The 288,358-nt window shown below is 42.1% G+C and overlaps 1 protein-coding gene and 3 pseudogenes across 2 annotated transcripts; all 4 read right to left on the reverse strand.

Moving 5' to 3' along the window:
- Positions 1-61,172: 61,172 nt before the first annotated feature.
- LOC148024620 (uncharacterized) lies at positions 61,173-225,524 on the reverse strand. 2 transcript variants are annotated; one of them, XM_087694248.1, is made up of 12 exons: positions 223,319-225,524; positions 174,255-175,119; positions 142,727-143,449; positions 142,559-142,646; positions 140,504-140,566; positions 115,777-115,937; positions 115,509-115,584; positions 75,191-75,250; positions 74,977-75,087; positions 62,512-62,715; positions 62,333-62,394; positions 61,173-62,083 (listed from the first exon to the last, which is right to left on the reverse strand). In XM_087694248.1, exons 2-12 carry the CDS (start codon positions 174,851-174,853, stop codon positions 61,633-61,635), a joined length of 2,598 nt encoding a protein of 865 aa, XP_087550374.1. In that variant the 5' UTR covers positions 174,854-175,119; positions 223,319-225,524; the 3' UTR covers positions 61,173-61,632. The 2 variants fall into 2 exon arrangements, with proteins under 2 accessions (XP_087550374.1, XP_087550373.1); XM_087694247.1 differs by lacking the exon at positions 223,319-225,524 and adding an exon at positions 175,654-176,272.
- LOC148024621 (uncharacterized) lies at positions 75,264-83,296 on the reverse strand (annotated as a pseudogene).
- On the reverse strand, positions 84,541-85,411 carry LOC148024622 (uncharacterized; annotated as a pseudogene).
- LOC148024623 (uncharacterized) lies at positions 85,411-86,008 on the reverse strand (annotated as a pseudogene).
- Positions 225,525-288,358: the final 62,834 nt, after the last annotated feature.

Below are 288,358 nucleotides of genomic sequence, written 5' to 3' on the forward strand. Positions count from 1 at the left end.
CCGACCCCCTAAAATGGTTCTAAACTTGGAACTAGTCCTACTTATATATGGGGGTCATGATCTTGTCAACTCTATCTAGTATTGGAAAGTTCAAGTCCACCTAACCATAAGCATTCAATTGTTGGGATCAAGGCCTCCCACTTTTCTTGATTGGATTTGCTTTAGTTTTCTAACTAGGAGAGTATACTACCACACTAGAAAACATATAAAAGGAGTTTCATTTTATTATTTCATTAAAAAGAGTTTGTTAAACTCAATTTATAGCACACGAAAAACAATTCAGAAATCGAATACTCTATTTCATAATAATAATAATCAAAACCTTCACTCCCCAAAAGTGATACAAAATGGTCTTTCCACATAAATCCCTCTCAGGTGCTCAAGTAATTAAAACAAAATAAACACTTAACTCCCTCAAGAGTGTAGGATCCCCACCCACATATGATTTTTCCCACACTTTGTGGAGTGCTAAGAAGCATTGAAATGGAAATCCCAATAATATGAACCACCATATTTCATAATATTTTTATACTACATACATAGTTTTAATAAGCTTGTCTTGGGAGGGTTTCTTAAGTACTTCTACTTCTAAATTTGTATGTAAAACCTTATTAACAGTAATGGTTATCCTTATCATTGAAACATGGTTAGTGGTAATTTGAAATGTGTGTATTTAATGTCACATTTTAATTTTACTAGCAAATGTGGTAACTTTACATAATAATTTATTTTCCAACATAACATTTTTGGTTTTTTAAAGAGCTGATATTTTTGTACCTTGATTTATTTTAACAAAATGTGCACACACACTAAGGTGAACTGAGTAATAGGGACATTGCTTATTTAGCTAAACTATAACCAGGGACATTGTTTATTAAGTTGAACCGAGTAATGGGGACATTAAAATAGTGAAGTTAGTTAATACACAACAACTTGATATTTGGTAACCTCTTGTTGTGCTCTATCCCAATGAGGAAAACTATCATCCAACTAGAAATATAAATATGAGGGAGTCCATTATTGATACACAATAACTTGATATTGGGAAAACTCTTGCTATGCTTTATTGATTCAAACTTAGGCAACACTATGCCACAATAAGGACAACTATCATCCAACTAGAAATCTAAATATGATGGAGTCCATTTATACACAATAACTTGATATCGGGAAAACTCTTGCTATGCTTTATTGATTCAAACTTAGGCAACACCATGCCACAATGAAAACACACTATCATAGTCATGGCACTAATAGGTATATCCTATAGCTTGTTGCATGGGCTCAACTTCCACACCTTGTAACTCAATGTAATGTACCTTGAGTTGCTATAAGATTAACTATTATATCTAACCCACAAGCTAGGCCCACAAAGTTTACCCATTTCCCATTCAATCATATAAGACCTCTTTCAACATATAAGTCAAGATCTAATCAATATCCAATCTCATGCATGACTTCTCCTTATAATAGGGTTCTTATAACTTTGAGCACCATGGATCATTGGTGACACCTTTTATGAGGGTGGGGCATTGAGCCTATCTAACACACCATTGCTCACTTGTTAGAAAAACTTCTCGGAGGTCGCTGATCTTAGCAATGTTGTCACTCAAGTGTGCTTCAGTGCCAACAAGTGACTGTCCAATAGGCTCCTTCTTATTGTTATTGTATACTATAGACATAGTTTTAATAATCTTTTCTTGGGAGGGTTTCTTAAGTACTTATAGTTATAAATTTGCATGTAAAAACTTATGAATATTAATTGTTATCCTTATAATTAAAACATGATTAGTGGCAATTTAATGTCACAATTTAAATTTTCTAGCAAATGTGATAACTTTACGTAATAATTTATTTTCCAACATAATTTTTCTGGTTTTTTAAAGAGATTTTTTTTACCTTGATTTATTTTAACAAAATGTGCACACACATTGTTTACTAAGGTGAATTGAATAATAGGGACATTGTTTATTTAACTAAACTAAGTCATTAGGGACATTGTTTATTAAGTTGAACCCAATAATGGGGACATTAAAATGATGAAGTTAGTCAATACAGAGTAGCTTGATATTTGGTAGCCTCTTTTTGTGCTCTATCATCCCAATGAGGACAACTATCATCCAACTAAAAATCTAAATATGACGAAGTCCATTGATACACAATAACTTGATATCGAGAAAACTCTTGAAATGATTTATTGATTCAAAATTAGGCAACACCATGCGGCAATGAAAATACACTATCATAGTCATGGCACTGATAGGTATATCCTATAGCTTGCTACATGGGCTCAACTCCCACACCTTAGAACTCAATGTAATGTATCTTCATTTGCTATAAGATTAACTATTATATAGACCTCCTTCAACATATAAGTCAAGATCTAATCAATATCCAATCTCATGCATGACTTCTCCTTATAATGGGATTCTTATAACTTTAAGCACCATGGATCATTGGTGGCACCTTATGAGGGTGGAACATTGAGCATATCTAACACCCCCCTCCCCCTTCCCCCCCCCCCCCCCCCCCCCAAGCCCTCAATATCCACTTACAAGTGTACTACATCCTTAGCCCAAAGCCCAAGTCTCTAAAGATGGACTCGAAGCATATCTTTCATAAGAGAATTGGTGAAGATATTTTCTCCATTCTTCTTTAATGGATAGTAGACCAAATTTACTATCCCATCCTCAATCAAATCATGTGCATAATGATATTGAATTTCAATATGTTTGGTGTGCACATGAAACATTGGATTTTTGGCAATGGTGATGCAACTTTGATTATCATATCTTAGCACTATTATGTCTTCATCCTATACTCTCATATGACGTAGGATCATTCTTAACCATACTGCATTACATATAGCAAAAGAAGTTGCTTTGTACTCTACTTTAGTATGAGACAATCCCAAGTATATTGGTTACTTTTTACTAATCCAAGAAAAGATCCTTGAATCTATAGTGAAACAATATCCAAAAACTAAATTCCTAGAATATCTATTGTGTACCCAATCTAAGTTACCATTTCCCACACGAGAGAACCTCTAAAACTATATGTGATACCGTAGTAAAAAGTTCCCTTCAAGCATTTGAGCATCTGCATTCTAGCTTTCTAATGACTTTGACATGGTTCATTTGAGAACCTACTCAAAACACTAACAACAAGAATGTTGATACCTATCTTAGTGTTGCACAAATAGATAAGATTGCTAACCAAGATCTTATATCTTCCAATGTCTACAAGCATTGATATACCTCAATGGATAACTTTGCAATGAGCTCCATAGGTGCAACCATCTCCTTGCACATGGTCATACCAAAGGCTTTCAAGATCTCCCATTCATATTTTTTTAAAGAGATGAAGATTTTTCCTAGCTCTTGCCAGACTTCAATCCCCGAACAATAGTTCAATAAGTCCAAGTTTATTATTTTATAATTAGAGCTTAAAGCCTTTTGAGTCTAATGGATCATATTTTCATAGTCACCTAATAAAAATGTTATCCACATACAAGACAATGGATACAAACTTTCCACTATTTGAGACACATAATTGAAGTTGAAGCTTTAAAAAAACACATCTATTGGATGGTGTCACGATCTAGGAGCTTGTTTCAGCCCATACCCTACCTTTTTCAACTTACAAACTTTATTCTTAGAATGGGAACCTCAAACCCTAATGGTTAAGCAATGTATACCTCCTCCTTGAGGTCATCATTCAAGAATGTTGATTTAACATCCATTTGGCACCACTTTTTGTGAACAGCCCACTACAACTACTATTGAATACTAGTCATTCTAGAAATTAGAGCACATGATTTATGAAAATCAAACCCTTCAACTTGTGAAAATCCCTATGCAATCAATCTTGTTTTGTACTTTTCTAGGTTACCATTGCCTTTTCTTTTACCTTCTAAACACACTTGGTGCCAATAATCATCCTTTTCTCTAGCCAATCCACTAGCTCCTAAGCATCTTTTTCATTATGCCATCATACTTAGCTTGTATAGCTACTCACCATGCTTGATTTGCACGTGCTAATTCCAAGTCAATTGGCTCCTTTACATCTCTCATACTCTCAACCATTAAGGCCATATTGGCTATGTGAGCAAAAGCCTTTCTTGCTACTCTATTTTTTGAGACCTCCTTGGTACATCTATCTTTTCCTCAATAATTCTAGGCATATAATTATTTTGGTCATAAATCTAGCTCATCTATCATGGTAATGGCTTTTCAAGTGGTGTTATGGCAAGTTGGTAAACTTTCTCCTCATTATCTGCAGGTAATGTATTATGTTCCTTAAGGATAGGAATAGCTCTTGAGATACATTCATAGTGAACAACTTATTTTCATGATGATAAAGTGGAAGAAATTTCATTTTCCTCCTCCATTATACGTGGTTATTCCTTGAATATATAATGGCTTGTTATGAAAGGGGTGCAAGAGTAAGATATATGGAGGTTTGAATAAGAGAAAAAGATTAGTATGTGGGAACTTTCAACAGTCAATATGTGACCTACCTTCCTTTATTATAGTAAGGAATAAAGTTGACAATGAGGGGTAGCCCACCACTGACAATGTACAAGTGTGTGGGCACTGTGTACAAGGTGAATACATGAAATTATACACAGGGGGCCTTTAACCTCTAGAAACCTCCCACTTAAAGGTGAATGTTCTTGGAATGACAAGAAAAGTACAATATGTACATATCAGTACAATTGGGTGAGGGAAGATATCATATCATCCAATGTCCATCAACTTTCTAAGAAAGGCATAACATTCCACTAGGAGATTTTTAGTGAGTAGATCAATAGGATTCTCTTTTGTAGAGATCCTTACAAGCTCTATGTTATTGTCCTCAATCACCTCTCTAATGAAGTGATAATGCACCTCAATGTGCTTAGTCTTCACATGAAAGATTGGATTGCATGCCAACTAGATGGTATTTATAGAATCAAAATGTAAGATAGGAGTCATAGAAGTAATACCAAGGGTTGCATCTAGACAGCCTAACCATATGGTTTCCTTGGAAGTCTTAATGGATTTTAATGTTGCTTAGCCTTGATAGTAGACAACGTAGTGTATTTCTATGCCCTAGACATTTAAGAAACTATACCTCCATTAAAGGTGAAGACATAGCCAGAGGTGGTGGACTTCTTGGTATCTACATATCCTACATAATCTAAGTCAGTGTAACCCATGACTCTAGTATCTGAGCTACCATAGTAAGGCACAAGTCTCTAGTGCTCTTTAGGTATCTCATGATACCCTTTACAGCATCCCAATATATTTCAAGGCTAGGTGCTTCCATGTAATGAGTCACAACTCCCACTACAAATGCTATGACAAGTCTAGTGGCTATCATGGTATACATCAAGGAAGCTACCCAATGGGCATGCATATGGAAACTTAGCCATCTTGGCCTTCTCATTATCCAATTAGGAAAAATCTTCTTAGCTAACCTTCATATGAGAAGGTTAAAAGATACCAATGGGTTTAGTACCTTGCATATAGATGTCCAAATCTAACTATGTAAGCAAGGCTAAACCAAGTGAAGGGTAATCATTTTGACCATGGAAAAGAAGATCTTGTCAAAATCAACTTTTTTTTCCTATTTAAAACCCTTTCCAACCAAACATGCCTTAAATGCTAGTTCATGATAACCACGAGTGCTCTTTAGCTTATCCACCCACTTCCATGGAAATACATGTTTTCTACTAGGTAGGGAAACCAAGTCTCACATATGATTTTTTTGCAATATGCCAAACTCATATTGCATAGTCCTCTACCCAAGAAGAACTCTCCCCTCTACACATAGCTTCCTCAAAAGTAAGAGACTTAGCAAAGTCTATCACCATGACATAATCCATAGAGGGTTCATCATGAATAAGAGGATGCAAGCCTCTAATAAAGCATAAAAATTTGACTACAGAGCATATATATCATGCTCTATCTATCCAATACTACTATGATCTTGCACAATAGGTAGATCTTGGACCAATTAATCATGGACAACAATTGTAGACTCTCTAATCGGGGTTGATTGTATAATAACAAGAAGTTCCTCCTAAAAGATCACCTTGCATACCTCAATCACTTGCTCAAGTTTCTTGTGCATCGTATTCTCATAGAATGCAGTGTAAATTTCCTAGCCTTCATCCCAAAGATGATATCCCATCCCACCTACATCGCAATACCCAAGAAAGATACATTTGAAAAAAATTGGATCCAACTTATTATGTTTGTCTTTTGGAATATGGAAGAATGCCTCATATCTAAAGACTCTCATGTATGCATATAAAGGAGGTTTGCCAAATCATACCTTCTCTGCAACTCTACCACCAAGAGCAATGTATGGGGATCTATTAATCAAATAAATTGTAGTAGTAAATCGTCTCAATCCAAAATGTATGGGGTAAGCCTACATGACTGTGCATGCTATGAACCTCTCCTAAATAGTCCTATTCATGCACTCAGTGACACCATTCTAGGGTGGGATATAAGGAGCATTCAAATAATGCTCAATACCCCAATCATCATAGAACTACTCAAAAGCACATGATACATACACACCCCATTATCAGAGCTTATGTATTTTAGCCTATGCCCAAACTAGTTCTCAAGCAAAGCAACAAGCTATTGAAAAGTAGCTAAAACATGAAATTTTTACTTGAAGGTATAGGCCTATGTAAAAAATCATCAATGAATGTAATAAAATACTTAGAACCACCCAAAGATTGATAGGTCATGAAACCACAAATATCAAAATGAACAAGAGCCAGTGGCTCACTTATGTGCATAGAGCCATACTTCTTATGAGCCTTATGAGTCTACTTGCCATACAAGCAATGATTACAAAAATCAAAACAAAAATAGTCGAGGGGTGGAACACACTACAAATGAGTCCAAATGTTTTCTTTTTTAAGTCACATGTGCCCAAGGTGACAATGCCATAGGGATACATGATGAAGATAAGTGATGACCAATACATGATTTGTAGATCTTAAAACAAGCAAGAATAAAGACTATCAACTTTGTCACCTCTAGCAAAAATGAGATTTCCACAATTAATATTCCAAGAAGAATCACAAAAAGAGATATGATAGCAAGCACTATCCAACTATCCAACAAAAATAAGGCATTTTGTCAAAGTTGTGACATGATATACATCATGCAAAACAAAATACATGTAGAACACTACAAGTAAACATTAGTAATGCCAATAATGTCACACACATGATCATCCCCTAGTTATATAGAACCTAAAATAATATGGTAGGTATAAAACCAACCATGATGTAGGGCCACATGAAAGAAAGCCCCCAAATCAAGTAACCAATGTTGAGACAAGGAGGACTAACCATCAATCAACTATGTGGCAACAAGTGAAGAAGCAACCAATATGTAGTCATGTGACTCATACTCTAATGTATTAATCTCTTCAGTCTTGACAGTGGATTTAGTGATGTATTGATTATTCAATGATTTACCATTATCTTGCATTTTTCCTTTACCTTAGCATGCCTATCCTGGCTTATGGCATTGTGACCATGTGTGTCCTTGTTGATGCCTGTAATAAGAGCATGTGATTGAAGACTTAGGACTACGGGATTTACTACAAGTCTACCCACGAGATCTAGGCAGACTTACTTTATTGTGGATCTCTACCATGATAATCATTACTACCTCTCTAACATCATGTTGGCCTCAAACTATGAGAGCATGAGAGGCATAGGCTACATCAATATTCTTCATATTAACATCTTCAATGAGTAAAGCTCCCTCTACATCTAAGCATGTAAATCCTCCCTCAAGGGAATTAGTACTTATGGCATTACAAAATGTGTCCCATGACTCAAGGAGAGTGACAAATAAGAACATAGGCTTAATGTTGTCACCAAAGAAAATCTTATGTGATGTAAGCTAGCTACAAATAGAATGGAAGTCATTCAAGTGAGCAGGCATAGAATTCCCTTCCTGCATATGAAGGTCCACAATCTTCTTGAGCTAACACAATTGCGAATTTGGGCTCTACTTATCATAAAGGTCACATATATTTTTCCATAACTACCATGCACCATTAGTAGTTTCAATGACATTAAATAAACTTGTTTAGAGTATTTCATGTTTAATTCTTTCCAAGGTTGACTATAATAAGGAGTAACAAGTAAAAAGTAGGTGATGAGTAAAAAAGAAATGGTCATGCAAGGGCCAAAATCAAAATCGAAACATAATTACTTATTGATAGTAGTAGACTGATTGCATCTGGGTAATAAAAATTGAAGCCAAGAGTAAAAGTGAATCTGAAAATGCAAAAAGATAAAGATATCATGAAGGCATTAAGCATTTCCAAGACAAATTAAAAAATTAGATTTGATACCTTTGTTAGGACCTAAAACGGGCTTGACATTGGCTCTATGGCACTAGCCGAAGCCTCTACTACTCACCTCAAATCACCCCACATGGCCTCATGGACAGGAGTATCTAAGGGGTATACTATCCTAACTTTGAATACAGAACTTTGCATTTGTATGGATTGTAATCCAATGGATATCCCTCCCCCACTCCTCAAACAGGGAGTCCCTACACATATTGGTGTAATACACCACGTAAGCACACACAAAGGGAGCGCCCCTCAGCTGATTGCCGTGGCTCCACTATGGCTCTTCTACATCTCAGGGATTGGCCCCAAGATGCACCATGAACACATAGAACACATTTGATACATAATCCACTCTTTTGATTGATCGATCCAAGAGATAATAGATAATCCTCACCGAATATTTCTCAAGGAACAAACCACTAACCCTATAGCTTAGGATACCTCACATTCTCAACGTAGGTCATCATCCATAAAAACAATTGCTATGCATCCAGGATGATACCACATGGTGTGTGTAATGCAATTGTGTACCATGACTACAGTGCTTAAACAAGTTTATTCATTAGCAACCAACATCGTGAAGGTGTAAAAACAGTTCTCTTCATGCCTTTCTTATAATCGAGATTGCTACGTTGCTTAGGGATAGTACCGAGCATTCTCATGTTACTAAACCCTTTAAATTTTAGACAACAACTTATCCTATATGCCATGAATCATAAAATATAAAAATTCAATGTACTTTAAGCACTCAATAATCCCCTTCTCCCTACCATTTAAAGTTATGCATTCAATGGTAGGTTTAAGGCATATTTTTCATGTATTTTTATTTCACGAAAGCAATAAAAACCTGCTTTAACATAAAGGTAGGGTTGTCTTGAGGCTAAACCTCATGCTTCAGCTCTACCATACATTCACAAATATCAATCTTATTTTTTCCTATTTTTTGAATATAATAAACCTTTTTTTCTTTTTTTCTTTTATTTTCCTATTTATTTATGGATAATTATTGATATTTTCCAATTTTCTAGTTTAGATTGATTAATCTTATTGACAATGATTTTTCTATCATATGTCAACCCATAGAAACACTACACGCATGAGAAAACCCCAAAAATTCTTAACCCGAAATGTTGCGTGTTTACAAATAAATTACTAGATGATTGATTTTTCTTGATTTTTTAAAACAGGATGATAAATCGGAGCATTGGCAACCAAATGTAATCATTTCTAACGATTTCCAACCATTTCCAACCAAACTTCATCATAAAATGATGAAATCTATGACTTACTCATAAAATTGCATCTTAAGACATACGTATCTTGTAATTAGAAGCTTGTTGACGCTTCATAACAATAGCTCACGATTCCTCCAACCTCAATCTATGCTTCTTTTACACTCTTGCATCATCCCACAATCAAAATCTTTCATCTCAGTCCACCCCCTTCTCTCATACATTAATCCATGTGGAAACACACAACAAGAGGAGAGAGAAGAGAGAAAGACTAAAATCAGATCTTTTGATTGAATGCATCAATTCCTGCTCATATTGAGGCAATGGATGGCAAAGAAAATCAGTTTCTTACTGTCCTCTTCATTTATCCTAATTTCACTAGGCTGAAAATGGTATTTTAAAATCAAATCTAGGAGTGCCAAAAAAAACAATGCCCCTTATTCACCCCCTCCCCCCCCCCCCTTTCATATTTGGTGTATTTTCATTCCTCAAGCCTTAAGCAAGGCTTAAGGCTTTAACTTTAAAAAAATTTGTTCCACCCTTTCAGTTTCACACTGTGCAAAGTGGTTTTTTGTAGAACGGATGCCCGAACGAACTTTGATTCGCGAATGGACTCAATGGTGGGCTTCATGGCATCGATATTTATCAACCTAGTCCTTGTCATGCACTTTTCAACTCCAAGATCACAGAGCTACTTTATAACACGAAACTTTGCGAGGATTAAATGGGGGGTCAAATGGACTTCGATCGACGAACTCATACTTACTTGTGTTCCTAGCATCGAACTCCATCTAGGAAAACTCTAGCTCGTTGATCCACAACCATTTCATTTTGCATGAAATTTTGATTTTTTACGCCCCAGGCTCTTTTCTAATTAAAAATGGGTTCTAAAAATATGCTCTCATTGGCGACCATGGAATAGGGTGACTCAACCCATCGAATCCCATGAACCGATATGCACAAACAACAACCATAAAAAGCATTCAAGCTACCACCAAAAAATATACTCAACAAAGCTCAAGAACAACTCTCACCCTACCCCCGTGACACAATCAAGGTATGAAAATCCTCAAGGGATAGGCCCATCATAATTTGATAGAAATCCAGAGCAAGTCTCTAATCAAATTCTCTAATATAGACTGGCTAAAAAGAACCATCAAATAAGTCATCCAAGTGGTGGCCTGAACTACAGACCCAACTTAGGACAACTAGACCAAGAACTCCTACTAAGCGAAGACTCCTATAGCTTGGTCGCCATAAATTGTTTCTTTTAATACACTTTTCTTTCAAATTTTCCATATTCGGGTGTGCAAAAAGGAGGGAACTGAGCATAATGACACAAGGAGAACATGGCAACAGCCTCAGGTCCTGACTTGGTACCCAAGAACCTACCAAGCTCTCGCATGGCGACACTTCAATCTTTTCCTATTCCACTTACTTTTATTTTTGCTCCAACCTTTCTTAGAATTTCTTTTCTAGCTAGATGCTACCCCAAGGAAGACAAGGCATCGGTAGACTCATCCCTAGGAACCTACCAGGCCTTTGCAAGGTGATAATCAACTACTTTTAGGATTCTTATTTCTTTTCTTTTCTTTTTTAGGGGTTAGAACCCCTTTTTACACACCTCTTTACTTTTATATTTCAAGTATATTCATGTTTGTCTCTTCTTTTTATTTCGGCAAGCTTCTCTACCTGCCTCACTCTAGCAAGGACTCCTAGAATAGCTGCCTAGCAAGCAGACATAAAGGACAAGGTCACTAGGACTGTGTTTCGAACAGGTCATTCAATGCCCAATAATGTCTTTACAAGAGGTAGACAACTACTCAAACCTCCCCTAGATATACCTAACCTAACCCTAGGACTTCATGCCTTGATTATTGATCCCAACAAAAGAACAATTCTCTCACAAGCACATAAACACATATAACAAAAAAGATAAGTACTCATCAGGAAGAACATCACATGGACTTGGCCACAAGAAGCTTTTGCATAGCAAAAGGCTCCTTCCAGGTCCTTTATCAAACCTATCTGATGCAATCACTAAAGCAGAAAACCATTAATTGTACCCACACCAAATAGACATGTGGCCCTCTTGGCCTAATGAAATGTCATGTTGCACTGCAGAATAACTGGTCCTCTTGGCCTTATCCAATCAAACATGAAAACCCAATAGAAATGCCCTCTTGGCCTAACGAGATAATCCACTACTATTCAATAGAATATTGATGAAACAAACACTTGTTCTTAATATAACTCCACTAAAGAACAAGACTGTCGAGGATAAGGGCTCCACAGGCCCTACACTGAATGCATCAGGTTATTGGCTAACCATGTACGAAAAATAGCAAGGGGTGTTTGAAGAATATGATGATAAACAATCATATGCATCCATGATGGAGTAGGAAGGTGCTCAATTACTACCTAACTCATAACCCAAACTAGCCATCAAAAGTCAAAATAGGACATGTCAGCAAGAAGACCCCAAAGTAGTCTTGCGCTAATGTTAGAAGATAATTGTAAGAGCTCTCCCAGACCACAATTGAAAAAGATATCTTTTAAGAAAATTATAGTTGGCCAGGAAATCTGCAAAGCAATTCTGCTATTGAGGAACTAGCTGACAAGTCACCATCTAAAAAATACGCAACATATCCAAGGCTACATGATGGTACATCCGTAGGATTAGATTTTGTAAATTGTAGATCCCATTCAACTGATTGATCACTAAATGCAAGTCACCTTCCACTAATAATTGGAAAATGCCTCCACATTAGGCTACATTCAGCCTCATAATCAAGACCTTGTATTTGCCATATTATTAGTAAAAGAGGGTCCTAAATATACTCCCATTTTTATGACAACCCTATATCAGGGATCTTTAATGACCACACCAACAATTGCATGTTTAGTAGGCCCTCTAGAAGCTCTGTCAAAATACAATGTATAGATCTAGTCTTCACTGATAGGCCACGCCATACTGATCAACTCACTCGTACTTATGCTAATTAAAGTCAAGCTGAGAGAGAGAATGTATGATAGGTAAAATCCCTCCTTCCTTGTTGAACTTGATAGCAATACTTGTAAGAATCCTTTCACAATGGTGGTAGTAGACTCTAATCTCCCACATTAAAGATCCATCTTGCCGCTCAACAACTTCATAGCCTTTACTCCACTGGATCACTCAACCTTGGTGGTAATGTTGCTCCAAATAAGGATGCTCAAGATAAGGAATGATTCGTCCCATCCAATCGTCTTGGTACCTATTGTAAGTTAAAGCTAAATCATGAAGGACATGCACAAATACCAAGTCCAACGTCATCCCTTACACATAGCAAGGCTTCAGCTTATTGAAGTTAGCTTTATTCTTAAACTCTACCCCCTGCAAATCTGCTAAAAGGGCTGTAGAGCCATTCTTTTCTATATGTAAAATTTTATATGGCCCATCCCATTTGGGTTCTAGTTTACTAGGAAATAGCTCATGATGAGCATCATAATACAGCACCAACTAACCCTTCACAAATTTATATTTCTTAGCCTGAAAAAAGACAAGCGCTCCAGGAGATCAATCAAGCAATCGAGAAGAAGAAGAAGACATTGAATTCTCCAGAGTGAGCGCCTAATCTCATTGCTACAGAAATACATATTGCATTTAGTTTTCATACATGATTCTTATTTAGAAAATGTTTTTGGTGTTTGATCTTAATATTATTCAATACTAATCATACAAAAGAGTAATAGTGTGATTTGTAGTAATTGTATGGATTGAAATGGTCATAATCAATGTAGTTTAACTCAAAATCAGAAATGAAGTAGGGAAAAGTTGAAAACTTCTTGTAATTAGTAGGTCAGTAATGTGTGCCAACGTAATAAAAATCACCCATGATTCCTACAATGCTTCTATCTCATCCAATGAATGATTGAGAGAAAAATGCACAGTGGATAGATCTATTTCCAATAGCAAAACACACTCTACCCTATATACGAGATTGAATGGAGTGTGTCCTATAGCTCTTTTAGGTGTCGTATTGTAAGCCCAACCTGCCACATGCAATTTCTTACCCCAATCTCACTTCTTTCAGACACTATTTTGGATAAGATCCCTACAAGCTGTTTATTCATACTCTCAACTTGACCGTTTGCTTGCAGATTATATGGGGTAGTTTTGTTGTGTTTAATCTTTAGAGCTTCCGTCAAGGCTATTATAACCTTATTCAAGAAGTGTGCCCCTCAAACATACACTATCTCCTTAGGTGGACCAAACTGGCAAACAATTTGCTTCATAATGAAACTGTCCATCTCCTTAGCATTATCCCTCATCATTTCCCTAGGGAGTTCACTCATAAATATATGTATGTATCATGTGGGTTCAATATAAGGGATTTTTAAAATACCATTTTTGCACATTTTTTACATACAAAAGGGTCCCATATAAAGGGGTTACTTATAGATTGAATAGAAAAGGGTTATGTTTTATAAAGAAAAAGTTCACAGATAAGGATATTTATAAATAGGCCTTGAACGCACATGATATAGAGGGTATACATATAGTGAATTCCCCGTGATCATTGCTCAAGCTTCATATCACTTTCTAAAGTAGTTTGTTGCTACGATAATATAACGCTTTTGCATAGTCGATGAAGGGTATATTGGTCCAACAAAATTGATACCCCATTTTTTGAAGGGTAGCATAACTAAAATAGGGTTTAGATATTGCTTATGATTCTCCATGGCATCATGTCTTTGGCAGACATCACAATGCTTAATATAACTGAAAGCATCCTACAAGATCGATGGTTGGCCACTAATATCTACCACAGAGAGCTTTCTGGGCCTGTCCAAAAAAAATTCCCCTGTGCATGATGCTAAGCCATCATGGCATTCCTCTAGAATGAATGGCACCTAACTAGGTACTACACATTGACGATAGATATTATCTACACCTTTCCAAACATAGTAACACCGGTTTGTGATGCAAAATAGCAACATCACTATTTGCATCGCAAATAGCATCCCTAAATTAATTAGTGATGTTAATACCAACGTAGATAGCAATACTTAAAAATGCTAACTATGATGCTGATACTGACTCTTAGTGATGAAAACTATGACACTAATAGCGATGCTAATTGCGTGCAAATAGCACCGTTCTAAGGAAAAAAAGTGGTGAAAACCTGAGTATGGCATTTTTTGCAAACATTTTTGAGAGAGTGAGAGATGTCACCTTAAGAGGGAGAGGGAGAGGGAGAGAAAGAGATAGAGGGAAAGAGAGAGAAGGAGAGATCCTCACCGCCACTGCCACTGTTGATGTGAAGAAGAGTGAGAAGTGAGCAATGGAGAAAGAAGGGGCATCGCAAAGAAGAGGAGGTGGAAAATAATTCATCCTTGAGCCTTTATTATAGGTATATTGCCTCTTCTTGATTTGTTTTTTTGTTTTCTTCCTTTCTTTCTTTTTTTCTTTGTAATGAGATGCATTGAAAGAGAGAAAAATAGGGAGGAAGAAAAAGGAAGGAAGAGAAAGAGAGAACAAGAGAGAAAAAAAGAGGAAAGGTAACACACACAGAGAGAGAGAGAGAGAGAGAGAGAGAGATGAAGGAAGGGAGAGAAAGAGAGGAAGAGAGGAAGAGAGAGAGAAAGGGGGAAAGGGTAACAAAGAGAGAGAGGAAGAGAGAAATGAGACATGAAGAGGGGGAGAGAGGAGAATGATTGAGAGAAAGGAGGGGAGGAGAGAAACAAAGAGAGAGGCAATAAAGAAAGAGAGAGAGAAAGAAAGAGAGGGGAGAGAGAAAGAGAAATAGAGAGTCAAGGAAGAGGTGGAAGAAAAGGGTGGGGGGTTAAGGAGAGGAAGGAGAGTGAAAAGAAAAGTGAGAGAGGAAGGGGGAGAACAAGGGATGGAGCTAGGGAGGAAAAAGAGAGATAGAGAGAACAATAAGTAGAGAGTGACAGAGAAAAATAGAAACACCAAGAGAATTAGAGAGAATGTAATGATAGTAAAATAAAGGGAGATACAAAGAGAGGTAGGGAGAAAGGGTCTTTCAATATCCATGTTTTATAAGTTTTTTATTTTCTATCTTTCATTTTAATTCTAACAAGATGTGTTGAGTTAGAGTGGAGAGGAAAAGAGAAAGAAATAGAGAGAAAAAGGGAGGGAAAGAAAAAGAGAGAAGAAGTGAGTGGGAGGGAAGATCGGGGAGAGAAAGAAACATTGAGAGAGAGGGGGGAGAGAGAGATAAACAAAGAAGGATGAAGGGAGACAAATAAAAAAAGAGAAAGAGAGAGAGAAAGAGGGGTGGGGAGAGAAATAAATAAGGATGAAGGGAGCCAAATGAACAAAGAAAGATGGATGGAGGGAAACAAATAAAGGGAAAGGGAGAGAAAGAGGAGTAGAGATTAAAATGGAGAGAAAGAGGAGTAGAGATTCAAATGGAGGAAGATCATCAATGAGGGGAACGAAAACCTATTGTTTGCCATAACATAGACCAAATGGAAAACAATGATGGTCAGGATGTCCAACATTGCGAGCCATATCTTAATCAACATGTCCCATGACCTTGCACTCAATGCAAGTTGGCAATCAGACGAAAGCATCACTTGTCCATAGAACACATATGACGCTTTGGCGAGTTTCAATCAAAGATCATTGACCAGGCGATCTCAGACTTTGAGCGAATAGTAAGAAAAGTGTGTATCGATCATGCTTTACATTCGCAAAGTAATTGAATATCATATACAAAAATATTAGATGTGCCCATGAAATTTATACAGAGAGGTGACGCTTCATCCTAAGGAATGCACCTATTACGGCCCATTAGAAAAGTTAGTGGGTGTGCAATGGATGGATTGCCCTAGTTAGCCGATACACCAATTGGAGGGCATGTCATAGATGACACCCTCGATACTAGAGGAGACAGCGGGCCTTTCGAACCTTACTCCAATCTTGGAACGTGAGATGGAGCAATGATTGATGCTTTAATACCCATGGATGTTGAGTCGTCTGATCCACTGATAGAAGAAGTATCTATACCAATATATGATGGGTGTCGAGTATCTCCCCTTAAGACGCGGCTTGCACTCCTAACTGTGTAGGCAAAGTACGAGTGGAGTGATGCAAGTGTGACCTAGTTGTTCAGGTACATTCTATGCTCCATTGATTTTTTTAACTCTATTATAAAATAAAAAACACTTATTATGCTCTTCAAAGAATCCTTTGATTTTTTTCAGGTTGCTAAAGTATCATATATTACCATGTGAAAACACGATGCTTGCTTGAGTCCCATAATGATGCACGATTGGTGTCACAAAAGCTTGGCATGGACTACATCAGCATCCATGCATGTGTTGTTTCGAGGAGACTAGGAGACTATGGAGACATGTCCATGATGACACCAAAAGAATCATAAAAATAAGGCACAAAAGAATCCAAGCATGCATCATATTTTTATTTTTTTCAAGAGAATAACAATAACTTGTTGCAAAAGTACCAAAAAAGATAGAGATACGAGGGGGTCACACCCATATCCATAATCAATAAATGGTATACACAAAAGTGTACGTGCATGTACTTCTAAAAGGTTAGAAAGAATAGAAATGTAAACGCTAAAGCCTTACGAATACAAATTTATTAAAAATTTAAAGAAATAATAAAAATATGAAGGGTTGTGTGCCTTTTGGGGAAAAGGTGGGGTGGAGTGCACTGCTAATTATGTGCCTCTCTCTCTCCTTTCTTCCAAGACTCACACGTTCTCCTTTTGGATGGCACTGATCTTTCTCTCTCCTCTGTCTTTTGTGCAAATATTTTTGCTCTTTCTTTTGTGCATAATGGCTAAAGCTATGAATGAAGATGATGATTTTGTTCATTATTAAGAGAGAGATTTATGGTTTCTTTTTAGTTTTGAGATTAATGGCATAGCCATACACATAGATTTTGTGTACTTTGTCCCTAGTTTTGTGCTTGTTTTCATTCGTGGGAGGGTTGCTTTCATTTTGGTGCGGAGCTGGGGAAGAGACTGATCTCAACAACCTAAAGGACAGAACCCCCTTCATGGGGAAATTTCACATGAAACAAAGAAAAAACGGAGGATACCTTCTGTAACCCTATCAGTGGGGCAAGGTAGGGCTGAGGGTGTATATAGAAAGGGTCTCCATATATTGATGGAGAGACAAATTGGGTGACATAATTAAAATTAGGGATATATGAAGGCAATATGATGCCCCAAGAAAAGGGCAAGACACGATCAAGTGGAAGAAGAAACAATTGATTAAAAGAGCGCAAAAAGGAAAGCCCCCAAAATCCTAGTCACTTTTGTCAAGTTCGAGGCATTCTACCAAAATTTGGGAATCTCACCAAGATTTTGTGATGAAACCCTCTCCTCATCATCCCCAGCACCCAAAATAGAGTTTAGCAAACCCAACACCTAAAATAGGGGAAACCATACAAGTTATCTAACCACCAAAGTGTCCTCTTATTTCTCTGTGAGAGCCCAAAAAACATGGAAGACATGATGATTTCTCTCTCCCAGATGCCCTGCAGACACCCCCCCAAATGGAAAGCTACATCCACCAATCGACAATCTACCCCTTGGCTACTCACAAAAAAGAGGAACCATTCATTTTCCCCTCCTATGCCTCTCTTTTCCTCTTCGACATTGCCCCCTCCAAAAATAATCTCTCTCATGAAGTGCCCTACCAAAAAATTGGTTGTCTCCTCTCTAAATCCTAGAACAATACCTTGTCAATTGAATGGCTGAAAGAGATAGGGGCAGTCAATGGGCATGGCTCATCTTTGGTGTACCAATGCAACATTCAAACAAAAGATCTTTTCTATTTTAGAAATGTGAAAATAAAGTGAGAAGTATAGAGAGGGTAATGGATTCTTGATACCATGAATTTGTTGGTTGAGAGGAGAGAAAGTTGTACCCTATTAAGGAAAGAAGAAGATGAAGAAGAAGGGGCAATAGCATAGTTGAAGCACAAGAGGGCGTAAGATAGAGGGAGGCAGGGTCAATGGGATGCTAATAACAACAAGCAAGAAGAGAAAGCAAATAGGTGAAGATAGACACACAAGAGGAGAAGATGGAGCCAAGTCACCCCTTCCATAGGATTAGTGTGCATTGCAACAAAGGAAGATGGAGCCAAATCTATTACAATACCACCATGGCCAGTAGATTCCCCCCATTGTAGCCAAGCATTTTAGGCATTATCTATGCAAGGATAGGGCCTGGGTTCTAACATGGAAGATGTAGAGGGAGAAAGCAACCAAAGAAGGACAATAACCATAGAGAAACAGAAAGAAGAAGATGTTTCCCCATTTTGGCTCCCTACATGGCAAAAGCTCCAAGTGCTATTGGGCATTGAAGATTACAAGAAGAAGAAGAAGAAGAAGAGAGAGAGAGAGAAAAAGAAGCCGACACAGCACCACGAGGGTTTTGCTCCCCATCATGGACATGTGAATTCTACTCCCCCGATCCCTCGTGAGAAGAAGACGCAGTGGCAGCAGCAATAGAGAAGAAGAAGAATAAGGCCAAGAGTTGGTGGACTAAAGCAAGTGCACCCGGACACCGACATCTCCTCCAAGGCCATTGCCATCATGAACTCCTTCATCAATGGAATATTCAATAAGCTCGCCGCTCGCCTCGCCCATGAGAACAGGAAATCCACCATCACGTAGTGGGAGATCCAGATGGCCATTTTCCTCATTTTGCCAGGGAGATTTCCAAGCACGCCGTGTCTGAGGGCACCAAGGCCATCACCAAATTCACGAGTTCCTAAAATCACACATAAGCACAGGGAACAAGAAGAAGACAAAGAACCAAAAGAAAGTAAGGGAAGGTCCAAATTTGCAAGCAAGAAAGAGCCTCCCAATCGTACCAAGAAGAGAAGGAGGAAGAAGAAGACAATTTTATAGAAGCATGTTGCCTGAGCACTCTAATCTGCAGGGCTTATTTCATGTGGATATGGTCTCCATGCATAGAGAGAGAGACAGATAGAGAGGGAGAGATTGGGTTGACTCCATTTCTACCTATCTGATGTGAAATAAAGTTTCTGAGAGAAGGGAAGAGGTCGCAGAGTGGGGTAGAAGAAGGTAGTAAGTGAACAAATGACACATAATTAGGGTTTTTTATGAGGAAGGGAGAGATCAAATAAATGGCATAGGAACATATTCACCCCAGAGATAGAGAGAGTGTGTGTGAACAAAGACAGATTGCATGTCATAATCCCTTTTATCAATAGATGTCAATGCTTTTCACATCGATGATTCTCAAGCATGGTCTGGGAAATCCCAACCCATCCTATCTGACATTATAATTCCCTTATTCTTGGTGGCCTAGATAAGAAGGATGCATAGAAACCTGGTAAGATGAAGGCCAGAGGTGGAAGAACAAAGGTGAGAGGAACAAGAAGAAGAGAGGTTCTTGTTGAGAGGATAGGGATAAGACAAGGATAAGACAAAGAAGAAGAAGACGAAGAAGAAATTGGAGCAATTTTTGCCAGTCTCTTCCTCAACATCCCATTCATCATTGGAAACCCTCAACCTGTCAATCTGTTCCTCCACCTCTCTTACATCATCATCCACACAACTTGCCTTGCAAAATTAGAAACAAAATAAAGATAATGGTTTGTTTGGTTTTTTTTTATAAAAACCCCTATGGTTACTAACCCTTTTTCTTTATATGAGTTCATATGCAATACAATTAAAATTAAAAAAAGACCTTGGAGACCCAAAGTCCAACAAATAAACAAGGAAGAAACACTCAAAAGATAACTTAAAGCTTAAAAGCCCACATAATCGAGCATTCACCTTTAAAATAAAAACCATTTTTACCAAGGGTATAACTCTTCATGGAAGCTTTATCCTCACATTAAAGTAAAATAATAAATGCCTACATTAGAAGATACATGAAGATATATAACCAAACCCTCTTTTCTCAAGTTCCTTTGGAGCTACGTGATGGAGCAAGTCATTCTTCTTCCTCCATTGGACGGAGAAGTTGTTCTTGTGATTCCTTGTGGAAGATTGAACCCTATCCTTTGAAGACTAGTAAATCTTTTCAGTGTGGGAGTATGATTGAGGTAGGAGTTCCCTTAATCTGGTGGTCATGGATTTGGAGTCCTATACCCTACCATGGCTAGGCCTTATGATTGAAGTTGTTTTGCTAACAATTTTCAAAGTATTTTTGCTAGACAATGGTTCTTCTTTAACAAGGTTCGCGAGGACGCTTCATGTTTGAGTGTGGGAGAAATAGAATATGATGACACCAAAAGAAGCATAAAAACAAGGCACAAAAGAATCTAAGCATGCATCATAATTTTATTTTTTTCAAGAGAATAATACTAAGTTGTTGCAAAAGCATAAAAAAGAGATAGAGATATGAGGGGGACACATCCACATCCATCATTAATAAATGGTATACACAAAAGTGTACGTGCATGCACTTCTAAAAGGTTAGAAAGAATTGAAATGTAAAGGCTAAAGCCTTACGAATACAAATGTATTAAAAATTTTAAGAAATAATAAAAATATGAAGGGTTGTGTGTCTTTTGGGGAAAAGGTGGGGTGGAGTGCACGATTGATCATGTGCCTCTCTCTCTCCTTTCTTCCAAGACTTACACGTTCTCCTTTTGGATGGTGCCAATCTTTCTCTCTCCTCTCTCCTATGTCTTTTGTGCATAAAATTTTGCTCTTTATTTTGTGTGTAATGGCTAAAGCTATGAATGAAGATAATGAAGATGATGAATTTTTTCATTATGAAGAGAGAGATTTATGGTTTCTTTTCACTTTTAGATTAATGGCAGAGCCATACACATAGATTTTGTGTACTTTGTCACTGGTTTTGTGGTTGTTTTTGTTCATGGGAGGGTTGCTTTTAGTCCAAAGTGTGGTACTCACAGGTATTAACAAGACTTGCAAGGGAAAGCCATCCCTCAGAAGGTTCTTAGACACTTTCCATTATACTGCATATATGTCATATGTTTCGTACATTAGGAATTGCAAGCTTGACAATGTGGCATATGTGTAGAATAGATCTATAGATGGAGTCTAATGAATATCAACAGATTCACATGCATGGAGCCACATTGACTCCACCTTTCCACGAGAGCCAAGGAATCTTTGGCTTGGTCTTGCTATGGATGGTGTGAATCCATTTGGTCTCTGCTCAACTTCTTACAATGTATGGCATGTAGTTCTTGTTAACTAGAACATCTTGCCATGGCTTTCTACAAAGAAAGGACACATGATCCTTAGCTTACTCCTTCTTGGGTACTATAAAGTCAAGAACATGGGCATCTACCTCCGTCCATTAGTTAATAAGCTCAAGATTTCTTTGGGAGGAGGGGGTTGTTGTGGAAGATATAAGAAAACATGATGGTCGACGATCTGCTAATATACAAACCATTCTCACGTGGACCATGCATGAATTTCTAGGATTCAGAGAGTGCTCAGGTAAGTGGGCTCATTCAAGTTTGTGCTCAAGTTTGTGATATCTAACATAGCTCATTTAAGTTTTTGTTGACTAGATAGGGGTGTTGTGACAACATGTTTGGTTAGTTGAGGTTATCATGCATGTCCATTGTGTGGGGCCACAATTAGACTCCCAAATGTCTCAAACTATGAAGAAGATGGCATATCAAGGACACGTTCTTTCTTATCGGAGGGTTATGAACTTAGGGGAGGTTTTCTTGGATGACCTCCAGCACGAATGAATGCCCAAAGCGAATACGAGTTGAAAATGGTATACAAGGAGTCACATCCAAGTGGAATGCGACCATTCAATTTTCTATGAGTTGTTGTATTAGACTCGCTTATAGATCAACCATTTGTTGGATCCCATGTATATTTTTAAGAATGTGAGTAGCTTATTATGGGACCACATTACAAGAAAGAGGGACACTATAGGGACATGAATAGATTTAAAGGAGGTAGACAAGATGGAGGCACTTTAGTCATAGTCGAGCACGGATGGTCATTTGCAACTACCTCACACTCCTTAGGACTTGTCCACTAAAGAAGAGCGCATCATCATGAAGAAAATTATTAGATCTATCTACACCTTGACATATATGATGTGTTCCCTTAGGTCTTTTTTCTCTAAAGACGACTAATTATCATGGTTAAAATACCCAGGGAGATCAATCATAAATATATGTATGTATCATGTGAGTTCAACATAAGGGATTCTTAAAATACCGTTTTTGCACATTTTTTACATACAGAAGGGTCCCATATAAAAGGGTTACTTACAGATTGAATAGAAAAGGGTTATCTTTTATTAAGAAAAAATTCACAAATAAGGATATTTATAAATAGGCCTTGAACACACGTGATATAGAGGATATACATACATTGAACTACCCGAGCTAAAATACAATTGGCACAAGATATGTCAATTTTGTCTTGATATTGATTGTAAGTAGCCTCAATATTTCACTATTTAGTGTTCATAATGCTTCTTCGTTTGTGATAGTTTGTACTACCAATCACAATCATGGGGTGCCTCACTTCAAAAAAATATGAGATAATTTATAGGTTGTTGAATTTAGTGTAATGGATATCACAGAAGGAGATCAAGACATCCTCTATTGAATCCAAAAGGTGGGGAGCAGTGGAGATGGTCTGTCGCTTTGTGAGGTACCTGCTCACAAGCATGCTCAAGATATAAACTCGCCTCCTAATGCATCTTGTAGATGAAGTGGAGATTGCAAGACCTGTCCATACGTGATGGATGTTCTTCTTTGAGCATTCCATGAAAACCCTGAAGGGATTTGTGCGACAACGAGCTCGGCTGTAGCAGGGCTAAAGGTTGGCTAATGTCAGAGGAATTAATGCATATTTCATAGTGGCTACTGACAATGGATTCAAACAAAAGTATGCTATGATCTAAAGGATGATGATATACTGACTAGAATGTGGTTGTTGGAAATGGAGTAGAAAAAAGGATGGATACATCCATGGAAGAGAAAGTGAATTGTTTTTGTATATTGCATCATGCATCCATGGAAAAGTGATTGGCTAGGTATGAGCATGCTAGAAAATATTGAGAAGAAGCGCAATTTGAATTGCGACAGTACATGCCATTGACCCATTTGATATCCTAAGGGCATGGAGGAGATTTATGTCTATGCGGTGGTTACATGGAGCTTTGATCGCAGCTTCTCACAAAGGGATACAGATCTCTACCGAGGAGTCGGAATCTTAAGGAAATGTAGTCCAAAGGCGATTGAATGCTTTATTTATTATCCTATCTAGATTTCATGTACAACAACTAATCTAATTATTTCGGTGTATAGAACAAAATCTATAGTGTTGCATGGTTGCATAGGTGACATTTTCGTGTTGAGTGCATTGCCAAAATGTTCTCAATAATGAATTGTGGTGTCATGGCAAAGTTTGAGCAAGAGAGCCGATGATGGGCCACAAATCTGAGTACCATAGTAGATGAGATGGAGTATTTTAGAAACTTGAAAATTATTATCTTAGTGGATTACTACAACTTCTCCATGATCATATTCTATGTACAGTGGTTTAAAGTGGTGTTGGAAGGAGTTGGGGCGATCGTTTGATGAGGTCCATTTGGATTTCTGAAAATAGATTCTAAGATAAGATGGATGGATCTGGTGATATGTTTTTCCTAATGCTGGGCCATTGTGAACAGGTACATAACTTATTTTTTTAATTTCTCCACGACACGAAACAATCACAATTGTTGATTCACTCTTATATGTGATATTGAACAGGCAATCTTCCATCCAAATCCCTGACAACCTGAATGGTGGTATGTTGTGCCATCAACTCCTCAGAGTGTGAGAGTGTATGATGAAAGAAATGTTGCCAGTCTAGGTGAGGTGATTATGCTTGTGGAGGGGTCAATATTGTGGAGGGTGGAGGGAAAAGAGGGCTTGGAGCATATAGCACAGGGGGGAGGCACGCACAAGTAATGTAGACAAAGTGGTAGGAGACCATGAATTTTTTAAGAATGAAGTGGAATTATCTTTCTATGGTGACCTATCTATAGACCTTCTTGTGTATGCCAAGCTGTGCTAAGATATTGACACGGGGCCATAGGCCAAGTCATATTTACATCCACTTACTCAATTCATTGACGATTTTCTTTTAAAGGTACTTTAGTAAATGCATTTTAATTAGAAGCGTTTTTTTCAAAGTTATATTGTCGCACATTACCTAAATCTTTATATTGATTATGCTAAGTTACCTCTGATGATACCCACAAAGAAGGACGAGTCGAGGGATGATCGATGAGGAGTTGCGAGAGATGTTCACACGAATATCTCCAAATGAGATGGTCCGATTTAGAGATATGGCAGACCTAGAGATGTCACAGATGAGGTTGACGCTCTACATTGGGCTGGATGATAGAGGGAGTGGTTTTAGGGGGGTTTTGCAGAGATATGGATGTTGTGAGCTCATGGTTGGTTCCAGAGAGGGTCACTACTCCTTGCTCTCATGTATTGGTTATAGAGAGGGTGGCTCAAGTGGATGTTGTGGAGGCACCAATGCAATGTCTCTATCTCAGTGATCCGATAGATACTTGTCGCCTCCAGGATTTGTCATGCATGTAGGGATATCTACTCCCGTGACTTTAAGTTTTCCTTAGCCATCTATGCAAGTGGTACCTCTATGGGTGCTACTTCAAGAGATACTACCCCTGCAAGTATGCCAAACATACAGGGGTCTCCTAGTTATGCCTAGGAGCATGGTTGTAGGTGGGAGAGGCTACACCTTAGATATACCTCAGTATGGTATGGCTATCTTATAGACGATAGGATAGGTGTTGTAATCATGAATGATGAGGGGAGGAGAGTGATGTCTCACATAAGGGAGTTGTGCCAACAAGTATTTAGGCACAACTTTTTGGACCATTGGAAGAATATACCTGAGGGGAGCAAGGACTATATAGTGGCATCCTTACACGAGGAGTTTCCAGTACCTATGATGTTGGAGAGATTCCCCACTAGGTGGATGATAGAGTGTATGTGTGCATACATGCCACACAAACGATTAGACCCACACAAGGTAAAAGAGAGGTACCTCAAAGCCCAAGTGGCTAGATACAAAGGATTGGTGGAGACTCAGGGAGGAGGCCACAAATTCTCTGCGATAATGGCAGCGGCAGCACGTGAGGCAACAAAGGGCACAATTTGGAGGCAAAGGTTGTGCATCATCTGGAGAGTGCAGCCATAGGACTTATCGCAAGAATTTTGTAAGTTTTCTTTTGGTTCTTCTCACTTTTTTATTTGGAATATCACTTGTACTAATAATCATGTTTCTAGCAATGCTATTTTATTTTCTTTACCACATCACTCCATCACAAACTACGATCCCACATGTTTGGAGACTCGATATGTAGAGAGACATAGTCTCACTACACTTATTGATAGATTATACATGTGTGGCGGCCCAGTAAGTTAATCCTATTTCTTGTCAGTAGACACTAGTTTTTTTAATGATGCATTATGTATAGGGGACTAATTGTTAGATTGTTCATTTTTTAGAGTTTGTTCGATGCTCCTTTGTGTCGGGACGAGCTTTCAAATGGCAAGAATCTGTAGCACGTACTTGGATTCACTGAGTGCACGCCATCTTCTTTTTTGTCCTATGATCTGTGCAGGACTCTCCCATCTCCCATGTAGTATTCCTTTGATGTACTTGTCATCCTTTGTATAAAATCGCACTTTGTGATATTTACATATAGATTTTCATGTTTGTTTTGGCTCTCATCTCCATGGTTCCATGTAATTTCATGAGTTTTCATCACTAAAATTGTACCAATTTTATGAGTTATCAATCTTGTATCCAACATGTAATTGCTTTGCAGAATATTACATAGCACATGGTGCTATGGGTGGCATACTACCCTACCACAAATTTCATTTTCCTCTATAATCATTGCTATTTGCATCACAAATTTACTACACATGTTGCTATTTTAGCATCGCAGTGAGCATGCAAAGCATCGCTATTAGCGTCTCATTTGCAACACTGAATGCTTTGCTAATATAATGACAGAAATAGCAATGCCCTTTGTGACAAATTTATATATCTATATATAGATATAGATATATTCGACATCTTGGCTTTGTTGCTTAACCTTTCTCTTTTTAGACTTTGATAGAACAATCCCAAATCCCCCTGTAGATAGATAATGCGTTATAGCTTTATACCACAAAGGGATGGAAGTTGTATCAACTTTGAATAAATCTTCAATGACACTTCCTTCAACGAGAACTTCCTTTGGCTCCCTGAAATCCACAAGACATTCCACAATACTTTGCAGCTTCAGTGGCTTACTTCTAGTCTCATAAGCGAACTCGTGCAATTAACCACTTTGCTAAATGGTCAAGTGGCTGCAACTTGTTCATCAATAGTCTAAGTCCTTCCACCTTCGTAAAAAAAACTTCTTTTGTCATAGAAAATATAGTGCATGAATTTCTTTGTTGTAAAAACCATACCAAGGCACAATTTCTCCATGTAAGTATAATTGACTTTAGATACCCCCAATTTTTTGCTAGTAAAGGAAATTGGATGATACCATTTCTCTTCCCAAATTTGGGCTAAGTAGTAGCTAATATTATACATTGTTGTAGAAAACTTCACCACTTTTAGGTGCTTTTAAGATTGGTGCTTTTGCTAATTCTTGCTTCACATCCTCAAAAGATACTTGATAAGCTTCGTTCCAATTAAATAAACAGTGAAACGATAACAAATTTTTCAATGGCGACATTCTTTCTGCCAACGGATTGACAAGTTGGCTGCTTGAGCTCCTAGTCATCATGCAGAGCAAGCTTGCAATTGTAGCTTGATGTTGCTACATTCCTCTTTGACTAGATGCAGTCTGATTGCAACACATACATGTTTTTGTGGTGTGGCCTTTTTGCCCTTATTGGCTAGATTAGCCCATTGAGGTTCTAGGGTCTCTATTTGTCCTTGTTCGAGTATGGGCTTTTAGTTGTTGTTTGCAAGTGAGAGTCTATGCTTGTATAGAGCCACTACTACACTAGGATCTAATTTGGAGAACCTATCACGGCATGTGCTTTCTCGCCAGTCTACTTAGGGGAGGTGCGGAGGGGGAAGAGGCCCCTCTGCGGGGCCCAAGGGGGGGGGAGGGCAGTCCCCCCAGCCCGCAAGGCTGGCACGGTAAATACCGTGAACAATTTGAAGGACCATTCATTGCCAAGTTTTGAACTACTTGCTCTAGATTTAAACTGAGTGATAAATCTATGATGTGGTTTGGCTCTATATGGTCTCTAGGTCGATTTCAAGGTCTACAAGTTAAAATTTTGAAAAAATCCAAATTCAGCCTAGCATGTTCGAATTGTAGGGGCCAAATGCCCGATTTGGCCCGTCTGAATGGCCGAGGGCCGAATGCAACTGGTCGGAATATCAAATTTGGCTAGTCCAAATGTGGTTTTCCGAGGGCCGAATGCCTGAGCGGCTGAGGGCCGAGTCAAGTGGGCCGAGGTCCGAATGTCAACTTGTCCGAGTGGGGTTGGGCCGAGTCGGTTGGACTGAGTCAGTAGGGGCAAGGGCGAAATCAAGTGGGCCGAATGCCAAGTTGGTCCGAATGGTCGATTCAGACAGCGGGCCAAGTGGTGGGCGTCTGAGTGGTAGTGGGTCAAGGGCCGATTATAAGAGGGCTGAGGGTCGATTCTAGGACTCGGCCCTGAATCACTGTCACTCGGACGGGCCGACCGCGGTGCGATGTTGGCCAACACAACAATAAATCACTCGAATTACATGATTTAGGTCACGGCCTATCGTGCACACCTCGAGAACAAAGCTACGAATAGAGGGGAAGAGTTGTATATACTTGAAATAGCAAACAAACTCCAAAATGCAAATCGGCAAACAAATTAAACCCTCTTGCCCTGTTATGACAGCAAAAATCCCAATGCTTGTTTTTCTTCTTTTTCTTTGTTTTTCCCTACCCTCATGTATACAAATCACAAAGCAATTACCTACGCTACTCCAATGTGCTTTTCCAAATCCAAAAAACCAAAAACTTACTTTCTAAGGAGATCAAATACCTCTTCAAAATCCCTCGCTTCCTACCTATCTACCTCAAGCACCGGTTCGGGGAAAACCCTACTTCAATGCTCGATTCGGAGTGTGCAAGCACTCAAGGCTTGAATCCATTGGTCCCGGCAACAACAGAACCAAAACATAGAGGCGATCTACCACCAAGACCCATGAACCGCTTATTGTTTCAAGCATTCCAAGCCGAGTACTAATGGCTACCTCTCTCATAGCCGACACGCTGTCCATCTCTACGGGTTTAGTGAGCTTACCTCCATGCCCAATCGAGTTACCTCCTCTCCCGAGCACTTCGGTAGCTCCACGATCTAAGTGGAAGCTTCAAGAAAGCTCCATCCTCAAGCTCCACAGTTCAAGCTCCATTGCTGCGAGCAAGACAAGAAAAGAGAAGAGAAGAAGATAGGAGAAGATGGAGAGCTTCACCACCATAGTCCATTACCCTCACACATTCACTCCCTCACACTCTCACACTCCCTCTCTCAAGCACAAGCTCAAGAAAGCAAGAACAAGAAGAAGAAGAAGAGGAGGAGGAGAGCTACTTTTGGTGACACACAAGAATGAGCTTCTCATTCACTTTTCAACTTTATATACAAAACCCTAAATCCCTTTTTGGGCGGTCATCCCCTTATCCCCTTTTTTACATGGATGGCCGTGGCCTAGGCCCTTTTTCCCATTGTCCTCTTATCTTCCTAGCTTCCTTCCTACTACCCATCTACCTTTACAAATTGCACGGGTGAGAGCTGGGCACTCTTAAAATAAATCATGGTGTGCCTTGTGCTTTTTTACAAAAGTATAGACTCACGCTTTTTCTCGTGTGCCTTTTTCCTTGATTTAGGACTTTTTTGCACTTCTTGTGTTTCTAGATTCTTCTTGGTGCGCCTTCATCTTCTATTTTACTTTTTCCTTGGCTTTGTCTTCTACTTAAGATTTTCTAGATTTTCCACCTTGTTCGTTTGAGGTTTAACAATGAGCTTTCCATTAACACTATGGTATGACTCACCCCACTTGGTTCTAAACTCAAAGTCAATGAGCTATATCCATTTATGTTTGATTGGCCACACCACCATATCATACTCATCTTGTGCTTGGTAATCAAGGATAATGTTATCACATTGAGGAAAAAATGTATTAGGGTGAAATGAATCATTAAATTAGCTTGAAGAACTACCTAACTTCCACATGACGTGGGCAAGAGCGATCAATGATGCCTTGTACTATGCAGGAATGGGTGCTAGCTTTCTCTATGCTTATATGTATACCTTTGCATCATCAGTTAACTTGTCAAAAATAGATACATGGTCAACCTTCCCTGTCAAAAGATGTGGATCTAGAGCATTGCATGAGCTATGGAGGATGGAAGATGTAGACAAGACTCATGTAGACATAGATACAGACAAGACCAACTATCACACAAGTGAATTAGGTTCCAAGATTGAGACTTGGACTCATAAACACAATCTTGTGTGTAATACAATGACATAGACACTTGATTGAAGGACAAAAGTACTATGACATTACATTGAAAAGTGAACCAAGTACATCATTATATAGCCACTGACCTTTCTCCACTCTCCTCACTATGCATGTGGGATTCAGGACATCTCTTCCTGGAGCATAAATCATTTGTCATATCTTTCAATACCCCCCCCCCCTCGAATGATGAGTTCCTACACTAGCTAGCTTTTGCCACCCCTACATAATGACATGGCCTAGGAGACTAGCTCATAGGTAGCCTAGTCTAGTTAAAGCTTGAAACTTTACATATTTAGCAAGGGTTTTATTTTACAAAGAAAATCCACTAAGGTAAACATAAGATCCACTATGGGAAAGATAATTTCTTCAAAAAAATCTATCAAAGTTGTTGTTGATAACGAAAGCATCTTCTTCTTCTCTTTCATTCATGAACTGATTCCGTTGATGATCATCTTGAACTTCTTGGGCTCTTTTCTTGTGAAAACATTCACTAGCTACATGGCCAGTCTTACCATAATAGTGGCATATAATTCGATCCTTGTTATTGTTGTTGATGAATCCTCAACTTCTTCCTTTAGGTCAAGCACCTCCTTTGCTGTATAAGAGGTTTTCCCTAGATGATGGGACACCATCTTTTGCATTCTTGTTCTTCTGTTTATTCTCTTCATCAAGAAGAGAGTGCTCAATATCTTTCTGTGACAAATTAGGTACATTGCTGAGAGTAGACAGAGATTTTCAAAATGATCCTAGTTTACACTAGCAAGGAGTACAGCAATGGCTTCATCTTCATCTATTGTTTTCTTTAGAGTGGGGAGTTTTTAAACTTCTAAATTTGTTAATATGCATAGTCATTGAAGTGTTGTCTTTTATGTCAAGCTTATAGAACTGCATTATCAACTTGACCTTAGAGTTTTTGGCTTGACTTCCGAAGATCCTGTCAAGCTCATCCCAAGCCTTTTTAGCATCTTTGATGCCAGAGATAGGGTGCAATATACATCATCAGACAATCCCCAGGAAATAATTTCTAAAGATTTATTATTCTTTTTCCACTCTTTGGACTTTAGTTCTTCAGGCTTTGGTTGGACCCTTCCAAGGATTTTTCCAACTTCACTTTCTTCTTCTTCCTCCTCTTCCTCAAATAGGTCCCACAAGTCCTTCTGCATAAGGTGGGACATGGTCTTCTCCTTCCAGGCATGAAAGCCTTCTCCATTGAACTTGGCTATTTTCTCAAGCTCTGCCATGTTGATCAACTTCAAATAACCAGCAAAAGAGTTATAGTTCAATGTGGTAAGAGACACAAGAAAATTAGTGTCAAACTCATACTAGTTGAGTATCAATGGATACTATTCTTTAAGCTTAGTGTTGGATGTCGATGCTTGATTTGCTTCTTGTTTGTTGATTTGAAGTGTTGCTCTTGCTGGGAACTGAGTTCAGGCTGAAATTAGAGTGGTAGTGGGGTAGTGAGCTAAGAAGAGTGAGAAAATGAAGTGGGGATGAACTTAAGTGAGATTAGCTATGGCTTCCACAGTTAGGGTTGTAGATAGGAGACTGATTTCGGAGCTCATGTAGCTCATACACTGAATCATTTTTCATGGGACACAAGGCAAATATAGTCCATATGTAGCCTTCCTTTGCCCCATACTTGCAAGAATAATCTTGTTGCATATCGAGGACCCAGACGAAACAACCAGAACAGGATGCAAATATGTCACGAATTCATATAATGACAAGGCAGTTGGAGCTCAATGTTGGCATCTAAAGTGATAGGGAATTAGCCCTTGATCTAAGGAAGATGTGCCTAGAAGAATTTTTGAAAAGGTGTGGTCTAGTTTAGAAGATCTAGCTGCTCAAAATAGGGTAGGTACTATTCTAGCTATGGCGGCCATGAAAGTTGGAATGAAGGTAGAGGTGAAAATGAGGTCATAAGCTAGCATTGAGCTGGATTGAAGTTAAGAAAGATTGAGAGAGCAAAGATGAGAGCTAGATTAAGTTGGGCCATGCTCACCTAAGCTCTGATACCATGTCAAAAGTTGTGGATCTAAAGCATGGCATGAGCTATGGAGGATGGAAGATGTAGATAAGACTCATGTAGACATAGACACATACAAGACCAACTATCATACAAGTGAATTAGCTTCCAAGATTGAGACTTGGAATCATAAACACAATCTTGTGTGTAAGACAATGACACATACACTTGATTGAAGGACAAAAGTACTATGAAATTACATTGAAAAGTGAACCAAGTACATCATTATATAGTCGTTGGTGTTTCTCCACTCTCCTCACTATGCATGTGAGATTCAGGACATCTCTTCCTAGAGTATACATCATTTGTCATATCTTTCAACATGCCCTAACATTCTTACTTCACAAACAAGCTCTAGATACGGTGTATAAACAACCCACTTTTGTGTCGACCTGTATACATTTTATATTAGGGTCTCAAGCACATTTATTCAAGAGGGTAACATTTAGCGCATAAATGCTTTCTAGACACATGAGAAAATGGTCCATCGCATACTTGTTTGTACAATATATAGTTGACAAAACCTCCCCCTTTGGCTATGCTTATCAATTTCACGAGGCGATAATCAACCCGCGCATGTTGCCTTGCATTATCTAGAAAGGCTGTTATGAATAATTAAATATGTTAGTGATGATGGAGGCAACAAACACATTGGAAAATGTTAAGGGCCTACACTTTAAGGCCACTCACATGTGTATCTCATTCATCCATGGTGTGAGTTGATGGATACCATTCTAGACATAGAACCTACAATTTGATAAAAATGCCCAATCAGTGCCATTGATTTCTATCTCGAACTCCTCATGCTTCTTTGCCAATGGGGGTCCTAGTCCTTTGTAATTGAATCATCAAAAACCTTGCACTGATCCCTTGGAGTCTCCAATGATACTACAAATATACACAACCCTCTAACATACCCATTGCTAAAAAAAGTCTATGAGAGTTGCTTGTAACTTGATGTAACTTGTCTTATCATAGGTATGACAATCAAACAACATAATGGGATGGGGGCAAAACGATGGATATCCACATTTGTATGAAACAATATAGTAATATTGATATTAATGTAGAAAAATAAAAATTATATTCAATAACACATCACCATCTCTTATAACCACTCATCATCCACATTTCCAACTTGTATTTGATCCAAGCTTGCACAACATGTTTATCGCAAGTGACTCTGAGAGTAGTCTCATCAGCAATCATATTCCCAACCTCTGTCATGTGCTCATTTTTTGTTCTTTGCATTCACTTATTTTTGTTATGCATGCTATCATGACCCTACTATGCTACTATGCACCGAATGACTTGATGCTTTGTTGGTCATTCCTGTCTTTAGCTCCAACCTCATTGGTATCACTCTCCGAAACTACAAGATTTCACTTACCCTTCCTCATCTACGTCATCGAAGCATGCTCACCTTCTCCTAATATCAATCCTTTTCCACATTCAAGTGCAATGGCTACCTACACCTCTACGGATGTCAGTGATTGCATTTGTGTTACTCTCCCCCTCACTCTTGGAGGGTATCTCCTCCCTTGCAATTGCATGTTACTGCTAACAATAGGCTATCCTACTCTAGGTTAGAGAGGTAAGTTGGAGTCCTTTGGAGACTCATCCGGTCATCATTCTCTTTCCTACAACAATCCAAAATAAGGTAAGAGGGGAAGATAAGGTGGTCATAACAAAAATCAAGAGAGTGACTACTTATTGTCAATTCGGTAGGCCATTACATCACTACATTTTCCTTAAAGTCAATCTTAGTATTACCTATACCATAGGCCTTCACACCTCTCTGATGCATATTGGTGATGAGAACTCCCACTTGTCTAAGGAGCAAGCTCACTGAGGGGAACATATGACAGACAAAGACTTCTCCTATGCTTTGATCGCCCTCTAAAAGAGTGACATGATCTTGTCTTTTGAAATCCGATCTCACCATGATCAAGGGGTTGGTATTTATTTCTTACAGATATATTGATTCCTAGATTTCCTGCCATCAATAACCAATTGTGAATTAAGTAAACACAACAGTTGGGTAGGGACAATGCTAGGTTGAGACTCTCACAGAGAGAGAGAGAGAGAGAGAGAGAGAGAGAGAGAGAGAGAGAGAGAGAGAGAGAGAGAGAGAGAGAGAGAGAGAGAGAGCAATAACCATATCAAGGGTCAGGGATAGAAATCGCAAATATAGGAATTGGAAGTGGGGGAGAAGGGGTCATTTTATAAATAGAGAGAGAAAGGGGAGAGAGAGAGAGAGGGGGGGAGAGAGAGAGAGAGAGAGAGAGGGAGAGAGAGAGCCCCATATTGAGAGTCATGAAAACAAATCGTAATGTGGATAGGGGGAGAGATCCTTTTATAGGAAAATGTGAGAGAAAATGGAGAGAGAAAGACAGTAAAAGAGGGATGAGAGAAAGAGAGATAATGTGATCTATGGAATTTCTTTTCGTTAGAAAGGGATCATGGACAGCCCCTTCTCAAGCGTAAAATACATTCACAAGTCTGAGAAGGGACATGATTTTATTTTTCACTGAAAAAGGGATAGTTGTCGCACCTTCTTCGTGAAGGAAAATTCTATTAGACCAATCCTTCATCTCTTGGAGCAGAGAGAGAGAGAGGTGTGTGTGTGTGTGTGTGTTTTTCCATTGGAAAGGCAATCCCTTCTTTGATGAAGAATGATTCGACAAGTCCCCTCCTAGATAAAAAAAAGTGCCTCTAGATTTATTTTTCACTCGGGTCCACAAAGAAAAATTCCATAAATACCATCCTTCAACTCTCGTAGGACATGTTGAATGTTTTTCTCTAAGAAGGGGCTATTGGTAGCTCCTTATTTGGTGAAAAATAATTCCACGCACCCTCTTTTGTCTAGGAGACGAGATTTTTGAAATCATTCTTCACTGGAGAAGGGCTACCGACAACTCCCTTCCTCCAGACAGGAAAAATAATACCTCTCTCTCTCTCTCTCTCTCTCTCTCTCTCTCTCTCTCTCTCTCTCTCTCTCTCTCTCTCTCTCTCTCTCTCTCTCTCTCTCTCTCTCTCTCTCTCTCTCTCTCATTGAGAATAGCAAATGATGCTTGCATGTATGCCCGTAGAGACTAGATGTATGCCTAAAAGAGGCTGCCCATAAGAGGATGTGTATGAGAGATAGACAAAGATGTATGCTCTAGGAAGAGATATCCAAAATCCCATAAGCACAGTATGGAAGAGTGGTACTATCCAAAAAAAAGCTATATAAACATATATTTGACACTCATTTCAATGTAATGGTACTATTAGTTTAAGTCACTCAAGACTGTGTTTATGAGTCCAAGCTAATCTATCTTGGAACCTAATTCACTTGAATTACAATTCCTCATTCTGACAATGTATCGTGTGTTTGACTTGCATCCACCGTAGTTGATCTAGCTCTCTCTCTCTCTCTCTCTCAACAACAACAACAACAAACTAAACTTGTAGTTAGCTTTAATTAATATCAACTAATTAAATATTTAATTAATTAATCACTTAAATTATTACTAACTAATCAATTAGTACTAACCTATTCAGTAAATTATTATTAATTAGTTATTATTAAAATATTAGTTAGTATTACTTAGTTAGTAGTAATGACTTAATTAGTTAGTATTTATTGATTTTTTTGTACTAACTAATTAAGTAGTATTAATACTAAATAGTATTAATTAATATTAATTAATGACTACAAAAGTATTAGCTAGTATTAGTTAGTTAGTAATTGGTATTAGTAGTAAATAATTAGTTATTATTACTAATAAGCTAGTTAGTATCAATTGATTTTTTATATTAATTAGTTAGTAGTGATCAATTAATTAGTATTAATTAGTTAGTATATTAATAATTTATAATTATTGTATAGTTAACATATTAATTAATGTATAAGTATTAGTTAGTTAGCATATTAATAATGTGTTAATATTAGTTAGTTAGTAAACATATTAATAATTAGTAATTGTTAGCTAGTTGTATATTAATAATGTATTAATATTAGTTAGTTACTTAGTAAGTATCTATTAATATTAATTAATTTTTAAATTATTATTAGTATTAATTAGTAAGTAAATAGTGTTGATTAATGATTAATTTAATTATAATACTTAGTTAATAGAGTAGTAATCAATAAATAATTAGTATTACTTAGTTAGTATATTAATTAGTGCTACTTAGATAGTATACTAATATATTAATTAAGTTATTAGTATTACTTAGTTAGCATATAAATTATGTGTTAATATTAGTCAGTATATTAATCTAATAGTTAGTTAGTAATATTGCTTCCTTAGTTACCCACTACACTTAACTAGTATATTACTTATTTACTTAGTTAGTTAGTTAACAATTAATTCTAATATTGGTTAGTATTGGGGGGAAGGGGCAAAAAAAATTTCCCTAAAACTTAATATTAACTATTATGTATTACCTAATTAATTCTAATAAAAACTAACAAATTAATTAATATTAATATATTATTAATACCCTAAATAACTAACTAATCTTAATAATTTTATATAATAAATCACTAATTATTAATATGTTATTTAACTAACTAATATCAATACACTATTAATATGTTGACTAACTAATATCAATAAATTAATTAATATATTAACTAGCTAATACTAATTAATTATTAATATTGATACTAAGTGATTGACTAATACTAATAGATTATTAGTACTCTAACTAACTAATACTAATATATTAATGTACTAGTTAATTAGTACTAATTAATTGATCACACTACTAACTAATTAATACAAAAAATTAATTGATATTAATTATTTATTTTATATAATTACTACTTATTTACCATTTAAGTAATAATAATAACTAATATTTAGTTAAAAATTAATAAATAAATACTATTTAATTAATTAGTAGTACATAATGAGTTACTACTAACACTAATTAATAATTAACGAATACATTAGTTTTTATGAATTAGTATTAGTTAGTATTTATAAGTTAGTACAAACAAATCAATAAATACTAAGTAATTAAGTAATTACTATTAACTAAGTAATTATTTACTACTAACTAAATAATACTACCTATTTTTTTAATAATGACTAGTTAGTAATAATTTACTCAATAGAATAGTAGTACTTGATTAATTAGTGTAATAATTTAAATCATTAAAAATACCTCTATTTAGAAGTTTTTTGCCTAAGTACAATTAGACTAAAAAGTCATATTTTGATTCTAATTTTAATAGTATAAAACTTTTTTTAAATCTTTGTTGATAAGGTCTTTTATTTTCCAAATATAGAATGCAAAGACAATTCATTCTGTGTTATGTTAATTATTAGTTTTTTATGTTAAGAGAGAAAATTTTCCTAAAAGAGAGAACTAATTTTTGTTCATAAGGTCCAAACATTTCAATATAGTTTATTCACAAAGTCTTAATCTATTATATCTCACATTAAAACATATCATAAATACACACATAATATGATATTCTTAACTAGTAATTATTTTCTATCTCTTCTCTCTCATCAAACATTATTTTAAAACTTCTCTCTTTTCTCTTCTCTCTCATCAAAAAAGGAGTTATACATGTATTCTCTCTTGACTCTATTGAGTCCTGACTCTAATAACGAGGGAGAGAGAGAGAGAGAGAGAGAGAGAGAGAGAGAGAGAGAGAGAGAGAGAGAGAGAGAGAGAGAGAGAGAGAGAGAGAGAGAGACGCACATAGTTGCTAGAGATACACATAGTGAGAAATGAAGATAAGAGCCATGCGCAAACACATACACACACACACATACACATATACACATAGAGAGAGAGGTGCATACATACATGTACTACTTAATTTATTGCTTAGTTATAATAACTTAATTGCTAATTATTTTTTTAATTAATTACGAAATAGAAATATAAAGATGGGGGAGGGAGACAAAGACAAATGAGAGAAGGAGAAAGTGAGACAAACGAGAGAGAGAGAGAGAGAGAGAGAGAGAGAGAGATTATGCAACTTGCTTTAAATTATTTTTCAATCAAGAAGGGGGTTGCCATCACAACAATAGAAGGGTTTTTCTATCAACCCCTTCTCGAAGAAAAAATAAATTTCACAAGTCTTCTCCATCATTTATCTTAAGGGGACTTGTGGAAAAAAAAATCACCGAACAAGGGGTTGTCGACAACCCCTTCTTGGTGAAAAAACATTTCACAAGTCTTCTCTCAATTTTTTTCACTAAATAAGGGGTTTCCAACAACCCTTTCCAAGCCAAAAGAAATTTCATAAGTCCCCTTAGAGAGATGAAGGAGGCAACTTGTGATTTTTCTTTTACCGAGAAGGACAACCCCTATTCGGTGAAAAAATAATTCATCCCCTTAGAGAGATGATAGGGGGAGTTGTGATTATTATTTTTTAGAAGGGGTTTCCAACAACCTCCTTCTTAATGGAAAAGAAAATTCAAAGCAAGTCGCATAATCTCTCTCTCTCTCTCTCTCTCTCTCTCTCTCTCTCTCTCTCTCTCTCTCTCTCTCTCTCTCTCTCTCTCTCTCTCTCTCTCTCTCTCTCTCTCTCTCTCTCTCTCTCTCTCAATGAGGGAATAACTACAACATTCAAGTGGAACTAGAAGAACAAAGATTTTTTCTTCTAGTTCACATAGGAGATAAATATAATTTTAAACCACATGATATCGAGTTTCAGAAATCATGCAAGTTAACAGCATAGAAACTTCTCTATATGCATAACTTGGTATCCTTTTATAGAAGTATATTTGCAATGGTATCTTGTTGATGTCTTCTCTATATGTAATAGAACTATGAATGGAAAGTTCATGTATGGGCAATTGAAAAATGAGCATTGCAAATTATGCCAGGGAAATGCAGAGATTAGGTGGACTTGAAGGAGTAATACATGTATAAGGATCGCCGGATTGAGTAGCAGTGGAATAAGGAGGTATACCATAGATGTCATATCTTCCTCAACTATCTAAATGTGAATTTCCCTTCAATGAGAAGGCATTATACCAAAAATACTCGAAGAAAAAAATGTGCAAGAGACATAAGGATCCAGATTCCTGGTAAGTAATTCCACATGTATTCTTTAGAATATGCCTTCTTCTAAAGAGACTATGGTTGATTGTAGGAAAGTGATACCATCTATGCATTCATTCTCATAATTCATTCTTTGAGAAGTAGTTAGGGAGAAGCCATAGATTCTAAAATATTTTGATGATATTGATTGGCCACACTTTAGCCCTCACATGATACTATTTGTGAATGATAGCATAAAGAAGATGTAATGTAACCCACCTAACTCCTCTTTATGTCCATCTACATTTGAAAAGAATCCCATGGATACCATCCTCTTTGAGCACATGCTTCCTTATTTGATTGAGGAAAATCCCATAGATACCATCCTCTTGGAATACATGCGTCCCTATTTGACTCAGCTAGCAAGATTTCACATGGGAGTCTAGGAGTTTGTTAGAGAACACCCATTTCAACCTCCAACAATGGAGGTAGATTGATATTTAATGTTTGCAATAAATATGTTAATTTGCTTTTGTACATAGTTCACTAATTTGTGAATTCATTTGTAGATTTAGTTATTTTTTTGTAGTAAGTTCATATAGTACAATGTGAAATATATCAGTATATTAAAATATTCGATTGTTAAAGTTTGGAGTATAAAATGAAGACTTCTTGGAATGAATAATAGCTACATGTAATGAAGAAATATGGAGCTACATTTTACAATGATTGTGAAGCAATTTCTTACAAGGGTCTGTTGTAAATGGATGCATAACTTTAATCCATGTGTAAACCTAACCAAATGAGAAAGAGAGGGGGCAAGAGAGGAAGAGAGAGAGGAATGTGCAAGCATAAGTGGATGTGTCTATGGTTTGTTCGTGTGTGCATAATTGAAGTACTAACCCATCAAGACATAATTATAAAATACATAGCTTACCTTGATGCCCAAATGAAGTGCTTCCTCTCTCAAGCACTCCGGTAGCTCCATGATTCGTGATGCAAGCTCAAGCATCCTAAAGCCTCTTCCTCCAAGCTCCATCCTCCATAGCCACGTGCGAGACAAGAGAAGAGAAGAGAAAAGAAAAAGGAGAGAGGATATCATGGAGGGCTTCACCTCCAAGATCCCTCACCCTCACACACTCACTCTCTCACTCACTCACACTCCCTTCCTCAAGCACTCACAAGCAAGCAAAGAGAAGACAATGAGAGAAGAAGAAGAGTCCACTTTTTCCACACACCAAAGAATGAGCTTCTCATTCACTTTTCAACTTTATATACAAAACCCTAACCCCAATTCCCTTTGGGCGGTCATCCCCTTTTCCGTCCAGGTTTGGCCCATTCCTCTAACCCTTCTCCTCCTCTTTCCCTATTGGCATGGCCTCAACCCATGCCTCTAACTAGTTACAATTTGCACAGGTGAGAGCCCGATGCTCTTTTACAAAATAAATCATGGTGCACTTGCGCTCTTTTACAAAAGCATTGACTTGCGCTTTTTCTTGTGCATCTCTCTCCTTGATTTAGGACTTTTTTGCACTTCTTGTGTTTCCATATTTCTTTTAGCATACCTTCTTCTTCCATTTCACTTTTGCCTTAGCCTTGTCTTCTGCTTTAGATTTTTCAGATTTTCCACCTTGTATGTCTGAGGGTTAATAAAGATGTTGGTGGTTGGTCCCCAACATGAGGAGAGAGAGACAAATAGACAAACAAAGGAGAATTAGTTATGGTTCTAATGAGGAGGGGGATAGTAAGATGTGGTGGTGGTGGTGGCGGCAGTGCTAGTGGTGATGGTTGTGGTATTGTTGGTAGGGGTGGTGGAGGAGGAGGTGGTGGCAGTGGAGGAGCTATAGTGGTACTTGATATATACCCAAAAGAAAAAGAGGACCAAGTGGAGTATATGGAATAATACTTGAGATTACCAAAAAAATCTCAAAATCTTGCTCCAAAAGCTTGCTTTTGGCATGCACTCTATCTCAAGTATCCTTCTAAGTTCTCACTTTGTGTTATTTCTTTTTTGTTTCTCTTCTCTCTTGTCTTGTCCAATCTATTACAATAGTTTCACATGCTTTTATTACAACATTCACTTTTGATGTGCGTATTGATCAAAGAGTGCATGTAGATCAAACCCATGCTTTGCAAGACCTACATGAATGTATGCATATTGAATCATGTGTTGCCAACACATCGATGATTTTCATTCTCTCACCTTGCAAGTACCCTCATCTACAAAGTTTTGCTATCCTAGGCTAACCATGGATCCTTCTCTATAGTTGGGATAACCTATATCAAAATGAAAGAAAACATGTAGATCAAAGATTATGGAAACTTACTTGGTGTAGTCTAGATGTCCATTGATAAGCTGCAAAGCTACCATCAATTCCAATGAATGCTTTTTATCGCTATCTTGTCCTCCTTAATTCCATGAACTTGCATATAAGAAATTAGACTCTAGCACTTGTCATTTTGACTTAATGCAAGCATCTCTCTCTCTCTCTCTCTCTCTCTCTCTCTCTCTCTCTCTCTCTCTCTCTCTCTCTCTCTCTCTCTCTCTCTCTCTCTCTCTCTCTCTCGTCCCATAGACAATGCTTGTGTGTGTGTGTGTGTGTGTGTGTGTGTGTGTGTGTGTGTGTGTGTGTGTGTGTGTGTGTGTGTGTGTGTGTGTGTGTGTGTGTGTGTGTGTGTGTGTGTGTGTGTGTGTGTGTGTGTGTTCTTTTGCTTAATGAAAAGAAAAAAGAAATTGAAGTGAGAGAAAAATCATGGCTTCTCCTTTGCTTGCACTCTCTCCAACATTTTCTTTTTAGATAGGCTACTTACTAAGCTCACAAAGATAGATGGATTGTAGAGAAGAGATACCACAATTAGTTTGTATATACTAGAATTATTTCATTCTTTTCTTTTTCATCTTACATATAGTTGGACTTTTTTAGGTGTGGGTATCCTCTTAGGCTCAAGCACCATACATGAGTATTTTGTTGATTATAATCTTTTGGGGATTTGGCCCTTCTAGCAGTCTCTTTTTTATTCCATTACCCACATATGATACCTTTATATGCTCACAATGTAAAAATTATAAATTGCACGGGAGTGAGCCCACCAACCCTTAAGAGTGATTTTACTATAAATGTTTGGGGTTCCTAGGCATCAAATCTAATTCCTTAATTTGACTTGGAAATGCCTATTGCCTTCATGATATCTTTATATTGTTTCATTTTAGATTTTATTTTACTCTTGGCTTCAATTTTTATTGCCTATATGGAATCAATACACTATCAACAAATAAGCATGTTTCAATTTCGATTTTGGCCCTTGCATGTCCATTGCTTTTTTACTTTTCTCACCTACTATTTACTTTTAACACCTTATCTTAGTCAACCTTGGAAAGAATTAAACATGGAATACTAGGGATAGTTGTTATGGGATAGGATATGTGGGAGAAGTGGTTGCTGGCTATGATACAACCTTTCATGAATTCTTTTCCTAAGGGAGTGGTAGTATTCTTTTGTATATATAGGACAAGTATTTTTAGATTAAAATATGTGTTTACCCCAAGCAAGCATAGAGTGTTGCCCCACGCTTGTGCACATGCTCACATAGGCTATTACATAAAAGACAACTCCATGGGTTCTTCTTATTATTGTATTCAATGGAGTAAGACACTTTAATGAATGAAGATGGAAAATGCTATCATTACTAAAGGGAAATAAGTTTTATGAGAGGATCATAAGGAGATCTAAAACGTATGATGGACAGGTTGCCCAAGAAAATATTGAGGGTCAAGGTTCTATAATGTACAAATGGTTAGTAGAAGTTAGTGTGGTTGCTCTCTATTAATATGTCCTTTCTACCTTACATTTATGGTGGTTGTATTGGCATTGGATGAAGAGAAAGGAGAAGGGAAGGAGAATGCAAGTGACTTAAGAAGACAAATCTAATCAAAGGTGAGTCAAGTCCCCCTAGGTGTGTCTTGCCCTTGATTAGCCCTCTGAGTAAATGTGGGGGAGGTTTGAATGGGGGTAGAGGGTATAGATGGAGCAGTCTCTTTGTATTCCTAACTTGAGGACCCCTAGCTACAATGCAATATAAAAATGTATACGATGCCATACTTTTAGGCTTTCAATCTCTCATCAAGAAATTTGGGAGTATAGGAGGTTATGAGGTTGTTTTAAGATGGTAGACCTATTTTAAAATGATTTGTGTATTTAAGTATGGCCAACAAATACTAAGCCAAGGCAACCAATTCATAAAGCTTAGTCCTTAACCCAATTGTTATCAAAGAAGAACCATGTTGTTGGTGATTGTGTATATAAATAATTTCCTTCTTTGATTTTTTATTATATTATTTTAAAAAAGCATGACTTGAATGCACTATTACAACCATCTTATTAGTCACCTCTACAATGCTTGTTGTAACATGGTACATTTATTACACATGGATACAATAAATGTTCAAAAGTGTGCAAGGTGGGATGGTAGCAAGTTCTCACATTGGCATCTATTTTTCAATCCTTCAAGCTTGACTCATCTATTACGTGCTCTATTTCACTTAGTGAAGCCATAAGAGCACCATGTAGTTGATTCTAGCTCAAAGGATTGGAAAAATAGATGCCAATGTGAGGCTTCCTACCATCCCACCTTGCACCATAGTTTTGAACATTTATTGTATCCATGTGTAATAAATGTACCATGTTACAACAAGCATTGTAGAGGTGACTAATAAGATGGTCTAATAGTGCATTCAAGTCATGCTTTTTTAAAATAATATAATAAAAAATCAAAGAGAGGAAATTTGTTTATATACACAATAACTAGAAAGGTTTTTAAAGAACAGAAAGAGGTAGTTATTGAGACTTTGTTGCATTTTCTTTTTTCTTGGAGCTATAAATTGACGTAATAGCAACAGTCTATGGTTGTTGTGGTGCATTCTCTTGCACAAACAATACCTTGTTGGAAATTTGAGTTTTTTGTGGCACAAATTTCTTCATGGTTAATGCATGACATGGGAAAACCTACTTTTATGTAGAGTTTGAGGTAGTAGAATACTACATCAAGTTTATTGGTACCATAGATTACTTTTGAAGCTTGGCTAGCCAAATCCATCTATTTCTATCATAATAACTTGCACATAGAATAAGGCCTTAGAAACACATTGTAGCTTAGTGTTGGTCCTCCTCCTATATCAATGGCACATTGGTCTTGATTTGTTTAAAATAGATCTACTTACTTGTTTCACATGTGAAACAACTTGTTTGCTCATACCTTTTGCCTTCAAGATCCACTTCTTTTTTTCCTCCTTAGGATTATTAGCCTTACTCACTAGCTTTTGTGCTTTTTGAAGATCTTTGAGTGGGGCTTTATCCCCCTTCCCAAAGATGTCATTGTGTTTTGGTAAAAACATCGATGGCATGTCCTACTTGGTAGAGGTAAGATTTCCCATGGTGAAATCCATGATAATTTTCATGTTTGGGAAGGGCTAAGTGCATGTGCTAGTGATTCTAAGTGATGTTGTACTACTTGGCTTATCATTTGAAAGTTCTTTCCACTAAGGTCAATTTTCCAACTCCTTCATTTGGTAGCACATGAAAGACCATAGGTAGGCTTTCATTCTTGATGCTTAACATCACCTTACACTTTCCTAGTAAGGTGCATGGTTTACCTACATATGGGTTATATTTGGCACTTATTGAGATCAATTGAGATTGCCCAATTTGTATCCAAGCATTGTATATTAAGATGTAATTAGCTCCCTCATTGATGAGATCATTGAGAATGTGCTCTTCTTTTTTCATTAACTCTAACTTTAAGATAGGAAAGTGGCATCGGTTCCTCATATTTGGGGTCAGATTCCATGGCGTTCACTTGTGCTCTTATTTTTTAATTAACTCTGACTTTAAGATAGGAAAGTGGCATCGGTTTCTCATCTTTGGGGTCAGATTCCATGGCGTTCACTTTCTTGATGATGAATAACGTGTTAGGCCTATCTGGTTTAACATTGTTGTCATAGTCTATCACCTTGTTCTCAATATTTGAGGCTTCATCTTCAGATTTATCATTGGTAAGCTTATTTTCTGAGTCTCCTTCCTAGGACAACTCATTATCGGCTAAACAAAGCTAAAGCTCCACCTTTCTCTAGGAGGATATAGCTGTACATGAGGTTTATGTAATGCAACTTTCTCCACTTCCACTAGTAAGATTCAGAGAGTTCTTCTAGGGGCTTTAGGTTGCTGTTAGGTCATCCATATTGTTGGTATAATGCAAAGAGAGGATAGAACTTCATTCAAGCCTGCATTTGCAAGTACTTCCTTTTCTTGTTTGCTTTCTCGATCATCTTTCTATAATCCTCCTCATCATCCGACAAAGACTAGTCACTAGTTCTAAGGATATCCATCCAATTACACTCCTCATCTATGCAAGGGATATATGGGTGTGTGTTTTTTAGCAAGCTTCCTTAGGTGAACTTTTCTAACTATATGCCTAGTTAGGTGAGCTTTTAGGGCATACTTACTTATCCATGATATGTAAATTTGGATTTAGAAAATAAAATTGGTCCCTCAAGCTTTTATCTCTAGGTCCTAAACCCACCCCATAAGAATATTTATCTCTGGGTCTTAACCCCAGCCCATAGTCTCCAACCCCTTAGAGCATTTATCCATCAATGCTAACCCATCCCACAATCCCTCTGTTCCCCTCCCACCACCCCATACTAGGCCTTGTAAGCTTGAAAAGTATGATTTACTCTCATAATTTTCAAGATTTAATGTTGTCTACTCTAGATTATGGTGATACGTATTTGGTTGTTGTATGTGAAAATGAATATATAGCCATATGTTGTTAGGGCCTACGCCCTTAAATTAAGAGGATAAAAAATAACACACACAAATACACATATAGGCACACACATATCTATGCATGTATGTAGGTGTATATATGTCTGTGTGTGTATGTTTGTGCACACACACACACACACATCAGAGAACAACTTGAAATTATTAGTATCCCAAAGCCCTTTTAAAATTTAGATCCATATAAAAAATAATTAAGATTGCAAAATTTGGTGATTTTGACATCCATGGGACTAGATAGGTACTCTTTTAGGTCATATGACTTAAACATAAGCCGAATCAAGGGCACCCACATCGGTATACCTTTGCCCTCAAACCCAACAAAATATCTTCTTTCCTAGGCAGGTCTATGAACTTCACTAGACCAAAGGTGAGGTTAAACATATTGGATGTGATTTTTGTTCAAAAAAAGTGTAGCTAGCTATATTAATTAGAAGAAAAAACAACAAATTGCAAATGGTTATTAGAAACAAATCATATATACAAGCCTCTTACCTTTATCTAGGAGGTGGGGAGGATCTAAAAGAAAGGCCATGGGAGAGGGATGGGGGAAAAAAGGCCATGATAGAGGAGTATAACACCACCAAGCATGGCCTTTTGAATATGTTAGGGTTGCCCCAAGTGCGAATAACTTGTTATCAATACTTGCCCCCAATGACTATAGAAGCCATGGATGATGTGCACATGATATCATATGTGGAGGGGATATGCAAGAGAAATGAGGAAGGGCTAGTGTTGGTATGAAATTCAAGGGGTCCCTTGTATCTGGGAATGTAGTTGAGGATATTGGAGGAGCTACTAAAGGTGCTCAAGTTTACACTGTAATATCAAGTAGATCTTCTTCAGCAATACATTAGGGAGCCATACATTAGTAGTCTATTAGTCTATTTTTTCTTGGTGGCACTGACAAACTGCATTAGATAGGCATAAAATGACTATGTAGTGACAACAATGCATGAACAAAAATGCTAGTAATAAATATGAGAAAAGACAAGATATATATTAAGCAAAGATGTTTATTCTAGCTACCAATTGATCATGAGATAGGGATCCAATTCACTTTATTGGATTTCCCTTGCCTTAGCTCCACATCGCGCGCGCGCGCGCGCGTGTGTGTGTGTGTGTGTGTGTGTGTGTGTGTGTGTGTGTGTGTGTGTGTGTGTGTGTGTGTGTGTGTGTGTGTGTGTGTGTGTGTGTGTGTGTGTGTGTGTGTGTGTGTGTGTGTGTGTGTGTGTGTGTGTGTGTGTGTGTGTGTGTGTGTGTGTGTGTGTGTGTGTGTGTGTGTGTGTGTGTGTGTGTGTGTGTGTGTGTGTGTGTGTGTGTGTGTGTGTGTGTGTGTGTGAACAAAATATAGATTAAGAATGACCATAAAGCATGGATATAGAAATTTAAAAAGACTAACAATGATGAATATAACTACTGAAAATAGCAACTAATTGTGAAATCCATATTTTTTTCCGTTAGCCAAAACTTGGATATTAATAGAAATAACCAATTGTGAAACCTTATTTTCTCTAATGTTTGTATACAATTTCTCACTTGTGTGATCAAAATTAACCCAATTTCTATATTTCATTGTCAACTTTATTCTAGTTTACTTCATTTGTGCTTAGTGTATAGCAAAGTTGGATTCATTTGTTCGAAGTATATCTTGGGAACCCTATGTAAACAAGGATGCATGAGGGAAAGTGAGATGTGAATGGATTGAAGGGCAGGGGAAACCCTAACCCTAGCCCATAGTGAGGCTATATAAATAGCCTAAAGGTCACTCTCAAGGAGATGAGAGAGCATATCTTAGTTGCACTTGAGAAACTTACTAAGGAAGATCTTTTTTTAGCTCACTTGTCCCTCTTGTACACACATTTTCATGCTCCCACTCTAATGTTTCAACATGAAAATCTAATCCATTGAGCTTTCCCTATCCATGTCTCAACCTAAGTGGACATGAGAAGCTTATTTCTCAACCATATCTCTTAATGTGGTGGGATTCATGGGGTTTGCTAGTCCCCCCATGTGGGCTATCTAACCCCAAAAAGGTTTCCCAAAATTCCTTATTTGCTGGCCATTGTGGTTAAAACCCTAACTGTGGGTCTAGCAGCAGCCATAGCCAAGAAGCTCAAGCTTTCTTCACTTCCACTTCAATCATCCTGGAAGTCACTAATAGCGATTCTAATAATTGTTTAACTACTTTTGGAATTCATTTGCAGATATGGAAGCTCAAAACTCAGAGGTTCTTGCCCTAAAGGTAACTCTCAAGCTGACATTCAACCGAACTCCAACACAAGCACTTTACTAAGCTTGGATACAAGTGTTTTAAAACACTATTGATAAAACTACTAATCATTTCTTGCTAGTTAATCTTGACAATCTAAAGGATTTTGGGTCCTAAGCATATTCATTAAGTGCTTAACTATCATCATCTTACTTGACCATTGTAAGGTTGTGTCAGATATAAACACATATACCATTTTCATTTCCTCATTCAATTTTATTTATTTGATTATTCATCAATCAGTTGTAGCCTGCTATTTACTTCATTTAAAACATCATGTCACTTTCTTCCACTCTTATTACCTATCTAAAGGATTAGACACTACCATTGTCTTTGCAATCGGTAAGACCTTCCTATCATGGCATATGTTGATGTAAATCCTCAAATCTGCAAGTTCGATGGAGGAGATGTTCACCCAAGGCAAGTATTAGTGAGTCACCTAAATCCAATACTGATAGGACTACATGCATTTCAATCCGTTCCTAGAAGGCATTGATTTGCAAGGTTCTAAGTATAGGGCTAGCTGTCAAGCTAGGTATGTGTGCTTTATCCTTGGATCTATCCAAGCTTTAAAAGCTTACGACAACACTATATTTTTATTTATTAGTAGACCAAGAGGCACTGACAATTGAGTGGATACCATGCCAGTTATTAAACCTTAGTCAAACTTGTGCTCCTTAGACCTCCAAACTCTAGGGACATGTCCATGGAGACATGGTCGGTTCTACTTCCTATTATTCAATAGGTGGGTTAAACCCTAGATTATCATGTATGTTGAGGACGTTGATGGTCTTGTGCTCAACAAGTTTTAAGCATCTTGGTCCAACATAGAATCTATTTTTTTAATGTGCAATTGGGCCCCTTCCATCCAACCTTTGACCTTGTCCATGATCTACATTTGATGTTTAGGGACAAGATATTTGCATGTTTTAGCATTCCTTTTCTTAGACTTAGTTTTTGGTGCTGATTTTTTGCTTTTAAAATGTGGTTGCCTCCTCAATGCATACAATGGAAATTAGGCCTTATAGGCTATCCTTTCAAGATGTCTTGGAGCTTTACAAGATCCATCTTGAGACTCAACTCTTCTCATTAGAAATACATCTCATTTTTCTTCTCTCATTTATCGATGATTGTTCACTCACTATGGATAGTAGCTCTCTCACTTTGAATTGTAGTGCTTCTCATTAGTTGACTAACTTTATGATTCCTCTCCTTTAGGAAGTCATCAAATCATATGGCCTCTTCATAGATTTCTAGCAATTTTTCATGCCTCAAACTATAGCTACTCACCAAAGCTATGTATACTTCCTTATTCTTGATCCTATTCTTAAAGAACATAGACAAAACCTTCAAATTGGGTCTTGCAATTGTGAGGACTCTGCTATGAGAACTATGCACATGGACTATTAAAATTTCCTCTTTGTCTTTTTGGCTCATATTCATGAGTTTGATAGTAAGATTATTTGTATATCCCACTTTTGAATATCTCTTTATGAACAGGTCCTTGAGCTTCATCAAGACTCATAAAACAAGTCCTACCCTTCTCTCCTAGACATAGCTAGAAGGCTTGTACTCTCTCATCAACATATTGGAGGTTATTAGCCTCACAAACCTACTCAAGCTATTTGATGAAATTGTACGGTTCATTTTCTGCTTTGTACTTATTAACCTACTTGGTGACAATTGGAATTTTTTAGCCTCTTGAGATTATTGTTACTCCAAGTCTTGTTAAAGTTAAAGAAGCCAGAGTGTCAAGTAGTCAATTAACTAGGAATTCTAAGAGTGTAAGATCTACATGTGATGGTCCAACACCCTTTCTTACTTCTTTCAGCTTACGTCCTTTGGTTAGGCCTATGATTTGTTGGATTTTCTCTATCTTCATCTTCTTTTTAAGCACATCAAACCTCTTTGTGTTTGCATAAACCTAGTCAATTGCTACAAGAGGTCTCTATCTAGCCTTCTTTCTATCACACCATCTACTAGTATTTGTTCCATTAGTCTTCTTACATTCTCTATTCTAGTGAACTCTTGACACAAGAGTAGCAAGAGACATAGAATGCACCATAGACTTCATGTTCAATATCCCCTAAAGACTTAGAATTGTAGCCCTAGAGGTGATGAAAAAGTTGTTAAAATAGGAGGTAGGTGAAATAGGAGTAACATTAGGGAAACGATGGCTCAACCATGAGATGTGAGATCCTAGATTGTGAACAAGAAGATCATTGGGCAAGCAAAGTTTTTGAGATACCTACTAGGACAGTGTGTGGATATGAAGCACTTTGTGTGATGAGGCATTTGATATCTAGTGGGAAATCCATGGAACCCTATATTTCCAACTTTTGAGCTTGGCTCAAGCATTGTGTTTGGTTCTTTTCTAGCTATCAAGGCCTTAATGCTATTTATTAAGTCAAGGAAGGGATGGAAGTCACGATTTTCTCTCTTAAATAAGACACTTCTTACCTTGATTTTGTCTTGGATAGCAAATATTCAACACTTAAGGTGCTAGGACATGTAGCCTCTCATCATCCTTATTAGCTAGATAGGCACAATTGGCTCTCGTTTTCCTAATGTGTTTGTTGGGATGAGGCTTCTTCTTTAGGGTATGGAGTGATAGTTATCCATTTGATGCTTCTGTATTTGTTTTCATTTTTACTTTTCATATCTATGGACCACTCCATTGTGGAGGTTGACCTAATTGACCACATGCACTCTTGATCTAGTTAGTCTTTAAGGTTAGATGAGCTCTCCTTATGGCAATAAGCTACCTTGGGCTAGGCAATGTGCTACAAAGATGATTGTTCAATGTTATCTCATCATGTAGCAATGCTTAAAGGCAAGTCACTCAACCAATCTTAGTCAAAAGAAAGTGAGTAAAACTCCCTTCAGCCTGACCCAAAAAAAGAAGATAATTGAATGGATCCCTAGAAGCAAGCTTGGATCAAGTTAGTTTTCTTATAAGAAATTCTAGTCCTCAGTTGTGCTACTTGGAATTATTGGCTCAAATGTTGGCGTTTAGTTCAATCTCTCAATCTTGTTACACTCCTAGATGGGTCTTCATAGTAAGTAATTTGAATTTAGCACAGTAGTCTTGGCAACTTCCTTATCTATCCCCCAACACAATTGACTAGAGCCTAAGTCATTAGAATGTGTTATGATATGAGATCCTAATGGCCTAGGTCAAGGTGTGTTGTGCCTATATATCATGTAGGTCAACTAAGTTGGGTCTAGAAATTGATCCTGAAACTAATTGACCCTAAGAGAAGTGCACATAGATGGGACTTATCTAGTGTATCTAAATGTGTCTAAAGAGATGGAAATAGAAGAGTGTATGTGTTAGGGTAATGGATCTTCTAGCTTCGAGTGACCCTAGCCTACCTCATAAGTGCTACAAGAAGGTATAAGTTTGTGGGATAGGGATGACCTAAGAATATTTAGGGTGTCATCTAACCCTGATTTAAGGTTGATATGGATAGCCTAAAAAAGGGGTGTCCTTAGTGGAAGTACTCATATACACTAGTGTGCAAGAGACTTAAATGGAGAGGGGATCCCAGGGTTAATGAAGGCTGCCTAAGAATGAGTCCCTAGTAGGATTGGATTTAGGTGATGATTCTAAGGCTAAATGTTCCTAAGTGGGGTACACTTAAAGGAAACCTAACCTAGCTATATTTGTGTCAAGGAATGATCAATGGTGGTCAAAAATCACCCTAACTTGTGACCTAAGAGTTTTTACATGTGCAAAGTATGAATGACCTAGGAAAACCTAATTTCTTACACTAATCTTAACAAGGTCACATGTTGGTGGCTAAAAGTGTAATGCCCTAGGTGATGGTGCCCACCCCAATGTGCAAGTGACCTAAACCACAAAAGGTGCTCTAACATTAATTAGGCTCAATATATGTGGGCACAAGAGTGTTAAGTTTTGTGCACATGCCATTGACCTAAAGATGTTGAAATGCTTTGAATAACTATATTAAGGTTAGATATGATAAGTTGTAGGTGGTGCATCATAAGTCATCATGCACTTTGCACGAGTATGCACGAGAGACCTAATCTCCTAGAGGAGCGATGGGGTATCCTAGGTTGTGGTGCATACATTCCTATGGGTGAGGTGGTTCCTAAAAATGAAGTGTATACGAATGAGAAGTGAACTTAAGGTACGATGTAATCCTTTAGTACCTATCCTAAGACTGGCATGTGGGTAGGTGGGTAAAGGATGTTCCTAGAGCCACATGCCTATCACTTATGGAATGTGTTAACCCTAATTTGATAGTGCCTATGTGGAGATAGGGTGTTAAAATAAATATGGGTGCTCTAAACAAGGTGGCCTCCTATGCACAAGTGAGTGTGTGGATGAATGTGTAGGTGGGTGCTTATAAGGGCCTATGTGTGTGTGCCTATGTAGCCTACACTATTGGTGTCCTTAAGTCATGGATATGTGTGTCAGTCAATGTATGTGTGAGTGGTATGCACTTGATCCTAGGTGTATGCATGTGATCTAATCATGTGTAAGAGTGGCTAATCATGGTTTGTGTGTGTGTGTGTGTGTGTGTGTGTGTGTGTGTGTGTGTGTGCGCACACGCACACACACACACGTGCGCCCTAATATGCATGTACACAAGTGGTATTGCTAAGGGGTGTGTGTGTGTGTGTGTGTGTGTGTGTGTGTGTGTGTGTGTGTGTGTGTGTGTGTGTGTGTGTGTGTGTGTGTGTGTGTGTGTGTGTGTGTGTGTGTGTGTGTGTGTGTGTGTGTGTGTGTGTGTGATATCTTTGATGTGTGCGAGCGAGTTTCATGTGTGTGCATGAATGAGTGTAAGTGTATGTGAGTGGAAATGAGTGTATGCATGATCCTATGTGCACAAGTGATTGTGTTGAAGTGTAGAAGTGAGTGGGAGTGTGTGCGTGCATGAATGAGTGTAAGCATATGTGAGTGGAAGTGAGTGTGTGCATGATGCTATGACTAACACATGGCTTTGACCTAATTGACACAAGAGTCTTTCCTAAAGGCCAAGCTCATGTTCTAAATGCATCACTAGTGACATAGGTGGAACAAAAGCATATTTTTACATGTCATCATGTAGCAGTTGATGAGGTTAGATAAAATTATAAAAACGGTTAGCTATCTTGCTAGGCTTACCCTACTATATCACCATGCCCTTGGTGAGACCAACAAAGATGAAGTGCAAGATTTAGAGCAAAAGGCTAAAAGTAAACCCCTATTTTTAGGAAAATGGTTCACAATGAGAACCTCCCTTGGATAAATAAGAAGTCCACATGAAATTCCACATGTGTGGCTCCCATATATTGTCAAGAATGGCCATAATGCACAAATTTCACTTAACTAAGGGATGAAGAAGCTACTTGGAAAGGAAACTAAAATCAAGAGGGTATTTTCTATGGGAAATTTATCACTTGAAGCAATCTTCCTTTTCTCAACAAAGATTTGATTGAAGAGAATTGCATGTTAGGCTAGTCACATGACACAACGTTTTAGATATAAGGTACTATACCACATTCCTAGTCGTCCATGCGTTTGACCTAGGGCTTTAGACACTTCTTCAATATAATTCAATTTTTGTGCATGGCTTCTTCCTAAGTTGACTGACATTGTATAAGTATCTCTTGTAATCTTTTAGAGATGATGCACGCAAATAAGAAATGCACTATTACTAAACAAAAGGCATCATGTGATGTTAGGAAGCATTGTGGTATTGCATATTTGTTGCCTGGGGGAATGTGGACAAAGTCACCATTTGGGCCTATGTTGTGCAAATTTGATTTTGGAAAAAAATTTATTAATGGAGATTTTTTGCCTAGGTGCAAATGGCTAAACAAGAAAAAGTAAGGATAGAGAGGGCCAATTTTAGTTCACATTCACCCTTGACAAACAAGCAAAATTTATCCTCAATCCCCAAGATAAGGTGTCTTTAGAGACCCAAACCTCCATTGATTTCCAAAACCTAGATAGAATGGTGGAAAGAAATCCCAAGATCAAGGAGTTGATTAAAAATTATGGCCTTATCCAATACACAATACTCTTGGAGGAACACATTGACCACAAGTTGTGCACTAAATTTTGAAACCTAATGATGGGTTTCACCAATCTAATATTAAGGTGATCTTCTTGTGTTGACCTTCGGGGAGAAGAAAATGATTTAAAAACAATTTTGTACTAGTGTAAATTTTCAATCACAATGTCAATTTAAGTGCTTAAAGAAAAGGGCCTTAAGGTCATTTTCAATGTGTTGTTCTAAGCATACTTACATGCCAAAAAAAAGGAGTTGGCCATATGCAAAAAAGGAAGCCTATGAACTATTTAAATTGAGAATTGTGTGCACACACATGGATGCACATATAGACATCATATGCTTAAAGTAAAAGCACCAATTTGTTTTCTTTTTACTTGATTTTATTTCTAGTTATTTGGGGAGCTTTGTGATACCCTCCATGTGCAATGCAAAATTGGTGCTTGGTCAAGCATTTATTTGCCTTATGTATTTGTATAATCTTTTCATATTGGCACAACCACCCAAAACTATCTGAAGAGAGGAACAAGAACTCTCTAATAGCTTGATGCCAGATTTGCATGTAATTCCACAAGTGAACAGTTGGCCCCATTTTTTGGTTCGAGCTGTTGTAATGTTAAAAGGGGATCTAAATAAGCTCTATGAGTGATGAAGCAAAAGGTTATAGCTACAATGCTAATATAAAGATTGAATAGTCCAATGAGGATGATATAAACAATATAACTAACACAACTCCAACGTAGTGGTAAGTTTTATTGTTCCAAAAGGAGTTTCTCAATAATGGCATATCTAACAAGGCATATACCATGCTTCAAAAGGACAGCAATGGCCATGATAGGCATTTCTATGAAAGTAACTAGATAACAAATTGTTCTTTCACATTTGTCAATATCCATACAAGTCATCTTGCTATTTCCAAGTGACTATGGCATAATCAATTACTTGAAGAGGTCATGCTTGTGTGTAGAATGTATTATGAGATACATGGTGGTCACATGTGAAGTAGGTACAAGGAATCATCATAATCAATCCCCTTTTGTTCAGTGCATCCCTTTGTAGCTAGCCAAGAGTCGTACTACAATCAATGCGACTATTTTCTTACCTCTTCAACTTAAAGATCCACATAGTACTAATGGAATTTTGGCCTTTGAGAAAGTCAACCATATTTTCATGTCATTCTTGCAAATGAAATCATACTTGTTCTCAATATCATGTATCCAATCAGTATTTTGTATTGCTTCTTCAAGCGAGATTTGTTAGTATCCATCACAAACAAGGCATAGTTGTCAACAAATTAATCATGCAAGAACTTTTAGCATGTGTCATGCTAGGCAAAGGAGCAACCAATCTACTATCCTTAATGGGTTACAACAGTACATCGGGCTACCATTTTGGCTCGTCCCTGCCTTCTCTCTCTTCAAGCACTACCTCATCCAAATCATTATGTCAACTACTTGATAATGGGAAACATTATGGCTACATATGAGATTGTTGGAAGGACAAATGCCATCCACCAAGATATCCACTATTTGTCTTTACATGGGTACATTTTTTCCCCTTTAAAATAAGAGAAAGGGTTGAATTTCATTTTCAACAAATACCATATCCTTACTAACAATTATTTTCTTCATAGCAAGATTATGAAGTCTAAACCTTTAGTTCCATTGATTTATCCTACAAAAATGTGTTTCATTGCCCCATCAAGAATCCAAAAATACCCAAATGAATAATCCGAAGCTTTGTACATACCAACAAGTCTCATAAGACTTAACTCTTTGTACAACTTTTGTTTGACACTTAATCTTATCACAAAGAACTGGACCTATAGTAGTATCTAAATTTTAATAGAGGAGACTTTGAAGTAGAAGAACGCAAACATGTATGACTATTGTTTCACCAAGTTTGCCTTTTTTTTAAAATTAGTATGATTTGGACAGGCCTCATTAGGACGTATTTTCCCCCTAACTTTATATACATGCCCATTGACTATAGGGCAAACTTAACCTTGTAAATCTTCTACATTCTCATTGCACTTTGTCTTGTACACTCTCAAGATTGTCCTTCTCCAAGTTTTGTGTGTGCATTCGTGAAAATCCTAAATCCAAAGTTTAGTATGAGAGTGGGTTTTAGCTCCAAGTTAGGTAAAGTCGTCAACAACCTCTATTTCATCTCCTCTGATTAGGATGAGTTTTGATGAGCATCCACTAAGTGCACATGAGCATGTCATTTTCTCATCATACCTCTTCACCTCTATAGCTATCTACCATACTCATCTCTATTGGAAGACCTGGGGAGAACAAAAGAGAGCATATCTTACCTAGCTTTCTTTTGGAGAGTTGTTCCCCAACTCAGGGTGCTTTAGTACATCACATCAAACCAAACATTGGGCAATGAGGAAGGTGGCATTGCATGTTCTCCCAAATCAACACAGTTATGGACAACGTGGAGGTTGAAGTGATGGCCCAACCTATAGATGGCACATTCATGGCAGCCACACTAAAGGGCTTTGTTAGTCCCCCCAAGTGGGCTACTCAATCCTAAAAGGGTTTCTTAAGGTGTTTTACATCTTCAAGAGATTAAGTGGGTCATCTTAAAAGCTTAACTCTCACTATTTATCATTGTAAGGCTTTTTGTCAAGTATAAACACACACATACTATTTTCTTCTCTTCATCTAATCTATTTATCTGAGTTTGCATCAATTGTTTTCAACTTGATTGCTTCCACTTGTAGTACCAAAACTTGTAAAGGAATAGACACTATGGTTTCCATTGTGCAAATAGTAAGACCTTCCTATCATGGCCTATGTTGATGTGAAATCTCAAACTCGCAAGTTTGATAGAAGAGACTTCCACCCATGGCAAGTGTTAGTAAAATATAAAATGATGCAGATAGACTATTGGCCATTCATCAAAAAGACAAATGCATTGATCCATCCAATCCTATGGATGTTGAAGTAATGAAAGATCCCACGCCATAATAATGTTGCACCTAGATGAATATTTAATTCAACATATTGACCAGCTTGCAATTGCAAAAGAGAAATGGGATGAGTTTGAGAAATTGTATGGTGTAAGAGGGAATAATTTCAAAATATTCCTCAAATTTGAGTTCTTCAGCTTGCAATACAAGCAAGGAGAAGATTTGGGAAAGTTCACTTTCCACATGAAGAATCTCATGGCTCAATTAGCTTCATTCCAAGCTCCAATTGGTGAAGAAGATGCCATTGCAATACTTTTAAAAGCCGCAAGGAAAGTCTTTTCAACTCTTATCACTACCCTAACAAATGTACCAAATCCTACACTTGAAGGTGTCATTAAGTCTTGTTTGGATGAGGAGAAAGAAACCAAATGGAAGGCAGCACCAGCCCAACTTCTAGCTTAACAAACCAACTCTTAGTCCATAATGTGATCACTAAATGTTCTTTTTGCAATAAAAAGGGACATTGTGAGCAATTACTAGAAAAAATATCCCAACAAGAAGTATAAAAAATGTAAACAAATAGGGCATATCACAAGTAAATGTCCCAACTCTCCTGAAGTTCCCAAAGAATTGGAGGCCAACTATGTCTCCAAAGCACCTAATGATCGACTTTTCTAGTCCCCATTGTACCATCTTTCCATAAACACCCTTGTAGCATGTTTTATAAAGGCATCCCATTGATTCATCAAGGGGGGAACCATTTCCATGCTATGTAATTCAATGCCACCTTGACATTGAAGGGGGGTGTTAGAAGTGTAGCATAAGAACCCTAAGTAATCAAGGGTGTATGAGGAAAGGTAAGGTGTGAATGAGCTATAGGAAAAGGGAAACCCTAACCCTAGCCCACAGTGAGGCTATATAAAAAACATAGAGGTCACTCTCAAATGTAGAGAGAGCATACCAATTGTACTTGTGAATAACTCATTAAGCAAGATCTTCTTCTTGTACTTGAGCTGTCTCTCCCTCTTCTCACACCTTCTCATGATATCACTCTGATATTTCAATATGTCTTACACTCTCTCACTCAATCTCTTACCTTGGTAAGCCATAGGAGCAAGAAGGGAAAAATACATGAAAGTAAGATGTCAAAACGGAGCTCCAATCTCATTGGTCCCTCACTCTCTCAAGATATGAAATAGCGAAGATAGAGAAGTCAAAGCTAAAACTTATGCACACAAGAATGAGAGCTCTATTCTATTTTACACAGTATATACACAAGGTTTTAGTTTAGAGTTGGAAACCCTTTGCCCTTTTCCACTTGTAGCCAACCCTCCTCTCTTTTACATTCCTCTTTGGTTTGCAGTCTTACCTATGGTGACTTATAGACATTGTATATGTAAAAATGAACCAACTTTCATATAACCTCTATAATTATTAAATGTCTTTTATTTTTATCTCTGGGAGATTTTACAATTTGCACAACAACGAGGTCAACTCTCACATAATTTTGACATGAATAGCAAGTGATAGATGGAAATAGTAAATATCCACCTTGCAAACTTGTAGTACCTAAAACAATACAATAGCATTCAAAAACCAATTTCATTATCAATTATTGGCCTCACTTCTTGTCCTTGAGCTTTGACTAACCTTCAATAGCTTGTTGTCTCTTTGGGTTAGACTCAAGAAGTAGGAATGGAACTTGCTAGTCAAGCTACCATGCATCTCTAACTTGAGAACCTCTAGGTGCAAGGATATGGATACACCTACTCTAAAGTGGAGCTTTTGCTCACTTTTTTTTTTCCTTTTTCTTTTGTTTTGCTCTCCTTTTTTAAAATAAGAGTACTACATTTTAGGGAGGGATATGTGTCTTTGATAAGGAATTTCTTCTTAAAATAGGCTTTGTGATTAACCTCCTTCAACAACTTGTGGTCTCTTAGGGTTAGACAAGGAAATTAGAGATGAAGCTTGCTAGTCAAGGTACCATGCATCTCTAACCTAAGGATCCCTAGGTGCAATGATATGGATGCAACTACTGAAGGTGGAGCTTTTGCTTGCTTTTTTTCCCTTTTTCTTTTATTTTCCTCTCCTTTTTTAGAATAGAAGTACAACATTTCAAGGAGGGATCATATGCCTTCGATAAGGAACTTATGTTTAAAATATGCTTCTTAGTCACTCATGTGGAGAGATAGAAGACTATGGAAAAAAAGTATGGAAATTTTGGGTAAATTTGTTATCTACCATGTCTTCTAATAGTCCAAACAATATGATGAAAGGAGTAATTTTTGGAGATGGAGCCTTGCCATTGTTACGCAATCACTCCCATCATTAACATCAAAGATCAACAATCAGAGCCTATCCTCATAGGGTGTTGGCTTTTATTTAAGTAGTAAAAGAGAAGCTATCAATAATTGCATGTAGTGACGTAGGATTCAAGCAATCGCTAAACTTTTTGATAAAGTAAACTCTATGCTTCATCCCTTTACTCCTTTACCGAATCTAAATTCTAATAATAGACACAAGATAGAGTATTCTAAACATTCACAAAGATTTCTCTTAATTGGATGACTACTAACTAGACATACTTATTGTTGCAATGTCAACCATGGATCCTAGAGCAAGTAAACTCGGTCTCGGATCATACCAATTATTTAGTGTGAGGGTGCAACCACCTTCAAAAAGCTATGAAACAAATTGTGTCAAAAGCCCCTTTACTACTAGAGATGCATGCTAAGAGCAATCCCTTCAAGATCAATACTTGTGGTTTGTCAATTTGCTCCACCCATTTACCATAGACATGAAGCTTCTGGAGTCTACTCCACACATTCTCTAGACTTATCCTTGTCCCCATGTCCGCATTCACAATGTCGAACTCTCTTAGGTTGCAATTTCCTTCTTTTAGACTTGGGAGCCTTTTTCGGCGGTTCAAAGGATCTCCATCCTATTTGAAGGCCCACACTACGTTTTCCAACTAGATTCATTTTTGGGCTGTGGCAATTTGGCAACATTTACACAAGGTATAATTAACTTGCCACCCTTACTTCAAGAGATCTTTGCATCTCTCTTTGACTATCTTGCTACGAAAGGATAGAATTGACCTCAATTTTATCTTTTGTATGTAATGCTTGTAGGCTGCACTAACCCTGTGTTTGTTTGGTCTCTTTGTAAAATGATCGTTATTTACTCGCCAAAAGAGGTGCCATTAAAACCCACCAGTTAGCAATGCATTACAAATATGTAACAATTAAAACAGAATACAATCATACTAGGAAAGGTTGTCAATAATATACCCTTGAACTAGACAAAACCTTTTTTTGGCTAATCCTTGTCAAATTGAAAATAAAAACACTTGACAAGCCATCAAAAACCTCTGAATAATTAAAACACTCCATGGAAAGAGAATGATTAATATGTACCAAAAATCGAGTAATTAAACGTTTAAATTAGAAATCTCAACATTAGGAGAATGATTTATGCAATCCTAACTCAAGTACCAAAGATCCAGTACTTTTGACTGCATGTAATTCAAGCAAAATGTAAGCACATGACACTACTAGTTGAAGTACGCGTGTGCGCGCCCATGCGCATGCATACACAGGTGTCTTGTTCAAATTTTGATTCAATTCCATTTTTGCCAAGTGGATTATCTCATGCCACATTCTCATGATCAATTTACTTCTTCGGTGATTTACAGACTTCCCTCTTCCACCTCAAGCTTCATGCACCTGCCAAAGCTACACTCTCAAAGACAGCCTGTAGCAACGACTGCCACATCACTTGTATAGATATGACTTGTAAAACCACAAAGAGGATGCTTTATGCAGAAAAGTAATACATTTTAAGACATGCAATGTGGTGGGACTGCAATATTTTAAGAAAAATGTTGTGCGACAAAGTCCACGATATAGAAGATGCCAAAGTGGGATGCCTTTTTTCATACAAATCTGCAACAGCAGCTCCGGCATAATGTGCATTGAGCAAAAGAATATTTTTAACAATCATGCCCCAGCAACACTTAGTTTCAGTTCCAGGCCTGATATGACTGCAATTGCCTCCTGTGATGTTGATCAGTTGGAAAGATACAACTCTTAGAAACCACCTGCCCTGTGACAGTGTGGCACTGAAGAGCGGTAAAGAACTGTGAGCCCGATTTCATAGATTGTTTAAAGGATACCCAATGTTGTGTGTATGGCACAGCATGAGCTTGGCTGCTCCACATCTTAACTGCTTGCTTCTGTAAGCATGTTCCTTGCCAACATATGTAAGAGGAGCATAAAGTCAACAATGTATTTACACACACTGATCTTGTTTGCACCTCCTGTATTGTTAGTGAAGGAATCTCTTCATGAAACTCTTAGTCCAGGAAACATTGAGAATAAATATGCAGAAGCATAGAGATATCACAAGTTTACATTGCCTGCACTTCACTTTAAATGTGAACCATACCCATAAATCCTTGAGAATTGAGGCACTCTTCTAAAAAGATTCTGAGAAAGTTCCATTTCCAGATTTCGAGTCTGCAACATGTATCCTCTGTGCATATTCCCTCCATCCAACGAGAATCTCCCATGCTCTGGCGGAACTGCGTTAGTTCTTGGAGGGATATATCCCTGCTGTGCAGATCCTGCTTTCACCAGTGCACCATATTGAGAATCAAATTTATTTGATTCTTTTGGACTGTTTGCATCTTTCAAATTTGCCTCAGACTGATTTCTACGAAACCCTGTCTCAATAGCATGCTGACCATTCAGTGGCTGACAAATGGCAGCTCTTGTGAAAGGCAACTTAACCGATTGCCTGTTTACACAACTTGATGTTTGAGGTGACCCAGGGTCACTATAACATTTTGGCTGTGGTTGAATATTTGAAGATTCACTGTAAGCAAATTATTCAAGTCAGTCCATGAAAGTTAACATACACAACTTATCTTCTCTTATGAATTATTTGTAGGTGAAGTTAGATATTTAGTTCATAATAGAAGCCTTAAGTGCCTCAAAAGTAAAGAAAGTCCCTCCATACTGCAATAGGAACAACCAGAATAGAACCACTCAAAGGTTGTCAGTCAGATTCAAGTATTTAGACAAGAGATTGCAAAATAGCCCATTAAGGTACATTGAGCCTGACCTAGTGACAGATTCCTTAATTATGCGCTCCAGCTCTTTAGGTATAATTCTGCTACCTTTTCTCTGGGAAAAAACAATAAAAATAGATCAGAATGACAATAAAGTTTTCTGTAAGCAGCAGCACAATATCAAGCTGATATTCACGCCACACCAAAAGGTCTCAGTATGCTGCCTCAATACCTGGCCAAATGATTGATTCGCAGCAAAAGACTCAGAATTGTCATCTGTAAATTGAACAAAGGGATGTTCCAAAAGCTGTGCAGCAGAAGGGCGATCAGCAGGGTTCCTCTGGAGACAAAGCCTCAGAAAGTCTTTTCCTTCTGGCGACAAGTTTTCAGGAATCGGAACATCACGGCAGTTCATGACCTTGAAAATTGCTGCATACTGAACAGGTAAACTTCTCAAACTTCAGGCAGATAGTCAGCAATCTCTTTGATAAGCTAATACTCCTTTAAAAAGATATGAGCACATTTTTTACAATGTCAAGATCAAGCAAAAGCCTCAGAAAAATTAGAAGATTCAACAACATTGTAAGCATAGAGTGAAAATGATGTATAGGAAATGGTCGAGTCAATCCATACACTTGTTTGATAATATCAACAGCAACCTTTGCTCCCTACCCCACCAGAGTATATGCGTCTTCCACCACGCACTCCTTGTGCTACCTCTCCTTTTTGGGCCACCAAGATTTTTATGCATCGTTCTTAGCTTACTACGCTCAAGGCAATAAGACACATCCAACACACAATAAGTTCTCACAAGCAAACGGAGACACTAAGATCACACAAGGCGATCGGTCCTCCTAGAGACCACCACATTATGCAGAGGTTTCCACCACCCATTTTTGAGTCCAATGTGTTATGTCCTTGGACATCCAGATTGGCACTAGTAGCACTGGTCATCATGAGGTGACTTAGTGCGAATGTACTAAGGGCACCTTGGGTTCAGGGCAGCTAAGTCCTATGAATAAGATTCAAGGCCCTATTGAGCACATTCATTGTATAATCACCAATCTTGGACTCTTGGCCCATTGACCAACTAATCCGTAGACCGGGTTGGTGTGAGTTGCCTGGGAGCTAGTAGCACTCCGGGCCACAACCACATTCCAAGGGCTGGCATCCCATATAGGGCATGAGTCTGTTTGGCTCTATGGTTGGGAGGTGAGTCTAATGTCCAATCCCTTTTATAGTAAGTTTGGCTTGTGTCATTGGTATCAATGTTGGAGAATGACAGCCAACTATGGAGGAGAGAAAAGAGAGACAACAAGAGTGTGCTGAAGCAAAAGAGTAGAGTGTACTTGCTGAACTGAAATAATGAGAATAAAAGGTACAAGATAGATCTAAGATAGACCTAGCTCTAACTCAACTAGAGTTAACTGACTCTAACTCTAACTCTAAGAGTGGTGACACAACTTATAACTTTAGTTGTGTTCACACTAAGAACTGAAAAAGAACTAAAGACTAAAACATTGGGCACTGCCCATAGAATTGACGAATTCTAACACCTCCCTATAATGCCAATGTGGTAAAGTATAGAAATGATCAATCACCAAAGCGTAGCAAGTTCAAGGACTTGCAAAAAGCCTCAAACTTCTCACAAGGTAGTGCCTTAGTGAAAATGTCTATAACATTTTCCTGTGTAGAAAACATACATCAAGCTAATCTCTCTTGCATAGTATCTCTCTCTGACATAATGGTAATGCACCTCAATATGTTTCGTGCAAGCATGAAATACAAGATTTTGTGCCACTCCAATAGCACTCTAAGTGTCAGAAAGAATGAGTATAGAATCCTCCAATGGTAAATGTAGATCAGCCAACAATCTGCGTGAAGAGTGTGAGAGAAAGCACTCAGGATATGCGCGTTGATCGAGGTGTGTGCCGTAGTTGAGTGAGCAGTGAGTGAGAGTCAAGAGTCAAGAGATAGGTGTGTACCAATATGATACACACAAAGAATAAAAGAATGTTTTTATACTTAGGATACGTTACACTTACACCCGCAAGTATGTGTTCACATGTGTAAAGTAATATACACTCGAGAGTAGCGTACGGGCCTTTACACCCAACAAGTGGTACACACAAAATAAAAGAATGTATTTATACTTAGAGTATGGTACACTTACACCCCCAAGGGTGTGTTCACATGTGTAAAGTAATATACACTCGAGAGTAGTATAAGGGTCTTTACACCCAACATCCCACTTAAAGGTCCTAAGAGAACCTTTAACCAACTCCCACTAGTCGAATGCAATGGTCATGTTGAGCCTTTGCAAGACTTATAGTGAGAACATCTACAAGGTTATCTCGTGATTTGATCTTAGTTAGTGTGACGAGACCATCATCCAGAACTTTGTCTGATAAAATGATATTGCACATCAATATGTTTGGTATGTGCATAAAACATAGCATTCTTGGCCAAGCATACAGCACTCTGGCTATCACTTCCGAGTACATGTGTTTTGGTGGGAAATCCAAAATCCTTGAATCTAGAGCACCAAGAAACTACCCCACCAATCAAGGTAAATATGTATCCGCCACACCAGTAGACTTGCGAGTATCCAAGTCACCTGCCATGTTTGCATCACAATTACCTTACAAATCTAATATACCCTTTCCATAGCAAATACATTTTCTTTGTGTACCCTTAAGGTATCGTAAGATGCATTGCTTTGCTTTCCAATGTGCTTTGCCAAGATTTGATATAAACCTGATCACAACTCCCACTGCATGAGCAATGTCAGGTCTAGTGGAAACCATAGCATACATGAGTGAACCACAAGCTAAAGCATAAGAAACACCCTTCATAGAGTTGGCTGCCTTATCATCTTTTGGGCAATCTGCTTTGCTAAGCTTAAGATATGGTGGAAAAGAAACACCAAGTGGCTTAGTATCGGCCATAGAAAAATGATTAAGTACTTTGCTAATGTACTTTTCTTGTGAGAGAAACAAGAGTTGCTACTCTCTATCTCTCATCACACGCACACCCCAAAGGTGTTTAGCTACACCCAAGTTCTTCATGGAAAAGGCTGAATTCAACTGTCTTTTCAATGCATTAACCTGCCTTTTATGCTTGCCAACAATAAGCATATCATCCACATAAAGCACAAGTATAATAAGACTTCCATCATCAGCCTTCTTGATATATAAGCAATGATCTGCATTGCTCCTTTTAAACCCATGTAAGAGTATGAAGGCATCAAACTTTTTATTACACTATCTAGGAGCTTGTTTCAAACCATATAAGATTCTCTTAAGCTTACACACCAAGTACTCCTTTCCTAGTATAACAAAGCCTTCTGTTTGCTTCATGTACAACTCTTCTTCCAAATCACCATGCAAGAATGTAGTTCTAACATCCATCTGATCAAGTTCAAGATCCATAGATGCTACGATAGCAAACAATACCCAAAGAGTGGTCATTTTGACAACATGTGACAAAACTTCTTGAAAGTCAATCCCCTCTTTCTGTGTATAGCCCTTAGCACAAGCCTAGCTTTGTATTTGGGTTTGCCATCCACACACTTGATTTTATAGACACATTTGTTAGGAATAGCTTTCCTATCTTTGGGTAATGGAACCAAATCCCAAGTATCATTATGATACAATGACTTCATTTCTTCCTGCATGGCTAGCTCCCACTTTTTCTTTAACTCACATGATAATTTCTCTTTATATGTAAGAGGCTCACCTTCGTTTGTGAGCAAAATGTAGTCTAGAGAGGGATCAAACCTTTATATAGGTCTCCTGACACGAGTAGACCTTACCCAACGATCTATGTTATCAAGCAATGGATCCACATCCAAAGGAATATCAATGACCTTATTATTTGGCTGTTGAACTGCATGTTCAAGTTGTTATAATACATTTTCAAGCTGCTATAATTCATTTTCAGCATGCTGATTTTGTTGCTCAAGTTAATTTTTAGCATCCCTTTGTTGCCCATTTTCGGGGGGCTTTTGCAAAATCCCTTCAATCTGTGCAACAAATGTTTGGTACATGCACTTGGGTACATGTATTGATACAATCTCGACGGATTATCCTCTAGAAATTTGGGGCTTTTGATAGAAATTGTCAAATTTGTGCCCAGGAATGCCTTTAGAGCAGAAATTGCAATGAAATTTTGGGGATTTCACATGTAACTAGTGGCTTGGTCCCTAAATGTGTCAATGATTGCCTGAGGAGTGCAGCAATAGACACCCTTTTAACTCTGGAAATCTATTTGCAGATCTGCAATTTCTTCAATCTCAAGATTTTTTCATTGCTGGTTGGTACTTTTGTGTACCGTGGTTACCTTTGGTGACTGGTTAGTCAATTTGGGACTGCAAATTATGGCTGGAAACAGTGACAACAGTAATCTTTTGCACATTAAGAAGCTTGAGGGTGCACATAATTTTGCAATTTGGCAAAAACAATGCTACAATGTCTTGGTGCAAAAGAAACATGTAAAGCCCATCAAAACAAGGGAATCAAACTAGCAAACATGGAACAAGACGAGTGGGATGGCTTTGATGAGCTTGCTTGCTCTACCATTGAGCTCTCAGTGTCAGACAACTTGCTCTTTAGCATTGAGAAGCTGAATTCGGCATATGCAATGTGGCAAAGGCTTAAAGAATTGTATGCTCACAAAAGTGCAGCCAGCAAGGTTTATTGGCTGAAAAAACTAATGGACTTTTTCGCGTGAAAGAGGGTACAGCCATGTCTGTATATTTGAATGAGTTTAACTCAATTTTCAGTCAGCTGATTGCTTTGGATCTTCATATTGATGAAGAGTTCAAAGCTACCTTCTTGCTATGCAGTCTACCTGAAAGTTGGGATACTTTCAGGATAGCTTTGAGTAATTTGAATGCTCAGCTGTTATACTCTAATGTGGAGAGTTCTTTGCTGATGGAAGAACTCAACGGACGGAATAACTTAGCAAACAAGTCTTCAAATGCATTACACACGAGGCAAATTTCAACATAAAAGTAGTTCTGAAAACAGAGCACGCAACAAATGTCGTGGAAAGAATGTGGAGTGCCATCATTGTGGCAAAAAGGGGCACTACAGAAGGGGTTGCTTTCAATTGAAGAAAGAGAATGGCAAAAACAAAAACAACGAAGCCAACAAGGCTGAAAATAAGGATAGCAAGCCTGTCAAAAAGAGCAATGTGAAAATAGAAGAGGTTAATGTAGTCACTCATGATAATGATAGTGATGGTGATGTACTTCTTGCTTTTTCTTTGAGTGCACATGTATTGACTGCAGATTTTGAGAATGATATGCACACTTGGATACTTGATTCACGTGTGTCCTTTCATGACCACATCATGAGTGGTTCTCTGACTACAATGGTGGTGTACATGGTGTTGTCCACTTGGGGGATACATGCATGTAAAATTGCAGGCATTGGCACTGTGAAACTGGAATTTCAGCATGGCTCTGTGTTTGTTTTGCATAATGTGAGACATGTACCTCAGCTCAAGAAGAGCTTGATAAGCACAGCGCAACTAGATGATGAAGGCTATCACATCACCTTTGGGGATAGCAAATGGAAAATCTGTAAACGCTCTTGCATTGTTGTCAAGGGATCCAAAAGTGATACCTTGAATCTCTTGCATGTATCTAGTGTGCATGACCATGTAGTCACCATAACCAAGTAGCCAAGTGTTTCTTTGTGGCATAGCCGATTGGGACATGTGAGTCAATCTGGAATGAAAGTACTCTCTCGTTTGGGTTATTTACCGTCTTTGAGGTATGCTGATTTTGCACCGTGCGATCATTATATTTACGGTAAACATGCTCAAACATCACATAAAAAATCTATTTCTCTAAAGTCTTCACCTTTAGAATTTGTACATTCAAATGTATGTCAAATGCCAGGATTATCTTTAAGGGGGGAGAAGTATTTCATTACCTTTGTTGATGATGCCACACACAAAGTATGGGTTTATCCAATCCGTCACAAAGACAAGGCCTTAGATAAATTTAAAAAATTCATGGCACTTATTGAAAATCAGACTAACAAAACATTAAAATGCCTTCGCTCTGATAATGGTGGGGAATATGTGTCCAAAGCCTTTTAAGACTTTTGTGATAGCAAAGGGATTAAAAGGGAGTTTACTATTCCTCATAATCTGCCCCAAAATGGTGTTGTAGAGCGTACGAACAGGACCATTCAAAACAAGGTCCGTCAATGATGTCACATACTGCTTTGCCCCATGGATTTTGGGAAGAGGCAGTTATGACAACCATACACTTGATTAATCGATCACCAAACGGGTCTTTTGTGGGAGGGGGTGGGGGGCAGGGGGGTTTTGGGCCGAATGGTCTTCTTTATCTGTCATAGCAAAAGTATGTCACTAAAGTTCTACAACGTTTCCAATATGTAGGGGAGGAAAGCCATTAGTATACCATTGCCTCCATATGTGAAACTTAGTGCAAATGATAGCCCTACTTCAAATGATGGTAAGGTTGAAATGGCCAAGATACCCTATGCTTCACCTATTGGTAGCTTGATGTATGCTATGGTCGATACACGTCTTGACATTGCATTTGCAATGGGAGTGGTTAGTGAAGGGTATCATGAGATATCTTAAGGGGACAAAGAATTTGTGTATTTGTTTTGGTAAGCAGAAGTCATCTGTTGTTGGGTTCACGGATGCAAACTATGTTGGCCATCCTAACTACAGGAAGTCTACTTCAAGATATGTATTCATGTTCACAGGTGGAGATCTCTTGGATATCTAGGCTGCAAAAGTGTGTCACATTGACTACCACAGAGACAATATGTGGCTGCCACCATTGAGGCATGCAAAGAGACTTTATGGCTTTCACGTCTGGTGAGAGAGCTTGGTATTACAGAGGTTCCTATCCTCCACTGTGACAATCAAAATGCTATCATGTTGGCACGGAATCTTGTCTTTTACACAAAGACAAAGCACATACAAGTAAAGTATCACTTTATTAGGAATGTACTTGACAACAAGGGCATTGAACTTGTCAAGGTACATACAAATGATAGCCCTACAGACCTTCTCACGAAGGATCTTTCAGCCGAGCGGTTTGCTCATTGCAGCCAGATGATGGGGGTTGGATAGCATATGTGTCTTTCAGCTTTATACATACATAGAATTAGTTGATTATTTTCTTTACCTTCAGACACGTTGCCTTTAGGTGGGAGGTTGTTGGGAATAAAGGCTCACTGTGCCTTCTACCGTGTTCGGGTGTAAACGTAGCCAAATGTACTCCCCCTGCATCATGTGCTACATGTCTAGCAACCCTTCTTGTGTGTTGAGCTAAAGGAGCATCCATTTTACTCTCCTGGAGAGTTTGTAACAGCCATCTCGGGACTGTTTTTGTTGTATTTACAGCAGCCCTTTCATGCTATACTGCATCTTCCACTGCATGTGGCAAACCATCATCAATATCCTACTGTTCATGCACATATGGTGCAGCAACAGCTTGCTGTATTATGTCTGTCCGGCCATTTACAATAGGCATGGACTCCAAAGAAAGTGGCAAGAGACCCTGAAAGACATCACCAATGTCACGGGTGGCTGGCATTTGAAATTGATCATATGAAAACATTATTTTTAGTAAATATGACATCCCTATTGACAAAAACTTTCTTTGTGTGTCTGTCATACAGGCGAGAGCCCTTGCTTTCCGAACTGTAGCCAGTAAATATGCATTTTACAGCCTTGTCATCAAGCTTCCCACAAAGCTCTTTCGGAATATGTACATATGCTATGCAACCAAACACCTGAAAGTAATTAACCTTGGGTTTCTTAACACGCCAAGCTTCAAACGGGGTGATCGTCTTTAGTGCCTTAGTGGGTGCACGATTCAACACATGATTTGCACATTGAAGGCCTTCTAACCAAAATTTATGAGGCAGCCCCTTGCTTTTAAGCATACAACGAGTCACCTCCGTAGGATTGTGATTTTTCCTTTCAACAACACCATTCTGCTGAGGAGTCATTCTCAAGAGTCAAGTGAGTGGATACTAAAAAGGATGAATGAGTTGGTGAGACGAGAGAGAGAGAGAGAGAGAGAGAGAGAGAGAGAGAGAGAGAGAGATTTCAAATTTGGATGTATGTGTGTGGATGAGAGAGAGAAGATGGCTGCATTCTCACAGTGTATGTGTCATGAGAGAGAGAGAGAGAGAGAGAGAGAGAGAAGGGTGGTAAAGAAAGAGACTTTGTATGAGAGAAAGAAGAGAAGAGAGTTGCTAGGTGGTAGAGAAGAGAGAGCCATTGGAGAAAACAAGAGGGAAAACCACAGAAAATGTTCACCAAACAATTATTTGACCTCGGACAAGATGTAGTTGACCAGCACAATGAAGCCATCGGGGACCTTCGGACAGCATTGGACGGGCCGGACTGGATAGGATGGATCGAACAGGTCGACCCATCCATCGAACATGGACAACCCTGCTCCTGGTGAAGATACATGTTAGGCAAGCCCCTTTGTTGAAAAAAGTGGCCATAGGAAATTTGGCCACATAATAATTCTTTTTTAATAAGTGCTTCATCATGAAGACTAAAGTCTTTTATTAAATCAATTCTCTAAGGGCACCCCTCTATTCCTTTTCTCTATCCACCCTACCTCTGCCTATGTGTCCCACCTTTTACCACCAAAAAGAAGAAAAGGGGGACGATTCCATTTTACATTTAAAGTGGACTATCTCTACTTCTCCTGCTCCTCTCTCTCTCGCATATTCCTTAAGCTTCAAAAATATAATCTCTATTTCTCCAAAACCTCTCTTGTTTACAAAGTCATGTCTTCTCACGGACTATCTCCCTTTGATGCACCCATTCCCATAGAATCTCAACACATGAAGGATGCTCATCCGGCTTCTCCCTAGCACATGGGCAGCATCCTAAAGCTTCTTTTTTCAAATTCAAAGGAGATCCGTCAATTGTGACAATTCTCCAAGCTCAAGTGAAGGAAATGCAATGCCAATTAGAGCTTCGCGCTCCCCATTTTCCATTTGTATCCGCAGCCATGAGGACGTTGCCTCTTCAATTCCAACCTGATCCCTTTAAAGAAGAGGAGAAGAAATGAGATAAATATCAACTCATGGTTGGCCAAATGGGTAGCATATTTTGATTTGTATCAATTCGATGACACTTAGTACATCAAAAAAATACAAATCATGTTACAAGGGAAAGAATACGCTTGGCGAGTGGGCTTGCGCCCTAAGCCAACAACTTGGACTGATTTTCAATCCATTCTTTAAAAACATTTCATGACCAATGATCAGATTGAAAATTTTCAAAATTTATTTGAGCTTGCTATGGGGAAAAAAAGCTTAGATGCATACTCGCAGGAACTTAAAGATTTATTGCGTAAGACGAAGGCCTTGGATGATCCTCAAGCACTTCTTTACATGCGATACTTTTAGGATTGCCACCGGACTACCAAAATGAGGTGCTCCATAATCCTCTTCATTCACTCAAGGACATCTACATATATGCAAAGAATTTTGTTAATACTTTGGCTGCAAGTAAGGGTAGCCAACCAACTGCGGGTTCCCATCAAGCTACCTCAATCTTTAAGTCGAAGAAATCATCTACCCTCGACAGCAACTCATCAACCAACTTCGGAGTTGCACAAGAAAAAAGACGACAAGCGTAAGGTTAGCTCATTAGGCCTGTGTTTGCAAACTCGTAGGCTCCTTCAACTATATTCCTGCTACAAGCATCAATTTTCATTCTTGTGTTACAAATTCAAAGGCTCCTTTTCTTCAACAATTTCCTTGCTCCAAGCAACACCTTATCATCCCTATATTTACATATTCAAAGGCTCCTTCAATAGTCTCCCCACTCCAGGGAATCTTTCATGCTACGGCACCCTTATATCAGATTCACTTCATTATTTCAGTTCTTCATCATCTTGTTCATCTAAGTTTCTCTTCTGTTCTCAGTGTTTGTCATACATACCCTGTGTTTCTCCCGCAAACCCTACTCTCTCTGGTTGCTCACTCATTTCCTAACAAATGTGCATTTTTAGCACTTAGCTTTGGTATTATTAAGTTGTGCACATTTGAAGTGCAAGTCACTTAAGTCACAGTAACGGCCTAAGTACCCTAAATATGCATTGGGTGACATTGGCAAAAGTTGTACTAAGTTATGTTGGAGAAGTACTTGTGGATGCCCAATGTCACTTTAAACCTAGGATATTAATTGGGCCTTAATCAATTAATTAAGGCGAGTCTAATGCCATTAAAGTTGGAAACAACTTAAAAGTTTCAAAGGGTTAGCACATTAAATGTGGATGTGGACAAGGTCAAATGGATAATTAATTAAGTTTTAAACAATTTAATTTGAGAATTTTTAAGTAATGCTGAAGATTGCTTTTAGAAGACTAACACTCGGCAAACTTGCCCATGCAAGCTAAGAGGAGGCTGTTTGGAGCTGGTTGAGTGTGGAAGCAACCATTCAACGGCTGAGGGAGGAAGCAAGAGTTGACCTACTATAGAAGTGAATTCCAACCAAGGAGGCTGCGAGAATCAGGCAACAGCTGATCGTGCAGTGCAACAAGACAAGGACAGCATGTTTCCTTCTCCACCTCAGTGAGAGGCAGCGATAGAAGAGGAAGGCACATCAGTCATGCTGGAATTTTACCCCCCTTTTAAAGCTATTGGCGCCATCAGAATTGCTAGTAGAGCTACCATTTAAAATATTCTCTCTAGCTGATTTTCTCTCTCATTCCCAAACATTCCCTTAGCAATTCTCAGCATATTCTAGCCTCTAGTGAAGAGCATCTGTGATTTTTGCTGCTGAAACCCTGATTTACAGCAGCAATTAGGGTTCTCAATCACCTTGGAATCCATGCCCAATAATTGAAGAACCTGTACTCAGAATAACAGCTGTTAATTGAGAATTCACAACTGATCTGAGGGATGAGCACATTCTCATTTGATTTGGCCCGGATACAAGAGCCCAAGGACCAATTTTTGCCCAATCTTTGGTCAAATCAAGGGGCAAATTGATTCTGATTGTTGCCGGTCATTTAATGACAGCAATTTGTATTGAAGATTGAAGGAGATCAGCCAAAATCTCAATGTGCTTCATCTTAGATCAATATAAGTGAAAGAAATGCTGCAAGGAGCACCAGTTGTTGGGGCCAATCAGGTGTTAGCTCTCCGAGATTAATCAATGACGTGTGTAATTTCAGATTTGTAAATTTGTTGCTTGCTATAATTTGTGTTAAATCAAGTCATCTACCACCCTTTCAAGGTAGGAAAGATGGTTTCAGGAGTACACTTGGGATTTGCCTTACCAAAGTCCCCAACCATGCATCAATGAAGTGTGCACAAACAGACATCACTTCAAGTCAACAACCAGTCATGCAAATGAACATGAAAATTTTGCTCTCCTAGTTTATGTCTCTCAATGAGAAACCCTTGGAGTTGAAAAACAGTCAAATGTGTAAAAGATCTTATGTTAGCAGTCATGATCATCTCCTATTTGTAATCCCTGCACCAGGTCAGTGCATGACATTAGGAGCAAATCTTGATGACTTTGGTTGACTTGGTCCCTTTTTTGTCCATGTCGATATTTTCAGGCCTGCCCCATGTGTATTGGGCCCTGAAGCTATTGGAGTTTTCCTTGCACCCTTGAAATTCATAAGGATTGGCAACATTTGTTGAATGTTAGTCATGCTGGAGGTGCAAATGAGAGGCATTCTAGGGAGAATCCTGGCATTAACTATGATGATCCTAAGGCCTAGGAACCCTAGTATCCTAGTCCAGGAAAGCCATGAGCTAGGTTTTACACTTTTGTGTTTTTATAGCATAAGCCTATTTATAGCCAGCCTATCATTAGGGCAACATCCCATCAGTCATCTCTGCGACTTATTTCTGTCTTCCACCTCCAGCCTTCTAGCCCAGCACCCTTGCTATCACCACACATTGTGTCTCATACAAGGGCTTCCTTGGTATCAGCCTTTTTCTGCAGCAGAGTTTTAGATCACCTTCATTCTTGCTCTTCGAGTGTTTTTATCTTCCCGTTCAAGCATTTCTTCTTTTGCTGCCATTCAAACACGGTTTCATCACCTTTCCTCATCCAGTTTTTTCGGTATTCATTTCACTTTTATCCAGATTCCATCTGTATTCTAACAAATTTAGCCTGCACCTGAATGTTCATCACAATGCCTGGTTGACGAACTCAGCCTATGTTTTTGTGCTCATTTTATGAATAATAATCAGCCTTTAGACTGTATGCACCAGTTTCAGGTAGTATTCAGCATCCACTTGTGTAATTAGATGTGCACTTGTCCCTGTACCTGCAATACTTCAGGTGTGTAGGCATCCTCTGCAGTAGCTGTCTTGGGGTCTACCTTCAACTGTTCAGACTTACTTCTAACATGTTATGAATTGTAACATGCTCTAGAGTTAATGTGGGATTATCATACTGCCAGCTTGACCCAATGTGACAAGCATTTCCTTTAGTTCCCTACTTATACACAGAAAATAAAGCTTTGCTTTCAGTTTTTACCCATTCTCCTTTATGTGCTCTTCAAATAATTCTGAATAGCTTTTTCAAACATCCAGAAAATATAAAAAGAAACTTTATGCCTTAGGTAAGAAATGTAAATTTGCAATCCTCAACAGAAAGACAATTATCCATATACTACCAATTCTCTATTTAGACTAAAGCTTACCCCTTCATATTGAAACCAAGGGGGTTTTCCAGTGACCATCTCTATCACTGTACAACCAAGACTCCAAATGTCCACTGCAAGTTCATATCCTGTATTTCTTTGTAAAATAACCTGAAACCAAGTAAAATGTGGAGCAACTCAAATTTGAAGATTTTGTAACAGGAGCATGCTGCACAACCCAAATAGAGAAATCCCTAAAGTAACTCAGCAGTACCTCTGGAGCCATCCAATATGGACTTCCTTTAAAAGAAAGTGGTGCTGTATCTTCACTAACCTGAAACAGATTATCACCATGACTTGTTTAACACAAATGCTTTCAAGAAAATAAAATGAAGAACCTACAGAAAAAGTATCAACAAGGTAGAGCTTATTAAATCTATCACCGCGACTTGTTTAGCAAAAATGCTTTCAAGCATATAAAATGAAGAGCCTACAGAAAAGGTATCAACAAGGCAGAGCTTATTAAATCTATCAATCTGAGAAACAAAGCAAGGCTGTCAAAAGTGCCTATCCCAGGAACTGGAAAACCTAAATAAATGCTGGAGGCTAAATGAAGGAAAACACATGCAGAGGGCATACATTCCACACAGAAGAGCTACGCAAATTAGGACAAATGCCATTCTAATATTTCGGTGCTCTCTCCCACGTTTTCTTTATTGATAACATCTTCATGAACAACATCAGGTGATAAACTAACTGCAGCACATAAAATTTCAAGAACCATCAGACCAAACCAGCATTAGATGGCAGAATCTTGAGCTGTTTGCAGATCAAGCAACATACCACCCAAAATGATCCCATTTCTCTAGTTCTGCAATCAAAACTCCCTAGACTTTTAGTTCATTGCTGCCGTCGCGTCGCCTGCTACCCCCGCCTCCCAACTGTTCCCTCATGCCCACCCCTGCCCATCACCTTCGCTGGTGCCCCACCTGCGGCCCCGCCTTGGCCCCCGCCTATGGCCCGTCGCCCCACCCCCTGGCCATCATCCCACCTGTGGCCTCCACCCCCGCCCCCTGATCCGCACCCGCCTCTGCCCCCGCCCCCTGGCCATCATCCCCGCCTGTGCACATCGCCCCCTGGCCCCTGCCCGTCGCCTCCGCCTAGTGATGCCTACCCCGTCGTCGCCCTGCCGCGGCCCAAAAACGCATCTGCCCTACCAACTCTCCCCCGTGCCGCCCTACTATCCCCCCCCCCCCCCCCCCGCCAAAGAAATGAAATGACATGATATATTAACGTCTACAAAAGGCCAAAAAGACCTATGAGACCATGAGTTACTATCATGTGCATGATGGTACAACTGTCTAGGCAAAATATGTAGCACAAAGCAAAATAAGAAAGGAAACTATGCCTATGTGTAAAACATAGAGCTCTATCTAGTAACAATGAGCTCCAAATGGTACAATCTCATGTGGGTATGGAGGGCCTAGCTCTAGCCCGAGCAATAATCCCCTGTATCCGCCTATGAAGGTGTCGCCAATAACTGTGTCGAGGCCTAGGATGTCTGGATCGGCTAAGCTGAACGACTCGATCAATCAGTACTCCTTGTCTATGTGTGGACTGTGGCTGTAACTGTATTGAAGTCTTCTGAGTCTCCTTTGCAAAGAAGTCCGTGAGCTGCCTCTATGGAGGGTCTCTGTGTCCTGGAGTAGCTGTACTCTTGAGGCACATGTTATATTAACAACATTAAATTACAGGAAACAGGCACGAGGGATGACCGTCCGAGGGCCTTGGGCGCCCAAACGGGGTTTAGGGGAGCCTAGAATTAAAGAAAGTCCAGGAATAGTAGGACTCACCAAGAAGTGACGGCTGGCAATCGGATCGTTCTGGGAGTTGCTAGCAATTAACTAGGCAAGGCTAGGAGGAAAAACGTATCTCGTGCCCCTATTGAGAATCGGACTGTGTGGTCTTCCGTTCTCCTCATCATATCAGTTTCTTCATTGAATCGCCATCAGGCGACTACAACAAGTCCTGATTTCGTCAGTTATTCACGAAGGTTTTTTTTTGGCGTCTTATTGCCTGAGGGTCAGGCAACTAAGGGGAGGGTCAGGCGACTTGATGGTACTCCATATGTTATATGGGACTGTCGTGAAGACGGACACGTCACCCGTCATCTGTTATAACTCGCCACAGGGAGACATACAGTGTGAGACGGTATCCTACATGTCACACGACATACACGACTGTTTCAGAGAACAGTAATACAACGGTAGTCAAACCCATCACCAACCGCCTAAAGTCAGTCAGACCTGTTTCATACATAGAAGACATACTGATGGTTCGCGTGACCATTAAGAAGGGGAATATTTAGTCCCCTCCTTACTAGCCGTTTCTGCCAATAAGCTTCATTTTCAGCGTGATCGGCTCAGTTCGGGAAGATAAATTATCCCTCACTCTTCGGGCTTATTAACAAAACCAGCAACAGTTGCCCTGTCATTATAACCAGGGAAGTACTTTACTTTGTACGCAAATTTCTTATCTTTGCTTTCCAATTCCAGTGTATTAATGGCAGAAAAAGGGAAAGGAGTAATGGAAGGTTCTAGTTCTGAGGACCACCCTATGGTAGATCCCCATGAAACGGAGATGCAAGAAGAACAGTGAGAAGAATTCTTTGCCACACGAGAACAATTTGATGATCTAACTACTCGTGTGCAGGCACAGGGGGTTCAAATGGAATTTTTAACTCAAACACTCACTGAAATAAAATCTCAATTAACTTTATTACTAGAAAGGGATAAAAATAAGATAGAAACCTCGGATATCCCATCTTCATCGAAAGATTTAGATGTGACTATGCAAGATCCTAAGGAACCCCACCACAAGTTGAGGGATAATCCAGTTCTAAAAGATATGAAACCCCCTCAGTTTCACAGGGAGGAAAAAGATAGAAATAAAAACACTATCTTTAATTTTCTCCAAAAATGGGAAGATTTACACAAACTTAAAAATACTCCACCACATCTCCAAGCGCTGGAGGCCAGTTTAACTTTAGGGCCAAAGGCATATAAATGGTGGCGAACTTTAAAGGAGGCAAATAAAATACCTGAAACTTGGGCTCAATTTGAATCCGTCTTTTTGAAAGAATTCCTTCCTGAAAATGAAATGGAAAGAAATTGGGAAGATTGGGATTATGTCAGACAAAAGGAAAGACCCCTGCTGACATATTTGGAGGAATATCGTGAGATAATCCTCAAATTGGAAGGAATAGATGAATTTCAAAAGACAAGAGGATTCATTAGGAAACTAGATAAGGCCTGTAAAAAGGAAGTAAAAATGAGTTCACCTAAGACGCTGGAAGAGGCAATTAAATTTGCATTAATCAATGAAGATAGTATGCGTCCAGGTACACTCACTAGTCTCACTCATACAGAGCCCAAGTCTAAGGAATTAGAAACCTCAAAATTTGTAGGCAAATTTAAAAAGGAAAATGCCATTTTTTAAGAGCAAGAAGCAACCTTTTTAAAAGAAACAATATGTAAGGCCAAAGTTAAGTCCAGATGACTTTGTTAAGGCCAAAAAAGAAAAGCTATTGCTTTAGGGAGGGAGTGGCTATGGGGATTGGAACCATCCTTAAAACGTAGTTATCATCATAATACACTGGAATTTGAAAGGGATGGTAAGACTTTTGTGATTCAAGGTGAACATGAAGTATCTGATAATCCTTTGTTGTGTTCCACTGAGGTTCAGAAGCTGATAAAGAAGGAAGCTTGTGAGGTATATATGTTATGGTCTCTTCCTGTACAAAACACTTTTACTTTCTGTAATATAAAGCAACAATTTTCTTATGTTTGTGAGTTGAATGCAAATAATGAATTAAGTAGTTTGTTAGATGAATTTAAAGATGTGTTTCCTTCTGATTTACCAAGTGGCCTTCCACCAGATAGGGGTGATATAAATCACCCAATTGACACAAATAAGGATACACACCCTATTTCTAAATCACCGTATAAATTAAGTGAAACACAGCACCAAGAAGTTGAAAGACAAATTAAGAATTACCTTGATAAAGGGTTTATACAACCCAGTAATTCACCTTGGGCTTCACCAATTTTATTAGTAAAGAAAAAAGATGGTTCTATGCGACTTTGTGTTGATTATAGAGCACTTAATAAAATAACGGTGAAGAATAAATTTCCTATGCCCAGAATGGAAGATCTTTTTTATCAATTACAAGGGGCAAAATTTTTCACAAAGATAGATTTAAGATCAGGCTATCACCAAGTAAGAATTAAGGCACAAGATGTTCCTAAGATAGCATTTCGTACTAGATATGGGCATTATGATTTTTTGGTGATGCCTTTTGGCCTCACTAATGCACCAGCTACTTTTATGAAGCTGATGAATATTGTGTTATGGCCCTATCTAGAACATTTTGTAGTAGTCTTCTTGGATGATATCTTGATCTTTAGTAAATCAAGAGAAGAACATTTGGAACACTTACAATTCGTATTCCAACTGTTAAGAACACATTCCCTTTATGCGAAGAAAACTAAATGTGAATTCTTCGCACAAGAGGTCAAATATTTAGGGCATATTATCTCGAAAGAGGGAATCAAGATGGATCCAGACAAAGTAAGGGCAATTATTGAATGGCCATCTCCAATGAACCTGGAAGAGCTGCAGATCTTCCTAGGTTTATCTGGGTTTTATCGTAGATTCATTCGAGATTATGCCAAAATAGTTGTTCCAATGACAGACCAACTTAAAGGGAAAGGAAAGAGCTTTAATTGGGGAACAGACCAAAATGAAAGTTTGCAAAAACTTAAGGTAGCTATTGCTACAGCTCCATTACTATTAATTGTGGATCCCAATAAACCATTTGTGGTTGAAGCCGATGCCAGTGATAAGGCGATAGGCGCGGCCTTATTACAAGAAGGTCGACCAGTTGCTTTTGAAAGCAAGAAATTAGACCGTGCAAAACAGAATTATTCTATTTATGAGAGGGAGTTGTATGCAATAGTACATGCAATGAAGAAATGGAGGCACTATTTGTACGGTGCCAAACTTTTGATCTTGTCGGATCATGAAAGCATTAAGTGGCTTAATGACCAACCGGATCTACAAGGGCATAAAGCCACATGGGCCGAACTCCTCCAAGAGTTCGACTATGAGATCAGATATAGGAAAGGGAAGTATAATATAGTAGCTGATGCACTCAACAGAATGCCCATCATAAATGAATTGAGTTTTACTCAGTTCACTTCCAACTTTCTTGAATCTTTAAAAGGGAAATGTCAGGTTGATCCGGCATATTCCAACATATGGGAAGCAATAAAAAATGGGGATCCAAATGAAAGTGCCTCTACTGAGGAAGGAATATCTGAGGATGTTCAAAAAGGAAATGGAGCATCAGGGGTTGCTCAAACCAGATTCAAGTGGAAGAATTTTACCATTGATAATGGTTATTTACTCTACAAGGGTAGGGTATGTGTCCCGAAAGATAAAGAAATAAGGCGCCAGATACTCTTTGAGTGTCATGATACCCCTAGCGCGAGACATCCAGGAGTTAATAAGACTTACAATCTTATTAAAAGGCAGCTCTATTGGCCTGGAATGAATAAGGACGTCCTTGACTATGTGGTCAAATGTAATAAATGCCAAGTTAATAAAGCTGAAAGATTGAAAATGGGAGGACTTCTCCATCCATTAGAGATTCCTTCAAGAAAATGGAAGAGTATCTCCATGGATTTTATTGTTGCATTACCCAGAACACAGAGAGGGCACAACTCTGTGTGGGTGATTGTGGATAGGTTAACCAAAATGGCTAGGTTCATTCCAACTTCAACTGATGTTAAAACACCAGAATTGGCTAGATTGTTCGTAGAGAACATATACCGATTGTATGGCCTTCCGGTAAATATAGTTTCTGATCGGGATAGAAAATTTGATAGTCAATTTTGGTGTGCGGTATTTAGAAAGTTGGATACTAAACTTAGCATGAATACGGCGGATCACCCGCAAACTGATCGGCAAACTGAAAGGGTTAACCAAATCCTTGAAGATATGCTTAGGGCATATGTAAGTAAAAGGCAAACTAATTGGGAAGAGTATCTACCGATAGCAGAGTTTGCATATAATAGTGCCAAGCACTCTTCCACTGGGTATAGTCCATTTATGTTAATGTATGGGTTTCAGCCCAGACCTCCTCATGCAGTAGGACTGCATAAGGAAAAGGTTCAGGCAGCCAAGGACTTTTTGGAGGATATGAATAGTATGTTAAAATTTGCTCAAGAAAATATTAAGAAAGCTCAAAATCGAGCTAGAGCTTATGCAGATCCTCACCGAAGAGACGTCTCCTTTGAAGAAGGAGAATTGGTCTATCTTAAAGTACTTGAACAAACTAAAACCATGAAAACGGGACAATGTCCAAAGCTTTCACCCAAGTATTGTGGTCCTTTCACAATACTTAAAAAGGTGGGAGAATGGGCTTACAAGCTCCAACTACCTATTGGTAGTAAAATACATCCAGTTTTTCATGTGAGTAAGTTAAGGAAGAAGCTGGGTGATTTGGATAATTTAATCTTAAATGATAACATTGAGGAGCTATTAGATGACCAATCTAATCCACATGAACCAGAAAGAATATTAAATGTTCGTAACAGACGAACAAGGAATACTATTTATCAAGAATGTTTGGTCAAGTGGAAAGATTGCTCAGAAGAAAGCTCAACATGGGAGCGAGTAAGTACCCTAAGAAAAAGCTTTCCCAATTTACAGTTAGACCTTCCAAGTATCGTTTTCGAGGACGAAACCGATTCTTAAGGGGGAGGAAATGTTATATTAACAACATTAAATTACGGAAAACAAGCACAAGGAATAACCGTCCGGGGGCCTTGGGCACGTGAACGGGGTTTAGGGGAGCCTAGAATTAAAGAGAGTCCAGGAATAGTAGGACTCACCAAGAAGTGACGGCTGGAAATCGGATCATTTTGGGAGTTGCTAGCAATTAACTAGGCAAGGCTGGGAGGAAAAACATATCTCGTGCCCCTATTGAGAATCGGATTGTGTGGTCTTCCGTTCTCCTCATCATATCAGTTTCTTCATTGAATCGCCATCAGGCGACTACAACAGCACATGTCACAAGCCCGTCGTATCTCAAGAAGAAAGAGGCCAAGTCATCGCTGATCGGTAAAATCCATGATTCTGGATAGTGGTCCAAATCCGTCTCTAAAAAGACAGTGGAAATGACCACGGACCTCATAATACGCTAGGCAGCGGCAGATATAATGCTCCTCTATCTCTCGCTCTAATTGGCATATCTGGCATATGCGCTCCTCTAATGGGATGGATCTATATTTGCCAGTCTCAACCTCTAGCTGATGTGAGGTGCACAACTAGCCAATAGTACATCTGATCCCATGGGAAAGGTGGGTGTCCATGTATCTGGGGCGAGCAATAAATCCATCATCTATAGTATGAAGGAAATGCTCGCGGTAGAAAGCTATCTTTGTCCCTAGCTCCTGCCCTGGCATCAACCATGTCCGCCTAATATCCAACTGGGTAAGATCCATTCTGATGATCTTGCGAATCTCTAACCTACTCATGTCAAGAGATGGTGCATCAGGGGAGTACTAGAAGGGGGGCAACTTGTCCATGCTAAAGCCATGCAGCTCAAACCAGGCTGATATCTGTGCATACCAACATGAAGTATTACCCTCTCTGGCAAGCTGCCTGGAGGACTCAAGGGTCAACCGTGCATACCTGTGTGTGGGTAAGTCCCATAGGCTATGTATGTATGTGACCGATCGGGTGAGGGCCTCTACCACAATCGGTGTAGCTGCTAGCTCGACTCTGATGATCTCATGTGGCACTGAGGCCTTACATCTGATCATCCTGGATATCATGGACACTCGGGGTTTCTCCATCGACCTCCATCCGTCATAACTGAGCCTTGATCTGCTACGGTGGTCAAGATTGGGCCCCCATATCTGTACTCCATAAAGTAGTGTGGATGTGACCAATGTATCGAAGAGCCATAGCTTGGTGCGGGGTTCTTGGAATTGCACCTGTGAGCACATCCTCTCCAAACCACCTAGTGATGTGTATCCGCGAGTCAGTCTAGTGTCTACTGCCTCTCGCATAGAAAAGGTGGGCCCTGTGAATAAGACTCCCAGGTATGTATAAGAATCCACATACTCAAGCTCCTTAGATCCATATATGAATTTAGGTGTTGATCTCCTGACCCACTGTGGTGTAGTATTAAATACCATCACCTTGGTTTTACCAAGGTTCACTGAAAGCCCACTATCCAAAGTATAGGAGTGTAGTGCCTCCAAGTGTCTCTATAGGCCCTCTGGAGAGTCAGCTATCAATACAATGTCATCTGCATACAATAGGAGAGGTATCCAAGTGCCAGCTAGTGGAGCTCCTCTATCTCCTTCATGTGAAATGTAATCAGCAATCCCATCAATGTATAGGCCAAATAATGTCGGAGAGAGGGGGCATCCCTGCTTCACCCCAATGGTGGAGTAAATAGGTGCTGAAAAGCCCTCAGGTGTCTGGACTCTGCCCACAACTCTCTCATACAGTGCCAAAATACCCCAACTGAGCTCTTTCGGTACTCCCATGGCATGCAATCTATGTATCAGCCTGTCTCTCGGTACTATGTCAAAGGCTTTGCGGAAGTCCACAAAGCAGCAGTAGGTCCGTCGACCATGGGCCCTTCCCTCCTCAATGATCGCTCTGAGTGTGAGGATGTGATCCAATGTGGAGAAGCCTCTCCTAAAGCAAGCCTGTCCCTGTGCTTTAACTCATGCTCAAGGATGGAAGCATATAACTTAGCCAATGTATGCCTAACCATGATAGTCCGATAGTTACTAGGTAGAGTAGGGTCCCCTGACTTGAGGACTCGCACAATAGTGTTCATGCTCCAACTTTTTGGTAGGCCTTCACACATGGCTCTATTAAACATGTAAGCTAGGAATCCTGCCACCAAATCTCTAGCATGGATCAAGTGCTCGGCTACTAGTCCATCATGATCTTGTGCCTTTCCTCTGCTAAGTCTGTCAATGGCCTCTCGGACCCTACTTTCTGTAAAGAAAGTGGTGGTCTTTGGACAAGGCTAAAGTGGGTCAGGAAGAGGTGGATGACCCTCCACAGTATAGAGACTAGATGCATACTCTCCCATACAACTGTGGACGTAATAGGTGTGGTCGGGCAATGCTCTCTGAAAAGCCTCCAAGCCTCAAAAGAGTCCTGGCTCAAGAATAACTAATATAGGTCTCGCTCCAGCTGGGCCAAGAATGTTCTCTTCTTCCACCGTGTGAGGCGTCTAAAGAGTATCTATGCCTGTCTGTGGGTAGTGGACCCCAATGCTATCTTTCTATAGCCATGCTCTAGTCTCACAGCACTCATCATCATACCAGCTGCTCCGAGGTGTCCCCCAGTGGAGGCTCTCTGTGTGGGTCGTGAGTGTGGAAAGGCTACACCTGCAGTGATGTGTAGGGCCTCACTGAACTGCTAAGTCAGCTCCTGTAATGGAACGTCGGGGTCTGCATCATATAACAATCTAAGGATCTCCGCCTCATAGGTATCCTCTGTCTCTCTGGAAAAGAGGTATCTCGGGTGTCAACGAGCTGCATGATGGGTCTGCGTGTCAGTGAATTGGAGATAGATGGTGAATGATAGGTAGGCATGATCCACTGCAACTCCAAGAAGGCGTAGGGATACTGAGAGGTCCTGGATGTGAGATATCAGCGTCGATGGGGCAAGAATATAGTCTATAGTGTTGGCACTGTGTCGATGAGGATAACATGTGAAGGCACCAGATAGGGGGTATCTAGCCAGGCCATTGAGAATGGCCAACCTGTGTGTTGTGCCCATCTCCACAAGGTATCTCCCATTTTGGTGACTTCTTCCATATCCTGAGATGACCTCTCCAGCTGTAGCTCTGACACATCCTGCTCCTGTAGCATCTCCTCAGATGCATCAAAGAAAGACACCTAATGGGAGGCTGTCCTGGCATTAAAGTCTCCTAGTAAGATAACCTCTCCCTCCTTCGAGAACTCCCAAATATCCTCATCCAAAGCCACATATGGTGATTGTCCCTTGGCTAGGGTGTATCGGGACGTCATAGGGGGAAAATAGCATATGGCAACATACAAAGTGCGTTCCTCACCTCACACTCCACCCACATGTATCTGGCCTGCTCATCTCTGCGGACTACCTGGATCATCTGTTGTAGCTCCTCCCTGATTAACATTGCCACTCCTCTCAACCCGCGATTACTATGGTCTGTGCGCATCTCCTTCCTGCAAGCTGACTCCCACCTATAGCTTGTCACCCATGGAAGTGTAGTATGTGGCCCCTGATGTGTCTCTGAGTAGAACACAATATCTCTCCCTCTGAATGTCTCCTCAAAAGCTCCCACATCCAATCAGAGGGCTCCATTACAATTCAGACTGCCACTACAAGGCTAGTCCCATAGGTCTCACGCCATCATTTGTGGCGCCTCTCCATGACTACCACTCTCCCTCCTCTGTAGAAGGTGAGTTTGCCCTCCTCCCTGGCTGCCTTAATTTTTGGCATGCACTCCCTCATGTGGGCTAGTTGGGTTGGTGTGAGATCGTCACCCAAAAACACACCGGTCCCCTTCAATGTACGGCGTTGGGCTAGGAAGTCTCTCCTAGCCTCCATGGTGGGGAAGCGGAGAATGAGTGCACCCTCTTTTGAGCTCTCCCTTTCTGTGCTTTTCTTGCCCACTCTCCAAGCCGAGACATGCGTGTCTTTCTTAATATTCATTAACGTGTATAGCACCTTGGTGTCCTCGTCTACTTTTTCATGCATCCGTCACCCAAACACAGAGTGCTCTCATTTTCCTTTTTTGTTCCTCCTCCAATGTGTCATTGATTATGGTTGTTGTAGGTGCGTGTGCTAGGTGTTTCCCCTTCTTTGCAATTTGAATCCATTGCTCCGCCTCCTCTACTTGCTGTTGGGTTTTCTTGAGCATCTCTGCCCAAGAAACAGCCTCCTTCGTCGTCTCCCTTTTTTGGAGTAGTTGTACTTCCTCTTTGATGCGGATGAGCTCCTCGGTCATGCTAGTTGAATTTCTCCTTCCTCTAGCTTGGGGCTGAGTTGAATGTCAGTCAGTAGCTGCCTAAGTGATTGAATCTCCCCATTTTGGGCTTATATCTTCAATTCCAGCTTTTTAATCTTTTCGTTCAGCTGCCTATTCACTATGCTTAGTCCGTTGTCGTACTCCTTGATTTTGTTGATGGCATTGGTAATCATCTGCTCTATCTGGACCTTCTCCATTTTGGGGGCGAACTCCGTCTTGTTGTGTTGGGCCTGTGGGGGAGCTCGATTCAGAGTTCAGAATAGAGGGTAACCATTTCAGTATATGTGAGGAACAATGACGCGGCAGAGATGGGCCAGGGCAGTGACATGGTCTCCCGACAGTGACGTGATTGGACGTTCAGCCAAGTGATGTGGTGGACTAACGGGGCAGTGACGGCAGTGATAGACCGCAGTGATCACAACCGTGACGGGCCAGTGGCGGCAGTAATAGGTGGCATGCGCACTGATCGTCGATGAGGCAGTGATGTGACGGGCGGCAATACGTCTAACGTGACGGGGGTAATGGCCAGCAGTGACTGGGTGATGGTCGACAGTGACGGGGGCAGTGATGGGGCAGTGAGAGAGAGAAAAACACGGGGCAAGCCAGCAGTGACGAGGGATGGCGAGAGACGGGGCAGGCCGGGATGGAAGGTGACGGGGCAATGGCGGGGTGAGAGACAGGATAGGCCGAACGAGGCAATGAGGAGGGGTGACGGAGACAGTGAAGGGGCGAGAGACAGGGTAGGCCGGACAGGGCAATGACGGGGGGTGACGGGGGCAGTGACGGGGCAAGAGACAGGGCAGGCCGGACGGGGCAGTGATGGGGCAGTGACAAGGCGAGAGACGGGGCAGGCCGGACGAGGCAATGACGGGGGGGGGTGATGAGGGCAGTGACGAGGCGAGAGACGGGGCAAAGAGAGAAAGAAAAACAAACAAACAAACAGCAATTCCCCCCTCTCCCCCCCCCCCTCCAGTTGCTCCCTCTCCCCACAACAACTCCCCCCCCTCCGGTAGCACAGCAACGTGATAGGCGAGTTCTCAGCAGGGACGCGCAATGGAAACCTCTAGTCAGACACCGGTGCATTCTGCGAGTGCCCTGCAGTCAAACACCTTGCGCATTATCCTCTCTAAGGAACAGCTCTTAGCCGTCCGTGCCACAGAGCTAGAGTTGAAAGAAACAGCGATCTTTGGTTAGGTCGTTGAGCACTCCTCATCGAGGACCCAATGGTGAGACTGGCTTCACTCCACGCTGCGCATTGGCACAACGCAGATCGCGGAGGCAGTCCTCATGGACCAAGGGATCTTCATGATTTGACTCACCTCTGCGGATGCAGCTCATGAGCTAGTTGAGAGCGCACCCTATGCCTCCATGAAGGGGATCATTTACATGGTTCCTTGGTATAGCGGCTTCACAGTGGAGACATTTGCGCTCCATAACATATTTCTCAAACATCCAGTAAACTTACTTTTCCCCGAACTGGTGGTAGAGTACCGCCAGTTAGTGGAGGACTTTGGACGCCTCTTCGGCACAATTCTTCCTGCCTCCTTCGCAAATGCAGTGACAGCTAGGAGTCCCAAAGGTACGAGTGGCCGTGAAAGACACAAAGAGTATACCAAAGTTCTTGGAGATTAAGGGAGGAGGTCACTCCTTTAGGCAGCAGGTCATTGTGACTGGGCAACCAGGGCAGTGCCTGTGCTGCCACGACTTTGGGCATCAAGCAACAGATTGTACGCGTTTTGGAGCCAAGGCGGCTCCGCCGACAGGCCCACAGGCGAACACTGACGGCTTCACACGGGTCCAAAGACGATAGAGAAGGAGACAGCAAGGGGACCGCCGCCAGCTCCTCAAACACAGCCTCGATAGCAGGGAGCAAGAGGGCGAGCGACGCCCCCTCGGCAGAGCACTCTGCAGCCTGCCCCACCCAGCAGGACTGCAGTCCCCCACCCCACATCCACCACCCGCACCACACACTACCTCACCTAAGATCCCACAGCCCCCACACCCACCCCCCCCCCTCCACATCCCATGCCCCGCCCACTGACCCTGGCCCACACCCCCCCCTTCCACGGCCACCAATCCCCCCCCCCACACCCGCCACGTATCTCCATCCATCCCACCATCCCTCAATCCTATTCCCCCCACCACCTCCCCTACCGAGCACCCCCCCTGATCCACACCCGGTTTAGGTAATCCCCCCCAGACCCACCCCCCCTCCTCCCACAAGTGGTGATGAGCCACACACGCCTACATCCTCCTTGTACCAGCAGTCTTCCCCCTCCCACATAGCCACCAGCTCATCTACCCCTGCCGCCCGTCACACTTTTCCGAGACAGGCGCAACTATTGCCACAGGATTTCTTCCACAATGGCCCATGGTCCTACCTTAGAGTTGCGGAACGCAGAGAATTCCCACTACCTCTAGAGGTGGGGATTTTCGTGGTTCGAAAGTCAAGGATGTCACAACTCTATAGAAACAGAATTTGTATCCTTTTTCATTAATTTGTCTATATAATGATTTATTCAATTTGTTTCCTTTGCACTAATTAGATATAAAGAAAAGTGCATTGGAGCTGGCCACTGATGAGTGGTCACAGGTTATGGTGGATCCACGCGGTGGGTTAGAGAAAAGATAGTTCACACTTCCACCTATATGGCCCGATTGGGCGCCTATGACCAGAACTCACGCATATCAGGGTTAGAATCTCACACAGAAAGGATTGATGCCTTGAAGTGTGGGCTAGATCCGCCAGAACAGACAATTACAATCAACAAGATGGCATAATCATGAAATGCTTGTACAATGTGCATGTGTGGACTGAAAGCTTGAAATGCACATTTCTTTGCATAGGAAAGTCACATGAAGATTCTGATACCGTTTTTGGGATATACATGGAAAAATCTTTCATATGACACCCATATTGGGGGGGTCCCTAAATTTTAGGAGATCCCTAAATTTTAGGAGTCTCGAATTAGCCTAAAAATGCTAATCCTAAAAAAATAGGAATGTCATTCTAAAAATAGTAAATTCTGTACTCTGACTGTGCTTACTAAATTTGGTTGTTTCTATTCTTGACAGTATTCAGCCCAAAAAGGAAGGCCATAGAGAAGAGACAAGTGTCAAGACACTTGTCACACAAGTTTCCAAGTGTCCCACCACTTGTCACATCTCATGACATGTGGCTCGACACTTGTCTTGTGCTACTCCACTTTTCCCTTTTGTACTAGCTCTTCCCTCCCCTATAAATAAGAGCTCATTTTTCTTCATTCAGCATTATTTTTCTTTGCTATAAACTCATGTAGAGCACCACAGATAGCCAAAAACTGGCCCCATCCATCCCCATCATCCTCCCCCACTTCTCCATTATCAAATTCCTCCATATTCCCTCTTCTATCACTGCTGTTTTATAGGACAGCAAGCCTCTAAATTCATTACAGCACCTCCTTCTCGAGCTCTTTCTTCCATTTTAGCAACAAGAAGCAAGCCCTATCCATGTATTGCTGATCAACGATGAAGAAAGGCTGATTTCCCCTCTTTCTTCTCTCATACTGTAAAGAAATCGGTTCTTATCATTGCATAATAGATAATGCATGTGTGTTTGTACATCTTTGCATGATCTTGTGAGATTGAGAATTACTTCTCCTCACTCTCAGGTTGATTGTAACTGAGCTCTTCCCTAAGGGACTTGGATTGAGCAGAAATACATTCCTTCGGGGAGGGGGTTGCCCATCTTCAACCCTCAATCTTGTCTCCATTACTTTTACATTTTCATGGCTGTAATTTTGTGAGTAATTTTCATTTTCAGCTTTAAGTGTTCATTCTCTTTTATATTAAATCTCGAAAACAAGCGAATATCATAATTATTAAGCATACTACGTTGTTCGGGGCGTTTACAAAGGAGGGGCAAGGTCTATCTACTAGCACCACCGAATGGACCAAACTACGCTTTTTTTCCTTCAGTGCTCTCACTCAGGGGATTAGACGATGACACAGATAGAGGAGTTGAAGAGTCAGGTGGCGAACCACACCTCCCAGTGGATGGGAGAATAAGAACTAGCATTGTTTGCACAGTAGTGGCCTGGTTGCATGATGGACATTAACTGTTGGGCTGGCACCGAGGTCCCACACTTGAGCATTATCTTTCGATCCCTCCACAGTGGAGAGCTCCGAGGGATGTGATCGAGTGGCCCCTGGCACAGGCGGCCTGTTTCTACCAGTGTACAGAGTCACAACTCTCAGCATGGCTAATAGATACATTGATAGTACCACTTGGAGCATCTATCACCCCTATGGTCTAGCCGAGGGCCACCATGGAGAACTGGAGTTCACCATCCAGACCTGCGGCAAAGCATACTTGCATGCCCCATAGTTTTTTCTCCTCATCAGCAGCCTCCACACCGAACAGATGCCTGTTCAGTCAATCACAAGTTTCTCTATGAGCTTACACCTTGCATCCTGGAATGTGAATAGTCTCCACTACAATGGGGCACGTGGTTCCAGGAAGTTGATTGTTCGGCAAGAGCTGCAGCTTGCCTTTGCTGGACGGATCGACATCTTACTTCTACAGGAGCACAAGCTCACTCCCACCAAGGCCCAGCGGGTGGAGAAGGTATTCCTGAATAGCTCACACACTTACTGGGACCACGCCATAGGTGCCCACGGCGAGAGTGGAGGCGTATACACCTCTATTGGCCCGAGTCTCACCGCTTGTGTACGAGACCATAGGATGATAGTGGCAAGGAAGATTCTATGGATCAGATTGGATATTGGGGACTCGTGCCTTGGAGTCCTCAATGTCTATCCCCCTACGGAGGTTAGGGCACACAGCAGGTTTTGGGTGGAGATCGCGGATGGACTCCCAAAGGTGGACTCCTAGATCGTTGGAGGAGACTTCAACAACCTGGAGGCTTTGGAGGACCAACAAGGCAGAAGCAAAAACTACCAGGGCATGGCTGGGGAGGAGCAAGAAGCATGGGAGATCTTTCTACTAGCAGTAGGAGCACGTGATGTCTGGAGAGACCTTGCCTTCCACAGGAGGGAGAGGTCATTGGACTTCTCTTGGGAATATAGGCAGCTAGGTGAAGTCCTGCAGGAGCGGTTGGACAGGTTTTATATGGGAGAGTGGGGAGGCTCTCGTGGAGGCCAGATTGGGCAATTGGCAGGCACCACGTTGTCCGATCATTGACCGGTTCTCCTAACACTTGATCCCCCAGCATCTACCCTAGACACATGATCCTATCGGATCCTTGACTCGATCTATCGAAGGGAGGAGGTGACGAGACAAATAGAGTAGATTTGGACAACGGAGTGGGGGAAGAAAGACCAAATTGCAGAGAAGGTTTCAGAGGTCCTAGCCGAGTCGAGCAGTATCTACCTGGAGGCAACCGTACAGGCCAAGCAACAGAGCTAGGAGGAGGAGAGAGCACACCGACAGGACCTTGCAGCCATGCAAAGATTATTACAGGAGGCACTAGGGGATCCCACCCTCCACGCACAGGAGGTGCGCGTACGAGCAGCCATTGCTGGCCTAGAGGACAAGCGCTTGGAGTTCTCTTTCCATACCTCAGCAACTTTCTGGGTGCGGAAGGGGGACACGATGTGCACGGAGTTTTCCAAGTGCACCAGCTTTGCACCTCAAGAGAGTAGATATGCAGCCTTCGTGATCAGTATGGGAGGACTCGTTCTAGCCCAGACAAGGTGATAGAGATTGCCACCAACTACTACAGACGCCTTTTCCAGTAGGAGACAGCCTCAACTAGAGGATAGCGATGTAGACAGCAGGTCTGGGATCACATCCCGTCCCTTGTCACAAAGAAGATGGGACGCTCCCTCCTAGCCCCCTTCGCAGAGAAGGAACTAGAGGAGGCTTTCCATACACAAGACGGGCAGAAATGCCCAGGAAAGGATGGCCTCTCTAAGGCCTTCTTCACTACCTACTGGGAAGTGGTGAAGGACCCCCTATTGATTGCCTTCCAGGAGATTTTCACTTCACGACAAATGATCGGACAACGTGATGCCTGGCTCTGATACCATGTGAAATACGCGGGATCTAGAGCATGTCAGATGCGGAAACTATGGAGGTTGAAAGAGGAAAAAGAAACTCATGAAGACATTGACCTTGACTAGGACAAATTGCTACACAAGTGAATTAGTTTCTAAGATTGAGACTTGGACTCATAAACACAATCTTATGTATTGACAGTGACATGACACTTTACTGGAAAGAAAAGAGTACTATCATTGCATTAGAAAAAGAGTGCAAGTACAATGCTTTATAGGAATTGAGTGGTGATACTTTCTCCTACTATACATATGGGATTCTGGTCCTGAGCCCTCACTGCTCCTCACAAAGGGACTGAAGTAGGTGTGATTGCAAATATCTCAACACCCCTCCTCAATCACAACCAAAAGTACAAAGTGTGTAGAGGCTTTAGTGAAAGCAACACCTACAAAGTGTGGGCATACCATAAACATGGTAAAAACACTGGAGGCTGTCGCAGAAAAGGCTAACTGTGGGTACCACAAACATGATGGGCATCCAGAGGCTGTAGCAGGGACCTCATAAAGTGTACAGAGGGTGTAGTACAAGGATAACTAAGGAGTTTACAAATTTATGTTTGAGGCATTAGGGCTAGGAAATACATAGCTAAAAAAGTCTATCTGAATATAAGGACTGATGAGGTTTGTCCTTCTCCTGGTGGTCTTCTTCTTCTTCTTCTTCCTTTGCTCCATTTTCTTCTTCTTCTTTGACTGCAACTAGATAGGCCTTTTGGGACCTCTTTCTGGCGTGGCAGAACTTCTCAATGTGCCCGGTCCTTTTGCAGAAGTCACAAAAGAGCTGATCCTTCTTGCCTTTGTACCTGTTGCCAACATATAATGCATGCTCATCTCTAGAGGTACTTGGTTCTTCCTTAGTTTCTAGCTTCTTTTCCTCCTCTAACAGTGATACTTGGATATCAACAAGTTCAAGGTTTGGCATATTAATTAGAGTTGTTGATACATTATTATATTCAGGAGGCAAACTCTTAAGTAGAACACCGATGCAAACATCTTCCATTTTAATGTTGATTCCTGCAAGTTGGGTTAGAAGTCCTTCAATCAGGAGACCATATTTTGATGATTTAGACTGTGCATCGAACAAAGTGTCAAGTCTCTTCCATGTATCCTGTGAAGTCTCACAATTATCCACATGATGGATATAGCTATCATCTAGCTCCAGTTTGATAATGGCTTGAGCCTTATCATCGTTTTTTTGCCAATTGATAGCAAGATCCGCATCACGAGGCTTCTTTTCTTTTCCAGTGGTAATGGCCCAGAGGTCCTTCTTCATCAGGATCAGTTTGATGCGGGTCTACCAGGTATGAAACCCGACTCCTTTGAAATGGGAAGTTGGAGAGTCTTTGCCCATGTTCAACTTGAGAGACCAGCAGAAATCAACTTCAGACTTATCAAATTTAAGCAGCAGAAGAGTTGGTTGAGATGTGTCAAGAGACACAAGTGTTTAGATCACTAAAAATGAGTGTCAATAGACACTATGTTTCTTCCCTAAGTCTTTCAAACCTGCCAAAATCCTTCAAGTTCTTTCAGATCCAGATCTTCCCCTTCTTGATTTGATGTTGGGACCTTCAGGTCTGAGTGGCAGTGGGTTGTTCCAGTGGCAGAAGAGAGAAAATGATGAGATTTTTAAGCTTGGTGAAGTTTGGCTATGGCTATCCTGTCAAAACAGGGACCAGTGAGACTGGTAAATGAGCTCCCACGAGCTCCACAGGTCGAATCTCCTCAAACCCTTTGAGATGGAGGACCCTCACTAATTGGTCTAACTCCCCCTAAGAGGGTTTGTACTCATTTTGGCCGAGTTGAGAGATCTAAGCCTTCAAAGTGGTCGCTGTCAAAACTACGTCCAGATTTGGGAAAATGCAAATGCCGGGCATGGTGTGCATCAATCTCCTTGATTTTTGTGCCAAGAAGTTGCGCCTTGACCTGAAGAACAACTCTCAAAAAGAAAGCTCGAAGAGATATGGCCTGGTTGATGAGATATGGCTGCTCCAACAGAGGTAGGTAGGTGCTGTCCACAGACACGGTTATGGCAGCAACTCTGAAAAGAGGCAATGCTGAAGCTATAGTTGCCCAATCTCAATGATTGAGGTGCCAAGGAGGAGCTCTAGAAGTAGAGAAACACTTCTCTAGAAGGAAGTTCAAAGAGATTTGGCCTGTGGAGAGAGATATGAAAGCTTCAAGCTGACAGGGTGCTGCTGGCTATGGCTGCCATGGAAGCTTCATTAAAGATAGAAATGCAAATGAAGTTGGAGATAGGGTCCAGTACTCAAACTGAGCTGAGCAGAGATGGAAAGGAGCTGAGAGGAGTGAAAGGAGAGTTAGGCCATGCTCAACTGAGCTCTGATACCAGTGAAATACGCGAGATCTAGAGCATGGCAGATGCGGAAACTATGGAGGTTGAAAGAGGAAAAAGAAACTCATGAAGACATTGACCTTGACTAGGACAAATTGTTACACAAGTGAATTAGGTTCCAAGATTGAGACTTGGACTCATAAACACAATCTTGTGTATTGACACTGACATGACACTTTACTAGAAAGAAAAGAGTACTATCATTGCATTAGAAAAAGAGTGCAAGTACAATGCTTTATAGGAATTGAGTGGTGGTACTTTCTCCTACTGTGCATATGGATTCTCGTCCTGAGCCCTCACTGCTCCTCATTCTCGTCCTGAGCCCTCACTGCTCCTCACAAAGGGACTGAAGTAGGTGTGATTGCAAATAACTCAACATTTCGGCAAGCCTTATCAGAGCTTTGTCCAAGATAGGAGCATCCTAGACAATGTATTCGCCTTCTTTGAGGCGACAGAGTGGGCTCAACATAGTGGGCAGAGACTAGCTGTACTTCTCTTGGATTTTGAGAAAGCTTATGATAGGGTGGACTGGGATTTCCTAGAGAGCACCATGGTGTGGTTGGGTTTCCCCCAGGCTTGGATTTGCAGGGTCTCCGTACTTTACAGATCGGCCACCAGCAGGGTTCTCATAGGTGGTAGGCGAGGGGAGAAGTTTCGGCTGGAGAGATCAGTCCGGCAGGGCTTCCCCCTGGCCCCATACTTGTTCCTACTCTTTGTAGAGGCGATGTCTCACTTCCTCAAGTCACGTGTGAGCGGATTACATGGCCTCCGACTTCCAGTGAGAGAGGAGACTGAGTTGTTAGACTCAGAGTATGCAGATAATACAACACTCCACATAGAGGACAATGAGTTTATGCTAGAGAGAGTGAGGCTGGCTCTTGAGGAGTTCTGTTCTACAGCGGGAGCGAAAATCAACTGGCGAAAGTCGATTGGTTTTCTCAAAAACCCGGACTCAAGCACGAAGTGGGGCATTCACCTGGGATTTAGATGGGTGAGTAGAGGGCAGACCGTCCGGTACCTAGGGTTCCAGGTGGGACTCGACATCACTCCCACCCAGCAATTTCTCCCAGTCCTCGATTCTATTCGGAGGAAGCTGACCTACTGGAGCACAACTCGCCTCTCACTAGCCGGCCGAGCCCTAGTGGTTAACCAAGTCCTCCTAGTGACGGCCTGGTACATCGCCTCATGTTGGCGCTTCTCTTTATCCTACGTAGTGCAACTTCGCCGCCTAGTGCGGAATTTCCTTTGGTCTGGGTCAAACAGCTCCACGGATTCCAAGGCCAAGGTGGCATGGGTGACCATCATACGGCATCGGTCAAAGGGAGGGCTTGGGATCATAGACCCAAAGTATCAGAGTATGGCTCTCTTGGGCAAGCTAGTTGTCCACAGCCTCACACCAGGAGGGCAGACTTGGAAGGTCCTATTGCAGGAGGATCTTCACGATTATAGACCAAGGCTTGGCTGTGAGTGAAGGCTGTCCCTGAGATGGATCTTCACATCAGCCTGGATCACCCCCTCCCCCCAGATCACCTTTCCTACGCAACTTGCTCCACGTGTGGTAGGGTCTCCGCAAGGCCCTAATCCAGAACCCCCCAGGCTCTCAAGAGGAGATAGACCGTCAGCCGGTGATTTGGAACCCCCAGGTCAGAGATCGGGAAGGGGCACAAATTGGCGAGCGAGCACCCCAATATCCAATGGGCTGGTTGGGAGACTAGCCCGGCTCGTAATATCAGGACATGGCGGGAGGTGTACAGGATGGTGGACGAGGAGGTGCTACAGCGAGTATCAGGCTGCCAAAGAGGAGTGGAGCTGAGGAGAAGGGAGATAGACGCAATAGTACCTCAGGAGTGGCTTGCTCCCCCGATACGAGAGCTAATAGAGCCCGGAGAGGTATGGGCTGCTAGGTTTTCGCCAGCATGCATCCCCCTACAAGTGGCAGGTAGAGTGGGCGGCGCTCCACTTAGACTTTCTTCACCATACAAGAGGGGGGGCATTTGGCTCTTGACAGAGGGCAGCAGGATGAGGGGATAGCTGTCCTTTCATGGAAGAGGATCCGGGCGATTGGCCTTCAAGGGAAGACATGGCGGCTGGACCCTTTTGTCTTTTGGTAGGAGCTCAGGGAGTGGCGCCTCTGGATCCGGGAGGGCAAGCCACTTGATAAGCTAGAGTGGGATCAGGGAGAGTGGCTATGGCCGGCCACTGCAGTCGCCAAGAAGCCATCGAGGTTCCTAGAGTACACTGCCAAGATTGGTAGACACGTACTCATGCAGAAAGAGATGGAGTGGGCGTCATCGCGTAGCAGGCACTGGGCGGAGCACAGCATCACGGAGCCTTTCCGACGGACCTTCTAGCGCCACCTATGGGATAGCTGGAGGCCAAGGAGGGTATCGTATTTTTATGGCTAGTGGCACATGGAGGCTTGGCAGTGCGAAGCTGACTTGCCCAAATACAGAAGGAGGGAGGTTGTAAACGATGCACACAGCAACCTCCAGAAATCCCAAAGCACTGCCTTTGATCGTGTGAGGTGGCGCAGCTCGTGTGGAGAGGAGTATGCCACATCCTTCGCCATATAGCACCCAACCTTGGATATATCTCATGGGGAACTTTCTATTGGAAGGCGGTCAGCCAGGGCCATCACCTTCTGTATGAGGCCGGGATGCAGGACATGATATTCATTATCGAGGCAGGGTCGTGCGCAGTGGTCGGTTTGGAGGCTCTACCCATCCGCCAGGTACTGGAGCCCACAGCAGACCGCTCTGAGGTATGGGAGATCATAGGGAGTCTTACTAGTTAGCATATCTAGAAGGCGTGGTATCAGGAGGCTTTCGACGGAGAGAGACTTTCAGTACATGCGACCTTAGCAGAGCTCTGGACCTCCATCATCCACTCCCTCCGCAGCCAATGGTATCAGGTGTAGGGAGAGTCCGGGGCTCGTCAAGAGCTCCGATGACATTTCATACGCACTTGGGGCAGCCAAGTCCTGTTTTTCATGATGCATGCAGGCAACCCCAGATGGCGATACCCCCCCCCTCCATGCCTTCTTGCCCCCATCTCCCCCAGACCACCTTGAGAGGCTTGTATAGGCTTGTATACATGATGTATTTGTGACTTTCATGAGCTCCAGCTTGTCTGTTGAGCATGACTACGGCAGTTCACATCCTCAATCGATCTCCCAATTCGGCCGTTGACAGGATGACACCTTTTGAGGCTTACTTTGAAACTAAGCCTAGGCCTGATGTCCCTTATTTCACGATCTTTAGGTGTGACGCCTATGTGCACATCCCAAAGATGCATCGTGACAAGTTTGAGGCGGCTTTCCGACGAGAGGTATTTGTTGGCCACAGCTCCCACTCCCAAGGTTATTGCTTGTATAATCTTGTAAAGCGAGATGTCTACACGAGCAGAGATGTGCGGTTCGTGGAAGTTCTAGCCATAGAGGGGGGTGAGGAGCACCCCATACTTGGAGATCCCGAGGAGAGTTGGCCTCCCAAGACAGTTCCTTTGGAGCCAGAGCCTCTTGATGGAGATTCTTCTTCAGATCCGAAGTCTTCTCTTCCACTGGCCACCCCAGTCGAGATCCCGCCAGTGGATGTACCCGAGTCTTCAGTAGATGGGGAGCGCCGAAGAGAGATCCATCCTCCTCATTGGGCCCATGACACCCTCCATGATTCAAGAATTGAGGGGGTCCCTAAGGAGTGGGAACTGCAGGATAGACCACACAGGTCACGACGGCACCAAGCACATGCTAGGGAGCTTGTTTGCTCTAACTACTATTTGATGTCTCGTGTTATGCAAGATAGAGAGCCTACATCAGTGAAGGAGGCTTTACAGTCTGATCATTGGCAGAAGGCAATGGAAGCCAAGTTGGAGGCTATTGAGCGGAATGGCACTTGATTCCTTGTGCCTCGTCCCTCTCATAAGAAGGTAATTGGTGTCAAATGGGTCTTCAAGACCAAGTACCATAGTGATGGCTCCTTGGACAAGCACAAGGCTCGTCTTGTTGCTAAAGGTTTTGCACAATGCCCAAGTGTTGACTTCCATGATACTTTTGCCCCTAACTTTTGCCCCTACAGCTTGCATGGTGACTATTCATGTCGGCCATAGGACATGGCCTGTTTTTCAGTTAGATGTGAAGTCAGCCTTCTTGAATGGTGATTTGAAGAAGGAGATCTATGTAGAGCAGCCTCCTGGATTTGGTTCTTCCAACGGGCAAGTTTACAGGTTAAAGAAGGCCTTGTATGGCTTGAAGCAGGCTCCGCTTGCTTGGAACGAGAAGATTGACTCTGTTTCTCCAGGCCAAGTTGGGATATCGGCATTCTAGGGCTGATCCGCAGCTTTATGTGCACACTTCCAAGGGAGGTTGTGTGTTATTTGTTTTGTATGTTGATGACTCGATTATTGCAGGTGCTCATACCCAAATGGTCGCAGAGACGAAGGCAACCCTACATTAGAAGTTCGATATGACGGATTTAGGACTTCTCCATTTCTTTTTGGGCCATGAGATTTTTCAATCTTAGAGGGGGATTTTCATCTCTCAACAGAGATACATACAGGAGCTCTTGGTGACTTTTGAGATGGAGAATTGTCGGTCCATTTCTACTCCTATGGATCCGAACTGGAAGGCCACTTCACACACAGATTCTCCTTTGGCCGATGCTACTCGCTACTGTCAGCAGATTGGCTCCTTGATTTGGCTCCTCAACACACGGGTTGATCTATGTTTTGTTGTAGGTCTCTTGGCTGGGTTCATAAGTGCGACTCAACAGGTGCAATGGCATGCTACTCAAAGGATACTACAGTATTTGAGGGGAACCTCCGACTTAGGGTTTCATTATCCAGCAGGGACAGGTGCTTCTGATCTTGTTCTTACAGGTTGGAGTGATTCAGATTGGGCTGGTGATGTGGATCATAGGCAGTCTACTACACGTTATTGTTTTACCTTGGGTATTGGTGCTATCTCTTGGAGTAGCAAGAAGCAACCCAAGGTAGCCCTATCTTTGACTGAGGCGGAGTATCGGGCTGTGTCTTCCACCATTCCTTGATAGATTTAAAGAGGCTGAGACTTCACAGGACCTTTGGCAAAAGATAGAACTTTGTGAGAAAAAGGAAGATGAGACCTTAGAATTTTTTGCCTTAGAATACACCCGACTTTGGGATCATTGTAGCACATCTCTAGGCCCATGAGAGAGAACATGTGAAATGTTAAAAATAAAAAATTTTGTGGAAAATTTATAGGGAGAGGTGAGAACTAAATTAGACATTAACGAAGGCTGTTAAAGTTTTCTTACATGGAATGAAATATGCTTGCTTACTAAATCTACCTACAACTGTCCAAATCATATCATGATTAGATTTAGTATTTGGTAAACCAGTAGTGAAATCCATAGAAATTTGTTCCCAAGGTTTAGATGGAATAGACAAAGGCATGAGTAATCCATACTGTTTACCATGATGTCTCTTACCTCTTTGACAAATCAAACATTCAGAAACGAAGTTAGATACATCTGCATCCATATGCGGCCAATAAAAATCTTCAGTTAACATACGTAATGTAGATATGATACCTCTATGACCTTGATATGGGGGACAATGAATTCGTGAGGCTGTGTGGCTTCAACGGTTGTTGGAGCTTGGCTGCCCCAAGACTAGTCCTACTATCTTGCAGTGCAACAATGAGAGTTGCATTGCCTTGGCACAAAATCCTGTATTCCATGCCCGAACAAAGCACATAGAGATCCAGTATCACTTCATCAGGGAGAAGCTTCTGGATGTGACCATTGATGCAGAGTACTGTAAGACTGAAGACAATCTTGTAGATTTGTTTATGAAGGCACTTCCCCAAGCTTTGCTTCATCGACATTCCAGATCCCTACATCTGCTGCCTTGTCCAAGCTCTAAGAGGGGTGTTAGCAGTCAGTTCCCTGCCACATCAGCAATGCCACATGGCAATTTTGCCACATGGCAGCAGTCAGCAGACTGTCCGACTACAGTCGGCTGCATTAAATGCAGCCAACCTCCCTATTTTGGCATTTTACAAGGCATTCTTTTTAGCCTTTTAAAGGCTAAGTTTCCAGCGGTTTTGATCACTTGTATCTGACACATTTCAGCCCGCTGGCGATGGAGACAACACTCAGGGCTGACAAAGATCGAGGTCCTCAAGGCGGAGACATACACAGATATTCTCTCTACACCCGTGTATAATTCTGCATCCTTATATAGCATTCTTCACTGCAGATTTTCTACGTTTCACTATCTCTTTCTCTCTCTCTCTCTCCTCTCTCCGTTTACTCTTTGTCACGGTCATTCGCTTCTGCATTGCTTCACTCCAAATGTGATAGCAAGAGTGTAGTATGTCTGGCCAAGAATGCCATGTTTCATGCACGTATCAAACATATTAATGTGCAGTATCATTTTATCAGATAGGTTCTAGATAATGGTCTAGTCACACTAACTATGATCAAAACATAGGATAACACTGCAGATGTTCTCACTAAAAGTCTTGCAAAGGCTCAACATGAGCATTGCATTTGACCAGTGGGAGTTGGTTAAAGGTTCTCTTAGGACCTTTAAGTGGGAGGTTGTTGGATGTAAAGGCCCTTACGCTCCTCCTATGTGTACATTACTTTACACATGTGAGCACACCCTTAAGGGTGTAAGTGTACCGTACCCTACATATAAATACATTCTTTTATTCTTTGTGTATACCACACCGGTACACAACTATCGGTCAACTCTCACTCTCACTCAATGTTCACTCAGCTACTGTTGCACCTTGATCGACACGCATATTCTGATTGCTTTCTCTCGCACTCTTGATGTCACCGGGCACCAAATGCTAAAAACGCAAGCTGATCAAGTGCTATGATGACGAAGTAAATGGAGATCTCCAAACAATAGGGTGAATGGTGGGAAGCCTGTCTATTTAGAGATGATCTAGAGCACCAAGAAACTACCCCATTCTACAATAGGGTGATCTGCACAATAGAATGAGAAACCTACACAAAAGGATGAGGCTGAATGGTGGGAAGCCTATCTATTTAGAGATGTTGAAGGATGCCCCAAAAAATTAGGATTTTGGGGGACCACTGAAACTCTCTTGAATTGTACACCAAATTTGCATTATTCATTAATTAAGCATGATTTGGGACTATTTAACGTGCTAATCAGCTATAAAGCATGTTTTATCTCAATACACCTTTGTCCCCAAAATGGATCTAGGGGAATTAACTGAGCTCCCAAGTGTTACATCCTTGAACATCTAGATGGGTGCTAGCAACATTGGTCATAATGGTCATAAAGTGACCTATGGAAAATCCATCAAGAACACTTTAGTAGGGTTAGGATAGCCATGTCCTATTTATAGGACTCAAGTCCTTGTAGTGCACATCTTTTGCGACATGGTTATGACCTGGTATGCTACAAGCTCCTAGGCTCGAAGGTGAGCCCATTTGGTTGTATGGCTAGGAGGTGAGTATCATGTCCATTCCCTATATGTTTGTTGCCATGGGTACAACTTGTGCCATGCCTTGTGTGCAAGTGGATTCGGGGGGGATATTTCACCAAGGCTAAACAGCATGATATAGAATTTAGGCAAGATATGCATCACTAGTGATTGAAACCAAAAAAGTCAATGCATATTACAGCAGCCAGCCAGCCCTTAGTTATTATTGTGTTAGTAATCAAAAAGGTAAAATTTGATATTTTAATGTTGTTTTCTTCATGGTGACAAGACCCCTAGCATGTGGATCCCACCCAACGTTAAAATGCAATTAGAAAAAAACTACAAAGATGTTGATTTCAATTAATGTGCTGGAGTACAAGTTGTTCACCCACTTGATCAAAGGCAAGATCTTCTTGCCCACAATCACGCCAACTAGGAGCCCTCTTGATCTATGAAAGCTGGAATTTTTGTTTCCATTAATTATAATAAATATGGGCACCCTACCCTAAGCCATAATGGCGATTACTGCAATAGCACTGTAGAAGATGTGCCTTGAGCAACACATACATGTTCTATTGGCCATGATAAGAACTCAAGGAAATGGCCTATAAGACCTTGGACAAGCTGTGTAAAATTTCTGGATGCAAGTACATGAATGCCAAACAAGCAATCGTATCACGGTCCTACAAACTGATTTGGCAAAAGTTCATTCATGAAGGAGCTGAAAACATATAAAGAACCTTTGAAGTTTGCTAACAAACAGAGTATGCTATTTAAGATCATTGTGCTTGTATCTTCCCATTCAAGCATAATTGATCTACATATCTAGAGTTATGTTGTGGCTGGGATGGGGAGAACAAGAGTTGGAGAAAGAGGGGGAAAGGCAAGAGGATAAAGTTACTTTTTAATCAATGCTTTGAGCCTTGCTTGTTGTGTTGATAGCTTCCAAGCATGTCTAGCCAGGCTGCCCTCCCTCAATCACTCACTAAGTGACCTTCCAGCCTTCACTTACTAGTAGCATTGATAATCCACCGTGAACAAGACACAAATGATTAGGGCTAGTCAACCAAAATTCATCACGATGAAGTAACTTATCCATCACCTTGAGAAGGAAGTGCTTGCAGAAAATTCCTTGACTAGTTTCTATTAGAGTGTGCAATGGAAGAGGAAACACAAACACAAAGAGAGAAGGGAAGAGAAAGACTGCAGTGAAAGAAGAGAAATCTGCACTGAATCTGAAAGAAACCTGAATACATTGAGGACTTATCAGTCCCTTCATGCAGCCCAAGGCATGAGTGATGGCACCAGATCAGGCTGACAGCAGAAGGCAGCACCGAAAGACAGGAGAGTCTCAAACGTCAGTGCGTGCTGAAACCTGCAAGACAGAAAGACCAGCCAATTGAGAGGATAGGCTATATATAGCCAAGAACAACCAAAACTGGCCGACTTACTCCAAGAGGCCCTAAATATGCCGGTTGACCAGCATAAAATCAATAAAATAATGCCGGCGAAAAATAATCAGTAGCCACCCATAATAAATGTAGTCTGCCCACCCTATTGGCCACTACAAAAGAAATGCAAGCTGGAAATAAACCTCAGCCAATGTGAACACACCTAAAACTTGACTGAGAAAGAAATGCATGCTCTAAAAAGAGTTGCCTCCTCTATCAAAACACATGACAAATCGAATGTCAGAGATCCTAATGTCCCCCTCTAACTCAGATAGAGGCTCACAGGTAGGAGATGACTGTGCATGACAAACATGACTACTAACAACCCTACTCAGATCCTTGATGTAGCAATAGGCCAAAGAAGATAGAATGGCTGAAGGCCAAAGAACATGCTCTAAAAAGGTCGCCTCCTCTATCAAAAAGCATGACAACCTAAATGTCAGAGATCCTAATATCCCCATCTGACTCAAATAGAGGATCACAAGCAGGAGATGATTGTGCATGACAAACATGACTACTAACAACCTCTCTCAGATCCTTGATGTGGCTAAAGGCCAATGAAGATAGAATGGGTCCAAGAGTGGCAAATCTTACAAGAAATGCCAAAGCTAATGAAGTCTATCGATGTAGCCCATCGTTGAAGAAGCTCCTCACGATCCTAGAGATCCCCCTTTGAAACACAAGGGGCCAAGGAATCCATAGCCACGTAGTCAATATCTGTTAGCTGTTGTGCCAGAGTGCAACGGAGTGCAAGATAGGAATGAGCAAAGATAGAGCTGAGAGTGAGTGAGGGAATCGAAGATGAGTGTACCAATGTGTTACAATACACAAAGAATAACAATGTATTTATATGTTGGGGTACAAATAAGGGTGTGTTCACACCCGTAAGTTTATACACATGGAGATTAATCTGATTTTACACCCGAAGGGACTTTACACCCAACATTAGCAATCCAGACAGCTCATGTGAGAGTTTAGCGGTCATGGCTAGGCTATTTAGGCATTTTATTATGGTCATTGTATGCTTATTTGGGGCATTTTATATTGGCCAACCTACCCCTATTTTAGCATTGGTTTCTTCTTTATATATCTAGCTCCCTCCTCATTCAAATCATCACCACCTACAAGTTCTATGAAGAAAGGGAGCCGATGCCAGTGCCTTGGAGAGCCAGAAACTCATTGTTGTACATGTCATTCTCGTGTTTGGTATATGGATTCCATTTCCCAAGCATATCTTTGACTTCATGTGCACTATTTTTTTGTTTTCTTTCTTTTCTATCTTGCACTCAGCAGTTTATTTCAGCATTTTTCTATGCTTCCATTGTTGCACCATTTCTGACATGGTATCAGATTGCAAGATCTAGGTTCCAACAGCAATTTTTCTGCTGATTACAGGTCTTTCTTCCCCCTGCTCATCAAGCGCCCTGTCGCTTCTCATGTTCAGCCTATGTGTACTGCTTGCATTTTCAGACCAGCAACCTGCATTTTCAGTCTATGCTTGGATTCCAGCCTGCAATTGTCACTTTGCTACATTAAATGCTTAACCAGCCTGCATTTGTCATTTTCTGCCCCTAACCGTGGCTGGGCAACTCTTTGTACATGCATTTTTACTGTTTCTAACAGTTTTTTACTGGTTTTTCTTCATTTTGCAGCAATTGCCCTTCGTTTTTTATCAATTTTTTTATTGCATTGCATGTTAACTCTCATTTTGTTACATCTTTGCTATTAGTTTGGCTATATTCTCTATCTATATATCTTCTATTGTCTATCTTCTCTTCTTATCCTCCCCAGATGGCTCCTCCATGCACTTCTACAAATGATAAGCTACATAAACATGAGGCATCTTTGCGTTTACAAGGGAGGCTTCCGTCTCAATTATAGAGGTTCCAATGGGGCCTTTACAACTTCAAAAAGGGGTGACAAAAAGAAGAAGTCAAAGGCCCCGTGTTATCATTGTGGTAAGAAGGGCTGTTTACAGAAGGACTGCAAGGAGTTAGCAGCCTCACCAAAGAAGAAGGAAAAGAAGATGAAGGAAGATGTAGACTCCTCCAATGAGTCCTCTTTCTCAGACTCTGACTTTGATCCTCCACCCAAGGAGAAGTCCAAGGCGCGGAAGGGATCCGCTTCTTCAAATTGAGAGAAGGGCTCAGTGGCCCCTTCCTCAATTGCTTTCTAACCTAGGTGATGTGGTCATCCCTCAGGACTCTCCAATGCCAGAGAGGGAGTATGAGAGAGTGGTCAAATGGGACGACCAAGCCTCATCTATACAAGTATACAGGTGCACAACTTCTAGAGAGAGACATCCCTGACACATCAACCAAAGTCTGATAGGTTCAAATCCTAGAGCTAGGATTGACATCAAGGTTCATGATGGGTTGTTATTTAATAGAGAGTAGGATTGGCTCCTAGTCCAAGCTCACATGAGGGGACACTTTGGTCGTCTTGGCCAATGATGCAGAATCCATGATCTGTTATGACTCTTCTCTATTTTCAGGAGTTGGTATGATCAACATCGCCATCAAGTTCTCTCCAAGGCACCTTAGTGATGGCTTGATCACCCACTGCTTGGATATCCATGGTTCTACTCTGGTGGTTCTATGTTGTCTGGACTCTGATGAGTCCTTATCATTGTATCCTTGTATTGTATCAAATCGCCCATGAATTGAGCAATCTACATAGCTCATGTGTGAGTCTAACCTATGCCAAGCATGGCTAGCTCGTGTGTGAGTCTAACCTATGTCAAGCATGGCTAGGTTATTTAGACATTAAAATATGGTTATTGTATACTTATTCGAGGCATTTTATGCTGGAGAACCTGCCCCTATTTTGGCATTGTTTTCTTCTTTATATATCCGGCTCCCTCCTCATTCAAATCATTATCACCTACACATTCTGTGGAGAGAGGGAGCTCATACCAATGCCTTGGAGCCAAAGACTCACTGTTATCTTCTCATGTTTGATATATGGATTTTATTTCTTGGGCATATCTCCGATTTCTCCACCTGTGCAGTATTCTTTTGTTTTCTTTCTTTTATGTCTTGTGTTCAACAATTTATTTCAACATTTGTTTGTGCTTCCATTGCTACACCACTGCTGAAAATATCGCCCCTTTGAAAGAGATGGAAGATATGAGGGAACTAAGAGAGGAGATGGTGGGGGATGGGATGGAACCTATGGGATAGATGGTGCACAATTGCGAATGGGTGCAAATAGACAACTGCCTCGAAGAAACCTGCACAAGGGAAGGGGAATGGTGCTTGTATAGCCCTCTCTCCTACCATTCTATCACGAAAATGGCTCCCTTGGAAGAATCCCCAACAAAAATAGCATACTCAGTGAAGACAACCCGGGTACTGAGTCTAGTAAGGTCATAAACTGAGGCAAGTGGATAGCCCAAGTCTAGAACATGTGGGACTTCTAAAATGGTGCTCAATGAACAATCAAGCAATAATGGTAAACTGCCAACACCACTAATAGGCACCGATGGGATGCCACCAATAGTGACTCTCCTTAGATGGACAAAGATCCTACAACAGATCTCCTCGAATAGTCATATAACTTGAAGCATCACTATCAAGAAGCCAAGGCTTCTCTAAAGACAAGGCACTTGCTAAAGAATGCTCCTCCATCTCATGGATATGAAGGAAAATGGACCCATAGTCACAATTGGTGTAGAGGAAAAGGAAGGCTAAAATTATTTAGCACCATTCTTCACTCCCTTTTCCGACACCTCTCCTTAGGATGAGTGCCCTTTCCACAATATAGGCATTTGGATTTCTCTAAATTTGTATCAAAACCCAAGGAAGTCTTCAAATGGTGAACCCACGTCTTCTTCGTGTTCTTGGCCTTTTTATCCTTCCTGTCGCCCCCTCCCAAACTTGCAGTAAAAGCTATCGTAGAGCCAGATCCACTAGCTTTAATCCCCTTAAGGCGCTCTTCATGCTCCAAAACAAGTAGCACTAACTCCTCCCAAAGAATAGCCTCTTGTACCATGGAGGTTAGTAGGCTGGTGTAGAAAACATCATACTTGGGAGATGGTAGATAAGTAAGAAGAATCATCGTTGTATCCTCTAAAGATATTGTCTAACCTAGGGATGCAAGCTAATCCCACATGTTCTCCAATTGATTGATGTGCTTCAACATAGAGAGAAAAGCATTAACTTGAGAGCATTTAAAGTTTCTTCTCTAGGGTGATGCAGTGGACAAAGGTATTCTGATGATAGAGGGAAGCTAACTTTGTCCACATTGCTGTCAAAGTGCAGGGATGTGAAAGCGTAGGACAAAGATTGAGAGAAAGTGAACACAGAGAGAGAGAGAGAGAGAAAAGGAGACAGTGTAAACACAGAAAATCTGCAGTATAGTATCTTGTATAAGAGTGCAGAAATATACACGGGGGCAGAGGAAATATCTGCGTGTGTCTTCCCCTTGATGACCTAAATCTCCATCAGCCTGAGCACAATCTGTCTCAGCCAACAAATCTCAAGGCCAGAATCTGAATGAATGAAAATCGGAGTGTGCCACACACTGGCTATACATAGCCAAAAGTAATAAATAACAGCATCAGGTTGGCTGCATTAAATGCAGCCGACTGCAGACAGAAAATCTATCCGACTACACCGCTGACATGGCGCCTGCCGACGTGGCACTTGCTGACTTGTCCTCTCCCGTACTATGCTGACGTGGCACTTTCGTACCCTACTAACATGTCGACTGCCTATCCAAGGGATGACTTTATCTCTAACACCCCCTCTCAGGTCTTGGACGAGGCATCAGACTGAGGGATCTGGAATGCTGACGAAGTAAAGCCTGGGGAAGTGCCTTCGTGAACAAATCTGCAAGATTATCCTCCGTCTTGCAATACTCCACATCAATCCCATCCAGAAGCTTCTCCCGAATGAACTGATACTAGATCTCAATGTGCTTCGTCCAAGCATGGAATATAGGATTCCGTACCAAGGCAATGCAACTCTCATTGTCGCACCGCAGAAGAGTGGGACGAATCTGGGGGCAGCCAAGCTCCTCCAACAATCTCCGAAGCCACACAACCTCACATGTGGTGGAAGACACAGCCTAATACTCCGCCTCAGTAGAAGAAAGGGCTACCGTGGGCTGCTTCTTGCTACTCCAAAAGATAACACCTATACCCAAGGTAAAACAATAGCCTGTAGTAGACCGCCGGTGGTCCACATCGCCAGCCAAATCTGAGTCACTCCAACCTACAAGAACAAGATCTGAAGCATCTATACTTGCTAGATAAGAAATCCCTAAGTCAGAGGTCCCCCTCAAATACCGAAGAATCCTCAAGGCAGCCTACCAATGCACCCATTTGGGTTCACTCATGAACCCGGCCAAAAGACCACAACAAAACAAAGATCAACACGAGTGTTGAGAAGCCAAATCAAGGATCCAATCAACTGACGGTAGCGGGAAGCATCCGTCATAGGAGAATCTCAGTGGGAAGTGGCCTTCCAGTTCGGATCCATAGGAGTAGAAATGGGCCGACAAGGCTCCATCTCAAAAGTTGCCAAGAGCTCTTGTATGTATCGCTGCAAAGAGATAAAAATTCCCCTCTGAGACTGATAAATCTCGTGACCGAGGAAGAAATGAAGAAGCCCCAAATCCATCATCTCGAACGTCTGATGATGTAAAGCTGCCTTGGTCGTTCGGACCTTTTGTGCATGATCCCCTGTCAGAATCAAATCAACATACAACACAAACAACACATGACCAACCTCGGAAGTGTGCACATAAAGCTGCGGATCGGCCTTGGAGTACCCATATCCCAACTTCGACTGAAGAAACAAGTTTATCTTCTCGTTCTATGGACGTGGAGCCAACTTGAGGCCATACAAAGCTTTCTTCAACCTGTAGACTTTCCCATCCGAGGACCCAAAGCCAGGAGGCTGCTCAACATAGATCTCCTCCTGCAAATCACCATTGAGAAAGGCCGACTTCACATCCAACTGATAGACAGGCCATCGCCTATGGCCAGCCAAGGCAAGAACAACTCGAATAGTCGCCATACGAGCAGTGGGGGCAAAACTATCATGGAAATCAATGCCTGGGCACTGAGCAAAACCTTTAGTAACAAGGTGAGCCTTGTGCTTGTCCAAAGAACCATCACTAAGATACTTGGTCTTGAAGACCCACTTGACGCCAATCACCTTCTTGTGAGAGGGACGAGGCACAATAGACTAAGTGTTATTCCTCTCAATAGCCTCCAACTCAACTTCCATAGCCTTCCGCCAATGGTCAGACTGCAAAGCCTCCTTCACTGAAGTGGGCTTACGATCCTGCATAACACGGGTCATCAAACAATAGTTAGAGCAAACAAGCTCCATAGAATGTGCCCGATTCCTCCGTGACCTCCGTGGTCCATTCTACGATTCCCACTCCTCAGGGACCCCCTCGATCCCTGAATCTCAGAGTGTGTCACGGGCCCAATGAGGAGGAGGACAAACCTCTCCCTATTACTCTCCATCTGCTGAAGACTCGGGTACATCCACCGGCAGAAGCTCCTCGAGGATGGCCGGTGGAAGGGAAGACTCTGAATCAAAAGAAGAATCTCCATCAAGAGGCTCTGGCTCCAAAGGAACTGTCGTGGGAGCCCAACTCTCCCTTGGATCTCCAAGGATGAGGTGCTCCTCACCCCCCTCTATGGTCGGAACTTCCACGAACCGCACATCTTGGCTCGTGTCGGCATCCTACTTGGCTAGATCAAACAAACGATAACCTTGGGACTGGAAGCTGTAGTCAACAAAAACCTGTCGTCGAAAAGTCGCCTCGAACTTATCACGCTATGTCTTCGGGATGTGCACATAAGCCTCACACCTAAAGATCCTAAAATAAGAGACATCAGGCTTTGTCCCTAAGTAAGCCTCAAAAGGTATCATCCTGTCAACGCCCGAAGTGGGAGATTGATTGAGGATGTGAACTGTGGTAGCCATGGCCTTGGCCCACAGAAACTGAGATGTCTGTCGGTGCTCCATCATGGTGCACGCCATCTCGATCACACTTTTGTTCTTCCGTTCCAAAATGCCATTCTCTTGAGGAGTGTTGGTGTTAGCAAACTCCTGGTGAATTTCCCTATCTGCACAAAAACGAGCAAACTCATTAGACATAAATTCACCACCCTTGTCTGAACGCAAGGTCTTCAGTCATCGGCCAGATCAGTTCTCCTCAAAGAGAAGCCAATCCTTGAAGTGAGAGAAAGCCTCTGACTTCAAAGTCAAGAAATAGGCCCATGTCATCTTGCTATAGTCATCTACGATCAACATGAAGTACAAGCTCCCCTTCAAGGACTCGGTCCTCATCGCGCCACAAAGATCCGTAGATACAAGCTCCAAAAGTGAAGTAGACCTCCACGAAGCTTTGTGGGGAATCGTATCCCAAAGCAATTTCCCACGAATGTAGGAGACACATGGCTGATGGCTCACCACTATATCGGGCAAACCTTGGACAAACGATCCTCACGACGCCTTCCGAAGATACTCATAGTTCAAGTGGCCAAACCGAGCATGCCATAGCTCGAACTATGTTTAAGAGGTAAGAAGAAGAGAGGTAAGAGCTGTAGAAGACTTCAATTTGTAGATGCCATCCTCCTCATATCGTGTAGAGAGAACTTGCCTCGATCCATGATCAAGGACTCCAACAGTATCACTTTCAAACTCCACCAATAGGCCAAGAGCACAAATCTTATGAACCAAAAGTAAGTGATACGCGAAGCCTGGCACATGCAACACCTCGGAAGTGTGGGTACCACCACGTCCATCGAGAATAAGCTACATCTCACCCCGCGCAGCAATAGACACAAAAGAGTTGTCTCCTATGAGAATCTACCCACGCGAAGTTCGCAAATTGATAACATCAACGGGCGAAGGAGTCATGTGCTAGGAGGCACCACTGTCCACGATCCACTCACGAGCCTCCGGAGCTGCCATCATCGCAACATCAAAAGTCTTCAATGTAGAGTCCTCAATGACTGCTAAGAGTAGAAAAGCAACTGATGAGGGTGCAGCCGCTCCAGAATCCTTCGTGTCCTTCTTCTTGGTGTCCTTCTTGTCTTTGTCGGGGCAATCCTTCTTCTAATGACTGGTCTTACCACAAATATGACAAGTTGATTCCTTCTCCTTATTCTTCTTGGATTTGTTGTCCTCCTTCTTTTGGTCCTTCCCCTTCTTCTGAGAGGCTTAACCAACCAAAGCCTCCAATTTGGAAGCATTCTATCCCTTCAACTGTTCCTCTTGGTCCAAGACCATAGGAACCAACTCTTCCCACCGAAGAGTCAACTCCCGTCCTGATGCAATAAGAGCGGAATAAAAGGTACCGAATCGTGGCGACAACTGGGACAGTAAAGTGATCACCATGTCTTCGGAGAAAATAGGCTTCCCCACATTTTAAACCTGCATCTAAAGCTGCCGAGGCTTGTTGATGTGTTCCCGAAGCGAAGAAGACTTATTCACGAACAAGGTCCGCATCTGCACCTCCAAAGAAACCCTTTTCATCAGGGTCATCCGGTTGTACATTTGGTCGAGCTCAAGCCATATCTCTCGAGCCACCGTCAAGTGCTCGATGTGAAAGATCATGGCTATAGTGCAAGACAGAAAAAGAAAAGAACGAATCCTAGCATTCAGTTTGTCCCAATGAGACTGGGACTTGGTCAACTCCGCACGAGCATTGAAAGAGAGTTTGGACTCATCTAGCACCGAGGGCCGGTTGATCTCCTCCAACACAAGCTCCTCCAAATCATAAGACTCTAGAATGGCCAACATCATCACCTGCCAAATGCAGTAATTGTCACCATCAAGCTTCAGATCCGATGGAAGAGTCGGTAGGACAAGCACCTTCCTGTCCATGATCGCCTGGAACTCCAAATCAGCCTCTGTAGACATGTTCACCTACAATGCCTGCACAAACCCAAAATCAGTCCCCCTCTGACTGTGTAAACGCAGCCTGCTAGGGCTGGTTCCTCTGCTGCCCAAACCTTCTTTACCCGCCAAAGGCGATGAAAAGGTAAAATCTACAGTGGAAGGCCTAAAACGCAGCGTTTCTCCCCTTCGAACAGCAATAACCTGCAGCAAATTCACCAGTTAGACTCCTTTCCCGCACGCCACACTCGCTTCAGCCTTGATCCGATACGCAACCCTCCCGCTCGCCCTCGAATCCTGGAAATGCAGCCTTGTGTCGCGCTGAGATCTCCTCTTCAGATAGGTTCAACGCTCTGTTTGTCTATCTTCACCGCTCTAATACCATGTCAGAGTGCAGCGAAGCGGAAGCGTAGGACAAAGACTGAGAGAGAGTGAACACAAAGAGAGAGAGAAAAGGAGACAGTGTAAACGTAGAAAATCTGCAGTATGGTATGTTGTATAAGAGTGCAGAAATATACACGGGGAGAGAGGAAATATCTGCGTGTGTCTCCGACTTGATGACCTCGATCTCCGTCAGCCCGAGCACAGTTTGTCTCAGCCAACAAATCTCAAGACCAGAATCTGAATGAATGAAAATCGGAGTGTACCACACACTAGCTATAAATAGCCAAAAGTAATAAACGACTGCACTGCTGACGTGGCACCTGCTGATGTGTCCTCTGGTGTATTGTGCTGGCGTGGCACTACCAAACCCTGCTGATGTGTCCGACTGCCTGTCCAGGGGACGACTCTACCTCTAATAGTTGCCTCTCTGCAGTTTGAAGCCTACGCATATGGACAAAGATAGAATTCTATAAGCTCATGAAAATAAAAGACCGGGCTTGGTCCCCATCATAGAACCTATGCAGGGATCCTCCGCACTGGTTGGAAGGATGCACTCCACTTTACATGGCCTAAGCTAGTAGTTTGACCCATCAAATCAATCTTCTTCGGGTAGGGAAGAAAGCACATGCACTTGAACAGAGGGTGCTATCATGGCAATACGAGGGCCGGAGATATGCACCCTATGAGAAATATGGAGAGAAGTAAGAGGAGGTGAAGGGGGACTCTGATCTTCTTGACCTAACAAAGAGAGAACAAGGCTCTGAATATTGATCTTCACATTGCTCTTCATGACAATCCGACTGGTGTGACTTCTTATTAAAAGAAGGGAGAAGCTCCTATTCAAAATCATTAAAAGCATCAAACTACTTGTAATCCATCTCTGAAAACCTGCAAACCACTAGAAACATTTGTGTTTTGGTGTCGGGATGCCCAAACGGAGGGAAAATCAGCTGCAGCCTACAAGGAGGAATAGTAGATGTCCCATACACTTCATAGAATGCTAAAAATCTGTGAGCTTCGTGAAAGATTTGCTCCGAATAGAAAGCTAAGTGTGGTCTTCTCTTTGTTGAACCTCCGAGTCCTCACTTTGGCGATGATACCATGTGAGAGTGTGCAACAGAAGAGGAAGCACAAACACTAAATCTGAAAGAAAGCTGAATACAATGAGGACTAATTAATCCTTGCACACAGCCCAAGGCATCAATGAGGGCGCTGGATCAAGCTGACAACAAAAGCAGCACCGGAAGACAGAGGAGAGTCCCGAACATTGGAGTGTGCTGAAACCTGCAAGACAGATTGACCAGCCAGCTAAGAGGATATATATAGCCAAGAGCAGCCAAAACTAGCCAACCTTCTCCAAGAGGCCCTAAATATGCTGGTTGACCAGCATAATATCAATAAAATAATGCTGGCAAAAAATAATCAGCAGCCGCCCATTGTAAATGCAGGCTGCCCACCCCAGTAGTCACTACAAAAGAAATGCAAGCTGGAAATAAACCCCAGCCAATGTGAACACACCTAAAACCCAATTAAAAAAGAAATGCATGCTCTAGTAGAAAGAGCAGCCTCCTCCGTCAAAACACAACAGACTAAATGTCAAAGCTCCTGATGTCCCCATCTAAATCAAGTTGAGGCTCATAGGTAGAAGATGACTATGTACGACATACATGGCTGCTAATAGTTTCATCACGAATATTCCAAGGCTCCCATTGTGTCATAGCAAGGCTCTGAGCAATATTGGCTTGCAACCAGTAGTTTGGAGCTTGGGTTGTATTGAGAATACATATGATGCAGATGTGGGCTGTGGATGACTTTTCAAGAAATGTCGTTGCACATATTGTATCTTGGCACTCTTGTTTCTTGCATGGCTCCTAGGATCTAAAGATTGCTGCCAATACCATGCGCAATTTGAGGAGGGAGACTAATGCAAAGATCAGACATAGAGTGAATGGCATCTTCGAACCCATGTTTTGTTGAGGACTTTTGGTCAGGAAGGTCCTACCTTGTATATTGCACATTCAAGCAAAGGTTGCCTTTATGATGTAGCTCAAGACTAGCATCCAACACATGTAATGAACCCAAGCACAGCTTTCAAACAATTCTAGGTTATGCATATTTGGAATGCGGCTCTGTTAGTCATTCATCAGGCTGTGAGAGAAGGAAGAATATGTGTTTCCTTGGAATTCTGAACTATGGATGCCATACCTTGAGCACAATGTAAGCAGTCTCTCGCAGGAAAGAACAAATACATTCATACTTTTGTACATGAGCCAAGCCAGATAGGAGGCAATTGTTGCAAAAAGGCAAGGGGAGCTGAGATATCATGAGGATGGAGGAGAGGGACAGAACAGTCAAAAAGGAAGCCAGGAGATGGGAGGGTAAAGTCAAGGAGGAGAGGCTACAACATACTGCCAGATGGCTACAAAAGCTATGTAAATGGGGAAGGAAATGGGAAGGGAGGGAGGGGGGATGTTGACTAGAGGGGAATGCAAAAGGGCAGGCTTTTTCTTCATTTTGACAGAACAGAGGTGGGCGCATGTAAGGAGAAAGGGTGCAAGGAGAAGAGAAAATGCAATACAGGAGCTCTTAGTGTGTTTCTCTTTTTCCTTTCTTCAGTTTTATATCCATGTTCCTATAACCCCAAACCCCCCCAGATTGGATGCCATCTTCCGGGACTTTATTCTGTGTTTATTGTTTCTCCAGTCTTGAATCCTTGTTACTGCTTGAAACTTCTTCCCCAATAGATTGGATGTTTGCTGTGCTTTGCTTTTCAGTCACTTTCACTATCAAAAATATAATGTGCACCCTGTCAGCCTTGGTTCTTGTACAAGCCTGCTTCGAATTACTAAATGCAACCCTTGTCAACACCTATAATTGTGAGGAAAGACTAAGCAAGAGAGTAAGTAAAATATGAGTGATGATTCCATACAAGTTTTGCCATCCCAAAATCTGCCAGCTTTACTTTTCCATCCTGATCCACAAGAATGTTTGCACATTTGATATCCCTGCAATATGATCACGAGCACATGAATATTCCAATTCTAAGAAAAGACACATCAGACAAAGAGATCTGTCATCCCCACTTTAGCATGCTGCATAATATTATTGGTAATTTCCAGGTTGGAGCAAAGAACCCACTCTCTACATACATAGGAGTTCCTGGAACTTCAAAAGAAAGGAGAAAGATAGACTTTGACCTGTGAACAGTATTCCTGCTATGCAGGTACTGCAATCCCTGGAGAATCTGCCGTGTATAGCGCCGAATCACAGGTTCTGAAAACCTTTTGAACTCTTGCAGTAATCTATAGATAGAACCTCCAGAAACAAGCTCCAAATATATGTAGAGACTGTCGCCAACCTATAAAAATTAAAAGATGACAAATGTAAGAACCTTCAACACTCAAAAAACCTCATTAAACAGAGCTACTTGTCAGACAGTAGAAGTGAGAAGGATGAATTTGGGTATAAGATAAACGAGAGAATCACCAAATGCCCCCAAATTCGTGGGAATTCTCAAAACACGCCTCAAATTTCCAAAGCATCCCAAAGACCTTTTTATCTTTTTTGGTCAAATCCCTCTAAAATTTGACTAGTCCATTCTTTTATATATACCAAGGATTCTCTTAATGCTATAAACAAAAACACAATGATTGCACTCACTAATAGTGGCACTTGTGTCTATGAATTGTTGACCAAATTTGAGGGTGTTTTGGTATTTTTTGGATTTTGAGGGGCATTTTTGGGTTGGGCTTTCTGTAGAAATGAACTGACAATGTCTCAAAGCTGTTAGGATAGCCACAGCAAGGTGATCATTTGAGGGTGGAAGGGAGAGGACTTTGGCCTTGAGAGGTCAATCAAGCAAGGGTGCCTCTTGTTAGCGGTCTCGTCAGCCCATGTGTGAGTCTAGGCTGAGCCAAGTATTCTAGTGATATTTAGGCATTTTTTAGAGGTCACGTTAGTGATTATTTTGGCGTTTTATGCTGACCGACTTGATGCATTATTTGCATTCTTTTCTGCCTATTTATTCAGACGACTCCTCCACATTCACTTATTCATCACTTGCAAATCTAGTGCATGCCCTGTGGAGAGAGAGAGCTGGTGCTAGTGCCCATGCAGCCAATGACTCACTGTTGTATGCAATTCTCTCATGTTTGATATATGGATTCCATGTCCTAAGCACATCTCTAAGTTCTCTTCTTTTGTAGTGTTCTTGTGTCTTCTCTCTTTTATCTTGTGTTCAGTGGCCTATTTCAGCATTCTTTCATGCTTCCACTGCTACATTCACTTCTGAAATGGTATCAGATTTCAGGATCTATGCATGGTACTCATAATGTCCGTGATAATGCCCATACATGCCTTGCTGACCAAAATGTCCATGGGTGTGTGGGCCAAACTAATTATTAAGGCCTTGCTGTCCAAAATTCCCATGCTGCCCATGTGCACCTGCATTAGGGCCTTACTGCCCAAAATTTCCATGCTGCCCATCCAATACATGTAAACCAAACTTAACATTGGGTCCTTGCTGCCCAAAATTGCCATGTGCATGCTGCCCATGTGCTCCCTGCATACTATGCTACCCAAAATTTGCATTTTGCCCTTGCATATAGCTTCCGTTACGGGGGAACTGCTATCCCAAGGATGGGCTAGAAGGGTTCGTCATAGGTGATGGGAGAATGGGTTCATCATGTCGCATAGGGGCCTCACCCAGCTCATAGGTGCTATGGGGAAGGCCATGGGTGCCACCAAAACCTTGTGGGTTACACCTGGTCTCCAAGGTAGGAGGGGAGTTGGCCTCACGAGGAGGGACATGCTCCTTGGGTTGAGCCGAGGTTTTCAGCTGACTACAAGTCTTGTATTGCTGATCATTGATTTCTTCTGACTGCTGCCACCTTCTTCTAGCCTGGCGACACCTGTCTGCTGCACATCGCCATGTTTCCAGCCTCTGTAGTCTGCATTTACTGCACTAATTGCTCCTACTACCTGCATTTTGACTCCAGCAGTCTGCAATTTTCAATTTCTGCATTAGTTTATTGTGCTACTGCTGCATTTAATGCCTGTTCTGCCTGTGTTTTGACTCCTATCGGCTGAGCAACTGTATTATCAGGTTCTACTAGCTGTTATTTTCACCTTCTGGCTGTGTTTGATCGAACTTTGTCATTTTGCAGCAATTATTTTGTGATCAGCTTGCCTACACTGTGTGTGAACTCCTGTCAGTGCAGTCTACACTATGCTTTGGCTGTATTCTCTCTCTCCCCCCTCCTCTTCTTTCCTTAATTTTCTCTTCCTATCCTCTCCAGATGGCTCCCCCCTGCTGTTTTACTAATGACAAATTACATGGCCCTGAAGAACAGATGTGAGCTTTGTTTGATTTGCTTCCAGTTCTTTAGTTGGGCTTGTCGTGGGAATTTCAATCAATGCTCCCCTGTTGGGTGCTTATCATGTCTTGAGCTTTTGTATTGTAGTTGTGAGCCTTCTAGCGATTTCCTCCACTTCTAGCTGTGGTTTCCTGATTTCATCTTCTTCTAGGTCTCTTAAGGGTTCATGCTCCAGTGTTCTTGTATGTGTGGATTACACCTGTGGCATTGCCCCTAGAGTGCTATTATGAAAGCATGGTTTGTGCAGAAGCGGTTATGGTACGTTGTTTCTGGAGCTTTTGAGCATCCTGAGCCCCGCTCTCCTCTTCCAATTGATTTCGCGAGGACAACTATGAAAAAGCCATGCTCACATGGGATAACAATGATGCCCGTACATATTCTGCTCTTCTTCATTGTATCTCTAAAGGAGTTCGTCCTGTTGTCACCTCTTGCACGACTTCTCCAATAATATAGACGAAGCTTAAAATGTTGTATGAGACCCCTTCGACAATGCATGCAGTTTCCCTTTATGGATAGCTCCAACACATGAAGTTTGAGCAAAAGGATACTATTCAATCTTTCTCGCTTGATGTTACACAAGTACATGATCAACTTTGACGCATGCAATCCGCTCTTTTAGAGGCTCATCTTGTGGGGACTGTGCTCTACATCCTCCCTCCGAAGTTTGATAAAGTGGCCAATGCATTGCAAGCCCAACGTCATCAACACTAGTGAGCTTTACCCATATGTCCTAAATGTATGTTGCTTAAGCATGAGGATGTTGGATGTAAAGCCTCTTCGGGTGTAAATTCCCATTTATCCCGCGTGTATAAACTTACAGGTGTGAACACACCCTTTACTTGTACCCTAACATATAAATACATTTTTATTCGTTGTGTATTGTGCAACACACTGGTACACTCTTACTCAATGCTCTCAACTCTCAGCTCTATCTCTGCTCATTCCAAGCTCGTATTCTAGCAAGCACTTCAATGCACCACTTTGGTATCAGAGCCCTTGGTTACAGCATTCGCGCTTCCCAAGAGTGTCACAGGTCACAATACAAGATCTAGCCAACGGACAACACTCAACGTGTGAGGCAAGTCGAGCTAAAGTAAAGAGCTGAGGAAGAAGCAATCAACACAGGTCGCACAGGTTGAGCTAAAGAAATAGAGACCAACAACACCAGCGTAGACCAATGAGACTGGCGTCCACAAGACCTGACGTGCCGGGCGGCGACCAGCAGACACAAGAACCAGCGGACACGACAGGGACCAGCGGGCGACCAGTTCAGACCTGATGAAAGCACAACGGGGACAGGCGCAGTCAACCACATCACGTGTTAGGCGACGACTAGCAAATTATCTTTCAATTCTATGGTGAAGTGGCTTATTCTAAGCCCTGGTTCGCGTGTGCAATCACGGTCTTTAAACTAGTGCATTTTTATGCCCCGAAATTTAGGGGTTTTCCCATATCTGATATTGGTTATACATAGCAAGACAATTTGACCAGAAAATTGCAGAAATTGCACACATTGGTTCCAAAATTTTGCCCATTTTATGGTCTCGGGTTTATGTAATGATGCAATCGGCAGATTATCTTTCAATTTTATGGTGAAGTGGCTTGTTCTAAGCCCTGGTTCGCGTGTGCAAGCGCGGTCTTCAAACCAGTGCATTTTTATGCCCAAAAAGTTGGGGGTTTTCCCATATTTGATATTGGTTATACATAGCAGGACAATTTGACCAGAAAATTGCAGAAATTGTACACATTGGTTCCAAAATTTTGCCCATTTTATGGTCTCGGGTTTTATGTAATGATGCAATCGGTTCAAATTTGTCAATAAAATTTTGTGGGTTTTGCTGAAATTTGAGAATTTTGGCAAAAATGATGTCTGAAATGTACATTGGAAACATTGTTGATGCAATCTTGGTGCTGTCAGCAATGAGATTCATTCCCCACTTGTGAAATATTGAAGAAATTGCAGAGAATCTTGGTTTCTTTTGTGTATCAGAAGTACTTGGTTACATATGCATGTAGTACATAAGTTGGGTAGCTTCCATTGAGTTGATGTATTGCTGAACAATCATTTTGCAGCAGTATTAGTGATCATTTGCAGATTTGGGATTATTGCAGATGTACTTTTGGTGATACTACTGAAGTGGGAGTCACCTGGCAGTGATGTATGCTTTGAGTATGTGCTGAAATTTCAGTTATACTACTGAAAGTCATCAATCCTACTGCTGTACATGTACTTGGATTAAACCTTGTTCTCATTGCCTGAAAATTTGGGCTGATATTAACTAAACATTCAGCTCATTGTTTGCTGTTATAAATTGCAATTTTTTTTTTGGGTACATTGCTAAACAATGGCTGCAAATGCTTCAAGCAGCAGTGACACAAAATCCCTTCTTGAAATCAAGAGATTTGATGGCACTGTTTTTTATTTGTGGAAGGACAGGATGCAAGGCATTTTGTTTCTCAAAGATGGTGATGATGCTCTCTTGGAAGTCAAGCTTGCAGCTATGACAAATGAGGATTGGGCTAGACTCAACAAGAAGGCCATTGCATACATTAAAATGGTCGTATCTGATGATGTACTTACGGACATTAAGCGTCTTGATATAGCTTATGCCATATGGAAAAAGTTAATGGATACTTATGAAAATACAACTCCAATAAATCAAGATCATCTTATGCGCAAGCTCATAAACATGGAGTTGAATGAGTTTAAGCCCGTATCAGAGCATTTGAGTGCTTTCACAGGGATTTTGAGCCAGTTACAGGACTTTGGTTTGTAGCCCTTCAATGATAAATTGAAGGCCATTTTCTTGTTGGTGACTTTGCCTGATAACTAGGAGTCTTTGGTTGTTTCATTGAGCAACAACCCTGCTTTAACTTTCGATGGTGTTAGAGGCTCTATTCTCAATGAGGAGATTAGAAGAAAGTCCACTGGAGAAAGTAGTGGTTCAACCTATCACCTTAGAGGCAGGTCAGAAAAAAGGGGTAATGCAAGAAATAAAGGCAAAAGCAGAAGTAAAAGCAAGGGCAAACAACAGGATGTCACTTGCTATCAATATGGACGTAAAGGGCATAAAAAGCCCGATTGTGGCTACTACAAGAAAGAGCAAGAAAGAAAGAAACAAAAGGAAAGAAAAAGAAGAATGACAAGAAAGATGATGACAGCTCTCCCTCAAAAGAAGTTGCAAAGGCAAATGTTACATCTAGTGTGGTTATTGAAGAGCTCTCTGACACTGGAGAGATTCTTGTTGCAGTCTCATGTAATGATACAGATATTACGGCAGTAGCAGGTGATATGCACATCACTAAAAAGGATGTGATTGATGTTTTACTTTCAGCTCACGATGGGCTGTCTCAATCATGGATAGTGGACAGCGGTGCCTCTTTTCATGTCACTCTCTCTTTGGAGTCATTACACTTCAGGTTGCCTGAGCAAGGTTTACTTGGGCAACAATTATGCATGTGAAATAGAGGGTGTAGGTACCATTCACTTGGCCCTTGAAAATGGTCAAGAGCTGATTTTGCATAATGTCAGATATGTACCTAGCATAAAGAAAAGTCTACTATCAGTTGGATAGCTTGATGCAAGAGGATATTTTACTACCTTTGGTGGTGGATCTTGGAAGATCCACAAGGGCTCTATGTTGATTGTTAAAGGCAGCAAAAAAAGGAGACTTTGTATTATTTGCATTGTAAAGCATTACTTGGCAAGTTTTTGGTTGTGGCTAAAGTTCATTCACAGATGGAACTTTGGCATAAAAGACTTGGTCATATGAGCCAGAAAGGCCTTCAAGTTCTCTCCTCTTTAGGGAGATTTGATGTAAAAGGCTCTGCTATCGACTTTTGTAATGATTGCATATATGAAAAACAGGGGAAGTTCTCCTTATTACTCTAGTGTTGTTAAGTCCAATGCTCTTGATTTAGTACATTCACATGTATGCACTATGTATGTTAATTCACATGGGGGTACACGGTACTTTGTCACTTTTATTGATGATTTCAATAGAAAGTCATGGGTATATATATTAAAGAGCAAAAAGGAAGTGTTTGATACTTTTAAAGGGTTTCTTGCCTTTGCTACCACATAGAAAGGACTTAAGTTAAAAGCTATAAGAACGGATAATGGGGGTGAGTATATCTCTAATGAGTTTAAAAGATTTTGTGAGATGCATGGCATTAAGAGGGAATTGGCAGCCCCTTACTGTGAGAGTGCGTAGCGGAAGAAGAACACGAACACAGAGGCGAGGAGAGAGAAAGCAGAGAATGAAGGAAGAAAGTCTGCACTGACTGAGATGAATGCTGAATACACTGGAATGGACAGAACAGTCCCTGCACGCAGCCCGGAGCGTCAGTGAGGGAACCAGGACAGACTGGAAGCAAAGGCAGCACCAATGCCGGAGACGGAGACTGAGGGAGCAGTGCTGTACCTGCAGAGAACAATGCTGGACTGACTGGGGGGGCTGCTATAAATAGCCCCCAGGCCAGCAAACTGGCCGACCAGCCAAACTGGCCGACCTGGCCAGATTTGGCCGACCAGCCAGATCTGGCCGACTATGGCCAGATCTGGCCGACTGCCCAGAAAAATGGGCAGTCAGGGCAAAAAACAGCCCAGTTTGGGCTGGAACAAACCCAGGACTGCATGCTGCCTAGAGCAGCCACAAAAATGTCCTGACAGAGCTCCTCTGTCTCCTGTCAGACTCTGACAGGAGCTCACAACCAGGAGATGACAGACTGGGACTGAAGAAGAGCAGGCTAACACCCCCATAGCGGTCGAACATAGGGCCCGATACTCAGCCTCTGTAGAAGAAAGTGCCACACTAGGCTGCTTCTTGCTGCTCCAAGAGACAGCACCAGAACCAAGGGTGAAAGCATAACCTGTAGTGGATCGTCTCGAATCCACATCACCTGCCCAATCAGAATCACTCCATCCAAAAAGAGTAATCCCATCTCCATACATGATCCCGAAGGATCGAGTCCCCTGCAAATAGCGAAGAACCCGCAAGGCCGCCTGCCAGTGATCCTGGGTAGGAGTCTGCATAAAAGAAGACAATAAAGCCACCACAAAAGAGATATCCGGCCTAGTGTGAAGCAGCCAGATAAGAGAGCCGACAAGGCACCTGTAACGGGTGGGATCAGTAAGAGGAACTCCTGCTGTCAAAAGCTTGGACTCAGGGTCCATGGGGCATGAAATAGGCCGACAATCAGCCATATCAAACTCCGAAAGAAGCTCGGAGATGTACCTGTGCTGTGAGATAAAAATGCCCTGTGCCATCTGATAGATCTCCAGACCTAGAAAGAAGTGAAGGATCCCTAGATCCGTCATGTCAAACTCCTGCTGTAAAATGGACCGTGTATGCTCCACCTGCTGAGTGGCGCTCCCTATAATGATAAGATCATCCACATACAAGATGAGGAACACCGAAAGAGAATCCACAACCCGAAAGTAGAGGTTGGGATCATAAGCGGAGCGCGCAAAGCCACTCTGTAGAAAGAAGCGGTCAATCCGCTGGTACCAAGCACGAGGAGCCTGCTTGACGCCATAAAGAGCCTTCCGCAGCCTGTAGACATGATCCTCCTTCCCCTGCACAAGAAAACCAGGAGGCTGTGAAACATAAATCTCCTCCTCAAGAACGCCATTCAGAAAAGCAGACTTGACGTCCATCTGATAGACAGGCCACCGGTGGTGAGCAGCAAGAGCCAAAAGAACTCGGATGGTGGACATCCTGGCTGTAGGAGCAAAAGTCTCAAAGTAATCCAACCCTGCACGCTGAGCAAAACCCTTGGCAACAAGCCTAGCTTTATGCTTGTCCAAGGAGCCATCTGCAAGATATTTGGTCTTAAAGACCCATTTCACACCAATCACCTTCCGTTTCGCGGGACGCGGTACAAGCTCCCACGTATGGTTTCGCTCGATGGAATCGAGCTCGGCCTGCATAGCCTGTCTCCAAATATCCTGTGCAAGAGCCTCCTCCACTGTGGAAGGCTCGGAATCCTGAAGAATCTGTGACATAAGAGCATAGTTCACACATAGTGAACTGTCCCGCTGGGCCTGTAAACGGGCTGATCGTCGTGGACCTGTAGAAGAAGCAGAAAAGTGGGTAACACCTGAATCCTGCATGAGCCGGCGATACCATAAAGGAATCCGGAGAGACTCCTGCGGCGGCTGGGAGGGAGACCGGGGGACCTCCGGAACCTGTAAAGCACCCAAATCGGAGAGGGACTCCCCCTCACCGAGTGAAGGTAGATCCTCCGCATCTGAAGAAGGCTCTATATCCCGTGAAGATCCCGAAGTGGCGGTAGAAGAGCTCGTAGTAGACGAAGGCACATCCACCAAGGGGAAAAGGGAAGCCAAAGGAGGAGGAATAGGGGGGGTGCTAAGGGGCATCCTGGAAGGAAGTGAAGGGAGAGAAGGTGGGGGGGGGGGGGGGGGGGTGGGGAGGGGGGGTCTGTCGATGATAAAGAAACATCTGTAAGAGAACCATCAATCGAATCCTCAGAGGCCGAAGCCTCATCAAAGATCACATCCCTGCTCACCTCAATCGTCCGCGTCGTCGGGTCATAGAGCCGATATCCCTTCGTGGTCGTGCTATAACCAACGAAGATAAGCTTTCGCGACTTAGAGTCGAACTTCGTCTTCCTCTTCTTCTTGTCCACATGGACAAAAGCATCGCACCCAAAGATGTGAAAATGGGACACGGAAGGCTTCTTCCCAAAGAAAGCCTCATACGGAGTCATGTCCTGTAATGCCGAAGTCGGAGAGCGGTTGCGTATATGCACCGCTGTAGCCACCGCCTCACCCCAAAGGAAATGAGGAAGACTCCTATGCTCCAGCATAGATCGGGCCATCTCAATCATGGTCCGATTCGCACGCTCCACCACACCATTCTCTGATGGTGTGTTCGGATGGGAATACTCCACCCGAATACCATGATCCCTGCAAAACTGAGAGAAAAGATGAGAAGTAAACTCTCCACCGTGATCAACTCGAACACCACGAACCTTGGAAGTGGTTTGGGTCTCCACAAACACCTGCCACTCACAGAAACGGGAGTACGCCTCGCTCTTGTACTCCAAGAAATAAGGCCACACATAACGACTAAAGTCGTCCACAATCAGCATCAAATACTTGGCCTTCCTAAGGGAGGCCGTGCCCATAGGTCCGCAAAGGTCGGTATGAACCAACTCAAGCGGAGAAGTAGCCCGCCTAGAAGCAACCTGCGGGTGAGGCTGCCGGTGCTGCTTGCCCCTCAAGCAGCTAGGGCATAATGTGTGAAGAGGAGGGAAATCAGGAAGTTCCTCCACCATCTTGCTCCTAGAAGCCCGGCGAAGAGAATCGAGGTTTAAATGGCCATACCGAGCATGCCAAAGCAGCCCAAGCTCATGGGAAGTCCGCGCAGCCAAGGCTGTGAGCGTATAAAGCCCACCCTCCTGTGAACCTGTCCAAAGAGCATCACCTGTAGAAGCATCCTCCACGGTGACTGCATCCTGAGTAAAAATGACCCGGGTACCCAACTGAGTAAGACCATGCACAGATAATAGGTTAAAACCCAGATCAAGGACATAGAGAACTTTGGCGGAGGAAGACCGCCTGTCAGAAAACATAGGTAAAGTCCCCACTCCGCGAACAGGAACTGTAGAATTGTCACCAATGGTGACTGTACCCCCTCTGGAACGAAGATCCTGAAGCCAATCCTGACGGAAGGTCATATGTGAAGATGCTCCACTGTCGACAAGCCAAGGCTTCTCCTGGGTGGTAGAAGCTAGGGCAGTGTCTTCCTCAACAAAGAGATGCACAAATGCAGATTCTGTTGTGGCTGGGGCCGCCTTCGAGTCCTTCTCCTTAGGCTTCAAATGGGGGTACTTCTGCCAACACTTCTCCTCGGGATGAGTGCCCTTCCCACAATGGGGACACTTGGGCTTTTTCTCCTTCGCATCCTTCTTGTCCTCCTCCTTCGTGTCCTTGGCCTTCTCCTTCTTTGTTTTCTTCTTCTTGCCGCCACCTGTGCCGGCCGTAAATGCCTTGGTGGAGCCACTGGCTCCCACCTCTTTGAGGCGCTCGTCATGCTCCAAGACAAGCGGGGAAAGCTCCTCCCATAGGAGTGTCTCACGGGTCCTCGAAGTGATGAGGCTGGTGTAGAAAACATCATAATGGGGTGATGGCAGCTGAGTCAACAGAATCATCGCCATATCCTCAGACGATATCAGACGACCAAGAGAGGCTAGCTCGCCTCGCATATCCTCCATCTTCGTGATGTGCTCCTTCATGGAAGAAGAACCATCAAGACTGAGCATCCGCAACTTCTTCTCCAGGGAAATCTTGTGGGCAAATGTCTTGTGCTGATACAAAGACGCAAGCTTTGTCCATACTTCCGCCGCGGTCTTTAACCTGTGAACATGTACAAGGACAGAATCATATAGACTCATAAAAAGAAAGGAACGGGCTCGAGAGTTGAGCCTATCCCATAAGGCTGCACGGTCCATAGAGGTGCCATCGGACGAATCCACGGGGGGTCGGTCGACGGGCGAAGAAACAAGCTCCCAAAGGTCAAATGTATCGAGGATGCAAGCAACCTTGCATGACCATAGGGAGTAGTTGGAACCATCCAACTTGTCTTCCTTCGGAAAGGAAGGGAGAATCGGCACCTGGATAGAGGGAATCAAGGAAGGCATCCGCACATCTGATGCAGTCTTGCTGCAATAAGAGATGACTAGTCAATTGGCTCATTGGACTAGTAAAAGGGTTGGATGCCCAAGAGGGATGGCCTAACCCTAGAATTTATGTATAAAGAGGATGCTAGCATAAATGATGTCCTTGACAAGGCTATCCATGTGGATGATCTCCACTGAGAACACAATAGAGACAAATGATCAATGGGATCTTGTCATGATTTCCACACATGGAAAGCCACCTATAAACAAAGGAAATATAAGACTTGATTGCTAATATAAAAAATCAATAGGAAGAGTTTCTTAAGATGGTAGAATCTCTTAAAATCTCAAGGCCATACTGAAAGAATGTGCAAGTGTCCATGCAGAGAGTGCCTACAAACACCTGGATCAGCAAAACGCAAAGAGATCTGATGTCGAACACCAGAAAAGAGACCACCAGCACCAAGAAACAGCCCGGACAGAGGTCGCCAGCAGGAAAGGAGTAGCCTGGGGTGAACGCGACCTGCAGAACAGCAAAACGCAGCCTGTAGGGAGGTCGCCCAGCAGCAGGAGAGGCCGCCTGGCTGCAAACGCAAGGTTGCTGCGACGCTGGATGACGTGGCAGCCCCTGCAATCAGCGTGGACAGCAAACGCAGGCTGAACAGCCTCCTGATACAGTCACCTGGCTGGGATGAAACTGTTGGCAGCCTCCTGAAGCAGTCGCCTGGCTGTTGTGGATCTGTTGACAGCAGCAGTAATGTATATCTCTCCTGAAGGTCGTCCTCCGTGCTCTCAATCAAGCGATGATACCATGTGAGAGTGCGTAGCGGAAGAAGAACACGAACACAGAGAAGAGGAGAGAGAAAGCAGAGAATGAAGGAAGAAAGTCTGCACTGACTGAGATGAATGCTGAATACACTGGAATGGACAGAACAGTCCCTGCACGCAGCCCGGAGAGTCAGTGAGGGAACCAGGACAGACTGGAAGCAGAGGCAGCACCAATGCCGGAGACGGAGACTGAGGGAGCAGTGCTGTACCTGCAGAGAACAATGCTGGACTGACTGGGGGGGCTGCTATAAATAGCCCCCAGGCCAGCAAACTGGCCGACCAGCCCGCCCTAACTGCCCAGAAAAATGGGTAGTCAGGGCAAAAAACAGCCCAGTTTGGGCTGGAACAAACCCAGGACTGCATGCTGCCTAGAGCAGCCACAAAAAAGTCCTGACAGAGCTCCTCTGTCTCCTGTCAGACTCTGACAGGAGCTCACAACCAGGAGATGACAGACTGAGACTCAAGAAGAGCAGGCTAACACTTACAACCCTACATCAAATGGCATGGCTAAAAGATATAATTGCACACTTTGTGAGAGAGTCAGATGCATATTGTCCACAGCTAATCTCCCGCACCAGTTTTGGGAAGAGGCTCTTAAAACTGCAGTTCATGTGTGCAATCGCTCTCCCAATCGTGCATTGGAAAATGGCATTCCTGAAGAGGTTTGATCCCGCAAACCTACTTCATATGACCATTTGCGTGTCTTTGGTTGTGACGCTTTTATGCATATTCCTGTAAATCAAAGAACTAAACTAGACATGAAATCCATCAAGGGCATCTTCATGGGATATGGAGATAAGGGAGAGATGGGGTATAGAGTTTGGCTTCCTCAGGATAGGAAGATAGTACGCAGTCGAGACATAGTATTTAATGAGGCAAAGTTACTGAAAAATGCTACACATGGTGACCTTGACAAGAAGAAGGTCACGTTTCAGCATGAACAGCCAGCCCTTCAGCAACCATTAGCTGAAGATTCTGTTCCTTTTGATGCTGAAAATGAGCAGCAACCTATTGTGCTACAGCCACAAGATAATGGACAACAAATTGATGCACATGATGGAATAGGACAGTAAGAAGAACATGCTGAAAACAGGTTATAGCAGCAAGAAAATGCTGAAAATTAGTCACCAGGTGATGGTGTGCATATATATACCTGAGGATGTAGGCCCATTGCCTATCAACACAGATCACTGGGTAAGGTCTACATGGGTCAGAAGGCAGCCATAGAGGTTTCAGCCATCTTTGGATTGAATTTTATTGATTGATGAACGCCTTTGACATTTAAAGAGGCACTGTCATGTGAAAATAAGAGAAAGTAGGAGCTTGCTATGCAGGAAGAGATGAGATCTCTATATGCGAAACAACACATGGGAGCTTGTACCTTTGCCCAAGCATAGGAAGGCTATTCCTAGCAAATGGGTTTATAAGGTGAAATGTATTGATGGGAAGCCCAAATACAAGGCATGTTTGATTGCTAACGGCTATATACAAAAGGAAAGTAAAGACTTCCAAGAGGTTTTTTCACCAGTGGTGAAGATGACTACACTCCGTGTTTTGTTTGCTCTCACTGCATCCTTGGATTTAGAATTGGATCAAATGGATGTGAAGACTGCTTTTCTTCATGGTGACCTAGATGAAGAGTTGTACATGAAACAACCCGAAGGTTTTGCTATTCCAGGGAAAAAGCTGTTAGAGTTCATAGCCTGTTTTTTAGGCAGCAGCACAGCTGGTCCAGCAGTCGGACCAGCTGCACAGTCGGACTGTGCTGCCTGCAGCCATTTTTATCAGGCTGCGCCCCATTTTTGAGCCCCGTTCTAGGTGATTTTTCGCCTATTTATTGCTGACGTTTTCAGCAGTCTGGCCACTATTCTCTGTCGCAGATTACAGACCGGTGCCGTGCAGATTTCTGTCTCTGTTCACAGATTTCAGACAGCAGACAGTGCAGACTGCAGCAGACTTCGAGGTGGACAGCAGGTTGCATCGTCGAGGTGGAGACACGCAGTCCAGCGCACTGCGCCCGTGTATATCTTTGTATTCAGCATTCTTTATACAGCAGATCTTCATTGTACACTGTCTCTTTCTCTCCCTTTTCTCTCTGCGTTCTCTCTCTCTCAGTCCTACGCTTCCGCACCGCTGCACTCTGACATGGTATCAGAGCAGTGTTTGAGGGCTGACTGAGCGCAGAATCAACCTGAAAAGGAGTTTCCATCGCAACACAAATTTGCGTTTTTTGCGTTTAAGGGCAGACAGGAGGGCTGCGCCTTGGAACAAGGCTGAAACGAGTGTGGGCGCACAGGAAAGGAGTACAAGTGGTGGATTTGCTGCTGTTTACTGCTGTTTGACGCGGAGAAAGTTTGAGTTTTCAACCTAAAAGTGCAGGTTTTGCTTTTTCATCGCCTCCGGCGGGTGAAGAAGCTTCGGGACGCGGAAGAGCCTTAGCAGGCTGAGTTTACTCAGTCACAGGGGGCTGCTTTTGCGTTTGAGAAGGCATTGCAGGTGAACATGTCTACAGAGATGGACTTGGAGTTCCAGGCGATTATGGACCGGAAGGTGCCTGTCCTACCGGCTCTTCCTACAGATCAGAAGCTCGACGGCGACAACTACCGCATTTGGCGCGTTATGATGTTGGCCATTCTGGAGTCCTATGATTTGGCGGAGTTGGTACAGGAAGATATTGACCGGCCTTCGGTAAGAGATGAGTCCAAACTCTCTTCCGATGCTCGTGCGGAGTTGGCCAGGGCCCAGTCTCATTGGGACAAACTGAATGCCAGGATTCGATCCTTTCTCTTTCTATCATGCACTACAGCCGTGATCGCTCACATTGAGCACTTGACGGTAGCTCGTGAGATATGGCTGGACCTTGATCAAATGTACAATCGGATGACCCTGATGAAGAGGGTTTCTTTGGAGGTACAGATGCGGACCTTGTCCGTCAATAAGTCTTCTTCGCTAAGGGAACACATTAACAAGCTAAGGCAGCTACAGATGCAGGTTCAGAATGCGGGCAAGCCAATTTCCTCCGAAGACATGGCGATTACACTCTTGTCCCAGTTGCCGCCACGATTCGGTACATTTTACTCTGCCCTTATTGCTTCGGGGCGAGAGTCTACTCTTCGGTGGGAAGAGTTGGTTCCTATGGTCTTGGACCAAGAGGAACAGCTAAAGGGACAGAATGCTTCCAAGACAGAGGCGTTGACAGGTCAAGCCTCTCAGAAGAAGGGGAAGGACCAAAAGAAGAAGAAGGGGGATAACAAGTCCAAGAAGGACAAGGAGAAGGACAAGGACAAAGACTCCACATGCCATATTTGTGGAAAGACTGGCCATTGGAAAAAGGATTGCCCTGACAAAGACTCGAAGGACACCAAGAAGAAGGAAACCAAGGATTCTGGAGAGGTGGCTGCACCCTCATCAGCTGCATTTCTACATTTAGTTGTCATTGAGGATGCTTCACCGAATGCTTCTGATGCTGCGATGGCGGCTCCCCAATCTCGAGAGTGGATTATTGATAGTGGTGCCTCACGGCACATGACTCCTTCATCAGATGGTGTTGCCCAGCTGCGACCTTCGCGTGGGCAGGTTCTCATTGGAGACAGCTCTTCAGTTTCTATTGCAGGTCGGGGTAAGATGCAGCTTATTCCGGATGGACGAGGTGGCACCCATACCTCAGAGGTTTTGCATGTACCAGGATTGGGGTACCATCTCCTTTCAGTTCATAAGATTTGCTCCCTTGGTCTTCTGGTGGAGTTTGACAGTTCTACAGTGCGAGTCCTTGATCGTGAATCGAGGAAGGTTCTATCATCTGGATATGAGGAGAACGGCATTTACAAACTGAAGTCTTCCACTGCCCTCTCTACTCTTCTCCTTACCTCACAGTCACAGTCTGAATTATGGCATGCTCGGTTTGGTCACCTGAACTATGACTATCTTCGGAAGGCGTCACGTGGACAGCTTGTTCGAGCGTTGCCGAATATAGTGGTGAGCCAACAGCCATGTGTCTCCTGCATACGGGGGAAGCAGCATCGGGATGCCATTCCCCACACAGCTTCGCGGCGGTCTACTTCACCGATGGAGCTAGTATCTACGGATCTATGTGGCCCTATGAGGAATGAGTCCCTGCGTGGGAGCTCGTACTTCATGCTGATCGTGGATGACTACAGCAGGATGACATGGGCCTATTTCTTGGCACTAAAGTCAGAAGCTTTCTCGCACTTCAAGGATTGGCTTCTCTTTGAGGAGAACCGATCAGGCCGGAAGTTGAAGACCTTGCGATCCGACAAGGGAGGTGAATTTGTGTCTAATGAATTTGCTCGGTTTTGTGCAGATAGAGGAATTCACCAGGAGTTTGCCAATACCAATACTCCTCAAGAAAATGGTATTCTAGAACGGAAGAACCGCAGTGTGATCGAGATGGCGCGCACCATGATGGAGCACCGACAGACCCCTCGGGTTCTGTGGGCCGAGGCTGTGGCTACTGCAGTCCACATTCTTAATCGATCCCCTACTTCGGCCGTGGAAGGGATGACTCCATTTGAGGCTTATTTTGGGACGAAGCCAGATGTTTCTTACTTTCGAGTCTTTGGGTGTGATGCCTATGTTCACATTCCCAAGGCTCACCGTGACAAATTTGAAGCGGCTTCCCGAAAACAGGTATTTGTTGGCTACAGCTCCCAGTCCCAAGGCTACCGACTGTATGATCCCGTCAAGCGGGATGTATATACTAGCCGTGATGTGCGGTTTGTGGAGGTTCCGGCTTCTTCAACGGGTGAGGAGCATCCCGTTCTTGGAGATCCAGGGGAGAGTTTGGCTCCTTCTACAGTTCCACTGGAGCCTGTGCCGTTTGATTATGATTCTGTTTCTGACACAGAGTCTACTGTTCCACCGGATCCTTCTGAGAAGTTACCACCGGTGGACATTCCAGAGTCTTCTACTGATGGAGAACGACGAGGGGAGGTTCGGCCTCCTCCTCGCTGGGCCCGTGACACACTCCGTGATTCAGGGATCGAGGGGGTTCCTGAGGAGTGGGGACCGCAGGATGGTCCGCGGCGGTCACGGAGGCACCAGGCGCATTCTTCGGAGCTTGTTTGCTCCAATTATTGTTTGATGTCCCGAGTTATGCAGGATCGAGAGCCCACCTCCGTGAAGGAGGCTTTACAGTCCGCCCCATGGAAGAAAGCTATGGAAGCTGAGTTGGAGGCTATTGAGAGGAATGGCACTTGGTCACTTGTGCCACGCCCCCCGAAGAAGAAGGTGATTGGAGTCAAGTGGGTCTTCAAGACCAAATATCTCATTGATGGTACTTTGGATAAGCACAAGGCTCGCCTTGTTGCTAAGGGTTTTGCCCAGCGCCCAGGGATTGACTGTCATGACACCTTTGCCCCTACAGCTCGTATGGCAACCATTAGAGCTGTTCTTGCTTTGGCTGGCCATAGGAGATGGCCTGTTTATCAATTGGATGTGAAGTCGGCCTTCCTGAATGGTGATTTGAAGGAGGAGATCTACGTTGAGCAACCTCCTGGCTTTGGTTCTTCAGATGGGAAAGTCTACAGGTTGAAGAAGGCCCTGTATGGTCTCAAGCAGGCCCCGCGAGCTTGGAATGAGAAGATTGATTCGTTCCTCCAGACTCAGTTGGGATATCGGCGGTCCAAGGCCGATCCGCAACTGTATGTTCACACTTCCGAGGATGGTTGTGTGCTGTTTGTATTATATGTTGATGATTTGATTGTCATAGGTGATGATGCACAGCAGGTCCAGGAGACAAAGTCAGCTTTACATCGGACGTTCGAGATGACGGATTTGGGGCTACTCCATTTCTTTTTAGGCCATGAGATTTATCAGTCTCAGAGGAGGATCTTTCTCTCCCAACAGAGATATGTACAGGAGCTCTTGGTGACTTTTGAGATGGAAGATTGTCGGGCCCTCTCTACTCCTATGGATCCGAACTGGAAGGCCACTTCCCACTCAGCTTCTCCTTTGGCGGATGCTTCCCGCTATCGACAGTTGATAGGGTCTTTGATTTGGCTTCTCAACACGAGTGTTGATCTATGTTTTGCTGTTGGGCTCTTGGCAGGGTTCATGAGTGAACCTAAGACGGTGCATTGGCAGGCTGCTCAGAGGATACTTCGGTATCTGAGGGGGACGTCTGATTTGGGGATTCATTACCCCGCAGGGACAGATGGGTCAGATCTTGTACTTGCAGGTTGGAGCGACTCGAATTGGGCCGGTGACGTGGACCACAGGCGGTCTACAACAGGTTACTGCTTTACTTTGGGTGGCGGTGTTATTTCATGGAGTAGCAAGAAGCAGCCCACGGTAGCCCTTTCGTCTACTGAGGCGGAGTATCGGGCCGCATCTTCCACCACATGCGAGGTAGTGTGGCTTCGGAGATTGTTGGAGGAGCTTGGGTGCCCCCAGACTCGTCCTACATTGCTGCGATGTGACAATGAGAGTTGCATTGCCTTGGCAAGGAACCCTGTTTTTCATGCCCGGACGAAGCACATTGAGATTCAGTACCACTTCATTCGAGAAAAGCTTCTGGATGAGACCATCACTGTGGAGTATTGCAAGACGGAGGATAATCTTGCGGATTTGTTTACGAAGGCGCTTCCTCAAGCTCTACTTCGGCAACATTCCAGATCCCTCAGGCTTCTGCCCTGTCTAGGCTCTGAGAGGGGGTGTTAGAGTTCATAGCCTGTTTTTTAGGCAGCAGCACAGCTGGTCCAGCAGTCGAACCAGCTGCACAGTCGGACTGCCACGTGGCAGTCCGACTGCCTGCAGCCATTTTTATCAGGCTGCGCCCCATTTTTGAGCCCCGTTCTAGGTGATTTTTCGCCTATTTATTGCTGACGTTTTCAGCAGTCTGGCCACTATTCTCTGTCGCAGATTACAGACCGGTGCCGTGCAGATTTCTGTCTCTGTTCACAGATTTCAGATAGCAGACAGTGCAAACTGCAGCAGACTTCGAGGTGGACAGCAGGTCGCATCGTCGAGGTGGAGACACGCAGTCCAGCGCACTGCGCCCGTGTATATCTTTGTATTCAGCATTCTTTATACAGCAGATCTTCATTGTACACTGTCTCTTTCTCTCCCTTTTCTCTCTGCGTTCTCTCTCTCTCAGTCCTACGCTTCCGCACCGCTGCACTCTGACAAAAGCATTTAGTTTGTAAGTTGAAACGCAGCTTAAATGGGCTGAAACAAGCTCCTAGACAGTGGTATAAAAAATTTGATACCTTTTATACTCAGCCATGGATTCAAACGCAAATCACTACTTACACACTAAGAAGGCTGATGATGGAAGCCTTGTTGTGCTGGTTTTATATGTGGATGACATGCTGATTGCAAGAAAGCATAAGAGTACTTTACATACTCTTAAAAGGCAGCTGAGTTCAGCCTTCTCAATGAAAGATTTGGGAGCAATTGAACACATTTTGGGCATGCGCAGTAAAAGAGATCGAGGACAGCACTTATTGTTCCTCTCACAAGACAAGTACATCAGCAAAGTACTTGACAGATTTAATATGGCTGATGCTAAGTCTCTTGGTGTGCCTTTACCACCATATACAAATCTTAGCAAAGCTGATTGCCCAAAAGATGATGCAACTGCTACTGCGATGAAGTGCCTATGGATAAGGAAGCGTTCATACCAAAACTTAAGAGGAACACAATAACTGTAACAAACCCCCCTCAATTGAATGATGTGAACATATATGGGGAATAGGCAGAGCAATCCCCAAATGGTATCAAACCTAGAGCCTTGCAAAAGGCTTCAAACTTCTCTCTAGAGAAAACTTTCGTAAACACATCTAGCAAGTTGTCTTGTGTAGGGATATAAGCCAAGTCAATCTTCCCTACATGAAGCCTCTCTCTGACATAATGATAATGCACCCCAATGTGCTTAGTGCAAGCATGAAAAACTAGATTCCTTGCAACTACCATCACACCCTGACTATCAGTATAGATAGGAGTGGTAACTGTTGTTCCACACTAAGGTTAACCAAAAGGCATCTGAGCCATACACATTCCAACGTAGCTATAAATACTACCCTGTATTCAACTTCACAACTAGATATGGCCATCGTAGACTGTTTCTTGCTCAAGCAAGAAGTACATGAATCGCCAAGCATTAAACGATTGCCACTAGTGGACACCCTCATGTCAAAACACCAATCACTATCTGTGAATGCATGCAAGCAAAGAGTAGTGCCTTTAGGATAAAAAAGACCCAACGTCTGAGTGCCTTTAAGATAACGAAAGACACATTTAACAGCTTGCCAATGTGTAGTGCCAGTGTTGTGCATAAAGTGTGCCAAACTGAGAGACCCCAAATTTAATATCTATCATCTATTACACAAATACAATAAACAGCCAACAGCCTACAAATAAAAAGAAGCATCAATTGTTTCTCACGTATCCTCAACTATAAACCTGTGGCGTGTCTCAACGAGAATAGAGATAGGCTTGCAGTCTTACATCTAAAACGCTCAAGAAGCAACCCAATGTGCTTAGACTATTGCAAATTAATGCCCCCCTCAACAAAAGCTAAGATAGTAGTGCAAATGGCTAAGATCTATCACATCAAACACATGCTGCAATTCAGCTTTTAAGGCTGAAATATGTGTCTCGTGAGGTCCAGTCAACAACGTGTCATCCACATAAAGAATGAGAATCAAGAGGCTATCCTTATCTTTGCAAACATAAATGTGCTTTCAGTGTGTGAACTATTGAACCCAAGAGCAATTAAGTATGCATGTATCTTTTCATACCACGCCCTAGGTGCTTACTTTAAACCATAGAGGGCCTTATGCAAATGGCACACTTTGTTTTTTTACCCGTTTTGAACAAAGCCAAGAGGTTGAGTGGCATAAACCTTCTCATGAAGATCACCATTCGAAAAAGCAATCATTACATCCAACTATCACGAGGACGTGAAATTTTGAGATGCTTTAATCTTGCTTGCTGAGATTGAGGAATTTCACGAAGATTCAAGAGGCCAGCAGCTAATATCAAATTTGGAACCAGTCAACTCGATGTAATGTTGCATATTAGTTAAGTTGGAATTGTAGCAATATGAAAGTATAAAGCATCGCAATGCTTAAGGGGAAGAAAGGCCTACAACCTAGTGGAGATTTCGAGGCAAGTAAAGTTAGAGGTAAAGTTTCCATATGCTTCTTGGTAAAGCTTTAGCATTGTTTCACCAATAGATATGAAGTGGATGGAAGAGGATGACTTAGCAAACTATCCTTAGTTGTTGCAACTTTACCTAGATGCCTTTCAGTTAGAGCTGAACTCAATCAGGTTAAGCAGGGCAAGGGTCCAAAACATTGCCTGATGCTCAAGGGGGAGGTAGCACTTCCACTCCTCTAGTTGTAGGCAACTCTCATATGAACTGGATCTCGAATGTATTCAGTATGTATCCAAGGTACTATGATGACAATATGTCCGCCATGGGGTCACTACTCAGTGTATTAGTCATTGCCGAGATGTATGGAGATGAGTATGAGTTTCACACGCGCACTGAAACTATACTTTTACATCAATTAATGATCAGTTTGGCATGAGCTTTTGCCTCAATTTCCAAACAAAAATTTTAATCATTAGTTTTCAAATCAATAACAAGTGATCGGTTTATGATTAGATTATGCTCAATTTTCAATGCTTTACAACTAGTTCCATAGACAATAGCATGTTAGCAAATGCCATTGATAGTTTCAGCAATGGTTTATGCTAAGAATATGCTTTTCTATGGTTGATAGTCAGAACAGTTGAGAAACATGAGTTATGGATACATTCAATGAGTTTCTAGCAACAGTTCAGGACTGATTTTCAGTTTTATGTTATGTATATGCTGGCTAGAGATTTTCTACAAGTTTGGGGCATGTAGCATGGTTGGACAACACTGCAGAATGTTGTGACTGTGATGTCTTATGGAAATTCTAGTATAGTATGCTTTACCTTTGGCACAATGCAGTGCAATAGAGGACGATTGCAGGGATTTCAAGGGGGAGATCTATCACGAAGACTTGAAATTTTGAGATGCTTTAATCTTACCGATAACATTTGATTAAGCTATTAATCAAATGTGCAAGGTTGTTTAAGCACATGTGATACACATGGTAGTTACTTCATGGTAACACGCCAAGAACCTCGAGGATGCAGTGAGTATCAAATGCAAAAGTTGTAATAAGTTATGTTTAACATGTACTAGGTGGTACCGATGTCAGATTTGGGCCTAGACAAATATATTGGCCACTAATATCAATGGTGACATTAGAGACTATGTATTAATTAATTAATTAATGCTAGTCCAAGCATCAATAACTGCTCAAGGATACTTGGAAGACAATTTGGCCGATCCAATTTAATTGTTGGTTTGTGAAATCAATTTTATGAGCACTAGAATAACCATTAAATTAATTTTCTGAATTAGTATTTTAAAAATTAATTTAATAAGCTAGATAATGCTGAAAATTGGATTTAGAAGGCTGCCGCTTGGCAAAAATCTCCATGCAAGATTGAAAAACGTCTTTGAAGACTGGAGAGAGGCATTCAATGAATTCAACTTGCAAAAGAGAGGGAGGAGATGCTGCTGGTCTGATCTACAGCCATTGGAGAAACTTTTGAGGCAGCCAAGGGCAAGAGAAGACCAATCAATAACACGTGACAGCAATTTTGAGGCTTCTTGGAGCTGGCGACAGCAACTGATGGTTGGAGACAGCGGATTATGGCATTCCTAGCAATAGGCGATAACTTTGGCAGTAATTGACAGACTACAACCAATCTAAAGACCTTTCTCACAAAGAATTCTTGATTTTCTCTCTTTTCTAGCATTCTCTCACCTTCTCTAACTTGTACTCAATCAATCTCAGCATTTCTCAACCTTTTGGATCAAATTTCAATCAAATCTGGTGGACAGCAAAGAGATCTCTACTGTAAACCCTAAACTTCTATAGAAATTAGGGTTTGATAGACCCATGCCAATTGGTAAAGGCATTGTACACTCAATTCAGCACTTGAAATTTATGTAATTGTCAGAGAATTCAGATACCAACCCATTCATTGTAACTTGGGCAATATTTAACCAATTGATGGTTCCATTTATGCAAGTCCTAGGTAAAAAATCAAGGAGCAATTGCCCCGAATTGATGGCTGATTGTTACTACAACAAACAAGCTTTTTGGAACAACAAAGGAGATTGTAAATCTCAACTTGTACTCATTCCATTAGCACCAAAAGGGACGCCAATTTTTGGGGTGAGCAGGTATCCAATGTCTGAGATTATTAAGGTAATTTGTGTATTTCAAGTTATGTTCATTTGCTAATTGGTGTAATTAATTGCTTAATCAAAGAATTACCACCCTTTCCAAGAAGATAGACTGGTTTCACCAACTGATACACATGTCAATCATAATGAGCAGCCAAAGCAATGACACATGGTGGTCATATGTGAAGTGGATGCAAACATCTCATCATAGTCAACCCCATGCTATTGGGCATACCCTTTGGCAACACGATGTGCCTTGTAGCGGTCAATGCTACCATCAAATCTATGTTTTAATTTGCAAACCCACTTTGTACCTATAGCACACTTGCCAATAGGCAAGTCACATTTGCCATTTGGATAAATAGACTTTATTTTTTATTGCAAAGCTGCCATCCAATGTTCATTTTGTAAAGCATCATGTTAAAAAGCAGGTTCGTCATTGCATGCAATAGCTACAAGTGCCTACACAACTAAGTTACCCTGTGCATGGCAAGTGGCTGCTCTAGTTCTACAGGGAAGTGGAATGGACTGTTTGCTGTTCCGTAATGTATCTAACAGCCATCTAGGGACCAAATAGCAACCCTCTCATCCGCCACTTTATAATCAACAATGCCTTGATCAATGGGCTGAAAATCAGGCTGCCGTTCAGCATGTATTTGATGCTGATTTTGCTACTATAAACCCTCAATAGGTTGCAAAAATTGACCAAAATCAAGTGCACTTTGCTGAAATAATGGCAACAAACTGTCAAACATGTCCATAGGCCCCACATTGGGCTGATTTTTGCAGTCCATGAAGGGCTGACCAGTATGTTTAGCACATACTATATCTCTACTAACAAAAATATTGTTGGTGAAGACACTGATGAGGATATATTTGTATGTATATTAAATTCCCAGGGGGACCTTCAATGTTTGCACAATATTACAAAGGTCCCATTGTTTTAGTTTCACAAAGGCAATTCACAATTGTTGGTAACACAAATATCAGACTTGAACTAAAATCACAAGCCCCAACCACAAATTGTGTGACTAAATTATCAAACTGCTAAATCATCTAGACACCTAAGGGGACCAACCTCAACTAAGATGCCAGCTTATAGAAGTTTCATAAGTGTCCCTATGACAACTTCAAAGTTTCATAAGTGTGCCTAAATTGTTTTTAAGATCACAAAATGGACTCAAATAAGAATACAATGTAAGTTTGCCTCATCAAGTCCATCTCCTGCTATGTTACAAGGACTTGCAACAAAATAACAATCGACTTTGCTCAATATCCCAGCTCAACAAATCTTCGGCCAAGTTTATCGCCAATAGTCATGTAGACTTTAATATACAGTTTGCTCACTTCCTGCTTGCATCTACTGCAACAGGGCTCATTGCTGAAATTTTGAGTAATGTGTTGTCTTCAAGTTCATGAATGCTTGTGATTTAGCTTCTATGCATGCTTTAAATGAAGGAACCATTGGCACACTACCCTTGACCCTGAGATTCTCCTCTTGTACATAAAAACAGGTCGCTACGTTCTTGCTTCCTCCTAACTATGGTGATTGCTCTTACAGTCACTTTGGTTGCAAATTAGTAGATTCCATTCCATTTCTCATGCACAATCTCTAGTTTTATGTGTGCATGCATGTATTAGGTCTCTATGCACATTGGCCGTGTGCTTCACTGTGTAACAAGACTGCAAGAATTATTCTATCCTCAAAATATTAACTATCATCAAATGTAGCTATACAAAACGTCAACACGTCTACAACCACCACACAAACTGGTAACTTTTATGATAGAATGAAGTGCAAACTCAATAATTACATACCATCTCACTGCCTTTGTAATGTAAAATATTGGGATGACGTAGAATGCTCAACAAGGCAATCTCCTGAGTAAAAAGAGAATAGTAAAAAGTCTACATTAGAAAAACTTTCTGAGAATGCCATTTCCACAAAGTGTTAACTCAGAGCCCAAGATTGCCCCCTCCACATTCTTATGACTAATTCTGACTACCTAGTAAATGGCTTTTAAGAAAGATTTAAGTAGAACCTTCTCACTGAAACATCTAAGTTTTGATTGAAATAGAAATTAAAGCAGAATGAAATCAAAAACAAACAAAATATTGCCTGATGTTACAAACTCCTACATACATTTCATGGTTCTCTTCTTAACTCCTACATACATTTCATGGTTCTCTTCTTAACTAAGTTTTATAAAAGTTTAAAGTCTAAAGGACGAGTAATTAGCAGTAATAAGTTCAATCCAATCATGGTCATAGTATAGCAATTTCCTCTTCCTCACTGGTGAATGTAATTCTCTTAGCACCTTCGCTTGCATTAGCTCCATAAACAGAATGACTATGGCATGCAGTTTTTTTCATTATTGTGCATCTTCTTGCAATATGTGTTCTGTCCTGCACGAGTTGTTGCTGGGAGAATCTAGAAATACGTAAGGCAAGTTGCAACAGCCTTGGTAACCTAGGCTTATCCTACCTCTACAACCCTCAACTTTTTTATCACAAATCTGTGTTTGGAAAGAGATGCATTCCAGGTGCTTTGATACAATTACAGGATCCCTCACTCTGCAGGTATACAGTTTTTTCATAACCAGAATGACTGTAGCATATAGTTCTTTTCCATTATTGTGCACTCTTCTTGCAATGTGTGCTTTGTCCTGCATGAGTTAATACTTGGAGCAACTAGAAATAAATATGGCAAGTTGCAATAGCCTTGGTAACTTAGGCTTCTCCTACCTCTTCAACTCTCAACTTTTTAATCTCAACTCTGTTTTTCAGAATAGATGCATTCAGGGTGTTTTGATAAAATTACAGTATCCTCACTCTGCAGGTAGTATGTCCTTGGGGTGTTCATGTTTCTTGTGAGGCTTTGTTGTTATTATGTCATGGTTTTCCTTAGATGTGGCTAGTATAGTTTCGTCAACCTGTTGTGACAGTGTTGTATCCACTCTTGATTGGTCAATGTAAGTTCTATTGTCAGTGGGTTGAGCGTTGCAAGCAACTATTGATGGTAATGGTTGCTTTGATTTATCAGAACACACAGGTGTGTCTGAGGTTTCACTGCCCTTGGACTTGATGCTTTATTCCTCAACTCTTCACCACTCTTGGTCTCAATCTTCTTTACGTCTACATCCAATTGCAATTGTCATTATTTTCGTTGTTTTCTCCTCTTTTTCATGGGTAATCGAGGTGTATCCTTTAATAACTCAAGACCCTGAACTAGGTTAGCCATTGATGTGCTTGGTTGGGCCTCAGCCTTCTCTTTCTTTGGTGTGTCCTCATGAGACATAGGCGAGGCCTACTGAACAGCCTTGCTAGGTTGTGATGGTACAAGTGCCTTCCTTTTTGGAGAGTCTAGCTCTTTAGCTAAGTCCCCTCCGTTTAGCCCCTCATCTGATTGCATTGGCAGTTGCTCCTGGTCACATGTGTTCGCTCTAGACTCTTGTCCTTGCCCATTGGAACATGCCTCCATTGCATCTTATCAAAGCGAATGTTGTGTTTAGAGTTGTTTCTCTCTTGCTCTGGCATGCTAATTTGCCTTGCACACATTGACTCTAAGAAATAAACTAACTATCAAGATGTGCCCTCAAAAACCAACATTCAGGGACCAAGTTTGCTTACCCCTGATGTGTATACTGAGACAAATCCATAAAAAACTGACAAGCAACCAACTAAAATTGCAATTTTCACTGCACAGAAAATCCCCCTTGAATGTCAAGAAGGAAACAAAGCATTCTAAGCTCTGGCTTTTACAAACAGGAAGCTTCACAATGAGAATACTAGAACATGTAAAGACCATCAAATAACAACATGCTGAATTCTATGCTTGAAGACTTTAGAAGTGATACGCAGTTTTGCACTAACCTGTGCAAGTTGCTTTGCACATTCCTTTGACCTTGGATCATCATGTACAATCTCAACTTCTTTGATTGCACACATCATTCCAGTTTCACTGGAAAACAACAAAGTATCAATATTTTATCAACATGGAAAAGAATGTAGAGAACAAGTTTTCGATGACAATATTCGGACCTGTGATGTCCTTTGTAAACTTTCCCAAATGATCCGCTTCCAAGCAGTTTGCCTTTAATCCATTTTCCAGAAGGTGGAACAAGCTCAGCTCTGCCTGGACTTCTTGGCCAAATCCCTGAAGTTAATGATGACTGGGGAATCCCTGTTTCCTTTCTTGGGGAAGTAGCTCCAGACAAATTTCTTGGACGAGGGGAAACAGGGACAGATGCAGATGATCGGGTTTTCAACGATTTCGGAGGCAATGGAAGTGGGTGTGCATGGCGTGATTCCTCGCTTCTTCCAGTAGGACCTTCAGGGCCTGGTCCAACTGCCAAAGGATGTTGTGGAGAGGCCACTCTGCTCGTCAGCTTAGGACTTGAAAGAGGGCTTCTTCTGGGGCTGGTGTAAGTGCTCCTGTTTGGACTGTGAAGAGGAGACCTTTCTTGACTATTTCTGTCCTGTACCCATGCCAAATCAGCTTCCCTTGAATTGTATAAGTTTTGAGATGGAGTAGCTCTTGCCGAGTCATGGTCAGGGCTTTTCGAAATAGACTCTCCAGCACCTCTGGCACGAGGACTTGGTAGTGGACTAGCCACTGCACTACTGGAAACATTGGTCTTGTCATTTATGCAACCATGTAAATCTCTATTCCCTTCCTTTTTTCTAGATTTTCTAGGGACCTTTTGTAAAGGAGGGGCCGGAAGCGGGCTCCAAGACCAGCCTGAGTCATCTCCTGCAGCATCTCTGTGGCAGAACAAGCAATAATTGAGTACATTTTCAGCCCTAACAAAGACCAGACTTGTGCATAACTCGGTATCAAAGGAAATGGAAAATTCTTGACAAAGGTGATATCTACCAAAAGCTTTCACATTTTTTGAACAATAAGAAATGAGAAGCAGCTTGCATGATCTGGACAACTACCCAACCACATAAAGAAGAAAATCACCAGATCAATTGTCTCAGATTGTGAAATAAAAGTCCAGACAATGTGGGACAACAAACAGAGACCACCTGATAGCTAAGCCTTAGATAAGTATAAGCCAGGTCCACGAGTTGCACAGGAGGTGAATACAGTAACCAGACATTATGTTCATGATCTACTTGCTATTCTTGATATAGTATAACTAGCATTACAAAATTTCTAAGCCTTACATACTATAAGCCAGGTCCACAAGTAAATAAATAGAAGGCCTTACTTGGACAGGAGATGAACACGGTAACCAGACATTATGTTCACGATCTACTTGCTATTCTTGACATACTAAGCATTGACTGTATAACTAGCATTACAAAATTTCTCGGCAAACATGTGCTATATGACATCCATCGGCCCCATTAAAGCACATTAAAAATTTTATGTTCTCGAATCTCTCTTTCCAATGACATGAATTAACATGAAACATAGTAAGTAGGGTATACAGATGATCTGGAGTCCAGGGAATAAAAACAGACAAAAGAGCTATGACCTGCACTAAAATTGTTTCCAATAGAAAGTCAGATGAACTTAGAACCAAGCTTGGGCTTGGTCTTGATTGATGCGATGTTTTGTTTGCCAAGAAAGATAAGACGTTTCTGGATCTAGTTTAGATCACATTGTGGAAATCATCCTTGACTGTGCTATAAATGGGAAAGAAGAAAAAAGCCACAAGCAACCTTACTACAAAAGCTTACTTTGTGTAAGTTCTAAATAAGCCCTTGGCTTCAAAATGTTAAAGAAAGATGGTACTGCTGACAAAGAAGTAGAATACAAAGTTCACTACATCATACTTTACAGAGCAAGGAGAAGATGGCAGCTAAGAGCAGCATCAGGGCCAGATAACCGCATCTTCTAGGCAAAAGAGCAATTGGCCTAGTCCCCATCATAGCTTCTCACATCCACAAAGGTGACACATACATAAACTAGTATGAAAGTATCTTTGGCTGCCGTGAGCTAAAACCTCATACATAACCCTAAATTTGGGCTACTACCCACCATATATTTTAACATACTTGAAGTAACCACATATGCATCCTCAAGCATGTTTGGCTGCATTGGGCTGAACTATACCTCGCCCTATATTTGGTAAGCACCATTTAATGGTTACAGAGAAAAATATTTAGTGGCTTTTAGCAATGCAACGGCAATAGAAACTTCCATTTCAGTTATCAACAAGTATGTCTCGCATGTCCATATTTAGGCCCTGAAAATTTTGAGTAATTTGTCCAAGCATTTGCAAATGTGTGCATTGTCACATAGATGTGGAGTAACAAAAGCAAAGCAATGAAGCTGTTGTATACACAAAGAACTGAATGAAAGAACAAGATCACATGAACTTAGTAATAATGAACTTTGGAAATAGAATCCATATACCAAAGCCAAGCATGTGCACAGCCACACGGGCTGTGGCCAATCAACAAAGTGCTCCCAAAATCCCTCTCTCTAGTAAGATGCTGTTAGCAGTCATCTTTGTCATGCATTGTCATCTCTTGCCTATGAGCCTCAATCTAAGTCAAATCAGGACATTAGGAGCTCTGACATTCAGTCTGTTGTGTTTTGACCAAGGAGGCAACTCTTTCTAGAGCAATGCGTTTTACAAGTGCTTTGGACAAAGGCTAGACATCTACAACTATTTTCTTGCAGATGTAGTCGTCTGAGAGCAAAGGATGGAGCTAAATCATCTCAGCATTCCTCTATCTCTACACTAGTTGTCACCCATGAGTTTATTTCTTCATAACCATATGTTGGAGAAGCCTTCTTCAATGGATGCCTCATCCTCTAAGAGGCCTTGCTTTATTGACAACGGCACTTGGAGACATATGACTCCACAAGGAGATTTGCTACAGGATCTTGGTCCATCTAAGGGTCTTCTCACTATTGGTGACATCTTGTCGGTGCCTATTAATGGTGTTGGGACTTTGCCGTTATTGCCAACCCATTCATCAAGCTCCGTTTTAGAAGTCCTACATGTTCCACACTCGAACTTTCCATTCTTCTCAATTTATGGCCTTACTAGACTTGATATCCAAATTGTCTTCACCAAGCAAACCATCCTTATGGAAGATTCTTCTTCAAGAGCTCTTTTAGCGAGACAAGTTGGCAGGAGAGCGGGCTATATAGGCTCCATTCCCCTTCTCTTATACAGAGTCCTCCGTGGCGGTTGTCTATTGTTGCACCAATTCCCAGTGGTCCACCATCTATTCCATGGGTTTCATACCATCCCCCACCATCTCCACTAGTGGTTCCCTTGTACCTCTCTTTTCAAAAGAGGACAACATTTGTCATGAGGACATGCATTTTTGAAACCTCACTTAACATTTGGATTAATTTTTAATCACATGGATAAGTAAATGTTGCACATGAGAGGTGTGACTAGGGTTAGAGTAAATTTACGAGCACAGGACTCAAGGAAATCATAGGATGTCAAAAGCAAAAGTTGCTATAAGTTATGCTGCACAAGTACTTGGTGGTATCTGGTGCAAGTTGTTGGCCTAGGTCATTTATTTGGCCATAAGTGTCAATTGGTGACACTAGAAAAATGGCATTTAAAGGTACCTAACACCAATCTAATGGTCAAAGATGGAGCAAAGACACTCGGGAAAGAAAGTTGCCTAGCCAATTTAATTATTGGCCTGTCAAATTATTATTTTGGACACCAAAATAATTGTTAGATTGATTTTCAGTATTTAAAGACTGAAAATTCATATTTAATTGTGAATAATGCTGAAAAAACTATTTGGAAAGACTACCATTTGGCAAACTTATCCATGAAGGCTGGTGGGAGGCTAAAGAAGAGGAAAAGCGTGATCGTTCTGTTGTGATGAATCATGGGGAGTCGTTGGAGCTGATTGGGTACTTTTCCTCCATTTTCCAGCAATAAACAGATGACAACTCCTGGGGACCCCCAAACTACAAGCAACAGCATCCGGGCTGCTAGTGGCAGCACTTATTGTAAGTGTCAACAAGGAGAGGATTCCCAACAGCAAGCGACAATATCTACAAGCTGTTGAGACAGAGCAGCAGTAGTAAATGACTGATTTTCTTCAGTCCTTCGCAAAGAAAGTCTGAATTTTCTCTCTCCTCAACATTCTCTCTCATCTCCAAGCCTTTATACAGCCTTGCTTCAAAGATTACAGAATTGAGATCACCACAAATTGAGAAATTTCAGATTTCTCTATTGTAAACCCTAATCTATACAGCAGAAATTAGGGTTTAGTAGCAACCTCAAGAATCATGACAAAAATTGAAAGCTCCAAGACTTGGATTCAACAAGACTGAAACTGTTTTCAATCAAATTCAAGTGGAGGGACTAGCAAATCAATGAATTTGAGGCATTTTCTATCTCTATCAAAGCAGATGAAGGCCAATTGACTGCCCACATCAAGGGGCAAATTAGATTGAAGACTTGCTAGTCATTTTGGACAACAAAGGAAGTTGGAATACCAAAAGGGATTGGGAAAATCCCATTGTATACCAACTTCTTCAATTAAGTTAAAGAAATACCGAAAGGCGTCAATTTTGGGGCCAATAGGGTGTCCATTGTCCAAGATTGTGAGTTAATTTGCATTTCTCAGTTTTGTAATAAATGTTAATGTAACTAAGTTGTAATCAGGGAATTACCACTCATCCACAGAAGGAAGGCTAGTTTCAATATTAGTGATGCAGCTGTAGATTCCCTAGCCCTTGATGTTTTAGAGAGGGTTTCCTAGAGCCATGTTGTTGTTGTAACTAAGTTGTAATCAAGGAAAACCACCCATCCACGAAAGGAAGGCTGGTTTCAATATCAGTGATATGGCTATAGATTCCCTAGCCTCTAATGTTTCAAAGAGGGTTTCCTAGAACCATGAGGATCTTCTTCATCAACAGTCTACACCGTGGGACTTCATCGGCATTGGCACTCTTCTTGCCACCCTCGGATTCGCATCTTCTTCGGCCATCAACCACATCAAGGATCTGAGAGAGGGTGTTAGTAGTCATGTTAGTCATGCACTATCATCTCCTATCTGTGAGCCTCAGTTTGAGTCAGACATGGACATTAGGAGCTCTAACATTCAGTCTGTCATGTGTTTTGAAGGAGAAGGTAGCTCTTTCTAGAGCACCCATTTCTTTTTTCAGTCAGTTTAGGTGTGCTCACATTGTGCAATGTAGGTTTCCAACTATTTTCATGTGCAAATGTCGAAGTAGACACTAGAAGGGGGAGAAAAGCAGTAGAGGGAGCAAAACACAATACTTACAAGTTGTAGAAGATGAAGGATACGCTGAAATTGTTAGCAATCATGTTTGTCATGCCTTGTCATCTCCTGCTTGTGAGCCTCAGTCTGAGTCACACGAGGACTTTAGGAGCTCTGACTTGTCTATCACTTGTTTTGGCGGAGGAGGTAGCTCATTTTAGAGCACTCTGTTTATTGCATTTCAGTGCATTTTCTCCTCCAGTCGGGATTTTATGCGCATTTCCCGGGGCAGTTTTTGCATTCTTCAGCCTGCCTCACTTGCCGGACATTGTCCACCCTTTCCGGGATTTTTCTAAGCATTCCTGGCATTTTTACCAGCATTAAATGCTGGTCAGACATATTTATGGCCTCAAATTTCAGGTCGGCCAGTTTTTGGGTTTTTTGGCTATTTTCAGCCATTTCCCACTTGGCAGTCAGTTGTATTATCATCTTCCCTCCTTCTTTGGTAGGTGCACACTCCGACTCCGTCATCTTTCTCCGTCTTTGGTGCTGCCATCATCATCAGCTTGATTTGGTGCCCTCACTGACGCTTCAGGCTGTGTGCAGGGATTGATCAGTCCATTTCAGTATATTCAGCATTCATTTCAGTCAGTGCAAATTTTCTTCCTTCATTTTCTGCTGTCTCTCTCTCTCTCCCTCTGTGTTCGTGTTTCTTCTTCCGTTGTGCACTCTCACATGGTATCATCGCCTAACTGAGAGCACAGAGGAGAGCTTCCATTGCAGAGGAGGACACCATCAAGTGCAGCCTTTCTTCCCTCCTTTCCAGCCCTTGGCGGTGCTGTCCAGGCTGAAACGCAGCCTTCCATACCTGCGTTTTGTTGTTTTGCAGCATCAGGAGGAGTAGGCGACAGTTTTCTAGGTGTTTGCAACCTGCGTTTGCATCAAACGCAGCCAACAGGAGGTGGTCAACATCAGCAGAGGAGAAGGCGTCATCATCTGGAGGATAGGCGACTGTTTTTTTCTCCAAGCGGCAGCATTTTCTCTCTCCTCTTGCAGGCGACAGCATCTTCTAGGTCTTTTCTAACATAGGCGGCTCCATCTTGACTATCTGCTGGTTGCAGATTGTTTGGTGATTGCAGATATGTACGAAGATATCTTATCACCAGTTCTTTGCTGATTCAGAGAATGAGGTCTCTATTCCTTCCTCTGAGAGACGGAGAGACTTTCGTGCTAGTTCACGCGACGACCAGAGGTCACCTAGCCCATTTGACCGAGATCCCTCTATTCCCCGTTCTCTCCATGTTTCACAAAAGGCTCATTCTGCTCGCCTTCATATGCCTTCCATGGCACCCTCTATACAGGTGCCCATACTTCCTTCTTTGCCCAAAGAAGACCGGCTTGATGGTTCCAACTACTTGCTTTGGTCGTGTAAGGTGGAGTGTATCCTTGATACCTTCGATCTTTGGGAGTTTGTTACCCACCCTGTTTCCCGTCCACTGGAGAATCCCACCGTTGGATCATTGATGGACCATGCGGCCTTACGGGATCGGCTCAACTCACGAGCTCGATCTTTCCTCTTTATGAGCTTACAAGATTCTCTCCTAGTGCATGTGCGCAGGTTGCGGAAAGCAGCAGAAGTGTGGACAAAGCTTGCTTCTTTGTACCATCAGAAGACTTTTTCCCATTGGATTACTCTCGAGAAGAAATTATGGATGCTCGTTGTTGATGATTCTTCTTCCATGAAGGATCATATCAACAGGTTGGAGGACATGAGGGATGAGCTTGCGTCCCTTGACAGGATTATCTCTTCCGAGGATATGGCCATGATTCTTTTGACTCAGCTGCCATCTCCCCGTTTTGATGTCTTCTACACCAGCCTTCTTACATCGAGGACCCGTGAGAAGCTTCTATGGGAGGAGCTTGCCCCGCTTGTTTTGGAGCATGACGAGCGCGCCAAAGAGGTAGCCAGTGAATCCACCTCCATCAAAGCTTTTGTTGCACGTTCGAGAGGGGGGACACAAAAGAAAGGGAAGTCACAGGCTAAAAGACAGGAGAGTTCTTCAGGTTCTGACTCCGACTCGGAGAAGCCTAAATGCCCATACTGTGGGAAGGGGACACATCCAGAGGAGAAATGTTGGAAGAAGTACCCTCACCTTCGTCCAGGAGTGAAGGATGGAGCTAAAACATCTGAGCCTTCTACCTCTACTCCAGCGGTTACCCATGAGTCAGTGTTCCTTCATATTGTTGACTTGGAGGAGCCTTCTTCAATGGTTGCCTCATCTTCTGAGAGGCCTTGGCTGGTTGATAGTGGAGCTTCTAGTCATATGACTCCCCGAGGTGATTTGTTGCAGAATCTATGCCCTTCTGAGGGTTCAGTCACTGTGGTGACATTGTTTCGGTGCCTATTTGTGGTGTTGGCACTTTGCATTTATTTCCCAACCGCGCGTCGCGCTCCCTTTCCCAGTCTCTTTATGTTCCTAACTTGGGCTTTCCACTCCTCTCAGTCTATGGCCTTACTAGGCTTGGTACCCGGGTTGTCTTCACTGAGCAGGCCGTTTTATTGAGGATTCTTCTACAGGGGTTGTCATTGCGACAGGTTGGCAGGAGAGCGGGCTTTATAGGCTCCATTCCCCTTCTCTTATGCAAGGACCTCCGAGGCAGTTATCTATTGCTACACCTGTTTCCACTTGTGCACCCTCTTTTCCACAGGTTCCTTCCCATCCCCCATCCTCTCCTCCGGTGGTTCCCTCGTACCTCCCATCCCTTTCAGAGGGGGACGATCTCGGTGATGCGGCTGTGGATTTCCTAGCCCCTACTGTTTTGGAGGGGGCTTCATAGGATCGCGAGGAGTTTCTTCATCGGCAATCTTCATCAACCTTGGCATTCCTCTTGCCACCCCAGGATCCGTTTCTTCCTTGGCCTTCTGCCATATCCAAGATCTGAGAGGGGGTGTTAGCAGTCATGTTTGTCATGCCTTGTCATCTCTTGCCTGTGAGCCTCAATCTGAGTCAGATGAGGACTTTAGGAGCTCTGACTTGTCTATCACTTGTTTTGACAGAGGAGGTAGCTCATTTTAGAGCACTCAGTTTATTGCATTTCAGTGCATTTTCTCCTCCAGTCAAGATTTTATGCGCATTTCCCGGGGCAGTTTCTGCATTCTTCAGCCTGCCTCACCTGCCAGACATTGTCCACCTTTCCGAGATTTTTCTGAGCATTCCTGGCATTTTTACCAGCATTAAATGCTGGTCGGACATATTTATGGCCTCAAATTTCAGGTCGGCCAGTTTTTGGGTTTTTTCGCTATTTATAGCCATTTCCCACTTGGCAGTCAATTGTATTATCATCTTCCCTCCTTCTTTGGCAGGTGCACACTCCGACTCCGTCTTCGGTGCTGCCGTCATCATCAGCCTGATCTGGTGCCCTCACTGACGCTTCGGGCTGCGTGCAGGGACTGATCAGTCCATTTCAGTGTACTCAGCATTCATTTCAGTCAGTGCAGATTTTCTTCCTTCATTTTCTGCTTTCTCTCTCTCTCCCTCTGTGTTCGTGTTTCTTCTTCCGTTGCGCACTCTCACAGAAATATCCCCAGAATGATGGTTGGTGTTAAGATGACTACTGGGCAGCCGACTGGAGAAAAAAGCGCAAGGATGCCAGTGAATATCTCTTCCTATAAGTGGCTGCAAATAGTGGCAACTGCTGGGTGTTGAGCTAAAAATGCATTAGCTTCACTTAAACAGCCCCAAAACCTACTTAATTAAGGAAGAAACCTTGTTTATTTAAAAAGAAATGTGTTCCTAGAGATGTTTGTATCCCATAAGCACAAACCCACTTGGGAGGGCCCAAACTTTATATAAATAGATATGCTGCCCTCCATTCAGCCTTAATCTCATTTTTGCAGATTTCAAGTATTTCAGCTTGCTACCCACAACCCCGAAACGCAAAGGACATCGCAGTCCAAGTTGGCCGTTGCTGTCTACAACAATCTGGCGCTTGTTTCCAACTTGCCACACAATGTTCGGAACTGATTTCAGCATGCTAACTACTACTGTTGGTTTTTCCTGCGTTTTTAGTCTCTCTCTCCTACAGCCTGCATTTGTTGTTTTCTCTCCTGTGTTGTTTTGGAGTCTATGCATGAGCTGAGCTGAGAGTGAAGGTACAGAGAGTTAAGAGCAGTAGAGTGAGAGAGTGAGCACGACACAATGGGTATACAGTACAATAACGAAAGTCCCACATTTTAGGTTTTAAATATATATAAAGTACAAAGTGGAAGGGTGTGTTCACACCCGAACATGGTAAAAGGCACGGTGAGCCTTTATTCCCAACAACCTCCCACCTAAAAGCAACGTGTCTGAAGATAGAGGAAAGAATCAGCTAAGTGTATATATGTACAAAGCTGAAAGACACATATACTATCCAACCCCCATCATCTGGCGGCAATGAACAAACCGCTCGGCTGGAAGACCTTTCAAGAGGTCTGCAGGATTATCATCTATATGTACCTTGACAAGCTCAATGCCTTTGCTATCAAGTACATCCCTAATAAAGTGATACTTCATCTGTATGTGCTTTGTCTTTGTGTGAAAGACAAGATCCCTTGCTAGCATGATAGTACTCTGACTGTCACAGTGGAGGATAGGAACTTCTGTAATCCCAACCTCTCACCAAATGTGAAAGCCATAAAGCCTCTTTGCATGCCTCTGTGGCAGCCACATATTCTGTCTCTGTAGAAGATCATACAACACACTTTTGCAGCCTAGATATCCAAGAGATTGCTCCTCCTGTGAACACAAACACATATCCTGAAGTAGACTTCCTACAGTCAGGATGGCCAGCATAGTCTGCATCCGTAAAACCAACAACAGATGACTTCTGCTTACCAAAGAAGATACACAAATCCTTTGTGCCCTTAAGGTATCTCATGATACCCTTCACTACTTCCCAATGCTTTTTGCTAGGATATGCCATGTATCTGCTAACCACTCCCACCGCAAATGCAATGTCAAGACGTGTAGCAACCATAGCATACATCAAGCTACCAACAACTAAAGCATAAGGTATATCAAAAGATGACGTACCAGCAAGACAATAGGGTTTGCGGGGAGGAACACGGAGTGAACTCGGCAAACATGGAGAAGAGAAGAGAAGAGAGAAGAAACTCTGATGAATGGAATGATGAAGATCTGAATCATGGAGTGAATGTGATACAAGGGAACAAGGGTGCCGTAACACAAGGAAGATGATGAAGACAACCACGAACCACGAACCGCAATGTTCTCCTAAAGGGGTGTGAGGATAGTGGAGAGGCTGGAGAGAAGAGGTGACGAACTGAATGAATCAGCCGTCATGAATAAATGAGAGAGTGGCCTATAAATAGGCATAGTCAGTCTAGGATGGCACCCCTTTTTTGGGCTGCAAACCCTAAACGCAAAACGCAAAAACGCAAAAACGCAAACTGCGGGTGAAGGGTTAAGGGTTTCTCAACACCCCCTCTCAGGCCCAAAAAAAAAAAGGGGAACAAGAGAAGAGTGAGGTGGAGATGCAATGCTACATGCTAAAGAATGCTCATGCAGCAGGTGCCACTTGGGCAGTGTCCCTCGTGGGGAAATTGTTCACTTGCCCAAGTGCCCTAGGACAAAGAGGATGAAAACATGCAATGCATAGGAGGAATGTCAGACTTTGTGTGGTACCGCATGAATGTATCAAATTTGTGATACCATTCGCGTGGTGCCTGCTTCAGCCCACAAACTTTTGTTAAGTTTACATACCATGTGCTCTTTTCCCTTTGCAACAAAATCGTCAGGATGCTTCATATAGATTTCCTCATGCAGATCACCATGTAAGAAGGTGGTTTATACATCCATCTATATGAGTTCCATGTCCTCAGATGCAACGAAGCCCAAGATGGTTCGCAAAGTAATCATTTTGACAACAAGAGAAAAGATTTCATCAGAATCAATTCCATTTTCTTGCTTGTACCCTTGAGCAACCAAGCGTGCCTTGTACTTGGGCAAAGAACCAAAAGTGACTTTCATTTTGTAAACCCATTTGCAAGGTAGCACTTTTTGTCCTTTTGGCAAAAGTACCAAATCCCAAGTACCATTCTTCATGAGAGATTCCATCTCTGATAGCATTACTTTTTGCCATTTCTTATTATCCTATCTATCCATTGCTTATTGGAAGCATGACAGTTCACCACAATCTGTTAACATGACATAATCAACCACATAGTTTACTCCATGAACAAATCTATTTGGTTGTTTTTACACTCTTGTCTACCTATGGACCCAGTGGTCAATATTTGTTGGATGTTCAGCCTGTAAATCTGCATTAACAGCTTTTTGTTCTGCAGGTACAGCTTGCTGTATAACTGGTTCAGGTTGTTCCAAGTGCACATATTCTTGCTAAATTTGTGGGATATCATGGGCAAGAGCTTGCTAATCATTTACAGCATCATTCCCTGCATTTTCAGGGACAATTTCAGCAAGTATTTGCTGCTATCTAACGAGCATTCTTTGCTGTCCTATTGGTACATCCTCCCAGAATACAACCCTTAGGACCTCCTCTGTTCTTTCGGGGTGTTTGTGCATGCGATCTTCCCGGAAGATGACATCATTGCTGCATACTACTTTTCTTTTCTCGAGATCCCATAATCTATACCCCATTTCACCTTTATCACCATATCCTAGGAAAATACATTTACAAGACTTTGGCTCAAGTTTGCTGCGTTCTTCCTTGCGTATGTGCACAAATGCCTCGCAGCCAAACACTTTCAAGTGTGCATATGAAAGTGACTTGCCCGACCACACTTCTTGGAAAACTCCCCTCCCCAAAGACCTATTTGGTGACCGATTAATCAAATGTACGGCTGTCATAACAGCCTCTGTCCAAAATCCATAGAGTAAAGCAGCATGTGATAGCATTGTATAGACCTTGTCTTGAATGGTTCGATTCATGCGCTCTGCAACACCATTTTAGGGCGGATTATGAGGAATAGTAAGCTCCCTTTTAATCCCTTTGCTATCACAAAAGTCCTGAAAGGCTTTGGACACATATTCCCCACCATTATCAGAGCGAATGCATTTTAATGTCCTGTTAGTCTGATTTTCAGCAAGTGCCATGAATTTTTTAAATTTATCCAAGGCCTTGTCTTTGCAACGGATTGGATAAACCCATACTTTGCATGTGGCATCATCAACAAAGGTAATGAAATACTTCTTCCCCCCTAAAGATAATCCTTGCATTTGACATACATCTGAATGTACCAATTCTAAAGGTGAAGACTTTAGAGAAAGAGATTTTTTATGTGATGTTTGAGCATATTTACCATAAATACAATGATCGCACGGTCAGCATACCTCAAAGACGGTAAATAACCCAAACGAGAGAGTACTTTCATTCCAGATTGACTCACGTGTCTCAACCGGCTATACCACAAAGAAACACTTAGCTGCTCGGTTATGGTGACTACATGGTCATGCACACTAGATACATGCAAGAGATTCAAGGTATCACTTTTGGACCCATTGGCAACAATGCAAGAGCCCTCACAAATTTTCCATTTGCTATCCCCAAAGGTGGTGTGATAGCCTTCATCATCTAGTTATGCTATGCTTATCAAGCTCTTCTTGAGCTGAGGTACATGTCTCATATTATGCAAAACAAACACAGAGCCATGTTGAAATTCTAGTTTCACACTGCCAATGCTTGCAATTTTACATGCATGTATCCCCCAAGTGGACAACACCATGTACACCACCATTGTAGTCAGAGAACCACTCATGATGTGGTGTGACATGAAAGGACACACGTGAATCAAGTATCCAAGTGTGCATATCATCCTCAAAATCTACAATCAATACATGTGCACTCAAAGAAAAAGCAAGAAGTACATCACCATCACTGTCATTATCATGAGTGACTACATTAACCTCTTCTATTTTCACATTGCTCTTTTTGACAGGCTTGCTATCCTTATTTTCAGCCTTGTTGGCTTCGTTGTTTTTGTTTTTGCCCTTCTCTTTCTTCAATTGAAAGCAATCCCTTCTGTAGTGCCCCTTTTTGCCACAATGATGGCACTCCACATTCTTTCCACGAGATTTGTTGCATGCTCTATTTTCAAAACTGCTCTTATGTTGAAATCTGCCTCTAGTATGTAATGCATTTGAAGACTTGTTTGCTGAGTTATTCTGCATGTTGAGTTCTTCCATCAGCAAAGAACTCTCCACATCAAAGTATAACAGCTGAGCATTCAAATTACTCAAAGCTGTCATGAAAATATTCCAACTTTCATGTAAAGTGCATAGCAAGAAGGTAGCTTTGAACTCTTCATCAATATGAAAATCCAAAGCAATCAGCTGACTGAAAATTGAGTTAAACTCGTTCAAATGTACAGACATGGTTGTACCCTCTTTCACGCGAAAAAGTCCATTAGTTTTTTCAGCCAATAAACCTTGCTGGCTGCACTTTTGTGAGCATACAATCCTTTAAGCCTTTGCCACATTGCATATGCCGAATTCAGCTTCTCAATGTTAACGAGCAAGTTGTCTGACACTGAGAGCTCAATGGTAGAGCAGGCAAGCTCATCAAAGCCATCCCACTCGTCTTGTTCCATGTTTGCTAGTTTGATTCCCTTTGTTTTGATGGGCTTTACATGTTTCTTTTGCACCAAGACATTGTAGCATTGTTTTTGCCAAATTGCAAAATTATGTGCACCCTCAAGCTTCTTAATGTGCAAAAGATTACTGTTGTCACTGTTTCCAGCCATAATTTGCAGTCCCAAATTGACTAACCACAGTTAGCAATGAAAATCCCAAGATTGCAGAAATTTTCTGATCTGCAAATGAATTTCAAAATTTAAAAATGTCGTTTGCTGCACTCCTCAAGCAAATTCTGACACAATTTGGAGCAGATGGCTGAACATTAAGTTCACTTGCTAAAACTCCAGGCAAATTACCAAATGAAATGGGCAGTAACCCTTCAAATACATCACAGGCAACTTGATATGTGTCAAAACCAACAAGGGATAATTCTAATTTTTCATCAAAGAGCACATCCCTACTACTGACAAATACCTTTTTAGAGACAAGATCATAGAATCTGTAGCCTTTTCTCTCACTACTATATCCCACAAAAATGCATTTGACAACCTTATTATCCAACTTTTTTCTAAGTGCCTGAGGAATGTGTGCATATGCAAGACACCCAAAGGTACAAAAGTGCCCAACAGAAGGTTTTTAGCTATTCCAAGCCTCAAAAGGCATAACATTCTTTAATGCTTTGGTGGGGCATCTATTTAAAACATGGCAAGCACACATTACGGCTTCCATCCAAAAACTGTGTGGCAAGCTTTTTGCTTTCAACATACATCTGGCCATCTCCATGAGTGACCGTTCTTCCTCTCTGCAATCCCATTCTGTTGTGGAGTATAAGCAGTACTGAACTGACACCCTTCTGCTTCAAAAAGAATTCAGCATAGAGGATATATATTCCTCCCCTCGGTCCGAACAAAGAGTCTTTATTTTACAACCAGATTGGTTCTCAACAAGTGCTACAAAAGCCAAAAAATGCATCATACACTTCTAACTTTTTAACCATAGAATAGACCCAACAGAAGCGAGTAAAGTCATCACTAAAAGTCACAAAATAGTAACATCCACCCAATAACTTTGTTTGCATAGGGCCACATACATCTGAATGCACTAACTGTAACCTGGCTGTGGCTCTAAAAGCAACAAGGAAACGAAAAAACCGATGCATTTTCCCCAAAATACATCCTTCGCACAAGTGCTGAGGAGGTCTCTCCAAAAGAGGTGATCCATCTAGCATCTGTGTACGATACCATAACTCTGCCTGTAACATAGCAAGAGTAAGAGTGGATACTAAGTATGCTAACTGATCAACTAAAAGAGCATCCAACTCATATAACCCATGACATAAAGTGCCAGTCAAGACCAAAGTCATGTGTTCCTTATCTCTCACCGTGCATTTGTCATCATCAAAGGTGACCTCCAATCCACAACGTGCCAAAGAAGAAATAGAGAGCAAATTCTTCTTTATACCTAGCACAAACAAATCATCCTGTCGGTGGAGAATAGAGCCATCAATGGCTGTGAGCACAATCTCCCCAATACCTCTAACATGGTATGATGCATTGTTGGCACACTGAATAGACTTGCCAACTCGAGCTACACCAACAGAAGCAAATAAATCTCTACGATATGTGATGTGCCTAGAAGCACCACTATCAAAAAACCAAGTGTCTGCATCCTCAGTAGAGTTAAATGCTCTCTCAACCCAAGAAGAGTCATAACTGCATGTGTAAAAGCAATAGTCCCTATCTGCAACAAAGGACTTTGACTCAGTAGTAGTGGAAGGAGCATCAAAAACAAACATTCCTGACTCCTTTTCTTCTCCTTGGTGATGTGCTTTCTACACTCAGTGATGTAGTGGCTCGGCTTCTTACAATAATGGCATTTGCCCTTCTTGGCTTGCATGCCCCTTGTTTTTTATTATCCTGTGAAGTACCTTAAGTCCCAAAACTCTGCAGAGCATTCTTTACTTGGCTGCTTTTGTCCTTGTGTCCTGGCATAAAAGCCTATTGAGAGGCTATGGCATCCACACAACTATTCTTCTTGTTTGCTCCTCCTATAGAAGCAAACTGATTAACTGAGGAAAAGTAATCGGTTGTGGGGCAATCCGCATGGTGAGATTTAGGGTTGTATGAAAAGCCAAGTACGAAGGAGGTAATGAGTTTAATGTGATAGATATCAGTTGTGCATCTGAGCAGTACTCATCGACATTCATAAGTTGCTCACGCAAGTCTTGAATTTTGTTCAAGTGATCCTGTATAGAATCACCCTCATCCATCTTCAATGTCTCAAGCTCTTTCTTTAAGAAAGAGATGTGGGTCTCATTCTTACTAACAAACATATGCTCCAAAGTTAGCAAAGCTTCTCGTGAAGAAGCTGCAGACCGAATGTGAGGGATGATGGACCATTGAACTCCCAATGTAATCAACAACAAAGCCTGTGCATCCTGTGTATCCCATGCTTTTTGACCTGCCGATCTTTGGGAAAGTAGCTGAAGTGGAGCGGGCTAAACAGGCTGAGGTCCCCACTATCCACGTCCTCCTAGAGGAATAGCAGGAGCCACAACTGTGGGCCTAACTTCTCCGCTGACATAGTCCCAAAGATTTTTCGCAACTAGCACATTCTTCATCATGAAGAACCAAAGTGAATAGTTGTTACCATCTAATCTGTCCTCCTTGGATACATAGGTAAATACATCCCCTCCCTAATTTGCCATGATAATCAATACCAAAAGAGGCAAAATAGCAATGTCCAAGCTAGACCAACCTGAAAATCTTCAAAATTTCCACAAATTACAACGAATAGCGTGCTACAATTAGTACACTAAGGTACACTCTATCAAAACTATCTGTAATGCATGCAATCCAAGGTGCATTCAATGCTCAGTAATACTGAATGAGTAAAAATCCCAAAATTTCTTGCCCCAACATTATCAAAAACAATCTATTTCAGACTGAGACTGTAATACATTTGCCAATGTCTTCACAAAGCCCAAAAGCCCCAAAATTTCACAAAATCTCTACATGAGATGTATCCCAAACACTTGCAAATGCAAAGATGTGCTGCCCAAGCACAATGCTTTCCTACGAATAAGATTTGAAATAAAAAATCGATTTTTTTTAAATGTCTTTTTACCCTGAATTTGACTGTCGTAGTGGCTCTTGTTGGAGGTGCATTGGACCACGTGCTACTGAGGCATGACAAGCCAAAGGTGCTACAATCGTATGCAGCAACTAACGGCACTGGTAGGAAGGGCACCATAGGGCGTTGCACTGCAGGGTAGGGGGCGACTTCCTCCAGGCATCAGGTGGTACAGGAAGACAGCGCTATAGACAGAAGCGGCGCAGCGCCACAGGGGCGTTTGGAGACTGGCGGGCGGGTGCAGCAGGTTGGAGCAACGTGGTCAGACAAGGACGGTGCTACAATCAGACTGGCGAGGGCGCTAGGACAGGAGACTAGGGCGGCGCAGGCAGTCCAAGCGAAGACTATTGGCGTTGGCTGGGAGACTCCAAGAAGCAAGTCGAGCTGTTACAGGGGGCATTGGCAGTCTTTCACTGAGGCGCTGCTGGTGAGGCCGCTGATGGAGCAAAGCTGGATTGAGCGGGGACTCCTGGAGGCTGAGCAGAGCTGAACTTAGTTGAACTCAGCTCTGATACCAAATGTGAGAGACTGAGAAGATTGTGTCAGAGTGCAGCGGTGCGGAAGCGTAGGACTGAGAGAGAGAGAACGCAGAGAGAAAAGGGAGAGAAAGAGACAGTGTACAATGAAGATCTGTTGTATAAAGAATGCTGAATACAAAGATATACACGGGCGCAGTGCGCTGGACTGCGTGTCTCCACCTCGACGATGCGACCTGCTGTCCACCTCGAAGTCTGCTACAGTCTGCACTGTCTGCTGTCTGAAATCTGTGAACAGAGACAGAAATCTGCACGGCACCGGTCTGTAATCTGCGACAGAGAATAGTGGCCAGACTGCTGAAAACGTCAGCAATAAATAGGCGAAAAATCACCTAGAACAGGGCGCCAAAATAGGGCGCAGCCTGGAATAAAATGGCTGCAGGCAGTCGGACTGCCACGTGGCAGTCCGACTGCTGCAGGTCCGACTGCAGCAGTCCGACTGGACTGCACCTGCTTGGCTGTGATCCTCTCTAACACCCCCTCTCAGAGCCTGGGCAGGGCAGAAGCCTGAGGGATCTGGAATGTTGCCGAAGTAGAGCCTGAGGAAGCACCTTCGTAAACAAATCCGCAAGATTGTCCTCCGTCTTGCAATACTCCACAGTGATGGTCTCATCCAGAAGCTTTTCTCGGATGAAGTGGTACTGAATCTCAATGTGCTTCGTCTGGGCATGAAAAACAGGGTTCCTTGCCAAGGCAATGCAACTCTCATTGTCACATCGCAGCAATGTAGGACGAGTCTGGGGGCACCCAAGCTCCTCCAACAATCTCCGAAGCCACACAACCTCGCATGTGGTGGAAGATGCGGCCCGATATTCCGCCTCAGTAGACGAAAGGGCTACCGTGGGCTGCTTCTTGCTACTCCATGAAATAACACCTGCACCCAAAGTAAAGCAGTAACCTGTTGTAGACCGTCTGTGGTTCACGTCACCGGCCCAATCCGAGTCGCTCCAACCTGCAAGTACAAGATCTGACCCATCTGTCCCTGCGGGGTAATAAATCCCCAAATCAGACGTCCCCCTCAGATACCGAAGTATCCTCTGAGCAGCCTGCCAATGCACCGTCTTAGGTTCACTCATGAACCCTGCCAAGAGCCCAACAGCAAAACATAGATCAACCCTGGTGTTGAGAAGCCAAATCAAAGACCCTATCAACTGTCGATAGCGGGAAGCATCCGCCAAAGGAGAAGCTGAGTGGGAAGTGGCCTTCCAGTTCGGATCCATAGGAGTAGAGAGGGCCCGACAATCTTCCATCTCAAAAGACACCAAGAGCTCCTGTACATATCTCTGTTGGGAGAGAAAGATCCCCCTCTGAGACTGAAAAATCTCATGTCCTAAAAAGAAATGGAGTAGCCCCAAATCCGTCATCTCGAACGTCCAATGTAAAGCTGACTTTGTCTCCTTGACCTGCTGTGCATCATCACCTGTGACAATCAAATCATCAACATATAATACAAACAGCACACAACCATCCTCGGAAGTGTGAACATACAGCTGCGGATCGGCCTTGGACCGCCGATATCCCAACTGAGTCTGGAGGAACGAATCAATCTTCTCGTTCCAAGGTCGCGGGGCCTGCTTGAGACCATACAGGGCCTTCTTCAACCTGTAGACTTTCCCATCTGAAGAACCAAAGCCAGGAGGCTGCTCTACGTACATCTCCTCCTTCAAATCACCATTCAGGAAGGCCGACTTCACATCCAGCTGATAAACAGGCAATCTCCTATGGCCAGCCAAAGCAAGAACAGCTCTAATGGTTGCCATACGAGCTGTAGGGGCAAAGGTGTCATGACAGTCAATCCCTGGGCGCTGGGCAAAACCCTTAGCAACAAGGCGAGCCTTGTGCTTATCCAAAGTACCATCACTGAGATATTTGGTCTTGAAGACCCACTTAACTCCAATCACCTTCTTCTTCGGGGGGCGTGGCACAAGTGACCAACTGCCATTCCTCTCAATAGCCTCCAACTCAGCTTCCATAGCTTTCTTTCATGGGGCGGACTGTAAAGCCTCCTTCACGGAGGTGGGCTCTCGATCCTACATAACTCGGGACATCAAACAATAATTGGAGCACACAAGCTCCGAAGAATGCGCCTGGTGCCTCCGTGACCGCCGCGGACCATCCTGCGGTCCCCACTCCTCAGGAACCCCCTCGATCCCTGAATCACGGAGTGTGTCACGGGCCCAGCGAGGAGGAGGCCGAACCTCCCCTCGTCGTTCTCCATCAGTAGAAGACTCTGGAATGTCCACCGGTGGTAACTCCTCAGAAGGATCCGGTGGAACAGTAGACTCTGTGTCAAAAACAGAATCATAATCAAACGGCACAGGCTCCAGTGGAACTGTAGAAGGAGCCAAACTCTCCCCTGGATCTCCAAGAACGGGATGCTCCTCACCCGTTGAAGAAGCCGGAACCTCCACAAACCGCACATCACGGCTAGTATATACATCCCGCTTGACGGGATCATACAGTCGGTAGCCTTGGGACTGGGAGCTGTAGCCAACAAATACCTGTTTTCGGGAAGCCGCTTCAAATTTGTCACGGTGAGCCTTGGGAATGTGAACATAGGCATCACACCCAAAGACTCGAAAGTAAGAAACATCTGGCTTCGTCCCAAAATAAGCCTCAAATGGAGTCATCCCTTCCACGGCCGAAGTAGGGGATCGGTTAAGGATGTGGACTGCAGTAGCGACAGCCTCGGCCCACAGAACCTGAGGGGTCTGTCGGTGCTCCATCATGGTGCGCGCCATCTCGATCACACTGCGGTTCTTCCGTTCTAGAATACCATTTTCTTGAGGAGTATTGGTATTGGCAAACTCCTGGTGAATTCCTCTATCTGCACAAAACCGAGCAAATTCATTAGACACAAATTCACCTCCCTTGTCGGATCGCAAGGTCTTCAACTTCCGGCCTGATCGGTTCTCCTCAAAGAGAAGCCAATCCTTGAAGTGCGAGAAAGCTTCTGACTTTAGTGCCAAAAAATAGGCCCATGTCATCCTGCTGTAGTCATCCATGATCAGCATGACGTACGAGCTCCCACGCAGGGACTCATTCCTCATAGGGCCACATAGATCCGTAGATACTAGCTCCATCAGTGAAGTAGACCGCCGCGAAGCTGTGTGGGGAATGGCATCCCGATGCTGCTTCCCCCGTATGCAGGAGACACATGGCTGCTGGCTCACCACTATATCCGGCAACCCTCGAACAAGCTGTCCACGTGACGCCTTCCGAAGATAGTCATAGTTCAGGTGACCAAACCGAGCATGCCATAATTCAGACTGTGACTGTGAGGTAAGGAGAAGAGTAGAGAGGGCAGTGGAAGACTTCAGTTTGTAAATGCCGTTCTCCTCATATCCAGATGATAGAACCTTCCTCGATTCACGATCAAGGACTCGCACTGTAGAATTGTCAAACTCCACCAGAAGACCAAGGGAGCAAATCTTATGAACTGAAAGGAGATGGTACCCCAATCCTAGTACATGCAAAACCTCTGAGGTATGGGTGCCACCTCGTCCATCCGGAATAAGCTGCATCTTACCCCGACCTGCAATAGAAACTGAAGAGCTGTCTCCAATGAGAACCTGCCCACGCGAAGGTCGCAGCTGGGCAACACCATCTGATGAAGGAGTCATGTGCCGTGAGGCACCACTATCAATAATCCACTCTCGAGATTGGGAAGCCGCCATCGCAGCATCAGAAGCATTCGGTGAAGCGTCCTCAATGACAACTAAATGTAGAAATGCAGCTGATGAGGGTGCAGCCACCACTCCAGAATCCTTGGTTTCCTTCTTCTTGGTGTCCTTCGAGTCTTTGTCAGGGCAATCCTTCTTCCAATGGCCAGTCTTTCCACAAATATGGCATGTGGAGTCTTTGTCCTTGTCCTTCTCCTTGTCCTTCTTGGACTTGTTATCCCCCTTCTTCTTCTTTTGGTCCTTCCCCTTCTTCTGAGAGGCTTGACCTGTCAACGCCTCCGTCTTGGAAGCATTCTGTCCCTTTAGCTGTTCCTCTTGGTCCAAGACCATAGGAACCAACTCTTCCCACCGAAGAGTAGACTCTCGCCCCGAAGCAATAAGGGCAGAGTAAAATGTACCGAATCGTGGCGGCAACTGGGACAAGAGTGTAATCGCCATGTCTTCGGAGGAAATTGGCTTCCCCGCATTCTGAACCTGCATCTCTAGCTGCCTTAGCTTGTTAATGTGTTCCCTTAGCGAAGAAGACTTATTGACGGACAAGGTCCGCATCTGTACCTCCAAAGAAACCCTCTTCATCAGGGTCATCCGATTGTACATTTGATCAAGCTCCAGCCATATCTCACGAGCCACCGTCAAGTGCTCGATGTGAGCGATCACGGCTGTAGTGCATGATAGAAAGAGAAAGGATCGAATCTTGGCATTCAGTTTGTCCCAATGAGACTGGGCCCTGGCCAACTCCGCATGAGCATCGGAAGAGAGTTTGGACTCATCTCTTACCGAAGGCCGGTCAATATCTTCCTGTACCAACTCCACCAAATCATAGGACTCCAGAATGGCCAACATCATAACGCGCCAAATGCGGTAGTTGTCGCCGTCGAGCTTCTGATCTGTAGGAAGAGCCGGTAGGACAGGCACCTTCCGGTCCATAATCGCCTGGAACTCCAAGTCCATCTCTGTAGACATCTTCACCTGCAATGCCTTCTCAAACGCAAAAGCAGCCCCCTCTGACTGAGTAAACTCAGCCTGCTAAGGCTCTTCCGCGTCCCGAAGCTTCTTCACCCGCCGGAGGCGATGAAAAAGCAAAACCTGCACTTTTAGGTTGAAAACTCAAACTTTCTCCGCATCAAACAGCAGTAAACAGCAGCAAATCCACCACCTGTACTCCTTTCCTGTGCGCCCACACTCGTTTCAGCCTTGTTTCAAGGCGCAGCCCTCCTGTCTGCCCTTAAACGCAAAAAACGCAAATTTGTGTCGCGATGGAAACTCCTCTTCAGGTTGATTCTGCGCTCAATCAGCCCTCAAACACTGCTCTGATACCATGTCAGAGTGCAGCGGTGCGGAAGCGTAGGACTGAGAGAGAGAGAACGCAGAGAGAAAAGGGAGAGAAAGAGACAGTGTACAATGAAGATCTGCTGTATAAAGAATGCTGAATACAAAGATATACACGGGCGCAGTGCGCTGGACTGCGTGTCTCCACCTCGACGATGCGACCTGCTGTCCACCTCGAAGTCTGCTGCAGTCTGCACTGTCTGCTGTCTGAAATCTGTGAACAGAGACAGAAATCTGCACGGCACCGGTCTGTAATCTGCGACAGAGAATAGTGGCCAGACTGCTGAAAACGTCAGCAATAAATAGGCGAAAAATCACCTAGAACGGGGCGCCAAAATAGGGCGCAGCCTGGAATAAAATGGCTGCAGGCAGTCGGACTGCCACGTGGCAGTCCGACTGCTGCAGGTCCGACTGCTGCAGTCCGACTGGACTGCACCTGCCTGGCTGTGATCCTCTCTAACAGATTGAAGCTCAGTTGAGAGTGCAGTAGACAGTGTGCAGAGTGAAGCACAACACCCAATGCAATAGACTGAAAGAGTGTAAGCTGAAAGTACAAAGTACAACCCTTAAACCTTAGGGTTGTAGGGGGTGTTCACACCCAAACATGATAAGTACTCGTAAGTGTGTAACATAGGCACATACGAAAGAAGAGAATAAGTCAAGGGGAAAACACCTCTCGTACCGAGAGTAAAAAGTGCCCCAGTGTCCTACTAATCACGGACACTTCTTTGTGAGGATAGACGTGAGCGAAACCCAACAGGTATGTCTACCATTTTAGATTCTGTTAATGATGATTCCCCTTCTCCTATTGGTATGGATGATTTTCATTATGAAGGACATACGCAAAAAAAATTATGGTTTTTGAGTAATGAGAGAGACAGATATTTCTTTATGAACTCAAGACTAGGAAAGCAGTTGAAACAAGAAAATGTGAGTACTCCTTCCCTTTCCTTTCCTTCAAACAATTTTCCTTTCAAATATCAAAATGAAGTAGGTACATCTTCATCTTCATCATCATTATTTCAATTTGATGCATTTAATGGACAAAAGAAACCCACATTATTTCCCACATCTACATCTATCACAAATCCGTTTAATCTCCCTCCCATCCCACCCTCTTCTTCTGCCGCCACATCTATTTAGCCTCCATTAAGTGCACCGCATGTTGCCTCTCATGTAAGATCACATGTGTTTTATTCACCACACCGAGGAGTTCTTCAAGCTTAGGCATAGCCGTTAGGACCTCATCTCTTCCTCGGTTAGGTGGTGTTCCACCTTTTCCTCGTACACTTTCGGAATCATTGCAGCCTGGGTATTCCTCCTAATCTCTCCCGAGTGTGAATCAATTGTTGGTGCCACAATTTGCCTCCATGGCATTACCTAGTGGACCCTCTGGTCATTATACTATGTCCTAGCCAACATTTAGACAGGACTTATGTGTCCCAGTGCCTCCACCTCCACCGGCACCTTATGGAAATATTCATGTTCCAGTGCCTCCACATCGATCAGCACTCATTGGACACTCACAGCCTATTTTTGCATACCCACCTCTTTCCTCTCCTCCTCCTTATCAAACACCTCCACCACCACCATCTTCTCCTTCCACATCCATCTTACCCCACATTCCCAACAACTCATGGTTCTACCTCATCTTCCACAAAGCATGCATTCAATGACAAGACTCGTTTAACGAGTCAAACTTTACAACTTGGTCGAACTTGATGAGACATGTCCTTGACTCACAGAACCTATGGGATCTTGTGTAGGGATTGAAACCCCAACCCGATCCCGCACTTGTTCCATACGAGGCCTTCCACTAGGAATGCCTCCGCTATTGTCGAGCTGATGCAGGGCTTATTGCCTGAGTTTCATTCTCGGCTTTAGTATTTTGACTTAGTGTCAGAGCAATGGGCACACTTAACTAACTGCTATGTGGCTCGGGATAGGACACATCAAGTAAATCTTGACCATGAGCTTCAGAACTTTAAAATCTCTGACTAGGATGACTTGAAAGTCAAATTGGCTAAGTATCGGTGTCTCCTTGCCGAAATCTCCACTACAGGGTCCTAGGTCCTCTGACAATCAAGTCACATTGTTTCTTAACAAGCTGCTGTGTAAATATTTCAATTTTATGCAACAAGTGGTTTCTCTGCCCAATTTACCCACATTTTATGAGTTTGAATATCAGCTATTGTATTATGCACGGTTGTTCGATCAATTTCATATGAATAATCCCTCAGAGGGAGCTCTTATTGCTCATTCTCAAAAGGGCAACAAGGGAAGGGTAAACCAAATAAAATTTCAAATCGAAATCAAAATCAAAATCAAGCAAGGAAATCACAAGGAAACTCCTAGTCTCAACTCAAACCTGGATAATAGAATGTACCTAAGAAGAATAGGTATTGTCAACATTATCAAAAGACCAGCCATTTTGACGATGAGTGTCGATCAAAGGCAAGAGGCACACCACCAAAACCCAAGTCATAGACCCCCGCCCCTCAGTCACGCAACTCTCCTCAGGGGAGGCAGGGTAATGGCAAGGACCAATGGAAAGCTCAAACTCACACTCCCATTGGTCAACCATCTCAATCGACAACATTCTCAACACCAAAGGACTTGTCTAACTGGTCTACTGAGACCCACATCATCTCCATAGAGAGATCCAATGCGAGTCTCGTCCACATCTGTGAGTTGCCTCCCGATGAGATTACCGCAAAGGCTACTCATCACAACCAAGCACATTAGCACCTATTTGGATTGTGGACAGTGGAGCTACACATCCATGACTCCTATAGAGGACACCTTCCGTACCCAAGCCCCTACAACCAAGCCGGTCCGCATAAGAAACAACTCCTCGGTCAAGATCCAAGCTCAAGGTTGCGTCAGTTTTTCCACTAACAAGGGTTTGGATCTGGGTTCGCTAGACAATGTATACTATGTCCCTCAGCTTGGGGTGAACTTGTTATCTGTTCAACAACTTTGCTGGTTCGAGCAAGCAGTTTTCGTTACACTGACCACAATCGAGGTCCTTGACTCTCGGACTGGTTTAGTGATTGCTCACAATGAGGCACAACCTAATGTCATATACCACATGATCCATTTTCTTACCGAGCCAACAGCGGAGGGCTCCGTGTTCCATAGCTTCTAGGCATTAGCCACATCTCAGGAGCCTACAAACAATGAGCGTCTTTGGCATTTCCGCCTAGCATCTTGGCTATGACTCTCCTTTATAAGTTGTCTCGCCATGAGATGGTTGAGGGCCTCGTCGCCTGAAGCTAGCTTGAGATGTCTGTAGAGCATGTTAACTCGGGAAGCAAAACTGTACCCCATTTCCTCAATAGTCTACACACAGAGCTGAGGTGCCTCTTAGATTGATTTACGTTGATCTTTGTGGGCCCATGTCCACTGCTGCCTTGAACAACGCACTATACGTCTTTTTGATAGTGGATGATCATTCGAGATACATGTGGGTGTACTTCCTCAAGCATAAGTCCGATGCTTTCACATATTTCTCTACTTGGGTGCTGCTCGTTCATAACCAAACGGGTCGTCATGTTGGTTGCATGAGGAATGATAGAGGTGGTGAGTTCATCTCCCACGAGTTTTCCAAGTTTCTACAGTAGCATGCCATCTCTCACCAGCTCACCTCTACCAACTCTCCCTCTCAAAATGGATTCATAGAGCGTCGGAACCAGATAGTCGTGAAAATGGCACACTCTATGTTGTTCGCAATAGAGCTCCCTGAGCGCCTTTGGGTTGAGGCTACTAACACTGCAGTGTACATCCTCAACTGGTGTTCGACTGTTGCGGCTCTTCCTTAAAAGACCCTGTACAAGGCATTCTTTGGCTCTCAGCCTATCATATCCCACTTCAGAGTCTTTGGGTGTCGTGCATACACACACACCCCTGATGATAAAATAGTAAACTATCAGTATGTTGTAGGAAAACTTCTTTGGTTAATGTATACTAGGCCAGACTTAGCTTACTCAATCAGTATTTCATAGCACCTAGGTGTCACATTGGATTGCATATCTTTATGTATTGCGTTATGTACGGTGTACTTATTCTTATGGCCTCACTTATGGTTTTGATTTATATTTGCAGGGGTACACTGATTCTGATCGGGCAAGAGATCTTGATACCTAGCGTTCCCATGGCAGCTACCTCTTCACCTTGGGCATGGCTCCCATTTCTTGGTCCAGCTGTAAGCAAGAGACGGTGGTAGCTTCCACAACCAAGAATGAGTATAGGGCTCTCTTCGATGGCACCACCAAGGCCATCTACCTAAGGAGCTTACTAACACTCTCTTCGATGGCACCACCAAGGCCATCTACCTAAGGAGCTTACTAACGGTGCTTCACTTACCTTGTGACTCTTCCACCATTGTCTACTGCAACAACTAGAGTGCCATTGCTCTTACGGGCAATAATCCGATCATCACACCACGAACACAGCATGTGGGAATCCACTTTCACTTTTCCAGAGAGCACGTTAAGCTAGGCACTATCCGCCTGGAGTTTGTGTCTTCATCGGACAATTTCACAGACATTTTGACCAAAGTAGTCAAGCGGCCGGTTCTTCAATACCTTTTACCCAAGATCGGCTTGGATACACCCTCCTCTACTTCAAAATGACGAGAGGGTGCTTCCCTCTTGCTTTTCCTTCCAGTTTTAGAGGGGACGGCTACTTCTCTTGATAGTGACAATGATGATACTTACAGTTTTTAGACATTCATTCATTCATTTATTATTTTATATTGTACTTATGGACATTTATAACTTCATCCGCACTGTGAGGATGACATGATTATAAAAGGGCACTTGGACAAGTGAACAATTCCCTTGCAAGGGCACTGTCCAAGTAGCACCATTGCATTGCATTTAACATGAGCATGACATCTTGCATCTCCCTTTGCAATACCCCATGCATTGGCATTCTGTTCATGTAAACATGCATCTGTAAGCAATTATCCCTTTTCGGTCTTTTGGAGTAATGGACTCTGGATGCACCATATTCATGGCATTACACATGGCAATCTCCAAGGCAGTTCTCCCTGGCTTGCTTGCTTTGCTTGTCTTGCTCACTTCACATCTTTGTTATATTTGTGTCACCCATACCTTAGTCATTTTTCTTTTTCACCAACACCCACTAATAGTAGGGATAGTATGCTTATTTTTTGAAGGCCTTAGATCTAACCATCCCTTATCACTCTCCCATTCGGGACACAGATACCCAGTAGGACGAAAACTAATTTGAAACCCTCACTTAATGTTAAATCTATCAAAACTACAAAGCTCTTTTTTTTTTTAAATAAATTTTCCATAACTAATTCCATTCACCTTTGCAGGACTTGGTAGGCCACTGGGCAGCCGTCGTGCACCCTTTGTCCGATGCACTGGCCTCTCTAGGGTGATCACTTGGGCTCTCTTGGTAAGATAACCATCGTCTCTATAGTCTTAGTAGGCCACTGGGCAATCAACGCACACCCTTTGTCCGATACTCTGGTTTCTTTGGGGTAGCACACCTTGGGGTAAAAGATAAAGAAAAAAAAGAGCTTGGCTCGCCTACTTCTCATGGCACCATTGTTGGGTCTGAGAGGGGGTGTTGAGCTAAAAATGTATTACCTTCACTTAAACAGCCCCAAAACATGCTTAATTAAGAAAGAAACCTTGTTTATTTAAAAAGAAATGAGTTCCTAGAGAGTATCTGTATCCCATAAGCACAAACCCACTTGGGAGGGCCCAAACTTTCTATGAATAGGTATGTTGCCCTCCATTCAGCCTTAATCTCGTTTTTGCAGATTTCAAGTATTTCAACTTGCTGCCTACACCCCGTATGAGAGGACATCATGGTCCAAGCTGGCCATTGTTGTCTATAATAATCTGGCGTTTGTTTCCAACCTACCACACACTGTTCGAAGCTGATTTCGCCATGCTGACTAATGGTGCTGGTTTTTCCTACGTTTTTAGTTTTTCTCTCTCCTGCAGCCTACATTTGCTGTTTTCTCTCTCCTGCAACCTATGTTTTTAGTCTTTCTCTCTCCTACGCTGCCGTCTACATCAAATCTAGCCTTCCTTGGCTACGTTTGTTGGGGTTTCGACATCCAGAGACTGCTTGCTACGATTCGGGATCCTTGAGATACAGGAGTTCGAGACATGGTATTCATTTACTACATAGTGTGTTTTCTGCATGAGCATTGTATATTCAATAGTCATATCATTTCATTCATTCTCTATGTTCATTGTCTCTGAGTTACCCTAACCCTAACTAAGTTCTTCTATCAATCTGTGCTGTCATATGGTGTTATTTGTATTTCTATGTTAGGGTATTTCTTTACACTAGGCAGCCCATCAAGAGTAAAGAAAACACAAAAACGCAAGTATCTAATGTAGGGCTGATAAAGAGGGTGTAATCTGATGTAGATGGCGTGAATCTGCTACAAATGCACCCTCCATAAAGCAGCTAATGGCTGGGAACCATCGTCTAGGTGTTGAGGTGGTACCAAAAGCTAGGAAATACACAATAAAGATAAAGATGATCTATTGAACCAACCCAAGGAGGAGTGAAACCAGCAAACGCAGCAATGGAAATGATGAAACACGCCGCCAGGTAGAAAACGCAGGTTAGATATCTCCTCTAGCAAGGCAACAACTGGGCAATGGCCAACTGAATCAAGATGACAACAAATCAACTACAAAAGGTAACACACGAGCCACCCCCACAAGAAGCATCCACCAGGCCTTGGAGAGGTGAAGGAGCAATTGGTGAAGAGGGAGACTGATTGAAGAATGAGACAGTGAAGTGTGTCCTACTTATAGGCACATGAGTCACTAAACTATCTAGGGTGCCACCCCGACTCTCTCAGGTAGCGCCCAAGCACTAATAAACAATAAACATAGAGCCTTTTTGAGGTTGTAAATGGAAACCAAAATAGAAATTAATGGAATACAATGAACTTAATGAATTTGGTATCTCAACATAGCCACCAAGTCATGGTTGAAACATCCAAGGCCCTGACCTAGGTGGAATCCATAGATCCTCAGTATCAATAGGAAAGATGGCAGCTTGATGTCAACCACGTGGTGTTTATCTTTCATGAATGGGGATGGTGATATCTCAAGCTTCAAATCAGAGGCTGAAACAGTTCAAGAAGGTGAGCTCTACATAAAATTTTGGTTTCACCAAGGATACCATAGTTGCATGGAAACACATTTTCCAAGGTAGGACATATGAAACAAGTCAGACACCTTTCTTACCGTTTTGAGACGTTTCTTATACATCAAAAAAGAGTTAGTGGCTGGAAAGTGATGTTTTGGCCCAAAAAAGTGTGCCCTATCTTGAAAGCACCTTTTTCCCTTATGAAAGGGCCTGAAAGTGGCGTTTTCCTCCTTGCAATCGTGCCTTCTACTTGAAACCTTAGGATTCATGAATCATGACAGACTACAGATTGTTATAGTTTGCACTCTACAAACTTATGAGGAGCTTATGATGCCTCTTCTAGCTATAACATACAACAGCTCATACTCGTAATGCAGCTTGCAGAAGTGTTGCTGTGGCTACTAATGAGGATCTACTTGAGAGCTTCAACTCTAGCAACAAGAGTGACAAGGAGGATGAAGAGATTGAGGATAGTGAGAAGGACATTCAGCATGAGTCATGACTCATGATACATTCTCTAGGACTTAGGATTGAATTTTCGTAGTTACCATAATCCATTCATGTATTGAATATTTGACAAGATTCATAAGCCTTTGGACTTGTCTGACACTTTGTTACTCCTATGATTTTATTCATATTTGCTACTTTCATCCTTGCTTTAAAATGGTAATTAATGTTTCCTTTTAAATATTATGCTGACAATAGTTGATAATGATGTTAATAGTTATAAACTAAAATGTGATTTTGAAATGGTCAATAATGCCTATTTTCTTGAAGGTTTGGCATTGTTTGCATGCTTATAGTGTACAACTTGATCATTGGCCATATAAACAATGGATAGGTAGGATTATTTCTTTGAGTATTTCATGCATATGGATTCCATAACCCTTTTTTTTTTACTATGTAGGTAACAAACGTTTTTCAGATGTTTCCTAAAAATTAATCATCTAGGAATCTTGTTTGAAACCCGTTTCCTACTCTGCTGTTTCCAAAACTCCTGGCTACTATGAGGGATACCTAACATAAGACCAGCAGGCCTATGCTAAGGTGAAGGACAAGGCAAGGACTGTCAATAAAGATGATCAGTCACTGATGAGACCAGCAGGATGGACTAGAAACTTCCAACACTAGCAGATTCTGTGGACATGAAGGCAGATTGCTTGTGGGCCAAGTGGTATCAGAAAAAATGGCATGGGGTAGTCAGCAAGGCCAGGCACCTGGCTGCAGTCCAGTAACTGCCCATGGTGTCAGGTTGATTAAAGGTACAACTAACAGGTGGTTTGCAGGTCCACTGCCCGGTGGCTGCCAAGCTGGACCAGCTGGCCAAAAGCTGCCTACTTTCTTCCTATGAAAGGGGGGTTCCTCAACCATTTAGCATATTAACTGGAAACTCTTACTTTCCAATCAGCCTCCTGTAGTTCTCACTCTAGTGCACTAGTTCTTAGGCAATCTAGTTAGTAGGCCTATTGGGAGCCAATCATCTAAGGAGATGCGTCTGTATCATAAGCGTACCAAGGTGCATGTGTCAGGTACAACCATGTTAACGGTGAATCGTCTAAGGAGATGCTGTCTGTATCATAAGCGTACCAAGGTGCATGTGTCAGGTACAACCATGGTAACCATGAATCACTACTGCCCAATAATTTAAAAGAGTCTCCTGAATGTTGTTTGTCAACAAAACATTAATTAGTTGAAATGTCATCCTACTGTTCAGAATGCCCTTCTACTTCCAGGCTGAAAATTAATGAGCTGAGACTTCTGAGTGACCACATGCAATATCATCAGTTAAAGTTCAATGGAAGATGGTTGATGAGACTGGCATTGACTTGCTACTACTATTCTCGAAACTCCAAACTGACTTTTATTAATGTGATGCTAGAAAAGACTACATTTGTTGTCTTTGTGCCTCATGAACCAAATGGTAAATGTATAAACATACATAAGGTTGGAGATGAACACTACTTACACTGAATTATTAACAAGGCCTGTCTTGGGTGAACCCTCTTTCGATCTTCCTCTGGACCTTTCATCTGACTGCAAGATTCCACCATCTTCTGGTTCTGAGCTTTTCACTGGACTCTCACATTGTACTCCAGCATCATCTGGCCCTAAGTTTCTTGATGGACTCTCAAGTGAAATAGTGCTTGAGGCAGATATTGGTCCATCTGCATCACCAATATCTCCAAAGAAATGTGGTTGTAAACCCTTTAACTGCTGAGTATGTTCAAATGCAGCTATAAAGGAGCTTCTTATTTCAGGGCTACCTTCCAGCACACATTTATTCAGATTGTCAAGTGAAACTGTCTCTGAGACACATGGTAGGTTCGATTCCAGAGAACCATCATCAGGTGGTGTGCTTAAACTGCCTGCAATAGTCCTTAGCCCATCAATCCCCTCGAAATATCCACGGATGTTCCTTCCCCGTTCCAAGCGTGGAATCCGTGGAACTATTTGCTTTGTCTGGACCTGTGTATTGTCTTTGAGCTTTTCATCACATCCTTTTTTCTTCCCAACTTTTGAAAACTTAGGGAACAATGATAACATCGAGAGCAACAATGCATACATGCACAGATAGACTGAGTTCTCCACAAAACATAAACTAACTCCAAACTCAAGAATTCCTCTGCTGCAGCTACTAAGGTGGCTTGGAATGTCTTAAGCTCTGCTTCATGGGTCTATCGATATTTAGTACCCAGAACTTGTTTTTTTGGACAACTATCCCCTATTTGCACTTTCTGAGAAAAATCATCGTCTTGTTGAAAAAACCTATGCCCTGGCAGATGATCCCGAGCTTTCCCTGACTGTTTTGTTGTTTAATTGCCCACTTTCCCCTTGAAAAAAGATGGAAATATAGTTCAGCACATTCTGATCATTGAACTTAATTTTCAATATCAACTGCTAATATGATCCATTTACTCATACTATGAGTTGGAACTAAAGTAAGCATGGCATCAATAGCATAAGCACATGTAATGAACAAAAATTGCACATAAATGCAGGAAGTTTGACGGTTCTTAAACTTTGATAAGGACTGTCAAACATGGCCCGCTTGATTTCTACCTCAAAAGCCAAATGAACCAAATTAATCCTCTGTATGTTGTGTATGTACATGCATTCATAAGCTAGAAACTTGGAAACTAATCATCCCTGTACTCATCACCACAGAGAACACTCATCACCAGAGAAATCATTTTTCTCCTATGCTGTGTGGCCGTATGTGCCATCGTACGCATGCAAGCATGGACGGACACAAAAGGTCGGGCTGCTCAGAATTTCTCCGCACTTTGAAAGTTCTCCTTTTGCAACTATGGGTTTTTGGTGCATGCAAGTAGTATTGCGTGTCAATGATGGCAGCTTCACATTACCTGCCAAGGGTGAACGAGAAGGAAGGTGAAACCCTAGATCGACCGATGAAGGGCAATGGACAATGGCCAGCTAATAATTATGGCACACAGATGCCCGGATTGAATCGGCACTTCTGTATGCTACTGCTCCAGCTGCTGCAGTGTTCTGTTCTGATAACAATTTTCTTTGTGGCTTGTCACGGGCGGCAGCAGCCGACAATGGCCAGCTGCTAAATATGGCACACAGATGCCCGGACTGAATCGGCTCCTTACTGTATGCTACTGCTCCAGCTGCCGCAGGGTCCTGCTCCGATCCAATTTTCCTTGCGGCGTGTCACAGGGCAGCAGCCGCGGGTGCCGAGTGAGAGCGGGTGAGCAGACGAGCAGTCCGCAGCCTGTCTGGAGAAGATCGTGAGCTGGCCCTGAGCGCGGGAGGGGGGGGAACGTTGAGAGACCACTGTCTTCTGCTACGAGGAGCCTTGTCGCCGTTGGTTTTAGGTTGTTTAGTGTTGTGGGTGGCTCGTGTGATGGCGTGCTTGGTCGTTTCTGGTTTGTGGGTTGGAGCATGGCGACTGTAGGCATATTGCTTGGCAACTGTTCAGACACCTGCCCCAGGTTGACCAGCTCACCCTGGAGGTGAAGTCTGCCCATCGTCATCACACCTTTTTCTCACTTGCCTTTACACATTCCTTTTCAAGACACAGTTGACTAGGCACATGGCACCCATCTTCCTCAAGACCCACAACAAGAAAGCAATGTCCGTTCCTGCGCTCTGCCTCTCGACTCTCAGCTCTCCTTGGAGAGTAGCAATCAGCAGCGAATTTTAACCGAATGGCTATATTTTGGAGGTCTTTGTGATAGCACATGTAGTTCTTTACGTCCTAAAAATAGCCCGCGTTAATTGCAAGTGCAGATTTTGGTCCAAATTTTTCCCTACAACACTCAAACTCAAGGATTTTTAGTAAAATTTTGCCCTTGGTCTTTGATTAAGGAATGATTCACCACTGACCTGTTCACAACAAAGAAATCATGGGACTACCATGTTTGCCATTCAAAGCATCCAAAAGAACCCGCGTTAATTGCAAGTGCAGATTTTGGGCCAAATTTTTCCCTACAACACTCAAACTCAAGGATTTTTAGTAAAATTTTGCCCTTGGTGTTTGATTAAGGATTGATTCACCACCGACCTGTTCACAACAAAGAAATCATGGGACTACCATGTTTGCCATTCAAAGCATCCAAAAGAACATCACCATCACGGCAATGTCCTTGTGGTTTGAAAGTGTGGGTGAATACAACAAGCGTGTGGGTTCAAACCATTGGTTCCATCTCAATGGTTCATATCAACTACTCTCTAGAAAACACCATCAACTCATCAAAATAAAGCTTGCATGCCTAAAGTGGATTCCATCTATTATGTTTCCTTGCAAAGCTTCATAATAATGCATAGATCCCCCTATCTGATGACTCAAGGAAGCATTGTGATGCAAGGAAGAGACCTCGACTTTTTCAAGACCAAGGCTTGTGTATAGGACCTTGAGGCTACTAATTCTCATACTAAATCGACAATGTGCAATGCTCTTGTTGAATCTCAAAGCTATGGTAAAGACCTCATGTCACACATAGTTTATGAGGCATTTTTATCAAATGTTTTACAAAGGATGGCTTTGAATGGTATGGGCTCCAATGTGCATCTTAACTCTTACGCATTATTTTGCATCATCCCAACTTATGTCTTGGCTCGTGTTTGTTAATAAAGATGAGCAAACCAAAATGGCATGCAAAGCATGTGATTCAACCATTCAATATCTTCACAACCCCAAAAGGCACATTATGATGCAATTACCAAAAAATTCCACTCATACAACTTAAAATCTATGGTGGATTTAAGTAAAAGGTTTCCTTACGATACAAAACTTTGACAAGCAAATCCTTCCTTTATTCCATATGGAAACACAAAACACTTTCGTACGTTAATAGACTAATAGTATATCATAAGCTAATGTAGTCCTTGTCTACTTAGTGTCATTGTAAATGCGTCATCAAACTTAATGGCTAGACCCATAATTATAAAACCATTTTAAATAAACTTATCCCTTCGCATATATATAGTTCAACCTTTACTCTTTGCTTAGCTTTAGTTTTCTTTCTTTCTTTGACATGGCCCATAATGTTGTGATACTAAACTTTTTAATGCTTGCCACCTAGTAGTTAAACAATGCAATTGATGTGCAATTCACTCTTGCACAAACTAGTGGCTAGTCATTATCATTGGTCAGTTCAAATTCTTTGATGTATCCTCTAATAAGCTTTTGTCGTATGCTTGACCATCTTGTACACATGGGTAAGGTAGTACATAAGCACTGCTACAAATGTAGTTGGATATGTCCTAGCTATACAACAATTACAAGCTTAAATGTTTATGGGATCAAAACTAATACTTTTGTATATTATTCATGACATGTGATGATTATAACCTTGATAGTGTACTATTGTGGGTTGTATTCTAAGCTTGATTTTGCTCATTGCTTTTATACTTGGATGTTTTACAATCTCAAGAAATGAGATGAAAAAGCAAGTCAAGTTGCACGTGTTCTATGTTCAACACTTTGATAGAAAAGGAAATGGGAAACATCTATGACAAAGCACATTATGTTACTTTATGCAAAAATTCAATTGCCACATGTTACATAGAAAATGAAGTAGCCTACGCCTCACGAGAATTTTATCTAGCATATCTCACATTGCAATTGTTTATTGAGTTTTCCATAATATTATCATACCTTATGAAATTATTGACACTCTTAAAGCAAGTTTTATGTGCCAAATAGTGTGAGGAAGTTGGGGCCAAGCACGTATAGGTATCTATTACTTGTGCAAGTTGTCCTAATTGTGTTGATTGATGTGTGGTTAATGGCTATTAACTTGTGCAGAAAGATTGGGATTGGATGAGGTTGAGAGAGTACCCTCCAAAAAGGACGGTACTATGTTTACAAGATGGTCTACAATACATTGTTTGTCAACATTATATTCTCTATTCTCTCACGAGTTTTCTCTCCCCTTCTTGTTGCTTCTGAGTGCACCCACACAATGTGGGATCTGCAATGTCATGAATGCAAAGCTAGCAATTGAATATCAATATGTTTTTAATAATCACCTCCCCTAAGTCACATTCTTCTTACTTCTTGATGAATGTTTTTGTTGAAGGGGCTTGAAAATAGTCTTTAAAAATCGAGCATGGTATGATTATATTCCAAATGATTTGAATTAATCATTAAATATTTGCCAATTAATCTGCTTATATAGTTAATCCCTTCCTTATATCATAGGAAAAGGTGTTGCAACTAAATTAGATTTCTTTTTGTTCATTAATTATACTAATAAACTGGGCACAAAAATATTAAACAAGCTCTCAACCTCAATAAGGTTTCCAAGCCTATGTGGCAAAATTTGAGGTAAATCTCCCAACCATAAAACAAAGAAAAAAATTTGATATTTACAATTCTAAACTCATTTTTCCCAACCATCAAAACAAGAGTATAATGCAAAAATATTTTCTCTTTATTGAAACATTCTATGTTCATATTATGAAGGTGGGAATACACCATTTCGAATGGTTGCAACACAAAGGCTCAATGAGAGCAATGCAATAGGCAATGTGCCTGTGTGAACTACCAATTGCACACTTGAGATATATGTGGCATTTAATGAACAGTCAATTCACATTGTTGTTGCAATAATATATAATAATAAATATATTTATGATCATTAAGACTTAAAGCTTCTCTTAGAAAATGTGTTGATATTAAGCAATAATTAACATGGTTTGGTTGTTGAACATATGAATAATAATAACATAATATATGTGTTTGCACATGCACATGCACATGCACATGCTCTCTCTCTCTCTCTCTCTCTCTCTCTCTCTCTCTCTCTCTCTCTCTCTCTCTCTCTCTCTCTCTCTCTCTCTCTCTCTCTCTCTCTCTCTCTCTCTCTCTCCTCATGTGTCTATCTCTTATTAGGATCCTACACATATACTACTAGATTTTGACTCTCACACAAAGAGTACACTAGGTGCTCCATGCCTAGATTCTCTTGATGCTTCATGTCAGTGTTAGTTTGGTGCTTCCAACTAGTATTCTATTGGTGCTTCACATTGGGGTTCAAAGCACCAGTGTCAATAATAGCTAGGGTACTTTGCATCCTAATGCACATTTCATGTGGCAAGAGGGTATGAATGCTTGAATCACAAAATTTAGCCTCATGTGCACATGTTAACCCAAAACCCCTTTCTTGTTATAATTGTGCATAATGGTAAGATAAACACAAATGTAGCTCTTTAAAGACGCATTTTACTTCCATGCGCTTTCTACCAACAATAATATTGTAAACTCGTGTTGCACACCAAGGTAACCCTTAATTTTTGTAGCTTTATATATTAGTTAATAATCTTCAAATCAAGATATCATACAAATTGTTCAGAATTGGCCTTGGCAAGAGTCATCAAATCCTATGGAGACTTTCATAAAAAAAGAATTGCACCATCAACTACTTACATTCTTCAAAGAATATCATGTGTTAAGATTTATATGTGTGAACTACATTGTAAAGGAGAATACATATGCACTTCTCTTGCTTTTTCTCCAACTTACTTACACTATACATTCAAAGAGCCTAGATGCTTTGTATTAACTACCCACTACCGAATGTAAATACTAACTATCATTTAAGACCTTTTTGGGTGTAAGGCTTTAGGTATTACTCCTTGAGCTTTTCTTTCAACTTTAACATTGCTCACACACACACACACACACACACACACACACACAAAAGCAACCCACTTATGGGTTATATTAATTGTACACACCCATAAGTTGAACTACATGTAGGAGAAGAATTTGAGAGATCACTTAGGGAAAGGGATGCATTGACATGAGTTCTTGTTGAGGAGCTGATACATGCGAACCATAGGGGAATGATATGGGCATGCCAAATGTCATAGAGGTAGCAAGCTTGTCCCAACATGGCCACCAATAGGGAGCTCAAGATGATAATACAAGCACACAAGCCCACTAGCTTGGACACCCAACTCCATCCTAGAGTCAATTTGAAGGCTAGGGGTAAGGACACACTCTCATCAATTTGTGATGCAAAAAAAAGCCATATAGTCAAGCAGCAGCACCAAGTGGCAAAGAGTGATGCATGCATTGATCATGGTGCTACACTTGGTGCTCTGCATGCACATCATCACTTCCTTCACCAATGCCATTGCCGACAAGTCTAGCATGTCAAAGCCCCACAACATTGGTCTTGTCATCATACATCGCATGCCCTACTCTATCACACCCACCATCATCACGAGGTTGTCCATGAAATTGCATACTACGATCACGTTTACTACTTGAGATCAAACTTATCCTCATTAGGTAGGTTGTAGCTCCCAATCTCCAGTGCAATTAAACTAATTATCATACTCCCTCCCAATAATGATAATCATCCCATCCTACAACAACAATAACAAGGCCCCTTACACATCCACCCACCACCAATGCCATTGCAGGTGGCAAGTCTAATAGCATGTGGAAATCTTGCAACATCTCCAACAAAGCACATGAATCAATGTGATGAACTTCTAATTCTTCCTCGTTTTCAACTCCACCTTCTTCCTCATCTGCAAGCTCCGGAACTGCCCTTGCTCATGGCCGCATGCACGCACGCACACGCGCTTCGCGCACACGCACGCACGCGCACACACACACACACACACACACACACACACACACACACACACACACACACACACACACACACACACACACACACACACACACACACACACACACACACACACAGAGGTGCCTTATTCAAAGCACCTACAAATAGGGGATAAAGACAGAGAGAGGGGGGAGTGATGGTACAAATGGAGAGAGAGAGAGAGAGAGAGAGAGAGAGAGAGAGAGAGAGAGAGAGAGAGAGAGAGAGAGAGAAACAGAGATTTGTGAGCTCCTTGCTGGCTCAATGTGACAAAATTTTGCTTTTTTCTCATTTGCAATTCCCCCTTCTTCCTAATTTGTGAGCTTTTGAATCGTCATGCTTGCTCATGGCCACCTAGAGACACAAAGAGGGGGGAGTGATGGTGCAAACATGGGGGAGAGAGAGAGATCTACAAGCTTCTTAGGGGCTCAGGGTGTGTGTGTGGGGGAGAGAGAGAGAGAGAGAGAGAGAGAGAGAGAGAGAGAGAGAGAGAGAGAGAGAGAGAGAGAGAGAGAGAGAGAGAGAGAGAGAGAGAGAGAGAGAGAGAGAGAGCTCCCAACTGCCAAGCTTACTCATGTAACCATTAGCACCTTGGAGTTACCAAGAACGCTATTTTTTGACATGTAGAGAGAGAGAGAGAGAGAGAGAGAGAGAGATGCCATCATGATTAATCACGGTCCATCTGCACACATTATGAATAACATGATCCATTTGTAGTGAGCTTGCATTACCTTCCCTCAAGCATGAAGGGCACTCTTGTAGAGCTCCACGATCCACGAATGTGCTCCTTTCATTCTTAACCCTTTATGGCCTTAGCATGCGAGGAAAATACATAAACACAAACATGAGAGAGTACTCAAGAGGAAGGAGGAGGCTTCACCCACATAGTCTCTCACCCTCACTCACTCATCTCTTTCTCAAGCTCTCACTCTCTCCCTCCCTCATAATGAAATGTAAGAAGGAAAGTACACAAAGTTTGCATACACATTAATAGTATGTTCTATTCTTTCTCATCCTTTAAATACATGAAGATTAGGGTTCGGGTTTCCACATCCGCCTTAGGCATCTTGCCCCTTTTGTTGTCCTTCTAGTCGGTCATGGCTCTTTGTATATGCAACCAAATCGTAGTCTTGGTCTTTATGAAAAATAGACTTGGCATAAGTTGCAACATGATGCCAATTGATTAAATACAATTTGCACAAGAGGAAGTTTGGCTCTCATAAAAATCGCAGCATAAAATGCTACAAACATTGATCTTTATTGAAAAATTTTACAACATTTTTTCTTTATCTCCTTCTTGCAATTAACATTATCCTACTCCTAGATGAATACCAGTCCCATGGCACTTTTGCAAAAGATATGGGGTTGCTACTAGTGAAAGGCTTTGGGATGTCTAATGATGGAGTTGGCAAGGGTAGATGGTGTGGTGTGACAGAAAATATATGGACATGCACGGTAGTGGGATTGATAGACTTGGATGTGCTAGGTTAGTTAAAGATAAAGGGAGATATGATGATTGATGTTGAAGGGATCGTGATGGGCATGGACCACATATGTTGATGGATCTTGAGGAGCTCCATTGTACATATTAAGTCACTTGTGCTCTTCCTATGGCGTGTGTCTACCTTACTTGTGTAATAGTTTCATGTTTATGCATATGCAACTGCAAGTTGGGTCAAATTCCAAGTAAACTTGGAATTTTGTTGCACATTTGAGGACCTAGTTGATGAGAGAATGTCATGTAGTGATATCCTCAATGTGCTACCCCCCCTTGATGTACCACCTCGAGGTTGTGACATGGAGGAAGGGCTAGGGTATTGCCCTAGATATAGTGAATGTGCATGTGCTTTTTCATTTTTAAAATTTATATTTTGTAAATAAAATATACAATACATGATAAGGAAGTAGTCAAAGTGTGCATTGAAGACAACCTTTGTTGAGAAGATATTACTTCACATGCTTCCATAGTGTTAGTGATGCCTCTAGGTAAGAAGGGTGTGCACACATGATGAACTTGCTGTCCAGCACGTCCTCCAATAACTAGCTACAAAAGGTTAGTGGTAGTAGGGTGTGGAGATGAAGATTCCAACATTGACGTTAAAAAATTGTGGAGGTAGCCTATCTTCATAAGGTGTTATTGACTATTGGAGGAGCTTTGATGAGAAGTTGAAGATAATTGCATGTGGTGATAAAGGAAGGATTTGGGAAATTAGCAAATTCTCTTGGAAAATGAGCAAAGGAAGGGATGAGGTCAACAGGTTGAAAGAAGCAAGTATTATCAATGTGGATCGCTTTGAAATTAGGGATCTTTGGTAAGTTGTACCTACCATGCTCTTTTTTTTAATATTCCTAGTTGCATCTCCTTGGATAAGGGCAAAAGAGAGGCTCTACCTACTCTTCCTTCTAGGACTAGATGAAGGGTTCCTAGACCCTCTTGTTGCCTTCTAGAATGGGGTAGTACCATTTTGTAGTCCTAGCCACATTTCTCTATGCTTCAATTTCAAGTATCTTCCCCTTGCTTCCTTGGACTATACATGACTTTGATAGGCTTCACCATCTAAAGGGTTTAGCCACTTCATAGCAATGTTCTCAACTATTCGTATGAGTGGTCAAATTTTACATAATAGAAGTGGCTTTTGAAACCTCCTCTCCTCGTTGACTTTGATATCAAACTTCACATAAGGGCTAGTCTCCTACTTCTCTTGGTATTTTTGCCACTTCATAGGAATGTTCTCAACTATTTGTATGAGTGGTCAAATTATGCATAATAGAAGTGGCTTTTGAAACTTGCTCTCCTCATTGACTTTGAAATCAAACTTCACATAAGAGCTAGTCTCATACTTCTCTCAGCATTTTTGCACTATCTCCTATGGGTTCTCTTCCTCTTCTTGTGGTAGAAGCTAAGGGGAATGGGGATGATCTGTTGCTCTTTGTGGCTGAGCTTTGAAAGTCTAGATCATGGCCATATAAGCCTCTTTTTACTCTAATTCTTCCTCTTCATTTGTAGGGTGTTCTTCTAACTCCCTATGTCAAAATCTAGTAGCTCTGGCATATCCATAGAAGGTATTGTACACTATGGGTGGTTCTAAGGTGATGAGAGAGATTAGTTGGGGGTGTAAGGTTGTATCAAACTCGATGCCTTGAGTTCATAATCATCATAGCCTCTCTACCTCAATTGTTGAATCATGTCTTCCTTGGTTGGCCCTTCTATCATCATATAGTTCCCTTGAATCTTTCCATGCTTTCCAATGTATTAGACATAAATTCTAGTTGGGTTAGATCTTTAGATTGAAGCATGTGGGCCAATATTTAACCTTCCCTAAATAGCTCTTCCTACTTCACCATGACTAATTTGTAGACCTTCAACTAGACTCTACGTTGACTTTCACTATACAAGGCCACTCTTAGGTCATTGGAGAGCTTCATCTTAGGGCTATCTCTCATATAGCCTTTGTGTCTCACTTTCTACCATGCTTATAGCCCCTATCAAGTTGATAGAAATGGTTTGTTAGGCATGCATGTATGAGGAGGTACTCCATTGGCCCCATATCTGTTGATGCTCCAGATTTCATCTTTTATGTAGATGTATTTTAGCCTTTTCCTAGGTCACTTCAATTGTATTAAGTGTGAGCTGGTGACTAGTTTTGGTTAGCTATATGCTTAATTTAACAATTTTTATCCCATAGTTCTCAAGAGCTAGGTCTTCCTCCTTGAACTTATCTTGAAGCTCACTTATCGTGGCCTCCTACTTCTTAAGCCGATCTTGGAGCTTCTTAAGCATTGAGTCGTTTTCCTTTAGTTGTCTAAAGCTCTTGTATATATTTTTCTTGAAGATCTTTAAGCACCATGTCACACTTCTTCAGCTAGTTTTAGAGATCCTTGACGCCAAGTCACACTCCTTTAGTTGATTCTAGAACTCTTGCTCTTACTTCACTCGTGGCTCCTTATGCACCTTATTGTGTTCCTTCGATTGAGCTTGGAGCTCCTTGACCTAATTTTCAAAATTTACCAAGAAGTTTTTGTATTCATCTTGCGTTGTTTCTAACCTACCTTAGAGCTCTTGATTGGCCTTGAGTGCATCTACCTTGTCTTCTTTAAGCCTTTGTGTAATCTCTCTAGGCCTCTTGTTATTCTTGTAGCACTCTATTCCTTTGAATATTTTCATGCATTTTTAAAGGTATCTATAGGGTGAGGGCTCTCTTTCGGACTAATGATAGTGACTTCAGGCATGGGTCTTACTTTTGCCAGCTTATTGCATGGTGCTTAGTTGAGCCATCAACTCACAGATGGCCATTGAATTAGAAATTGGTTCCTTTGTCACCTTCTCCTTCTCTCTACTAGAGCCGCTTTCTCCTTTTTGGACTATCAAATTTGCTACTTGTTGTGCAATGGTCTAGTTCTTCTATAGATGCTCTATATGGACCTTTCATTCTCTTCCTATGATTGCTTCATTGTTAACTCCATCATGTGATAGGTGATGGAAAGAAAAGTAAGGCACTAACATTTTTAAAGTAGTGTGAGTTTTGGTAATGCCAAGATGTAACCAATGTAATTTGAGTGCTAGACTCACTCTTGTGCATGTTGTAAAAATCTTTGTAGAGTTGAATCCCACTTAGCTTTAACATCCACTTGTAAATGCAAAGGTTAACTTTGATGGACAATATAATAGTCTAGGCACCCAAGGGTTGTGAAGCACTCAGTGATCCTCCACCTTCATTTAGCTCAACATGCTTCACTCGATGGCCGTAATGTTGAGATGGCAAGTTCAACACATGCGAGCATTGATGATGGACCACTGGTTAGATGGGTTTCACATCTACACTTAGCCTTGTTGATGGTCATTATGATCCTCACATAGACACTTACTTATCACTTATTGTATTTAGTTTGTTGCACATATCGACTATAGCTAGCATAGTTATAGGGCTAGTCGATTAGCATAGTCAATTATATACTATTTGACTTAGTAGACCACTTTTCTTTATGATGTATCTTATCTATAACTTTTTGTACATTGTATTGTGTGTGAAAGAAGAAGAAGAAACTAGCAACAAAACGTTTTGGCCCCCATCTCTCTTCTTATGTTCTTGAGTAAGCTTCCTCTTGTATTGGTGTGCGTTTGACACAACAACTCAAGCAAGTCCCCCCACATCACAATTTGTGACATGGTATCAAAGCAACGTCACGAAGAGAGGCTGGTTTTGAAGGCTAAAGTGAAGCAGAAGAAGCAAGGATTCGATCAAGTAAGCAACAAGTAAGAAACTCTCCTATTCTTTCAGTCATTCTCTTGGATAAAGCATGTGGAGACACTAGAAGCAGGGTAGAGCAAAAATATCATATTGCTATGCGATTTGGTGTGAGACCATAACGCCATATGTTCTATAGATAAGCCCTACTTTTTTGGTAATTTGAGGCCATTTCGGGCCCTTGTCTTAGACCCACAAGGTTGTGGATAACAATTTCAAGGTATATTGCAATTTTGACTATGTTGATTGAAAGTGGATGCACATGTTACTGATTCCAAATCTGTAAGTTTTGAGGTGTTTGTGAGGAAGAAAATACAAGTTTTATCTACAAATAGATTACATATTACGTGTACTATTGAGCAGTTAGAAAAAGAGGTTGTTTAGTGTGTTGTTTTGCACTTGCTGTAAAAGATTGCAGAAGACTTGCTTGTTGTTTTGTATCAATTTTATGGAAATGGCAAAGAATAGTGGAAACCCCATCATTGAGAAGTTAGAAGGAAGTTGGACAATAACAATTGTCCATCATGGAAGTTTTGTGTGACAAAATTTCTTATTGGAAAAGGTCATTGAGAGTTCATTTCAAGTAAAGAAAAGGAGCTAGAGCTAAGTAATCCTATGATTGTAGAATAATTAAAGGCATGGAAATAATGGAATGCAAAATACAAAAATGTAATGTATTAGCTGTTTGCAATCATTGATAACATTATATTGGGGCATATTAGAAATGCAAAAACTTCATATACAACTTTGAGTATGTTTTGAAAGTGAAAAACATTGCAGATGCCTTAGCAGCTAATGATGCAATGCATTATAATAATGATTTATTTTTATCTACTTTGGATAGTCTCAATAATAAAAAGCATGTAAATCATTTGTCAATTCTATATATGAATAGAATCGGTTTCTAGTTTTTGATGAGTTGGTCTCTCTCGTGAATATTGAAGAGATCACCATATAGAGTGAATCATCTGAAAGAAGTGGTAAACATGTCTAAGCACTTTACTCAAGCTCAAGAAGGGGATGTGGCAGATCCTCATCAAGAGGCCATAGTATGGGACATGTTGGTGATAACCAACAAAATAGGTTGAATCAATAGTTTAGTGAAACGTAGGTTTCAAGAGGCCATGGAAACTCTACAAACAGGGAAAGCTCTAGAGCAAGAGGTAGATGACATAACAGAGGTTCTAGCAATTCTGATATTGTTTATCATTATCGTGGAAAATTAGGTCATATTATAGCCTGGTGCTATACTAAGAAGGATGATATCCATAGTAATAAATTGCAGCAAGAAACTATACATCATCTTCAAAATAGAATGAAGATAAAAGTAATCATTTGTTTATTATGTAGCATATAATGAATGTTGTTACAGGAAAGGAAACATATGATGATATATGGTACATTGATTCATGTGCATCTAATCATATGACCAATCATGCCGAATGGTTTTGAGATATGCATGATTTACAAAATCCAAGTTATGTGCAGACGGGTAATGATTCATGCCATCCAATTTTACACATTGAAAAAGTTTTCTTATCCTTGTATGATGGTCGGACAAAGAGTTTGTCAGACATATTACATGTGCCATTCATCACAAAGAATTTAGTATCGGTTGATCAAATGGTAGAGCAAGGGTTGGGGGTTTGATTTAATGCAAAAGGTTGCTTTGATTTTAACGATAAGTGTAGGTTGACCGCAAAAGGAAGTAGAGTTGGCCATATGTTCACTTTAAATATTGGAATTCCTAAGGTGAATGCTGCTATGTATGCTAAAGAAAAAGGAGTGGTTGTAGACATTGAAGTATGGCACAAATATATTGGATATGCAAATGTGCAAAGGCTAAAATTAATACAGTTCAAAGCGTTGTGGTTACAAGGCTGCTTACTTTTAGAGTTGCAAAATTTCATAAAATGTGTGAAGCATGTTAGTTTGGTAAGCAAGCGATATAACCTTTTTTACATGATAGAGATGTGAGCAGAAATATACTTGATGTTGTGCATACAAATGTTTGAAGGCCTACACAAAACATATCTTTTGGTGGTAGTAGATATTTTGTCACATTTATTGATGATTGTTTAACAAAGCTATGGGTGCATTTCATGAAGAAAAAGAGTAACGTGTTTGAGTATTTTAAAACTTTCAAGGATGCCATTGAAATAGAAACATGCTTGAAAGTTAAGTGCTTGAGGTCATATGGAGGGAGAGAGTATCTCTCTAATGAGTCTAGTGACTTCTTGAGGTCTCAAGGATAAAGAGATAGTTTACTTATAGGTATATATCCCATAGAAAAAGGGAATTGCAAGCATTGATGGCTAGAAAGAATATGCCAGGATAAATTGGTCTGAAGCCATTCATAGTACTGTCTATATTATGAACAGAACTCCCACAGTTGCAGTTCATGGGGTGACCCTTGAAGAATGCTTTACAGACAAGAAGCCCGATGTCTCACACTTGAAAGTGTTTGGTTGTATTGCATATGTTCATGTGCTAGATGAGCTATGAAAGAAGTTTAATATAAAGACTAAAACATTTATTTTTATTGGATATACCTTAGTGCTAAAAGGATATCATTGTTACAACCTTGTCACATGAGTTTAAAGTAATTAGGGATGTTATTTTTTATGAGATGAGCAGTTGGTATGCATCTGGTGGCGATACATTGGATAATGATGCTGATTGTGATAGTTATGTATAGAAAGAAAAGCAAGATTCATGGAGCCTTAATGGACCGGAAACATCATCTAGTACTACATCTACAGTTAGCCCTTGGTTTGGGAGACTAAGGAGTAGTTCCACATCTTCAAGTGTATCTACTAGTGACAAAGAAAAGACAAAATTATCAGATAGCAATGATGCATATGCCAATCGTTTTGGGATTTGATGGAGATTCCAATGGTTCAGAGAGTTTGGATGATGAGCTTGGTATCTCTTCAATCAGGATACTAGTTGTACAAAGAGTACATGGCATTAAGGTGCATTACCACTTTGTGAGAGAGAAGGTACTTGCACGTGAAATTGACTTGGTATATGTCAATACACAGGATCAAATAACTGATATTTTTACAAAGGCATTGGGTGTAGAGAAGCTTCAAAAATTTTGGCTTACTTGGAGTTGCAAAAATACAGTTAAGCTTGAGGGGGTGTGTTGAGATAGCAAGCTCAACGTGTGTGAACATTGATGATGGATTGCCTAGTTATATGGGTCTACATATCTACACTTAGCCTATTGGTGGTCATTATGATCCTCACATGGCCACTGACTTATCACTTATTATATTTATTTTGTTGTACCTACCTACAATTAGCATGGTTATATAGTTAGTTGATCAGTATAGTCAATTATGCACTATTTGATTTAGTAGGCCACTTTCCTTTATGTTGTATCTTATCTGTACTTTGTGTAAATTGTGTTGTGTGTGAAAGAAGAAAAAGAAAATAGTAAGAAAATGTTTTTTTAATCCATCTCTCTTATTGTGTTTTTGAGTGAGCTTCCTCTTGTGTGTATGGTGTGTGTTTGGCATATCAGCTTAAGTAAGTCCCCCTACCACATGATTCATGATATGCAAGAGGCTAGTTGATTGTCTGTTCAGTTCAAGAGCTTGCAAAAGGAGGTAGTGCCATTTGGATCACGATATCACCTTGTCCCATTGGTTTCTTTTGCTGCCTATGAGAGTAGCCATTGGATGAGAGAGGTGAGAGCTATCTTGCCTTGGATGGTCAAACTCCTAAAACAATAAGAGCTTCATATGTGTCCAAGTTGCTAAGTGTGGTTGAAGCGTGACAATTTGGTTTCATTTTCAAGATAGAGTAGAATCAACCATCTAGAGCATTTGCCTCTCTACCATGCATAGGAATAGGAAATGGGCTATGAAGGGTGAGATGACGGAGGTTTGATTTTTGATTGCATGATAGTTGTTTTTGAAACATCCATGGTTAGATTAAGAAGGAGAGAGATATTGATATTTTCCTTTGTTATAATAGGTTGTAGTGGGTTATTGTGGAATCTGGAAGTAGTATCAAATAGGAATAGAATAAGTTAGGAGCAGGTGCATGCCGAATGTGTGCTACATAAGTCTAGGGGAAAGACTCTGAGTGTTTGAGAAACAAATGTGATAAGGGAGTTCCTTCTATATAGAATTGAGAGATAGCATTTGAGTTTGAATTTGAGTGTAGCCATTTGAGGGCAGGAAGCACTCAAATGTGGGAGAGCTAAAGGGAAAAGAGTTCAAAATCAAAATAAAAAATAAATAATAAGTTCATGAGAAAGCAAGTAGATGACATGGGAAATCTTTCTTTGAGAGGGTGAAATATCATGGGGTAACCTAAGCAGGAGGGAATGTTGTGATGACTACCTGGAGAGAGAGAGATAGAGAGAATACATGTCAAAGAGTGATGGGTGGAGTTAAGGAAGAAGACCCTATGGCAATGGGCCCCAAAAAAGGGGGACTCAAGTGCCCATTATTAATTATACTTGAATCATATGAGAGGGAGAAGAGCACAAGAGGTGTATTTGAGTGCACATTCGAGTGTGCAATTTGATGCTAGCATAGAGCAAAAAGGGTAGTATCCAAGGATGACATATTTTGAGAAGAGAAGATAAAAGAGAGTGTGTCGTCGAAGGAGAAAGGGGGAGTTACATTGAGTGCACCATTTGAGTGGGAGCACAAATTGAGTAATGATCAAGTAATTCAGATGAGTTCTCTTGAGTCATTCGAGTGTGAGTGAGCTATCCAACTAACCTCTGTTGAGTCATTTGAGTGCAATCGGGTAATCTAAGCAATGAAAAAGAGTCCATTCAAGTGATTTAAGTGTGGGTAAATAATCCCACTCGAGTGATCCAAGTGTGAGAGATTCATTTAAGTGCAAGTGAGCAATTTTGAGTAATGAAGAAGTGTCCACTCAAGTGATATGAGTGTGGGTCAAGTCATTGGATTGAGTGATTTGAGTGTAGGCAGATAATCCCACTTGAGTGATTCGAATGTGAGTAAATCATCCTAGTGCGAGTGAGCTATTTGAGTGACTTCTCTTGAGTCATTCGAGTGCAAGCAAGCTATCTGAATGACTTCTCTTGAGTTATCCAAGTGTAAGCAAGCAATCTAAGTAATGAATAAGAGCCCATTCAAGTGATCCAAGTATGGATTGAGCCATCCAATTGAGTGATATGAGCATGGGTGAACAATCCCACTTGAGTGATTTGAGTGTGAGTGAGTTGTCTAAGTGCAAGCGAGCAATCCAAGTAATAAAGAAGAGTCCACTTGAGTGATTCGAGTATGGGTCGAGTCATTTGATCAAGTGATCCAAGTGTAGGTAAACAATCCCACTCGAGTGATCCAAGCTTGGGTGAGTTATCTGAGTGTCTCTTGAGTCATCCAAGTGGAAGCATGCAATCCAAGCAATGAAAGGAAAGGTCATACCGTGTACGAGGGTCTAAGACCTACTGGTGGGATTGGTGCAACTGGACTGGATAGTGGTGACTGCCTCATCGGTGTCACAGGTTGGGCTTTGCTCACAGAAACACATTGAGGTGCTGCAGGGAGCTCTGGGGCCTGGGGGTTGGGCTGGGTTCTAAATGAGCAGTCATAGGGTTTTTTAAGCCCTCTGGATTAAGCAGGTTTAAGGCTTGTGGCGGTTGCTTTGGTTGATATATAAGTTGAGGCTCACTAGCCTTTGCTAGTAATGGTGCGTTGATTATGCACTGGTTACCCCGTGTGCAAGCCTTCCTTTCTAGGGCGATATCACATGTAGTTGAGCTTTTTAGCTGGCCATTTTTAGGCACCCAGATCCAGGGGTTGCCCTCGTAGTATCCTTGTGTCCGTAAGAGATCCTTACGAATCCATCGTAGCATGGTCGTTTGGCTATGGCAATAGCGTCTATACGGCCTCCTAGGCCGGAACGGCTGACGTTTTTGGCGGTTAGGGTCCCGTTTAGGTGGTGTACCCGAATGCGATTCCTGCCGTTTTGGCACCCACATAAGTCTGGGCTTGTTGGCCTTGTGGGCATTCTTGGTGGATTTGGGTTTTGGGTCGAGTGCGTGGCACGAAGCCACAGCTTTCGTACGTTTAGACTGGGTCTGGGGCGTGGTTTTGGGGGTTTCTACCGGCGGCGTCGTGATGGTGGAGGAATCAAGATAGCCCTTGCTGAAGGTCATTACTATTCGGTTGCCGCCGATGGCAAGATGAATGCAGTTTAGGTTGTAATCCACACTACAATGCATTAGCTTCTTGAAGGTGCGACCCAATAGTGACACATTACCGACTTCCTTGGCGTTAGGCAACACATGGAAGAAGGCTGGGAAACTTTCAGTCTCGATAGAAACAAGTGCCTTGCACTTCCCTAGGAGTGAATAGGCAGCACCCCCAAACGGGGTGAGGTTGGCATTAGTGGGCTGTAGCATTGGTTGACCAATGTGTGTCCAATGGTCGTGTGCCAAGATGTTGTAGTCGGCCCCTTCATCAATCAAGGCATCGAAAGAATACACCGCGCCGGCTGTGACTGTGATTCGTAGATACGCCGGTGCTACTGCTTCTTCGTCTTGATTAGTAAGATCGGTTACAGTTGCCATTCGGACATTCAACGGGGCTGCTAGCATGGGTGGCTCATGTAATGGATGGGGAGGAGGATAGTACTTCTTTACGCGGCTACCGTTAAAAAAGCCCACTCCTTCACTGTCAAGTGTCTCCAACTCGACATTCCCGGTTCTACCAATCATGCGTACTCTAAAAGGACCTAGTCCTCGGAACTTCATCTTTTGCTTGTGTCCTTTTACTGAGTATAGCAGAACAAGATCTCCTTGTTCGAAGTCTCGCTGCTTGACATGCTTGTCAAACCACGTCTTCCGTCGAGCCTTCTTACAGATGAGCACGTGGGTGGCCAGAAGACGAGTCTCAGACAGGTGTTCCAGCTCGGTCAGGCATTGTGTCCATGCTTCCTTCCCTTCCCACCATTCTTGGAGTGCTATTCTTAGGCTAGGGACGAAGAATTCTATCGGTAGAATTGCTTCAGTCCCATAGGTCAGCCTAAAGGGGGTTTGACCGACGGCTGTTTTATAAGCTGTGCGGTAGGCCCACAAGGCTGCCATCAACTTGTTGTCCCAGTCGCTTCTCGAGGCCGAGACCACCTTAGTCAGGACATTAATAAGAATCTTGTTAGTCGATTCTGCCTGGCCATTAGCCTGAGGGTAGTATGGTGAGGATTTGGGATGGATGATAAGAAAGGTGGATAGGAGGTGTGCTATCACTTCGTTGATGAAGTGTGTGCCTTGGTCGCTAACTAGGTCGATGGGGCAACCGAAGCGCGAGATCACCTGTTCCCATAGGAATTTGGCGGTCGTCCTAGCGTCGTTCTTTCGTGTTGCTCTTGCCTTTGAACATTTCGTGAGGTAATCCGTGGCCACTATGATATACTTGGCTTGCGAGTACTGCGCTGCAGGGCTTATTGGTCCTATGAAGTCAATTCCCCATTTTTCGAAGGGTTGGCGAGCGATAATTGGAGTTAACTCCATTTGATTCTTACGAATCGGAACTTTTTCCCGTTGGCATTTGTCGCAATGCTTGACATATCGCTTGGCGTCGCGGAAAAGTATGGGCCACCATAGTTGGGACTGCAGCACCTTCAGTGCTGTCGTGTCTTCACTAAAGTGTCCACCTGCAATGCCGCTGTGCGCTTCTGAGAGCACAGCATGTATCTCATGTTCACACACACACCTTCACAGCAATCCATCTTGCCCCAATCTATAGAGTTTGCCTGCAATCAGTTGTGGTAGGGCTAGAGTTTCAATATCAGGCGCCTAAGGCATGCCTTTTCTATAGGTCGCTCAGGTAGTCTGTGCTCGAGCACTTGGACTATGTCATCTGCCTAGTATGGCGTCAGATCGGCCTTAAATAGGTCTCTTTCTCTGGACAGGTGGAATAGGTGGGCGTCAGGTAACTTGTCAATGATGCCTTGTCCAACTGCTTCTCCTGTGGGTATACGGGACATGTGATCAGCCATGTATTGTTGCTTTCCCTTCCGTACCACCATGGAGAAATCGAACTCTAGGAGCAGGAGGAGCCATCGAGCTATGCGTCCTGTGGCACAAGGTTTGTTTACCAAGTAGAGCAGGGCTTGATGGTCCACGAAGAAAATGAAAGGTGTGGCTAGTAGATAGTGCCGGAACTTCTTCACGGCAAACACCATGGCAAGTCCCTCCCTTTCTGTTGTTGAATAATTCATCTCCGTCTCGGTGAGTTGCCTGCTAGCAAAGCTCACTGGGTAGTCCAAGTTATGCTCACCCGATTGGCACAACACTGCTCCCACGACAAAATTAGAGGCGTCAATGTGTATGTGGAAGGTAGTGGTCCAGGGCGGGGCTCGTAGAATCGGTGCCGTTGTTAGAGCCTTTTTCAATTGTTTGTACACTCATTGGTAGGCTTTGGTCCATCAAAGATGATTAGTAGCTTGTACAATGGCCTAGCGATCAGTGCGTAGTTTAGTACAAACCGCCGATAGTATCCCGTGTGACCTAAGAAGCATTGGACTCTCTTGTAATTACTTGGGGGTGGAAGGTCAATGATAACCCCGACCTTCGAGAAGTCCGTGGCAATGCCCTTTTTTGACACCACGTGTCCTAAGATGCATCCGTGCTTCACCAAAACTGACATTTCAAGGGGTTCAGGGAGAGGCGATATAAGCGACACCGTTCAAAGACCGTGCGGAGTTTGTCTAGATGTTCAATCCAGGTCGAATGGATACACAGGTCGTCAACGAAGACCTCCAACTCCTTACGAAGCATGTCCTTGAATATGGTGCACATAAGGCGTTGGAAGGTGGGGGGGGCATTGGTTAACCCAAAGGACATGACTACGTAAGCAAAGACGCCCCATTCAGTGGCAAAGGCGGTCTTGTGCCTGTCTGCAGGATGCACTTGCATCTGGTTGTACCCCGAGAAGCCATCCAGGAAACTGTAGGCTTCCTTACCTGCCACCCTCTCGAGCATGTGCTCGGTGTACAGCAAGGGGTAATTGTCTCTCTTTGTAGCAGCGTTCACCTTCTTGTAATTGACACACACTCGAATCTTGCCATTTTTCTTCATCACGATCACTATGGGTGACACCCAGTCTGTGTGCTCAATTTCGTAAATGAATCCAGCTCTCATCAGCTTGTCGATTTCCTCCTTGACAACATGAGCGTGCTTTGGATTCATGGGGTACGGCCGCTGCTTGACCGGCGTTGCATCCGACGTCATGGGTATGTTGTGAGTCACAACACTCGGATCTACCCCTCGTAGCTCATCTAAGGACCAAGCAAATACGTCTATGTACTCCCGCAAAAGAGTAACAAGACTGAACTCCTCTTCCGTAGTCAAGTCCTCGGCAATGAACACCGGTCGGGGTACTTTCCCTCCTCGAGCTAGGTTCACCTCCTTGACCTTGGCTGGCCCTTCGATTGGTTCGCTTGTTTGCCCTTGGTGCTTGGCACCAAGCAGAACCACTACCCTATCCCCTTTTTTGAATTTAGTGAAGCGTTTGGGGAGGTCTTGCGGCTTTCTCTGTTCCTCTGATCGTGCATCCTTGGGGCGCTTTGCCTCACCCTGCCGCAACCGTCTGCGCCTCAGGTGGATAGGTAAGTCCCCCTTGGTGCGTCTGGTCATGGGTGGCCTAGGGATTTCTGGGTCGCTATCAGAAGTAACTTCCGATTCAGAGTTAAACTCCCCATTTCCACTAGTAGAGGTGGTCTCCCCTGGTGGTCGCGGTTCAGATGGCGATTCGGTTCTAAGCAGTGATGTCGTTCCTGGTTGGGTGAGGCCGGCTTGCTCAAGGTCTTGACCTAGGGTCTTGACATTCAGTCGGCAAGTGGTTCCCTCCACAGTACACGCACTGGATGTGTGGCCGCGTTGGTCGTCTCAGCATGTCCTGTATCTTGGTTAATTCCATCCTGACCTGTGCCAGGCCTTGGTCTGTCTTGGTGGCCTTCCCCTTATCTTGGGGTGATGGGTTCGACCGCTCACTAGAGGCTGGCGTTCTCTCTAAGCTCCGCGGGTTGGTTTCTTCTAGGTTTGAGCTCCTGGAGCTCCGCTCTTTCAGCTGGTCATCGACTCTGATGGCTTCCTCAAAAACCCTAGCCACCACGTCGCGCTGCAAGCTGGAGTTGCCTGCCAGTGCCTTATACAACTCCTCATCTCGAATTCCGCTGATAAATACAGTCGACACTGCCCTGTCAATCGGTCGCTCGCCTAAAGGGATTCTTTTAAAAAGGCTCCTCACGTGAGTCACATAGTCGCGGATGCCCTCCTTCTCCTTCTGCTTGACGTTCATTAGGCATACTAGCAGGTTGTCGGAGTATTCGAGCTCGGCAAACCTCTTGACAAAAAGGTCCTTGAGGTTATTGAAATTGGCCCGTTCCATGGCATCCAGGCTTGTATACCATGTCCTACCTTTATCGCTCAAGCAAAGTCCGAATGCTTGCGAACGTTGAGTCTGGTCGTTGAGGCCATTGGCCTCACAGACTTGCTCAAACTGCTTGACAAAGCTGTACAGATCATCATGTGGCTGGTACTTGTCGAGTTGCTTGGCGACTATATGTATTTTGGCTTGACTCTTTGAGCCCTGGTTTGCCCCTAATCCTGCAAGCAGCGACGTTGCTAGTGTAGTGGCACTCTGCTCTACTGCGGTGTTATCGAGCAGCCGTTTCATGAGGAGCTCGCTCAGCGTCAGGTCTCCCTCAAGTGCTCTTTCCTGGTCCGTACGGTTTCGGCCAGCCAGGTTTAGCACTCGCTGCACCTCATGCAGCTCCATGCTTTGTCTTAGGCTCCTGGCTTGTTGATCCCTATTATACTCGGCTATGCCTTGTAATGCCTTGCGAGCTAGCCTTCTCTCTTCCTCTAGGTCTGCAATGATCGCATCTGCCGTTCTGCCGCGGTGCTCGTACCGGGCATGCGCATCGTAACTGTTCACCATCTGCTGTATAGCATTTGGGAATGCGCTAACATCGAGCTCCTCGGTAACCCGATGGTCTGAGCCTTCCTTCGTCATGGTCGGATTCTTGCGCCTCGTCGCGCTGTCGATCAGGTTAACTAGTTGTGATAGGTTCTTGTTGTTGGCGCTCCTCGCTTGGTTCTCTTCTACGCTGTGCGTGTCTGTTTACGTCCTGGGTCCTCTCCTATTGGTGGGTTCCTTGAGCGGTTTATTTGAGTGAGTTCCTTTAATTACTGAATACAATTCTCAATTTACCGCCACTCGGTGAGTGTGTTGTCCTCGTGCACTTGTGCCCAATCAGGCTTTCAGTTTCCTTAAGTGTACTTCAAGTGCAGAATCCAATGTGAGTGCAGCAAGCAATTTCTCGGCGCCCCACTCACTCTCGCCCGTTTCTGGCCTGATAGGCTTGTGGGTCCATTTTCCTGCCGTTTAGTCAGGGTTTAGGGTTCCTTGTTTGTTTCCTTGTTCACTTTTGATCGATCGGGTCTTTGTGGTTCAGCGGCTTGCGTTCTAGTCCGTGGCTCCCTCTACTGTCTACTGCCTACCGCTAAGCGGCTGTGTACTACAATTTCTCTTATTCCGAGTGCCAGAATCAAGTTTTGAATGCCCGAAGGGTTTTGACAAGTTGTGCTAATGCGTGTTTCCCGGTTGGGTCAATTTTCTGACAACTTTGACAAAAGGCTGCATTCGGACCAAGTGGTCCGAATTGCAGGGTCCGAGTAGGTCATTCGGATGAGCCGAATGGCATGGGGTCAAGGGCCGAATCTTCAAATCTGGCTTGGACGAGTTTTACTTGGACAAGCCGAATATCAGGTTTGACAGATTCGGACAGGCTAATTCGGACAGGTCGAATCCGCAGCTGGCCGAGGGTCGAATCCCGGGTGTGGCCGAGTTCCAATTGTGGAATTTGGACGGGTCGCTCATAGGGCCGAATGGCACCAGGCCGAATGTGCCACGTGGTCAAAAAGTCATGGCTTGGACGGTCGGAGGAGTGTCATTCGGACGGGTTGACTCGGACGGGCCGAATGCCGACTGGGGTTCTGGCCGAGTGGCTGAATGGTAAGGGGCCGAAGGCCTATTCTGGGTCTCGGCCCAAAAGCAATAGCTCGGACAGGCCGAAAACGGCGCGACGCAGACCGCGCGATGCCAATCTTACCCAGTTCTTGCGATTTACTCAACTATTACAAGCACAAACCTCCAGATACCATCTAGGGGATTTGAGGGATGGATTGATATACCTGAATGGGTCGGTGAGTGCGTCGGTGCTGCGATCGAATCACACGGCCTGGGGCTTCCTAGCTCTCTCTCTCTCTTTCTCTCACACTGAAATGGCACAAGTGAGATTTCTTTTGGCCTCCCGGTTCTTATATGCCCTTCCAGCTGTGGCGTTGACACCCCTAATCCCTCTCTTGTCGATCTTAGCCCTCACCAGCGAGCATTTTGCGCATTTGAATGACTTTTTCCCTGTTTTTACCCTATTTTGAAACAGTGAACCCTACCCTTTTCCGGTTCTATCTTCTAACTCTAACCTACGCTAAATGCAACAAAAATCGAAGACAAAAAACTGAACTAGATTCTCCATGCTTTCCAATCATCAAAAGACCAAAATGTCCAAAATACTTACTTGTTCCGAAGATTAAAAACACCCAACTTCCTACCTATCTCAAGCTCCATTTCGGGGATGAATACCCTACTTCGATGCTCGATATGAGGCATGCAAGTGCTCAAGCTTGAATCCGTTGGTCCCGGCAACGGAACCAAAATGTGGGAGCTTTCGCTCAACCGCCAAGACCCTCGGACCGCTTATTCTTTCAAGTGTTTCAAGCGAGCTCTAATGGCTATCTCTCACCTAGCCGACGCGCCGTCGATCCTACGAGTGTAGTGAGCTTACCTTGATGCTCGATCGAGTACCCTCCTCTCTCTTGCACTCCGGTAGCTCTACGATCCTAGATGCTAGCACAAGCATCCTCAAGCCTCCTCCATCTCCAAGCTCCATCCTCCATAGCCGCGCACACAAGAGAAGAGAAGGGGAGAGAAGAGAAGAAGAGGAGAGGAGATGGTGAAGAGCTTCACCCTCTTGATCCCTCACCCTCACACACACTCACTCCCTCACACTCTCACACTCCCTCTCTTAAGAGCACACACAAGCAAGAAGGAGAGAAGAAGAGAGGAAGAAGAAGACTCCTTTTGCCACACACCAAAGAATGAGCTTCTCATTCATTTTTTCAACCTTATATACAAAACCCTAAATTCCTTTCGGGCGGTCATCCCCTTTTTCTCTTTTATATGGCCGGCCGTAGCCTAGGCCCTCTTTCCCATTTCCCACCATTCTAATTTACCCTATTCCCACTAATGCATACGCTTTGCACAGGAGCGAGCCTGGCACTCTTTTACACAGATTTGGGAGCGCTCCCATATTTTACTGGTGCGTCTTTTCCTCTTTTATTGCTGGGGCCCTACACCGAAGCCTTTTGAGGGTAGTGTTCGAATATTTGAATTTTTTAGGGATTGGTTGCCAGTCAAGGCGCCTTTTTTGCTCTTTTTCCTTCTTTTCCAGTTCCCGTTCCTCTGTGCTGCGGTAGCGTGGTCGAAAACACGGTAACATCCGCCAAGAAAAATCTAAAAACACAAGAAGCACAGAAAAGTCCTAAATAAGGGAAAAAGACGCACAAGGAAAAGCGCAAGTCAATACTTTTGTAAAAGAGCGCAAGCGCATCATGATTTAATTTAAGAAGCGCCGGGCTCTCCTGTGCAATTTGTAAATGTAGATGGGTGGTGGAAAGGAAGCTAGGAAGATAGAAGGACAATGGGAAAAAGGGCCTAGGCCACGGCCAGCCATGTAAAAAAGGGGATAAGGGGATGACCGCCCAAAAGGGATTTAGAGTTTTGTATATAAAGTTGAAAAGTGAATGAGAAGCTCAATCTTGTGTGTGGCCAAAAGTGGGTCTCTTCTTCTTCTTCTTCTTAATTTTCTTCTTCTTCTTCTTCTGCTTGCTTGCTTGAGCTTGTGCTTGAGAGAGGGAGTGTGAGAGTGTGAGGGAGCGAGTGTGTGAGGGTGAGGGATTGGGGAGGAGAAGCTCTCCACCTTCTCCTCTCTTCTTCTCTTCTCTTCTCTTCTCTTGTCTTGCTCGCGGCTATGGAGCTTGGAGTGTGGAGCTTGAGGATGGGGCTTGCTTGAAGCTTGCACTTGGATCGTGGAGCTACCGAAGTGCATGGGAGAGGAGGTAACTCGATCGGCATGGAGGTAAGCTCACTACACCCGTAGATATGAATGGCGCGTCGGCTATGTGAGAGGTACCCATTAGCGCTCGGCTTGGAATGCTTGAAACAATAAGCAGTCTGTGGGTCTTGGCGGTTGAGTGAAAGCTCCCACATTTTGGTTCCATTGCCGGGACCAATGGATTCAAGCCTTGAGCGCTTGCGCGCTTCGAATCGAGCATTGAAGTAGGGTTTTCCCCGAACTGGTGCTTGAGGTAGATAGGTAGGAAGCGAGGGAGTTTGAAGAGGTATTCAATCTCCTTAGCAAGTAGGTTTTTGTTGTTTTGGACTTGGGAAAGCATGATGGAGTAGTGTAGGTATTTTTCTTATAATTTTTTCTTGCATTTAGGAAGGATAGGAGCAAAACATTGGAGCAAACAATAGGGTTTTTGTTGCTGTATAACAGGCTGAAACAGGGAAATAGGGGCACAGATTCAGATTTCTGGCTGGAAGAGTATGAAGGACTAACTTTTGAGGTCACAGCAGGCTGGGATGGGGCAATAAGAGGCCCAGGGAACCAGGAAAGACCACATTTGACATCCTGCCTTCTGAGAAGAGAGTGAGCTTGAGAGCCAGGGAGAGAGCGAGAGAGAGAAAGCATCAAGGAGATCGTTGAAGTGCCGATCGATTTGAGTGCCACATTGATTCCAGGTATACATGGTAGTTCCTTGCATTGTTTTGCATCTATTTGGAAGGCACGGGACGATTCCAGGGAGTAGGCATTGACCTTGAAGCATCGCGCGCAACCCGCAGGCCATCATCCGTGCCATTGAACTAGTCTGTTCGATACCCAGAATCAGACCATTCAATTTGGGGGTCGGACCGTCCGACTGTTAGAATCGGACCACTTTTCCGATCCGACTCCCAGAATTGGACCACTTCGTTCGACTGCTAAGCTCGGACCCTGAAAATCGGACACATTGTAAATCGAACTTTAGAATCAGACGCACGAAAATCGGATGCAAGGAATCGGACGAGCTCAGAATCAGACGCCTGTCAAAATCGGACATCCGATTCTAGAAATCGGACGTAACCAAAATCGGATCAACCCAAAATTGGATGTCCGATTTTGATAATCGGACTCCTGAAAATCGAACATCTGAGAATCGGACAGAAAACTATCAAAATCGGACAGGTATCTAGAACACAAATTTTGACGCATGTAAACCTCGAAATTGGCCCCAAAGGCTACATAGAGCTAAAGGCACATCATAGATCCATCACTGGAATGAAATTTAGAGCAAGTAGTTCAAAATTTGGCTATAAACGGTCCTCCAAATTGCATATGGTGTTTACCGTAACGGCCCTGCGGGCCGGGGGGACTGGCCCCCCGGACCCCTGCAAAGGGGGCTCCTCCGCACCTCCCCTAAGTAGGTTGGAGAGAAAAAGTGCATCGTGACAGGTCCTGCAAATTGGACCCTAGTGTAGTAATGGCTCTACACAAGTATGGATTCTCACTTGCAAAAGAGCAGCCAAAAGCCCATACCCGAACAGAGAGAAACAGAGACCTTAGAACATCAATGGGCCAATCTAGCCAATAAGGGCAAAAAGGCCACACTGCAAAAATACATACATCTTGCATTCGGACTGCATCTAGTCAAAGCGAAAAGCAACAACATCAAGCTACAACAGCGAGAATGACTAGATATGACAGTCCTGACGATAGATGCTTCTTGAATAGCATTGCACTGATGATCCAAGACATCAGTGGAGAATCCACTTTTGGTCGTGCAGTTGGGGACTCAAGGACATTTGTCAGAAGGCTTAAATTTACAAGCCAAGACTAGGAAGACGAAGACATAGCACCACCTACTTATCTTAGGGTCAAACTCACCACGAAAAGAGAGTATACTATCGATGCTCTAATTGATGAAGGAGCTGATTCTAATATCTTGACCTATGAATCATGGACCCTACTAGGCCAACTAGAGCTCACACCGACTAATGCAACTCTTAGCCCTTACGAGGGACATCCACAAGCACTCATAGGGAAGTGCAAAATCCTTGCGACAATTGAAACTGAAAGCTTGCCTATCCTATTTCATGTTTCTCCAAATAGTGCTAATTACGGGAAGGAAACCCTCCTTGGAAGACCCTTCAAAAGGGTGACCAAGTGTGAGGCCGACTATGTAGCATAGAGAATACACATGACACTACCAGGTGTAAGGATAGTCACAACCTTTAGTAAGGATGATCTTATAGAACCTCGAGGGAAAGGCAAGGAAGGTGTTGACATAATAGTCAAGCCTACTAGCAAGAGCAAGGGCTTGTTGGAAGAATTGATACAAGCACTGGTCGAGCAACGAGAACCAGTGAGTGAGGCCATACCTGAAACAAGAAGGTCAAGAGACAATGCCAAGGACAGGCTTTGGACTTACAAATATCATAGAAGACCCCAAAAGAAGCCCAAGCCTTATAAACGAAGGCATCGAGGGAGGGTCAGTACAACGCCATGATGGATATCCAAAGCATTGCTACATGCTCAAGGGTATTACATAGGTAATCGATGGATTTGGGTGCCAAAACCCCTTGCTAAACCTCCCTTGTCGACTGAATGCCAGATCGTATCAAGAGCAAAGAAGTGTAGGAGGAGATCTAAACGAAAAACCAAGTCTCGAGTCAACAAGAGTGGAGTGACCGAGCCCCTCATGGTAGAAATCAAGAAACCAAACGGGACCAATTGGAGGGTAGATCCTCAGCCTAGTGTGCTTGACAAGCAGACATTAGATGTAATCGTTGAGGATACACAAAAGCCACTAGTGCCCAAGGAGCCTTTGATTCCCCAAGAGGATAGCATGCATCATAAGCACAACATTGCTCATGGCAAGATTAAATGCTCAACAAAGCAAATAACAAAATCATCTAACAGCCACGAGCAAATCTCCCAGCCAGTGTCAAAGCCACTTAGGAGTCCCAAGTCTCCTACACCCTCTTACCCTAAACAGACACAGGAAGCACAACAGTCGTCAAGTGCGGCTACTCAATCCCAATCTCTAGCTTCATCAGAGCTTCCAAAGGTCCAAGAGGCAAGACATGACACCACCCTTAGCTCTCAACCTAAGGATATGTTTGTGCAATCCACCGTGGCTAGCTCAACTGATACTCAATCTATACAAGTGAATTCTCTAAGGGCAACAAAAGACACAACCACTTCCAATCGACCTGAGAACTTGACACCGCAATCCACCCATAGTAGCAAGTCCACTGAACTAGCTACTACTACTTCCAATCAGGGATCACAGCAGTCACAGCCCTTGGCTGTGACAATGCCCCTTGCGGAATGTGTCCTTAGTAGTTTACTTGTGGAGGAGGTGTCGCAACCAACTTCATTGACAACGCTAGCACTTCCAAAGCGCCTAAAGTCTAGGCTGGAGGAGTTAAACAGAAGGGAAGAGCTAGGCTCTCCGAAAAGGGAGGCAGTTGTACCCTCACAACCTATCGAGGCTATTCAGCAAGCCACGGCTATGTCCCATAAGGACGCACTAGAGAAAGAGAATGCTAAGGCCCAACCAAGCACATCAACGGTTGACCTAGTCCAGGGTCCTGAGTTGTTGAGAGATACACCTTCACTGACCAAGAAAAAGAGGAGAAAATAATGAAAACAATAGCAGTTACAGGTGGTTGTGGACCCCAAGAACATTGACACCAAGAGCGCTGGAGAGTTGAGGAATAAAGCATCAAGTCCATCCACCAATGACCCCATTGATGCCTCTCCTAATAGCCATGAAACCTCAGACACATCCTTATGCTCTGAAAAATCAAAGCAGTCGTTACCATCAATGGTTGCTGGCAACACTCAATCCACCGACAACAGAACTCGCATTGACCAATCAAGAGTGGATACAACACGGTGATGAATTTATACTAGTCACAACAGGGTGATAAATTTATACTAGTCACATCCAAGGAGAAACATGGAAACCCCAAGAGCATAAGAAATCCTAGTGTTGACCAATCTTGCTCGTCTAGGCCTGAGCCCCCAGCTATGCTAAAGCCTAGGCAAACTCCTAGAACCTTGCAGGAGATGGCAACCGAGCAAGCCCTCGTTGAACATAGAAGTGTCGCAGAGTGCTTAACCGAGTTGGATGCTAAGCTCAAAGTGTTTGCACGTGTCTATGTCCTGGCAGACATGGGCGCATTCCCTAAAGAGCAGCTTGAAGAATACTTGCCATTTCCCTTATCCTGGGAAGAGCAAGAACATCTTGACGAGCAATATAACAGGCTCCTGCATGAACGCATGTGACTCATCTCTGACGAGGAAGCCAATGAACTAGGCTTAACTGTAACATTCAATGATGTGCTCTGCCAACCAAATCTCTTAGAGATAGAGCAACTAAAGCAACAATCAGAGGGTCGAAGTCAATTTGAACAACATTGGTGTGAAAACCATGTTGCAATGGCAGAACTAGGAGTCCATATCATGACAGTCTCAGAGGAGCGATTGGCCAAATGGCGGTCTCAAAGAGACCCAACCTATGTGGCACCAACTTCCTTTCGAGTGCTGACTGCCATTCGGGGTACGGACTTAGTTGAAGCTAGCCAAGAGCTCTTTGTCTGATAAGGTTCTCACTGAGGAGGAGTTACATGTTGCCAATAGACTCGAACAAGGTTCCATGCTACTCGATGTTGTAAAATATCTATCGGTATTGAGTAAGCTGCCACCCACGAGTACTGGATGTGTATGCCACACTCCAGTACAATTCGGAGTTCTAGAATTGGCTTTTATCCTCGTGAAGTGACATGGATTCGTAAATATGTACATAAATAAACAATGAATTTTGTGACCCTGCATAGACAATATCAACACACACAAGCAATGATAGTCAAGTGCAGGGAGAAGAGTTGGGTTTGGTAGGCTAAGTTCCTCAGGTCCTCCTCTCACCACACATTTAGAAGTTGTGTGACCATTCTCGCCTCCAAGGGGAGGGCATGCAACCCTCATTACTGACATAGGAAGCCTTGACCAACATCTCTAATGGTGTAGACAGGGTACTGTCCCTTTCTATACATCTTTCCCTAATGATGTAGACAGGGTACCGTCCCTTTCTATACACCTTTCCCCCTTTCCGGTCTATTCTTTCGAGGATGAGCCCTGCCCCACTCCATGACAACCAATCCACGCAACTTAGCATGAGCCAAGATTTGCTAATGACTGGAGGCCAAATGAACATCATCATGGGGGCCATCCCTCTATAACAAACACTGCATGCCTCACCTCTCCCCTTCTCGTCATGTGCACTTAATAACCCATTGTATAATCCCTTCCATGCGAATAGTTTTATCCTGCCTCAAGGCCTAATCCTTGGTTCGCATATTGCAGGTCCCCTATGCTAGCCGACATGGAGTACCCAGTGCAGCTGGCTTGCAAGGACACTATTCACCATCGAAGGGAGCATGCAGCACAAGCTCCTCCGGCAGGATGCTACGTACCTACCCTTGAAAGGTACGCAAAGAAACGAGGCCTTAAACGACACCACCCAGGACATAGGCCAAAAACCCCCCAAGCCAAGAGGACGAGAGCTCAAGGGAGCACACAGGGCATGGCAACACTGGTCGTGCAGCCCCCCAACAAACACTCGGGCACCAAGTGCTCGAAGGAGGAGAGGGCAGCTTGGGACAAGTAGGAATTTGACGCGTTGTTTAAAAGCATTCTGGAAACAATTGCGGCTAGGGACTACACCATCCAGGTCCTGGCCGACATCTTCCCTGCCCAACCTCACAGGAGCCCCGCACCAGTAGAACCTCAGTCGCATGACCACCCGGAGTCGCCCCACCTCGTACAAATAGAGTAGCCCCATTGTTGTATAAAAGGCTCATCAAATGCTACTTGGCCATGACTTTTTGTCTTTAAAGAGTTAAGTGCTGACATGTTCCCCATTTATACAAACTTTTCATATTTGCGTTTAATATATTTCACGTCTTTAGCAAAAGAAGAAAAGCTAATCAAACGCAGGTGATAAATATCTAAGCCAACACCATGGAATTCAGATAAGTGATGCCTCCTTGCGTTGCACTGGTTTATTCTAGTTGCGGCATATGCCGTGCATGTACTCTCATGAAGTGACAAGTGGATGTAGGATGACACAGGTCTTTGTGCGAAAGTGTTCAATGCCCAAGTCACCACAAGACCACCGACCCCACAAAGAGTCGTGACAAAGCCACGCTGCCGAGAGGAAAAAATCGCATGTGCGAGTGCCCACGTTGCATGGGCCAAAGCATGATCTTAACCACTTCCTCTTTCTGGGTTACACTCTATGCCGGGCACTCATGGCAGCTGCTACCCCAATTGTACCAACGTTGCACATTCCAAAGAGGGTTGCAATATCTCAAGTGTATCTCCCCATCTCAACAACTACTTCTCTAACAACGAGGCTAGGGCACAATCATCACTATAATATCCATTTCCTGAGCCTTCGAAGCTTGACATTTCCCAACCCATTGAAAGGTTGATAGCCCCAACATATTGCAATAGTTGTACTCAAGCAAGTCAAAAAAAAAAGAGAGAGAAAAAAGCAAGAAAGAAAGAAAGAAAGAAAAGAAAAGAAAAGAAAAAGCACAAGAAAAAGAAAAAAAAAGGAAAAGAAAAGAGAAAAGAAAAGAAGAAAAATATACGAAGCACCCATGATCACAACACAGCACCTAGGGGTCCTCAAATTAGGTACGACCAATGACCTTGGTCGGCTGGCTCCGTCCCTAGTCCCCTAGCCCTTTAGCATCGCCCTCAATTGTTTAGGGCACATCAAGGGCGGGACATACATAGGGAGCTTGTCTCGCCTATGGTTAGACCTGTGACCTTGACCCATTCGCACAATTCCCTCTTTCACTCTGCCTTAATACCATTGCAATCAATTGTGGTAAGCACCGCACGAATGGCCATGAAAAGTACACCGCCCTCATCAAGCAAGTCCAATAGCTCCCAACTACCAAAAGAGTGGTGTCCTTGTGTTCAATCAGGCTACGTCGTGCAGACACAACACAAAGGATGTCTTATACACCTTCACATGTACTTCTTCTCAACATGGACAATTTTGCTTCATCCACACATTGTTACGAGAAACCAGCCCATGGTCTTTTGCCAATTTTCTATTTCTTTTTAGAATGCTCCTGGCCCTCACTTCCAACAGTACCTACATTTTTCTGGTTCCCATGAGTAACCACATCAACCAAAGAGACATCTTGATTTTTCTTTAAACAGATTCCAATGTAACCTTGCGAGTGTATTCTTTGTCATAGCCAACTTGCACTAAATCCTTGTAAATAGCTTTTTGGTGGTCTGCAAAAAGGCTATCACTATCATCATCATTTTTTATAGCATCAAAACCTGCATTCTGAACATCAACCTGCACTACATCACCCGCCTGTAGACAATGGTTTCAAACCATACAAAGTCTCCAAAGCAACATCAGGATACTATGACTGAGCATATTCGTAGAGTTTAGCTAAATAACACCCCATTCGAGATTTCCAAAAAACCTTTTTAGGCATTGATATCTTAATCTTAGCCATTCCAACATCAATCCTGCCCATTTCGGTATGCCAATGTTCTCTGCATAGTAAATAACTCCATAAGTTTCCCTAGCTATATTGTCAGTTTTAATAAACATCATGAAGCATTCCATGAACCAACACAATTGCAACTTCCTCACAACATCAATTATTTTCAAAACATAGACATTTCTAGGACCAGCAAGGTCCCCAAATGCATGGTACATATGCTCTTCATTGTATCTCCACAATGTCGGATTGTCATTCATAGGGAGTGCAAACACCCGGGCAACAACGGTTGTGGTTAACTCTATACGGCCTTCAATCATACCCTATGTTTGTCTCAACACATCCAATTGTGCTGACGCATGACCATTCATTGCCCATCGAGACTATGGTAGCCATGCAAACGCATATAGGCCAATGCTTTGCAGCCAACCACTGTGAACCTCGTCCTCAAGATTAAGCACTGACATAGAGTCAATAAAGGGAGTACTCACAATGCTGGGACTCGACATCTGCGACCCCTGCTTTGGTGTTAATTCATCATCCTTATATTGCACAAGTCAGTCATCATCAGACACATCATACTCCTCCTCCTCCTCTTCTTCCAGTCGAGCACGCTTTGGTAACGCTAGCTTCCTTGCAGAGCTTCGATGCGTGTGCGTCATGGCGGCAATAACAGTGCGCGAAATATACGAGTCATAATCCGACATTTTTCTCAGATTGACAAGGATCATAGCCACCTTTCACAGAAGTTACAATGTGAATGAGAGTTATGAGCCATATTAATCATTAATGTTAATGTATATAATATGGATGGTCCAAAGATATTAGATTTTTGGACAAAAAACTAGTATATTTTAGATATTATCCTAAAAAGATAGAACTGGATGTCATTTAAAAGAAAAGACAAGTGATGTCTTAGTTTTGGAGATTTTATAAAAAGAAAAAAGGCAAAGAGAGTGATTGGCAAAATTGCGTGCCGCGATCGCAGTCTATAGGCAGTAGACATCACTTCAAATAGGGAGAGAAAGAAGGAGTGATTTGAAAGCTTTCCAATTAAGTATCTTGGAGTTTTACCCCCCTTTTGGAGCCAATGGAACCATCAAATTTATGAGTTAAGTATCAGATCACTGAGTTTTCCAAGAGTCCCTCCACCAAGAACTCTTGTTCTCAGTCTCATCCCCTCTTCTCTAAATCATTATAAATATGAGGCATGGGGAGACACAAGATAGTATAAGGAGACCCCAAGAGGTTGCAAGAGAGAGGTAGAGAGAAGGATATCCCTCACAGAGAGAGAGAGAGAGAGAGAGAGAGAGAGAGAGAGAGAGAGAGAGAGAGAGAGAGAGAGAGAGAGAGAGAGAGAGAGAGAGAGAGAGAGAGAGAAAGTAGTTACCCTGAGAGGCTGCAAGGGAGAGAGTTAGCTCAATTCCCTCTATCTCGATCCTTGACTTAGCCATCTTCTCTTACACTCTCCCATCTCGAATCTATTCCGCCTTCTTAATCTCTTGATTCTACTTGCAAACGATGGCCTCCAAGCGAAGAATGTCTCGATCCTTGACTTAGCCATCTTCTCTTACGCTCTCCCATTTCGAATCTATTCCGCCTTCTTAATCTCTCGAGTCTACTTGCAGACGATAGCCTCCAAGTGAAGAATGTCACATGCGGATGGTAATCCTACAACCAGCAATGAAGCTTCGGGTGAAGGCATCACTGTCAATCCAACTGTGGTTCTAGTCGTAAGTAATTTATTTCTAAATTGATAGATGCTTGCTTTGATTCTCGCATGAGATACATTAGGCTCCATACTATGATGTATGAGAATAGGTCATGGGAAGGGATAGGCCTCTTCTTACATATTTGAAAGATGGAGTTTGCAAAGTGCATGTGTTAAGGAAAGTTAATTGCACTTAGTTGTGTATGGCTTATTCGTTGATAGAGCAATTGGTCAGGGGTTATGAATAGCATTATCGTAAAAAGAATGACATTAAGAATTGTGCATACAAGTATTAAGAAAATTTTGCATAAAATCGCTCTTTGATCCCAAGGGGGAGAGCGAATATGTGATGGAATTATTATCACGTCTATTTTTGTATTGTTTGGAAAAAAATACAATTATTTTTGTTGGTTGATTGAACAACACCCTAAATGCTTTTTACAATCAACTGATTGTTACATTGTGATTTGGATAAATATTCAAAGTGCTTGTGTTTGATGGCAAGGGATAGTAATGATAAGTAGCCATGGGAAATAAAGAAATGTTTCATTGGAAGGTGATATTAGGCTTATTGCCTTGATTATGCTTGATTCTTAATTGGTTAATTAATTAAGGATATTTGCATGGGTGGATCATCTCCAAGATCGCACCGTGGATTACCCCGAGAGGGCACTGCTCGATTCACGGGTCGAAGGTCAAGTGGTGAAAAGGCCAACTAGAGAAGTTGTGTCTCACTCCTAGGTCGCTTGGGGTCAGTGGAGCTCTGGACACCCCTTGTCTAGATCGGAACGGAATTGTAGACTGCTGTGAGCCCAACGTCTAGAGGTGTTGGAAGATCCTATTCTAGATAAAGGATGGAAATTATGGTGCCATGTGATTTGGACTGAGTACTTCTGTTGGACAGAAGGGATACACAATTCTCCTGTATGGGCAGGAGACAAAGATTAACTTGAAGATAAGTTAAGGAACTTGTTTGTCAAAAGGACTGCTTGCACTGTTTTTGTGTCTCTGCTGTAAATTATGCAAACGAACCCTGTTCCCTAAAAGGCTTGATTAATGAATTTGATTTTAAATGTCGTACATAAATGTGATAGGACTTAATTAGAAAACTAAAGCTATCAAGGGAAGCGGGTGGGCCGAATCCCCGACGGGTCCGTCCTACGACAGGGTGGCCCCAAAAAACTGGGAGGCTTCTCACAAGGATTTATCGCTGTTCGACTTTAGCTATTGTTAAGTTGGAACTCGATTCATGCCATTTTAGGGGACTGGCATGGGACTATGCCCTATGGGTAGAGAAGTTGAGTGGCACATCCCTCTCGTTTCCCATTCTCTTTGAACCAAGTGCGGTATGGATCTGCTTCAGATTAGGTATCTCTGCGTAAAGTAGGATGTCCAAAACTTGACACTAGAATGCTAATAGGAGACCTTGGCCCTAGGAATCCAGATTTCACGTTGATCCTAGTGGGTTTGGCCATGAACGTTTCGTTGCAAGGCGGACTCGGGATATTGGGGTAAAAGGTCTCTGGGCCTGCCCATGTACACTGTGAGCGCCCATTCTTTATTCATATATAATATGATAGTGCAATAAGACTGTCAGTTCAGTTGGACATCACCTACATTGTGTGTGCTCTTCTCTCCCGCATCTTCCTCTTCTCCTTCTCCACTGCCATTGCATCCCCTTCGACTGGTATCAGAGCTTTGGATTAGAGCTTGATCGTGGAGCTTGGCCCGGTACTACTTCAGCCCGGATTGAAGACCTAGATCTTGGAGCTTCAATGCCATCCATGGCTTCTTCCCCCCGAGGTAAGGTCTCATCTTTCGCCTCTCTCCGGTCCTCATAGGCTCTTTGCAAGTGTCTCTTGGCTTCATTGGGCACCATGTATGCCCCCATTTGCCCCCTTATCCTCAGCATAACCAGCATATCCCATAGTAGTAGCTCACGTTTTTTTGCGTCTGTTTCAAAATCTGACTCAAAAATCCCATTTTTTCTCATATCTCGGGCATCCGGAACCCGATTTAGGCAAGGTAAGAGTATACCTTAGGGTTTTGGCATGCTTCGGACGCAATGGTGATGTTAGATATGCTAAATTCTGATCACATAATTTTTGTAATAGATCTGAGTTGATTTACAGCAAGAAAATGTCATGCTCTTAGCTTATGTGATGCTCCCGAGGCTTAGTATTTGATGCCCAAATGCTTTGGGGATGTTTGCCCAATGTTTTGAGATGCTTTAGGACTTGGTTTGAGCTTCCATAGCCCAATTTATGCAGGGATTTACTGCTGTACATTATTTGGGTAGCAAGGTTTTATCAGGGCTGGCTTATGCATAATGCTCTTTGTTGATATTTGGGTGTCTTGTTGGATGTATTGATACTTGGTCATCATGGTTTATGCCCAAATATGCTATTTGAGAGCTATTGAGCCTTGATTTAGATGCGGACACTTTGTTCTTGGTTGGGATTTATGCTACCTTGGTTGACAGGTTATTTTACCTCCAGTTTGGTTATGCCTATGGTCTATGGGTGCTCCCGAATACTCGGGATGATATGCTGATGTATTTGGATGATGCCACTTTGATGTTTATGCTCCTAGATGCTTCTTGAGCAAAGAGTAGAGCTCAATTCTTGGTTCACTATCATTTTCTTTGCAGCTGGCATTTCACTTGACAAGGTTTATGCCCCGTGCTACCCATTATGGGACTGATGTCTGATGTGGATGCTTTTGGGTTTGGCTGTAGTATGGAAAATGTTTGGGCTTGAATCGACTTGCATTTGAGAATTTTGTGGAGTAGTTTGCATTTGGTTGGCTTATCACTTATGCAGCTTGGATGCTATTTGGCCCTTAATGCCCCGATTATGGATCTTGGATTTACTTGGATGCAGATACATGTTTTGAGCAGTGCTTGCTCCATTGTCTTGGCTGTTGGTTACTGAGATTTCATTGCTCATTGATGCTTGGTTCTTGCAGGATATACTATTTCTCTTCAAGATAGGTCATGGAAGATCTGTTGTGGTTGCTTGGTTTTGGCCAGAGGTTCTAGAGTTGGTTCTCATTACCCAGTGCATGTTTCTCATGTGGGAGATTCTATGGTTGCAATTATCCAGATACCACATGCATTCTTATGGCATTATCGCCTAGGCCATATGCACCATAGAGAGATGGAGATCTTGTCTCATTTAGACTCATTGTTGCCTCATATGTCACTTACAGATCTTGATGCTTGCCCTAATTGTACTTATGGTCCTTGCAGAGCCCCTTTAGTTCATGGTGATCTTGAGAGGCATAATCCTCTAGATCTTGTCCATTGTGCAGTATATGGACCTATGCCTTCCCAGTCACTTGGTGGAGCATCGTACTTTATGACCTTCATGGATCATGCTACCCACGTGTTTGGGCTTTTCCCTTGGTACGGATTGAGGATGCCGCAATTATGCTTGACAAGTTTATGGATTCTGCTGGTTGTAGGCCTAGGTGCTTGCAGATGGATTATGAGAGTCATGTTATCTCTCCCAGCTTTCAGTCCTATTATCAACAGTTTGTCATTGATTTTCTATGCCCACGGTATTATGGGATTACTCATGGCATGTGCCTAACTCTACAGGAAAAGGTTGCTTCTATGCCTACCATAACTAGGTTATCTTATGGCTTTTGGACCGAGGCCCTTATGACGGCAGTCTACTTGCTTAATAGGACACTGTGTCTAACTTTTGATGGTATTACACCCCATGAGGCATGGAGAGGCATGCAATCCTCCTATGATTACTTGAGGATGTTTGGCTACCAAACATCTGTACGTATGCCACATGAGCCTATGTCACATAGATGTATCCTCCTTGGTTATGGAGATGGTTACTTTAAGGTCTACAGATTATGGGATTTGGATGCCCAACAGGTCATATGTAGTCATCATGCTGTCTTCTATGAGACACAGACACCTCTCAAGCCTCTTGATGAGCATTCAGTACGCTTTATGGTGGCTGATTTTACAGCAGCTACAGTGCCATTACAGCAAGCTATTTATGCTGAAAATGAGGCACTTATTGGCCCGGATGACATAGCTATCCATAATAGTAGTTAGGGTTAGGATGTTGGTGGCCAGTTGCTAGACCCCTTGCAGGCTTATGAGAGCCGTTTTCTTGTAGTTTTGCAGGCTAGACAGCTAGCCATATGTCAGCCTTCCACTTCATTGAGGCCACATGTAGTCTTGAGACCCCGTTGGACGAGTGTCGGGATGTTTGCTCTCTTTCAATGATTGACTCTGGAGGAGAGTTTGACTGCTCTCTGCTGTCTTGTATGCGCTACGGTGATGCTATGTGTGACTCTGACGCTTTACAACCATGCACTGATGAGTTGTGCTTGCTTCAGAAGTATTCTTGGATTGCTCCATTGTATGGAGCTACGGGGTTGCTTATCTCCTGGATGTCATGGACTCTGGATGCTTGACTCTTCTTCTGCAGAGGTTCCTGACACTTCTTGCACAGCTCGCTTTCCGATTGGGCATTGGGTGAGATGTCATGATTCCTCACGTTGTCTTTTTTTTATTTTCTTTGTTTTCACTCCCCAGCCACATTGGCCTTTTAGTGGGAGGTTGTTGGGGTAAAAAGCCTTTGGGCCTGCCCATGTACACTGTGACCACCCATTCTTTATTCATATATAATATGATAGTTCAATAAGGCTGTCACTTTAGTTGGACATCACCTACATTGTGTGTGCTATTTTCTCCCACATCTTCCTCTTCTCCTTCTCCATTGCCATTGCATCCCCTTCATGGGAAACCCTAGGCGACAAACCCCAGAACATTCCCTAGGAGTGCTGGGTGGTGATGCTTAGATTCGTTTCTCGATGGATTGCTAAAATGTGCTTGGATAGTCGATAGGCAGCACGTTACATTTCCCTATCCAAAGAGATTAAGAATCAAATGAAAATCAACATCGAGCTAGTCTCAATCTTGTAAAAAATGCCCTAAACCACCCAACCAATAAAAATAACATTGACCCTATCAATGCCAATCATGGAGCCCAACCCCATTGTCTTAGGTGCAATCAGCCATGCCACTTTCAAGCCCAATGCCCTGCTAAGGTAAACAATGACAATGCAAACCCTCCTTGTAACCCTCTAGTAAGGGAAAATATCAATAATCAATGGTGAGGATAAGAATTGGGATAAGATGTGAGTGGTCATGGTGGTTAGGGAAGGAGAAGAAGACCTTGTCATTTACAAAGAAGCGAAAAGAGGCACTGTCTCTGTGGCCATCAATAATCAAGAAGTTGGATGCCAATATACCATCCTACAAGTGCTTGTGAAGCACCAAATGAAATCTTTTGAGATTCTCATTATTTGTGATGCTCACTCCTTCATGTCTCCTAAGTATATAAAGAATTTACAACTTGAACCCAAACCCACTAGAAAATCGATAGTCGAGCTAGTAAATGGGAGGAAGCCTATTCGACCCAAATAATAAAAAACATCAAGGTCCACTTAGAAAACCAACAAAAAAAGGCAAAATTTTGGGTTTTATGCCTAGGGACTTTTGAATGTCTCCTAGGAATGGATTGGCTAACCCCTAATCAACCAAGTATTCATCGCAAGAAAGAAATGATCACTTTTAATAATAACAAAGGAACCTTAGTCTAGGCTCAAGGAAAGGCAGGAAAACTTATATTGCAATTAGCCAAAAGAGGCTACTATATCAAGGAACCAAAGAGGTGGATTAAATACCTTCTATTGGTAGAATACACCTATAATGTCTCATTTCAACAAAGCATCGAGATGGCACCATTCCAAGCATTATATGGTCAAGGGTGCTTACCTCTAAATTTCTCTAATCCCACTATAAAGGTTGAAGCCTCCTAAAGATGCTAGATGACATGCAAGAGTAAATCAAGGCAATTCATCAAGATACAAAGGCAACCTAGGATTGACATAAGGCCTACATAGACCCAAATATGACAAATTGAATCTTTGAGGAAGGTGACATGGTCTTGTCACATGCCCAAAGAGGATAGATCAAATTTTTGCAGAGAAGGAGTCCCAAGTGGGGGGAGGGGGGACAATTATAATTATGATAATAATATAATGTCCCCCTTCTTCTCTCCCTCCCTCCCCCCTCATAATAAAAAAATCCATCAAGGGTAATCCCCCCTTTTTAATTTAACTATTTCATTTCTTCACAATATGATTTATTCTATAAACAATTCATCAAAGGCATATGTTGTAAAAAACACCATATTTTGTCTCACCAAACCATACTTTCAATCCCCTACCCTATGCATTGCTAACCAATGATGCTCAAAAGGTAGTAGAGCTTGGTAACATTTCCATGAAGAGCTCAAATGCTTGAATAAAATGCACATACTAGCCATTCATGCCCTACTTGCTAAAAAAACCCCAATAAAAGGCTTGGTTTGACAAGCATGTAAACCGACAATCCTTTGACAAGGGGGATGGGGTGCTTGAAAGTTGGAGCAAGAGTGGAAGAGTGAGAAAAAGCAAGAGAGAAGCAAGAGTTATGGAGATTCAAGCAAGAGAGAGCAGAGATGGTATATGGGAACTCCAAATTCACAATGTATATGACCTACCTTCTATTAAAATACGCAAGATCTAGAGCATGGCTATGGCGGCTTGTAAGCATAAACTAAACTCATGATGACATTGACTAAAGACCACAACTATTACACAAGTGAATTAGGTTCCAAGATGGAAGCTTGGACGCATAAACACAATCTTGTGTAGGATTGACAAGTACAAGACTGACACTAATTGATAAAGAAAAGCATCATCATGTATTCATTCATCTATCAAAAGTGGTAGTTAAGTACAATGCTTTGTAGTTGTTGGATGGGTACAGTTTTCCCTTTCTGTGCATATGGGATTCTTGTAGTCTGCATGTCTTCATCCCAAACTGCCTCATACAAAGAGGCTACATTAGGTGTGATTGCTAATATCTCAACACCCCTCCTCAATCACAACCAGAAAGTACAAAGTGTGTCGAGGATTTAGTGAAAGTAACACTTGCAAAGTGTGGGCACACCATAAACATGGAAAAACACCAGAGGCTGTCGCAGAAAAGGCTAAGTGTGGGTACCACAAACATGATGGACATCCAAAGGCTATAGTAGGGGCCTTACAGAGGCTGTAGTACAAGGCTACATGAGGAGTTTTACAAGCTTATGATAAAGACATTTGGGCTAGACATTACAAGGCTAAAAAAGTCAGTAAAAAATAGGATCAAGGACCGTGAGGCCCTTGCAGTTTTTAGCATTTCTTTTGACATAGATCTTCGATTCATTGCAGTTCTTCTTGTCTAGCTTCCTGTACTTGTACTTCACTTTGTTTTCCACTTCAAAATCTTCATGATTTTTTTGCTTCTTCTTCTTATTCTTGTTCTTTTGGTCCTCTTGATCTGCTTCTTCATTGACTTTGCTTGCAATAGTTGCATCAGTCTTTATGTCCATGTCCCCCTTAAGTAAAGGTATCATTATCTTTGAGGCAACATAAATGTCTTCAAAATCTTCAAATAAATTCATTGATTGCTATTCAAAACAAGTAAATCCATCCATCCTTGCAAGCGGAATAAACAAGTCTTCCATGTAGTTGAATTGAGCAACAAGAGTAATGTTACTCTTCATGAGAAGCATCTTCATAAAAGACTTGATTTTGGTCATTCCCATGATGGAAATAAGCTTCAAATGATTGAGAATAACCAGCAATGAGTTGATCTTTGTATGTATCAAAAGACACAAGCAATGGCAGTGAAGTATCAAAAGATACTAGTTTGAAATTTGATGTTTGTTGCTCGAGTTTGACTTGATGATCTTCAAAAACTCTTCATAGCTTCCCCTCCTTGTTGATTTGATGGTTGAATACTTGCTAAAAACTTCAGATTAGAGTGTCAGAGAGTGAACTAGAGAGAGAGAAAGAGGAGAGAGAAGACTGCAGAAGAGAGAGAAATATTGCAAGAAGAGAGAGAAGAAGAGTGACAAGGAGAGAGAAAGACTAGATTTGGAGAGAGAAAGACAAGAAAGAGGGAGAAGCCATAGAAGTTGTGAGCAAGATGGGAGAGGACTGTAATTGTATTAATGTGTCAAAAAGATATGAAAAATAACATGTCCTCTCCTTTTATATCAATGCCAGTGTGACATGGCATAATATCAATATTATTTACACTAAATCCTTATTCCGACAGGAGAGAGAGAGAAAGAAGAGAGAAAGGGACTGCAGAAGAGAGAGAAGAGGTGCAAGAAGAGAGAGAAAGACTGCATAGAGGAGAGAGAAGGAGAGTGAAAGGAAGTGACAAGGAGAGAGAAAGACTAGGAGTAGAGAGAGAAAGAAGAGAAGAGGAGAGAGAAATGGCTGGGAGCCATGGAAGGATAGGAAAGAAGGCGAAGAAGGTGAAAGGACAGATGTATATTCATAAATTGGTCCCATGCCAATGTCCACACCTTTTATACCTAGGTCAGTGTGACACTAGGTATTTCCCTCCATTACAATCCATCCCCACTCAAAATAAAGTTTTTGTCCTCAAAAACAAAGATTGGACTTATTGGTATGGCCAGGTAGTGGGCTATAGAGTACTACTTTATACATCGTTACAAGTGGGAAAAGATAGTTGGGGGGGTTGCAGAGTACTACTCTACTCAGCATTATAAAGGAGAATATGGGTATGGTGGAGAACAATCTCATGTGAAATTGGGGCATAGAATTGTGGATATGATGTATATGACATGTGCAAATTGATAGCATATGAGTTTGGCCTCCAATTCTTGACAATTAGGGGTTGACAAACGGTGGACAACATGTTGTCTAGAATAGGCTTGCTAGAGAAAACTGGTCATAACTTCCTATGGGCATCTCCGATTGAGGCGTATGATGTGTCAAAACGAAGCTCGTTGAGGGTACTTTCAGCCAGGTAGGTCATGCAAGGGTGCACTTAATGCAAGCCCAAAACTATTCGAAAGTAGATGGCTGTCTACTACAAAACAGGCCCAAATTGAGTCGTCTTCAGCCAAGGTTGCCGCCTCAAGGTGAGGGGACTACACCGGGGAGTGCTGATGTAGATAGAACTTTCTTTCAACCCTCGGGATCAAATGGATAACCTGCATGGTAAGCATCACCAGCGTGCAGGTCATCCATACAAATGTGGGTCTCAGCACTGCCACACCGGGATCAAAAGGAAAGTGGTGATCCCTTCCATGCAGTGGATTATCATTCATGAGTGAAGCTGGAATGATCATGATTGTTGACTTTTGCATCAAGTCTCTGATGAGCATCATATGATTAAACTTGGCATGTGCATGGATACTGTTGGAAACATACAGTGCTGCATACTTTGAAAATTTTCCTGCATCATTCCCGATGTGTTGCATGTCCATGATCCCAGCATTCTTGGCAATTACCGGGCATACAAACACAACATCCTTGGACTGAAGGGTCTCCTCATGGGGCTGCAATGGAATGTCCACTTGATCAGCGATCTGCTCATGATCTTCATGATCCACTATGTCATCCGCTTGTTCGTCTTCCTCTTCATTGTTCTCATCATTCAAAATCTCTAAAACAATTGCTAGTTTAGCATTCCTTTTCTTGCATGTATCCTTGTGATTGGAGGACATAGGCTCAACACATCGGTAGCATAGTCCTTGAGCATGTAGTCATCTTATATCAGCATGGGTGAGAATCTTTCCTCGAGTAACATCATGCTGCCCCCCAACATATTGATCACAAGAAAACTGTTCATAGACATCTACATCATGCATAGAGTGCTCATCATCTACATGCTGCTTGTGATCATATGCACCACACTACTTGTAATAGGGTGGTTGTCCACACTCACTCCTGCACAATTCGATCAATGATTGCATAGAGTCCCCTTCAGCTTCTGCATCAGTCCTAGCAATTAGATCAATCAGCATGTTCTTGTGTTGTACGTGATCTAGGCCTTCTCACAAAACAATATTGCCATAGAGGTTTACAAGAGCCTCCACAATACATTGTTGTACCAACTGAGGGGTATTAAGTGTTAATTGTTGTACAAGTACCCACTCAACCAGAACAACATCTACTATTTCTGCAGCCATCATTGTATCATCAAATATCATGAGCGCATGTGCCAATGCAACCATCATATCAATCATTCCAGCATCAAGCTTGCTGAACATAAATTTCTCTATGGTACTTTTGATGACCTTTCCATATGCACACTGCTGCCCATGAGAGTAAGCATGAACATCATACATATAGGCATGGTGCTGCGCAAAACCACATGATGGCTGCTATTCGTGCATGGATTGAAGCCCATATGGGGGCCCTTTGCTCTCTGCATGCATTCCATACAATCCAAAATCACTAGGAATAGGTGATGCATGGTTGCCATTGTTATCTTTGCAACGTATTGACAATAAGACCTGCCCAATGGCAACTCAAGCACAAGTTCCTTGAGACTTTCCAAAAGCACCTCTCATTTCTATCTAAAGCCTATCAGCTCCAGCACAAGAAAGCATCTTGTTGATGTGGAGGACGTGAAAAGGATGCACCCTCACTCTCAGATGGAAGGCATCTTTCCCAGCATACTTGGTCATGTACTGGGATCGTCTCCAAGGACAAGCAAATGCCTGGATCTCTTGAGATCGCGACCTTCTTGGGTGAGCCTGTGCCTACGTACTTTTATAATCTTCTTTCTCTTCTGCTTCTCCTCAGAAGAGGAATATGACATTAGCTTTGATAGTCTTTGACTAACCAAGCTATCACGCACACTTACATTGACTGCTACTGCTCATTCGATGGAGCTATTTGCGATTTCTTCATCAGCATCACGATCCTCTTTCTCTTTTTTACCTCTTTTAAGAGATCTCTGGCCTTGCTTGCTGCTTGATGTCAATAGATGTAATGGGATGTTTATCGATAGCGGAGGAGACCAGGAGTTACATTGACCTTTCCTGCAGATGTCATGGCTTTCTTTGCCTCCTCTATGTCTTTGGCTGATGCTTCCCCCGTAGCTTCTTCCTTGGGTGTGGTCATATTTTCACCATCAGTTTTAGTGTCAGGCTTTACATTCGTCGTCGTCACCTGAGTGTCACTTGTCACAACATTGTTTGCCGGGGTAGAATCAGCAGCTGCAGCAGCAGCCTCCACAACTGTGGTCATTTCTGCGATTGGAGTGGAAGGCTTTGATTCCGTTAGTGTATCTATTGTGCTGGTGACTTTAGGACTAGATGATACTATTGAAACTGACAGAGTAGCAGGAGCAGAAACCGCAACTGGCTCATGGGCTACAGGCAATGAAGGATTTGCTGCTTTCTCCTGAGCTAACTTCATTTCCTTAGGCATTGTCCATTTTGATTGCTTCGTTGTTTTATTGTAGTAGTACTTTCTTCCATCAGTAGTCGTAAACTCTTTCCAAACACAGTAGCAGCATAAGCTCGCTCAAGTGGGGACATTAGCTCAAAATGTTTTTCCCAAACTGATAACCTTGTTCTTTTATTGTAATAATACCTTCTACCATCAGGAGCAGTATGCTCTTGCCAATCTGAGGACCCTGCAGATGTGGGAGGGATAGACGCGGAGGTTGTACTCGATGGCATAGAACTTGGTTGAGTAATATTCATCACTGGAGGAGGACTAGAGACAGGAATTGGATTGGACATTGCAGGCCAAGGCTGTGCATTAGCCTGTGTGACTTGAACAGGCTGTTGTGCTTGCTGTGGAGTTGAACCTTGCATCATTGGTGGTGCAACCCCAAATGTGAAGTCATTGGAGAATGGTCATGGTGCATCCTTGCAACCGACAAATCATCTAGGGGAGGGCGGAATTTTGCAGCAAGTTGAGTCCTTGGAGCTTGTTGTTTTAGAAAAGGTAGATGATTTACTACCTTTAATGGAGGCTACCAAGCCTAACTAGCACTGCTGCACAACAACCTGCCACTGGAATTTTTGGAGCAACATCAAGTCCTTTTGGAGGGACGTCCTGCTGTTTCGCCATTTGGACCCCAAAGTACCCCTGCTTTGCTGCGGGGGAAGATCTGAGGTAGCGGCCATGGCCATGGTTTGTCAAACAAACGGAAAAGGGCACTTTACAATGAAGATGGAGGGGTCAATTTTCACTTGCAACTGATCGCAGGTCAATAATGTCCGTGTCGGAAGCTTCTGCACATATCGTGCCACAAGAAATTTCCAGGCCTTGATCTTCTGCAGTAGATCTAAATTACACTGTGAGACGTTGCAGAAAAATTCAGGGTCCTGATCGTCTGGAGCACATGGGAGATGGCACTCAGGTATCCATATTGCAGACCCCTCTCCTTGCTGGTTCGGAGTGTAATAGACATGGTACAGCTCTATCAGCTTTGATTTTGTTCTAGAGAATAGTTGAAGGGAAATCGTTCAAAATATGGAGAATCATGGGCAGAAGCATGTATGCTGGAGTAGCGGCTGTAATAGCCAGCCTGCTCTTGTGCAGAACAAATATAACTGTGAGCACTCAAGATGAATCAAATAATGTCGACATGACCATTTTCAATGAATATATGAACATCAACTTATCACTGGTAGTTCAATTGTTGCCTCTCAACCTTAGCCTGTGGCACAACAGTCCCAGACTTGTACAGAATGCTGCTATCTTGGTACAGCTGGAAGCTAGTGATCATGTGTGGTATAACAGTCTTAAACTTACATAATATGCTGCTACTCTATCACTAGAGCAAGCTTTGAGGCCCTGTGCACAAATGTTATTGCAGCCAGATTGTCAACTCTTGCAACTTCCCTGCCAATAAAACATGCATTTGACTCAACAAAGACTCTGCTTAGTCAGTCCATAACTCTATCGCATGATAGTATTCTAGTTACTCTTCCTCAATCAATTCAGTGGATTGCATTCCAGCAATCTTATCAAAGAACTAAACCTTCATACAAGGATATGAACCTGTCATGGAGCTGAATGATTGCCTTGTCATGGAGTTGTTGTTGTGACCAGTTACTTCTGCCACATCTTAAACCATTGGTTTAAGCATGTCTAATGGTACAACAAATGAGGAAGCCTTCTCACACTTATTTAGTTTGCAAACACCTATCCCAACAATATAATCTCTATTTCAGAATTTGAATCAAGTATGAATGGTATTGATCTACAAGTGATCAATGCCAAGGACTCACTAAAAGAGCATGCTACATCAACTTCATGTTTCCCATCTTACTACTGATCTATCATCCAAATGTTCCATCAAAACCACACCATGTGAATTGGCATTGCTTAGTATATCAGTGTCAGAAATTGCATACCTGTCATCAAAATTGCTGCATGGACTGCATCATGTGGTTCACTCCATGGCCGTAGGGACTATTAAAGCAGAAGTTCCAAAACCATTGAGTACTTTTCCTAACTCTGCTATACTCAGAAATGAAATAGCTCAACCACTTTGGTGTTTAGAAGTTGAGAAAACTGTATCCCAGAAACAATGGCCTCCAATCTCAAGATCCCTTACATGTTGATTTGAGTTCTCAAATAACTCAACCAATCCAGTCTTCAGAAGCTTAGAGTTGGATTCTCAGTCATAAATTGGCATACAAACAGAGCAAAAACTGGAAAGAGATGCTATATTGTCAGCACCTTATTCAGGATCTCAATGACCCCAACCATGCCTCATTTTGAAAGAATAGACACTCACAAAACCATAAAATCCAGCCATCTGACAGCAGGCAACCCACCATAGCTTCTGCTGTCCTGCCTCAAAAAATCCACAAGCTAAAGCATCTGCAGAGTATGCTTGCTCAAGATGCAAATTGGGCACTGGAGTCTATCCAAAAGGAAGTTGAATGTCTTCGCTTGACTCAGGTTGGTATGAATCAAGAAGCTACCAAGAGTGTGGCTAAGTGGCAGACAGAAATCCACGAGATCAAGTCCCATGTGACTATCCAATCACCAAGGATCTCATCATTGAAGAGAACAAGAAAAGCATCTGACATCTTATAATTCACCACAAGGGATAGGAAACACAACTGGTCCTCTTGCTAGCCCTGTGTATGGGATGTCACCAGAAAGTCCTACTGCATATTAGAGTGCTCCTTATGGGTAGTTTTGTCACTGAACATTCCTTTGCAAGCAAGAGTGCCTTCAGGCAACCTATCAGACAAATACATATGCATCCTCAGGGCATCCAAGTTTTGCATACAAATCCGTAAGGGCAATCCCTGCAATTTCTCTGTCCAATTTCTCTGTCAGACAAACACATATGTATCCTCAAGTCTGGACAGGCAGCAGCACTCAGTTGGCTTCATTAACTGAGCAGCCTCCTTCATCAACTGAGAACAAGTCAGCGTTGAGAACAAGGAAGCTTGAGTCACGTAATAAGAAGGAATTGTTAGAGGCTCCTCTGCAGAGGTCCAAGAGGTGACGTGCGGAGTATCTTGGGCAGAAAGGAGGCTGTCAAGGTGCCTGCCACAACAGTCGGCACAGGATGAAGAAGCATGGGGATCGATTATGCCAAAAGCTCACGAGATGCTGGAGACAATTTCTATGCTCAAGGCGCACAACACTGATGCTGGTCCGTGACTTTGCAGCATGTAGTATTAATCAGCAGACAGTAACCTCTCTTCCATTTGAGGAGCTGGCTACTCAAATTACATCTCCAAACACTTTGCATAGTGTAAAAGCTCTATTAGCGTGTCTTGAGAGCCGTTTTCTGCTGTCATCAGCAAGCAGTTCTAATGTTGCCAAAATTGATCATCTTCTGAAACGATTGTCTCCGCCTAACAAAAAAAACTGGAAGTTCAGGTAGTGGAGGCCGTATGAATCATAGAAGCCATTCACAAATATCAGTGAAAGGTTCAATCTGACAAAGAAGAAGCAAAGCCAGTGAAACCGTCTGTAACTGCGACAAAGGTGAGAGCACCTCCTGTTCTTCTTCGTCGACTCCCTATGTGTGGAGATTACTGCTCAGAGGATGGCTTATTTGAGAAGCAAATGGACACGCAGACTGCTTCTACTACAGCATTGGATCACAAAGACCATCCTGTGCCAGTTTCTTCTACAAATATTTGGAATAATTAGGCATTATGGTCTCTATTGCTCACTTGGACATGGCAAAAATGCTCAGATCTCCAATCTCCCTGGAGGTAAGAAGAAAGTTGTCGATCCTTTCTCCGAGAAAGACTGGTATGATGGGACAGCTCCCTCAATCTTCACTCAACGATCCATTGGAAAGACCCTGGTTACAAGGACACAGGAGACCAAGATTGCAGCTGATGGATTGAAAGGACGAGTGTTTGACTGCTCACTTGCTGATCTTCAACAAGATGAAGATCAGTCAACAAGGAAGATAAAGCTCTAAATACTGCTGTATGTGGTGCTTGATCTGAAGCTTAGCAAGCAAGGAAATGTCCCATGCTATCCATTGTAGCAGAGAGATGAAGATCCTGACAAGAAATGGAGTAGAGATCTTGGTTGCACCATGAAATCTTGAAGAGAAGCTTGAAAGTTGAAGAAGAAGAAGACTCACTTTTGGAGAGTAATCCCATTTAGACCTCTGTCAAGTCCTGTAGTGACCTCCTTCACCCAAAGCCCCTAAAATTTTACCTCAAAGTTGAAAACGAGCTGTCATTTTTGGTCTCCTTGCCTCCAAATTTAACTGAGCCTCCTACCATAGCTTGTGTGGAATCCAAGAAAGTTGTCAACACCTTGTGGTACTCCATTAATTTTTCTTACAGCTCCTGTATCTATTTGACTAGGGTTTTTTATCTCTTTTTTATTGAAAACTACAATTAGATATGAGGAAGGAGAGAGAAGACTGGATCAAAGAGCGAAGCTCTGATACCACTTGTCAGAGAGTAAACTAGAGAGAGAGAAAGAGGAGAGAGAATACTGCAAAAGAGAGAGAAAGACTACAGGAAGAGAGAGAAGAAGAGTGATGAGGAGAGAGAAAGACTAGATTTGGAGAGAGAAAGATAGGAAAGAGGGAGAAGCCATAGAAGTTGTGAGCAAGATGGGAGAGAAGGACTATAATTGTATTAATGTGTGACATGACATAATATCAATATTATTTACACTAAATCCTTATTCCCATATTCTTACATAGAGTGGCCTTGGCTTGATTTAAGTGGCAGGAGAGAGAAAATGAAGGAAAAATGAGTTGGAAGGTAAGTGGCTATGGCTGTCCTGTCAAAACAGGGACCAGCGAGACTGGTAAATGAGCTCCCATGAGCTCTATAGGTCGAATTTGCTCAAACCCTTTAACATGGAGGACCCTCACTAATGGATCTAACTCCCCCTAAGAGGGTTTGTACTCGTTTTGCCCGAGTTGAGAGATCTAAGCCTTCAAAGTGGTCGCTATCAAAACTGCACCTAGATTTGGAAAAATGCAAATGTCGGGCATGGTGTGCATCAATCTCCTTGATTTTTTGTGCCAAGAAGTTGCGTTGACCTGAAGAATAACTTTCGAGAAGAAAACTCAAAGAGATATGACCTAGTTGATGAGATATGGCTACTCCAACATAGGTAGGTAGGTGTTGTTCACACAGACATAATTATGGGAGCGACTTTGAAAAGACGCAATGCTGAAGCTATAGTTGCCCAATCTCAATGATTGAGGTGCCAAAGAGGAGCTCTGAAAGTAGAGAAACACTTCTCTAGAAGAAAGTTCAAAGAGATTTGGCCTGTGGAGAGAGATATAAAAGCTTCAAGCTGACAGGGTATTGCTGGCTATGGTTGCCATGGAAGTTTCATTGAAGGTAGGAATGATGAAGTTGGAGATAGGGTCTAGTACTCAAACTGAGCTGAGCAGAGATGGAAATGAGCTGAGAGAAGTTGTGGGAGCTTTCGCTCAACCGTCAAGACTCACGGACCGCTTATTGTTCCAAGTGTTCCAAGCGAGCTCTAATGGCTATCTCTCACCTAGCCGACGCGCCGTCGATCCTACGAGTGTAGTGAGCTTACCTTGATGCTTGATCGAGTACCCTCCTCTCTCTTGCACTCCGGTCGCTCCACGATTCTTGATGCTAGCTCAAGCATCCTCAAGCCTCCTCCATCTCCAAGCTCCATCCTCCATAGCCGCACGCGCAAGAGAAGAGAAGAGAAGAGAAGAGAAGAGAAGAGAAGAGAAGAGAAGAGAAGAGAAGAGAAGAAGAGAAGAGGAGATGGTGAAGAGCTTCACCCTCTTGATCCCTCACTCCCATGCACACTCACTCCCTCACACTCTCACACTCCCTCTCTCAAGAGCACACACAAGCAAGAAGGAGAGAAGAAGAGAGGAAAAAGAAGACTCTTTTTGCCACACACCAAAGAATGAGCTTCTCATTCACTTTTCAACTTTATATACAAAGCCCTAAATCCTTTTTGGGTGGTCATCCCCTTTTCCCTTTTTTACATGGCCAGCCGTAGCCTAGGCCCTTTTTCCCATTTCCCACCATTCTAATTTATCCTATTCCCAACTAATGCGTACACTTTGCATAGGAGCGAGCCTGGCGCTTTTTTACAAGGATTCGGGAGCGCTTCCACATTTTAATGGTGCGCCTTTTACTCTTTTGTTGTCTCGGGCCGACACTGAGACTTTCTGAGGGTCGTGCCCGAACATTTAAAATTTTCAGGGTCTGGTTACCGGTCAAGGCGCCTTTTTTGTTGTTTCCGTTTTTCCATTTTCCGCTCCTCTGTGTTGCGGGAAACACGGTAACATTACCCCCCTCCTAGCCAAGTGCCAGTCCCATGGCACTGCGGTGGGAAGGAGTGGCTAGTTAGGTCTGCTGTGCTAGGGGGAACTGGTAGGTGGATGACACTGCTTCCAAGGTGGTTGTGTGAATGAGAGGTGATTGAGTTTAATGACGATGACCAGGAGAGATTCCGGTGTGCTTTAGGCTTCATGAAGATGCTCGGCACCTTTCACACAGTTGTCGCATCCATTATGTAGCCGGTTGTCTCTTGAGCACCAGGAACGCTTGAAGCAATAAGCAATCCCTTAGGAGGGTGGTATTGGAGGGATCTATTCTGGAGAAGCTCCCCCCCAAACTCTGTCTTGACAAGGATATGGTTTGTCTTCGTATTGAAAATCTGTGTCTTTGATTTGAAGATCTTTGTCTTTGTGTTGAAGGTCTTTAGTACTACGTTGAAGATCTTCAAATCTGCCTTGAAATTCTTCAAGCTTGTGGAATCAATAAGCGATCCGTAGATCTTGAGGCATTGGGCATCCATCCTGGGAAGATGAGGTTCCAAGATCTATGCCAATGGCAGATCTATCTTGACTTGGTTCAATCATGATAGCCATCAGCAGGCAGATGGCTGGACACTAGCACATGGGAAAAGTTTTGGTTATTAAAGGATGCCGTGGGTGATCCTCTTCAGCGGAGTAGCCATTTCTTGAAGCTCAAACATAACTTGCAAGAAAAGTTGTGCACTCTCTAAGGGGTGTGTCTGCCTCTCCGTGTAGTGCGTGGTGCCCGTGGCAGTAGAACTGGGAGGTGGGTCTAACCTTGGGCAAGCCCTTGGTAATGTCCCACACTTGAGGACCCAGTTTGTGTGTCGTTGGAGGTGCGGTGCAGGTCTTAGGGTGATAGGTCTGAAAGTCCTGCCCTTGATGTGCCCTAAGCGTGAAGTGGGGAAGGGGCTGGGGAGAACCCTAGGTGCAATGACGGCAGTGCACGATGCGGCGAAGGGGAGTTGCAAGTGGATCTTGCAAAGGCCTCTCTCGCTTATCTTGGCTTAATAGTAGATGCATCCCTTGGCTTTGCTATACTTTGATGTTGTCTCTTCTTTTCAGTTCACCCTGTTCTTTGGTTGCCTTGTGGCTTGCTTTTTCTTCTTCTGCTTCTTTTATATATATATATATATATATATATATATATATATATAGAGGCTTATACATGGATACATGTGATACAAGGGCATGACGGGAGTTTACTCCTCGTCATCCGACTGGCGGGTAGAGGATGGTGGAGGGTGGGGGGCCTTGTTAAGGAATCTGCGACTCAACAAGTAGCCTTTGAGATTGAGGCGGGTTTTGAGAGTGGTGGTGGAAAGGAAGGGGTGGTTGCACTGGGTGAATTTGCTATCGCTCATATCTTCGAGCAGTGCAACACAGAAGGATGGCAAAAGAGTAGCGTGCATCATGAGGCGAGTCATGGTACTGCTATCTATGGCATTGGGGTCGAAGTAGAGGGGTGGGAGGTGGCGTTCTTGAGGTGCAGGCTCTTGGTGGACTAGGACCCTAATTAGTCTAAGATAATTAGAAGTGGTTATGAAGGCCGGGTTGGGACAGGAGGTGAACTCGCTAAGAAATCTATTCTATAGAGCTGTACAAATCAGGGAGGGTAAAGAGAAGGGCGTCCTTATGGGAGGTGCTATTGGCGTTATAGATAATGGAAAAGTCAAACTTACCGTGGATGGACGGATTAAAGTCAACACCTACCCTTCGAGGATACGGCATGAAAGTGGGGTCGTTTCTCTCAAAAGGGAGGGTGTTACAAAACGCCATCGAAGCCTCAAGGTTGAGGTCAAAAATACGTCTTCTCCAGGTGGGTTGGCAATTATAGCCTTCCACTGATCTAGGCACCTGGAGGACTTTATCCTGCCAAAATTCGCGGTCCTCGGCTCCCCAAGCAGTTGGGTTGGCCTCTGGCTCCGCTAGCCACTTGGCCTTGAGCCTTGCACCCATAGCGATTACGTTGTTTACAAGTTGAATGGGCATTACTCTGTTTAATGTAGTGGGAAACTCAAAGCTCAAGTCGAAGGGATCGCGGCCACATTCCTGATGTTCCCAGGTAATCAACTCTGCATGGAATTTAGCGGGAAGATTCTCAGGGCGCGGTAGGAGAGGGGCAGGTTGTCTTAGAACAGGTCTAACGTTCAGCTTTTTCCTTGCATTCTTTGCCATTTCTCTCTTGCGGTTAGCCTAGGATGCTTTCCTCTCAGCAGACGTGTCAGGGGGCTGCACTTCCTCTTGTTGTGGAGGAGGGGGTGGTGGGACATAGTCCTCCTCCTGAGGTCCCAGATCAAACTCTAGTTCACCCCCCTCTGCTTGCACGTCTTCTTGTACCTTTGCCTCTGTGAAGCCGAGTTCGTCTATTTTCTGCGCCGTCAGGCCTACATGTGCAAGATATCTTCTTTGCTCCTCCAGGCTCTGCGGCGGGCCTCCTAGCTGCAATGGCACATGCAGGCCTGCTGTTAGGGCTTTGCGTGCAATTGCTAGCTTCCTTTGCAGCTGATCATTGGCCTCGTTTCCTTTCGGTTTGGTGGAGTGGAGCAGCGTGTTGAGGAAGATGCACTGTTGGGCTATCATGGAGAGCTGGGCCGCCTCTGCCTGATTCTCAGCCAACACCCCATCTCCTTCCGCTTTGGTCAGCTGGCGTGCCAAGTCTCGTATTCTCCCTTCATTGTGATCAGCCCATTCTTTTGCTCTTTTTCCCATATCTTCCAGGCTCTCCCCCTGATGGAGGATCATAGCCATAAGTTGTTGCTGCTGGTCCTCGAGCTCGCGGTGTAGGCGGGACTGCTCCTGGCGTTCATCGGCGATCTGTGCGTTGAGCTGGTCCAGCTTCACCTGCATCCTTTGCACCTGCTCTCCTCTTAACTGGTCCAGCTCTGCAACCTCCTGCTGTCTAATCTTCTCCAGCTGGTTCTGTGCTTCCAGGTTGACTGCCGAGAGTTGGTCATTTTTACGCCGCAGGTGAGCATTGGTCTCCCTCTCTCCATTGAGGCGTTCCATTAAGATTTTTCTTCTTCCTTCCCAAGCAGCGTCACGTTCCTTCAGGGCTTTTGATTCTTCTGCATCCTTATTGTTGGCTTTTTCCTTTAGCGCAGCAATCTCCCTTTGGTATTCTGTTATCTGCTTTGTTTTCTCCAGCTGGAGAGCGGCTCGTGATTCTCGTTCTGTTGCCAGCTCCTCCATGGCTATTCTCTTTTCTTCCTTGGCCCTTTCTAGCTGCAAGAGCAGCTCCTTAACATATTCGTCATATTGGCCTGCTGGAGGTGGGGGATGGGACATGGTGGCAGTGGTGATAGGGGCTTCTGTTTTCTGCCTCTTTAGCTCTGGCCTTGGCTCCATATCAGCCGTGGCTGCCCTCTTGACTCCTGACGCTGGGGTGGCCATGCCCGCTTCTCTTGCCAACTCCCTTTCCACTAGGAATTGTAACCAAGTGACCATATTGGTCTCATCAACTTTTGGAGTGGAGCCTTGGGTGGTGGTGGCAGTGGGCGTCGTCATGATGAGAGTGGCTGGCGTGGAAGGTATGAAGAGGGGGGGAGTTGGCATCATCGATTCTTTGCATTTTCCTTCTGCTGGGGGCGGGGGTGTGATTTTCGGCACACTGGTACCAGAACCAGGTGCCTCTGTTTAGTGTGGGTTCTCTGCACCTTCCTCGTCTCTTTTGTGCTGCTTCTCAATGGAGCGACGGGTGGCCAGCGCTATTTCTAACTTCAACTAGTTGAAGGCTCTCGTCTCCACCGTGAGGCCGTACTTCGCTTGCTTCTCCTCCGAGAAGGGGAGCTTGCCCGCTTTGTCCTGGCTTGCCATGATCAATGCCTGCAAGTTCAACCATTTTCACTATTAGTGCTTTTTGACAAATAACTTTCTGAAAGAAGAAAAGCGTAGCAGATTTTATTGAGTATAGCCTTAACTTTTCTTTTCAGACTTTTACCATTACATCTTACCATTGCATTTCAAATTTTATTGACATTCCATACTTGGTTTACTTTTTAAATTCCACCTTACGATTTCACCTTATTCCCTCCCCCTTTGGAAAGAGAAGAATTCGTCCCAGGATTGGAGGTTGAGAGGACAAGGGCGTTCAGCATAAAGGGCATCGGTCTATTTGCACAGGAGCCATGCATAGAAGTTGGGGTTGTACTCTAGCTGAGCCTCCCGGTCTAATTCGAATGGGCGGATACCCACGTGCGTGACGTATGTCAGAACATTGGTTAGGAGATCGCTAGAATCGATTCAACTTGCAATGTGGAGCTCTTCCTCTGTTAAGAGGCGGTCAAGGTAGGGATGCCCCTTGATGTGCTCTTCCATGGCTCGGCCACGTAGAGTAGTTAATACTCGATACGAGGTTGGCGCGACGTAGGTGGGGTCGTACTCTGCTGTTTTGATTGCACGGCGCTGCTCAGCGTTGGTCATTATGCGGCACCCCTCAACTTCCCATTGCAGCCTAAGAGTGTACCAACGCTTAAAAAACGTGGAGTCTGTATCAGCGAGCTTGGATAACTCGGTGGTTTCCTGATCAGTGATAGCAGAAGTGGTTCGCTGATCATAGGATGTGATGAGACGTTGTTGAATGGCTTGCTCTTTGGAGATCTCGTTGTTGAGCAATTCAGCAGCGCGAGAAGCTTTTGCAAATGCGAATTCAAAAGTCTCCCAAGAGCAAGGCATATTGCGCACTTCTGTTGCAAAGGGTTCTTCTAATAGACCTAAGTCCAAGTGATCATAGCTAAGGGCTAGCGACACGAAGGTGGCATCAAGTTGTTTAATGCATTCCACCACATCATCCCCGGTGTCCTCAACAAGGTCAGTGGCTAGCGCTAGAAAGGATTTTCGTTCATAGGAGGGCGTAAGGCCGACGGATGGCCGAGGTTTGTTAGAACTAGAGGCCTTGACAATACATAGTTGCAGTTGGGAGTTTCCTTGAGCCTGTCGTTGGGCTGCTTGGAATATGGGTGGGTTAGGGTCAGCCACGACAGCTGGACTACTGCAGTCAACTTTGCTTTGGGGAGTCAGATTGACTTGGTCAGATGATGCCTCCTGTGACGGTGGCTGTTGCTTGGGCCGATAGGTTTGTGCGACTCTCTTGGGCCGAAGCGTAGATGAGTCAGATGGCTGGGGCTCTGGAGAGCACTGGGGCCTATGGTTTTGAGGTGTTGTGGGACATGGTCTGATTAAGCTTGAGGGTGGTGCATGAATAGTGCCTTTGGCCGTGGGAACCTTAGGGATCCACAACCAGGTATTTCCCTCGTAGTAGCCTTGCACATGCAAGAGGGCTTTAGGGATCCATCTTTGCTTGATCACGTGGCGCTTCCTGTGATTGAGTCTTGGCCTCCTAGGTTTAGAGATAGAAACGGCGACTCTGCACTTGCCGAGAAGTGCGTATGATTGAGCTCCATATGGGTTTAATTTGGCAGTTGTGGGTTGAAGTAGTGGTTTGCCAAGTTGGATCCAATGATTGTGGGTTAAGACATTGAAGTCTGCTCCCTCGTCGATCAAGGCATTGAAAGCGCATGTTTGCTTGGCAATGACCGTGACGCGGAGGTAAGCGGGTTCTACGGCTTCCTCATCCTCTTCGTTGCTTTCGGTGATTGTAGCTACCCGTAATTTGACCAGTGGTTCTAACAATGGTGGCTCGTGCCAAGGATGCGTGGGAGGGTAGTACTTCTTGACACGACTGCCATTGAAGAAAACCTATTCCCTCACCGTCTAGTGTCTTAAGCTCGACATTGCCGGTTCAGCTAATCACACAAACCTTGAAGGGTCCAAGACCTCTGAATTTCATTTTTTGCCTATGCCCCTTAACTGAGTAAAGGAGCACTAAGTCACCCTATTCAAACTCGCGTTGCTTGACATGCTTGTCAAACCAGCTCTTGCGTTGGGCTTTCTCACAGATAAGTGCGTGGGTGGCTAGAAGACGAGTCTCTGATAGGCGTTCAAGCTCGACCAGGCGTTGCGTCCATGCCTCCTTCCCTTCCCATCATTCTTGAAGTGCTATTCTCAGACTAGGAACGAAGAATTCTAATGGTAGAATTGCCTCAGTTCCATAGGTCAGCCTAAAGGGGGTTTGGTTGACAGCCGTTTTATATGCTGTACGGTAGGCCCACAAGGCTGCCATCATCTTGTTGTCCCAGTCGCTGCGTGAGGCTGAGACTACTTTAGTCATGACATTGATGAGAATCTTGTTAGTTGATTCTGACTGGCCATTCGCCTGAGGGTAGTATGGTGAGGATTTGCGATGGATAATGAGAAAGGTGGATAGGAGATGTGCTATCACTTCATTGATGAAGTGTGTGCCTTGGTCACTAACCAGTTCGATGGGGCAGCCGAAGCGCGAGATCACTTGCTCCCATAAGAACTTGGCAGTCGTCCTAGCATCGTTTTTTCGTGTGGCTCTTGCCTCTGCCCATTTTGTGAGGTAATCCGTGGCCACAACGATGTACTTAGCTTGTGAGTATTGCGTCGCAAGACTGATGGGCCCTATAAAGTCGATTCCCCATTTTTCGAAGGGTTGGCGATCAATAATTGGGGTCAGCTCCATTTGATCCTTATGAATCGGGACTTTTGTCCGTTGGCACTCATCACAATGCTTGACGAATCGCTTAGCATCGCGAAAAAGTGTGGGCCACCATAGTTGAGACTACAGCACCTTCCGTGCCGTTGTGTCTCCACTAAAGTGTCCTCCCACGATGTCGTTGTGCGCCTCTGAGAGCACATCGTGCATCTCATGCTCACACATGCATCCACGCAGCAATTCGTCTTGCCCTAGCCTATAGAGTTGGCCTGCAATCAGCTGGTAGGGCTCAATCTTCAGGATCAAGCGCCTAAGTCGGGCTTTTTCTATTGGTCACTCGGGTAGTCCGTGTTCGAGCACTTGGACTATGTCATCTGCCCAATATGGCGTTAAATCAGCCTTAAATAATTCTCTCGCTGGACAGGTGGAATAGGTGGGCGTCAGGTAACTCGTCAACAATGCCTTGTCCAGCGGTTTCTCCTGTGGGGATGCGTGACATGTGTTCAGCCATGTAATGCTATTTTCCCTTTCGTACTACCACGGAGAAGTCGAACTCTAGAAGTAGGAGGAGCCATCGAGCTATGCGCCCTGTAGCACAAGGTTTGTTTACTAAATAGAGTAGGGCTTGATGGTCCACGAAAAATATGAAGGGAGTGGCTAATAGATAATCCTGGAATTTCTTCACATCGAACACCATTGCTAATCCCTCCCTTTCTGTTGTCGAGTAGTTCATCTCCGTCTCAATGAGTTGTCTACTAGCAAAGGTCACTGGATAATCTAAATTGTGCTCACCAGGTTGGCACAACACTGCCCCCACGGCAAACTTAGAAGCATCGATGTGCACATGGAAGGTAATGGTCCAAATCTGGGGCTCGTAGAATTGGTGCTGTTGTTAGAGCCTTTTTCAATTCTTCGTACGCTCATTGGCATGCCTCGGTCCACTCGAAGACAATCAGCAGCTTGTACAATGGTCTGGCGATCAGCGCGTAGTTTAGTACAAACTGCTGATAGTATCTTGTATGGCCTAAGAAGCATTGAACTCCCTTGTAGTTAATTGGGGGTAGAAAGTCAACAATAACCTTGACCTTCGAGAAGTCAGTGGCAATGCCGTTCTTTGATACCACGTGCCCTAAGATGCATCCGTGCTTTACCCAAAATTGACACTTCAAGGGGTTCAAGGAGAGACGATATAAGCGACACCGTTCAAAGACTGCACGGAGTTTGTCTAAGTGTTCGATCTATGTCGAATGGACACACAAGTCGTTGACAAAGACCTCTAACTCCTTGCGAAGCATGTCCTTAAAGATAGAGCACATGAGACGTTGAAAAGTGGCGGGGGCATTGGTCAACCCGAAGGGCATGACTATTATGCAAAGACGCCCCATTCAGTGGCAAAGGTGGTCTTGTGCCTGTCCGCAGGATGCACTTGCACCTGGTTGTACCCTGAGAAGCCGTCCAAAAAATTGTAGGCTTCCTTGCCTGCCACCCTCTCGAGCATGTGCTCGGTGTACGGCAATGGATAGTTGTCTCTTTTCGTAGCAGCGTTCACCTTCTTGTAATTGACGCACACTCGGATTTTTCCGTTCTTCTTCATCACAATGACTATGGGTGATACCCAGTATGTGTGCTCAATTTCGTAAATGAATCCAGCTCTCATCAGCTTGTCAATTTTCTCTTTGACAGCATGAGCATGTTTTGGATTCATAGGGTACGGTCGCTGCTTGACCGGCATTGCGTCCAACGTCATGGGTATGTTGTGAGTCACAACACTCGGATCTACCCCCTGTAGCTCTTCTAAGGACCAGGCAAACATGTTTATATACTCTCGTAAGAGAGCGACAAGGCTCGTTTCTTCTTTGCCTGTCAACTCGTCGACAATGAACACTGGCGGGGTGTTCCCCCTTCCTGGGCTAAGTCTACCTCCTTGACTTTGGCTGGTCCCTCGATTGGTTCGCTCATCTGCCCTTGATGTTTGGTATCCAACAGAACTACTACCCTATCCCCTTTTTTGAATTTTGTGAAGCGTTTAGGGAGGTCCTGCGGCTTTCGCTGTTCTTCTGATCGTGTATCCCTAGGTTGCTTTGCCTTTTCCTGCCTTACCTATCTGCGCCTCAGGTGGACGGGTAGGTCCCCCTTAGTACGTCTGGTCGTGGGCGGCCTAGGGATCTCTGGATCACTATCCGAACTAACTTCCGATTCAGAGTCAAACCCTCCATCTTCGCTAGAAGAGGTGGTCTCCCTTGGTGGCCGTAGTTCAAATGGTGATTTAGTCCTAAGTATTGATGTCGTTTCTGGCTGGGCTAGGCTTGCTTGCTCAAGGTCTATATCTCCCATGTGTTCCAACCAAGCGCGATCACATCCCACGTGCATGACTCCTCGCTCTACTCTAAGAGTCTGCCTTTTCTGCGGCTTGGCGTCTGCTCGTATTTGCTCAATTTCTCATCCTTCAGTGTCGTATTCTATGGTATCTACTTCACCCTCGCTCTTACTGAAGGATTGGCAGTCTTCATATTTGTCGCTAGAATCTTTGTCATCTAACTGCTCATCGTCTTCTAGGGTTTGGTATGTCTCGTGTCGTTGGTCGGGGACTAGGGCCCAGTTATACATGAGGTTTAAATCGTGCACTCTAGTCCATTGCCACTTGGATTCCTCTAAGAGATCCTGGAGTGGTTTGAAATTTGCAGCTGGATTGCCAGCTAGCTGGTTCGTTAGGTATTCCAGTATCCCCTGGAGTTTCCTTTTGTTGGATGGTACTTGGAAGGAGACATGCTCAGGCTTCCCCCAGCGGCTTCCTGCCATCATGCAGACTGGTGTAGAGAGTGCTTCGTTGGACTTGCTGATCATTTTGATGGCCTGATCATATGCCTCCTGATCTGAGAATGGCAGGTCGATTGTAGCAAGAACGTGCATCCAATCCCGCTCATCCTCTGGGCATGGGATATACTTGGTCAAGGGCCCATAGGGCTTCTTGACCTGAGTGTTCCCCTTGAGCATAGCAGAGATGGCGTCTAGGTCGACTGGTGAGGTATTCCAAGTGTCCATCTCTATTCTTATGGCGTCCGTTCTGTTGCCAAGGAAGATCAAGCCGTTACCCCAATCTTTGATGACTCTAGCATTGCGCATCCAGGGTCGGCCTAATAGGACATCGTAGTCCACTCCCTTCATGACTATAAAGTTGACAGAGAACTGGACACCTGCGATCTTCACTAGCCAATTCTTCAGTACCCCGAATGGCTTCACTCTCATACCGTTTGCTAGCGTGACATTAAACCTTGCAGCTTCGACAGGCAGGTTTTCCCAAGTCTGAAGCACTGCATGGCTAAGCACACTAACCCCAGCTCTCGTGTCTACAATCCCCTTTCTTGTTGTGTCACCTAGGGCTAGGACCGGTAAGACCGCGTGCATCTCAGAGCCTTCCCAAAAGGCATTGACGTGCAAGGATTTAGGCATGGAGTGCAGCGTCAAACTTGGTAATTGCGTTTCTGCACCATGGTCTTGAGGGTCTGCCGTGACCTGCTCTTGTGACCCTTCGACCCACTGCTTAAGATCTTGCCATAGGGTAGGATGCTGCTTAATCAGATCTCCCAGGCTAAGTGTTACACGGGTAGTCACTAGCGTGGTCAGAAGATCGTTGGATACTTGTCCTTCCCTTAACCTAGGTTGTCCGGGCCAATGGCTGCGACGGCTGATTTGCGGCTCTGTCGTGTCAAGGCTTGGTCTTAGCGGCACTGCTTGTGGCGCAGTTGCTTCCGCTGACTTAGGTTGAGGTAGTGATATTGGCGTGCTTACGCTGGAGAGATCATCGATCTTGTCCTCTATGATGGGCTTAGCGTCTTTGAGATGCTCTTGAGCCTTCTTCACCCATTCCTTCACCTTTTCTATGGCCTCTAATTATCGCTTCGGATGCGGGTATTCCCCTATCTTAGCGCTTCCCTTTTCGGTCGTCTTAGGGGCTGAAGTCTCTGCCTCTGCGTCTGAAACCTTCTTTCCCACAGGCAGAGTCGTAGAACCCTTGGTTTTTAGTGCGACTTTAGCTTCCGATCTCTTCTTTTTCCGCCTGCGGCTTTTCTTCCCTATGGAGGTTGCGCCAAGATTGCTAGGTCTTGGCAGAGAGATGCCGGCCTGCTTCGTTTGGGCTCGGGTCATGACCTGCAATGGAATAGGTGTGGCCTCCCCATCATGGTTTTCGACACCAAACAGCCCCAATGGGAAAGATGGCAAGTTGGTTGAGCTAGAGGATGGCTTTCGCTTTGGAAAATCTATGAAAAGATGGGTGATTCCGCACTTCGCGCACCTTTGGTCAGCCTTGTCTCTGTTTTGCTACTCTCTTTTAGGGCAGCGTGATGAGACATGACCGGGGTGACCACAAGTCCAACAAGTGACTGGATCCTACGGCTGCCCTCCTAGGCCTCTACCTCGTCCTCATCCTAACGCCATCACCGACACGGGTCGATAATCCATGAGGACCACGTTGCCCTCATCGTCATTGTAAACGCCCCGAACAATGTAGTATGCTTAAAAATTATGATATTCGCTTGTTTTCGAGATTTAATATAAAAGAGAATGAACACTTAAAGTTGAAAATGAAAATTACTCACAAAATTACAGCCATGAAAATGTAAAAGTAATGGAGACAAGATTGAGGGTTGAAGATGGGCAAACCCCCCCCCCCTCTCAGGAATGTATTTCTGCTCAACCCAAGTTCCTTAGGGAAGAGCTCAGTTACAATCAACCTGAGAGTGAGAAGAAGTAATTCTCACTCTCACAAGATCATGCAAAGATGTACAAACACACATGCATTATCTATTATGCAATGATAAGAACTGATTTCTTTACAGTATGAGAGAAGAAAAAGGGGAATTCAGCCTTTCTCCATCATTGATCAGCAGTACATGGATAGGGCTTGCTTCTTGTAGCTAAAATGGAAGAAAGAGCTCGAGAAGGAGGTGCTGTAATGAATTTACAGGCTTGCTGTCCTGTAGAATAGCAGTGATAGAAGAGGGAATATGGAGGAATTTGATAATGGAGAAGTGGGGGATGATGATGGGGATGGATGGGGCCAGTTTCTGGCTATCTGTGGGTGATGTACATGAGTTTACAGCAAAGAAAAATGATGTTGAATGAAGAAAAACGAGCTCTTAATTATAGGAGAGGGGAGAGCTAGTACAAAAGGGGAAAGTGGAGTAGCACAAGACAAGTGTCCAGCCACATGTCATGAGATGTGACAAGTGGTGGGACACTTGGAAACTTGTTGACAAGTGTCTTGACACTTGTCTCTTCTCTATGGCCTTCCTTTTTGGATTGAATACTGTCAAGAATAGAAACAACCAAATTTAGTAAGCACAGTCAGAGTACAGAACTTACTATTTTTAGAATGACATCCCTATTTTTTAGGACTAGCATTTTTAGGCTAATTCGAGGCTCCTCCCTAAAATTTAGGGATCTCCTAAAATTTAGGGACCCCCCCAATATGGGTGTCATATGAAAGCTTTTTCCGTGTACATCGCAAAAATGGTATCTGAATCTTCATGTGACTTTCCTATGCAAAGAAATGTGCATTTCAAGCTTTCAGCCCACACATGCACATTATACAAGCATTTCATGATCATGCCATCTTGTTGATTGTAACTATCTGTTCTGGTGGATCTAGCCCACACTTCAAGGCATCAATCCTTTCGGTGTGCGAGTCTAACCCTGATATGCGTGAGTTCTAGTCACAGACGCCCAATCGGGCCATATAGATGGAAGTGTGAACTATCTTTTCTCTAACCCACCGCGTGGGTCCACCATAACCTGTGACCACTCATCAGTGGCCAGCTCCAATGCACTTTTCTTTATATCTAATTAGTGCAAAGGAAATAAATTTAATAAATCATTATATAGACAAATTAATGAAAAAGGATACAAATTTTGTTTCTATAGAGTTGTGACAGCCCTCTGGCTTTTATTCAGCTGTCCTCAGCTGAAAAGCTTCTTGATATTGCTGTAGAATATTTGGGTAATCCTTCATGAATTTTTCATCTACCCACTGTGCATCTGTTGTGGGTAGATTCTTGAATTTTAGTAAGAATTTTCGTGTCACAAGGCCACTTCTCGTGGTTTGATCCTTGAGAAACAAAATCTTTTCAGGTTCCAAGAGTTGCTCTGTTTCTTCAACTTTTGGGGGATCTTCAGTAATGGGTTCCTTTGGTTCTGGTCCTATGTAAGGTTTTAGCAAACTTACATGAAAAGCGTTGTGTATTTTCCAATGAGCAGGAAGCTCAAGTCGATAAGAAACTTCATTTATTTTCTCAATCACTTTGAAGGGTCCAAAGTATCTACTGGAGAGCTTTGGAAAAGATGAATTTTGACCAGAACCTTGTTTGAGCCTGCTTTTATCAAACTTTAGCAAGACATATTGACCTTTTTCAAAAGCCAAAGGTCTTCTTCGTTTATCTGCTTGCTTCTTTTGTCGCTCTTGGGCAACTTTGATAGTGGCTTGAACTTGATCCATTGCGGTTTTTAAATCTGAAGCAAACTCATCAGCAGCAAAAATCTTATCTTTAGTGCGAATAATTGGAGGAGGAATCACTTTACCCTGTACTATTTCATTTGGAGCTTTCCCTGTGGATGAGTGCACTGTATTGTTATAAGCAAACTCCAATAATGGAAGATATTTCTCCCATTGTGACTTATGTTCACTAACATAAGCTTTCAACATATCCAAAAGAGTGAGATTCATCACCTCTGTTTGGCCGTCAGTTTGAGGATGAAAAGCTGAGGAGAACTTTAAAGTGGTTCCCAAATTCTCAAATAAAGCATGCCAAAAGTTACTTGTGAATTTGGAGTCTCTATTTGAAATGATCTCAGAAGGCATACCATGTAATCTGAAGATATGTTGAATGAAAAGTCTTGCAGCTTGTGTGGATTTCAATGTTTTATGACATGGTATAAAATGTGATTGTTTGCTGAATCTATCAATTATGACCCAAATCATATCATGACCTTGAGGTGTTCTTGGAATACCTGAGATGAAATCCATTGTGATAGATTCCCATGGTTCTTTGGGCACTGGAAGAGGTTGCAACAATCCTGGAATCTTCTGCCTATCATATTTGGATTTTTGGCATACCAGTCAAGCCTCAATGAAGTTATGTGTATCTCTTCGTAATGTTGGCCAATAAAAGTAGCGCTCAATTGCACTTAGAGTGGATGCCCTCCCTCTATGCCCTGCATAAGGGGGTTCATGACTTTCTTTAAGTACCTTTTGTCGAACAGGAAGAGTGACACAAAGGCGATTGTTCATGAGAAGGTAACCGTCTTTGATGGAATAATCTGGATGAGAACCTCCTTGCTGTAAATTTGACCAAATTACTGCAAAATCAGTATCTTCATCATAAGTATTCTTCATCGTTTGAAAATCTTCATGATGAGCCACTGTAATAGTTGTAATGCGAGGCACTCTAGAAAGTGCATCAGCAACTACATTTTGTTTCCCTGGAGAGTACATAATTTGAAAATGAAACATAGACAAGAAATTTTCCCATCTTGCATGTTTCTCCTGCAAATGCTTTTGAGTCTTGAAATACTTCAAGCTTTGATGATCGGTTTTAATAAGGAATTCATTGCCTAAAAGATAATGTTTCCATATCTTTAAAGCATGAACCACTGCTAAGACCTCCTTTTCATAAATGTCATACCTTTTCTCCACATCATTTAGACGGCGGCTTTCAAAGGCTACGGCATGGCCTTCTTGATTTAGCACTGCACCAATACAATCACCGCAAGCATCTGCTTCCACCACAAATGGTTTTACCAGATCTGGAATGATAAGAATAGGTCCAGAAATAAGAGCTGTTTTCAGCCTTGTGAAGGCTGCCTTCTCTTTTTCCTTCCATTGGAAAGAGATCTTCTTCTTTGTAAGGTCATGAAGTGGAGAAGCCATATGTGTAAAATGCTTGATGAAGCGGCGGTAATAAGAACATACGCCAAGAAACGATCGCACCTCATGTACATCATGAAGATGAGGCCATTCTTGGATTATCCTGATCTTTTCAGGATCCATCTGAATCCCTTCAGAAGAGATGACATACCCAAGGTAATTTATTTTATGCATGAAAAATTCACTCTTTTTACCATTTACCAAGAGTTGATTTTGTTGTAGTAATTGTAGAACAATTTCCAAGTGTTGATGATGATCCTCTTCATTCTTGCTAAAGACAAGAATATCATCAAAGAAAGTACCGACATATTGTCGATGCTCTCTAAAGATGCGCTCCATCATTCAATTAAAGGTAGCTAGTGCATTGGTTAATCCGAAAGGAACCACCAAGAATTCATAAAGACCGTATGAAGTGCAGAAAGCAGTTTTGTGTACATCTTGTGGTATTACCCTAATTTGATGATAACCACTCTTTAGATCAATGCGGCTGAAAACCTTTGAGCCTCCTAGACGATCCAAAATGTCGTCAATTCTGGGAATAGGAAACCGATTTTTCACAGTGATTTTGTTGAGGGCTCGATAATCAATGCACATCCTGAATGTGCCATCTTTCTTTTGAACAAGAAGAACCGCTGAACAAAATGGTGAGCTACTTGGCCTAATTAGCCCACGGTTGAGTAGGTTTTCGACTTGCTTTCGGATTTCTTCTTGTTGAGGACGGCTCACACGGTATGGTGCTATATTAGGAGGAGAACTGCCCGGGATAATATCAATATGATGGTCTTCTGGCCTTTCTGGGGGAAGCTGATAAGGAAGAAGCTGATAAGGAAGATCTTCCGAAAAACAATCTTTATACTTTTCCAAGAGCTGAAGTTGCTCTTGGTTTTCAGCATTCATATTATCTTTTACATCAGTGACATAAAGCAGACAACATTGAACACAATCCGTAATTGCTCTAGAGACTTGCATATGGCTTACCATAGGTATGGTGTCTCCAGAAACTCCAGCTTGGATCTCGTACTTCTTGCCTTTGTTGGTGAGTTCTACCTTCTTTTTCTGAGAGAAGATGGTTGAATCTACTCTATGATTCCAGGGCATGCCAAGAATCACATCGCAACCATCAAGGTCTCCGATCAGAAGGTATCTTCGTCACTGTAGCCTTGAATTTGAAACTTGAGCTTGCCAATGTAGGGTATCACAATCTTCACTGTGTCACCTTTATCAGCATTTAAAGCTTGGAGAACTTCTGTCGGAGTGTCCATCTCTTCATTCTTTAATCCAAGCTCTTTAGCTAATTGCAAGGAAATGATATTCTCATTCACCCCAAGATCTATCAAGAATAGTACTTGCTTATTTTGCAACTGTCCCCAAGCTTTTAATAATTTGCGCATCTCTGGAGTGTGAGTTGTGTTTGCAACTACATCACTGATAGAATTGATTTTCACTGGCGACTTAGGCTTGTTGTCAGAAACCTTGCTTTGTCCCTTGTTTGGACATTGCTTCGCTATGTGGCCTGTTTGTCCACATTTAAAGCACTTCCCTTCTTTCATGAAGCATTGCTTTTCTTCTTCGGAAAGTTGCTTTGCTTGTGGGTATAGATTGGAGCGAAATTGAGGAGCATTAGGAGGTGCATAGGGCTTCATCTTCTTTTGATTTGATCGCTGCTTTTGCCGCTGTTTTTGTCCTTCATTTGGGGCTGAATACTCCTCATCGTCAGCTACTCTCTTGTTATCATTCTTTTGGAATGATTTATTGCCATTGTGCTCCATTTCCCATAGCATGGTCAATGAGTTCCCTGAGACTAGAATAATGATAATGATTAAGAGCAGTACGAAGTTTAAAATGCAAACCTCCTTGAAACTTCCTAAGCTTTTCCGAACTGCTGATCTTCATGAAATGTTGGATCTTCAAAAGTAGCTCCCAAAATCTCTTGGTATAGTCACCAAGTGACTCATTTTTCCTTTGCCAAAGCCGATCCCATTCCATTTTTACATCTCTTTTGAAATGAACAGGAAGAAATTGGCTTTGTATCATGCGAACAAAGGAACGCCATGATTTTGGGGCAGCATGATCATATTCCAACCCCGTCCACCAAGTATGGGCTAAGTCGGTTAAATGTAAAGCTGCAAACTTAATCTTTTCTTTTTCTTTATACTTGTCACGACCATACAAAATTTGAAATTGACGAATAAACTTCAGAAGAAGATCAGGATTTCGGGAACCATCATACATACTGAACTTGATCTTCTTTTTAAGTTGAGATAGTGACTTAGTCTTTTTCTTCTTCTTATGCCTTCGTCCATGCTCGGATCTTGAGGTTGAAGATGATGAAGTGCTTGATGGGGATGAAGATGGAGACGAGGGTGAAGAATGTCGACGCCTTTGACGATGATGAGGTCTTCCACAAGAAGGGTGCGACTTTTCATTACTAGAAGAGGATCCATCAGAATAGGCACCAGATGACTTTGAAGAAGAGGATGAGCTTCGACGCGATCTCTTTCTTTGTCTTGAAGTAGAATGGAACTGCCTCTTAGAAGTAGTTGGACTTCTTGATCGGCTCCTTTCATTGGTATGGCTTTGTCTCCTTGAAGTAGATGGGCTTCTTTCCTTGAATTCTTTGGGATTCTCAACTTTTTCTAGTTTGAGAAGTTGCTCACGAATTTGCTGATTCTCCTCTCTAAGACTTTGAATGGCTTGAAGGATAGCACTCGATTGATCCATTGAGACTAAAGAAAAAAAATATGCTCAAGCACTCAATGCAAGGGCTGAAAACAAACAAACTTATAGTTGTAAGCCCTACCAGTGTTGGGGGTGAGGACCGAGCCAAAGCTCTGATACCACTGTAAACGCCCCGAACAACGTAGTATGCTTAACAATTATGATATTCGCTTGTTTTCAAGATTTAATATAAAAGAGAATGAACACTTAAAGTTGAAAATGAAAATTACTCACAAAATTACAGCCATGAAAATGTAAAAGTAATGGAGACAAGATTGAGGGTTGAAGATGGGCACCCCCCTCCTCGAAGGAATGTATTTCTGCTCAACCCAAGTTCCTTAGGGAAGAGCTCAGTTACAATCAACTTGAGAGTGAGAAGAAGTAATTCTCACTCTCACAAGATCATGCAAAGATGTACAAACACACATGCATTATCTATTATGCAATGATAAGAACTGATTTCTTTACATTATGAGAGAAGAAAAAGGGGAATTTAGCCTTTCTCCATCATTGATCAGCAGTACATGGATAGGGCTTGCTTCTTGTAGCTAAAATGGAAGAAAGAGCTCGAGAAGGAGGTGCTGTAATGAATTTACAGGCTTGCTGTCCTGTAAAACAGCAGTGATAGAAGAGGGAATATGGAGGAATTTGATAATGGAGAAGTGGGGGATAATGATGGGGATGGATGGGGCCAGTTTCTGGCTATCTGTGGGTGCTGTACATGAGTTTACAGCAAAGAAAAATGATGTTGAATGAAGAAAAACGAGCTCTTATTTATAGGAGAGGGGGAGAGCTAGTACAAAAGGGGAAAGTGGAGTAGCACAAGACAAGTGTCCAGCCACATGTCATGAGATGTGACAAGTGGTGGGACACTTGGAAACTTGTGTGACAAGTGTCTTGACACTTGTCTCTTCTCTATGGCCTTCCTTTTTGGGTTGAATACTGTCAAGAATAGAAACAACCAAATTTAGTAAGCACAGTCAGAGTACAGAACTTACTATTTTTAGAATGATATCCCTATTTTTTAGGACTAGCATTTTTAGGCTAATTCGAGGCTCCTAAATTTTAGGGACCCTCCCAATATGGGTCCCTAAAATTTAGGGATCTCCTAAAATTTAGGGACCCCCCCAATATGGGTGTCATATGAAAGCTTTTTCCGTGTACATCGCAAAAATGGTATCCGAATCTTCATGTGACTTTCCTATGCAAAGAAATGTGCATTTCAAGCTTTCAGCCCACACATGCACATTATACAAGCATTTCATGATCATGCCATCTTGTTGATTGTAACTGTCTGTTCTGGTGGATCTAGCCCACACTTCAAGGCATCAATCCTTTCGGTGTGCGAGTCTAACCCTGATATGCGTGAGTTCTAGTCACAGGCGCCCAATCGGGCCATATAGATGGAAGTGTGAACTATCTTTTCTCTAACCCAGCGCGTGGGTCCACCATAACCTGTGACCACTCATCAGTGGCCAGCTCCAATGCACTTTTCTTTATATCTAATTAGTGCAAAGGAAATAAATTTAATAAATCATTATATAGACAAATTAATGAAAAAGGATACAAATTCTATTTCTATAGGGTTGTGACAGTCATGCGAGACGTAAGGGTATATGTAGGTCTCTTCATCGTTCAGCTCCTCCACGTAGTGTACTGGAGCATCGCTCGGTGGGTGGGTCACGTAAGGACCAGGCGGTCTAGGAATGCCTGTAGGATTTATGTCCATTCTAGGGACCGCTGGTTTCATATCGTTAGGTGCGGGAAGAGCCAATGGGGCTCCCCTTCCGAAGAATGGCTACGGCCTATTCGCTAGGTAAGGCTGGCCATAGGGTTGTGAGTATGGAAGTCTTCTTGGTAATCTACAATGCGCAACATCATGGCCGAACCTACCGCAGTTAGCACAAGGTCTTGACCTAGGGTCTTGACACTCGGCCGGCAAGTGGTTTCCACCACAGTACACACATTGGATGTGCAAGCGCGTTGGTCGTCTCAACATGTCTTGTAACTTGGCTAATTCCATTTTGACCTCAGCCAAGCCTTGGTCTGTCTCGGTGGCCTTCCCTTTATCTTGGGATAATGGGATTGACTGCTCACTAGAGGCTGACATTCTCTCTGAGCTCCGCGAGTTGATCTCCTCTAGATTTGAGCTCCTGGAGCTCCGCTCTTTCAGCTGATCATCGACTCTGATGGCTTCCTCAAATACTCTAGCCACTGCGTCCCGCTGCAAGCTTGAATTGCTTGCCAGAGCCTTATACAACTCCTCATCTCGAATTTCGCTGATGAATACAGTCAAAACTGCTCTGTCAGTCGGTCGCTTGCCTAGAGATATTCTCTTAAAGAGACTCCTCACATGGGTCACGTAGTCGCGGATGTCCTCCTTCTCTTTTTGCTTGACGTTCATCAAGCGTACTAGCAGGTTGTTGGAGTATCCGAGCTCGGCAAATCTCTTGACGAAGAGATCCTTGAGGTCATTGAAGTTGGCTCGCTCTGCAACATCTAGGCTCGTATACCACGTCCTACCCTTATCGCCTAGGCAAAGCCCGAATGCTTGCGAGCATTGAGTTTGGTCGTTGAGGCCATTGGCTTCGCAGACTCGCTCAAACTGCTCAACAAAGCTGTATGGGTTGTCATGAGGTTGGTACTTATCAAGTTGCTTGGGAACAATCAATATTTTGGCCTGGCTTTTTGAGCCTTGGTTTGCCCCTAATTCTACGAGCAGCGACGTCGCTAGTGCGGTGGCACTCTACTCTACTGTGGTGTTATCGAGCAACCGTTTCATGAGGAGCTCACTCAACGTGAAGTCTCCCTCCAGTGCTCTCTCATGGTCCGTTCAGTTTCAGCCAGCCAAGTTCAACACTCGCTGCACCTCATGCAGCTCCATGCTTTGCCTTTGGCTCCTAGCCTGCTGATCCCTTTTGTACTTAGCTATTCCCTGCAATGCCTTGAGGGCTAGCCTTCTCTCCTCCTCTAGATCTACAATGATTGCATCTGCTGTCCTGCCGTGGTGCTCGTATCAGGCGTGCACGTCGTAACTTCTCACCAGCTGTTGAATAGCATCTGGGAACACATTCAAATCGAGCTCCTCATTAGACCGCTGGTCGGAGCTCTCTTCCGTCATGGTTGAGTTCTTGCGCTCCACTATGCTTGACAGATCCTCGTCGTTGGCACTCCTTGCTTGGTCCTATTCTGCGCTTTAATGGTTTGTCTATGTCTTGGTTCTCTCCTGCTGGTGGGTTCCTTGAGTGGTTTTATCTGGGTGAATTCCTTGACTTATTGAATACAATCCTCAATTATTGTTCACTCAGGGTGTGTCTTTTCTCGTGCACTTGTGGTCAATCAGGATTTCAGCTTTCTCATGTGTACTTCAAGTGTGGAATTCAATGTCAATGCAGCAACAATCTCTATATGCTTACGCCCTCTTGTCTCGTCTCGGGCTTGATAAGCTTCGTCGCTCAAGTCCTGGCCGTCCTAGCAGGTTCTAGGGTCTGCGCTGCTTCTCGCTGTTCACTAGTGGGTCGATCACAGGTCCTCCGATTGGATTTTTGTTCTCAACGTGTCAGGTCACTGGGGAGTGCTCCAACATTGTCCCCCTGTCCCTTGGTCATGACTCCTATGCCGGAAACTGCCTACAAGGCGTTCGCTATGTTGTCCTGGAGCGGGTTGCGCTTCCAGTTGGTCGTGGGGGTAAATTTTTGATACTCTCTTTTTCTTTTCTACCTAAGGGTGTATCCAATTTATCAGTGGTCCGAGTTTGAGCCGTTCGAGCCTCAGAATCGAACGGGGGTTAAGTGTCCGATTTTTGAAAATCGGACAAGTGGTCCGATCGGACCAGGCGTGTGGTCCAATCGGTTGCTGATGTGTCCTAACTCGTGAGTCATCGGACGGGTTGGTCCGATCGGATGGTTGTCCGAACGTCCGATTCTAAGAATCGGACACTGAATTGGGTGTCCGATTCCGTCGACCCAAACACACTTTCGAGCATAAATTTGTCCGAAATCTTAAGATATCGATTATTATAGGCTACAAGATTCAACAGGAATGATGTTGGAGTGATGGGGAAGAGATCTATATACCTGGGGATTACCGATAGCAACGTTACTCCTTGCACTGATCGATCGAACGGGTTGCCCAAGCTCTCTCTCTCTCTCTCTCTCTTCTCTCACTCTCAGCTGGTTGCAAATGAGGATTCCCTTGCCCTTCAAGAACTTATAACCCTACTGGACATTACCCGGAAGTTACCGATCACTCTCCTTGCGATTCCTACACATTCAACTGAGCATTTCCTCCATTTTCCACCTGTTTTCCCCGATTTTCTCCCTGTTTTACAACAGCAAACCCTATGCCCCTCGGGTGCGATTTCCTACTGTTAACCTACTCTAAATGCAACAAAAATCAAAAGCAAAACAGTGAACTAATTTCTCCATATTTTCCAATCATCAAACAACCAAAATATCCCAAAATACTTACCTATTTTGAAGATAAAAAACACCCAAACTTCCTACCTATCTCAAGCTCCATTTCGGGGATGAATACCCTACTTCGATGCTCGATATGAGGCGTGCAAGTGCTTGAGCTTGAATCCGTTGGTCCCGGCAACGGAACCAAAATGTGGGAGCTTTCGCTCAACCGCCACCAAGACCCACGGACCGCTTATTGTTTTAAGCATTCCAAGTGAGCTCTAATGGCTATCTCTCATCTAGCCGATGCACCATCGATCCTACGAGTGTAGTGAGCTTACCTTGATGCTTGATCGAGTACCCTCCTCTCTCTTGCACTCTGCTCGCTCCACGATTCTTGATGCTAGCTCAAGCATCCTCAAGCCTCCTCCATCTCCAAGCTCCATCCTTCATAGCCGCACGCGCAAGAGAAGAGAAGAGAAGAAGAGAAGAGGAGATGATGAAGAGCTTCACCCTCTTGATCCCTCACTCCCACACACACTCACTCCCTCACACTCTCACACTCCCTCTCTCAAGAGCACACACAAGCAAGAAGGAGAGAAGAAGAGAGGAAAAAGAAGACTCTTTTTGCCACACACCAAAGAATGAGCTTCTCATTCACTTTTCAACTTTATATACAAAGCCCTAAATCCTTTTTGGGTGGTCATCCTCTTTTTCCTTTTTCACATGGCCGGCCGTAGCCTAGGCCCTTTTTCCCATTTCCCACCATTCTAATTTATCTTATTCCCAACTAATGCGTACACTTTGCACAGGAGCAATCATGGTGCTTTTTTACAAGGATTCGGGAGTGCTTTCACATTTTAATGGTGCGCCTTTTACTATTTTGTTGTCTCGGGCCGACACTGAGACTTTCTGAGGGTCGTGCCCGAACATTTAAATTTTTCAGGGTCTGGTTACCGGTCAAGGCACCTTTTTTGTTGTTTCCTTTTTTCCATTTTCCGCTCCTCTGTGCTGCGGGAAACACGGTAACAGAAGTGAAAGGAGAGTTGGGCCATGCTCAGCTGAGCTCTGATACCATGTTAAAATACGTGGGATCTAGAGCATGGCTATGGTAACTTGTAAGCATAAACTAAACTCGTGATGACATTGACTGAAGATCACAACTGTTACACAAGTGAATTAGGTTCCAAGATGGAAGCTTGGACTCATAAACACAATCTTGTATAGGACTAACAAATACAAGATTGAGACTAACTGATAAAGAAAAGCATCATCATGTATTCATTTATTTATCAAAAGTGGTAGTCAAGTACAATGCTTTATAGTTGTTGGATGGGTACAGTTTTCCCTTTCTGTGCATATGGGATTCTTGCAGCCTGCATGTCTTCATCCCAAATTTCCTCATACAAAGAGGCTACATTAGGTGTGATTGCTAATATCTCAACACCTTCCCTTACTTTATTGTCATGTAAAGAATAAAGAATAAAATGACAGTGTGACATGTGGTCACCACCTTCATTGTATAGGTGTGCAAGCAATAAGTACAAGTAAATATAGACATCTAGGCACATGTGGTCTTTAATCCCCAACAACTTCTCACTAAAAGACAAATGTTCCTAAGTGAGGAGAAAATAAGAAAAAAGTAACAATGTATACATATAAGTATAACATAGTGAGGAATAGACATGATCTCATACTATGCACACCATCTTCCTAAGGAAGGGAAAACATTCCACTAGAAGACTTTTAATGAGTAGACATGACTCCAATATATTGGCTACCATAATAAATGCACATATCTACATATCTCATGATACTCTTTATGGCATCTCGATATTGTCTCTGTCACATGTAACCATATAACGAGCCACAACTCCTATTATGAATGCTATGTGAAATCTAGGGGCTATCATGGTATACATCAAGTTGCCCACTACATATGTACATGGGATCTTGACCATCTTGGCCCTCTCATCACTTGACTATGGGCAATTTCATAACCTTCACATGAGAAGATAACATGCAACCAATAGGCATATCACCTTGCATATGAAACTACTCAAGGACTTTATAAATATACTTCCTTTATGACAAGTAGAGGAATCCCTTAGAGAAAGTTTTATATTCACAAGTAACAAACTGTATGACACATCTGTCATGAATCGTGTGGTGGGGAGATTTGCTTGAGTTGTTGTACCAAATACACACCATACACATACGAGGAAGCTCACTCAATAACATAAGATGAGAGATGGAGACCAAAACATTTTCTTGCTGGTTTTTTCTTCTTCTTTTATGCATAATAAAACACACAAAAAGTATGGATAATATATAATATAAAGGAAAGTGGCATACTAAGTCAAACAATGCATAATTGATTATACTAATCGACTAGCACTATAATTATGCCATCTGTAGGTAGGTGCAACAAACTAAACATAATAAGTGATAAGTCAATGGCCATGTGAGGATCATAATGACCACTAACGTGCTAAGTGTAGATGTGTGGATTCATCTAACCAGGCTGTCCATCATCAATGTTTTCACGTGTTGAGCTTGCCATGTCAATACTCCCCCTCAAGCTCAATTATATCTCTGCAACTCTGAGTAAGCTTCAAAATTTTTGAAGCTTCTCTGCAACCAATGCCTTTGTAAAAACATCAACTAACTGATCTTGTGTGTTGACATATACCAAGTTAATCTCACTTGCAAGTACCTTCTCTCTCATAAAGTGGTAATACACCTCAATGCATTTTGTCCTAGCATGGAATATTGGGTTTCTAGCTAACTATATGCTACTCATGTTGTCATAGTGAACGACAATTAGATCATCTCCCTGCACTTCCAAATCACCCAATAACTTTTACAACCATATCACCTCACATACTATCATAGCAGCACCTCTGTACTCAGTCTCTATACTCGATAAAGAAATTGTGGGTTGCTTTTTGTTGCTCCACATAACTGTTGCACTACCAAGGGAAAACATGAATCTATTGGTAGATCTTATGTCATGCACACTACTAGCCTAATTTGTATCTATGTATCCAAACACATGTATATCCGTACTTGTCTCATAAAGAAGTCCATAATGAAAAGTGGACTTTACATACCTCAACATGCATCTAACGGTATCCAAATAGGGTTTTCTAGGCATCTACGTAAACTGACTAACAAGGCCATAGAGTAACTCAAGTTTGGCCTTGTGATAGTCATGTAAATATAATCCCTTTACTATCCTCTAGAACATAGTAGGGTCTTCTATCTCATCTCCAACATCAGCATTTAACTTCACATTGTGCTCTAATGGTACTAAAGGAGACTTACATGCTGTCATACCATACTTGGATAACATATCAAAGCCATATTGCCTTTGGGACAACCATATACTATCATCACATCTAATCACCTCAATGCCAAGAAAGTAGCTCCGCCCACCCAAATCCTTTATCTCAAACTTCTTCATCAATTTTTTCTTAACTTTTGTGATCCCACTGTCACTATCACCTATAATAATCGAGTCATCCACATAGATGACTATGATAACCAAGCCTTTCTCCCATAAAGCGAGTGTCAAAATAAAAAATATAAAATCAATGTTGAAAATTTATCATTTGATCTTGTCAAACCATACTCCAAGTGCTTGCTTTAGGCCATAGAGTGCCTTCTTTAAGGTACACACATATGTGGGATGCTCTGAATCTTTGTAACCTGATGGCTGCTCCATATACACTTTTTCTTGGAATTCACCATGCAAAAGGAATTCTTTACATTGATTTCCTACAAACTCCAAGCCTTGGCTACTATGAAAGCAATCACACATCTAACAGTTGCCATCCTAGCAACTTTGTTGAATGTCTTCATAGTCTATGCCATATGTTTGAGCATAGCCTTTTGCCACCAACCTAGCCTTATACTTGGTAATAGAACCATCTATATTATGCTTAATTTTGTAGACCTACTTATAACCAATAGCTTTCTTTCCCTTAGGCAACGGTACTAGATCCCAAGTCTTATTGGCCTCTAATGCAGCCATCTCCTCTTCCATTGCTGCATCCCAATGAGCATGACCAACATCATCCTCAAAGGAAGTGGTCTTAAAATCCTCAACCACTTATATCATATAAGCATAATAGTGAGTTGCATAACCTTCAAAACTAAGCCTTTTAACAAGGGATCTAATCGTGCTAGTCTTGCATACCACCAAATCACTTAGTGAATCTTTACATTACCATGTGCTCTTTGTATAACTGATGTCCTGTGTGACTGAAAGAATACCAAGCTCATCATCTAAACTCTTTGAACTATTGAAATCTCCATCAAATCCCAAATGACTAGTAGATGCATCATTATCATCTATCCAATAGTTTCTTATACAAGGGGTTACCACTTGACTATTGGATGTTAGCCTTGTTGAGACTTCAAGCTCAAGTTGCATCATAACAGCTAGGTGTCCAGCTGTCTCTAGCATGTGTGCATCACCAAATAAGTTGGGTTATGACTTAGATGGAGTTATTAGAGCAATGTGGTTTTGACCTACCAAGATAGAGATGTATTAGGCTACTTCAGTAGTGTGTGACTATTTGAATAATAAGAAAGGGATAATATGAGAGCTGCTTGCTCTATGTCATAAAATCTCTCTCTCTCTCTCTCTCTCTCTCTTTCTCTCTCTTTCTTTGAACATGGTATTAGAGCCATGAAGCCTGGAATCTGTGGTGTGAGCTTGGTGAGGGCGGCATTACGGTGAATAGGACATGTGAGTCTGGAGTTGGAAAAAACTCTACAACAGTAGAGAAGTGTAGGATAGCCATGAACAAGAGCTGAAGGAGTTTTATGTGGGGTTCTTTATATCTAACCCTGTCAGATCTTGTTGGAGTCATTCAAAAGGTGTCACGTACCTGCCTTTGATTTCTTAATGGATAACATTTTAGTAGTCGCCTAGAGTTTATCTTCTAGCCGTTGCCATCCGTACTCTAACTAGAATGATCACCGGCTAGTTAACCATTCGTCTACCCCGCAAGGAAAGCATCCTGCCGTTACCCACAGGGGACCAACCTGAAGGTTCCTAATTGACCTAATAGTCACCTATCAACAACTAATTCACATTCGGAGGTTTCCTTCGAGAGGCTTCTTATCCAGAAGGAGCAACTACCATTACCCTTGGTTCATGGTGTACAACACTTTTTTCCAGTAGTAGCAGGCTAAGGATTTATAAAATCCCTTGTAGTGCTCCTCTGGCACAGCCATCGTACGTTTCCCCTAAGATAATTTACAGTTTGGATTCTGAGACCAAACCCTAAGTAAGTCAATGAATCGGCCCTTCCTAGATTTTATTCCTAGTGTTTGTTTTTGGGGAAACCTCTCGGCTAACCGAGGCCACCCTAGCAAAGGACTGGATTCGTCGGGAATCCATCCACTCGCTTCCCTCTATGGAAGTTCTTAATTATCTAATTACCTACCACATTACGTGAAACATACAAAAATAGCTTCATTAATTAAAATCCATTTATGCACAGTTGTTCGTTTATGTAATTTACTCACGGACATACAATCAAAATAAAACAAGTTCATTGATTATATTCCATAATGTGTGTTCTCCCGTCCATATAGAAGAAAAATTACAATTTCATGTGCTGCCTCATTCGATGCATCTGCACGTCATATGCTGCCTCATCCTACACATTTGCACGTCACCAAGATCAAATCCACCTATAGCTAGCGTTCATGGGTGTCCCAAGTAGAACTCAGGACATATAGGGGACCAAGTAGTTCCTAGGTGCGAAAAAGGATTTACTAGCTAGAGCCCCCTTGGTACCTTTTCACCTCCTACTTAATACGATCCCTGTTGGGGGACCTCTCGCCATCATTGGAGCCGGTCCATGCTTCTGCAACAGTAAAAACATCCCCTCTTGGTATGGGGATTCAACACCTATCCTTGGGGGAGGTATAGGGCTCCTCGATCTTTATCTATTCCAATACTTAATTCAATCAAGATCTAATCTAGAAAATCACAAATAAGATTGATGTCTTCAAGCAGTTATGACTTCAATCAATCATGCAACTTTCAAGTGATGCTTACTCTGGTAGCAATCGACACTTGAGTTTCACATAATGAAATCTTCCCCTTGGGAATTTAACTAGGGGTATCTAGATTTTGGGGTCTCTAACTTCCCAGTTATTGTAACCAAGTTTCTTGGCCTCAAGTCAGTATTTCTCAAGAGACTTATCTTATTTCTATTGAATCTGGATAGAACATTTTTTAGAAAAAAACCTGTGGTATCGCAGTTGACAAAGAGTTGTCATTCGCGCCCCTGACTCTGTTAGTGACTCATGTGCTCGCAACTCCAATTGTTGCTTCCACATTAGTAGGGTCATTCACGATTTTTGCTTTTGAATTCTTTTTCTTCGAAGCCATGACGGAAATATGATTCGTAGAAGAAGAAGAAGACGGTAGTAATACCAGTTGGCAAGGGTGTAAGACTATCAATGATGATGATGGATATTGCAGGATTCAATGATGTAGACCTTGCGGATGATTCTTCTTGCCTCGTGGAGAGCAGTATTTCACTCTCTCTAGTAAACAGAATGGAGACAAGAGTAGAGGTATGATAGAATAGGATAGAGTTCTTCAATGTCTTCTCTTCTCTGATTAGAGTAGAAGAGGATGAGAGACCTTCAACGTATCCCCTTCCTTAGGTTGAACGTAATGATGTCTCTTCATCTCATGGAATAGAGTCTCCTCCTTCTCGATCAGCGTCTCGTCATCATCAAGATTTTCTCATTTTCCTTTCTTGTCTCATGGGAGCCATGGAAGAAGCCTGATGGGTTCAGGCAGCGCTTTTGCGTAGGGTTGGAGAGAGAGAGAAGAGAGAGAGAGAGGCTTGGCTGAATACAGCAGAGCTTCGTTGCATCAATAGTAGTAGAGAGACTTCTGCATGGGTCGTTGTGTATTTGTGTGTGACACTCTATCCCTATTTATATAGTAGTGAGAGGGGGGGATAAAGAGAGGGCGCCTGCTTTTTTTTTGGCATTTTTGATGACATCATCGATGATAAAGATTTTGTTTTTTCTATCCTGCAACTTGTTTGGATCATAACTTCATCGTATGAATGCCAAATATAGTTGTTCGGGTACTTAAAACGATTGGAACGCATCTGATTGACAAGATACATGGGTAGAATTGCAAAAATCCATCAAAAATAGGTGAAGATAATGATTTTTTGCAAATCGCATTATTTTTATCGATCTTTTATCTTGGACGACTTATTCCTTTCAAAATAATTCATAGTATATATTTGGATCCATCTAATGTGGAAATTAAGTTATCTAAACATGATACTAGAGATTTTAAACTATTCTAGTAAACCAATCCTACTTCCTGTAAATCCTGTAGAGATTTTGCAGTTTTTTTCCATGTGTGGACATGCAACACTACGTATCTATACCTTAAAATAAACTAAGTAATGGGGACATTGCATTCTTCCCTCCTTAGAGAAATCGAGATGTTCTCATCTCGAGAGAAACTAGGGGTATTCTTTCATAAGGGTTACCTCATCGACCCAAGTGGCATTCTCTTCAAGATAATCATTCCACTAGATGAGATATTCTCTAAGGGTCTTATTCCTAAGGATTCTTTCTTTTACATCCAAGATTCTATTAGGTTGAAGTTCAAGTAAACCTTGGCTCAGCATTACAACTTGCTGATCATCAAGAATATGATCAGGATTTGGTACATAAGGCTTCAAGAGACTTACATGGAATACATCATGAACTTTTAGGGTTTCAAGAAGTTGCAGCTTATAAGCATTAGGTCCAAGAGCCTTTATGACTTTGTAACGTCCACAGTATCTTGGGCTTAGCTTCTTGAATTTTCCCAAGGATAAAATAACTCCTCTTTGGGCGTACAAGGATAAAAACCTTGTCTCCTTCTTGGAAGATTCACTCTTTTCTCCCTAGGTCAACATAGGCTTTCTACCAATCCTTGGCAGCTTGTATATCTTTCTTGATGGTTTTGACTTGTTCATCCATCTCTTCAAGCATCTTCTTAGAAGCTTCAACCTTCAACGTAGGGTTGAAGAAGTTTAGCGGGGTTAGGCTTTCTTCCCCATATAGAGCTTGAAATGGGATCATTTGAATGCTTTGATGATAGGATGCATTGTAAGCAAATTCCACCAAAGGTAGATATTGTATTCACCATCTAGGTTCTTTGGAACAATATGCCCTAAGTATGTCTTCAATGACCTGATTTACACGCTCTGTCTATCCATCAGTTTGAGGGTGATAAGCTGTACTAAAACAAGACTGTGTACCGAGAGCTTCAAATAATCCCTTTCAAAAAATCCGAAGTGAATAGAGAATCAGGATTGCTGATAATTCTCTTTGGTAGTCCATGAAGTCTAAAGATTTCCTTGACAAATAACTGGGCAATATCTAAGTCTTTGTAGTTGGTTTTGACCGCAATAAGGTGGGTAACCTTAGTCAACATGTCCACAATTACCATGACCGAGTTGTATCCTCCTTGAACTGAGGGCAATCCAACCACAAAATCCATACTAACGAATTCCCATTTCATTTGAGTAATATCAAGTGGTTGTAGCTTTCATGGCAACTCAACTCGTTCAGCTTTTATTCGTTGGCAATTCAAGCATTTGATTACATATTTGAGTACACCACTTTTGAGCTTTTCCCAATGATAGCTTTTCCTAACTGCATTGAGAGTTTTGGTATACCAAGATGTCCTGAAAATGGGGAATCATGAGCTTCCCATAGTATCTTCTTCTTAAGATCTTGACTTGAAGGATTATATAATCTTGTCCTAAAGTAGACAAGCCCTTCGTCAACAGAGAGGTTAAGATACTTTTCCTTAAGCTTAGAATTTTGTTCTTTATTCTGAATTTCCTTCAACATTTGTTGATATTTGGGATCATTATTCACCTTCTCCTTGGCTAGCTCGATGATGGGATTACTAGGCATTGATATCATTGTAGTTAGTGTTTAAGCTCTAAGAGGTTCTTCTCTGCGATAAGTGAATTGAGAAATGATTTGCGGCTTAAAGCATCTGCAATTACATTCTCTTTGCCTGGTCTTTATTTGATCTTAAAATCATACTATTGCAAGATTGCGATCCATCGACGTTGCCTCATATTTAGATCTGGTTGAGTGAAGATACATTTAAGACTTTTATGGTCAGTTACCAGTGAGAATTTCCTCCCGAGTAGATAATGTCTCCATAACTTAAGAGCATGGATAATTGCAAGTAATTGCAAGTCATGAGTAGTGTAATTTCTCTCGTGAGTTTTCAATTTTCTAGAGGAATATGCTACTGGATGTCCTTCCTACATGAGTACACATCCCAAAGTAAGAGAGATCGCGACAATCACCACTTTAAATTCTTTGTTAAGATTAGGTAGTTTGAGGATTAGGGCTGTGATTAAACTTAGCTTGAGCCTGTCAAAGCTAGACTATTCAATTTGGGTCCATTTAATGGCAATATGCTTCTTGAGTAGGTTAGTGAGGGGTGCAACAATCAAGGCATAATTCTTGATAAAGACCTGATACCATCTTGTTAAACCCAAAAAGCTATGAACTTCACTTACAATGGTTGGAGACAACTAGTCTTGTACATCCTTGACCTTGGCTAGATCTATTGAAATTCTCTATGTTGAAACTATAAACACCCTAAATACTCGATTTGCTTCTTGAAGAATGCACACTTCTTCTTCTTAGCACAGAGCTTGTGAGATCGCATTGTCTTAAGAACTGTCCGCAGTTGTGACTCGTGACTTCCTTCATCCTTGGAATATGTTAAGATGTCGTCAAAGAATACAAGGAAGAAATCATCAAGATAAGGTCTGAATATATCTTGCATTAATCTATCGAAGGTAGCAGGGGTGTTAGTTAATCCAAATGACATTACAATAAACTCGTAATGGCCGTACCTTGTGCTAAAAGTAGTTTTTGAGATAACTTGCTTGATTCTGATTTAGTAATACCCTGATCTGAGATCAATCTTGGAGAAAATATTTGCTCCTTGTAGTCGATCAAGTAGTTCGTCGATCCTTGGAATCAGATACTTATTTTTTATTATTCCATGATTTAGCCCTCGATAATCAATGCAAAGATAGAGAGTCCCATCCTTCTTTTCTAAAATAACACCGCATCTCTCCAAGGTGAGTTACTGGGTCTAATGTAACCTTGATCTAAGAGCTGTTTGAGTTGTTCATTTAGTTCTATGGCTTCCAGAATGGACATTCGATATGGTCGCCTTGCAACTGGTGCAGCTCCTGGTACTAGCTTGATTTCGTGGTCAACTTCTCTTTGCGATGGAAGTTTAGTTAATTCTTCAAGAAATACATAAGCATATTCCTTAAGCCACGATGGTTCATCTTTGGCTTCTTTATCTTGTTTAGTCTTATTTAATTTGATTAGGTATATAGGTGAGCCTTTTCTTAAACCTTTAGCAATTCGAGAAGCTTTCGCTAATTGAATATTCGCTTTTCCTACTTCTCCTTGTGTGGTCACTTGTTGTCCTATAAGATTCAAGAATCTGACTTGGCCCTTTTCACAATGAATATGAGCGTCATTGGGAATTAACCATTTCATTCCTAACAGGCACTTATAGGTTCCTAGGTTCATCACTCTGAATTTCATGTTGGTCTAATTGCCACCCAGATTAAACTCCACCTTACTTGTCTGTTGTGTTGATGAAACTTCTTTTCCATTAGCCCTCGGCGACCTTGTTTTTTTTATTTGAGGCCATTTCGGGGCCTGTTTTGGAGGCGGAAGTTTTCTGCACGCACTCAGGAAAAGGCCCTGTTTTATGCTGTGCGACCACTGTTCTACAGGTCGGTGAAAAGTTTCTGTAGAAATTGCATCGTATGTTTGTGCGCAGAGATATTGGGAGTTACAGAATCGTCCTTGGTTCCTGGTTATGCAAAATCGTCACTAGGAAGTGACTGTGTGGTCAAATACCACTTTCGCCAGTTTTGCAGATTTGCCCTTGTGAGGGTGAAGCAGAGTTTTTTGCAGTGACAGATTTTTTTGCAGGATTCTGTAATGGCGTCTGATTCTCTTTCACAGATTGTAACTGAAAAGCTTGACAAGAACAACTTCCAAGCATGGAAGTTTAGAATGACGATTTTCCTTATGGGAAGGATATTGGGAATTTGTTGCAGGAAATGAAGAAGAACCAGTTCTTCCTGATGTTCCCAATCAACAGCAAATGCAGGCATTCAAAGCATGGCATGAGAGAGCCAGGAAAGTTATGTACTAGCTGTCTATCAGCATTTCAGACTCTATGATTGTGCATATTCAGGATGCAAGTACGCCAAAGGAGGCATGGGATACTCTATCAAAGATGTATAGCACAAATACGCAAGTCGGAAAAATGCAGCTCAAGCAAGAGTTGCACAATGTGCAAAGAGAAAATATGAGCATCAATGACTACCACATGAAGGCGAAGAAGATTGCAGATGCACTTGCTTCCATTGGGTCGCCAGTGGAAGATGATGATTTAGTTTCTGTGACCTTGAATGGTCTAGGAAAGGATTATGCACAGTTTCGGACATCCATTTCAGTTCGTGAAAGATTTCCTGATTTTGAGGAGTTGATTGCTTTTCTAATTTCTGAGGAGCAGAGAAATGGTAGTGCATCTTCTTCAGGAGGAGCTTCAAAAGAAACTGTCTTCTACTCAAATGCTGGAAGAGGTAGAGGCAGAGGTAGAGGAGGCCGATTTGGAGGCCGTGGTAGAAATCAGAATATGCAGCAAACTCAAGAAAACCAGTCCTATGGAGGAGGACGTGGTAACTCTAGAGGCAGGGGGAGCCAAAGAGGTTGTGGTGGATGGCAAAGAGGCCAAAATGCAAACAGTAATGTTGAATGCTACTATTGTGGTAAAATGGGTCATATAGCTAAAGACTGCTATAAAAAGCAGAATGACATCATGAATGGAAAACTGCAACAAGGAAATTATGCATCTTCTAGTAGACAGGGTGATGACAGAAATGAGCATTTGTTTATGGTGCAGCACATGAACAATTCTGTGACAAGTGCAGAAGAAAGCAACGATGTGTGGTATGTTGACTCAGGTGCATCAAACCACATGACAGGTCATGCAGAATGGATGGAGGATGCAAGGAAAATGGAAAAACCAGGATTTGTGGAGACTGTTGATGATACTGCACATCCGATTGTGCAGATTGGAAAAATTTCTTTGTCTATGCAGGATGGGAAAAAGAAATACCTATCCGATGTATTTCATGTCCCGAATATCACCAAGAATCTAGTTTCTGTTGGTCAAATGGTTGAACAGGGCTTGCAGGTCAGATTTAATCCTCATGGATGCTTTGTTGAGGATATGAAAAATAAAGGTCGCTTGATAGCAAAAGGAAAGAAAAAGGGCAGAATGTTTATGTTGGATGCAGACATGTCTGAATTGAGTGCAACAATGTTTGCACATGGGACCGGTGTAGTTGCAGATATTGATATTTGGCATAAACGCATTGGTCATGTTAATGTACAACGACTTAAATCAATACAGGCCCAAAATATTGTTGCAGGATTGCCTAGATTCAAGGTTGCAGAAATGCATAAGGTATGTGAAGCCTGTCAGTTTGGAAAACAGGCAAGGAAACCATTTCCTAGACATGTTCAAGAGAGTAAGAAGCCATTGGAATTAATCCACTCTAATGTGTGGACTACTAAAGCTGCATCTCTAGGAGGCTGTCATTATTTTGTTTCTTTTATTGATGACTATAGCAGAAAAGTTTGGGTGTATTTTATGAAAAAGAAAAGTGAAGTTTTTGGGCATTTCAAAACTCTTAAAGCTATGGTTGAAAAAGAAATAGGTCTGCAGATAAAATGCCTAAGGTCAGATGGAGGGGGAGAGTACCTCTCAAATGAGTTTGCAAGGTTCCTGCAGGAGCATGGCATAAAGCAGCAATATTCATGCAGTTATACCCCACAACAAAATGGAATTGCAGAAAGGAAAAACAGGCATATTGGAGAGGTATCTCGTGCCATGCTCAATGAAAAAGACCTGCCAGATTTTTATTGGGCTGAAGCAATTGCTACAACAGTCTACATAATGAACAGGACTCCCACTGTAGCAATACATGGGATGACTCCAGAGGAGAGGTATACTGGTAGGAAACCAGATATTTCTCATTTGAAAATTTTTGGTTGCATTGCCTATGTACACGTGCCAGATGAGTTGAGATCCAAGCTGGATCCAAAAGCTGAGAAGTGCATCTTTATTGGTTACTCTCTGCAGCAAAAAGGGTATAGATGCTATAACCCTTCTACTCGTAAGTTTACAGTGAGCAGAGATGTTGTTTTTGATGAGATGAGTAGCTGGTATAAACCAGTAAATGTGATTGATGATGTAGATGCACAAAATGGTAATGTTGCACAAAATTCACAGCAGCAGTCACAAAATATTAGTGGACCTGGAGCGTCCTCTAGCAGTGGTTCACATTCTTCACCATGGACAGGTAGATTGAGATCAGGAGAATCTTCTCAAAGCAATGCAGATAGTGGTATGCAGGTATCACGAAAAGGAAAAGAGAAGGTTGATCAGCCCATGTTTGATGTGAATGCAGGTCACTCTTATGTGGATGGTGAATCCAGTGGCTCAGAACAGAGCATTGATGATGAGTTGGGTATTCCTTCTATTGTTACACCTGGAGTAAGGAAGACCAGGGATGTTTTGAGAGTACCTGGGAGTGAACCTACTTTGCGCAGGTCTACGAGAGCTAGGTATCCTGTGGATAGGCTGAAATATGATGGATTTACAGCCATTCACTATACATATATGGTCAAAGTGATACAAGAACCAGAACCCACTTCTTTTGAGCAAGCCATGGGAAAAGAAAAATGGAAGAAAGCCATGGATGAAGAAATGGATGCCTTGGAAGCAAATGCTACATGGGAATTGGTACCTTTGCCTAAAGGTAAGAATGCAATTGGCTGTAAGTGGGTTTATAAGGTGAAGCACAATGCAGATGGTTCTGTGAACAGATACAAGGTAAGATTAGTAGTCAAGGGGTATGCACAAACATATGGCATTGACTATGAAGAAACATTCAGTCCGGTTGCAAGGATGGAAACCGTAAGAGCAGTCATTGCTATGGCTGCATCAAAGGAATGGTCTTTACATCAGATGGATGTAAAGAATGCCTTCTTGCATGGTGACTTGCAAGAAGAGGTCTATATGGAGCAACCACCAGGTTATGTGCATGATGTTCATCCTGAGTTTGTTTGCAGGTTGAAGAAAGCCTTGTATGGCTTGAAGCAAGCACCTAGAGCATGGTCTGACAAGATAGGATAGTATCTTGTCACTATTGGCTTTCGGATTTCCAAGGCAGATTTCTCACTTTATGTGAGAAAAACAGAAAAAGGTATTATGCTACTTGTCATTTATGTTGATGATTTGATTATGACAGGTGACAGTGATGAAGATATCCTTCATGTGAAAATGCTATTGAAGCAGAAGTTTGAGATGAAGGATTTGGGAGAGCTGCATTATTTCTTGGGCATTGAGGTGATTAGATCACCAAGTGGGATACAGCTCTTGTAGAGGCAGTATGGATTGGACATGCTGTCCAAATATGGGATGACAGGCTGTAAGCCTATTTCAGTTCCTTTGGAGCAGAATGTGAAGCTGAGCACAGATGCAGGTGAGCTTCTGGAAGACCCTACTATGTACAGACGCATAGTAGGAAGTTTGATTTATATGACTATTACCAGGCCAGATTTGAGCTATGTTGTTGGATTGGTAAGTCAGTTTATGCAGGCTCCAAGGAAACCACATTTGGATGCGGCTAGACGCATACTTAGGTATGTGAAATCCACATTGCAGTATGGACTATTTTATGAGACTGGGGTTCAGATACAGCTGCATGGATATACTGATGCTGATTGGGCTGGTAGTATTTCTGATAGACGATCTACCAGTGGATATGTGTTCTCTTTTGGGAGTGTTGCAGTCATTTGGAGCAGCAAGAAACAGCCTACAGTTGCCTTGTCGAGCACAGAGGCTGAGTACAGGGGCGCAGCAATGGCTGCATGTGAGGTAGCTTGGTTGCATAAGCTACTTTATGATATGCGTCAGTCTACAGATGGGCCAGTTGTCATTTATTGTGACAACATGAGTAGTATACACTTGGCAAATAACCCAGTCTATCATGCTAGAACAAAGCACATTGAGGTGCATTATCACTATGTGCGGGAGAGGGTTTTACTAGGTCTTATTGATCTAGTTTATGTCAGCATAGAGGATCAGGTAGCTGACATATTTACGAAGGCATTGGGTGCAGAGAAGCTGCGCAAGTTCAGAGACCTACTTGGTGTGCAGGAATTGGGATTGAGCTCGAGGGGGAGTGTTGAGATATCGAGCTCCACTCGTGATACGCCAGGGTGACCGTTGTGTATTTATGTCACCGACTTGTCAGTTGTTGCAGACGCGGTTGGTACACCACCCATGAATAATAGCTACATGATAGCTATCCTTATCTACTCTAGTTCGTGGCTCAGTTAGTATGCCACCTTAGTTAGTTGAGTTTGGTTTGAGACCCATATATAGGGTTCTTCTATTTCTTTGTATGAGAGTTCTTTTTGGCTTACACAAACTAAGAAGAGGAAAACTGTTTTCAGCCTCCACCTTTGTGTGTATTCCCCCATTGTGCAAGCAAGAAAGCTACAAGTGAGACTCCTTCCTTCTCTCCCACATTCTTGACAAACCTTTGTCGCTTCCTCGTAAATATATCGATTTAGTTTAACCTTCCAGCTTCTAGTGAATAAAGTTGAATTCGCTCTGGCTTCATGGAATAAATAAGCCTTCACAACTTTAAGGTTTTCCATCCATCTTCTCCTCTTCAAATTGTTTTGAAGAAAGGCAAGATAGTTTGCATCGATATAACAATTTTCACTGCTTATCATCCAGTGTCTTTCCTGGTATAGTGGAGAAGGATCGTAGATGCGATCCAGAGTCTGCATTACTTGCATTCTCCATTCGTAATCTGTAGAACACATTGCCGATGCAAACATTGCTCGAAAGACTAGGAATCACTCCCAATCTTCGTCTCTCTAGGTAATATAAGAACACATGTTAGCAAGAGAAGGGAAAAACAATTCATATCTCAAGCTACAATACCAAGTTTATGATTTCTTTTCGCTATGATACCACTTGTAACGTACCTGCCTTTGATTTCTTAATGGATAACATTTTAGTAGTCGCCTAGAGTTTATCTTCCAACCGTCGCTATCCATACTCTAACCAGAATGATCGACGGCTAGTTAGGTCTACCCCGCAAGGGAACCATCCTGCCATTACCCACGGAAGACCGACCTAAAGGTTCCTAATTGACCTAACAGTCACCTATCAACAACTAACTCACATCCGAAGGTGTCCTTTGAGAGGCTTTTTGTCTAGAAGGAGCCACTGCCATTACCCTTGGTTCATGCAGTACAACACTTTTTTCCAGTAGCAGGCTAAGGATTTATAAAATCCCTTGTAATGCTTTGGCACAGCTACCATATGTTTCCCCTAAGATAATTTACAGTTCGGATTCGGAGACCAAACCCTAAGTAAGTCAGCGAATCGGCCCTTCCTAGAGTTTCTTCCTAGTGTTTGTTTTTGGGGAAACCTCTCGGCTAACCGAAACCACCCTGCCATAGGACTGGATTGGTCGGGAATCCATCCACTCACTTCCCTCTATGGAAGTTCTTGGTTATCTAATTACCTACTAGATTACATGAAACATATAAAAATAGCTTTATTAATTAAAATCCTTTTATGCACAGTTGTTCGTTTATGTAATTTATCACGAACATACAATCAAAATAAAACAAGTTCATTGATTATATTCCATAATGTGTGTTCCAGTGCATTTGCACATCACCAAGATCAAATCCACCTATAGTTAGTGTTCATAGATGTTCCAAGTAGAACTCGGGCCATATAGGGGACCAAGTAGTTCCTAGGTGCGAAAAATGATTTACTAGCCAGAGCCCCCCTGGCACCTTTCCACCTCCTACTTAATACGATCCCTGTTGGGAGACCTCTCGCTATCGGAGCATCCATGCTTCTGCAGTGGTAAAAACATCCCCACTTTGTATGGGGATTCAACACCTATCCTTGGGGGAGGTATAAGGCTCCTCAATTTTTATATGTTCCAATACTTAATTCAATCAAGATCTAATCTAGAAAATCACAAACAAGATTGATGTCTTCAAGCAGTTATGACTTCAATCAATCATGCAACTTTCAAGTGATGCTTAATCTGGTAGCAATCGACACTTGAGTTTCACATAATGAAATCTTCCCCTTGGAATTTCACTAGGGGTATCTAGATTTTGGGGTCTCTAACTTCCCAATTATTGTAACCAAGTTTCTTGGCCTTAAGTCAGTATTTCTCAAGAGACTTATCTTATTTCTATTGAATCTGGATAGAACATTTTTAAGAAAAAAACTTGTGGTATTGCGATTGGTAAAGGGTTGTTATCCGCACTCGTGACTCTGTTAATGACTCCCCTACTCACAACTCTAACTATTGTTTCCACGTTAGTAGGATCATTCACGATTTCTGCTTTTGAATTCTTTTTCTTCAGAGCCATGATGGAAATATGATTTGTAGAAGAAGAAGAAGACGGTAGTAATACCGGTTGGCAAGGATGTAAAACTATTGATGATCATGATGGATATTGCAGGATTCAATGATGTAGACCTCGCGGATGATTCTTCTTGCCTCATGGAGAGCAACAATTCACTCTCTCTAGTATATGGAATAGAGACAAGAGTAGAGGTATGATATGTGGAGAATCAGAGTAGCAGCTGGAAAAAGTGTGCACAAGAGGGAGATAGGAGCTCAAAGTACAAGAACAAAATCTTGTTTACTAAGTTGATCAAGGTACAACTTGGGTACACACTATCTCAAGTTTGATTGTGACCCATAGGCTATTTATATAGCCTCTGCCTAGCTAGGGTTAGGGTTTCCCTTGCCCTTTAGGCTATTCACACATATCTGCCCTCATACACCCTTGCTTACAGTGGGTTCCTATGCCTATCTTCTAACACCCCCCCTCAATGCCAGGGTGGCATTGGATTACAAGGCATGTAAGATGTCCTCCCCCCCTTAAAAAAATGGGATGCCTTTATAAATCACGCTATAAGAGTGTTTTTAGGTAGATGGTTTAAATACTCAGAAAAGTGGATCTTCAGATGGATTGGAGGCATAATTGGTCACCAGTTCTTTGGGTACATTAGGAATGTTGGGACATTTACTAGTGTTATGCCATGTCTTCTTGCATTTGTTACATTTCATTTTTTTGGGATACTTCTTCCAACAATTGTTTACAATATGTCATTTTTTCTTACAGAAAGAACATCTAGTGAGAAATGTATGTACCAATACTTGATCACGGAAAGTTGAAGATGCTTGATTGGTGGTGCCTTCTTTGTGGTTCCTCTTTTCTTCATCCAAACAGGATTGGATGGTACTTGCCAATGTAGGATCTGGAATGTTGGTAAGAGTGGTTACAAGGGTAGAAAACACCTTTTTTTACAGCTTTTAAGAGAATAGCAATAGCATCTTCTTCATGTATTGGAGTATTGGAGCTTGTACTGAGGCAAGCTGTGCCATAAGTCCCTTCATGTGAGAAATGAATTTTCCCAAGTCTTGTCCTGATCTATATTCCAAGCTAAAGAATTAAAATTTAAGGAATATTTTAGTATTTTTACCAGTGGCTCCGTAGAGCTTTTCAAGCTCATCCCATTTTCCTTTAGCAATATTTAGTTGATCAACATGGTGAATCAAGGACTCATCTAAGTGTAACATGATGATTGCCTGGGCACGTTGGCCATCCTCTACATCAACCAGATTTGCAGAGTTTACAGTTCTAGTGCATTGAATGAGAGGCCAATACCCTCTCTCCATCATCTTGTACTTGATAAGTACCTGCCATGGGTGGAAATCTTTGCCATCAAATTTTCAAATTTGAGGATGGACATCAGCATATGTTGTGGCCATTGGGAAGGTCTTACCACTTGCTAAAACAAGGGCAGTGTCTAGTCCCTTACAAACTTGCCACTGAATGTGGAAGAAAATCAAACACTTGATATCAAAGTTGTAATGCGGAGAAAGGATGAAAATCATACATATGTAATATTTCAAAATATGACTTTGGTGGTCCTTTCTTATGTGCAATCTTCTTCCGAGGTTTGATGGTCTTTTTAGGCTTCAATGATTTGAACCTAGACTAGACTTTGGGCTCCTCCTTGTGGTATGGCTTAGTGGATAAACCTTGTGTTGGACAAGGATAGTCTATGATTTCAATGCTTATTGTTGATGATTCCAAGGAGAATACAATGACACTCATCCCTCTGATTTCATTGACCAATGTACAAAAAAATCATTCAAGATATGCAATACAGTTCTAGTGCATGATGGTCTATGTGTTTATAATTGTACACATAGCCTTACAACTTGAAGCAAAGCACTCAGTTGTTTTAATTTCTAGATAAAAACATTCAGATTGTGTAAGTATTAGTAATAGTGATGATTAAACAATGTTCCTTAGTGCTTACAAGCACTCATCTGTAGCTCATGTTGCTAGTGATGATAAATGTCGGTCTTGATAAGCTTGATGATGACTTTCCAAGTGCACCAACCTCTAAGATTAGGTTCCCAGATCAGTAGTTGACTCATTTGTAGCTCATGTTGCTAGAGATGATAAATGTCGGTCTTGATAAGCTTGATGATGACTTTCCAAGCGCACTAACCTCTGAGATTAGGTTCCCAGATTAGTACTTGACTCAGAAGGAGTTAACTTAGTGATTAAAATCACTGTTGATGACCAAACATTGAGAAATTTGAATTTTGAGGAAGCTTGAAGCTTCCTAGCTATGGCTGCAAGAGACCCACAGTTAGGGTTTGACTCTATGGGAGAAGCAAAGGAAGAATTTCTGAGAACCCTCTTGGCTGGAGATAGCCCACTTGGGGAGCTATCAAAGCCCCATGGTGGCCGCCATTAATACATCTGTTGCAGGCCGAGTATAGTACGAAATGCCATGCTATCAAAATTGTGCCATTTTTTGCATTCGTGACAATGCTACCCACTACGATGTCCAATGTTAGGGATTGACATGCCATACTAAATTGCCCAGAGCTAAGGAGAAGATCTCCAGAAGCAACTAGAGGCTAAAATTGCTTCTATTGCTCACACCAGTTCCTCCAAGGTTAGAGAGTTTGGCTAGCTATGGAGTTTGAAGGTCCAAAATGAGAGATATGAAGATTTTCTTGTTCACGTAGCGGAGCTGAGGTTTGAGGAAGCTGAAGAGATCATAGGAGGCTTTGATACCATGTGGAGAATTAGAGTAGCAGTTGGAAAAAGTGTGCACAAGAGGGAGATAGGAGCTCAAAGTACAAGAACAAAATCTTGTTTACTAAGTTGCTCAAGGTACAACTTGGGTACACTCTATCTCAAGTTTAATAGCGACCCATAGGGTGTTTATATAGCCTCTGCCTAGCTAGGGTTAGGGTTTTCCCTGCCCTTTAGGCTATTCACACCTATCTGCCCTTATACACCCTTGCTTACAGTGGGTTTCTATGCCTATCTTCTGAATAGGATAGAGTTCTTTAGTGGCTTCTCTTCTCAGATTAGAGTAGAAGAGGATGAGAGACCTTCAGCATATCCCCATCCTTGGGTTGAACGGAATGATGTCTCTTTGTCTCATGGAATAGAGTCTTCTCCTACTCAATCAACGTCTCGTCCTCATCAAGATTTGCTCATTGTCCTTCCTCGTCTCGTGGAAGCCATGGAAGAAGCCTGATGGGTTCGAGCAGCGCTTTCGCATAGGGTTGGAGAGAGAGAGAAGAGAGAGAGAGAGGCTCAACTGATTACAACAGAGCTTCGTTGCGTCAATAGCAGTAGAGAGACTTCTGCATGGGCCATTGTGTGTCTATGTGTGACGCTTTACCCCTGTTTATATAGTAGTGAGGGAGGGGGGAAAGAGAGGGTGGCTGCTTTTTTTTGGCATTTTTGATGACATCATCGATGACAAAGATTTTGTTTTTTTTTCCTGCCTTGCAACTTGTTTGGATCATAACTTCGTCATATGAACTCCAAATATAGTTGTTTGGGTACTCAAAACGATTGGAATGCATCTGATCGACTAGCCTACGCAAGTAAAATGCAAAAATCCATTAAAAATAGGTGAAAATAACATTTTTTCACAAATCACATTATTCTTATCAATATTTTATCTTAGATAACTTATTCCTTTCAAAATAAGTCATAGTATATATTTGGATCCATCTAAAAAGAGAATTAAGTCATCTAAACATGTTACTAGAGATTTTAAACTATTCTAGTAAACCAACCCCGCTTCTTGTAAATCCTGTAGAGATTATGCAGTTTTTTTCCATGTGTGGATGTGCAACACTACGTATATGTACCTTAAAATGAACTAAGTAATGGGGACATTACAAAAGGATTAAAAGGCATGTATTGGAGCTCTTATTAGTGAGCACTGGCTTAAAAAATACAAGTAGCAGCTCAAGTGATGTATGCTAGTCTGCACCTGCTTTTGAAGGGAGAGAATGAACAACATTAAACTCATACCAAATAAGCTTGAATATGGCCTAATGCTTTGAGAGTATTGAGGCCTTTGTGTGGGATATGGTTTGTACTAATGAGTGTTTGGTAATACTCACTAGTTGTAATAGGAAGTAGTCACCTCGAGCTCCTAAAATTCAACATGAAGGAGAAGAAGATTACACATGCTCTCAACTGATAAGAATGGGCAGCTTTGGTGCTTTGAAACTCCATAAAATGCTTGATAAATGTCACACATGATGTCATGGATGCTTGTTAATGGACTTGAGATTATGTACACACATCTAGGCATGATAATGAAGCAATGGAGTGTAGATTTGAATGAATTTTCAACAGCCAGTGCTATCCTAGAAATAATGACAACTCATACTTGAAAATTTTCAACTCATTGAAGCTTACTAATACCTAGAGATACTCAATCTTTGCCACATGAAATGTGGATGTTAAGTGGCATGTTATGAGCATTGGATTTTCATTTCTAGAGCTATACTTGCATGCTAAATGATGAAATACATCTTGCACTATGACAAGCAATTAATTGTAGGCTATTCTCTATGAATGCAATAAGATGCATCTCAATCTTTGAATACACAAGAAGGAAGGACATACTAAATCAACGTGAATTGATTGGCATTGTTTATGCCTTTAAGATCTTGTACTTGAGCATGAGTAGGAGTTCAAACTTTAGAAATCTGAATGCATTTACAAATTTGGAATGGTCTTGAAATCAGTCCTAGAATTGTACCAACTTTGGTCTGATACTACAAGCACATCGAACTACATGTTGATGTCATCTAATGCTTGGATAATACTACATGGACTATGGGTGTCTTGAGGAATATTGGAAGATTTTAATGCTAAATTTTGGGCTGATTTATTGACGGTAAAATGGAGGTACTTGGTTAGTTGCAATTGTAAGAAATTTCTTGGTTGCTACATGTTGTCTAAGAAAGTTTTGATACTCATAGAAATGTATGCGAACTTCCGAATGAAAAGGCATATGTTTGGAATGATTTAAGGGGTTTTTTGAATAGAGAACATTCAGAATTTAGAAGAGAACTTGCTGCTGGTAACTTATAGTTGATATTGCAGAGACAGCTTGTCTTTATATTTATTGGATTGATTGGAGTGCATACAAGAACCCTGTCTGTGAAAATTACTTGGTTTGCATGAAGCCAAGCAAGGACAATTTTTATTACTACAGTGAATATATTGTGTTGTAGACATGGCAAATGTAGAGAGAATAGATAATATAACTCAGTGGGTGACAAACTTAATAACAATAATTATGTTATTTGGAAGTTTCGCATGGAGAAATTCCTGATTGGAAAGGGTTATTGGGATTTAGTTCCGAGTGCTGAAGTTGAACCCGAACTTCCTGACAAAAATCCTATAGCTGAATAGAAAGGAGCACATCGAGCATGGATTGAAAGAGCTTGATGAGCGTTGCATTGGTTGTCCTTATGCATCTCAGATGCAATGGTCATGCATATAATGAACTGTAAGTCACTAGAATATGATTGGAATATTTTGATGTGGTATTATGGCATGACCATTAGTGCTCGCAAAATCCACCTGAAGCAGAAGTTCAACAATATGGATCAGAAAGGTCGATGTATATAGGACTATGTGACTAAAATTAAGACCAATACAGATTGGCTAGCACTAGTCAAAGTTGATGTTGATGATGAGGATTTAGTGGTTGTTACTCTAAACGGTTTGGGACTTCAGTACAAATCATTTGACACCTCTATATCCGTGTGGGCTAAAATGCCAGACTTTAATGAGCTTATTCATTGCTGATCCATGAAGAAGTCAAATTGGGGTTAACTACAAGATCAAGTAGCTCTAAAGGCAAAGATGTTGTGTTCTATTCTAATCAACGAGTTTGTAGTAGTCAAGGAAGAGGGTTTTCTCTTGGATGAGGAGCAAAGCAACATGCATCTCATGGTAGTAATGCCCTACAGGGTCAGCAAGCAAGAGGTGGTGGTCATTCTAGAGTGAGGGGGAGATCTAGCCCTAGGGGTAGAGGATCCTGGCAGTCGCAACATACTCATGTCAATTCGAATAAAGATAAGGATTGTCACTACTATGACAAGCATGGCCACATTGCCAAAGAGTGTTGGAAAAAGTAGGCTAATAAAAAAGGAAAACAACAAAGACATTGTGTAGCATCAAGTCATACAGAGGATCTTCCAGTGATAGATTGTTTGCCATGACATATGTTCAAGACCGTGCACCTAAGGATGTTGAAACCGATAATGTTTGGTACATTGATTCTGGAGCTTCAAATCACATGACACCTCATGGTGATTGGTTTACAAATATGGTTCTTGAAAAGAATGGATATGTGCGTACAGGGGATGATACTCAGCACACCATTGAGAATAAGGGCGTAGTATCCTTAGTCATACATGATGGGCAGAAGAAAAGTATGCATGATGTATTTCATGTGCCCTCCATTACAAAAAACTTGTTATAAGTTGGTTAGATGACTGAACAAAACTTACAAGTTTGATTTAATAAACATGGCTACTTCATAGAAGAGTTTGATAATGGTTGTAGGCTCATTACTCGAGGTCAGAGACATGGTAGAATGCTCACATTGGATGAAACATTACCTTAGCTAAAATCAGCCATGTTTCCACACGGCCAGGGCACCGTTAGAGATTTGGAAATATGGCACAAAAGGGTTGGTCATGTAAGTATTTAGTACTTGCAAATTATGCAAAGAAAGTAGCTTGTGACAGGTTTACCAAAGCTTGCATACAGTGAGATCGGTCATGTCTGTGATGCATGCTAGTTTGGCAAATAGTCTTGCCTTTTGTTTGTAAAGCATGTTCGGAATAGTATGAGGCCATTACAGTTGATACACTCTGATTTATGGGGACCAGCCCATAATGCCTTTCTAGGAGGATCTAAAAATTATGTGACTTTTATAGATGATTTTAGTCGGTATACCTGGGTTTATACCTTGAAACACAAGGATGAAGTGTTTGTTGTTTTTATAGAGTTCAAAAGGCAAGTTGAGAAGGAATTTGACTACTACATCTCATGCTTGAGATTTGACATTGGTGGGGAATATGTATCTAATGAGTTTGATAGATACTTAGCTATAAATGGCATTTACAGGCAACTCACATGTAGTTACACCCCATAGCAGAATGGTGTGGTTGAAAGAAAAAGCAGAGTGCTTATTGAGACTACTCGTGTCATCCTAAATGAAAAAAAAAGCCACTGTACTATTGGACTGAGGCTGTTAAGACATCCATATATGTGCTGAATCAAACCCCCATTGCAGATATACATGACATGATTCCATACCAGAAACTCTATGGGCACAAGCTTGACATAAGTCACATCAAAGTTTTTGGCTATATTGCCTTTGTTCATATCCTTGATGAGATGTTCATATCCTTGATGAGAAACATAAGAAATTGGATCCTAAAGCACACAAGTGTGTGTTCATTGGTTATGCATAGGAGAGGAAAGCATAGAAATGTTGCGATCCATCTACTAGAGAGATATTTTTTTTAGCAGAGATGTCATATTTGATGAAATATGCATCATCTACTATTGTGCCTGCTGCTAATATGCCTTCAAACTCGAGTTCTCCTATTATTTTGCAGCAAAGTGCTTTTCTCTCCGGGCCTACAGGTGGTGGATCCTCTAGTGTATCTCTGTGGATGAGCAAACAGAGAAGTTCTGCATCACCATCCACTAACACCATTATGTCAGTGAGGGGGAGAAATGAGGTAGAAAGCAGAGGAAAAGAAAAATTTAATGATGATATTTTTGGCATGATGACTCCTAGTATGATGACTTTTGGTTATGATTCGGCTGATAGTCTTGATAGTGAAGTTGGAATTCCATCTATTTTTACACCTGGTGCTCGGCAGAGTAGGTATGTACTGCCTTATGAAAGAGGGGAATCAAGTAGTGCACCATAGTTGAGACCATAGTTGAGATGCTTGTACAGGGCCAGATATCTAGTGGATAGACTCACATACAGTGGATATTCTACAAAACACTATGCATACATGACAAAGGTTATGGAGTATAAAGAACATGCTATGTTTGCTGAGGCAGTAATGGATAAGAATTGATGCAAAGCCATGGATGAAGAAATGGCTGCATTGACTAAAAATCAAACTTGAGATCTTGTTTTATTACCTAATGGTAAGATGACCATAGGCTACAAATGAATGTATAAAATCAAATGCAAGTCTGATGGCAGCATAGAGAGATATAAATCTAGGTTGGTTTCAAAAGGGTATGCTTAGCAATATGGCTTAGATTATGAAGAAATTTTCAGCCATGTGGCCAAGATGGCAACAATTAGAACTGTAATTGCTTTGGCTGCAACAAAGGGTTGGAAATTGCAGCAGATGGATGTAAAGAATGCATTCTTGAATGGTGACCTAGAAGAGGATGTGTTCATGGATCAACCTGAAGGGTATGTACACCCACAATTTCCTCATTATGTCTGCAAGAGCTGAAGAAAGCCTTGTGTGGGCTGAAATAGACACCAAGATCCTAGCATGCATGAATTAGCAATTACTTGCAAAGTATTGGTTTTATGGTTGGAAGGACTAATTATAGTTTCTTTGCTAAAAAGGCAGGTAGAAGATTGGTTGTTGTAGTCATCTATGTGGATGATCTCATCATTATAGGTGATGATGACATTGGAATACAGAATGTGATGAGTATGCTAAAATCTGAATTTGACATGAAAGATCTATGTGAGCGGAAATTTTTCTTGGGTATTGAAGTGATAAATTTAGCCAATGGACTGTGGCAGATGTAGAAACATTATGCCTTGGAAATGCTGAAAAAAATGCGGGATGATAGAGTGTAAACCACTTAATACACCATTGGATCAGAATATCAAATTGGACATAGATACTGGAGCTGAGATTGCAGATGTCACTATGTACAGGCATATGGTTGGAAGTTTGATTTACTTGACTATCACTAGGCTTGGTCTAAGTTATGCAGTTGGGCTTATAAGTCAGATTATGCAAAAGCCCAAGAAATCACATCTTGATGCTGTAAGAAGGATTATGTGATATGTCAAGGCAACTGTAGACCATGGACTATTTTATGAGAAAGATAAGGCCCTGAAGCTCACTGGCTACACTGATGCAGTCTGTGCAGGATGTTCTTATGATCGTGAGTCTACTAGTGGCTATGCATTTAGTCTTGGCAATGGGATGATCAGATGGAGTAGTAAGAAGCAACCAATTGTTGCACTATCAAGTACTAAAGCAGAATACAAAGGTGCAACTTTGGTTGCATGTGAGATTGCTTGGTTGCTGAAATTGATGGCATATTTAGATATGTAGGTAGAGGCTCGAGTGATACTATAGAGTGATAACCTCAGTAGTGTACTTCTGGCAAAAAATCCTATTTATCATGCCAGAAAAAAACATATTGAGGTACACTATCATTTCATTCATGAGATGGTACTTGCACGAAAGGTGGAAACTCTTGCACTTGAAGACAGATCAGCAAGTAGCAGATATCTTTACCAAGTCCTTAGGTAAAGATGAGTTCACTCACTTTAGAGAGCTACTTGATGTACAACTACTATTTTGATCTTGAGGGGGAGTGTTGAGACTTCAAGCTCAAGTTATATGTATGCCCAACATGACAGCTAGGTGTTTAGTTGTCTCTAGCACGTGTGCATCACCATATAAGTCGGGTTATGACTTAGATGGAGTTATTAGAGCGCTGTGGTTTTGAGCTACCAAGATAAAGATGTATCAGGCTACTTCAATAGTGTGTGACTATTTGAATAATAAGAAAGGGATAATATGAGAGCTGCTTGCTTTGTGTCATAAAATCTCTCTCTCTCTCCCTGTGTGTGTGTGTGTGTGTGTGTGTGTGTGTGTGTGTGTGTGTGTGTGTGTGTGTGTGTGTGTGTGTGTGTGTGTGTGTGTGTGTGTGTGTGTGTGTGTGTGTGTGTGTGTGTGTGTGTGTGTGTGTGTGTGTGTGTGTGTGTGTGTGTGTGTGTGTGTGTGTGTGTGTGTGTGTGTGTGTAAACAAGCCTTTAGCCTAACAACCTCTCACTTAAAGGCCAATGCGTGTTTATGGTAGTATATGAAGAAAGTGAAGACATTATCCAATGTCCATCAACACTCTATAGTTGCCCATCAACACTCTACAGTATGTAAAGTGCTCAAAAGGTAAACTTTTCATGAGAATATCTATTAAATTATCATCCATATGGACCTTGACAAATGCAATACATGGTTATGTAGGGTTATCATCCATATAGACCTTGACAGCTCAATGCACTTGTCCTCAAGCATCTTCTTAATAAATGAATACTTTACCTCAATGTGTTTTTTCTTTGCATGAAAGACAGGGTTCTATACCAATAAGTGAATGGTACTTTGACTATCAAAGTGCAAGGTAGATACCTCTCTTGCAATGCCCAAGTCTCCCACTAGATGAGTAAGCCATATATATTTCTTGTAGGCCTTAGTGGTCATAACATACTTAGTCTCAATGGTAGATAAAGTTACAGATGGCTATAATCAAGAGATCCAAGAGACTGTACCACTTGTGAAAGTAAAGATGGAATATGTAGTAGACCCCCTAGAGTCTACACTCCTTGCAAAATCAATATTTACATATCCAAGAAGAAATATATCCTTCCTTCCAAAGTATATACACATAGCTCTAGTGTTATTCAACTATCTCATGGTACTCTTTACTACCTCCAAATGCTTCTATTAGGGTTTGGCATATTCTTGCTAACCACTTCCACTATGTAGGCAATATCTAGATGTATAGCAACCATAGTGAACATCAAACTATCCACCGTGGATGCATAAAGAATGTTGGTCATTTTAGCCTTCTACTCATCTAATTTGGGACTATTCTCTTGGCTAAGTCTTAAATGTGGAGGCAATGGAACATTAATTGCCTTCCCCTCTCCATATTGAAACACTCCAGTACCTTTCCAATGTACTTATTTTGTGACAAGTAGAGTAGCTTTTTGTCTCTATTCCACATAGTATGCATGTCAACAATGTGACTAGCATTCCTCAAGTCCTTCATGTCAAATATTTCATGCAATCTTTTCTTTGGTGCATCTATATCCATGACTAAATTCCCAACAATTAGCATGTCATCCACATAGAGAATCAGAATCATAAGATTGCAATCCATAGCCTTCCTAGTGTATAGGTAGTATAATCGGTCTCACTTCTAGTATGCCCCTAAGACCACATAAAGGCATTGAACTTATGATACCATTCCCTAGGGTCTTATTTCAAATTGTATAAGCTCTTATGAGGCTTACATACCAATTGTTTCTTTCCTTCCATAATAGACCCTCCAAGTTGATACATATAAATGTCCTCACGCAAATCTCCATGTAAGAAAGTTGACTTTACATCCATCTAAACAATCTCCATGTGTTCCTTGGCAATCATTCAAGTATCATATGAAGGGTGGTCATTTTGACTAATGACAAGAAGATCTTGTCAAAGTCTATTCATTTCTCTTACTTGAATCCCTTGGTCACCACTCTTATATTGTACTTATGCAATACCTTAGATGGGGATAACCAAAACTTATAGATCTACTTGCATAGCAATGCATATTTGTCATTTTATCATTGACAATACCAGTGAACCCTTTTTTTGGAACCAAAATCATTATCCTTGATTCCTCTTAATGAGAGGAATGAGATTTTGGTATGGGAAAAGGAAATGGTAATCGCATCAATGTGAAGTTGGCATTGCATACAAGCATAAGGCTCACCAAAACCCATCAAGGAAAATTGAAACCATAGCATGTCACAAAAACAACATGATTGAAGCAAATCAATTAACAACTAAAACTCGATACTATAGAAATGCACTACCAAAAATAATATATCATGATAAGACAATAATTACAATAAGAATTCTGTTCAAAGTAGTGGCTTTGGAATCCATCTTTGATTACATAGCCTTTTTCCAATTATTACTATCATTCCTATTCATAGTATTGGCATAACAAGAAGGCTCATTGTAAGCATGACATAGTCTAGACATGAGATATATTTATCTACCAATCTAGGACCCTCTTAGATCAGCTTAAAACTAGCTCAATAAGAGCTTGTGGTTGTGACACTTCCACCTCAGCATTAAATAGCTATACAATCCTTGCATCATGTGGCATAGGTTGTACATGCTATTCATGTGATGATTATCCATCCTTGTAAAATAGTATCATATGAGTCTCAAGTTTGTAAACAAGTTGCCTATGCATTGTATCCTCATCAAAAATGACATCATGGTTACATGCTATCTTCTTAGACTCACAATCCCATAAAAGATAGCCCATTTCTCTTGACCTCCCATATCCATGAAAGATACACTTCTTGGACCTAGGATCAAGCTTACTCCTATTGTTTTTATGTACATCTATAAATACTTAATAGCCGATGATATATAAGTGATCATGACAAGGCCTCTTTCTAGACCATAAATCCTCTGAAATTTGGCCATCCAATAGCTTACTAGGAGACATATTGATCAAGTACACTATTCTCTTTACAAGATTAGCCCAAAATCCATTATGAGACCAATGTTAAAGAGCATACTATGAACCTTTTTCTAAATGGTATTGTTCATGTTCTTAGCCATACCATTTTGAGTAGGATTTTTAGGCATTGTTAACCTATTTTCATACCACAACTTGCACAAAAGTTCATAAATGCATGACAAGTGTATTTACACCATTGTCTATTCTTAAGCACTTAAGCTTTTTTCTTGATTGATTCTCTACAAATGCTAAGAACTTTTGGAATGCATTTAGCACCTCACTCTTCTCACGAAGAGGGTAAGCTCAAACCTTCCACATGGAATCATCTACAAAAGTGGCAAGATATGAAGCTCCACCTATTGAGACCATGGGCATATATACACAAAAATCACTATGAACCAAATCTAAGCACTCAAATATTCATATATCATCCATCTTTATTGAGGCTTGAATTGCACTTGCTATTAGTAATTTTATACCTTAGTACTAGTATACATGTAGAACTAGCATATGTAAAGTGACTGAAAATGTCGTATGAAGTTTTTACCTGACAGGAGTTTTCCTAACGTTTAGGAAATTGTACCTTTTGGGATCCTACGTGATCAAGAATGTGATGTTCTTCAGGATAGCACTAGATTTTGGTCGCTCATGTCTAGTTCTATCAATGTGTACCCGTTTCCTAAATTTTTACGATGTTAATTTCAAATTATTTGATTAGTAGTGGTCTTAATGATAAAGAACTGTGTGATAGTTTTTAGGATAGTAATTCTGCGCTGATGAATGTACTATGTAGGTCATGTTCGCATAGTATTCTTGAAGAATGAATGTGTGGAATGGCTGTAAATCATGTCAGGAAGTTTTTTGCAATAACCTAGTTGTTTCAGGTAGTTTGATGTTTATTGCATTTTTTGTTATGGTCTTGGTAGGTCATAACACTTTGGCGATCCTGCTAGTTTCATGGGAATAACTCTCATGATTTAGGTATCAGGATTGGAAAGAATAATTACAAAATTGGGCTACATGAATTTAGGATGCTAATGGAATGAGATGTACAAGCTGCTTTGCATGGGCAATATTTATGTCAGACGATTATCCTTAGTTATCCAATCCTATCCTCATGAGGAGCAAATCTCAAGAATTAAGGGAGGTGTTGTCAAGCCAACAACAACAAACTACCAGTCCTAATGCTATGGATGAAGCAGTGCAATTAGGTAGGCTGGATGAAGAAGAGTTCATAGATGTTGGACACAATCCCTTGGGGTGGGTTTTTCTGAGGGTACCTCAATAGTGTACCATTCTCCTATCACCTCTACAGAGTCTCCCCCAACACCTCCAACACCTTCAAGCATACCATGTTTGTCAGATAATGAAGAAGCAATATTTCCTCCTGACTATCAAGGTACTCCACCAAGGCATGCACTTGAAAGATTACAACATGCGGTGTTAGGAAGGACATTCATGTTAAGGAATGCAAGGGTTCCATTAAATAAATATTTGAGTTTTAACTCTTTACCACCACAGAGGAAGCCGTAGAAGCAAAACAATATGAATCAAAATCAATTATTCAACCCAAAGGTGAGAACATCTAAATTTTCAGGCAAGAAGAAGGAAGATCCAGACTGCCATGTGGCTCAGTTTGAGACAAGGTGGACATCAAGTGGATTTAATCAATTGTATGGAGATCAGGTCAAAGAACAACAGTTTGCAGCCACTCTAGGGAAAAGCCATGGACTAGTTTTCTAGTTATGGTATGGCAGCCTTCAATACATATGAAGTGTTAAAAAATGCATTTTTGGGCAGGTTTCAGAAAGATAAAACCTCTGGGGATATTCTGAGGAAGATCAAAAGGATTAAGCAAAAGAGTATGTTGGTAGAAGATTATGCTCAAAAGTTTAGGAACCTGTTGAACATGTTGAATAATGCTGATGTACCATCGTGGAGGTGCAAATTACTTACTTCATTAAGGGCTTGAGGAGTAGAATTAGGAACCCAATTGCTAATGTAGAATTGGGACAAAATGGTACATTGGATACTATGATTAGGGCTGCTATGAGAGTTGCTGGGTACTTCTCGTTCAAAAACACATAAAGATGATGATTCTTCAGGATCAGATTCTGATACATGTTCAGATTTAGGATCTCAAACCGATACTGATGATGATAATGAGAACAGTTTAGATTCAAAAAATGATTATAGTGACTCCGATGATGAGGAGTCTAGTAGGAAGAAACATAGGAAGAAGAAGAAAAAATCAGGACCAGCCAAGTCTAAAAAGAAGAAAACAAAGGACCGAAGTAAAAGACAAGCAGAGGAGAGTAAAATGGATAAGAAGATTAAGCAAAAGTTAAAAGATTTAGGTTTGTTGAACACTAAGGGGAAGGAAAAGTACTATGAGATATGGCAAAGAAATGACCATGAAACCAGGACATGTTGGTACAATCCTAATGTTAGGATGGTACGACAGATGCCAATGGGGCAGCCTAGGCCGAGACCTACGAAGCCAGTTGTAGTAAATCAGGTTATTACTGACACAATGCCTCAAAGATCATTCAAGGGATTTGGAAGAATGTAGGCAAGACAGCCTTGGCAAAATTTAAGAACACATCAACAAACTACACACACCAGAGCATGCCACTATTGTGGAGGTCAAGGACACTTTGATGGACCAAACTGTGAACTTTGGGCAAGCCATAGGACTGAGAGAGGAATGCCAGTAGCAAGTAATCACAACGATGGAAGACCTGCAGGAGCATCTCATCTACAACATCCGCCTACCCCAGTTGCAGCAATCCTCATAGAGTTATCGGACCAAGATAAGAAAATGCAATTTACGGATGTTACAAGAGCTGCTAATTGCAGGAACAGTCAAGAAGAGGTTCAAGAATGGCGAGAGGGGGTGTCAGGTAACTCAAATGCTACAAGTATGCATGTGGAATGTGATTGTTCTAATTGTATTAAAGTAGAGGATTGTCTTGATGAAGCTATGATATTAGCGGTTACCAAAAGCCAAGCAGGCTTGAAGCTTGATTGGCAGGAACAAGAGAAAGCCTATGAAAAGGCAACAAAGTAGGTCAAAAGGTTTCAAAAACTTGCAGGGAAAGTTAGATTTGAAGAGCTTGATGATCAGGAAAATTTAGGAACTTGGTATCCTGATGAGCAAGATTAGTATCCTAAAGATAAAGAATTAGCAAAATTTCAGGAGGGAGGTTTAGCAGAGCTATTCCATGCTCTAGCAAAGTGTTCCTTGCAATTAACATTGGAACAGATCTTGGATTTAATTCCAGGTTTCAAGGAGAAATTTCTCTTGAAGATCAAGGAAAATCAACAAGAGGTTCTCGAGATCAGGTAGTTCCTGACTGTCAAGTAGTTATACCAACCCAAGAAGAAGTTGTGGATTATCAAGTGCCCACTGTTCAAGTTGAATATGCAGGAAGGAAGCATGTTGATGTCCTGTTGGATGGGGGTTCTGAAGTTAGTATACTTCCTGAACATACATATATAGCAACCAAGCAGGATGAGTTGTTACTAGCTCCGTTTCAGGTTAGGATGGCAGAATAGAGGAGGCTACAACCTCTGGGAATTCTCAGGAATCAAGAAATTAAAGTAGCTGGCCTGAAGTTTAGGGTAAGTTTTGTTGTGTTATGAATGTCAGAGATTGGAGATTCCTATAAGATGCTTTTGGGTAGACCGTGGTTTAAGTTAGCTAAATTGAAGCAGGATTGGGGGAATGATTATGTAAGTATACCAAGGGGATTGAAAGAGATCAAATTATCAATAGCTAATAAGGTAATCCTGAAGAGTTCTTCTCGACCTGTGGTAGCTCAGACTATTAATTTGGTAGATGAAGTGGAACATGATGAGGAGGAAATTTTTCTTCAAGAAAATCCTTCTATAATTCCAGTGTTTGAAATTGATGTGGATAATATTATTCAGAAGTATCAGGATTCTTCAATACCATTGAACATAAAATCTTGGACCACTAGGCTGCTCAAATTGTAGGAAGAAACAAGTCAGAACATCAACTTGAAGGTTTTCCTGAAGGTCAAGAGAAGTCTGATGCTCATGACATGTTAGAAAATGAGACCTAGAAAACGATTCAAGACCAGGGTAGCAGTTGGCCTGAAGAATTTCAGCGAGAAACACTTGGAAATCAACTTACTGATGTGGATAAATGTAAAAATGGCCCTGAAGTACTGGACGTCAAGGGTCAAAAAGCAATTATTTAGGTTGAGTTAAGATATGAGCATACCATGAGAACATTTGCAAGGGTTGTTGAAGATGAGGTTCAGGAAGTCAACTTGAATTTTGAAGGAAGGGAGGTTCAACCCATTAAGGTCAGTATCTTTGTGGAAGAAGATTCCAAGCAAAACCTCATCCAGTTGTGCAAAGAATTTAAGGATATCTTTGCTAAAGGGATTTGATCTAGCTATTTGTCAACATAGAATAAATCTTAAAAAAGATGCCAAGCCAATTATCTAGAAAAGGTATAGGATGAATCTAAATTATGCCAAGCAGGTCAATGAAGAAATTGACAAGCTCTTGAGGGTTGGATTCATTAAACCTATAAATGAGATCACTTGGTTATCCCCAATAGTGGTGGTGCCTAAAAAGAATGGAAAGATCAGGGTTTGTGTGGATTATAGAAAATTAAATGCAGCCACTATTATAGATCCTTTCCCTATCACTTTTGTTGATTCCCTTCTTGATGATGTGGCTGGCCATGAAATGTATAGCTTTTCTGATGGTTTTTAGGCTACAATCAAATAAGGATGCATCCAGAAGATATGGATAAGAGAGCTTTCATCACTGAGTGGGGAGCATATGTTAGTACGGTCATGAATTTTGGGTTAAAAATGGGCCTCCTAAGTTTCAAGGAGCTGCCCATAAGACATTTGACTCGTATCTAACAACCTTTATGAGGGTGTTTATTGATGGTTTTTGTGTTTTTGGGACCAGGAAAGAGCATCTCCAACACCTTAGGTTATGCTTTGAGAGATGCAAAAAATTTGGTATGTCCTTAAATCCTTTCAAGTTAGTGTTTGCAGCAAAGAGAGGTGTGCTCTTAGGCCATATTCTATCTGAGGAAGGTATACACATCCAAGAAAGATTGCAACTGTACACAGAAAGCCAAAGTTCCAGTCAATGTGCAAGAAGTTATGAGGTTTGTTGGACAAGTGAAGTGGCATAGTAGGTGCTTGAGGTATTTGTCCCATATTTGTGCTCCTCTTACTACTTTAACTAAAAAGGGGATGTAGTTTGTCTGGAGGGGAGATCATGATAAAGCTTTCACTGTCCTTAAGAAAATGCTTATTGTAGCTCCTATATTGCAACCTCTAGCATGGGATTTGCCTTTCCATATTTTTGTTGATGCTTCTGATCTTACTATGGGAGCTGTGTTAATTCAAGACAAAGTACCTAGATGGTATAGGCCTATTATTATGCAAGTCAAAGATTGAGTACTATTGAACAGAATTATTCAGTAAATTGAAAGAGAAGCACTCAGTATGGTGTATTTAGTTCAGAAATTCAAACATTATTTGCTTGGGAATCAATTCATATTTTATGTGGACCATCAGGCACTCTTGTTCCTGATCAACAAACCTCAATTGACAGGAAGATTGGCCAGATGGATGTTGCTTTGCAGGAATTTGATTTCAAAGTTATTCATACTCCTGGGAAAGAACGTGCTATAGTTTATTATCTCAGCCGATTGGATAGTGATGATATGGAGGCAGGGGTTCCTGATCAGCTTCCTGATGCTAAACTTTTTGAAGTTCAAGTAATAGATTCTGACTCCTATTATGATCAGCTGTCGCATTTTTTTACAGGATGGAGTGATGTCTGCACACTTTACAACAGATCAAAGGAAAAGATTGGCATTGAAGGGTTGGTCATTTCAGGTTATTATGAATCTTTTGTACAGAAGAGGAGTTGATAATTAGGCCTACATATGGATTGAAGTTATGCATCTATTTACAATAGACTCTTGCAAGCAATTGCTTCACAATCTCCGTAAAATATAGCTCCATATTGCTTTATTACTTGTAGTTGTTATTCCTTTCAAGAATTCTTCATTTTAAACTCCAAACTTCAACAATCAAATATTTTAATATACTAATATATTTCACATTGTACTACATGAACTTACTACAAAAAATTACTAAATTCACAAATGCATTTGCAAGTTAGTGAACTACTATTGTACAAAGAAAATGAACATATTTATTGCAAAGATTAAATATCAATCCAGTTGTCCATTGCTAGAGGGTGAAATGGGCGTTCTCTAATAAACTTCTAGACTCCCTTATGAGAACGTGCTAGCTTAGTCAAGCATGGAAGCATGTATTCCAAGAAGATAGTATTGAAGGGATTTTTCTCAATCAAGTAGGGAAGCATGTGTTTGAAGAAGATAATATCCATGGGATTTTCTTGAAATGTAAATGGATATGTAAAGAAGTTAGGTGGGTTACATTGCATCTTCTTTATGCTATCATCCACAAATAGTATCATTGTAGGGCTAAAGGGTGGCCAATCAATATCATCAATTTTTTTTAGAAATTGTGGATTCACCTTGACTCCTTACCGAAGAATGAGTTACAAGTACAAATGCACTAGAGGTATCACTTTTCTACAATCAGCCATATTCTCTAGAGAAGAAGACATGAAAGTGTGACATATTCTAAAGAATACATGTGGAATTACTTACCAAGAATCTAGATCCTTATGTCTCTTGCACCTTTTTTTCTTTGCATATTTTTTGTGTAATGCATTCTTGTTGGAGGGGATTTCACCTTTAGGTAGTTGAGGAAGATAGAAAACTCCAGTATACCTCCTTATTCCACTATTGCTCGATTTGGCGATCCTTATATATGAGCTACTCCTCCTTCAAGTGCACCTAATCTATGCATTTCATTGGCAAAGTTTGATGCATCCCCTTCTCCAATTGCCTACACATGAACCTACCATTCATAGTTCTATTACATATAGAGAACACATCAACACGATACCATTGCAAATATACTTCTATAAAAGGATATTGAGTTATGCCTATAGAGAAGTCTCCATGCTGCTAACTTGTATGACTTTTGAGACTCTATCATCACCTGGTTTGATATTCTCTTTGTCTTCTATGTGAACTAGAAGAATAAATCTTTGTTCACTTGAATGTTGTAGTAGTTTTCTCATTGTGTGTGTATGTGACTATGTGACTTTATAATCATCTCTCTAAGGGGATATAAATTTTCTTTTGCCAAACAGGGGTTGCTGGCAAACCCTTCTTGGAATATATATATATATATATATATATATATATATATATATATATATATATATATATATATATATATATATATATATATATATATATAGAGAGAGATTGTGTGTGTGTTTTGATAAAAATTGAAAGCTATTAATGTGTAAGAAAGGCCCAAAGTTAATATTGTAGTATTGAGGGAGAGAGAGAGAGAGAGAGAGAGAGTATATGTGTATAAAGATCCAAGGCTATTAATGTAGGAGGGGGTCTAAGGTAGTACTATAGGAGAAAGTGCTAGAAAATTTTGAGGCCAAAGACTTTGGCTTCAAAATTTATTAGCACTCTCACCTATAATACTACAATACTATTCTTGGGTCTCTCCTACATTAATTTGAAAAAGGTACATATCTATCCAAAGTACGTTTTGCATTTCTTTCTCATCTCTCTTATCAATGATTTTTAAAAAGACATCTCTTTCTTGTCTCTCATCAATAATTGTTATCTCTTCTCTCTCTCTCTCTCTCATCCAAAAGTTATTTTTATCTCTCTCTCCTCCCTCTCTTCTCCATTTGATGCCAGGAGGCATATTCCACAGTGGATTCCGTGAGACCACGGTGGATTCCGTGAGGTTTTTATTCCACGGTGGATTACGTAAGGTTTTGCGGTGGATTTCGTAAAACTATAATTATTTGTCGGGGCTCGTACACAAGGTGGATTCTTTGTACGAGAAGTTAACGAGGACACTTGTCCTTTTCAGGTGTCATATTAATTTAATGTGCACGTGGGTGATTCCACAGCGGGTGATTCCACAAAATATATATTTAAGTTAATGGATGTTTATGAGTTTAGAGTACACTCGTATTAAATTAAGGTTAGGATAGAGTTTTAACCTATTTTATTATTTTGTAGCCGAAGACTGCTAGATATTCACTTTTATCGGTTTAATTTTATTATTTTTTAAAAATTGTGAATGCTTCAGTTGATGTGTAGAGTAGGCAGTGGTGGCGTTGGGAAGCATCGGGTGATGGCGTGTATTCAAATTACCTAGAATAATTATTATTTTTTATGGGCGCGCATCTTATCATTAAAGGCGTGACATTAATATTTATTTAGGCACGCTTATTTATTGAAGCAATTGACAAACATTTATTATTTTATATGTGCATAGGCGCTCAGTTTAAATATTTCATTATTGGACATTGTATATGGGCACAACCCAACTTTTGGGACGTCTAACCGCTTTACTCTTTATTTGGGAAAAAGTATATACAAAAGCCAAAAGCATGCTAATTGTAAATTGGGCTATTTTTTAGCTTGGAGATTAATAAATTTATAAATACATGCCTTGTGAAGTGCTCACACAATGCATGGGAGGAGATTGTACCCAATTTGTCTTTTTGTCTCATGTCGTGCAAACTCTCTTCTTGCTTTTATGAAGTTTATGTAGAGTTCTTTGTTTTTGGGGACCTTTTGGCATTCACTACGTGCGTATACAGCATCCGATTTGTGCACCAGTGATATCAGAGCGAAGCTTAGATCAAGGGCTTCGAATCGCTTACCATCTCGTGCGAAGGCGAAGCTCCTGGAACGAACGGGCTTTACATGAAAAACCATCAATACTAACATGTTCCTGGCGGTGAAGAACCCTTGTTGTGCTGTCAGATCGCGAAGGACCATTT

The sequence above is a fragment of the Lygodium microphyllum genome, chromosome 15 (genome assembly GCF_053477565.2).
Source record: "Lygodium microphyllum isolate KBCC chromosome 15, Lygodium_microphyllum_v1.1.10, whole genome shotgun sequence".
NCBI classification, from domain to species: Eukaryota; Viridiplantae; Streptophyta; class Polypodiopsida; order Schizaeales; family Lygodiaceae; genus Lygodium; species Lygodium microphyllum.

What these genes read in the sequence shown, in the direction of transcription:
- LOC148024620 (XM_087694248.1), bottom strand. Translation starts at nt 174,853, where the DNA reads ATGTATGCATTGTTGCTCTCGATGTTATCATTGTTCCCTAAGTTTTCA. An exon ending in ATTACAAAGGCAGTGAGATG is followed by an intron (nt 115,938 to 140,503) that starts GTATGTAATTAT and finishes TAATTTTTATAG; the next exon opens with GTTGGCGACAGTCTCTACAT. An exon ending in AGCAGGAATACTGTTCACAG is followed by an intron (nt 115,585 to 115,776) that starts GTCAAAGTCTAT and finishes ATCATATTGCAG; the next exon opens with GGATATCAAATGTGCAAACA.